This window comes from Sitophilus oryzae, unplaced genomic scaffold, assembly GCF_002938485.1.
Source record: "Sitophilus oryzae breed Bouriz unplaced genomic scaffold, Soryzae_2.0 scaffold_111_pilon_pilon, whole genome shotgun sequence".
NCBI classification, from domain to species: Eukaryota; Metazoa; Arthropoda; class Insecta; order Coleoptera; family Curculionidae; genus Sitophilus; species Sitophilus oryzae.
In genome coordinates, this window is record NW_022145749.1 from 5,771,355 (window position 1) to 5,983,337 (window position 211,983).

Below are 211,983 nucleotides of genomic sequence, written 5' to 3' on the forward strand. Positions count from 1 at the left end.
ATAAATTCCCCATTGAACACCGGAATAATATACTGGGTGTTCCATTTAAAATAAAGGAGTAACTTGCTTTTAAATGTGACTAATGTTCCATATTAATTTTTTCTCACCTTGTATATAACTTTTCGGGTCAAATTACAGTTTGGTTTAACATACAATGGTTACTGTAATTAAAAATCAGGCTATACAAGGTCAACCAAAATTTAGGTAGCTGTTATCGAAATTTAAAATTTACACTTCATTTTCACAAAATGTGAAATATGTCAAAATCCTTAGATTTTCGGTATATGCTTCTTTAATAAAACTCATCTTTATTTTTTTCCTTGAATCCGAAAATCAATTAATATATATAGGGTGTTCCATTAGAAAAAACACAACTTTGAGGTGTAACTTTTTTGAGGACACCCTGTATAATTCTAGGTATTTTTATAAAATTAATATAATAATAGCTCCCGTATATAGCGTTTTAACGCCTTGGGAGTAGCAAGGTACAGCTTGCTATACTAGAGCCCGTTCGGTATACAAGGTTATAAAATAAATTAAAAATTATTAAAATATAATTATAAAATTAATGCTTTCAGTTAACCTACATATGCTGCCAAAATTTCATTTCGATATAAACTACCGTTCTCCTTTGAGCTTCCGCGGCGTATGAGAGGCGCCACCCTGTATGTGTAATTAAAATTAATAGTAATCATCTATCAAAGAATGAAAACGAAATTATAATAATCAAAGGTTTAACTTAAAATAACCATACCATTAAAAAAATGTTATGGTTTATTCACACCTATCGCAAATGTAGCGTGTACCATTTTACTAAAGAGACAACTTTTTTCTCATTTATTTATATTACTGCAGTATTATTAATAAATAGTATATTATTAATAATAGTAAATAGTAATAAATAGTAAAAAAAATAGTAAAAAAAATTGGCGCCGGGAGGCACGTATAGCCGCCCATACTAAAATATGTCAATATCTCGAAAACTTCGACTTTGACTGAGTTTGATGTTATTACAAATTTTGTTGCAAATATTATTCCTAATCTTAATTTGAAAACCGCATTTCGCTAGCTACTGTAATTTTGGAGTTACGATTTTTTAAAATTTTTAACCCCCTCCTATACCCCTTACCAACCCCCCACTCCCACCAAAAACTAATGGCCAGATTCTCGGGTGCCACAGTATTTTTGTGCCAAATTTGGTTAAAATCGGTTCAGCGGTTTTTGAGTTATCGTGTTACAGATGGCAGACAGACAGATAGACAGGCAGACAGACAGACAGACACCACGAAAATATTTTCTATTTAGGTCATTTATGACCCAAATAACTCATTTTGAGTGAAATTAAAAAAACTTTTTTTTTGTCGATCCTAATAGCCTACCATACCTATTGGTATGGTCGGCTCAATGCCGTCTCTAATAGAACAGTCTTGGGGCGAGATTTATGACGTCACGCTAGTTAGATACTACGGATTAATAAATATGTTGTAGAATACATGGAAAACATAATTATTCCTCAGATTTTTGGTTTGTATTTTAAAAATTATAGAGTTTACATGAAATATGCATAATATACAGTTAATAACTACAACATATACACCTATTTATAGTAATAAATTCTTTGGCAAATAAACTATGAACCATACAAATGCAGCAAATGTTTTATAATATACAAATAATGTATTACATAAGATATTGGGTAAAATGTAAATATATTTTAAATTTTGGGGTTTAAAAATCGATCTAATTTAACAAAAAACATTCAATATCTACTAATAGTGATGTATTATTATTTGCATTTAATTAACAAAATTTATATGTATATTTTCCAAGTATCAATGTTCGAAAAATTATATTTACAAATAATACAATATCATCTAAAAAAAGGCGTCAGCGATGGCTATGAAATGAAGATCGCTGGCACTTTATATGTAAAATTATTCTAAAATTTTTGATTTCCTTGGGATTTTTAGGTTCGGGAAAACGCTGATTTAAGTTTTCATTTGGGTTTTCATTATTTTTATTTGGTTTAAAAAAAAAGTTTCGGCTAACTATAGCCTTCATCAGTGTTGTGTCATATGAAAAAAATAGTGTCGAATATAATCCAAAATTTACATATAAAATATTCACACCACGCACCACATAATGTTTACTGCGTACTCCATAGTCAATGTAGATAGTTTTAGTGTTAAGAATAATAATTCTAAAAAATATGTGGTCATCTTTTGATAAGTTTATATTAGTTTATTAAAAAACAAAAAATTACATATAAAATATTCACACCACATAAGGTTTACTGCAATTAATAAACTAATATAAACTTATCAAAAGATGACAACATATTTTTTAGAATTATTATTCTTAACACTAAAACTATCTACATTGACTATGGAGTACGCAGTAAACATTATGTGGTGCGTGGTGTGAATATTTTACATGTAATTTTTTGGATTATATTCGACACTATTTTTTTTCATATGACACAACACTGATGAAGGCTATAATGTTAGCCAAAACGTTTTTTTTTAAACCAAACAAATATAATGAAAAACCAAATGAAAACTTAATCAGCGTTTTTCCCGAACCTAAATCCCAAGAAAATCAAAAAATTTAGAATATTTAGAAACAAGGTTCAAGAATATTAAATTTTCCAATATTGTAAAATTCAAGTTAATTATTTTATGTGTACAATTATTTAGGGAATGTCATCGATGTTCATTTCCAAGCCAACTAGACGCCGATTTTTTTCGATGATACGGTATAATTCTTACATAAAATGTAAATAACATTCGACCAATTAAAACAAAGAAATATGAATTTCTTAGTATATTTAATAACACCTTTATTCTTAAAACTTAAGTTTGTGTTGCAAATATACCAATTTTATTGTTATTTTATTCATATTGTATTCAGTCATCACTTAAATATTTGATATTAATTTGGTATTATAAATAATCAACACTATTCAGTAAAAATTACTGAATAAATATATGTTATGATTTACATACATTATATTATCAAACAAAAACACATTCTTCTTTTAAACTTTATCATTCTTGTCTTTACAAAAATCTTTTTTAATTTTGAACTCAAAATAATAATCTTTTTCATGATTTTTAATACACATATTCTATTATTTTTCCCTAGATCATAACACCTACTTACGTGTTTATCTTACGTGTTTGAATCTATCGAAGCTGAACCAACAACACTTGGAGTGGGGATTCCACAATATGAATAAAATAAACATAATTGTCCAGTTTTCTTTAATACCATCCTGGGAGAATATTATTTTTAAATTTATTAAAGATATTTTCAATAGAATTGTCTTGATTTATAACTCGTACCCACTTTTCTTGCTCTTCGGGATACTTTAAGCTGCCTAGTGTAACTATCCTTTCCACCAGGAACATAATAAAGATGAGGCATAGCACCAAAAACACACTCCACTTAAGCTTTATTGATGAATTGTTAGAGTCTTAAAAAACACACACAAAAATCACGATAAATAAAAAATTTATGGGCACTTTTAGGTTAAAGCACTTAAAAAAACGTGTAATATTTCGTGTTTTTTATGAAAAACAGACTGACCATCATAGTTACCATATATCTGGTAGTACTTCATGTCACTTAAACACTAAAATAATTAGTTTTTTGCACTACAATAACAAATAATACCAAAAATCAACCGACAAAATATGAATACAGAATCTAACCCAATATCTAAGTATGTACAGCTGATGAAGTAAACAAAAGTCCGCCCCTAGGCTGATATTTTATAGAGGGCATTGGTCGGCTAATACCATACCTATTTGTATGGTCGGCTAATAACGTTTAGTGCATGGTTATTGGCCAATACCGTCACTTTCTGTCGCGCCTTGGGTCGCCTCGGCGAGTGTGTACTTCCAGCTTCCAGCATAAGCATTAAAGTATAAATATTATAGAAAAAGATAACGCGAGAAAAAAAGGCATCTATAAAAAGCTATTAACTAAATTATTCACTCACAATTTGTACGTTACTGGCGTTACGGTCGTAGATAGATTGGCATCATATGTCGGCGTTCCACTTCACGTTATCCTTTAAAAAGGCTTCTTCACTTGGTTGACCTCACCTGTGCATTACCGATCCGTCCGCCGCAGGAAGTATATAAAACAGACATTAACTATTCATAAAAGCAAAACGAATTGTCCATATGGTTGTATTCAGTTCGATTTAATTAAAAACATAGTATTGTAGCAACATCTGTTTTTCTATATTAAGGCCGCATAGGGGTTCTTTCAATTTTCTCTATTGTTGAAAGTCTGACTTAGATTCAACGAAAGATTCTCGCTGTGCTATGAAAAATAATAATGCACAATGACTAAACACTTGAAGGAAGGACAGACTATACCGTTGATTGAAAGACTATACTTTAAAGAAGAAATTAAAAAGTGTTAAGTAAGCTCTTCTGTCTCTGTGAGCAAGTACTAAGATTTGTACTGCGGACATACCTTAAGGTTCGTTTACACCGGCTGCGGCGCTCCGCGCGAAACATTTTTTTAACATGTACTTTTGAAGTGTATTTTTTTAGCGCGCACAAAAGTATATGTTAAAAAAATGATAGGCGCAGCTGGTGTGAACGCACCTTTACAAATGATATCAGAATTAGATTATCCTTTTTTAATAGAAGAAAAAATTCTGAGTATTTTATTACTTACTGCATGCACACTATCGTTTTAGCATACATCATAGATCGTTGGACAGACTTATATTCATAAAGCGCATGTAAAAAAAGAAAAAATAATTCACAATTCACATCCACATCAACAGTGCATCGAAAATGAAGAAAATTACTGCCCTATATGTAAATATAATTTTTTGGATATTAATTGTTATTGCTAATGAATTTAGTAATCGATTACTGCGTTTTTTTAATATTTATAGATATTTTGAACGAGAAATGTGGTAAAAAGGAGATAACTCTTGGCCAGCATATACAGGGTGTCCCAATATTCCGTGGACATAGAACTACTACGTTTTAAGTGTTTTAACTTTGGCTTTCACAAAAACCAAGAAAAAGTACGGGAAGGGTAAATTTTAGTATAAATATTTTCCAAATCCACCGACGACTGATTTTCTTTTTGTAAAATGATCCCTCTAGTATTTACTACATTTTTTGTCTCTTGTAAAAAAACGCTTTATCGCATACTTTTTTTGTGGAAATTTTTTTTAATAATAATAAATAGAATAAAAAGATACATGCTTAAATCATATTTTAATTATTACAAAATTAAAACTAGATATAAACCTATAATTATGTGACAAAAATTAGCTAGATATTTTAATTTTTATGATTTTGCGTCAGTAGATCTTTATTATTTGAAAAAACTTTTGGTGGCTGTGATATACCTTTTGTTAATTTAACAAAAATTAAAGATTGTAGAGTAAAATACTCAACGACAATAAAAAGATACACGTTTAAAACATATTTTAATTATTACAGAATTAAAACTAGATATAAACCTATAATTATGTGACAAAAATTAGCTAGATGAAATCAAATGCTCAAAATGCTTCCTTTCCTGTTAATTGCATAAAATGATTGTCTTTTCAAAAGGATCTTTTTATTTTAAAAGGCATTTGTGGAGTTCTACCTCGAAAAGCAGCTACAATAATTTCCGTCATGTTGTCGACAATAGTTGGTCGAGTTTTGTAAACACTGTCTTTAACATATCCCCATAAAAAAACCCAGACTAGATAAAACCAGGAGCATTTAAGTATTCTATTAATTGGTGAATGCACATTGCATTCACCAACTAATAGAATCATATCAATTCTCTCTGATGTAGGATAAGCTGTTTTTTTTTCATCAAATTTTAGTCATTTTAGTCAGCCACCTAGATTTTATCTAATAATAAAGATATACTCAAATCAAATGATGTAAATGAAAATATTGAGGAAAATCTTTGATTGAGGGGTAGGCCTTAATAGTATTTTGAAGAGACATGAACTCTCCATTGAATGTCGGAATAATATACTGGATGTTCCATTTAAATAAAAGAGTAACATGCTTTTAAAGGTGACCAACGTTCAATATTAATTTCGTCTCACCCTGTATAACTTTTTGGACTTGGAAGTTTTAATTTGATTTAAAGCACAATAGTTAATTTAACTACATATTAGGCTATATCGGGTAAATTCCATTTTAGGTAGTTTTTATTGTAATTTAAAAATTTTTCTTTATTTCTAGATAATGTTATATATGTCAAAAACATTACATTTTAGTCAAATACTTCTCATATAAAACTCACCTTTATTTTTCTCCCAGAATTCGAAAATCAATTAATATATAGAGTGTTCCATAACAAAAAACACAACTTTGATATGTAACTTTTTTTGGGGACACCCTGTAGAACTCTCTATATTTTTAAAAAGTGCTCTGAATTAACCTACATATGCTCACAAAATTTAATTTCAATACAAACTGTCGTTCTCCTTGGAGCCTCCGCGGCGTATGAGAGGCGCCACCCTGTATAATTTGTGATATTTGACATTATATTTTTGCAAGTCAGCTTTGGAAAAATAATTTTTTCCTCAAAAAGTATGCACGTTGGCGTTTTTTTTATAAGAGACAAAAAATGTAGTACTAGAGAGACCATTTTACGAAAAAAATATCGGCCGTCGCGTCGGTGGAGATGGGAAATATTTATACTAAAAATTATGTAGGGGTGTGGGTAGTTTTCACTCTTCTCGTACTTTTTCTTGATTTTTCAGTTAGTTAAAGCACAGTTCAGACAGTTAAATGTTAGAGCACTTAGCAAAACATAGACACCCAAAATCTCATTCAAATCGGAATTACGGTTCTTAAAATACCTATCTGAAAAAAGGTGTTTATTTTTTTAAAGCTTGATATCCTTTAGCGGACAAAGGAGTACTTTTGTATAGAGGTAAATTGTGTCAAAATAAACTTATTTTGATTCCAATAATACGTGGTAGTTCTATGTCCACGAGATATTGATACACCCTGTATAATTGATTAAATCAAATGCAGTATGCTAAAAACATATCCGATGCACCGAATATTAATTAATAAATCTCGTAGATTATGACTTCAGTTAAATTAGAATTAAAAAAAAAACAAAATGTTTTAAACTTCTTTAGTCTTTCCAAGTAACGTTCTTTTCCGATTCAAGCGTTCGTTCCCCGAACGGCTATTTTGATACAAATTTCGTTATGAGTGGAGGCCAACTGCAAGATAAAGTTTTATTTATGTCGTAAGTAACATAGTAGTACCGTAGTACTGTCAAAGGTTCTGTTATTCGAGCTTTGAATGGCGATAAATAGTTTCGGTTAATATTTTTTTACACATAATTTTATTCAAAGATAAACCGTCAAAACGGATGTATCGTATTACTTGATATAGTGCTAATGCTCTTATATGCATATGCTATTTAGTATTGTTCGTGTTGCATTGGAGTGATGTTATTGAACTAATTGAGTGTTTAGTGTATTATATGAATGTGTGACTGGATTTAGGATAATGTCGAAAGTACCGTTATATTTTGATGTCTTCAGGTAAATTATAAGTACCTATTTCTTAAGTAACAATTTTATTTTAAGAACTATTGTTCGACAGTTACTACTAAAGTCTGTCTAACGAATCAAGGAAGATTTCGGAAGATGACATTCAAAAAATGACAAAAAATAAGATTTGTCTGTGAATTAATATGACAGACACAAGGGTAATTGTCAGGGACCCTCTTAATGGACAAGCTATATCTACTAGTTAAATATACTTTTTTAACTAAAGAACTCTTCATTTAAAGATACATGACAGTACTGTTGTCTGTCATTTTATTTCACAGATATTGCACTCCCTTCCATTCTGGGGTATTTGCTGGGCAACAAAATTTGATCGTATTTTGAAACTTCAAAAGAGTTCGATATTTATTGGGACTGAAAACAGCAGAACTCACTGCCAGAATTTCTTTAAAAATTTGAAAATACTTTTCCTTCTTTATTCATTTTTGAATTCGTTTGCTTAATCCGCTAGCACATATCTGCTTTTCCCGAAAGGCCATCTCATAACTATATCCACTCAGGAATGCGGAGCACGATCTTATCTGCCAACCCCGAGCTCAGAACTAGTTAAAGGCTCAATACTGTACAATGCCAAAAAAATGTACAATCATCTGCCTTTAAATATCAAGTCATTTTCATTCTTTCCCACATTTCGCAAAGCTCTGAAATCATACTTACTGGAGAGAGCTCTATATGCGGTAAATGACATTTTTGTTGATGTTTAATCATGAACAATTTTGAATTTTAAAATTTCGATCATCTCACACACTGGTCAAAAGTCGAGTATTTAATATTTTATAACACTTAAAATTATACCCATTTACAATTTTCCTATTGTAAAATTTTATTGATACGCCATTTTTGTGTTCTGCAATGTCCATGTATGTTCTATTTGTAATTTTAATGACTTAAATTTTTTGAATTGTATGATTTGTATTCTATATTTTTTATTATTTGTATATTTTATTGCTTTTGTTTGTTGTGTTCTTTGTCGATGAAGCTATTTTGGCTTTTTGCACAATTAAGCGTTATTTATTTATTATTTTATTACTCTTTCTCATTTTTTGGATATTTACTGTACAAATCTTCCACGTTGGAAAAAAATAATAAAGAAATAAAACAAGACAGAGTACTATTTGAAAAGCTGGATAGCCATTTAATAAAGTTATACGCCTTTAAAAATCACCGAAGATACATGGAAACTAGAACAGACATAATAGTAGATAATCCCTTAATGAATGTTAAATGATGCTTTCTTGATACATAATCATGCTCGTCAATTTAAATTATTGAGAGCTCTAGCTATTTTCCTTCAGGATATCCTTCAGGCAGAAATCTACGATATCGAATGCGTACAATTTATCTTAGATAGGAATTATCAAAAACAGGAAATAGCCATCTTATCCGATTAGTCAAGCAGCACTAAAAGCGATCAACTTAGTAACCATCAATTCGAAGTTGATCAAAGAATGCCTAGAGAAGCTGAACAAATTAGGCAATAAAAATAAAGTCCGCCTACTCTGGGTGTGCGCTCACCAAGGGATAGAAGGCAATGAAGGCAATGAAAAAGCCAATGATCTAGCTAGAAAAGGAGCAAACACTTCACTAACTGGACCAGAACCGTTCTGTTTCCCAATTGGAAACCAACTTAAAGCGGAACTCAAGAACCTGGAAGACTCCATCCCTAACTTGGAATGGGAATCCTCCAACGGTCTAAAGTACTCGTAGAAGGTTTTCAGTGAGAAAAATATTTTTCTTGATTTAAGTAAGAACGAACTTTGGATTGTCTCCTCAACAGAAAATTGAAGTTAAGAAACAACGACAACTGCAGATTCTGTGGAGAAAATGGAGACGCACCAGAACACCTCAACACTGGGTGCGCTGAGAAAACAACCACTCGTGCCATAAACTTTATGAAGCCGTCTCAGATACTTCGTTACAACCCACGAAAGGGGGACACACAATAGATCTGTAAGGTCGCGGTTATTAACCCCCTCCCAAAGATTCTACATTTTATATTCCTTCTTTTAATAGCTCGAAACTGTGTTATAATATTTACTCTTAGGTCTTCCCACGCTTTGATATACAGTGTGTCAATTTTAAAACTTCCCACCCTTAATATCTTTCTTGCAGTTAAAAATATGAAAAATTGGAAAGACACCTCAATTTTATTTGTAAGGGGGAGGCTCTAAATGAATATTTTTAGCCTTTTTCTTTCAACCCCTTAGGAGGGGTAGATGTCACCTTTACAATCTTAAATGGGAATGGGGGTCAAGTGGCACATCGTTTAATTCTCTTTTCAGTGGTATCCTACTTTATTGCTTTTTATCCAGAGGTTTCAGAATAATCGCGTTTCAAAGTTGCAGAAACAATTAAACGTGCCTGCATTGAGATTTTGGTTTTCAGGTTAGTGTTTACACAAAAGTTATTGGAATAGATATCCTTGTAGTACAAATGATTAGAAGATTAGGTTACACCACTTACGCCCTATCTTATAAGTTGTTCAAAATGTTGTCCATTTTCCTGTAAACAGTAATAAAGTCTGTTTTCAAACATCTCCCTAACATTTCGGAAAACTTAACCGGGAACTGACTGGCATTCTGCTGTAATTTAAGATTATCAATATCAGTAGATTGTGTTTTATAAACAATGGATTTAAGATGTCCCCCCAAAAATACAAAAGTCTAAGTGATCTTGAAAGCCACTCAATCGGTCTCCTTCTGCCAATCCATGTACCCGGAAATCTCTCGTTTAACCACTGTCGGACCGCAAAAAAGTAATGAGCTATAGCACCGTCCTGCTGGAATGTTAACAAATCGTCCTGTGAAACTGATTACAGGTTGCCACTCATTCGAATTTGAGAAAGGAAACGTTAATGTTTATGATGTTTTCTGTTTATTAGTATTTCGAATTTCGACCCCCTAGAAAAATGTAATGGCTACGTCCTTCATGGCTACACCTATTCTTCTAGTCATTTGTACTGCAAGGAGATCTACTGCAACACTTTTTGTGTAAACATTAGCCTGAAAACCAAAATCTCAAGGCAGGCATGTTTAATTGTTTCTGCAACTTTGAAACGCGATTATTCGGAAATATCTGGGCAAACAGCAACTAAGTAGGATACCACTGAAAAGAGAATTAAATCCCCTTTAAAACGATGTGCCACTTGACCCCCATTCCCATTTAAGATTGCAAGGGTGACATTTACCCCTCCTAAGGGGTTGAAAGAAAAAGGCCAAAAATATTCATTTAAAGTGTCCCCCTTACTAATAAAATTGACGTGTTTTTCCGATTTTTCATATTTTTAACTGCAAGAAAGATATTAAAGGTGGGAAGTTTTAAAATTGACACACTGTATCTGCCAATACACCCTATTTTTCAAGTGCTCCACAAAAATGTGTCCAAAACGGTAAAGTCAAAACATTTAAGTACTAAGTTAAGCAAAAATATTTTAGCATAAATTAGGGGAATATCTATATATATAATAGAAATATATATATATATATATATATATATATATATATATATATATATATATATATATATATATATATATATATATATATATATATATATATATATATATATATATATATATATATATATATATATATATATATATAGAAAGAAATGTATTGGGCAAGTCCACAGAAAGATTAGTCATGATACATGACTAAAACATGACTACCCGTAGACACTCAGTGTTTCTGCCTTCCGGCTTCATCAATACGGGAGGAATCAGCAACGATGAACTAGCGATCCTGAAAAAGAGAAAGAAAAGGAGAAGCAAACGAGGCACAAAGGCGCCATTTGCAGCTGGTCCGGCAGTAGCTTACAATTTGAAGCGTTACTACCGAAACCGCCGCGGAGGCGTTCCAACACACCTCGCCGCTATCACCCTGGCCCAGAGAAAACAATAAACAAAGGAAGTTATCGTGGAAACTATATTCTTCGTTTTTTTATATATATATTATAATCTATATATAATAAATTAAGGAAATAGACGTAATTCCTATTTTTCATGTAGCTTGGATGGTTTTTAAAAAGTGCAAATCTTTATTAAATGTTTATCCAGCCTGTTGTTATCTTTGTGGATACGTTTGTATAATATATTTCTTATGCTATTTCTATCAAATTTGTAAAAAAGATCTAACGTCGCGTTTTTTTTTATTGAATTGAAACGTAATACATGTAAGTCTACAAAAATTTTGCAGTGCAGAACAGTGCAGTATCGACTCAGAGAGACTCGTTTGCTAGAGCGAGGATCTGCAGTACGATGAGTCAGATACAAATAGTGAGACAGAATAGTAAATATATGAAATCTGTTATTGAAATAATAAAAAAATATATTTGTAATATAATCGTATACATGATTTATCTATACTTAAATTGATGAGGCGGCGAGCGTTCCCTGAGAGCGCTAGAGTAATATATCGCACTTTTGATAACTGTATGCAGCTGATCTAGCCACGATCTTTTTGTCTGCCCTTTTGCGTACGGCTTTTACAATAAATAAATATGACATTCCATCAATCGGCATGCATGTATGCCATAATTTTTTTCATTCTTCAAATTTCATTTTTTAATAATTTTTTGCCTCTTTGCCTTAAAATTTAGCTTTTCGATTGGCCGCCCACACTTTAAGCCTCGGGATCGCACTGGCAGACATGACTATTTCATAATGGCTACATAAAAGTATACTTCACACAAAAAATTAGCCATGTAACGATGATAAGGTTTTTTATGTAGCCAGCTCTCTTAGACTATTAGGATTGATTGATGTATTCAATTATTGTTTTTGTTTTTTTTGTTCTTTTACCAGAAATGGAGTACTACTTTTGATTTTTAAATTGTACCATTGTTATATATTTTTATTTATTCCATAGAAAATGACACTCTGATTTTAAATTACACCCTGTATATCCAGGAGAGAGAAAAACAATTATTACAATTTTATTGTTGCTTGGTACAGAGATATAAAAACATACATTAAGATGTACTTCGGTTTATTATGTACTTAGAGAGAAATATATTTTTAGTTAGTCCCAGCAGAGTATTTAATTGGTTTAAATTATAAAGAAATATCAACATTACAGTAATTAGTGAAAACGTTGCAATCAAATCGTATTAATGGAACAAAAATGACTTATAAATACGATAAAGAAATCCGAAGAATATTGTAACCCGGACGGGCTAAATACAGAAGTAAAAGTCCGCTCCACATCTGCTTCGACATGTGTTCTGAAAATTCCTTTCGGCCAGGTGTGGCGCTGTTGACCACCGCCCCTATACGTCTTTATGGTTTCTTACGTAGGGTAGATTTTGTATACAGGGTCGTTATATAAAAATAATTTTTGATGGATATACAGGGTGTCATGGATAGGCATCTGTAGCACCTATAAAAAAACTTAGGAATTTGGTTTAAATGCAAAGCAGTCTATAAGCACAGGGTGTGTGCTATAAGAATAGCTCTAGGCTGTATCTCGGAAAGCATTAGCCTCAAGTTATTAGCAAAATTATAATAAGTACGAAAAAATAAGCCCTAAATTGCCTTTTCTAACACGGTATCACTATATATTCTACCTAGATTTTCAAGTACCATTTATTGTTATAACCTATAATGAAATCCTTGTTATTTTTAATCAAATAACGATATAATATTGTATGCTTTGCTCCGGTAATAGATATGTATCATAAACGGTCCGGCGTAGTCTGTGGGACTACGCCTTCTAAAAAGTTAAAAAAACACAAAAACTAAAAAATGTCAAATTTTTATTTCATTATATGTTATATTATGTATTATTAAACTAGTCTAGATAAAAATGGGTTCAATTAATATAAACCTTAAAACCCAGAAAATATAGTACAAAATAAAATAGCATACATATAAATTTGGAAAAAAAAACAATATAGGTTTTTACTAAGCTCTAAAAATAAAAACAAATTACAATTACATTAACAGTCATTGCAATATAGAAATAAGTTTTTAATACTATTATGTAAAAAAATAAGTTATAAAACTGGAGTTAAAGGAAAAGTCTTTAGTTACAGCATGAGGCAAATTTCATTGTTGTAATGAACATGTTTTACACAATGGATTCGTACATTCTAGGCATTAAAAATAATTAACTAGGACATAACATTGTCTTTGACTAGGATAAGAACTCTAGGATAAAAATACCTCCGTGGGCATCTTCTGGTTGTACAGGAATTGCAAGTATTCTACCAATTGTAAAGCATATTTCTCGTGGAATATTTGACATTGTCAAACGCATTTGTCTGGCAGATTGTCATATTGTCACTGTCACAGTCCTTATCATATCATTTTAATAGAGTTTCTTCATAACTAGAGTCTCCTAAACGCACATTTTTCGAAGGCCCGGCTATATTTTACAAAAGTTTGTCACACACAAAATCTTACACAAACGGTCCGGCGTCGTCTGAGAGACTACGGCTTAAGTAACTTCTGCCAGAACTTCTAAAAAACTAATCCAGTTTGGGCATGAATATGACTATCAGTTGTTGACCGTGAGGGGGAGGATTAGCTGGAACGCCAATCCTGTAGGCGGTCCCAGTAACTAATGAGAATGAGTTAATTATTTGGCGTAGTCTGTCAGACGACGCCGGACCAGTTACGGGTTAAGAACATACGGTATCTATAAAACAATTTTAAGGTTGAGTTGATTGACTTCCTGCAACAATTGTTTGTATTTGTAAGATCGCATACCGTGAACCTTTACGACGACACGTGCTGAAGTTGGTAGGTACAGCACGTGCCCTTTTTATATTTCATGGAACAACAAGGTTTACTACTATAACATAAATATTATTATAGTACATTAAAGTATATAGATTAAAATTAGAAATTATGTCCACGATAGATACTAATTTTCATTCCAACTAATCGATTTGGTGTCAGTATCATTCTCTTTAAATTTGAAAATCTACTAGTTTTAAGCACTAGGTGTCCCACTAAGAATAGCTCTCGGCTGTATCTCGGAAAGTATTAGCCGTAGGGTCTGCAGAAAAAAATGTCTCTTTCAAACCTTTTTTTATTTTTTTTCAAAAAATTCCAAATTTTCGAAAATGATCTTTTTTGCGAAAAAAAAAACTCATAGAGGTGTTTCTGGAAAACGTGTCGTCCGCAATTTTTTAAATAAAAAGTTGTTTATTTCCTGGTCCTAAACCCGGCACGAAAAACGAACACCTTAAAATTTTGATGAATTTTAAAGTTTAATATATTTTGTTCTAGTTGGCCGAATTTGACGATTTTATATAATAATTATTAGATATTAATACACCTAGTATTATAATATCCTGGTACATTGTCAATTTTTTGAAGAAAACAACCTTTTTTATCATATTTTTTATTAGAATGGTCATAATTAAAAGGGCTATAACGCCACTGTGACTGACAACCTATATAATAAAAAAGTATTATACTGTAAAATAAAACACTAAATCACCACAACAGTTTTACTTTTACACTGGATGTGCGTTTCGCTAACCATTTTATCATCATCAGTAGATAATTAAAACTGACACAGAAAGTTCTTTGGTGTATTGTAGTGAATTAGTGTTTTATTTTGTCAAATAAATAGTATTTTTAGTAATTTATAATTTATCTTCTTAGTCATTTATCTGTTCGATGTAAGGTTTCCGGAACCGGATGTGTTTTTCGGAACCGGGAATTTCGGTACCACTCCTCTTAGGAACAGGGATTTCCCGTTTTTTTTCGGTACTGACTAATTTTTGTTCAATGGTGGTGCAGTTCATCAATCAGAGAGCAAGGGATGGTTTTTCAAAGTTAAATAGATAAAAAATTGAGACTTCTAATGAAAATAACATCATATTATTAAGTAATCAGTCATGAAAAAATTAACATGAACTCAAAAACGAACACAAGTAAAGAAAAACGTATAGGTAACTTGAATTTCACATCAAACAAGATAAACCAACTTAACTGAATTTGAGACAAAAGTCCTAAAATATTGAATTAAAAATGCAAATATCTATTAAAACATAACATAATAAATATTATAGGAACTTCAAAAGAGAAAAGAAGCAAGAACAATAAGAAATAGCATCATTGCTTATTTAGAAGTGTTTGATTTCGACCGCTAGAAAGTTTTAAAGGACTTTCTCACGTAACAAAAGACCGGTCAATATCTAAACCCTAATTGGTAGTATTAATTATAGTTTTCATGAACCGTACTAAAATATTTTCATCCAACGATCGTAGAGTTCGTCAATTAGCAAGCAAGAGATGGTTCTCAAAAGTAAAATTGATAAAAAATTGAGTTTCAAATGAAAATAATATCAAATTATTAAGTCATGAGAAAGTAAACATGAACAAAAATAATGAAGGCAAGCGAAAAAAAAAGAAAACACATAAGGGTAGCTTAAAAATTACATCAAACAACATCAATCAACCTCGAAACTAAATTAGAAAAAAACTTAACATTTTCAATTAAAGATGCCTATAAAACATAACACAAAAAAATATAACTAATACCTTTGCTAATACATTCAGCAGTATTATACTAAATAATAAAATAACATATTTAAACTTCAATAATTGCTAATAAATATTATATAAACTTCAAAATAACTTGAGAAGTAAGAACAGTAAGAGATAGCATCATTACTTATTTAGAAGAGTTTGATTTCGACCGCTCGAAAGTATCAAAAGTCTTTCGCACGTAACAAAAAATGTGTTTTCAATTTTTATTACCGGGTCCCGAAAGTACCGAAAGAACCGGGAATTAATAATTTTGGGTCCCGGTTCTTTGATGTCTCAAAAGAACCGGGAATTCCCGGTATTTTTGGTACCGGGATTTCCCGGTTCTGAACCCTAGTTCGATGAGATCTTTATCGAAGCCGTCACTAGACGTTGAGATTAGGACTGAATCGATAGACTGCACAATGCACAATTCAAATCTCTTTTAAGACGTCAAAAGGTAGGGAATGCGCAATCAGTCTTAATAAAATAAAACGGAATCAATAAATTTCAATTTCTAAAGGTTTTTGAATTCATAGTATTCATATTTTAATATACTAAATTAATATTGACAAAAAAGGTTAGAAGAACAACGATAAGAGTTTTTGCATTAGAGGATGGTTCTTATAACTCATAATTCAGTCCGCGCATTGCACATTGTTTAAAAATCTCAAGGCATATATTAAAATTTTTTGTAGCGTTCTTACTGTACCGTTTTTTTGTTCTTTCCTTGCATTTCGCATCGGCACAGGCGTTTGTCGTACGACACGAAACAATTTACCGGCAATGAAACGGACTTACGGTAATTAATTTTATTCCGAAGCAGAGCAAACTGTGGGAAGGAATGTGAAAAATGCGCGGTCCCCTCTATTCTCCGACGCCGCCGCCGGTCGACCGCGACGGCCGGAAGACGACGCCAGACTTTTCAGGAAGTTGACGACTTTATTTCTTTTACTAAAGATTCTTTGACAACTGTAGTCAGCTGTAGTTTATTAGGAAATTAACATCCTAGTAAAACGGCTATAACTTTCAAAGCATCAATGAAATGGTGTAAAATAAAAAAAATTGACAGACAACTTTTCATTGTCCACTTGAAAACGTCAGGATTTCAGAAACCGTAAAGTTACACATTCGTATCCATTACCGCAAAATTTATATAAAATATTTATTTAGCGTATTAGACCAGTCAAATAAGATCTATTATAGGGGTTACTTGGAAAAAAGTGTTGGAAAGCTAATAATGGTTTTGATTTGTTCAGTTGACATGAAAGATCAGTATCCTAGTTTTGCACGGTTGCTCGACCTCCTCAGGAGGACCAAAATATGGTAAAATTCTTGGACTATTTTTAGATTTTCACGTATAGTTCCGAAAAGTTGCGTTCTAGCCAATATTTCACTATTACAAAAAGTATTAAGACCATTAAATTCTGCGTGTAATGAGTATCAATTCACTCAATTCGGTCCAGTAGTATGGCAAAAATCGAAAGATGAAGAATGGTGATATTTACTAATTTTCCTGATAAACGCATTAAAGTGACATTCAAACGTTCTTCTTCTTCTTCTAGTGCAGATCCATTAATGGATGTTTGCGATAACATTTTCCATTGCTTCTCTATTCCGGGCGGTGTGTATTAACGACTGAACATCGAGTAGCCCTGTCCACTGTCTAATATTCCTCAGCCAAGACATTTTCTTCCTTCCGATACCCCTCCGGCCTTCGATCTTGCCTTCTATCAACAAATGCAAGAATTGATATTTGGGGTTTCGCATTATGTGCCCCAGGTATGCGGTCTTTCTCTTTTTAATCAATTCAAATAATTCACGCTCTTTGTCAACGCGTCTGAGAACTTCCTCATTTGTCAATCTAGCCGTCCAAGGTATCTTCAGGATTCTGCCATATAGCCACATCTCAAAAGCCTCCAATTTGTTGATGGTAGCTGCTTTCAATGTCCAACCTTCCATACCATAAAGGAGCACCGACCATACATAACACTTTACGAATCTTAATCTAAGGCTAAGGTCAAAATCAGAACAGACAAGTACTTTTCGAAACCTCAAGAATGCCTGCCGAGCTTGTTCGATGCGACATTTAATTTCCTTGTCTGATGTCCAATCTTCGGAGAGCCAGATGCCCAAGTACTTAAATTTATCTGCTTTTTCTATGGGCCTTGAGTTAAATGTTGAGGATGGAGTTTATAAACACATCTGGGTTTCTGGATATAATCATAAATTTGGTTTTCTTGATGTTGATGTTTAAACACATTGCTTTGCTCTGTTCTCCTACCTTGTTGACCAGTTGTTGTAGGTCATGTATATTTTCTTCAATTAAGACCGTATCGTCGGCATAGCGGATATTATTAATCCACACTCCATTAACTTTGACCCCCATTTCCACGTCCTCCAGAGCCTCTTGGAAAATAGCTTCTGAGTATAAATTAAATAGGAGTGGAGACAGCACGCAACTATGAGGTACCCCCCTTCTAACTTGTATGGGATTGGACATGGTATTGGACAATTTTATTTGTGCTGTTGGACATGGAATTGGACAATTTTATTTGTTCAAACGTTGGTTACACGGAAATGATTATTAAATGAATATTATTTATTAAGTTGCAGAGCATCAAATTAGCATTTTAACTGAAGTAATACATGCTGAAGAAATAAAAATTTTCGCGTTCCGTCTAAATCTCCATGAAATTACTTAAGGAGTGGTACTCTGAATTAAACTAATACATATGTACATTTAATTAACATTAAAGTTATTATATAGTAACTTTTGCTAATATTACATAATATATACGAAATAGGCCACAATATCGGTAATGTCTATATCTTCATGGCGGGTCCATCCTTGAGAAAAATTCGCCATAGAAATAGAATCTAAGAATTTCTTTTTTTGTAAAATACCATGCACTGCGTCAAATCCAGACGGAAACTAGCTTGTCAGGAACTTTTTTACTTCTAAAACAAATTTGTCTAACAAAATTTTGTACCCGGCAAATTTGTTTTACGGGTAAGGAGCAATCAACGAAAGCATTATTATTTTTAAGATGAGCGCAACATCTTGATCTTGTTGACACAATGATGACTTGGTATCACATCCATTGAAAGCATGCAGGAACACAATGTTTGATTTTAAACTCTCCGAGTATTTGAAGTATCTAGGTGGTACAAATTATTTTCCTTCGCACTCTTTCCAGGCCTCATTGGTGAAATTTTTGAGGTGATAGTTGCTAATGCTGTGAGTATGAGTATGACCAACAGATCTGTGTCCTCTCCAACAATAATTTTTGATGGATAACTCAGTGATAAGTCAATTGCAGTCGTAGCGTAATGCTAATTAGACGCTTCTTATTACGGTCGTTGAGAAAGAAATGCTCTTTTGAAGTGTCAAAACTGGTAAAAATAACTATTTTAAAGCATCAATTTTAGCTATACTACTGAACCGAATTGAACGAATTGATACTCATTCTACGAATTGTTGGACGACGGAACATGTAGGTATTACTTGATATAAAATGCTAATTTGATGCTCTGTAACTTTTATTGTATGGTTTCTTATTTAGAATGATCGTGTCCGTGTCACGAACGTTTGAATCTCACTTTATTGAGTTTATCAGAAAAATTGGTAAATATCACCATTTTTCATCTTTCGATTTCTGCCATACTACGGGACCGAATTGAACGAATTGATAGTCATTATACGCAGAATTTAATGGTGTTTAATTCGTGTAATAATGAAATATTGGCTAGAACGCAACATTTCGGACTATAGGTGAAAATCTGAAAAAAGTCCAAGATTTTTACCATCTTTTGGTCCTCCTGAGTCGAGCGGCGGTCGAGCAACCGTGCAAAGGATACTTATATTTCATGTCAACTAAACAAATCAAGACCATAATTAGCTTTGCAACACTTTTTTCCAAGTGAACCATCTAATTTGATTGGCTTATATGGCCATATTAAGACACCAAGTACGTATATGACAAAAATAAAGAAAAAAATTACAAACGAACATTTAACAAATTTATATAATCTATTGGTTCTAGGGTTGCCAATAGAAAATCTTCTGGTCTACCGTTTCAGGGCATTCCTCCACGATATGTTTGACGGTTTGATTTTTGCCGCATTCGTAGGAGGGGCTTGGGCTCTTGCCCCGTTTGTATGGCTCATCTGCTGTGCTGCGTTCTAATTCTTTTTAGCGTGCACAAGGTTTTCCTTGGTAAGTCGAAGCCTGGTGGTGAGTTTGGTTGTTTCGACGTCCATTCCTGATACCACGCGTCGGTGATGCTACATTCGTCTTCAATTGCATTTAGTGCGGTCTTGGTGAGTGGTTTTATCGATCGGAGGCGATTGTGGTTAGCGTCCTCGATGTTTGTATGGATCGGTAGTTCTCTGTCGTCCAATATCTTGTTAAACTCTCTGTACAGAGCATCATTCCAGCAAAGTCAGATACTCAACACAGAGAAGTCATTCCAGCAAAACAATACCAGACCACATGTTGTTCCAATCGTTTTGTCGAATTTAGAACACCCTCCGTAGGCTTTAGCAACCCTTATATATCAAACAAATACTGATTTTTTAACATTGAAAATGTTTCTGTTATCCTATATAAGGGAGCCCAAATCGAATTAAAATGCTACATTTGCCACACCATGACGTCATATATACAAGGGTATAGGAAATCTCGGCGCAGCGGCGGCAGTCGGCCAGCGCGCGCAAAAACCATTACATCGCTAATTGTTTATTGATATATCTTTATTAGTTTAAAAAGCAAAAAATATGGGGTTTGCTTTGATACCTTGTCAAGACATAAGCGAAACTTTTAAATTGTTTCTTTTTTTTTCATTTAGGCCTTCGTTTTTCGTTAAATGAAAGTTATATTAAAAAAATCTATTTTTAAACCAAATTTTCGCATGATTGAAATGATTATGCATGTTTAAAGTTTTTTTGGTCATAAGCGCTAATGGAAATGTTTTTCTGTAAATAATTATCAAAAATTACTCCCTACGAAGACTTTATTGTGTACTGGATCAAAAAATAAGTATTTGTTTTCTCTATATGGTGGTATTAATATATCGATTTTTGATGATAGTGCCCTTTACCCGGTCTAATTTAGTACTACTTTCGGAATAAGGGTCCCCATATCATGTACTGTACTTCCATCCCTGAAAATTTAGCTTGTGACACCGAAGTGAGAGGTAACGTCAAAATAAGCTTTAATCTACCTACATCATAGGTAGGTGTAGGTACTCTAGGTATATTCTACCTAGACAGTAGCTGAACTAGCTGACAGTAGTAATTAATTTGCTATCCGATAAGTAGTTGTCATTATATAAGTTTAATCATCTTATACCTCCTATAACGGTTGGTTTTGGATTTTTCATGATTGGTTTGTTAAACAAAATATACTGGGCATATAAATGCCTGTTACAGGTTAATTATTATTTTAATAATATTAGTATAATAGTAATGGCTATATTATGTTATAAGACATACATATGTATTGAATGTACTTATTTTAACCAATGCATTGTTTTGTTTTTTTAATCTCACAAATAAGAAATGTTTTATAGTTTTTATTATAAAAAACAGTGATTATACAATTTATTTACACCTCTTACACTGTTTTCTGTAAGGGGTGTAACCAGGAGTATATTTCGTAACCTGTTACGATATAAGAGGGCCCACAAAGTGTTTTATTACTTAATGCTTAAAATTTAATAATATATTTGTACATAAAATAAAATAGACTAGAAAGTCAATTAATTAATATTGACGTAATTACTAAATAAGTACAAGATTTTTTTCTAATTATTTTAGTGTATTTTTAGTCACCCAATTATAAAGGAGAGATATCCAACCATTGCATTATTTTACTCACAAATAAATCTTCCTCAATTATCTTTCAAAGAATAAAAAATAACCTATAAAGAGAGTATTAGTGCTCTTAATAAATAAAAAAAAGATGAAAAATAAAAACATCTATGCTCACTAGCTCTCTATAAAGAAGTAAAAAATAATTTAAATCAATGCATGAACGATTCGAGGTGTAACGCGAACGTAGTCCCGAGAAAAAGCTATTAATTTATTAAATTATTTTATTTGACTCATTAATTTTCATTGAAAAGGATTTTTTGTAATTCGCCACTATATTAGTTAAAAACTAAGAAACTCATATCAAAGTTTGCGATGCCATTTAAGTTTTGCGATTTTGACTTATACTTTTACAAAATCTGAATACATTTTAAAAGAAAAAAGTTTTTGATAATATTTGTGTAGATTGACTACAAGTTGTATAACATAAATTTCTACGACCGGTCTACCTGGTGGTCTGCAGCATCGCCTTGTGGTGCAAACGTGGGCCTGTTAATCTGTGACGTGACGCACAACAGCCAAGAAAAACAGAAGCGTGGCTAAGAATTTAGTAATTTAAAAAAAAGTCTTTTAGATACAGTAGTAGGTATTAAAAAATTTTGTGTTTAAATGGGGTTTGCCTTTAACAGTTAAAAAATTATATCGTAAAGTGTAACTTTCCGTAAGAGTTCTTTATCTGTCATTGAGCATGATCTGTCATCATGTTAACCTGATGTTTTGTATGTTATTTTGTTTTTTTCGAGGTTTTTTTGCTTGCTTGTTTTACGGATAGGTGCGATCGCATAATTATTATTGATAATGTTTTATTTAATTTTAACATTACTACTTTTTCAGTGAATCTTTAAATCTGTTGTTTTTTTTTAAGTTCGTTATTTAAACATATGTATGTAATACACTCATATTAACACTAATCATATTTTTACCTTTTTATTCATCATTTTCAATGCCCCCCCGGTTGCATCTTTGTAAAGGACTGTGAATTTTTTATATTTAGAGACCAATTGGTCATTTTCGCGCATTGAAGACAACCTGTATATATTTATAAACTCCACTAAAAAAATATTCCCCAAATATATTTAAATAAATTAATATTTAAATTAATATTATTTATATATGTATAATATATAAAGTTATGTTAAATATCTATTATTTGCGTTGGCAGCATCCCGTCTCTTTGGTCATTTTTTATATATTTCCATATGTGTAAAATCTTTATTTTATTTTTGTACTACCAGACATCAATAATATGAAAAAAAAAACAATTCTCGAGCCGACTGCGCGTGGGCATTTGCCTTATATGCAATACATCTTAGACAATCTGAATGTAGCAATTTTTTTAATTAATACAAGACAGTGGAGTGTTAGTGTGGCTATGTTAGATCGTCTTATTTAAGTTTAATAAAGAACTAATAATACGCTTGTGGCGGATTGACTGCAACATTTTGGAAATATTGCTACAAAAAACTTTATAATCAAGTTATTTCATTTTTAAAAAACTGAGATACTGAAAGAATCCACGGACACAATTCTTAGTGGATTTGATACATATATTTAGCTAAACATTCAGCGATGAATAGGAAATGAAGATCGCTATCATTTTATATGTAAAGTTATATGGGGAATGTTATCATCGTCATTTCCAAGCCAACTGGACGCCGTTTTTTTCGATCTACGTTATTATTAATTATTATGAAAATACCATCGTTGACTTTCTCATAGATGTACCTAATTCTTAAGTAATATATTGTTAATCACAGCTGGGAGAAATAAAGTTAATAAACAAATGCTTACACATTACGATATGGAAACCCTTATAAAACGCACCAATTGGTTGACTGATGTGCCCAACTTCTTCACGGGTCAATACTTGGCAGTATTTTAATTCGCGGCAGTATTAAATCTCAGTAAGCGCATTTAGAAATTAGTTTTGTTTACAATAACGGTGAACGATGCTTCTAACCGAGACATTGTGTTAATAAAAATAAATAAAGACAATGGAAGTCCGAAAGTATTTTACTTTCAATACCGAATCATTTTCTACCGCATTCAAAAAAAATACATTATAAAAGCATGCGTAGGAGCAAAAACTGTGCAAATCACCAATCTAAACTAGTTGCTTTTGATTTTAAAGATAAATCTTAAGTAAGTTCAGTGAAAATACTAATACCAATCTTCTCTCAAGTCCTTAAAAGCAACGTCCTCCAAACCAAACCAAAGCAACGGTCCATTGTGTCAAATGTCAAAAAGCCTTCGATATAACTAGAAAAACATACACTGCAGGTTTCTTTTCTTCTACTGACCATTATATCTGTATTTTTTAGGTAGTGTATTGCATCCTAATTGAATTGGAATTACATTAAAAATGGGTAAATTAGTAAATATCCAATATACCAAATTATTCAAGGTAAATATGACAAAAGTCTAGAAAAACATTTCTAGAGGATATATTACTTTAGTCATAACAAGAATGCATTCAAATACTTTTAATTTACTAAATAGTTTGTAAAATAATGAACATTACGGCTATCTTAATAATAATTTAAAATTGGCACGCCTATGTCGACAGGTAGGAAAATATTTCTTGATTTTTCTTTCCAGGTTTGAAGTTTACTCATTTGGTCCGGTGGGCGGAGATCTCGTTTTTATAATAAACAAAATTTGCATTTAAGATAAGACTTGCACAATTAAATATTTCACCTTGTCAGGTAAATAATTAATACTCATTGCATTTTTATTAAAACTTTAGATATACTAATAGTGATACAAACGGTAATTTTATTTTGGAGAAAATTTACTTCAATAAATATACTTACTAATCAGTTTTAGTACACTTTGGGTTATATCCTTCAACATGGGTCATTTCTTCAACACATTTCTAAAATAATTTAATAAATTATTGCAATGAACTTATTAAAAATTAATAGGCCAAAAAATAGTATGGCGGAAGAAATTAGCGTAAAAATATAATCTAGTTGATGTAGTTATAGAAAGTTAAGTTACATAATGTTTGCATAATGTTAATTACTCAATTAATTGAAAGTCACACAAACACAAGTGTCCGAAAAGTATATTTTTTCTATGGCAACTGTTAAAATTGCCTTATATCTATCAAAAATAGTAGATAAAATAGTACTTTAACCGCAAGGTTAAAAACTTTATTTCTTCTCGCACGTTTTTTAATTGCTTCCATTTTTGAAAATTTTTGTAATCCTTTTCATAAGTTATTCGGGATTTAAATGGATAGAGTTTGGATATGGCGTTTGTCGTCTCAGCCTGAATATCTGTAGGTAATTTACTTGTTTCATTTTGACCTATTTCCGGCTCTAATTCAATCAACAATCGAAACGAAAGAGAATTAAAAAATATTGACTCAAAACTGACAACTATAGAGACAGCTTTATTTATTTGTCAAATTACATAGAAACCAACGCCAACCAGCACAATATTTTTTCTACTCGTAATAAATTCCTTGAAATAATAATTTCTGAATATTTTTTAAAACGTAACTCGCTATGGAAAAAAATATTATTTTATACACGAAGATAAAATTGCATTATCGTCTCCCGAAATTAATTCACTCCATGCCTGTCTGTCTCTCCATGCACCGTCTCCGAGAGATCTTTCCTCCATAAACGTGTCAATCCCTTCCTGCCAACTTCTTCTCGGTCTACCCGGTTTTCTTCTTCCTGCAGGATTCCAGTTTATAATTTGCTTTGGGATTCTTATTGCTGCCATTCTTTGGACATGCCCGTACCATATGAGTTGACTGTTCTTTATGTCGTCCACTATCGTATGTTTAACTTCCATAATCTCTCTTATGCGTTCATTAGTTATTCGCTCGAGTCTTGATTTGCCTGCTGATCTTCTCCAAAAATCCATCTCTGTAGCTTCCAGCATTCGTTTCGTTGTTTCCTTAATTGGCCAGACTTCACAGCTGTACGTGGTTATACTCTTTATGATGGTATTGTATATTAGAGTTTTGTTCTTGTTGTTTATGCTTCTGTCCCACAGTATCCCATTCAATACCGTGATAGCATTCCTTCCAAGTTGGTTTCGTTCTTTAATTGCTGTATCCAACAGTCCATCATTTGTGATTTGCATACCCAAATATTTCTATTTTGTGCAGCACTTAATTTTCTTCCCTTCTAGTATTAGATCTTGTTGTTCTCCTCCGATACACATATATTCTGTTTTGTTAGTATTGATCTCGAGTCCCCATTTCTGATATTCTTCTATAAGCTTACGTGTCGTATAATTTATGTCATCGTAATCTTGTGCTATGATCACCTGATCGTCCGCGAAGCAAAGTGTGTAGAGCATGTTATCCCCTATGGGTACTGCCATTGCTTTTACTTCACTGCTTTTATTAGTTCTACATTTATATTGGTTTTTCCATAGCTTCCCAAAGTCTCACAAGGGGAACGCTGTCGTATGCCTTCTGCAGGTCCACGAACACAAGATGTAACTCTTGGTTTATATTGCTCTTTTTACTTATTATTTGAGTGACTGTAAATAAGTGGTCCACCGTCGATCTTCCGGCTCTAAATCCTGCTTGTTCTTCGGCTTCTATTTCTTGGTATTCGTTTTCGATCCTATTTCTCAAAATTTTTCCATATATTCTACTCACGGTGGCTGTTACTGATATTCCCCTGTAGTTTTCGCACTTATCCAAACAAGTAAATTACCAACAGATATTCAGGCTGAGACGACAAACGCCATATCCAAACTACATCCATTTAAATCCCGAATAACTTATGAAAAGGAATACAAAAAATTTCAAAAATGGAAGCAATTAAAAAACGTGCGAGAAGAAATAAAGTTTTTAACCTATCCTCGCTGTTAAAGTATCATTTAATCTACCCACTGTGGTTACAGTACTATTTTATCTACTATTTTTGATAGATATAGGGCAATTTTACTAGTTGCTATGGAAAAATACATATTAAATATACGCATCTTTTATTGATATGTACATATTTTAAATACATGTAAATTTAACACAACTTTTACTACCCAGCTTGACCTAATCAGAATATGTAACCGCGATACAAAGCCATAATAACTGTAGTTTTATTATAGCGACTTCCAATATTTCAAATAACTGATTTCCAATCATGACATTGTTTACAATAGAGTTGTAAATCGTCAAACAACTATGTTATTATTCAAAGTAGGCTTTCAGGAAATTGGAGGTTAGCAAAAGCTCATGCCGTGCGTCTACCAGTGTTGGTACGACTACCGGAAAGGTACTTCCTAAAGCGGAAAATATGTGACAATATCGTGCATACTGATTGCTACATTTTCGTACTTTGTGTCACTGTTGTAATAAAAATCATGTCTGTATTAGATAATTAGATTCCAACAGCTGAAGTGTTTTATCGATATAGAATATATTATTGACATGCATATGCATATTTTTATAAAGATGGGACAGAACAATTTTTTGTGTATTTTTGTTTGTTTTGGTCACATTTTTCTTAATCATTTATTATTCTAATTCATTTTGATGAACTCATCGTATTATGAAAACAAGATGTCTGTTCAACTTACAATGTCTTGCTAGTGGACCCAATACAGTTTAGACTGTCTTTCTGTCTTTGCTTATCAGGTGAATTGTTGGCAAATGTTCTACTTTGAACTTTTTCTTCTCTCTCTGCTCAAAAGTCTGGTGAATTTCTCCATCATTCTATAATTTTTTATAAAGTTATTGGCCACCCCAAGGATATTACAGGGTGGCGCATGGCGCCATGGTGGCACCTCTCATACGCCGCGGAAGCTCCAATAAGGAGAACGGTAGTTTATATCAAAATAAAATTTTTGGTAACATATGTAGGTTAACTGAAAGCTTTTTATAAAAATATATAGAATTATACAGGGTGCCCCCAAAAAAAGTTACACATCAAAGTTTTGTTTTTTCTAATGGAACACCCTATATATTAATTGATTTTCGGAATCTAGGAAAATAATAAAGATGAGTTTTATTAAAGAAGCATATACCTAAAATCTAAGGATTTTGTCTTATTTCACATTTTGTGAAAATAAAGAGTAAATTTTAAATTTCGATAATAGCTAACTAAATTTTAGTTGATCTTGTAGAGTCTGATATTTAATTACAGTAACCACTGTATGTTAATCCAAATTGAAATTTGACCCGAAAATTTAAACAGGGTGAGACAAAATTAATGTGGAACATTAGTCACTTTTAAAAGCAAGTTACTCCTTTATTTTAAATGGAACACCCAGTATATTTTTTCGGTGTCCAATGGGGAATTTATATATCTTGAAATTATTATTAAGGTTGCTTTCCCCTCAGACAAAGACTTTCCAAGATAATTTTAATTTTTATGATTTTGCGTCAGTAGATTTTTATTATTTGAAAAAATCTAGGTGGCTGTGTGATATACCTTTTGTTAATTTAACAAAAATTAAAGATTGTAGAATAAAATACTCAATGTGTAATAAAAAGATACATGTTTAAAACATATTTTAATTATTACAGAATTAAAACTAGATATAAACTCAATAATGAAATGAAGGTGTTCTGGTGTTTCCCCATTTTCCCCACAGAATCTGTATTCGCCGTCGTTTCTCAGCTTCAGCCTACTGAGGTGTTCGTTGAGGAGACAGTGTCCTGTTAGAAACCCCGTGACAGTCCGAAGATTGTTTTTACTCAAACCAAGGAAAACCTTTGATTTTTTTCGTTCGTAAGTTCTGAGGAACATATTCGAGTGTCTTAGACCGTGAGAGGACACCCATTCCAGGTTACGAATGGAGTCTTCCAGATTCTTCAGTTCCGCTTTCAGTTGGTTCCCGCTTGGAAACCAGAACGGTTCTGGTCCAATTAGTAGAGTGTTCGCTCCTTTTCTAGCTCGATCATTTGCTTTCTCATTACCTTCCATCTATGTGTATTACTTAACCTTCTCTATAACTTTCCGTATAACTTAACCTTCCTTATAACTTTTATATTTAACACTTCTTTGTAAACCTCGAAACAAATGAGAAAATGGACTTTACCGTTGGCTCACCCTGTACATGGCTTTGTTCGTCATTCAAATCACCTTTGCCTGTTCAGCTTAGTAAACCCAATACAGTTTTGACTATCTTAAATCTTGTCTTTGCCTATCAGGTGAATTATTTTAGCAAATGTTCTACTTTGAGCTTTTTCTCCTCTCTCTGCCCTGGTGAATTTCTCCATAATTCTGGAAATTTCTTGGCCACTCAGCATTTTGTGGCCATCCTTCTCACTGCTTTTGCTGCACCGCAGAAGGGTTCTGAGTCTATTAATCTATGTAAATTATTAATTACTGATGAGTAATTTGGAGATATACGACCCTTGTATACCTGGTGTTTACCAAAAGTGGCCCACCTTTTTGTTCAATTTTTTTATTTTTTCAGATTGGTTTCAAAAAAAAAAAGAGATTTGATTTGATTGACGGATTCAATTATTATTTTTCGTCACTTCCAGTTTCACCGTAAAAGTTAAAATGACACCCTCAATTTTTTAACTTTATTTTATAGAAAATTACACTCTGAATCGAATGACATATCATATGTGAACTTGATATTTTCGGATATGGTTTGTTTGAAATTGGTTCATAACAACAATTTAACTCAAAATACCGAATATGTCCCATACAGCACATCAAATCACATTTACGATGTGTTTACATTATTAGATGTAGACACAGGGTGACACAATTCCCCCGATGTAAATATGCTACGTTTACACATTGTAGTTCAACACGTATGCACAAGGGTTAAACGTCCGCCTCACAATGTAGCCACAGTATAGCATTTACGTATATACAGAGTAAGGGATACACAGTGTGCCGTAGGATACACAGTGCTTGTGTATTACGTTTAAACTCTGTTTACACATTGCAGTTGTTACTACCGCGTGTATACCAATGTAGTTTACTTCGTATATACATCTTGTGCTAGATAAAACTACTTCTTATGAACGAATTTAGGAAATAATACAAGTTTTGATGCCTAAGTTTTCGTTCTTCTTAAGAAATATTTATTCAATGATACCAATTATATCTTTTTAGAACGAAAATTAGGAAGGCAAAACTTTGTATTTTCCAAAAGTATCTCGATCGTAAGTTCAAGAGAAGTAGCCTTAAAATTCGTTCCATTTTTGTTTTGTATTAAATGTACCATTTCTCTTCCATAAAATGGATTAAGTGGTTAAAAAATAAAATTCTTATATTTCTTTATATCATGGAACGCAATAGCGCAAATAACACAATAATAATTATTTACACTGCAGAAACCAGAAGTAAGAAAACACCGTAAAAGAACAAAATTTGTATCAAAATGTATTAAAAATATAAGTACCTAGTATAACAACATACTAAAATGGTAAACACTGGTATATCGCCACGATTTGGTGGATTTTTTTCTCCTCTTTTCCCTCCAAACAGTTGGTTTGTTAGCATACTCATTCATCGAGCACTCTGTTGGACTTTGTTGTATTTTATTTCCAGATTAACAATCTCACCCTTAAATTTTATATGAAACTGATTATTGAATGTTAAACATATCTGTATATTGATCCATCAATAACTTACCGAATATCAGTGTATTCTTTGAAGTGTTTAAATCTTTCTTTCTCTGGTCCATTTAGATTTTTATTATTTGCAAATTAAAAAAAAATATATTGCAGAGCTAACCTCTTTATCACCTATACGAGAATATTTGGAGTTTTCATTCATTGGAGTCAAAATTTGGTAAATTGGGTATCGAGTAAGGGAAGAGTCGCTATAATATTAATAATACTCTTAGGGAGGTGTAACAAGGTAATTAAAAACTTGTGTTTACCTTAAAATCTCTTGTAAACTACACACAAATAGAACATTTATATAGAGCTTCCGAATGATAAAACAATAATGGCTGCTAACACATACCACTCCTAGAAAGGAGAAAGGAGAGAGGACACATAAGATACACTTGGTCGGTGTATCTACGCTGAGGCTATCCGCGCGTGCGCACACCTTTATTTCATATTAGAATGTAGACACAACAGTACACTATTACAAAGTGTCTATATAGATATTTATATTATGTGTATACGTCACATTTTTACAAGGTGTGTACTATAGGCACAACTATGATACGAAGTATCACACATACATATGACATATACATTGTATGTCTCATATACCGACGTCAGATTTCATCATTTTAATAATTATTTGTTACGTTACAAAAAACTCTTTAGAATCTTGAGTGCATACGGTATACAACTAGTAAACACTGTATCACACAATTCTATCAATATAAACCTGCGTGTATCTCATATGTATATGTTAGAATTAGATAAGCACTTAAGTTCACTTTAACCTGTTTTGTTTCTCATGTGTCTCCCTTGTAGAAACGTAATTTCATTTGGACGTGCTGTATGGGGTGGTACCAAATTATTCGTAAAAATATGCGTTTTCCATATATGCTAATGAGCCACCCTTGTTCCATTTGAAAAAATTTTTGAACTGGTCGAACTGGTCAGGACAAAACACAAAAAACATTAGACGATAAAATCTATTTTCCAAGGCTTCCTGATTAAAAAGTCGTGTTTCTACACATCCATGGCATTCTAGATTGAAATTTAAAATACGATAATTTTAAGCGAAAATGTCAAAAGTTCACATATAATACGTCATTCTACTCAGAGTGTCATTTTCTATAAAATAAAGTAAAAAAATACGGAGAGTGTCATTTAAAAATCAAAAGTTGTAGTAATTTCCGCTATTCTTCTTATCCTTAACAGGATGTGAGCGAAAGCAATAATTGAATACGTCAATCAATCCTAATTTATGTCATTATTATACTAACATACAAAATCTTATTTTTTCTGTCAAAAAATATAGAAGTTTAAGGGGTGAACCAGTTTTGAGAAAAACCTTGTATAACCACCTATATTAAGAGTTGGTTCTTGAGGTTAAAATTTAAAAAAAAACTCTGAAGCTGAGCCACAATACTCCATGTGTGGTAAATACTCATACAAATACAAAATTCTCAATTGACAGGCATTTTACCATCGAATAAAGACAAAACCACTATAAGATTGTAACATTTACTTGGTATATAATTATTTCCAAATATACAATAAGAAAATCGTCCACACGCTTCTTTCTTAGAACACATCTAAAAGCAAACTTCCCTTTTGAACCGAAGCCACCTAAATCCCTTATATCCTTCCTGTAGGCAGACCTTAGCAAGGCCTCCTGAGATATTACAATATTTCTATAACCCTTGTTTTGCCGTCGCACAATACACACATGCACACTTCCCCGCCACATCCGGCCTGCAGCCGTCCAAAGACACCGTCGATTCAAATACCCACCTGACTTTAATATTCACCTGTTTACTATCGCGGCAAGCCACGACGAATCGCGTGTGTTTTGTTTCAACGCCGCGTGGAAAACAATTGCCTACGGGGTGCAACGTTCTTTTTTTCGTTCCATTCCTTTCTCGAACGAGGAACTATTGCAGTTTTTAAGTGGCGCGAACGGTTGCGGTTTTCGAATTGATGTCAATTGACGTTTTGAATTAAAAATTGGACGATTGAGAGAAGATTGTGATTATATAGTGTCGTGAGGGGTTAAGAAGACAATTGGAGCGGTGACCAAAGGGTTGTACGATGCCCGTGGGAGTTGTTTATAATATTTCCAGGTAACTGTTAGTTAAATATTTAGTTTCAATGTTTTGATATTATAAATAAAAAACTAATTTTAAGTAAAAAATGGAGGAGTTTAGTCAAGATCTCAGTTGGTATTTAGATGTTGAAGTTTGAACAGTGGAATTTCAAAAGTTTTGTGGTCTAGGTCTGATAAATAATTAAAAATATCTACATATACAGGGTGCGACAAATTTGAGGTACGAGCACTGGTATCTCGGAAACCGTAGTAGACACGAAGATGGTTAAATTGGGGCAAAGTTGCGCCTTGGGATGTCCACCAAGATCTATCAAAAAAGTTTTAAAAGTTTCAAGGGTTTGCCGAGTTTTTTGAAAAAAAACTATTTTTTTTCGAAAATAAGTTTTATTTTTTTCTGTCGTTACTTTTTAGAAAATCAAAAAAACTTATTGCACATTCTCACAGGCACTTTATTAGGGCTATCTGACAGTATTTTTAGATGTTCAAATTAGCTGATAATTTGTCAGATACAGAGGCCAACTTATTTTTTTTAAATACGGACCTGCATTTTTTATTTCAGGTTTTGAAAGAACTCGGTCTTTCGAATACAATGATAGGTCACACTTTATACTTTTTTTTGTTTTGGGTACCTTAACAATAACAAAACTATTGAAATTGACTTGAAATTATTATTTAAAATAATTTCAAGTCCGACTCTGGTTTTTTTAAATTATTTAATCTGATTATATTCAACGCAACAATATAATGAATCGAATAAGGAAAATCGGGCCAATTGAAAGATACAAATAAATAATATCCACCTTAGCAATTTAAAGATATTATTTTTAATTTTTTTTATTGTGAATTTGAAATCTTAGTGTACGATCTAATAAAATGCATCATATTAATCGTACAGTACGTCTGTCCGTTCTATAGCTACGGGGTATCCGTGAGAGGGGAAACGATATTCTCTCGATGTTTTTCGTAAAGTTGTCAAATCAATAAAAATTCGACAAATTTGCAAGTAGCCAATAAAATGAGTGGGCGGAGCGATTTGCGGTGACGTGCTCGTCAAGTCGATGTATAAAATATATTGCTGTTTATTTAAATGTTTTTTTGTCCGCATTCCTTTCATTCCGTCTGCTGGATCTGTGTCTATGAAAGGAATGCGGACAAAAAACATTTAAATAAACAGCAATATATTTTATACGTCGACTTGACGAGTACGTCACTGCAAATCGCTCCGCCCACTCATTTTATTGGCTACTTGCAAATTTGTCGAATTTTTATTGATGGGACGCGTCGTCTAATTTTTTCCGAAAAACATCAAGAAAATATCGTTTCCCCTCCCACGGATACCCCGTAGCTACAGAACGGACAGACGTACTGTACAAACTAGTTTCTAATGCTCTACATGTTCGAAAGGGAATCCCTTCTTATTGTACAAATTTATTTTTCGTTCAATTTTATTTATAGCTCTTTGGACAGATCTTCTTCCTGTACTTCATAATGCCTTTTGTACTCTTTATTGTAAATGTTAAGATGGATTGATTCCACTTTCACAAATGTGGTCTAGTAATGCCCCGAACCCCTTGGCGACAGGTCCAGGCATCTCGCTGGCCATTATACTGCTCTACCATTTCCAATTCCTCTCCGGGGGAAATGATTTGATTGTTTATATTATACTAGTTGAAGCCTGGTGCATCCGCCACGACATGCGACATCAGAAAAAAAAAAATATTTTTATTTTTTTCTCAATTAAATGAAAAACAAAAAATCCGGCGACGACAGTTTTTAGAAGAGCCAATTAGCTATCTTTTAGTAAAAAAAGCAACTTTCTAGAGCAAGTCGTTACTTCAGTAGAGACGACACAGATAAACATTTTATATAATATGTAGATTATAGGTTTCTATATTATTTATTTTATATTATTTTATTGCATTTGATTTTCCGTATTCAATGTTTTACCCCACGTCATTGTTAAGTTTGAAATCAGTTTGATCAGATAGCCCCTTTGAATAAGAAGACTAAGGAAGGAGCATAATGCTATCCATGTATTCATGCATGGTGGGCGGAAAAGCCACCATAAAAGCTCTCTAGGGTGGGGATCCTTGACAGTTCTGTTTGACGATTCATTTGACACATTTGAATTTGATTTGAAATTTTGTGGATTTGTCAGTCTTTACGGAGCTTATTTTATGTTATTTATTATTTATTCTACTACTGATAGTTGTATAAAGGTAGTAAATCTAGATGGAAATTGTGGCAGAACTTAAATTAACAGTGACACTATCGCGATTTATCGAAAAAGTCTCTAAAATAGTTGGTTGTGTAGCGTGCGGTAGATCTCGGCAAAAATTAAGTGAAATAATGAAACAACTTTTCGCTAGTAAGTGACTATATAATATACATACGTGTAGTAAACCGATCATTTATGAAATTCACTTAAATTAACTAAATTATATACTTTTCTTGCATTTTAGCTTTTATTTATTACTTGTCAAAGATTAGATGTCAAAGAATTTAGATACGTTAATTTGACTTACCAGCTTCAGTAGCGTATCGGATGTTTGTGTTAATAAATACTTATTATAACTTATCTATTTTTATTAGAATTATATATTTTTATAACAATTTTAATAACTACCAACATTTATTCACAACGTAAAATAAAACAACAAATTATTGAGTCTACCCCACGTCTTCTATTAAAGTCTTCTTTTATTAAGTCTTCTTATTCAAAGGATAGCCCTAATAAAGTAGATATGAGAATGTGCAATTAGATTTTTGATTTTCTAAAAAGTAACGATAGGAAAAAATTAAATTGATTTTCAAAAAAATCCGTTTTTTTTTCAAAAACTAACTATGTTTGTATCTATTATGGTTACCGAAATACCATCAATGCTAGTACGCTATGTCAGTGATGGCTATAAAATGAATGATCGCTGTCATTTTGTATGTCAAATTATATGGGGAATGTCATCGATGTTCATTTCCTGACTTCGCTGTAAAATTAAGAAGGGAGCCAATATCTGTGGACAGTTCATAATTTGCATGCGACTTCTTATGTTTCCAACGACGCTGCACCACCCGATATACTTATTTTATATTATGTGTCCCTGGAATGTATAATTATTACAATATTTGATATTTCGTGAGCGTTAGATGTTTATAAAATGAACAATGGTTAAAAAGGGTTGCAGTAAGTGCGTGTCTGTCTAGTAATTACTATAGAATGGCGAAGTGTCCAGGGATTACTAAAGGGGATAACTAACCCTTATAGATGGTAGGAATTGTCTACCGACTAATTACTAATGGTAGAGGGTTATTTCCAATTTGTTTCATTATTTCATTCTGAATATATACTTAATATTGTCATTGTGTTTGTAAAAGCAATTAAAGATTTAAAATCGCGTGGCAACTATGCATGTTATAAGCGAGTACAGAATTGAACAGTTGTAATTTAAATGTAATACATTTTTGGCATACTGGAGAAAAAAAAAGTTTTTCTTAATTAACAATTTTGGTAATTAATATACATATATAGTTCATAAATAAAACTTCTAGTCAGCCTCGAGAATGCATTCTTGGGTATATTGTATAGGCTTCGGAGTATTGGGATTTGGGTTTGTTCACACTTGATTACAGTGATATATCTGACCGAAACGTTCAGTAAAATTTCAAAATTTAAGCTGTCAGTGCAAGAAGATATACCGGGTGCGTCTCAAAGGTGGCTCACCCCTATAACTTTTTTATTTTTTAACAATTAAAAAAACGAGACTTGTTATGTTTAGTACACAGAAATTATGACATATATTAGGATTGATTGTATTCAATTGTTTTTAGTTACTTCCTGTTTTACCGGAAATGACTACAACTGTCGGATTTTTCTTTACTTTATTCAATTGAAAATGACACTCTGAACAGAATGACATATAATATGTCAACTTTTTGACATTCTCACATATGGTTTATTTGAAATTGTAACATGTGGTTCAGTACGACAATTTGACTTGAAATACCAAGTGTGTGGTATCAAATTATTCGCAAAAAATGCTTTTTCCAAATATGCTAATGAGCCACCCTCGTTCCATTTGAAAAAATTGAGATATAATTAAAAATACGATTTAGGCATCTTTTAGCCGACCAGAACAAGACACGAAACACATTAGACGATCAAATCTATTTTTCCAAGGCTCCTTGATTTAAAATTAGTGTTTTTAACACAGTCATGGCACTCTCCCTTGATACTTAAAATGCAATTTTTTTTCATAGCGAAAATGTTAGAAGTTGACATATGATATGTCATTCTATTCAGAGTGTCATTTTCTATCGAATAAAGTAAAAATATACCAAAGGTGCCATTTAAAAATCAAAAGTTGTAGTCATTTCCGGTGAAACAGGAAGTGACCAAAAACAATTGAATACATCAATCAATCCTAATTTATGTCGTATACTAACATACCAAATCTCGTTTTTTTTATCTAAAAAAATAAAAAAGTTATAAGGGTTATAAGGGAATCAATTTTGAGACGCAACCGGTATAATGTTAAATAAAAATTGTTGTATTCGGTGATCGTTCATAAATAGATAATGTTCAAGAAAATAAGTAAATTTAGAGGAGTTTTAAAATGTTTTTGAAACAATCGTTATGTTGTGTGCATAACACTGTTGCCACATTTTACATAAATATCAGTTAAATACACATGTATAGGAAAAATATTTGTTTAGTTAAAGTACCGGGTGGCCAACTAAGAATAGACGCCGGCTGTATCTCAGAAACTAGTTATCGTATAACTTTGGGAAAAAAAATTCTAATGAGTAAATCGACCAAGAGAAAGGGGGCGTTTCTCTGATAGCCAATCAGAAAACAGGGTTTTAACATTGAAAATGTTTCTGTTATCCTATATAAGGGAGCCCAAATCGAATTAAAATGCTACATTTGCCACACCATGACGTCATATATACAAGGGTATAGGAAATCTCGGCGCAGCGGCGGCAGTCGGCCAGCGCGCGCAAAAACCATTACATCGCTGATTGTTTATTGCTATATCTTTATTAGTTTAAAAGCAAAAATATGGGGTTTGCTTTGATACCTTGTCAAGACATAAGCGAAACTTTTAAATTGTTTTTTTTTTCATTTAGGCCTTCGTTTTTCCTTAAATGAAAGTTATATTAAAAAAGTATATTTTTAAACCAAATTTTCGCATGATTGAAATGAGTTATTCATGTTTAAAGTTTTTTGGTCATAAGCGCTAATGGAAATGTTTTTTGTAAATAATTATAAAAATTACTCCCTACGAAGACTTTATTGTGTACTGGATCAAAAATAAGTATTTGTTTTCTTTATACGGCGTTATTAATATATCGATTTTTGATGATAGTGCCCTTTTACCCGGTCTAATTTTGTACTACTTTCGGAATAAGGGTCCCCATATCATGTACTGTACTTCCATCCCTGAAAAATTCAGCTTGTGACACCGAAGTGACACGTAAAGTCAAAATAAGCTTTAATCTACCTACATCATAGGTAGGTAATGTACTCTAGGTGTTGTACTCTAGGTATATTCTACCTAGACAGTAGCTGACAGTAGTAATTAATTTGTTATCCGATAAGTAGTTGTCATTATATAAGTTTAATCATCTTATACCTCCTATAACGGTAGGTTTTGGATTTTTTCCTGATTGGTTTGTTAAACAAAAATATACTGGGCATATAAATGTCTAACACAATACATGTATTGAATGTACTTATTTTAACCAATGCATTGTTTTGTTTTTTTAATCTCACAAATAAGAAATGGTCACGACGCCGCGCGCCGCCGAAGAGGAATCGGCCTACGTTTGGCTAAACAGGCTGGACACGGTGGACTACGATATTGGCGAGTCTGAATATTTATAAAAATTTGCAAAGTAAAATATGTTGGAAAAATAATTAATCCATACATATATAAAAGCTCAAAGGGTTTTTTTGTTGCATCCATCCCGCCGAAACCGCTTCACCAATCTTGATGATTCTTTTTTTAAATGAAAGGTACCGTATGATCGAATAAAAACGGCGTCAGCGATGGCTATGAAATGAAGATCGCTGTCATTTTATATGTAAATTTATATGGGAAATGTCATCGATCGTTATTTCCCAGCCAACTGGACGCCGTTTTTTTTCGATCATACGGTATTCATGTGTAGATTTGTTATGCACTATTTTCATAGTGCTTAATGGCTATTTCTTTGTGGAAAACGGCTAAATACTAGAACATACCTGAAAAACACCTACACACAATACCTCCAGAAATAAATTATTTGTCATTGTCAGTGGTGTGTCAGTTAGATTATATATTAAGTTTTTAGATATTTTAGGAGTGAGTTCATACCGCCAGCTTTAGATACATAAATATTAGCACAAAGGTTCGTTTAAACGACATTAGTGAATTAGCTACACAAAGCGATTTTAGGAAATTCATCCTCTTAGAGAGTAAAATTATGTCGGAACAGTTTGTTGTATGAAAATTCCTTACTATTTGGTCTAGAAGAATGAAATCCTACAAAAAGAATTAGAAGAAATTTTTGAAATTCATCAACCAAATGGGTAAAGTTAGTAAAAATTTATATAAAACTTGGTGACCTCTGGATTATACACATAAAAATTGGCACAAAGATAAAGCGAATTTATGAAATTTATACACTTAGGGAGTAGAATAGGGAATGAAAGTTTGCTGTACGAAAATGCAGTTACTATAACATTATAAACCAGACAGTATAAAATTTTATACTGGGTTTATTTAGTGACATCATAACGAAATATATTTTCCTCAATTATCCTTCAAAGAATAAAAAATAACCTATAAAGAGAGTATTAGTGCTCTTGATAAATAAAAAAAAAGATGAAAAATAAAAAACATCTATGCTCACTAGCTCTCTATAAAGAAGTAAAAAATCATTGAAATCAATGCATAAACGATTCGAGGTGTAACGCGAACGTAGTCGCGGCAAAAGCTAGTAATTTATTAAATTATTTTATTTAACTGATTAATTTTCATTGAAAAGGAATTTTTGTAATTCGCCACTATATTAGTTAAAAACTAAGAAACTCATATCAAATTTAAGTTTTGCGATTTTGACTTATACTTTTTACAAAATCTGAACACATTTTAAAAGAAAAAAAAGCTTTTGATAATATTTGTGTAGATTGACTACAAGTTCTATAACATAAATTTCTACGACCGGTCTACCTAGTGGTCTGCAGCATCGCCTTGTGGTGCAAACGTGGGCCTGTTAATCTGTGACGTGACGCACAACAGCCAAGAAAAACAGAAGCGTGGCTAAGAATTTAGTAATTAAAAAAAAAAAATGTTTTAGATACAGTAGTAGGTATTAAAAATTTTTGTGTTTAAATGGGGTTTGCCTTTAACAGTTAAAAAATTATATCGTAAAGTGTAACTTTCCGTAAGAATTCTTTATCTGTCATCATGTTAACCTGATGTTTTGTATGTTATTTTATTTTTTTGCTTGTTTGTTTTACGGACAGGTGCGATCGCATAATTATTATTGATAATGTTTTATTTAATGTTAACATTACTACTTATTCAGTGAATCTTTAAGTCTATTGTTTTTTGTTAAGTTCGTTATTTAAAAATATGTATGTAATACACTCATATTAACACTAATCATATTTTTACGTTTTTACTCATCATTTTCAATGCCCCCCCGGTTGCATCTTTGTAAAGGACTGTAAATTTTTCTCAAAAATATGCAGGTAACAGATATTTTAAATATTACTATTGTAATCATCGAGAAATTTGTATTTTTTTGATATAGAGTGTTTTACTCTATCTCATAAAATAAAGTGGTGGGGGAAGGTTAAACTTCCTTTTATTAAAATAAGGATAACTCTGGTTTAGGTTAAACGATTTAAACAAACTAGGGCTCGTTTAAAAGATTTTTTCTTCCTTAATGATATCCAGTATAAATTTTGTTTCCATAATTTTTTTCGTGGTAGCTAGAGGGCGCTGTTTGACATCATAACAGATATTGCGCTTTTCCATAAAAAAATTAAATAGGAGGTTATATTTCTCTTTGCACAGTTAAATAGAGCACAAAATTTCCAAAATATCAGCGCTAAACCGTAACTTTCTATCTTCTCTCTAACCGGAGATATTAAGAGAAAAAATCATGTTAGGCTGCTGAGGAGTAGGCTATGAAACAAAAAGAGGTAAATTGGTTACGTCAAAATATCAAAACATATATTTTAATTTCATTTTAATACCATTTAATTGTTATTTATCCATGTTCGTTCTTGATTCGGCCCCATAAATTAAAACCCAGGCATATTGAATCCGATGACTTAGCTGGCCATGGAAATATGCCGCTCCGGCGTCTCTATCTACTAAAGTAAGTGGTATCCAAGAAGCCCAATATATTTATAGTAGAAAAAGCGACCAAGCTGCACCAACTGCATTTATGCTGATAAAATTGCAATAAATGCAATTTCATCATGATGGATCCCCTAACTAAATTGGTAATTCATCTCTTTGAAATTATGGATAGTTTATTTCATTGAGATAATTAAAAATGTCCAATCATTCGCCGCCCCTAGAATTCCTGCCTAAACATGTACCGACCAACGATCTTGGTGCTGAACTACTTGCATTCAGGGTAGATTTGGACCAGTGGTGCATATTGTTAAGATTTGCACCTTCAGGTCTATATGAAAACGACATGAACTTTATAATATAATAATAAATAAGAAAAACAACAGGTAAAACACGAAAACAAGTGTAATCAAGGACGAACTTGGATTAATAGCTAAATGACGTTACATGAAATAAACCCCTAGTTTTCGGCCATACGAAATTTGGCAATTTCTGTTAAAAGCAATATGGCGGCACAAAATTCCTAGAAATTTTAATAAAATTATTGATTGTCCGACTTTTGGACATTTTAATCTGAGAATTACCTACGTATAATTAACCAAGAAATTCGTCAAAATTATGTGGATGGATGATAATGTTACATAAACACGTCTAAAAATTTATGACGTCATTTTTTTAAGAAAACGCCTCAAATTCGAATGCATGAAAACTGAACTTAAACGTTTTGATATTTTGACCTAACCAATTTATCTATTTTTGTTTCCTAGCCTACTACTATAATTTTTAGACCATATAATCCTAAGCGGTAGCCTAAGATGATTTGTTCTCTTAATATCTCCGGTTAGAGAAAAGATAGAAAGTTGCGGTTTGCGCTGATATTTTGGAAATTTTGTGCTCTATTTAACTATGCAAAGAGAAATATAGAGGGAAATTAAAATAATTTTGGTTGCACATCATAATACGACCACCAGCAAACTCCTTAAGACGACACATGGTGTCATTGATGACGTGCTACGAAAGTTGTTTTAATTTCCCTTTAGCCTCCTGTTTAAATTTTCTATGCAAAAGCGCAATATCTGTTATGATCTCAAACAGCGCCCTCTAGCTACCATGAAAAAAGTTATGGAAACAAAATTTATACTGGAGATCATTAAGGAAGAAAGCTCTTTTAAACGAGCCCTAGTTTGTTTAAATCGGTTAACCTAAACCAGAGTTATCCTTATTTTAATAAAAGAAAGTTTAACCTTCCCCCACCACTTTATTTTATGAGATAGAGCAAAACACTCTATATCAAAAATATTACAAATTTCTCGATGATTACAATAGTAATATTTAAAATACCTTTTCACCTGCATATTTTTGAGAAAAAAAATCTGTTTTCTGATTGGCTATCAGAGAAACGCCACCTAGCGGACATTTTCAAACTTGAAAATAATTTCCAGCGATTTTTCTTGGTCGATTTACTTATTAAAATTTGTATCCCAAAGTTATACGATCAGTAGTTTCTGACATACAGCCAGCGTCCATTCTTAATTGGCCACCCGGTACCTACAGGAATAAAATTCCAATATTATTTTTAACAGACCATAAACTAATATTTCATGTCATTTATTAGAGTGACAATCAACAATTATTTGTACGTAACTTAATTAAGTACGATTAAAATGCGGAAAAGCGAAAAATATTTCCAACACAAATCGAACAAAACGCCTTGGTCATCTCAACATTCCTCGTTAGTTGTGGCAAGGACGTAATCCGATCAACCAAACCAAACCAAACGAAGCTTCTATTACACGCGTACCATCTCTTATACTGTAAACTCAATAAGCAAGAAATAATTTCGATCTAAACGCGATTGACATTTGGCCGAACGCCAACCGATGATATTTGAAGGTGTTCATTACGTCACGATTAGCTGTTATTGTATTACAAAGACAATAAGCCTCACACTCCTTTTCCTTTTTTTGTTTTGTGCTGTTTGGTTTTATAATTCGAACGTGACTCGAATAGCTCCCTTATCTCTGGGGTATATTAAGTAGGGTAATGCCTCTTCTTTACGATGTAATTTTATTGTTTTGTTGAACCAACGTGTACAATAGTACTTGGTAATACGTTTATACATACCGGTGCCATTGTATTTAACGAAGTCTATTTTTTTAAGTTAATTCTGCATATTATACAGAAAGGACTGGACCAACGATTAAAATTATATGGGGAATATGTCAACCATCTAAGATTCGTTGATATATTATACAGGGTGGCCCATCGAAAACGTTCCGCAAGGCATAACGGCCAGGGTAATTTTTTTTCCAGAAAATCCAAAAACACGTCAATTTTGTTTGTGAGGGGGACAACTTTTGCCCCAAAAATGATTGCAAAATCTTCAACCCTCTAAGCGGGGGTGTTATCCCCCAACTTTTTTTATATGGGAGGGGGGGTCAAGTGGCACCGCAATGAAAAGAGCTTTCTATTCTCTATATTTCCCCGCTTCGTTTTAGAAAATCGGTCGTGTCATTGAGAAAATATGAAGGATTGAAATTTGAAAAGTTTATTTAAACATTTATCAGACTAAATGATAAGGATAAATTCATTCGACCAAATTTGCTGTTTTTTCTTATTATTTCTAGATGTTTACGCATTTTTTCACTTACCACAAGGTTAAACGATCAGGTGCGGTAGTTGCTAGATAGCTGTTCTGTGACTTGTGCGTTGAAGTTCTTCTCAATATCGATAACTTTTTAACAATTATGGTGTACTCACTTGCAGAAAAAGTGGATATAATCGAACTTTATTTTAAAAATAATGAATGTGGCAATCGGTTTGCGCAGATGTTCAATGAACACCATCCTGACCAACTTTATGGCAAAATTGTTCGCGATTTAGTAGCAAAATTTCACGAAACTGGTTCCGTTATGAATAAAAAGAGGCAGAGGGAAAATCCTGTAGTAAATGAAGCTATGGAGGTATTCGTATTGGGCCAAGTTGCCATGGATAGTACGCTGAGTACATGAAAATCAGCCAATGAGACCGCGACCGGCGTGAATCGTACAAGTGTCCAAACGATATTAAAAAAACACAAGTTCCACCCGTACAAAATTCAGTTGGTACAAGAACTCAACGAAGACGATTTTGGTCGTCGCGGGCTGGTATTTTTGGAAATTCTATGGTGGGCAGTTTAACGATGTTGAGACCGCACCTGATCGTTCAACCTTGTGGCAAGTGAAAAAATGCGTAAACATCTAGAAATAATAAGAAAAAACAGCAAATTGGTCGAAGGAATTTATCCTTATCATTTACTCTGATAAATGTTTAAATAAACTTTTCAAATTTCAATCCTTCATGTTTTCTCAATGACTCGACCGATTTTCAAAAACGAAGCGGGGAAATATAGAGAATAGAAAGCTCTTTTCATTGCGGCGCCACTTGACCCCCCTTCCTATTTGAAAAAAGTTGGGGGATGGCACTCCCGCTTAGAGGGTTGAAGATTTTGCAATCATTTTTGGGGCAAAAGTTGTCCCCCTCACAAACAAAATTGACGTGTTTTTGGATTTTTTGTAAAAGAAAATATCCTGGCCGTTATGTTTTGCGAAACGTTTTCGATGGGCCACCCTGTATAATTACCAATAGCCTTGAAGAACTACAAGCACAAATTAACGAACTAAATACAGCTGGCAATAAAGTAGGTCTCAAAATGAATTTAGAAAAAAATAAAGGAATGTAGATAATGTACCCATAATGTAACGAACTAATAGACAGAAAATACATTCTAATAAATAACACAACACTGGAAATAGAAGAATATACAGGGTGGTCCGAATTGTTATTCCGGAAACTTCCACAGCATATTCTGCAGATAAAAATAAGTAAAGAAGTTCGTTATAAATGTATGTCCTAAAACGACGAAATTTCGAAATTTCAGTTCCAAGAGGGTGAAACTACCCCTCAAATATTAGAATACTTTTTATTTAAAAACCGGTGAGTTTTTCGGAAAAACTCTTAAACACGTATATTTTACTTTGTTGTTTTCCATTATTTAAGATTTTTTAAAAATTTATACAGGGTGTTTCATAAAATATGACCATTGAGTAATCACGATTCTGCTTAAACTGCTTGACGTTTAAAGCTGATTTTTGGCAAACGGATTGATTGTGGGGTGTAGAGGTTCGATAAGGAGAGGTTTCTCGAATCTCAAATTCCAAGAGAGTGAAAACGCCCCTCAAATACTACAATATTTGTAATTTAAAAAACGGTTAGTTTTTCGGAAAAACGCTTGGACACGCATAATTTATTTTGTTTTTTTACATATTTTAAATTTTTTTAAAAAATCATACAGGGTGTTTCAAGAAGTTGGGTAATTCATTAACCACGATTCTGCTTAAACTGCTTGATGTAAAAAGCTTATTTTTGGCAAACGGATTTACGAAACGGGATGAAACTACCCCTCAAATATTACCAAGTTATATAATAATATCGCCATTGTTTTTTCTCATGCTGACATAAATGTGAGAAAATTTTATCCAGTTTGTATGTTAATGGACATTCTTGCTTTGCTTTATCATCACCATTACAAATGATTAATTCGAAGCGAACGAAGTCGTGGGTACATGCTAGTAATTATTATAAATAAATATAAATTTTTGGTTTTGCATAACGCTCTAAATATGCTATCATCATTTAGCTTATTCCGTCCACTGCTGAACAAAAGCCTCCCTCAACTCTAGCCATTTCTTTCTCTTTTGTGCCACTTGAATCCAGTTTCCAGCCACTCTCTTAATATAATCTGTCCATCAACTAGGAGGTCGTCTTCTGCTTCTATAGGCTTCGTGTCTTGGTCTCCATTCCAAGCAGAGAAATAGAAGGGATAGAGAATGAGCGTCAACATGCGCAGCAGGTCTAATCAAGTTGGACGCCATATTCCAGGTCTTCGTGTCGTTTTGTATATAGGTGGTAATCTATAAGTAATCAAATATCAATTTGCTGTTTTCAACCATAAGGGGGGCAATTTAAATCATTTATTATGGTTAGTTAACATTAATATGATTTATTTAATTATCAGTTTCAAAACTGCGTACAATATTGGTATATAATACACTAAATATACGAATATTCTGACAAAAGACGCTACGGACAGATGACCTTTTCGTCGTTAAACACTCGAAATGATATTAAATAAGTATTTACAATATTTCATGTTTACTTGTACTGAATTACGCGTTTCAATTTAAATTTTTTTGGTTTGTCGTAATACTAGAAAAAATCATTTATTTTTTGCACAAAAGAAGCTTGTCGATCCTTATTTGTCCATAACAAAATTCTGTATGTACAACATACATATACCTAATTTATTATTAAGAAAATTAGATTATATGATCTCAGAATTTTAAGAATTTTTTTTTAAGATAAAATAGTTTCTTCTCAACTGTAATATTGTCAACTTTGGCCTGTATTTTATCTATTTAAAAACATGGGATTGACAATCCCCTTACTAATAAAATACATACTGGAAGGTACCGATTAAGTTTCATTGCATCAAATACCTTTGCTATAAATCTTGGCTCACAATTTAAGGCCATTGCAAAATGCTTTTGAACTTCATCATAGATTTTACAAGAATAAAAGTGTAATATTGAAACAAAGTAACATTGTAAGCTTCATGACTAATAGTCTCATTTTTAACACTCTTTAAATATCATCTCGTTAACAATTATGAATATTATATGATTTTTCTCAGTGATTTGTGGTACAGATACAAATTAATATATGCCCCATAACAGTTTTTAAATAAGATACTTCTGCCTACAGATTTAATTTTCTTATTGGCATAATACCCTTTCTTCCTATATAAATCTTGCAATTTTTTCAGTCCAATGTTCCTTGTTTTTACAGTTGTGGGAATACTAAAAATGTTGACTATATATATATATATATATATATATATATATATATATATATATATATATATATATATATATATATATATATATATATATATATATATATATATATATATATATATATATATATATATATATATATATATATATATATATACTATATAACTTGATACTATGTTTGAAAAAGCCTTCATACCTGTAACTGTGCATAAATCTAATTAACTGAATTCTCCTCCTCTTGACACTCTGAACACTGCTGCTGCTAATGTTAGAAATATTTAGCACAAAACTACAACTACCTACAACAAACTTTACAATAAAAATGTTAAATTTTCGCTGTTCGATTAAAATACCCTATCTTATGTTTTCTTTTCCTCCAAATAATCTTCTTGTCAAGTAAGGACCAATCTTATTTGACATATTTCTGGTACACTTGAACTTGTGCTTTCATGGACGCTATAAGAGTGCACTGTTTTACAGAAGCACGAACATTGATTCCAAGTATCTTCTTCCTCCACACGTAATAAAAACGTCCTCTTTAAATGGCCACATCATACACTTATTTTTGACCATTCCCAATTACAATCACGATTTTTACAAATCGCCTTTAGGAAAACTAAAAATAAACAGTTTTGGATCATCTGTAAACACGATTATGTTGTATAAACTTACACATGAAAACTAATCACTTTTCCCGGCGTATTAGCTTTCTTAGAATGACTATGACAATATACAACAAGCCTTTTTGAATTAGTGTTTAGAATAATTGAGATAATAATAAATTTTAACTAGATAACACCACAAACAAAAAAAAACAAACAGATGTCAATTAAAGAGGGGAAGTGACAGCGAGACCTGGAAGATGTCTGCCATCTTGCCGTCGACAAAAATTTGGTTGTGCACTCGTCGAAGCTCATTCTCCCACTTCCATATCTCTGATTCCAAGTCTCTTTGTCCACCGTCTCTCTGTCATCCTAGCCACATGTCCTGCCGAATTCCGTTTAAGATGTAAGACAGATATTACCGCATCCGTTACTCCTGTTCGATTTTTTATGATATGATTGGGCATTTTATCCTTCATATGCGCGTCTCAAAAGTGGCTCACCCCTATAACTTTCTTATTTTTTCAGATAAAAAAACGGCATTTGGTATGTTAGTATATCACATAAATTAGGATTGATTGACTTATTCAATTGTTTTGGGTCACTTCCTGTTTCACCAGAAATGACTACAACTTTCGATTTTTAAATGACATCCTCGGTATATTTTTACTTTGTTCGATAAAAAACGACACTCTAGATAGAATGATATATCATATGTCAGTTTTGAAAAAAAATCGTATTTTAAATTTCAATCTAGAGTGCCATGGCCGTGTTAAAAACACTAATTATTTATAACCAAAGAGCCATGAAAAATAGATTTGACCGTTTAATGTTTTTCGTCTCTTGTCCTGGACGGTGAAAAGATGCCCAAATCGTATTTTTAATTATATCCCAATTTTTTCAAATGGAACACGGGTAACTCAATAGCAGATTTGGAAAAAGCATTTATTTACGAATAACTTGCTACCACACACTTGGTATTTCGAGTCAAATTACCGTTATGACCCGCATGTTACAATTTCTAAAATGTCAGAAGTTGATATATGATGTGTCATTGTATTCAAAGTGCGATTTTCTATCGAATAAAATAAAAATATGGAGGGTGTCATTTAAAAATCAAAGGTTGTAGTTATTTTCGGTGAAACAGGAAGGGACCAAAAACAATTGAATACGTCAATTAATCCAAATTTATGTCATATACTAACATGTCATACAGTATTTAATTCGTATTTTTATAAGAAAAATAATTATTCGACTATAATCTAAAAATCATAAGTGAACCTGTGGTGTAAAATTTATCAAAAGTTCTGTAAAAGAAGTCGATGGTCGGAAAGTGCAGTTAAACGCAATTATATAACGACCCACAGCTTTAACAATACCACAATACACTGGTTACAAAAAAGGCGTTATTATCCTCTTAAATAGGATTTATCATCTGTTATCTAAGCCAGGGACAACGTACGGCAGTTGTTCGAATCCATTAGGCGTAACAGTAAAGAAGCGAAATAATTACTACCGATCATTTTACCGATTCAGATAAATATTCCAAGTTATGCAGCGCAGCCTTCTGGTCATTGTACAATAGCACCGTCTTTAAATAGTATGCAAGCCTCGGTTGCTCAGAGTAATAAAGCTATAAAAATCCTAGATCATATATACTCCGTTGTGGATGTACCGTTAAGTCATAAGATTTATATAATAACGATGTATTTTTATCTCCGACCTAACTATATATTTTTCCAAACGTCACAAAAGCATTATTTTTTTCCACGTGATGAATAATCAAGTGTCAAATTCAAGGAGTGTACCCATTGTTGCTCCATATATGTATAATTACTTACAAGGTATTACTTTTTATATTATTTGCGACGCCGCGCCGCGAAGTTTGAAATTGATTAAAAATTATTTCTGACGTTTGAAAAAAAAAATTCAAGTTCTATTCGGAGTGAAAATGCACAAAAATTTGTATTTCAAATTTCAATCTAGAGTGGCTATAAGATGGCTATCTTAAAAACCCTAATTCTCAATATATATTTATTTATATTATGCAAAAATGTCAAAACTTGACATATGATATATCATTCTATTCAGAGTTATTTTCTATCAAATACTCGTAAAGTAAAAAAATACCGAGAGTGCCATTTAAAAATTAAAAGTTGTAGTCATTTCCGGTAAGATATGAAGTGACCGAAAACAATTGAATACGTCAATCAATCCTAATTTATGTCATATAATAACATACCAAATCTCGTTTTTTATCTGAAAAAATAAAAAAAGTTATAGGGGTGAGCCACTTTTTGAGACGCAAAGTATAGGTATAGCAAAGACCGGCATCAAAATACGGCTACCCGCAAGTATGTATTTTTGCTTTCCGTTATCATTACTATGAGGGAAACAACAAGATGAATCAGTTCCAACAAGAATCAGAACCCAGGAAAAAAGTATGAGAAGCAAGTGATGCGCGCGGCTCTTTTTGAAACCTCTAAAATAGTATTAGCTAATATTTCGTGAGCTTGGTTGACAGGTAAATAAATTGCAGCCCGAGAAATTAATTAAAGCCATTGAACAAGAGGAGTGTAATAAAAACAGTAGTACCGCCGCTAATTTCTCTAAAATATTGAGTAATATATGCAACAAAGTAATGCCAAAAAAGCGGGCCCCTAAGGGACATCCGCCAGTATACTGGTGGAACGATAATATTGCAAAATTGCGGAAAGAATGCTTTAAAATAGGAGGGCATATACTGGCACGTAGGTAAAGGGTATACTTCAGTGGACGCTCTATTAAATGTTTATAAAGAAAGTAAAAAAAGACTGCGTGATGAAATAAAGACTGCCAAAAGAAAATGCTGGAAAAAGCTTTGTGATGAAGTTGACTGTGATATATTTGGGAATGGATGTAAAATTGTTATGAAAGGGATGATCGGTTTTCCCCTCAACCAAATCTCTCCATGATAGCAATGGAGAAAGTGGTAAAATATCTGTTCCCTAACCACAAATCTGTGATATTTAAGTGCTGTGATATAGATAAGTTTGAATGTTTTACAAAGGATGAACTACTAATGGCTTGTGATAGGTTAAAGAATAATTAAGCACTAGGGCCTGCTGGTATTCCTCCAGAAGTTATTAAACAGATGGCCAAGGTGAAGCCAGACTATGTGTTGTCAGTGTATAATCAACTTGCCCGGTCAAACTGCTTTCCGACTCCCGACCGTAAAAAGTTGCAAAGTTATTATTAATCCTAAAACAAAATAAAAATATAGGCGAACCAACTGCATACAGGCCCCTCAGCCTCCTGGACGTTGAAGGGAAGATATTTGAACACCTAATACTGGGAAGATTAAACAGCGAAGTAGAGACAACTGGTGGACTGTGCGCCAGACAATTCGGATTTAGAAAAGGATGCCAAACGGTAGATGCAGTGATCCAGGCTATTAATATTACTAAAAAAGCAGCAGCATTTAGTCATCGAAACCGCAGGTTGTGTGCACTGATAACACTGGATGTTAGGAATGCTTTTAATAGCGCGTCATGGCAGCTAATCTTGGAAGCATTGATGGAGAGTGGCATTAAAAATAGCCTAATAAATATAATAAGTTCTTATCTGTCCGAGAGAAAAATCTTGGTGGAAACTGAAGAGAGAACGAAATTGGTAAGAATAAATTCCGGAGTTCCGCAGGGATCTATTCTTGGTCCCACATTGTGGAACATTTTGTACAATCCCCTATTAAAGTTGGATATGCCAGAGGGTATTACTCTTATTGGATTCGCGGATGATGTAGCAATGGTAGTGATTGCTGATAATGAAGAAATACTTATGAATAAAGCTAACACCGGCCTCTTGAGAATTTCTAAATGGATGGCACAAAAGGATTTACAGCTAGCACCACAAAAGACTGAGGCGGTAATTCTATCCACCAAACGAAAACTGGCAACAATTCTATTCGATGTTGAGGGAACTTTGATCGTACCTACGAATACTGTAAAATACCTCGGAGTCTGGTTAGATAGTAAAACAACATTCTGTGAACATGTTACCAAAACAATTACTAAAGCGGAAAAAACTCTTGCTGCATTATCAAAACTAATGCCGAACATACGGGGCCCTAGGTCATCAAAGCGTAGAATTCTTGTAAGCGTAATACATTCACAATTGTTATATGCAGCTCCGGTATGGTGTAAGGCAATGGACAAAATAAAAACAAAGCGAAAGATAACAGCTCTGCAGCGCAAATTATGTATTAGAGTTTGTAGCGCTTACAGAACTGTATCTACTGAGGCAGTTGGTGTCATTGCGGGCATTCCTCCTATCCACTTATTAGCTCATGAACGAGCGGATAGATACAAGGGAGAACTCAAACAAATAGCCAGGAAAACTATGATGGAGAAGTGGCAGGATCAGTGGGATAAAGGAAAGTACGGAAGATGGACCTGGAGACTTATACCCAACATCGAAAAATGGATTGACAGACCATATGGTGAAGTGCGATACCACCTGACACAAATGCTGTCTTGAATAGGGTGCTTCCGAAAATACCGCTATAAGATGCGGCGGGCAAGCTCTGAATCATGTTTATTTTGTGGTCAAATAGACGACGTTGAACATGTGTTCTCCTGTCCAAGATGGAAGGTTGAGAGAGATCATTTTAAGAAGGAGAGTGGACTGGATTTCACTGAAACGAACTTAATGAGAAGCCTTGAGGGAGGTGAATTATTATGGGAAACAGTAAATAAATGTATAAATAATATACTAAGTAAAAAAGAAGAGGAACAACGCCACATGGCGTAGGCAGCCCCCACGTCGAAGTAATGCGTAAGCGGTTCCGGCGTGGTGTGCTTACTTGAACGAGGAGGCGCTTACGATGTGCTTACTTGAACGAGGTGTCTTATGGAAGATTTTTTCCCTCCTCATCGCAAAAAAAAAATATTTCGTGAGCTATATAACCAGATCCGCTTCGAATGCATCATATAATAGTTTGCTAAGAACAACATAACCTGGAGATTACAATGAATTAAGAGAAATGGTATGATGGGAACCATATCAATAAACTAAGTAATATTATGTGACAAAATTCACAGTAATAACCGTGATCAAAATAACCTGTAAAACCTGTAAATACGTGTTTCTGAATTTTGGTGAATCAACATCATGAATCAAATCAATCCAAAGAAACATAAAGCAACTCAAAGCTCACCTAAAGCAAGCCAACAAAGGGAAATAACAGACGTTCTGACACTTTTTTGACAAATGTAATCTGATGTTGTAATTACGTCAAGAATATCAGTTTTAATCATAATTCAGTTTTAATCTTGTCAGGAAAACGAGAATTTTAAGAAAGCTGGTTCTTTATTATATATTTTGCTATGCTCTCGTGTCCCCTCTTGACCAAAGTGCGGGCCCTCTGGCTGCCGGTAGACTACTGCGGTACACTACAGCGCGTTACATCTGTACAGGGTATCCCATTTTTGTGTGTTTTATGGGGTTTCTCGTTTATGAGTAGAGATGCAATGATGCTATTTTTACTATTTTTACTTTGCTACTTTTTTATGAAACTAAATATGCTACGATAGGTTTGACCTAGCCTCCTTAGTTCCTGAAATAAAGGGCGAATTTGTGATGCGTGTAGTAAACATATGTTGAATACAGATATGATGTGCAGTGATGGACGCAACGTCTACCGGTAGCCAGACGCACTCTGTTCAGGAGAGCATAGCAAAATATATATTATAGAACCAGCTTTCCTAAAATTCTCTCTCAGAAACGTCGCGCGTCGCTAGCTCTTAGACTAGAAGTACTATAAGTAAAATAGCGAAATCGTTATGGAAATGGGAATATAAAATGACGCCAATCACAAGCAAATTGTATATCCGATGGCCGGAGGCATGAAAATGCAATAAATTTTAAAACTGCGTAATTTTCTAACCAATCGAAGTCTTTAATATCTTCCCATTCAAAATTCGGAATGGGATGATCAGTGGCAATCAATGGTAATCAATGGCAACCTGATGCGGCAGGGCCGTTTTAGTATACTCTTAGATGATATTCTAAGGAGAACAATTTCCAAGAATCATCGTAGAATATGGTGCACTTTCTTTAGTATGCTAGATAATCTGAGTTATGACATCTGTCTCCTTTCTCATAAACAGGCGGATATGGCGTCAAAACTACTTAACTTATAAAATGAAGCAGCATTGTAGATCTTAGTAATATTTGGAATGGTAAGACCAGCGTAATATTTGGAACGCTCAACAATATTTGGAAATTTAGACAGTACTCTCAACTTACCAAACTTTTTTTTTTCAATTCACATGTTAAGTCAGTATTGCTATATGGTGCAGAGACCTGGAAAATTACACCAGTAACAAACTCCAAGTATTCATAAATCGCTGTCTGCGAAAGATTGTAGGAATATTCGGGCAAAACACTATCAGAAATTGGGATTTATGGACCTTGACCAACCAGAGGCAGGTATATAATGAGGTCAAACTGATTAAATTGAGGTGGATAGGTTACACATTAATGCGAAGCGGTAACAACATTACTGGCAGAACTATTGAATGGAATCCATAAGGCTGTAGAAGAACTGGTCGTCCAAGACACAAGTAGCAAAGAACAATAATTAAAAAGGAGATCGAAACAGTAAACCGATCATGGCGAGATATTAAATCAATTTCAAACAACCGAACCCACTGGAGATCATTTATTGAAGCTCTCTATGCTCCACGTAGGAGTAAAGGACGAAATAAAATAATACTTTTAGTCGCTGTAATAATAAAAGTTTATTTCTTCTTCAATGCTTACTTTTGACAAAGCAACAAAATGCAATAGTGCAAAGTACTGTTTACTATTAAGCATTGCAAGTGGATATCGTAGTAGCACCGCCGACTTAATTAGAATTGCTATTGAAATTCATAACCGATAGCTGAACCGTGGGTAATTATCTATTAACACGAAGGAGACGGGACTTTTTCCTATTACTCGACCAATTTGCATTTTTAATGGCGGGTCGACGGGAGAAAACTGGATTTTTATATAATATCTAGTTTCTGCACAATAAAAATAACTCGCAAACAAAGAAAGAACAACTCGACGCAATCGGGTAGGATGGAATTCCTAATGAGCTGACTCACCTGTTTTGAAGCTTAAATTAATTGCCGATAGGTCTGATCGGGTCGGGTTGGGTTGGAAGGAATCGCCATTAACTTGTCGTCTTTGTGTTCACAGTATATTACGTATGTATATAGAGTGTGTTTCTTCAGCAAGCGCAGAATATAATTTTTAAATTGGTGATTACGACTGGCGTGTTAATTTATAAGATAAAAGCGAAAATAAGATACAAATCCATTACTGATGTAAAATAGTATATTGTTTTATACGGAGTAAAAATAATACTTTTTGTTGCCAGGCTGTACGACATTACAGGCGAAGCATATTGAATATTGTTTTATTAGGAGTAAAAAAGTCTTTTTTACTTCGAATAGAATATGCTATGTTTTTCAAACGTTAGAAATAATTTTTTTAAACAACTTAATCTACGACAATGTCATTATGACACATTTAACATTGTCATTTGGATGTCATTATGGCTTTCATAATAACATGCAAATTGTAAAATAAGAAACAAGCAAAAAAAGGTACCTAAATACTTTATTTATTGTAAACATAAATTATAATATTAGTACAATTGGTTAAATTAATTCCAAACGATGACAGGTGAGTTGAATTTTTAGAAAGTAAATTTATTTCCTGAGTGCTTGAACTTGTTGAAGACCCATCATTGCCAGAAATGTTACCCAAAATATTACATGACACTTTTTTCTTATTTTCTTTGGAATTTTCTATATAGCTCTCTGCCACTGTGTTAGAGCGCCAACCACCATATCTTTTAACAGTTAATAAATCCACCCCTGAATCTGCAAGCAACGACGCAGACGATATACGGAAACAATGTCCAGTGTATTGTTGTGGATTTGAAAGACTTAGGAACAATGCTATTTTATACGGTGTTTTCCCTAAAGTATTAATGCCAACGGGTTGCTTAATCCATTTTCCATTTCTGTACTACACAAAAAATCGAATATACTCTGTGTTGCTTGGCCGCATAGCTATAGTCTGTCCAACGAGAAGATCATTGACAGTGATAGATGTGTGTGTCATTTTAATTTCAAAATAGTTTATTTTATTTTACAAAGAAATAAGTTGGTAAAACTGGAACGCATAGCAGGACTGACAAGTAACTTCAAAATATTGTCAGATATTGTGAAAAAAACTGTATAAAACTGAAAAAATGTAATCGAGTTATTTTATTTAATAAAAAACGGTATGTGTTAATACAAAACAAACAAAAACAAGACACCACATACCAAAAAATATAAAAAAGAACTATTTCTTACTTTCAAGTTTTATGAAACTTCCCGCATTTATGATTATATTTGTCAATATAACTTATGTACAAATACAAATTTGTAATATTTCGCAGGAATAAATAAAACAACAAAAATAAAACAAACTATTTTATTAATAATAACACTTACCAAATTTTATACCTCACAGGTTGATTAATTAACTTTAATCTTATTTTTTTTAAACCAGTACCTTTTGACATTATTTTTCTGCAGTACTAAAATCCATTATTTACCTATCGGGTGATGTCGATATTTTACAGCTACTCCAGTTTTTAGTATGTGTTTAGTATGGTTCTTCTACCATATTCGAGATGCACTTATCTACGACGAGATGGTATACGAACTTTATTGATAGTAGCTTTATTGGTGTATCTGTATAAAACTTTCTCCCTGGGCAGCGAGTATTAACCATAAACTGTGCTCTGGGTTCTACAGTTAATTTTCACTCGATTTTTCCTCCACTTGACTTCAAAAGACACAAAACACTCGTAATAACACGAATCAAAATGCATCATCTTCCAAAACGCAGGGTATTTGACAAAAGTTGTCACAAAATTATAACCTATAATTTGGCAAGACTTTGACAAACGTCAAAATTCTAAAGGCGAGTTCATACGCATCGGCGTCCGTTTGTCGTTCATCGTTCCGTCAAACCAATAAAATTGAAATACGATCTGTCATTTTTGAAATAAACCAATAAAACTGGTTAAAAACAACAAGTGACGACGCATGACGAATTTATATTTAAACCCATCCATAGTTAACTTAAAGATTATTAGAAACTATTTTTAGTAAAATAAATAGATTGGTATGGGACGTCATCTGCTTTTCTTCAGTCATCGTCTGTCGAAATCTTACCTGAGAAAAAAAACAGAGTATATATATCTTCGAACCATTTCCACCATATTTATTCCTTCAACATTCCCTTTCGTTATAAAAAAATCTCGTGATATCTTTGTTTTCGTAAACGGAATAATAACATGAATGCATTGTTCTTCATCTTTAACATTTTGGAGCTGCAGATTTGTCAACTCGATACGCTGGCAAGCTCCCGAAAGTCCCACTATCAATGAAACTTTTGTCAGGAAATGAGTTTTATCATCGGCTTCCAACAAAAAACTTGTTATGTCTTCTTTTCATAAAATTCTCGATTTTTTTGACCGAAATCCTTCCGATTTTCTTTTTAGAAATGCAATTAAATGGACGTACTTACTAATATCTGTATTTTTCTTCACTGATATAACTGAACATAGCATGGAATAATATACCCAAAGTGATGCCTCTCTATGTTTTGGAAGATGTTCAAAATATGCCAGGAGAACCTTTTCGTTACTACTATTCTTGATTCCTTTCCCTTTACACCAATCTCCAAGTTTTACATAGGCTTGCTCGTACGTTTGTCTTGATTTTTCGGGAAGTAGGGAATCGACAACGTTTTGCGCAATACCTTCAATATCCGAAGGGACACTTTCAGAATCAAAATCACCCATATTAATATTATTTTTTGCTTTTTGCTAAAACTGAACGTTTAACACAAAATCGAACATCAATAATTCAGTTGTCAAAGTCAAAATGGAAACAAAAAACAAGCACGGCGTCGACTAATATGGGCACCTGATAATTTTGAATTTAAAATTTTATGAGGATATCTCTGATATTTTAAATTAAATCAAATCTCTTTGGATCGTCCCTCGTGTCGCGTCGTAGATTAAATTATGAATGATACACGTTCTATACGAACTTTTAAATGAAACTTGTGTAACAAAGCCACTCGGCTAACGCCTCGTGGCTTAACGTTACACACGTTTCATTATGATGTTCGTATCGAACTTGTATCATTAATAACTATTAAACGTTCCAAATAATTTAAAAGTAATATACCTGGTAAGTAATTATACAGGGTGGTCCGAACTGTATTCCGGAAACTTCGGCATCCTATTCTGCAGATAAAAATAAGTAAAAAAGTTTGTATATAAAAGTTTGTATGTCCTAAAGATTCAGGGTGTAGAAGTTTCATTTTTATTTCGATTTTTTCTAAATAATTTCTGAACGTCAATATTTGGATGAAAATTGGTGTTTGGGTGTTTTTCGACATGAAATTTTTTTTATGAATTTTGATGTCAATATTACTCCTATTTGTAGGGGGCGCCACCTACATGTGTTTTAACTGTTTTGAAGAGTAGTAACTTTTCGTCCGTATCTGTATAAAAGTACTGAGTGAAGAAATATACATTTCCGTAATTTTTTTAAGTAAAAAATGTCTCTTGGTAAAAATCGCTATGAGCAACCGTTCTCGAGATATCAAGAATAGAAATAGTCAATGAGTAGGTACATGTTACTTGACTGAAATAATAAATTTGGGAACTTTTTATTTTCGAGAACCGTAGCGATTTTATTACCGTAGCGATTTTTACGTAAAAAAACGTCGTAAATGTATATTTTTTACTTAGTAATTTTATACAGGTACGGACGAAAAGTTATTACTCTTTAAACCAGTAAAAAATATTCAGGTGGCGCCCTCTACAAGTAAGAGTCATACTGACATCAAAATCAAATTTCTCATGTAAAAAAACTCCCAGCACCAATTTTCATCCAAATATTGACGTTACTTGAGAAATTATTTGGAAGAATCGAAATAAAAATGAAACTTCTATACCCTATATCTCCGAAACTAAGCATTTTAGGACATGCATTAGTACGAACTTTTTTAATTATTATCTGCAGAATATGCTGCCGAAGTTTCCGGAATAACAGTTCGGACAACGTTGTATATCGAGAAACTATGGTTACGCTTGTTGAATTTCACGCTTTATATCAGTTTAATAGTATATTTGCATACTTTTATGCCTATAGGTTTTAAAATGACTTTTTTATATTATTAATCGCGTCGCAAAAACTATAATACTTTTGTGACGTTAGAAAAAAATATATTTTTTATATGAATGGGACAAAAAATCGAATGTATAATAGCACTAAATGCTGCGTCTGAAAATATGTACCTACTAATTTATTCTGTCGGAAGAATCTTAATAACCGAATTTTAATAATACAATAAAAAGTCCAAAAGGAAATTGCAGCAATATCACAATCCTTTGTTAATATTAATCAATGAAGCTGAAGTACCTATATATCTTTAGTTAAGTCCCACACCACAATTACTTCATTCAAATTTTAATGAAAGAAGACTCTACAATTGAATAACCGTGGTTTCGCTTTAACGTTAATGGAAAATATTGTGTCATAATTCATAAATAGTTGAGAAGTATCATCATCATATACCCACTTAAAGCAGGTGGTATAATAAATTTACATTTCATAACAGGCTTTAATGCCTTTTTGTTTGTTTTTTTAAATAAATACAATAGCACTTCTCTAATTCGCGCCCGTATACAAAGAATACAAAATGTCCCAAAATGAGTTATTTGGGTCATAAATGACCTAAATACAAAATATTTTCATGGTGTCTGTCTGTCTGTCCGTCTGTAACACGATAACTCAAAAACGGCTAAACCGATTTTAACCAAATTTAGCACAAAAATACTGTGGCACTCGAGAATCTGGCCATTACATTTTGGTGGGGGTGGGGGGATGGTGAGGGGGTATGGGAGGGGGTTAAAAATTTTAAAAAATCGTAACTTCAAAATTACAGTAGCTAGCGAAACGCGGTTTTCAATTTAAGATAAGGAATAATATTTGCAACAAAATTTGTAATAACATCAAAATCAGTCAAAGTCGCAGTTTTTGAGATAAAAAAAATTGGAAAAATTCCTTTACTTTGAAACTAAAAGAACTGCCTACCAATTTTTATTAACATATTTTAGTATGGGCGGCTACACGTGCCTCCCGGCGCCAATTTTTTTCAATCGTATGTGACTTATAATATGTTCGTGAAATAATATCTAGTAATATTAAGTAATATTATACGGTTCTAAAACAGACCATTAACATTAAAACAGAATATCTATATAGCACTACTTCAAAGAAGTCAACGCACTCTTTCAGTATCATTGCGTATATTTTATGTAATTCAATGAACTCGCACTCGAAAAGCTTTCTCATTACAACGATACACTAAAAAACGTGTCGTAGAAAATTTTAACAGTTTGTTTTTATTTTACTAACGCTCATATGATATACCACTAACACGGCAGTCGTTAACTCTTAATTGCTGTAGCTGTGCGTAACTGAAGTTACCTAGAACGTTATTCTTGCACTGAATAATCAATTTTTACGATTTTTATTATTTGCGAGTAGATCTAGTCTTGGCGCCTTCCTGATGATGGAACAACCCATAATTTTTCAATATTAATGCACCTATGCATATAATATTGTATATACTTTGTATGTATGTTCGCCGATAGTAATATTGTAATAAATTGTAATACTAGTACGGATAATATCCACTATACCGGGTGTTTTATTACAGACCGACGTTTTATTGCTTTTCATTAAATACATTTGAATTTTAAAACGGATTTCCACCAAACGAACTCAATTATTGGAACTAGTTTTGTTTACAAAAACAGAAACATGTTTTTAGTTTCGAAAACAAATTTGAAATTCGAATTCCACCAAACGCTCTAAAACCGCGTATTTTTTCTTTGAAAAGTTTTCTGCAGTTTCAACTAGACAAAGCATTTTCATCATCAATGACGATTATATTATAACTGGTAAAATGGACACTGTCTCCTCAACGAACACCTCAGTAGGCTGAAACTGAGAAACAACGGCGAATGAATCAATTTTAATGGACAACCATGATGGGTCTGTTAAAGTCCAAGTTCATGACCCATCTAAGGAAGAAATGGCGAAAGAAATGGCTGACCTTAGGCAGAGCGTTAAACAAATGTCGCTCACATTGGAAAAGCTTGTTACAAGGGATAAGACCTGTACAGATCATAATATGCAGCGGAAAAAATCCATTTCAACGCAGACGGGCCCTATAGATCACCAAAATAGTACTTTAGATAGTACTTTAGCTTTTATAGATTCGCCAAAAAAAATAGTTTCACCCAAAATAGTGTCATCGCAACCTCCTAAGGCCGCCATAAGAGAAGACTGGAATTATGTGGTGGTGTCCAGAATTCCACCTCCTTACACAGCGAATCAACTTGCGCACTATGTTAAAGAAAAACTAGGAACCACCGACTTCATCAGATGCTTTCCAATGCTGAAAAATAAGGACAGTTCCCATTCCGATTTCAAAATTGGAGTGCAAAAGAGGTGTCACTTGGTGCAGCTTAAGGACATAAATATGTGGCCGCCGGGAACCATAATAGATTCAACCTCAACATCCTTAAGCCAAGCTTCGTTTACTTCTTCGGTTGAACCTGCTCAAAATCTCAAAATAAACATCATTGAGAACCGCAAGCTACCTCACCTACTTGACCCACCACTGGCAACTATGCCAAGGGAGGTAAGAACTATTAAGATTGGGTCTGACAGGGAGGCTATAGCTGCTTGCAAGTCCCTGGCGATGGAAAATCCAGAAATTATTGTGCAGGGAAGTGCGAAGAGAGATGGTTTGGCAGTTATGGACCCGATGACCCCACCTATAGTACGGCTGTCTCAGGACTCAGATGCGGTAAATGGACGTTACGTGTTGGCCAGGTTGAGGGACCCCTCCATTTTGAAATCTCTTAGGCTATTCCTTGCCTATCTTCACGACCAACCATCCAGTGTGTGTTTTGAAGGACACACTAGTACCAGCATCAAATTGATGCTTGCATCAGAAGGGCTACCTAGTGACCTGGAGTCCTTGCGTAAGTTGTACTACCGCTTCCACAACGCCTATGGTATTGGTTCAACTGAAGTTGATGCAGATCTTTCAGCTTTCAGGTCATTCTTTTCTGCGGAGAGCCTTCTACGACTTCAAAAAATTAGGGAAAGTCATGGCAAATATTATTCCAGTGGTTCCCCAAATAAGAGTAAAAATTTTTAGTTGAATTGACGCGAACAGAGGATCAAGCACCCTCTGAAGAATTAAGCGATAGCAAGCTTGGTCTATTCCTTATTAATATTCAGTCCTTAAGACATAAAACAGATGAATTATATCTTTTACTAGAAGAACTTGAATTTCCAGATATCATTGCCATAACTGAGCACTGGTTGAATTTTGATGAGCCTGTGTTTATTAAAAATTATACCACAGTAGCCAGATTTGATAGAACAAATTTTTCTCATGGAGGTACTATGATAATGTCTTTAAACAACGACTTTTCCGAGGTAACTAGGTACAATGATTTGTTATCTGAAAAAGTATTCGAATTTTCCATTGTCCACCATAATGCTTATGACCTTTACATTATTTGTATTTATAGAACACCTGACTCTGACGTGCAATTATTCTGTCATAATCTACTAAGCTTGCTTGATCCCTGCCCTTGAAAAGCAAATTAATTTTGTGTGGTGATCTTAATATTGACTTTCTTAGTGTATGTGCTGCTCAGGAGTTTCTTCAGTCCATTTTTGATTCTTTTGGAATGGCCATGCATGTAGGCTCACCTACCAGAATATCCAATACCAGTTCCAGTACTATAGACTATGTTGTGTCATCTTTTGATCCTAACTCCATCGCCTGCAACGTCTTTAGCTCGGGTCTCTCTGATCATGAAGCAGTTTTAACTGAATTTTCGATAAAGTCCAAAATCAAAAATGCCCCTCGTAAATTATGCCGTATTTTTTCAGAAAAGAATGCTCAAAAGTTCAGCCACTTATGTAAAACAACCAACTGGGATACTAGCTCTTATGATGTTGACACCGAATTTTCTATTTTCGTAAAAACATTAACCAGTCTAGCGTTCAAATCCTTTCCTCTTAGGCCTATAAAAAATAAGCATAATAAACCTTGGACCACTAAAGGTCTACGCATATCTTCTAAAAACATGCGTTCATTATCTCACTTAAAAAATTCTCAGACAGTCTCTTCTTCCATAATTACGTAAAACTATACAGAAAAATTTATCATAAGACTATAAGAGCCGCTAAGGACCTTTATTATAATAGGAGAATAGTCAATTCTGGTAATGTTGCTAAGGAAACATGGTCTATTGTGAATGAGTTAAGAAACAAAGCTTCTTCGTCTAGCAATATCTCTACCTCGCCTGAGAACCTTAACGATTACTTTGTAAATGTAGCGAAAAACTTAACTAATACCATATGTCCTCCTCATGATCCACTTTCTTATCTCTCTAATGATAATGTAAACTTACACAGTTTCTTTTTTTCGCCCGTAGTTCTTGAAGAGCTTCGCAGTACAATTAATACCATCAAAAATAAATCCTCTTCTGGGACCGACGGGCTAACTTTAAAAATGTTTTCGAATCTGCCAGAAAGCACTCTGAATCACCTAACAACTTTAATAAACATGTCGTTCCAAAATGGTATTTTTCCAAAATGTCTTAAGACGGCAATAATCATTCCACTGCACAAAGGAGGAGACAAAGATGAAGCTTCTAACTATCGCCCAATTGCTCTCCTTCCAACGCTATCTAAGATCATAGAAAGGTTGGTTAAAAGCAGGCTGGTATCTTTTCTGTTTAAGTACAAAATACTTACTGAATATCAATTTGGATTTCTAAGCAACAAGTCCACAAATGACGCTATGTTTTCCCTCCTTAATAAAGTTTACTCCAGCCTAAACAACCATCATTCTACAGCAACAATTTTCTGTGATTTTTCTAAGGCGTTCGATTGTGTAAATCATAAGATCCTAATTAATAAACTGCAGCACTATGGGTTCAGGGGATCATCTCTCGAATGGTTTAAGTCGTATCTGAGCAACAGAAGTCAACTTGTGAGGGTGGATACCACGTTGTCTTCTAGCAAGCCAATAGAATGTGGAGTACCACAAGGCTCAGTACTAGGCCCTATTTTGTTTCTTCTTTTATTAACGACATTGCTAACATAAACATCAGTGGCAAAATATGTCTTTTTGCGGACGACACTAGCTTCACTTGGAGCAACAAGGACATCGCGGCACTTCATAGGATTATATCAAATGACTTAATCACCATTAAATCTTGGTGCGATTCGAACCTCCTGAGTCTCAACATTTCTAAAACTAAGGCTTTGTCGTATAAAAACTCGTTGCAGCCTTTTGTACTTGACAACACCACCATTGACGTCGTAAAATCCGTAAAATTCTTAGGGGCTTGTTGTGGACAATTCTCTGAAATGGGACATACATATCGAAGCTTTGTCGAAAAAATTGAGCTCTGCCTGTTTTGCATTAAGGTCTGTTTCTAAGGAGCTTAACTTGTCAGTGGCTAGAACTGTTTATTATGCACTTTTTGAGTCGCATCTCAGGTATGCCCTTCCATTCTGGGGTACGTGTTGTGCGGCTCAATTTGACCGCATTTTCAAGCTCCAGAAGAGAGCTGTTCGATATTCACTGGGACTAAACAGCAGAATTCATTGCCGGAGCTTTTTTAGAGAATTAAAAATATTGACTCTTCCTTCCTTATTTATATTTGAATCCGTTTGCCTAATAAGTAAACATGTATCAGCTTCTCAAGAAAGGCCAGCTCACACTTATCCACTCAGGAACGCGGAGCAAGATCTTTATCTACCTACCCCACGCTGAGAGTTAGTTAAAAGTTCAATATTATACAACTCGAAAAAAATGCACAATCACCTGCCATTTGAAATCAAATCCATAACATCATTTTTTTCATTTCGCAAAGCATTGAACTCTTATTTACTATACAAGGCTTTCTACGCCGTAAATGAATTATATTTGAATTGAAAATCGAATTTGATCTTGAAACCACTGGTCTAATGTTTGCTATTGCTATATTTACTAATGACATCGAAATTAATTTATTTAGAGGTCATTGATATTTTGCTATAAACTGGCTAAATTTTTGAATATTATTTTAATTTTTTGTTCTTTGACATTGTAAACATTTATATATGTTTATTTTAACAATAAGACTGACAATATTATTTGTATAATGTTTTGTATTATCTTTTGTTTGTTTGTTTGTGTACCTTGTTTTTTTTACTTTGTTTGTTAGTTTACCTTTGTCCACAAATTGAAAAATTTTTTGACAATAAAGGCATTTATTTATTTATTTATTTATTTATTTATTTATTTATTTATTTATTTAATGCAGATTTTGTGGGGAAAATGGGGAAACACCAGAACACCTTATCACTGAGTGCGCCGAGACGACGACCATTCGTGCCATGAACCTTGGTACGTGTGATGTCGAGGATGGAGAGCTGACCTCTGTGGAGCCGTCTCAGATACTGGCTTTTCTTAAAGCCCTGAGACTGCATGATGAGTAATAACTCGTTATGACTCAAGAAAGGGGAACACACAATAGATCTATAAGGTCGCGGTGATTAACTCCCCTCCTAAACATTCTACATTCTAACTGGTAAAATCATAATTCAAAACTGAACGTCATAATCTACATATATAAAATGCTAATGTTTATCTGTGTCGTCTCTACTGAAGTAACGACTGGCTCTAGAAAGTTGCTTTTTTTACTAAAAGATAGTTAATTGGCTCTTCTAAAAACTGTTGTCGCCGGATTTTTTGTTGTTCATTTAATTTAAAAAATTATATAAATAAGTATTTTTTTCCTGATGTCGTGGCGGATGCGCCAGGCTTCAACTAGTTCAAAATAAATGGAGAATCAAGATCTTTTTTTCATAATTTTATAAAAATGTCTAAAAAAGGAAACTATAGGAAATACATGGGAAATACCATCAATGCTAAGCAGCAAGAGAGGTGGTAACACCGTGAGGACTGCGCTACAGCTCGAAGATTTTGGCCAGCGGTAGATAGTCAAAAGACAAAACATTAAGGTGCGTTCACCCAGCTGGGCCGCTCCGCGCCGCGTCACGCCAAAGATTTCTTTAACATGTACTTTTGAAGTAAAATTTTTTAGCGCGCACAAAAGTATATGATAAAAAAATGATTGGCGCGGCGCGGCGCGGAGCAGCGCAGCCTATGTAAACGCACCTTTAGTAGACAAACAACTACTAGAGCACAAAAAGAACCTAGTACGCATAATTGTAGCTGTCATCACTGGAAACTGCTCCACGGGGATAAACATCGTGAAATGGAAGATCTCCAACGATGACTATACTAGCGTCTACGTCCCGCTAGTCTACTCGGGCACCCAACAATGTTCTTAAGTTGTAGAAGGTGATGTTTATTCTGTTATAATCTAATGTTTACATGATACTTATTTAAAATTTGATTAATTAAATTCAAATATCTTTATTTATGAAAATATGAGATACTAATAAAAAACTTTTGATAAGCTACTAGATCTTAATTTTCCCAACATTTTATTCAAACTGAACATTAATCACTTCATCTAGAAATATTTTTACTATTTTCGAATTCAAATATTATATTTTGTTATTAAAAATATAAGATATAATAGTAAAAATGACTTTTGATAGAGATTTAAATTTTCACTCAAAACCAAACCAAAACAAACCATCTGAAAATGAAAATCTCAAAGATGGCAAAAATGCAGATGAATTATTATGTGTAAAAATACTTTAACACTAAATGATCTAACAAATAACAAAAGTCAATGTATAAGCAATATTCTTTAATTTTAATTTATTTTATAATACTATGTTAAGAGCTATTTTGTCTGTTCAGATGGTTAAATAAGCTTTCTGGGGTTTAATTAAAGGGTTTGACTGAGTTTTATTGTGATAAAAAGTCTTTTTGAATAATATTTTTGTTGCCAGGCTGTTCTGATTCTTTCTTAGATTGTATCAAAGGTGGTATATCTATTTATATACACTAGAGAACGTTTAATATTGGTCCAATAGAAGCAGCAATAATTTCAATTGCTTTAAACTTACTATAGATCATCACTATATTGACCACCCATTGCCATGTGGCCACTCTTGTAACCGCTTTTGCAGTGTCCCCGAATGGTTCCAAACTTTAGGAATTCAACCTTTTGGTTGCCCCTGTAACCCTAGTGCTTCATGTTTCGGCATGCTCTCGTATCTATTAAATCCTGACAAAAAAAACGGCTGAGGAATGACATCCATGATAATTTTGGTGAGGTCAATCTCTATATGTCATTTACCAAAAATTGGCATAAAACTTGTCAAAAATTAACAATAATTATAGAAAAATTAAAAAAGGATAGAACCTTTCCAGAAACACAAATCTATTTCCAAAAAAATATATTTTCTCGATTTTAAAATACACCACTAAAAAATCATTTTTACTCAAAATAAGAATAAATTACATCCTTCTTAAGGCTAACTGGCGGTAAGCGCCATAAAATAAAGAAGAGTATACGGCCCAAGTAAATAACGTCGCCAAATTTTTATCGATTGTCATTCCCCCAGCCGTCTTTGCGTTTTTTTTTCGATCGTATTGTATATGACTCAATAATACAATCACAAATTTTGTCGCAGTATTGTATTCTGCTCCTATTCCTTATATTTTTGGCACTTGTATATTTTGGACATTTTCATGAAATATGTGGATTGTTAGGATCTAATTGCAACTAATAATTATTATTTAGCAAAATGTACTACTAGTTTATACATAGGGTGTCCCAGAATAAAGTGCAAATATTTTAACTGGTAGTATAGTTCAACCCCAGAAACACGCCTATGAGGGTTTTTTTGCGAAAAAAAAATTTTGAAAATTCGAAATTTTTTGAAAATTTTTTTTTGGAAATTTTGTTAGTTTTTAGTTAAAAAAACATAATTTCTTGATAATATGAAAACATAGGTATTAGATTAAATTTACAAGAAAGAAAATCCAGAAAATATCCAGTGGTTCTCAAAATTCTAGAAAAAAATCAGTTTTTTTGGAAATTTTCAAAGTAAAATAACTCCGTTATTTTGGACTTATTTGAAAAACGATAACGAGAAAATATGTTTCTTTTATCGAGATCTGCCACCCCTTAAAATATTTGCACTTATTTTTGGGACACCCTGTATATTCCGTGGACATAATAAACTAGTTGGTGAGAATATGGAATTTTATGTTAGTATCGCAAATTATATATGACGATAAGCGTCGTAAAAAGCATAAAAAAAATCGATTGATGCCCTTTAACGGATAAACGAAGTACATTTGTATAAAGATAAATTATGTGCAATTAACTCATTTTGATCAAAAAATAAGTAGTTGTTCTATGTCCACGAAATATTGGAACTCTTGTGTGAAGTGATAAAGGAAATTCACTGTCTGAATATCTTGAGAGCGAAGATTTTGTACGGGGGCTAACGAATTTGGCATATTACGAAAATCTGTTAGTATTTCTACTAAAATTTATGTAGGAGTTGGGGTAGTTTACATCCTTCCCGTATTTTTTCTTGATTTTTGTGAACGCCAAATGTTAAAGCACTTGGCAAAACATCGACCCAAAATCTCATTCAAATCGGAATAACGGTTCTTAAAATATTTGAAAAATGTGTTTATTTTTTAAAGTTTGATGCCCTCTAGCGGACAAACGAAGCACCTTTGTACCGAGGTAAATTGTGTCCAATGAACTTATTTTCATTCCAAAAATACGTAGTAGTTCTATGTCCACAGAATATTGGGACACCCTGTATATTTAATTATTTTATCATTTAAGTAGTCCTGTATAAACCCTAAACACAAATAAGTGCTTATAAATATTAATCAAGAAACATTAAAAACAGGAAAGCGACTCAAACGAAACGCATAAAAATATTCGTACAGTTGTTGCTTGTTGCTACATCCGCATCATTAATTATTATTATTATGAACTAATTTAATATTGCAATAAGCGCGTTGCGACCGCTCACTTTTCTAGAAGAAAAAATGTTTTATTTTTAATTAAAACGCTGGACGAGGTGCTGTATGCCGACGAAATCAGTCGAGCAAAAACAGAATAAGAGGATGTCTACCATTGAATACGTTCAGTGAGCAGAAAATTATGCATAGGATTAAGAATCGGCAGTGGTCGGGCACGCGTTGCGTATCTAACTCCTGTAATTTTCGATGTAAGTTATAAGAGCACTAGACCAAAAACAGAATTTCTTTGTAGTGTGTATACAGTGCCTAACAAAAACTTTGAAACTCAATGAGATATTTTTAATATTATACTTATACATCTAAAAGTTTTTCAGGTTTAATCCAGCGCGTCCAATAACAATTACCAAATTGCAATTTACATATTATACAAAGCGGCAATATATCAAAAATTATCTATACAGAACTTCCTCTAAGAAGTGAAGTTACATTCTAATGATTTTGAGAATGTTTTGCTAATTCTTATATGATAATTAAATTTATGAACAAGTAAATATTCGTGGTTCGTCGAAAAAAAATTAGGAGAGACTAAAATTCTCGAACTGAAAAAAGGCATAAAGAACCCATGGAAAATACTCACACAAATTCAAAACATCAATACTATTGTCTAGACATCAAATAATCAACATCATAAATAAATGAACTCTCTGAGTTACCAAGAACATTTGTATATTTATTAAAAAGTACCCATCAAATTTAAAGAAAATATCAAAATTATACTTTTAATAAACACTTTTAACATTTTTTTAGTTTTCGAAATTGTTAGAGAGATATTAGAACATTTTTTGTAGGTTGTTGTTACATTACAGCGTGTTAAATTTTTAGCAGTATTAGTTATAACATGACTTGCTATGACTGAGCTTGTCATTATTGTGATAGCTTGATCTACAGGAAATATATCCTACAGAGTTACATGCCTGTGACCATAATCTATAGCGAATTAAGTTTTTGGCTAGATTCCTAGATCTACAATATACCGGGTGCGTCTCAAAAGTGGCTCACCCCCGTTAACTTTTTTATTTTTTCAGATAAAACAACGGGATTTGCTATGTTAGTATAGGACATAAATTGGGATTGATTGACGTATTCCATTATTTTTGCCTTGGAAAGATATATTTGATCGTCTAATGTTTTTAGTGTTTTGTCCTGGCCGGTTAAAAGATACCCAAATTGTAATCGTTAAAAATAATCATATCTCAATTTTTTCAAATGGAACGAGGGTGGCTCATTGGCATATTTTGAAAAGGCATTTTATTACGAATTTACCACACACTTGGTATTTTGCATAGACTTAAAATAAAATAGTATTTTGAGTCAAATTGTCGTTATGAACCGCATGTTACAATTTCAAATAAACCATATGCAAAAATGTCAAAAGTTGACAAACAATATGTCATTCGATTCAGAGTGTCAATTTCTATCGAATAAAGTAAAAACATACCGAGAGTGCCATTTAAAAATCAAAAGTTGTAGTCATTTTTGTTGAAACCGGTAGTGATCGAAAACAATTGAATGCGCCAATCAATCCCAATTTATGTCATATGCTAACATACCAAATAGCGTTGTTTTATCTGAAAAAATAAAAAAGTTATGCTCTAAAAGAATAAAAAATAGCAAAGAACTATGGCTTATTGCTGCTTTTGGTACTATAATCTTCAATTCCTTTGTATCTATGAAATAAAAGTTTAACTAGAATTCTTCATAAAAAGTTCGTATAATACCGTATGATTGAAAAAAAAAAACAGCGTCCAGTTGGCTTAGAAATTAACATCGATGACATTCTCTATACGCCGTTTATTTTGGATTATAAATAATGTATTATATTACTAGTAAAATGTGATATTTATAGATATTTTTTTAAGTTATGGATTATAAGATTAATGTCGTGATAAATTAGTGTTTAATTGACTACTAAAATAGGTTAAGGCATATATTACAGGTTAATACACAAAATCTGTTGAATGTTGACAAATTTATACAAACGTATGGAAATAATTCATGCAAATATCCAATTAAATATTTCAATTAAAATGTTAATTAATAATTATTTTTCTTTCAGTGAGGGCTTGTTCACTGGACCAGAGAGCAGTGTACCAATAGATTACGCAAAGGTAAGAAATATTAAACAATGGTAGTATATAAGTGGGATCTAATTATATTTGTGTTTTTTAGTATTCGATAAAGAACTTGTCAGTACAAAATTTCATTAACTTTTGTTTTTATTAATTGTATTTTAGTTTGCTAAGTAGATTAAACTCGAAAAGAAATTTTCTTCATAACTGATGTTTCTAAAAGTATACAGTTACGAATTTTATACATCCTTAGAGAATGTACATAACTTTTTTTTATATTTGATTTTATTTAATTTATATTTTTTATCCTTAACCACAGACACAGCACAGACCTACAAAACCAAACCAAAAACACTAAAAACAGTAAACGTACGACTTTAAATTTTCCTTCACCATTTTGTCGCTAAAACTTTTTTGAAATGTTTTAGTAGTAAAACAAACTAACTTAAGTAAAAGAAGTAGTAAGTCTGTTATAATACTATTTTCAGCATATATCTTTATTACAGTTGAGGGTTGGAACCTTTGGTGTTACACAGCAAAATAAAAACACTAAATCACCACAATACACCAAAACACTTTTACTTTTACACTGGACGCGCGTTTCGCTAACCATGTTAGCATCATCAGCAGATGATTATAAACTGAAAAAAACCTAAATTTAAAAAGTTTATAATCATCTGCTGATGATGCTAACATGGTTAGCGAAACGCGCGTCCAGTGTAAAAGTAAAAGTGTTTTGGTGTATTGTGGTGATTTAGTGTTTTTATTTTGCGATATATCTTAGTCAGATTGTAAAACATCATCAATTTACAAAACTACTTCTTGTATTACCTTATACATACAGGGTGTTTCAAAAAACATGTACCATCTCTCGTGGGAAGATTCCTCACGTAAAAATAAGATCTATTTTTCATATCAATATAGATCCGATTCTGCTTTGTTTCGTAGCTACAGGGTGTTGAAGTCTTAATATTTTTTCGATTTATTATAATTTTCTTCCAAGGACTTTTAGCGTTTCGAATGAAATTTTGAGAGTAAAAGTTATAAATGCAACATATTTTAAAGCTAAAAAAGTGTCCACATATTCACCAGGGACGTGCATATGGGTTATCACTGGAATATTTTTCTAAAAAAAAACATGTACGCCACTGACTTTTTTCTCATGGTAGCGAAATAGTGTAAGCAAACTAACGAAAGTTTTAAATAAGTACTCATTGATTCCTCATCAAAAAATATGAAAAAAAGTTACTATAAACATTGGTATGGAAATGCATAGTTTTAGAGTTACAGGATGTTAAAGCTTTTTATTAAAATTTAGGTTTTTTATAAGTATCTTAAATGTCATTATTTTTTTATTTGAAATTGCTGTAGGTTGGACTAATGGTAATAATAACTAATAATAATAATATTTAATAATAAATTAGGTAAAATATATAATTAATTAATTTTATTTTTATTTTAATTTTATTAATTGTGATTAATAAAATTGCGTTTATCTCATCATCGACAAAATATCAAGAGATAACTTTTAATTGGCATTAAATGGCCTACACAATTTTGATATCAAAAGAAAAAAAATCAACGGCGCACATGTTATTTTTTTTGAAAATTATTTCAATGATAACCCATATGCACGTCCCTGGTGAATTTATCGACACTTTTTTAGCATTAAAATATGTAATACATATAGTAACTTTTACCCTCAAAATTTCATTCGAATCACTAAAAGTACTTGGAAGAAAATTATAATAAATCTAAAAATTATTAAGACTTTAACACCCTGTAGCTACGAAACAAAGCAGAATCGGACCTATGTTGATATGAAAAATAAATCTTATTTTTAGGTGAGGAATCTCTTCTGAAGAGATGGCTCATGTTTTTTGTAATACCCTGTATAAGACACAAACACTTCAAAATATATTTTCATTTAAACTTCTACCTTTTACCTTAATGCCGGAGTCTATCTTTTAAAGAGAAAAAAAATGTGTTAGTTATTAAATCGTTGGAAAGTGATAAAAAGAAGTTTGTTTGATGAAGCCGTCAAATATTTACGGTCCTAAACACTCTCTTAAATAAATAATTAGGCCGTTTTTCTTTCTAGAAGGTCTTTCATGGATATACGATTCCCCGTTTAAACCATACGGATATAATACTTTAGAACGGAAATTAGCACACGTGTTTGAAAGATGCTCCACGGTTCGATCTCTCTTGTTGTTTTTCCTCTTCCGTCCGGGGTGTGTGCCACCCGACAATAAAAAATACAGGGCCGTGTTAGAATAAATTCCTGTTAATCAATAATTATTATATGCTGTATCTTGGGCTTCCGATATTAATGAGAATGAATGATTGTAACTAGTGATGTAAAATTGCATGCGATCGGCATTAGAAGGGATAACCAGTGTGTCTTGCCCGTCCTCGCGTATGGCGCTGAAACACTTACTTTGACAAAAAAGAACATACATAGAAAACAAGTTATGCAATGGAAAATGGAAAGGTCCATGTTGAGAGTTACACTTAGAGATAAAATACCCAATCATACAATACGACATCGAACAGGAGAAAGAGATGCGGTGATATATGTCTTACATCTTAAATGGAATTGGGCAGGACATGTGGCTAGGATGAGAGATGGACGGTGGACAAAGAGACTTGTGGAATGGAGACCAAGACACGAGGCCTATGGAAGCAGAGTACGACCTCCTAGTCGATGGACATATGATATTAAGAGGATGGCTGGAAACTGGATTCAAGTGGCACAAAATAGAAAAAAATGGCTTAATGGAGTTATGGGAGGCTTTTGTTTTTTGTTCAGCAGTGGCCGGTATAAGCTAAATAATGATGATGTAAAATTACCGGTAACTTATAAATCGGTAATATTACCGATAAATATTACGTAATATTACGGTAACATTGGTAATTTATACAGCTTTTTAAATATTATTTTTTAGTTCAAAACTGTAACCGACTTAGCAACGGATGAATTGTTGGCCTGTTAGCTTCAAAAATTGTTATCCATTTAGACATTGGCTTAAACAAGTCATAAGTTGCTGGTATTTGTAGCCAAAATTCGTTTCGAAGCAGAAGGCTTACTGTGTTTGGTGAAAGAACATCAGAATTATCTGGGCTATCATCAACTGCTGAGCTTTTTAATTAGTGTTTAGTGTTCAAAAAACTTTTTAGACAAGAAACAAAACAGCATCATCTTGTTTCCACAAAAAAGGCAACAGAGTAGAGGGGGAAAATATCAATATTTCCAATGTTATATATATTACGTATGAGATTACGTAATATTACCAAAATTACCGGTAATATTACCGTGGTAATATTACCCTTTACATCACTAATGTAACTATTCAGTGTCACAGATAAAGTCTGCATCATACGAAATTTTTTGAAGTAAAACTTCTTTACGCGCACTGGGAATAAAAATTCAAGGTTGTGACACGACACGCGAGAGGAAAGGTGGTAAAGGAGCTGTCCTTACTATTTTTCCTCCTTTTGTCCGTAGGCTGCTACGACTTAGAAAAAGTCGTCCGATTTAAATGAAATTTGGTATGTCGGTAGATTAGACCAAGGCCAACTTGGCCGTGTATAAGACGTGTGTCACTCTGATAGTTTTGGCGTAAGAAACGTCAAAAGTTGATGTCGTCCGATTGCGACCAATTTTGTTGGACATAGGCTACGTGAGCGACGGCGACGGTGCACACGATCCCACCCTACAAAGTTGGATACAACGGCAACGCTTCCTTTATATCTTCATCAGTGTGGGACTAAGTAATTCATATTGAAGAAAAATGTGTGTCGATTTCGGCATAACTGAGAACGGGCTACAGGATGACGCCATCGGCGCGGCGTTTCGAACCGATGCCTCTAAATGGACGAAATCATCAGGATTTTCTTAATTATGGGTCGATTGGAACCAAATTTGGCACGTGGATAGAGGTACCCGAATGGAGGCTTCAGACGGACAAAAGAAGAGACAGACAGACGGGCAGACTGACAGACGGTCATTTTAATACAAATTTTGTGAAAGTGAATCCAAACTATTTATTAATTTTTAATTTATTACTTTTTCAATATTTTAAACTGCACTTTTTCAAACATGTTCTTCAAATCCTTTAATTTAACATCTGTTAGTAAGATGTTTCACTTCAAATATGTGCACATAGTTTTTTTATTTATTGACTTAGGTGAAATTTGACTTGGCCGATAGTTTCTTCTTTAATCTGGATTAAAAATGACATAAGTAAATTTACCATGTTGCCGTCGGGTATCTGTCAAATTTGACATTAAATGTAATAAATGGCTAAAAATTTTAATTTTTAACCCATAGCAGTGGATTATGACAAGATAGATACAGACCTATATGTATATGATTAATCTCCTGTTAAATTTAAATATTATATTTTAATATTTAATAAAATAAAACCCCGCATTATTACATAGCAGAAACGAATATAACAATATTTATTAGTCCGTTTCTGTAACTTTTCAACCGACAGAGATATGGTGTTTCTTAGACCCAAGTGCACCATAATAGAACCTTTTCACCCTTGCTATCCATGTATTGTTTTCTGAGGTATAGCATATCCGACACAAATGGTTGGCCGAAACATGAGTACCAGATGTGTCAAGTTGTGAATAAGGTTCCGTATTTTTCAGATTTCTGTGGAAACGTAAATTATTGTTATTATAAAAAAAAACGTACTCGGTCCATTCCTCGAGGTTTGTAGTATTTTGTAACGGCGACATGAAAATTTTCAGAAACAAGGAACGATTACTAAAAGATAACGGTAGCTCGCGTGATGAAAAAGATTTTTGGGTTGAAGGGAATTACTGTATTATCTTCAAAGTAAAAAAAAGAACAATTAATTGTGTGTCAAATTAATTTATATATGTACTTCCTTTCTACAGATTTATAAAAAAAATAGTGCTGTAAGGACCACCTAAACATAGAAAATCAGATGTAAATTTTAAAAATTACATTTTATTAGAAGAAATTTTAAAGTCTCGGTAAAATGAAGCAAATCATTTAATTTTAAATAGTTTTTACGAATTTCTTTTTTAGTTGTGAAAAATAAAAGCTTGTGTGATGTTTTTTAATAAATCTTCATTTTTTAATAATTAGCCCACCTTTCGTCATCCTGACATGAAGCTTAAATATAACTTAAAATCGAATTGAAAATAATTAGGTTGGTATTATTTCAAACAGTGGTCGATAACACAAATCTAGAAGGTAACTATTTAACTTTTATCGAATGATTTGTCAATTAGTCAAATGTCAATATTCCATGGGTATATTGATCAATGAGGTCTAAATTATAAGAAAATGCATTTTCTACGAACACTTAAAAATAAACTCTGTATAAGGTAGTATAATTTTTATTATTGTAACTCAAAATTTAGTAAATAGAATTACTTCAGTACAATATTTGATTTCGAAAACATAAATACGCCTAGAGAAATAAAGCATTAAAACTGTTACTGTATTTTGACAAAAACGTAAATTTTTCAAAAACGGTAAGATTAAAATGAGATAAACCTTAATCAAATTTACTTTTATTTTAATCGTAGAAACTAAAAATGAAATAATATACAGGGTGTTTCATTTAAGAAAATACAACTTTGTTATTTTTTATATATTTGGGACACTCTGTATCTTGTAAAAATATTTTTAAATTGTAGCTTTAATAGTCCTTCAACGAACCCAAAACTTACAATTTGCAAAAATCTAACCGTTTAGCTACAATATTTCGTGTCGTATGTGGTGAACAACCCTGTATAAGAAGAGTTAAAGTAAAAGAAGTTATTACCTAAAAAATAATAAGCTAATAATAAACTAATAATAATAAGTAATCGTTGACTGTATAAGATTTTGCAGTAAACCAACAATACGTATAACCCACACATCGAGATCTAAAATTTTTGCTTCAAAAGGAGGGTCACAATATCACGTTTCTTCCGGCCCAGCTGTCAATTATATAAAATTTTACGAAATGCCAAGACCTCCCGACCGACCCGTTATGCTGGCCACCCCCCATCACAGAACGTCCCAGATGTTCCTTTCTTCTTTTATCGAGACACCCAAATTCTGTTCAGATGAGGGTACGACTGAAAGCTCTAGCGAAATTTTATGATTTATATTCATATCAGTTATAAAACCCAAGATGTATCACTTTCGATATTATCCCAAACCGAAAAAAAATGTTAAAAACATCGTTTAGTGTTAATGCCTCTATCAGTATTGTTTATAAAAATGTGTATACTACTGCAAACTTGACTGTGTTTCGAAAAGATCCATAGTGAAAGGTTTCTTATTTGATTTTCACTCTTATTTTTAGGGGTTAATTTTTTCTATTATTTTTTTAACTGTATAATCTTTTCTAACTGTATATAGGTATTTTCATAGATATTGAAGGCGATTCAAATATATTTTAAAAACAGAAGAAACATAACTCAAAGTCTCGTTTTTAGAACAAAAATAACTCAAAGTTTTCTTCTGTTTTACTTATTAACCAGATCTCTTTGAGAATAATGGACGCCTTTTTTAAAAATACCGGGTGCGTCCCAAAAGTGGCTCACCCCCATAACTTTTTTTAATTTTTCAGATAAAAAAACGATATTTAGAACTTTTGATTTTTAAATGACACCCTCGATATTTTTTTACTTTATTCGATAGAAAATGTTACTGTTTATTTGAAATTGTAACATGCGTTTCATAACGACAATTTGACTCGAAATACTAAGTGTGTGCACTGAGAGAAAAAACGTTGTAAAATCAAAAATAATGCTAATGAATCAAATAAAATCAAACATGTTTTGGCCTCATTAATGGTCATAATTGAATTAATAAGATATTTATTGATTTTATGCATATACTCGTACACATAAAACATACATGATCATTGTCATTGTTAGTGGTATATCAGATTTAGAATAAAAATGCTGCCTATTTGATTAAAAGGAATATATATTGGTTTATTAGTGTTTTCCTTTTGTTTTTCAAATACATTCCTTTTATTTCAAGCCTTTCTCTTTATATTTTCAAATACAATGCTTAATGATTTATTAATGTCACTTTGTTTAAAGCTTGAGTTGATTTTAATCGAATAGGATCAGTACTAACAATTTAAATGAAATAAATATCAAATTTATTAGGAAAATAACTTTATTTCGGAATTAATCTTTTGGTGATAAGTAGGTAAATACAATTGTATTGAATGTCTTCCAAAATAAAAAAAAAATAATAGATATAAGGGTATCCTGGTGAATTTTGTCTAGTGACGAATGGTTTTTGTAATGTCCTGGAATTGATCTGTCTTTATTAGATTCCTTTAAAGGTCACAGAGATTCTAAAAAAGAAAGCAACGTTTAGTTAAATATATGATGTCCTTTTCTCCATCTTAAAACTGGAGTTAACCTGAAACAGAAATTTTTCTATACAGGGTATACAGGATTTGCAGGTTTTCTGAATCGTATAATTGCAAAAAAACAATATTTTTTAGGTTCCTAACGCCACTATAGATGAGAAAACCGCGCTATGTTGAATTTAAAAGAGTGGGTTTTTTAAATTTCTTGAAAAACTCGAAAGTCAATCACTTATTCTTTCGCGGAAAAATATTGTAGTTGGGTGATACATTAAATTTTCCACCCTGTACAAATTTCAGTTTTGTACAGGATGAGTCAACGATAGAGTCGTAGAATTTTACGTAGAATTTAAAAAATAAAATAAAAAATAGGGTGTTAGCATTTAAAAAAACATATTATATCCGCAACACTTTTTTGAAGCACTCTGTATATTCTACAATAATTTCAAAATGTGTATCTTAACCCTCCCTATAACTTTTATATTTAACATTTTTTGTAAATCTCAAAACAAAGGAGATAATGACCTTACTCTATCGTTGACTCACCCTGTACATTCTGTAATGTTTATCAATATATTATTTTTACCTTTTATAAGCTGTAGTAAGTTCCACCTTTTTAACAATTTTGCTAGTTTGACTTCGTATCCTCCACATCTGAATTCTCATCGTCTAGCGAAATATTACTTTGCAAATTTGAATTGTTGAATTCGTCCAGCGTTAAATTCAAAATCACAATGCATCATATCGGTCGGGGTCGTTTCCATCACTCTTCAAGAAAACCTTTGGCCGCCATAATGCTACTGAAATAATATTAACGTTTGATCATTCTAAACAACTACTTAAACAACACATTACCTGTAAACGATACAATTCTCCTTTTTGTCACTAACAACTGTCATATACTATAAATATCATTGTACTATTCAAAATAATGGAACGCGACAAAAATCATACAACAACGTGTGGCTGATCGGGCTTATCCCGTCAATACCGCCAAACACCATCTTTTGATGTCCACCTCAAATGCATGACTTTCTATTGGAAAATATTAATCACGTGGCAAAAGCCTAACAGAAATGTTAGCAATTCTTATAGAAATAAAATACTCTCCTGCTTAAAATAAATTTATTATAAGGACGTCTTATTGGAATAAATAGACAAGCAACACTTTTCAAAAATAATAAGGCAATGCCAGTTTATTTTAAACGTGGTTCTTTTGAAACATATAGAGTAATAATTACTTTAAAAGGACTAAATATTAGATATCCGATAAAACAGTATTTACTTTATTTCGAATGCTTTAATTTTTATTATGTATATAAAACAATATTATATTATCAGCAATCATTTATGAAACAAATAACTAGGCAAATCGAATTCAATAGAACGAGTTAATTATTTTAACGTGATTTATTGTGCATTTTACAATGCATATTTTTCTGACTGTGGTACCAAATTATTCGTAAATTTCTCTTGTTCCGTTTGAAAAAATTGAGATGTGATTAAAAATACAATTTGAGCATCTTTTAACCGGCCAGGACAAGACACGAAGAACATTAAATCAAAACTATTTTCCAAGGCTTCTTGATTAAAAATTAGTATTTTTAACACAACCTCTAGATTGAAATTTAAACTACAATTTTTCTTATATGAAAAATTTCAAAAGTTGACTTAATATGCTATGTCATTCTATTCAGAGTGTCATTTTTTATCGAATAAAGTAGAAATATACGGAGGGTGCCATTTAAAAATCAAAAGTTGTAGTCATTTCCGGTGAAACAGGACGTGACCAAAAACAATTGGACACGTCAATCATAATTCAATCGTAATTTATGTCATATACTAACATACCAAACCTCGTTTTTTTATCTGAAAAAATAAAGTTATAGAGGTGAGCCACTTTCAAGATGCACCCGGTATTTTACATTAAAGGAGAAGTTTTTTTTTACTGAATAAATATTGAGGGAAAAAAAGGGGGGCTCCGCAGGAAGAGGATGTCATTGCTTTGAACGTGACTGATTACAATGAAAGAAAATGTATACAGGGTGAGTTTCCTACGATGTTCTCTATGGGTATCTCGGAAACTACTGGAGATAGAGAGTCGGTTAAATGGGGAAACAATTGCAGTTTTGTGGGGTCATAAATATGCGCCTTTCAGATTTCCGAAAAAGTTCAAGGCTTACTAGATATTTCGAAAAAAACAAATTTCGGCTATTTTAAAAATTGTCCCTAACTCCATTATAAGCTATTTTAGACAAAAAAATTTCAGATAAAAGTTGTAGATAATCACATCCTTTATGAGACTATGCCCCCCATCTTTTAAAGCCTGTCATTTTTGACATATGACACAAACATATGTTTTTTTAAATGGAAACCATAGTTGGCCATGACTTCATAAAAAGCGCAATTTTTTAAGCTTTTCAGCGATATAAGCTATATATAATATGTTTTCTTCGAAAAATTACAGAGTTATAGCCAATTCTTATAATTTTTAAACAATTTCACTTAGTTAGCCATGGAAACAAGTTTAATCGTCTTTGCTCTCAGAAATGTGAAGCTGTCACATCCAAGCTTTGTAAATTAAAATAAACAAAAATTGTAAATATGAATTTTTCAAATGAAGAAAAGCGTGTAGATACTCCTGCATCATTAGAGTGGTTCCAACATGACTTTTATTACGACCCCCCCCCCCTCATAATGAAAGAAATGTTAAAAATTATTTATATCATAATTATGCAAACTCAGGAATAGAAAGAGGTGGACCAATTGTATAGGCCTCCTCAATCACCTGACCTATCCATTTTAGATTTTTTTTATGTGGTATGGTTAACAATAAGGTTTACAAAAGAACTTGTGAATTAAGAGAGGCACTCGAAGTGGTGGTACGAGAGAAGTTTAATTAAGTCGACTTCTATGAGAATAGGTAGTAATTCAGTTTTAAAAAGATGCAACTCTCAAAACAATGGCGGATTTTTTGAATATTTTCTAAAATAACTTAAAATGTATGCAATGATATTATTTTTTAAGTTTTAGTTTTTGTAATGTAAATTGTAAGGAACCGTTTAGTAATATATTTTATTATATAAATTATTATTATATTACTTTTATTATATTACTTTTTTAAAATTTTATAAATCATAATAGAATAAGGATACCATGCAATCCAATTGATATTAATCAAGAAAGTAAATGTAACTTTACTAACATGTCTTGAAAACCGTTCTCTAAAAAACGTAACATTCACCGGTTAACGTATCCTCGAAAATGTATGGTCAAGAAAAGATGAACCAATAATCCTACACGCTTTTCTTCATTTGAAAAATTCATATTTACAATTTTGGCTTATTTTAATTTACGAAGTTTGGATGTGACAGCTTCACATTTCCGAGAGCAAAGACGATTAAACTTGTTTCCATGGCTAACTAAGTGAAATTGTTTAAAAATTATAAGAATTGGCTGTAACTCAGTAATTTTTCGAAGGAAACATATTTTAGCTTATATCGCTGAAAAGCTTAAAAAATGGCGCTTTTTATGAAGACATGGCCAACTATGGTTTCCATTTAAAAAAACATATGTTTGTGTAATATGTCAAAAATGACAGGCTTTAGAAGAAAACGGAGGACACAGTCTTATTAAGGATGTAATTATCTATAACTTTTATCTGAAAACTTTTTGACTAAATCAGCTTATAATGGAGTTAGGGACAATTTTTAAAATAGCCGAAATTTTTTTTCCGAAATATCTAGTAAGCCATGAACTTTTTCAAAAATCTGAAAGGCGCATATTTATGACCCCACAAAACTGCAATTCTTTCTCCATTTAACCGACTCTCTATCTACAGTAGTTTCCGAGATACCCATGGAGTAAGGAAGACTGGACAATAATATATAGTAGGAGATCTTATTATTTAAAACAGTTATTTTTTTTTAATGGAACTAAAATAACATAGCGATACAAAAGTGAACAATAAAAAAAATCCTCTTGTAAACACAAATCGGGGACATACTGTATATTTTTTATGATTTAATTTCAAATGTATAGTTTTCAGATTTTGTCCTAGGCTTGCAGTACCGTATGGTCGAAAAAAAAACGGCATCCAGTTGGTTTGGAAACGACGATCGATAACATTTCCCATATAATTTTACATATAAAATGACAGCGATTTCATTTTTTTGATCATATTGGATAAGACGACATTACTAGTAAAATTCATAGTTCTAGGTCAATGGAAAATACCTTATAAATTTTAATTCTCTTGAGAGTGTCGAAATATATTATGTCGCCATATTTTTTTTTAATGTTAACTTAGAAGATTGATTTTTTCAAAGGAGTGTAGATCTGATCTTTAGGTTTTCATTTCAACTCGATATTTCCACCCGTTCCCGAGATGACCCTGGATGACCCGTTCCCTGGTCTTGACCACAGTTTAGGAAATTATACTTCCTTATCCCTTAAACTGTGACTTGACAGACAGACAGACGGGCAGACAACAAAGTGATCCTATAAGAGTTCCGTTTTTTCCTTTTGATGTACGGAACCCTAAAAATCAATTGTATTATATTATTTTCTTTTATATTCATATAACAACTGGTAGTAGGTATCAAAAACAAATTATAAAGGTTTGAAAAAGTTACCAAACTAAAACTCTAATTACGAAATACAACTCCCCAAAAAGAAACCCCGTCCCTTATACAACCCTTATAAGTATCTAACAAGCAGCTGCGTTTTGGAAATATATCTTAACACTCGCACATGCGACCCATTAACATGAAAAATCTTAAGCCAAAGGTAAACCTCAGATTATATCAACTGCTGTTAGGTCAAATTTTAAGTTTTTGAAAATAAATCCATTTCGTTTTATCTTTATGCGCTTTTTAAATCCATTCAATCATAGGCATATTCAATATCTAGTTCAAACTGAGATTTATTTAAATATTTAGAGATAAGGGTATTGGTCGGTATTAGCTGTCATCCTAAACAAACAGTTGCATTTGATTATTTAGGTATTTTTTTACGATTTCGGCCAGGAATAAGTCTGTTTCATTTAGAAAAAATAACCAACATATAATAACGACATCATTATTAAAATCATAAAATGGGCGTAAAGGCTTCATCAACATAAAAAGCCGTGTTGAATAGTTTTATTTTCAAAATTTTTGTAGGTATAGAGGAATTTTGATGTTACTTCTATAGTAATTATAACGCTAAACCTTCCACTGAAGTACAAGTAAAAAAGGAAGGTCTTAATTATTATTTTTATATGAATTGTCATATTAGATAAATTATCATTAAAATAAAAATTCTTGTATCGGGTGTCTTGCAAAAGTAGCTCACCCGTATAACTTTTTTATTTTTTTTTGGCAAAAAAAATAGATTTGGTATGTTAGTGTATGACATAAAGCAGGGTTTTGAATTATTTTCGCTCGCTTTCTGTTTCTCCGGATATGACAACAACTTCTTATTTTTAAGGTATCGGTATTTTTTTACTTTATTTGATAGAAAATAACATTCTGGATAGAATGACATATCATGTGTCAAGATTCTCGGGTGCCACAGCATTTTTGTGCCAAATTTGGTTAAAATCGGTTTAGCGGTTTTTGAGTTATCGTGTTAAAGATCGCGCACACTATACCTACACGGACCAGTACGGACCAGCACAGCACAAACCTGCATCCTGCATGACGTCGCACACTTTACCGCCACAGACCAGCAACATAAGCGAAAGTTTCGAAAAAAGTACAGTTGTCAAGGCTCAACTACTAGAGCGTGCAACATAGAAGTATTGAAAATGAGTAGTTCAGAGGAAGAGATTATTATTTTAGCCGTGTTGTGTGAAGAAGAGGAGGAAGAGAAGGAAGCTAAGAAAAAAAGAAGATTTTGGGTTCACCCTATAAATCAAAAGAGAAACCAATATGGCGAATTTCATCATTTGTTTCCTGAATTAAAAAGATTCGAAGAAAAGTTTTTCCAATATTTTCGAATGTCACAAATCAAATTTGATTATTTTTTTTTGCTATCGACTCCCATATTGCATCTTTTCTTTCTTGGTCTCTATATATAAAATGCTTGGCTCGTATCGCACAGCTCTGGATACTTTTGTACCAGTAAAATAAACTTTTCTTCATTCATATTTAAAACGATTTAAAGGTTCGAATAAAAATAAACGAAATCTAACCTACATCATGCGACTTGAGCCAGCTAGCGTACTCGAAATACTGACAAACCCTTCAATATTTGCATGTTTGTGGAGGTGTGCTGGTTCGCCGGTGCGCACATTAGGTCGGACCAGCACGACCAGGCATAAATATTGCCGGTCATATTTGTCCCTGACCGACACGACCTGTTTTGACGGTCGTGGCTTGTGGCGGTACGTGCTGGTACTGGTCTAGTGTGCTCTACTCTATTAAATAACACGGTCACCTTCACCGGTAGATTTTACTGGTCTGGTCCGTGCTGGTCCGTGTAGGTATAGTGTGCCCGATCTTTTACAGACGGACAAACAGACAGACAGACACGATGAAAATATTTTATATTTAGGTCATTTATGACCCAAATAACTCATTTTGAGTGAAATTAAAAAAACTTTTTTTTGCCGAACTTAATAGCCTACCATACCTATTGGTATGGTCGGCTAAAAATCAATTATCATATAAGAACTCAAAAAACGACAAATTGTATAGAGACTTATATAGAAACCAATAAGTATTAAAAATTATTATTATTGTAGTTTATAGGTATAAAAGTGGTCAGGTGCGTTTATTATATTATAAATTAGACACTAAAAATCCATATATACAAGATTAATAAATACTAAACTCATTTAGCTGCAATAAAATTGCATAATGTATCAACCAAGTAAGGATGGTGGAGATATATCGATTCTTTTGAAATTTCGATATATCTGAATGAAAGTATTAATATTTTCCATCGATTATACATATATTTTTATTTACTCATACATACAGTTCGTCTGCTCGATCTGTGTCTATGAAAGGAATGCGGACAAAAAACATTTAAATAAACAGCAATATATTTTATACGTCGACTTGACGAGTACGTCACCGCAAATCGCTCCGCCCACTCATTTTATTGGCTACTTGCAAATTTGTCGAATTTTTATTGATGGGTCTAATTTTTTACGAAAAACATCGAGAGAATATCGTTTCCCCTCTCACGGATACCCCGTAGCCACAGAACGGACAGACGTACTGTACATTCATGTTAAAATATAATTAAAAATATTTGTAAGTGGAGATGATGTATAAGGTGTCCCAAATTTGAGCGCATCGTTGGGATCTCAGAAACCAGAAGGGATAGGAGATCGGTTAAGCGGAGGCAAAGTTCTCCAATTTGAAGTTGATCAAAATGTAGAAAGTTCCAAATACATTCGAAGATTTTTGAAAAAAAAAACATATATTTACGATTTTAATTTAATTTTTTATGACTCTATTATTTGAAAAGATAACAAATTAAAATTAATTTTCTCATTCTTACTTTTTTTCCAAAAGATATTTTATCAGACTTTCCAACCGACGCGACGCGACGCGACGGCGACGTTTCATTTTTGAGCTGCCAATATTTATTTATTTTTTTATATATGGTATTGTTCTTTTTATTACAGATTTTAGGAGTTTCTAAGGTCCCAAAACTAATGATGTAGGTACTTATTTGAAAAATTCATTTTAATGATTTTCTGATAAGATTTTGTCAAAAGTTTATTCTCTATTTCTTTCTAACACATGCGTTCTTATGAAAAATGCCATAAACAGTTTTTTTAGCCACACCTGCATATTCTTTAAGTTACAAGTGTTTCATGAACAGTTTGCATATTTTCCTTTCTGTTGCATTTGGTTTATCTGATATGTTCTTTGCTTCAAGTCAAGGCAAGTAAAGTAACCCGAAAATCAAATCAAGTAGTGAATTTCTGCCTATACAGGGTATTTTATAAAATGTATCATCTCTTGTGGGGAGATTCCTTATACATAAAAATAACTATTATTTCTTATATCAACATAGATCCGATTCTGCTTCGTTTCGTAGGTACAGGGGATAAAGTTTTTTTTTTATTATTTATTATATAGGTCTCGTCTCCATAAATAAGTACAATGTAGTTCCCTTTTCTCCGTGCGGCGACCACACATTTTAAAGCCTAAACAAACAAATTTCAACATGCCCCTCGCTTCCCTGCTCCCTTACCTCATTACATGCCCTTGCATCATTTCTTATTTAGTCTTTTTTTGTGTGCGGTACGACCCACATCGAATATCGCGTAAAAGATATCGATCGGCTCTCGCTCCGTAGAGCCAAAGTTTACAGAATAAATAAAAGTTCGGTCTCTTAGCATCGGCACTTTGAAAATCGTGTATCAAAAGCCAGAAGCCGCCTCGTTCGAGACGCCGAATTTCGATGAAAATGGGAGTGGAAGCCCGGGTAAATAGAAGCCGCTGTTTTGCCGATCGCAGTGTGCGACAAAGCGTAGGGGAACGTGGGGCATTTCAAAAATATCTAATGAGCGGAGTGTTTTAGATTATCTTAAACGGATGGATAAGCGATTAAAGTTATTAGAAAATAAAAACATGCGTAAATGAAAAAGATTAGTGACAAGTTTGGAAGAGGAAAGTGTAACAAGTTTTGAGAGGCAGGCGAATAGTAGTGATTATTCGCAAGATTCTGAGGACGAGATTAGAAGCAGTGTTTGAGATGTTAGAAATAAAGGTAAATAAACATATAACATATACATATACAATACCTGAATAGTAGGGGAAATTTCTTCTAAGCTTGGGTATATAGGTATTGTGGGTGAATACCTTAGTGAATGCTTATATTATCTAGATTTTTCCACTTATGCTTATATTACACTAATATGGCAGAGTACGTTGGTGGTTACTCTAGCTTGGTTTATAGGACATTAAATTTATTCACGTTAATTGTAGCGGAGTACAGTGGTGGTTACTCTAGCTTGATGTGTAGGTATTGTTGGTGAATACCTCAGTGAATGCTTATATTACCTAGTTTTTTCCCACTTATTACATTAATGCAGCAGAGTACGTTGGTGGTTACTCTAGCTTGGCATATATGAATTATTGATGAATACTTATCGCATGGCTGTCTTATTATACTAATATGGCAGATTACGTTGGTGGTTACTCTAGCTTGGTTTATAGGACATTAAATTTATTCACGTTAATTGTAGCGGAGTACAGTGGTGGTTACTCTAGCTTGGTGGGTAGGTATTGTTGGTGAATACCTCAGTGAATGCTTATATTATCTAGTTTTTCCCACTTTTTACAGTAATACAGCAGAGTACGTTGGCGGTTACTCTAGCTTGGTTTATAGGACATTAAATTTATTCACGTTAATTGTAGCGGAGTACAGTGGTGGTTACTCTAGCTTGGTGGGTATGTATTGTTGGTGAATACCTCAGTGAATGCTTATATTATCTAGTTTTTCCCACTTTTTTACAGTAATACAGCAGAGTACGTTGGTGGTTACTCTAGCTTGGTATATATGTATTATTGGTGAATATTTATCGCATGGCTGTCTTACTACAATAATATGGCAGAGTACGTTGGTGGTTACTCTAGCTTGGTTTATAGGACATTAAATTTATTCAAGTTAATTGTAGCGGAGTACAGTGGTGGTTACTCTAGCTTGGTGTGTAGGTATTGTTGGCGAATACCTCAGTGAATGCTTATATTACCTAGTTTTTCCCACTTATTACATTAATACAGCAGAGAGATTAATGCAGTAATATATGTATTATTGGTGAATACTTATCGCATGGCTGTCTTGCTTTTATTTTCAAAGTTGGTAGTCCCATAAGGGCACGTTGGTGGTTGTCCTTATGGAGTGACGTTTTGCTAAGCTAGCTGTATAAGATTTATAAACTCCTTAAGCATGAGTTAGCCCCAATATGTGTTTACATATCATGATATTTTCTTATAGGTGAAAGCGCTAGTACACTTATTATAAAGGTATTGGAAAGAGCCTACCTAAACCTTTGTAGGAAGGTTTATTAGCGGTTTTAGGAGATAAGGTAGACGGGAAAAATACCACGACACCACCGATTCAACCGGAAATTGCAGAAAGATGGATACACATTGCAAAAACCGGCCTTGAAGAACCCGTTCTTAACCTATTAATGGAGAAGTACCCCTCTCCAGAGAACGCAACCACCATAGTTAAATTTAATGCGGAAACAGGCCATACATGATAATGTGGAGTACAGAGATGAAATTGGCTAAAATTCAATCAAGATTAGCAGCCAGTTTGTCGGCTATAGGCCAAGTAATGGCAAAAATTTTAGAGGAAAAAGGAGGGGGGGGGGGAGAAAGGAATATAAAGCATTATATAGAGACCCTAAACGACACAGAACGTCTTATAACTGGTGTTATCCATTCCGAGTCAATATCGAGGAGGGAACTAGTGTCGTTCGATTTAAATAAAAATTGGAAAACCACTCTAACGGAATCCCCTTTGGATACCTGGTTGTTTGGTGAGGATTTGGAAGGAAGATTAAAGGCGGCCAAAGAGTTGTCCGCCTTTAACTGTCATCCAGTCAGTTAAAGACTGTCAGAAGTACTCCAGGAAGAATCGTATCAAATGCAGCCAGATCTCGGTCCACGCCGCATTTAAACTTCAAAAGTCTGCCTCAACATCAGCAGGGAGGGAAACGGGACAGACTCAATGTTCGAGAAACTTCCTACAACCGCCCACGTCAAAGGCGGACCTGGAACCGAATACAACACTTCGGCGTAAGGTCGCGTTCTCAGGGAAGATGTATAGGGATAATAGATGTATTATGGCATGGTTGCAAGGTTTTAAAATTCCGTTTGTGACGAGACCATCACATAACATAATCTCAGGTAGACATAAATGGTCGGTGCAACAACATAAGACAATTGAGGGCAACGTTCGGAGATTGCTTAGTATAGGGGCTATTTCTAAGGCACAGCCATGTAAAAATCAGTTTATTACAGAGATATTCACGTTTCAGTTGTTTATTTAGATGATTTTTAATTACTAGGAGATTCTTATGATGCATGTTTAGCAAATGTATTAGAAACAATTGGACTACTCGAATATGGGGTTTATTGTAAACTATAAAAAGAGTATTATCTCCACAAAAAATTGTGACGTTTTTGGGGTTTAAATTAAACTCTATGGATATGACTATTTCTGTTCAAGAGGAAAAAATCACAAAAATAATTTTGCATTTAAAAAAGTTTTTAAGATGGAAGAAATGCACTACAAGGGAGTTTGTAAGGCTAACAGGGAAGTTGATATCCATATGTCCAGCCATAAGTACGGTTATTTATATACCAAATTGTTTCGAGAGAGAAAAAAATTTAGCGTTAAAGAGTAATAAAGGAAATTATAACGGAACTATGAAAATTTCTAAGAAGTTATGTGTTGATACCGATTGGTGGATTCGAAACATACCTATTAGCAAAAACTTATTATCATATAGTAAATACTCTATGGAAATATTCTCTGACGCATCAGATATTGGATGGGGTGTTTGTTGCAATAACATAAGTTCTCAAGGTCTCTGGCCTACCTACGAATGAGAAGAACACATAAATTTTAGGGAGTTACAAGCTGTTTATTTTGGCTTGAAAGGCTTTGCTAATGACTTATCTAACGTTTCTAGCTTGTGCAAGGTAGACAGTGTTGTCTACCCTATATGCCAGTGCAGTAGTGTTACTGCACTGGCATATACCTATATTACATAGAACATAATGTGTTCAATTTCCAAGTTAAACAATATCCCTCGAATAATTTGGCAATGGTGTGAGGAAAGGAGATTATTTATCGTAGCCTCTTATATTAGATCTCAAGAGAATAAGGAAGCTGACAGGGCTTCCAGGGAATTTAAGGTCGAGACAGAATGGAGTTTAGCGAGCTGGGCATTTGGGAAATTGGTCACTATAAGTGGGGTTTACCGGAAATAGATTTGTTTGCTACGCATATAAATGCTAAATGCAAGAAATACATATCGTGGCACAGGGACCCAGATATGTACGCCATTGATGCCTTTACAACAAACTGGGAAACATTTTATTTTTTGCTTTCCCTCCATTTTCAATGGTCCCAAAGGCTCTGCAAAAAGAAAAAAAATTATTTCTGATCAGGCAGAAGGTATAATGGTTGTACCCAACTGGGTTTCGCAACCTTGGTATTCGGTTTTAAGGGCGATGTTAATAGATGAGCCGATTATTTTTTTAAATTAATAAATATTTACTTCTTTTAGCGGATCTCCCCACCCGTTAGCCAACATCTTTCTCTGACGGGAGGTCCGGCTATCAGGCAAGCCTTGCTCTTAGGGAATGTTCCAGAAGAAGCGCTGGAAATTTGCATGTCTTCAATAACAAGTAACACCTTAAAACAGTCTAACTCAGGGCTTAAATAATGGTGGGAATTTTGTAGCGTTAAGAACTTAGATCCCTTCTCGGTTTCGGGTTCCAACGTTCTAATATTTTGACTCAACTCTTTAACGAAGGCGCATCTTTTAGCTCATTAAGTTCTTATAGAGCAGCCATAGCACAGATAGCGGGCCCAGACCTCTTACAAGATTTTCGTATGCAAAGGTTTTTTAAGGGAATATATATGTTGAGACCTAATAAGCCCAAGTCCGAAAATACCTGGGATCCTACGTACGTAGTACTTAATTATTTAAAAATAAAAAATAATTATGAGTTAACCTTGGAGGGGCTTACGCATAAATTAGTGACATTACTGGCCTTAGCATCGGGTCAACGTTTACAAACACTATCGCTTATTGATATAAGGGAAATTTTTCGGAAGTTAGGGGAAATACATATAAAAATTAGCGCAAGATTAAAAACATTCGGTAGAAATAAGCCGCAACCCTTTTTACGCTTACCTTATTTCAAGAAAGACGCTAATTTATGCGTAGCTAGCACGTTAGTAGAGTATCTAAAACGAACAGAGAGCATTAGAGGAAGTATAACTTCTGTTTTCGTAACAATCAAGAAACCGCATAAGAAAACATCCACTCAAACCTTGGGGAGCTGGATTAAAATTGTCCTAAATAAGAGTAGGATTGATACGGATCATTTTACCGCTCATAGTACACGGCATGCTGTAACTTCAGCAGCTGCCAGGAAAGGGTTAAATTTTGATACCATCAGACTCGCTGCTGTTGGTCTAAAAATTCTAGAATGCTCGCTACTGTTTACAATAGATCCTTGATGGATAATGAGAATAGTTTTGCTGAGAAATTAATCTTTATATATTTTCAATATAGAAATGGGAGAAAAGATTATGTTGTTGTTATTACTTTAAAAATCTACATTGTACTTATTTATGGAGACGAGACCTATATAATCACAAGATTAAACGAACTTACCTGAAGTGAAGTTCAATCTTGATTATATGAAGGTCTCGTCGAAATAAATAAGTTCCCTCCCACCCTCAACCTCAATTTACAACAACATAATAAGTATCTTTAAAATTGACTAAATAAGAAATGATGCAAGGGCATGTAATGAGGTAAGGGAGCAGGGAAGCGAGGGGCATGTTGAAATTTGTTTGTTTAGGCTTTAAAATGTGTGGTCGCCGCACGGAGAAAAGGGAACTACATTGTACTTATTTATTTCGACGAGACCTTCATATAATCAAGATTGAACTTCACTTCAGGTAAGTTCGTTTAATCTTGTGATTATAATTCTCTTCCAAGTGCTTTTAGAGATTTGAATGAAATTAAATTAAAGTTACTACAAGTGCGGCATATTCACCAGTGACGAGGATATGGGTTATCACTGGAACATTTCTCTAAAAAAATATTTGCGCCACTGACTTGCGTAATAAATTATATGAAATAAATAATTTATTGATTTTATTTTAATATTATTGATTGTTGTTGATAAAATTGCGTTTATTTCATCAAGGAGATCGAAATCGACAGAATATCAAGATCCAACTTTTAATGGGCCTTAAATGGCCCAAAATTTGCTAATAAGCGAAAAGAAAGTCAGCAGCGCACATTTTTTTTAGAAAAATATTCCAGTGATAACGCATTTGCTCGTCCCTGGTGAATATAAATTATAATAAATCGAAAAAAAAAAGAATTTAACCCCCTGTTGCAACGAAACAAAGCAGAATCGGACTTATGATGATATAAAACCAGAGATGGCACATTTTTTTGAAACAACCTAAATCAGTATTAAATCTTCAAATATCAATATTAGAAAATTCGATATTTATCGGCATATGTATATCGATGTTTCTATAAAAATGACCTTTTTAAAATGAAAGTCTTGCAAAAATAAATCCGTAGTAGTAATCCAACATTTAATTAGACGACATAGAACCTTGAGTTCAAGCACGATCACAATCTAAATACACATGCGTCAATTTATTAGAAAATTATTAAGCTCAATTATGTCCTTAAGCAACTGTTTCACCATACAACTATAATTGATTTCATAAAATACTTCTATCAGGTCAGTGTTCCGGTGTTTATATAGCTATTATTCCGACAGTTATAACAGAAAATTATAACTATTTGGTTTATATTAATTGGTCATATACCTTTACGAGCGTTTATATAAGTAGAATTTTTATGTGTTGATATATACAGCATGTCAAAAGAAAATTGGCTGAACATAATAATAATAACAATAAATAACAAAAGGCCTTTATTGTTAGCTCGGGGAAGAGCAGCAATACTGTTTGCTTAACTGACATAACAAATATTGTTTTTTAATTTTAGCCATATACAAGTAGTAATTGTAAAAGAGTATAGAGAGATAATTTTTTAAAATATACATTTATAAATTCTATCTAGAACTTCTAGAACCCATTTTAACAATTTGTGTTAACAATTTTTTACCCCTAATCGATCACCCTTTTAGGGAATGCATTTCCAAAAATCGTTTCTTAGTATTCAATTAGGCCACTTAAGGGACGACTAAGGGACCTCTATGTAAAATTTCATACTTCTAATAACATATTTAAAAAAAAATAAATATAACTTTATACCCCTCATTTCACCCCCTTAGGAGACGAATTTCTAGGAATCACTCTTTATTGGTCAATTACGACACTTTTTTACTTTTACTCTTTGCAAAATTTCATACTCCTAGATTTTAACAAATTGTTATGAGACCTTTCATCCCTTATTTCTCTCCTTTAAGGGATGAATTTCCAAGAATCGGTTCTTATTACTCACCAAATTTATAGGTACCAAATTTGGTGCTTCTAGGTCAAGCGGTGTTGATACTTTAGTCGATCAGTATTGAGTTTTATATACAGGTTGGGACTTGAATAAGTGCAAATATTTTCAGGGATGGTAGATTTCAATAAAAGGAATATATTTTCTTTTTACCGTTTTTTTAATAAAACCACAATATCTAAGATATTTTATTTTGAAAATTAAAAAAAATGCATAAATTTTGGGAACCATTTTTTAGGGTTTCTTCTGGGGATTTTTTCTAGGGTTTCTTTCTTGTAAATCAAAGACATTTTACAACAAAAATTTCACATAAACACATGTATAGTAGACTCATTTTTTAAGGCACTATGTGAAAATTATTGTTACATTGTACTATATTTTTGTAATATAGTATTTTTCATAAAATAAATTATTTTTAATTTAGATATATCGGCCGTTCTAAATGATGTTTACTATTTACATATATAGGTATACAACTTTTTTTTCTAGATATAGATTGTGCAAATAATGTTCAATGCTAAAATGAACGCAACTGTTTTTAAATTATCCTTCAGTAGCCTTTAATGTCCATGAAACCTCCCCTATTTCCTTCATAAAGTTGCTGCTAATTAGGTACACTTCGGGGAGCTAGCAGATGGTTTCTGTTGTACGCCCAGAGGCGTAGTCAATACTACATTTTCTTAATTAGTAAAATTCTATTTCCGATAATAAAATTGCGTGATTTTTTACAGTTTATGAACTTTTCTTTCCTGAATGGTATTGAATTATGAATTATGAAGATATGTCTTTCCTGAATGGTATTTTACTTGGCAGAGAGAAACGAGACATTGGTAATTAAGAGTTATTCAATTATTGCAGGCATATTAACAAACAATTAACAACGCTTTATTGTACAAAAAGCCAAAATAGCTTCATTGACAAAGCATTTACAAAACAAACAAAAGCATAAAAAATATACAAATAATAAAACATATCATACAACACAAATCAATTTAAGAAAATTTACGTCATTAAAATTACAAATAAAACATACATGGACATTGCAGAACACAGGCGTATCAATAAAATTTTACAATAGGAAAATTGTAAATGGATATAATCATGTAAGAGTTATAAAATATTACATATTAAATACTAGACCTTTAACCAGTGTGTGAGATGATCAAAATTTAAAAATTCAAAATTGTTCATGATTAAGCATCAACAAAAAAGTCGTTTACCGCATATAGGGCTCTCCAGTAAGTATGATTTCAGAGCTTGCGAAATGCGGGAAAAAATGAGAGTGACTTGATATTCAAAGGCAGATGATTGTACATTTTTTTTGGTATTGTACAGTATTGCGCATTTAACTAGTTCTGAGCTCAGGGTTGGCAGATAAGATTGTGCTCCGCATTTCTAAGTAGATAGTTGTGAGATTGCCTTTCGGGAATAGCAGATATGTGCTTGCGGATTAAGCAAACGAAAAATGAATAAGGAAGGAAGAGTGAGTATTTTGAAATTTCTATTTCTAAAAGGTTTAAAGTTTTATTACTAAAAGCCTTAGAGAAAAAACACATATATATGCATACAGTGATTGTTTTAAATATCACTGGTTTTAGAATCCAACTTAAACATGTGATTCTTTATTTGTAAGCAAATTTGTCTAACCAATAAAAAACACTTAATGTTTAAAGTTTAAAGTCAAGGGAGTATCTCCCCATGTTAGACAGGAATAAACTAAGTATTTGAAATGTCTCTAGCAATATTGAGAACACTTTAGACCATTCTACAACTACATTTCCTTGCTTTCTGGATATTTTTTTTTCTTCAATGATATGTTTTGTTATCCCTAATTCAACCAATAATTTCCTTAGTTTCTCACACAGTCAGCACAACCTCAAGAAGTATTATTTTCAAAGCAAAACATGAAAATGGTTATACCTATATTTAAAATGTTGCAAATAGGTTTTCAAGTATATGAGGAGCAGATTTTCTAAATGCATTTTATCCATTTCAACCGCCCATTATTACCTCAGGATTGTGAATCCCAAGTACTCATTTAAGGCTGAGTCGACCTAGGTACCCAAACTATTTTTATTTTAATAAAAATAGTCGGCTGATGAAACGCCGGGTGTGGGAATCGAACCCACTATCTTCAGATTGGTAGACGAGAGCCTGTACCTCTACGCCACCGAGCACCTAATGTATATTTATAGGTTAAAAAACACTAAACATATTTTGAATATTTGTAAGAATTGGTCATTTATTTCATAAATCCTAATTTACAAGATTTAAACTATACAGTGTATAGTTTAAGTATACACGATGTCCTATATAAGAATAGAGATCTCGTAAAGCAGATTCGTAAATCGGATTTTTTTAGGTTTTGAAACCTCACATTGTTAGTGTTCAGTAATGTACAACTTTTCTCTAATATATTCATATTTGTATCGGTTCTAGTTTACGAGATCCCTGTAGTATGCTTTCTTAACACCGGCCACTGTGTATGTATTTACTTGAATTATTTTTTTCTTAGTATTGTTTTTAAACTAAATGATACGACACTGGCAACCCTCCAAAGTTCGATCTCCGAAGACTCAAAAATCGACAAAGGGATATACGTATTTACATCATGGAGTTTTCTTTGATTCGAACAAACTAACGAAACACACAACATCTGCTGGTACCTAAAGCCCCAGAACCCCTTGCCACCCGACAAATACATTTAAGCTACAATAAGTTTGACTTTTATTGTTTTGAAACGTATTCGTTTACTTACAGCAGGGATTGAAATTGAACGAGAAAAAAAACTGAGGCAATATTACTAACAGCTGTGCTAATTTAGACTTTGTGTTAGTAGTTAGTAATTTGTTTTTTAATGTAGGTATACGGGAGGTATTTTTTTCGGTTTACTTAAAGAGGTATTTAGCAAAATATAACAAATGTATTTTATTTTTAAAATTTAGACTAAAATCAACGAATAATATTAATCTATACTGGGTGCGTCTTAAATAAGTGCAAATATCTTTAGGGGTAGTATATTTCGACCCCAGAAACACGATTATGAGGTTTTTTTCGCAAAAAAAATGAAAGTTTGGAATTTTTTTTAAAAAATTGTGGAATTTTTTTAGTTTTTAGAAAAAACATAATATCTTGATAATATGGCAACATTGATAATAGATTAAATTTACAAGAAAGAAAACCCAGAAGAGATCCAGTAGTTCTCACAATTTAAGCAAAAAATATATATTTTTTTTGGATTTTTTTTTGAATTGAAAGTAAAATAACTCGGTTATTTTGGAGTTATTTCATAAACGGTAAAGAGAAAATATGTTTCGTTTATCGAGATCTACCGGCCCTGAAAATATTTGTACTTATTTAAGACTCACCCTGTATAAAATATTATTATTTGCTTAAATAATTTCTGTGTGCATTTAGTAAAACCCTTGTCTTATTATCCACTAACGTGTACCCGCGACTTCGTTCGAGTCGAATTAATCATTTGTAATGGTGATGATAAAGCAAAGCAAGAATTTCCATTAACATACATACAAACTGGATAAAATTTTCTCACATTTATGTCAGCATGAGAAAAAACAATATGGCGATATTATTATATAACTTGGTAATATTTGAGGGTTGATTTTTTTATAATTTCATCTCGCTGGAATTTGACTTTCGAAAAATCCGTTTGCCAAAAATATGCTTTTTACGTCAAGCAGTTTAAGCAGAATCGGAGTTAATCAATTACCCACCCTGTATGATTTTTAAACAATTTCAAAATATGTAAAAAAACAAAATAAATTATGCGTGTCCAAGCGTTTTCCCGAAAGACTAACCGTTTTTTAAATAACAAATATTGTAAAATTTGAGGGGCGTTTTCACCCTCTTGGAATTTGAGATTCGAGAAACCCCTCCTTATCGAACCTCTACGCCCCGCAGTCAATCCGTTTGCCAAAAATCAGCCTTAAACGTCAAGCAGTTTAAGCAGAATCTTGATTACTCAATGGTCATATTTTATGAAACACCCTGTATAAATTTTTAAAAAATCTTAAAATATGTAAAACAACAAAATAAAATATACGTGTTTAAGAGTTTTTCCGAAAAGCTCACCGGTTTTTAAATAAAAGATATTGTAATATTTGAGGGTTGGTTTCACCCCCTTAGAATTCGAGTTTCGAAAAATCCCTTCTTATCGAACCTCTGCACCCTAAAGTCAATCTGTTTTCCAAAAATCAGCTTTTTACGTCAAGCGCTTTAAGCAGGATCGTGATTAATCAATGACCAGATTTTTCGAAACACCCTGTATACATTTTTAAAAAATCTTATAATATGTAAAAAAACAAAATAAAATATACGTGTTTAAGCGTTTTCTCGGAAACTTGGCAGTTTTTTAAATAAAAAATATTGTAATATTTGAGGGGTGGTTTCACCCTCTATCGAACCTCTACACCCTAGAATCAACCTGTATGCCAAAATTGAGCTTCTTACGTTGAGTGGTTTGAGCAGGATCGTGATTAATCAGTGAGTCAGTCACTTAAGGATGTAGATAGTCAACGGTAAAACGAAATTCACGATACACCAAAGCAAATCCTTACTTTTCGGGATGTGTGTATTAAACAGATAGATGACGGGAAGTTGAATAATATATCAAGTCTATTTTCAACCTGGTTTCTGGTATTACGGTAATTTTAAAAATAAAACTAGCTAAAGTTATTAATCAAATATGTATATCTTTAAATTCCATCTTTGATACAGAATATTTATAAAGAGAAAATTAAATTGATTAGCCTGCAGATTACCAACCGTTCTCCTTATCTAGAACACTGTATAATTATATAGTTTTCAAGCTTTTTTCGAACAATAACGCCAGTCTAACCTCTGAATCACATAACGTTAAGTAATTTATGCGTGTGTATGGTATTTCAGAAGATTTCACATTGACCATCGTAAAATTACCTTTTGTGTTACATGTTACATACCATATTGATCACTCATAATTTACCTTTATTTTAACAATATACAGTATTCTTTTACTGAGTTCATAATATTTAACAATCTATTATTTAGTACCTAGAGTGCCACAGATGAAGTATCGCATCATATATTTTTTTATCAATTGATTTTGACATTTGATTTTGATATGTTGTTTTTGAATTTGATTAAAAATAAATTATAAAATAACGTGTCCGTTTTGGGTATCTGTCAAATGATATTTACAAAAAACAAATAGTCAAAAACGCGAGATGGACTGATTGGATTTACTGGTGAGCATACGAAAATTATTCTCAAGTGAACAAAACCAACCAAACATAACAATACATTACAGAATCCAGTGTGTTTCTCGTAGTAAATTGTGTTTTCTGTCATTTCTTGGATGTAATCTCTCGAAATCTTTCCTTATTCGCTGGACAACTATTTTCTGTCCAACAAGAGAATACATAACATTGTTATTGTCCATATTTTTTGGATATCGTCTGTTAGAGTAGATTTACCGACTTGAAATAGAATGCCATATCATTTAGTCCAAAGAATATACCTAGCTAAAAAAAGAATTGACTCTGCCATACTGAAAAATGGTCCTACAGAAGTGGCGCCATCTATTGAGTAGGGCTTGTTTTAAAAGGATCGAAGCGCGGGCTTTTTAAATGAGCGTATTTATTGAATTTTACTCTAAAATAATTAAATTTGATTATTATATCTTATTTTTTTCACAAATTCAACAATACTAATAACAAGTATCGTTGTGATGTGTAAAAAATAAGATGTAACAGTATAATTTATACAACTATTAAATAAAATTAAAGCCAAACATGTGTAAATATTATTTATTATTTAAAGTTTTTATTTATAAGTCAAATATTTAAACATCGTTTATTATAATAAAACAAGACCAACGTAATACGCCCAAAGTTTTGTAAATGGAGTAAATATAAATAGGTACTTAAATGATGGCAAAAATAAAAGACTTACATTATATTTTTAGGGCCACAAACAAAAGGAATTGTCTAGTAAAAACACATATAACAAATTATAGTTTGAAAAACGTTTTGATAATCATTTTTGATAATATTATGATTGGCGCTATGACAACGACAATATTTTTTGAGAATTTGACAATAGTATGACAATGGCCGTTGGAAACTATGGACACTACAAAAAAAATCCAAAGAAAAAATCTGATTGAACGCCATCTGGCAATAACTAGTAGCAACTTCTTAACCTAAAAATACCTAAAAATTAATTGCACTACCACCTAGCGCCCGAGGCTGGAACTATTTTATTTGAAATTTCCGTGGAAACGGTGGAACCGCTTTTGCTATTTCACTTTCCGGCCCCTGATTTAGTCTGCCCTACGGGAGGATTCCCGACAGTGACAGTTGTGTCTGTCATTTTAATTCATAGGCAAATTGTATTTTCTGTCATTTATTGGTCTGTCGAAATCTTTCCTTCCCTGACTCGTTGGACTGACTTATCTATATTTAGTATCTCTTTTACTTCTCATACATTTCTATAAAAAAAGCTAGGGTATTTCACCACTTAAAAGATATTTTTTTGTAAACTTCACTGCGTATAATCCACACCGAAACTAGCTTGTCAGTGGCTTTTTATTCATAAAACCAATTTGTCAAATAATATGTAATACTTTTTATCCAAATTGAACTAAAACAGTTACTCCAAGAGACTGACTTTAGATATATTAAAATTTGAAAATATTTGGAAAATATTTTGTTTTTCAAAGATCACATATGACAAAGCTATGTCTCTTTTAATTCAATGAGGGGTTCAGAGATATAAATCTCTCTCTATTAGAAAACCCATGAAGAATCACAAGTTTTTAAAAGAAAACAAAAATGTATTGCAACAAACAAAAATGCATTGCCAAAACCCGTCTCAATAAGCGCTAGGGTTGCCAGATGAAAACTTGTCCACCCCGGGCAAACCTTCCCAAAAATCCAGACAAAATACGGACGTCATAATTGTTGAAACATATAAGAGCAAAAATAGTATATTGTTATTAGGAGTAAAAATGATACTTTTTGGGGCGAGGCTGTGGAGTGGACGTTTGACATACAGGCGAGGTTCAAAAAATCATTTTTACTCCGAATAGAACAAGCTATTGTTTTTCAAAGGCCACAAATATTTTTTTAAACAATTTCAAACGTTCCAAATAATATAAAAAGATTTAAAAGTAATACCTTGTAAGTAATTATACGTATATCGAGAAACTATGATTACGCTCGTTTATGTCAGTTTTAATATATTTCGTACTTTTGTGCTTAGGCGTAAAAGTGCTTTACTTTTATGTCTAGGCGTTATAATTACTTTTTTATGTTGTCAATCACGTCGCAAAAATTAATACTTTTGTGACGTTTGAAAAAAAATACGTTTACAACTTTCAAAACTTTTGAAGTAAAACAATGTATTTACACTGCTGAATTTATCGACGATTTTTTAAGTAAACTAAATTTATTAAAACTAATATATTAGTTTGCATTATTATGACATATTTTAATGGAACATTAAAATCCGGACTCTTATGAAATATCCGCCCGGACTCATCCGGACCTAGTGAAAATCCGGACGTCTGGTAACCCTTAATAAGCGCGTAACAGCAAGTTTACAGAATATTCATTCTGTAAATATTGGTAATATAACATAGAAACTACAAAGTTACTGACAGTAAAAATACCGTATACGCGAAAAGAACGGCGTTCAGTCGTCTTGGAAATGACGATCGATGACAATGTTCATATCATTTTACAAAATGCCAGTGATATTTATTAGATATACAGGTTGTTAACAGGACAGTTACTTATAGGGGACAGAATGGCAACACTGCCTATTGAGAACGCATGAACTTATAGGGTTTTCTGCCGAGTCGTCCCGTCGCACAGTGGGGTATTTGACACAGATAGTCGATCGAAATTTTTTTATGTAGACCTTATATAAATTATTGCTATTTTCAATTAAAGAGGAAATAATATGAACAAAATAAAGGATAATTCGTCGATTCTAAAAAAAGAAAGAAAAATCACTGTTCCAGTGTTTCCACGGTCAATGCCAGTAGTAATATCGCAACTAATACTACTAATGCTACGACTGATCCGCGAGCAATGCCCATACCACTAAAGTCGCTACTAATGCCAAATTGTGCTATACTGTTAATGGCACTAATGCGATCGCTTTGTACACAACAATGCCACTGCGGTTTACACTGATTGGCAAATTAGAGGAAACCAAGAATGTTTTTCTAATTTTATCAGCAAAGTCGCAAAAAGTCGCAGTATTTTATTTTACTGTATGAAAGCCCAATGTTTACTAAGTAAAACTTATATAGACAATATGCTGGATTCTTCGAAATGCGCAACTAAATCTCTAAGTATAATAAAAATGTCACAAATTTAATCAAATTTTCTGAACGCCTAACTTTTAGTTGCAAAAAAGTAGAATAAATACCTGCAGCTTGCCGAGCCATTTTCAATCAAAACAATAATATAAACGTAAAAAGAGCACAAGAACAACAACAATTTATAATTTTAAACATAAAATTTTGCCATTTACCTCTTATCTGTGAGAAGTAACAACTTTGACGTTTTGTTGAAACAAATGAATGCAACTAAACACACCCATAGCAACGCCATTCATGGCAGACATGATTTAACTTATCATTTATCTTCTTTTGGAAAATCTTAAACACATTTGCTTTTTCGAATTTCGATCACCTTTTTCATGCTAATACCCCACCGTGCGTCGCGTCGTCTATCGACGAGCGGGCCGAGGTTGCCATATTTCAACCATAAAGCTCTTGTCGCAAGTAATAAAAAAATTAACAACCTGTACAATTTTAACACTAGCACCAAAATTACAATCAAATTTTTTCAAGAGTATTAAAACTCAAATTAATGTTAAAATGTAAAGTTGTCAAAAAATTCATTCAGAGAAGCATTTTAAGATACTTTTAATCTTCCTTCTCATAGATTTCCAATCTTTCGCATAATATCCTCAAAAACATAAAACAATACATAAGTAGAGACTTTTTTGCAAAAAGCTGAAACTACATCTTTTATTAAATAGGTATCCATAAAAGTTCGAAAATCGAAAGAATTATACTTCAATTATGTTATTTATTTCTACGATACTTCAACACAAATTTAAGTTCGATTCACATATCTTGTACCTATTATAAAGAAAATATCAGACAAAAAATTCTTTACAAAATCATCCATGCTAAAGATTTTATAATGTCTAGCGTAATCTTCACTAACTATCAATTTGAATATCTCAACGAATTTCTTTAGAAAATATTTCCAGTCGATTTCCACCATTGTTGTTCGGAATTCTTCATGACGCAGAGAAGAAACGTTTACTTATGGGCTTTAGGTTACGTCTCGGTCATATCATGTGTCATCTTTTCCTAGGGTACTTCTTTTGTGCGGCTCTAAAGACACGGCCGGCACCCCATAAAAGCTGTAAGGAGGTATTCAGATCAAATGAACTCCTTTAATATTATAATTAGGTCTAGTTGTATTGCTTCATCATAAAAAAGGAGGGTGATGACATTTGAAACTCAAATTTATATGTCCAGACATGTAGGTAAGTTTATGACATTTTTTACTAGACTTATCTTAATATCTTCAATAGATTCATTAAGAATAGCGTAGGTACTCAATTTGAATAATGATAATGACCGACATTACAGGCGTAGACATAACCACATAATATTAGTAAAATAGGCCTTTAAATACGAAGTTTTGGCAAAAACTTGAATTTTTGAGATAAGTTACTTTGAAAGATCTAAAAACGAATTGTAAAAGATTTTTTTTTGCTCAGATCATAATTAACCGAAATAGGGTGGCTAGAAGCTAGGGGATGATAGTTGAAATTTAAAAAAAAATAATTCGCTGAAAAATTCATATATTTAACATTTTTATTCAATTTGTTTGCAAAATTATAAATTTCAATTATTATTTTTTTTAATTAATTGAAATTTGTAGTGTAAATAAAGTTTTTTTACACTACTTTGAAAAAAAAAATGTTTCAATAAAAGTTGTCTCCTAGCTTCTCGCTACTCTATCTCGGTTAATTTTGATTAAAGCAAAAAAAAAATTGGCGCCGGGATGCACGTATAGCCGCCCATACTAAAATATGTTAATAAAAGTTGGTAGGTCTTTTAGTTTCAAAGTAAAGGAATTTTTCCAATTTTTTTTTATCTCAAAAACTGCGACTTTGACTGATTTTGATGTTATTACAAATTTTGTTGCAAATATTATTCCTAATCTTAAATTGAAAACCGCGTTTCGCTAGCTACTGTAATTTTGGAGTTACGATTTATTTAAATTTTTGACGCCCTTCCATACTCCCTTACCAACCCTCCACCCCCACCAAAAACTAACGGCCAGATTCTCGGGTGCCACAGTATTTTTGTGCCAAATTTGGTTAAAATTGGTTTAGCGGTTTTTGAGTTATCGTATTACAGACAGACGGACAGAGGGATAGACAGACAGACAGACGGCCAGACACCATGAAAATATTTTGTATTTAAGTCATTTATGAGTGAAATTAAAAAGTGAAATTAAAAAAAAAAATTGCCGATATTAAAAGCTCACCATACCTGTTGGTATGTTCGGCTAAAAAGGATAGAAATCGATTCTATGTAAAATGGGCGAATTTAAACAAAAATCTTTCACAATTCGTTTTTAGATCTTTCAAAGTAACTTATTAAAAATTCAAGTCTTTACCAAAACTTCGTATTTGAAGGACTATTTTCTTGGACTATCGGTGACAACATTTCGGACTTCAGTTTTTAATTTCTTATAATAAATGTAATTTCTTTCAGCATTATTATCATAATGCTGACAGAAATGCTGAATAATTTTAGCATTTATGCATCATATTATTCATTAAGTTTCAGCAAAAATATTATGGGAAGTCTATTCACCATTTCTAATAACACGTTTTTAACAAATATCGCATAAGAACTGTCAAAGCGGCGAACTATAAAAAATGACCTTTAAACAGGTAAAAATATGTTATGTAATAATGAAAACGTTTAATGATAAAACAGTTTCACGGAGTAAAGCGAAGAGTAAAGTTATTGAAAATTCAATGTTACGTCTCTACGTAACGAGGGAAAACTAACACATACCCAGCTATCTGGCTATTCTATGTGATTTCCTATAGAAGATGCGAGACCTTGTTGGTGTGGAAGCTCCTAGTTAGGTGCTAGGGGGAATCCCCTCTAGAACTTTGATTGGGTCTAAAGAGCATCTGACTGTCTTGTCCCTCACTTGTGACCAGTGAATTGCACCAAGATGTATAACAATGCTGGATATGACTACCCTGTTCATCATACCAGGCACCCGTCTGTGGTTATGTATCACGGGCAGACGGTGTGGGGGGTCTTGTCTTAACCGCCATGACAAAGAGGAGACAACCTTACCAAAAACCTAAATCCTACGATGGCGGGACCAGGTCAAAGGGATACGTGGCTGGATAGAAGATTAGCCTCAACTGGTCTCTACATTGGGGCATCAGGGGGCATTGTATTCTCGTCTCCCTCAGTTCTACATGCGGGGGTCTGTAGAAGTGGACCGACTAACTTTTGTGAGGACATCAAGTTGGCGAGTAATCAGCTCGAGGGAGGAGGACCATAGTTAGGTCTTCACAATAGGAATTGATTTCAAATCCAAAGAGGCAATAGAGAAAGAGAAATATATCCTCTATTATACATCCGGGACAACACCCGTATCAGGTCTAAGGAGAGTCCAAGTTAAACAGGTGGAGAAAATCGAGACATATCCTTCATCCTTCACTTCAAGGGTACTTCAGCCGGAAACAAGCTCCTCGGCTGTGAAGGGCTAAACCCCAACCGTGGACGGGTGTAGGATGTAGATGTCCAATCCTCGGAAGATGAACAGTTGTTGTCAGAGGAGGGTGGGAAATACGTCTCAGTGAAGCTTCTCTAAATTTCCTAGAGTAGGTGAGATTTGGTCATTTCACCCAGAACGGATTGTGATCGTCGACAGGGCCAGGCATTCGTATATTCCTTGTTTACAACCATCTCTTCTTCAGGTTTACCTTCCCTGCAGGGCAAAATGAAGCTAAATAATGCATCACTGAGCTTTATTTTGTGAAGGTGTTTAAAGAAGTTGCTATTAATCAATGGCAATGTCCAACAAAACGTTATAATTGTTTCCTGTTAGTGTCTGGAAAATGTTTTCCATACATCGAACTGCTTGCAGCTACCTGTTTCATTCTGTCTGTTACATCTGGCACCATCATTATCATGGGCTAGACAATAAGCTGGAAAGTACTAAAAATACTTAAACTATATGCTTTCTTATTTAATCTGTTATATATATTTTCCACTATATTGTGGTGGTCTTTTGATCCAGCACAATATGATTTTGTTACCACGAGGAGCCTCCACAATACTTGATGATATTTTCATTCAGTTCGTCTACTATCTGTCAAGATTCTGGCTCTTTATCCATTAGTTTCATATGAGATATTTCTTTGGCTACAGTGGTAATGCTTGCTATTTAATTTTCCGTCTTTTTTAAAATATTCCACATCCTGTTTCAACTTTATTTCTAGACCAGTCTGCAAAGATATTAATTAAAATATTCTGCACCGTTGAAAAAATTGCATCCGTAGTAGGTGTCAATTTGATAATCTAATTCCAGAGGTGGCATGTGGCTTCTCTGAAATTCGCGAGAGGTTTTGCACTCACAAATCTGAAGTGCGCCATAGCTGCTGTTGTTACCTTGGATAGATAGAGTTCTAAGAGTGGCTGAATCTGGCAGCATTGTCTCCATAGCCCTTGTTGATATACACGATTCCAATAACACATAAACAGGCTCTGAACCTGATTTTGATCTCTGTTGTTGTATCTTGTACCATCAAAAAATTGATCCCATAACTTAAGCATTCATCCACATTGTTGCACTCGACTTAACGCTTTAAAATCTTCAGAAGATTTTCCTTTGGTCATGCGGCATCTTTCTTAAGAGGCATATGTCTTTTAAAGTCAAGCTTTTAATTGAAACGGAAGGCTTAATTTTGTAGCGTCGGCGTATTCAGGATTCAGCGAAAAGAAACATTCTTTAGGTTGATAGAGAAGGGATATTGTCACCAGTTCTCATTTCTTCTAAGGGTTCTTTCTTCTAACTCCATTAGTAACATACTTAAACCATGAAATATATTAGAATATATAAGAATAAATATTACAACTTAACAAGTATAGCTAGAGACGTGAGAAATATAAAATAAGAGACGCCCCTCGATGCGCAGTGGACATCCCACAAATTTGCTTCAATCAGATTTTTCGTAGCGTAACTGCATCTCTCTTCCGCCGAATGCGTTCTCTCTATCGTGTGCGCGACCGGTGCTATCTCCCAAGTCTCTTCCTATATTTGTCAAACTGTACTTATAACCATAAAACACTTCAACAAATGTTATATCCCATAAAAAAAGAGAAATTCCAGTAACCAAAGTAAAAAATCGTTTTTAATGTTCCTAATAGGGAATAACAATTTGCGAGTCGCTCGACAACATTGGCCTAACGAATTATCATCATTACTTTGTCACTAATACATTGTACGTGTATGTGTTTTCGGTTAGTGCCTCTGTAAAGGTCATTTAGCTGGTCGCAAACCCGTTTTACCGCAAGGACGTTGCTACAAGTATGGAATCGAACCGACAACAGAGTGCAGTGGCGTTTCAAACCAGGTCAAATGAAATAATAAGCTATTGATTGTAGGATCAGCTAAAGCAAATCTAATTATTTACTTCGTAACAAAAATACGTAATAAAGTTGTCATAGAAGTATCACATCGAAAGTTACCATTACTAGAAATTCTACAACTTGTTATTTGATACTTCAATGTCTTATCTGACAGTAAACCATGTTACGTTATCAGATCTACATTTTTTATGCCGGGACTTATATGAAACTTACATTGATCTCCTGAAGAACCTGGAAGACTCCATCCATAACCTGGAATGGGAGTCCTCCAACGGTCTAAGACACTCGAAACAGTTCCTCAGATTTTCTTTAATTTAAGTAAAAACAATCTTCGGATTGTCACGGGGTTTCTTACAGGACACTGTCTCCTCAACGAACACCTCAGTAGGCTGAAGCTGAGAAACAACGGCGAATGCAGATTCTGTGGGGAGAATGGGGAAACACAAGAACACCTTATCACTGAGTGTGCCGAGACGATGACCGTTCGTACCATGAACTTTGGTACGGCTGATGTCGACGATGGAGAGCTGGTATCTGTGGAGCCGTTTCAGATACTGGCTTTTGATAAAGCCCTGAGGCTGTATGTTGTAGAAAAAAAAGGGGAACACACAATAGATCTGTAAGATCGCGGTGATTAACTCCCTTCCTAAACATGCTACATTCTACTCATTGACCTCATTGATCTCACATCATCTCCTCCATTTTTGGGATTAATAATTTTTAGATGTTTAAAAGTATATTTGAAACATTAAATGCCTGTTAAAGTTTAAACAATCGTATGTGCTACACGGTGGGCAAGACGACTGTAGCTTATTAATAACATTTCACATTTTAGACAATAAATTTAATAATTCCAAATGCTACCAGAAAAGAAGAATATCGTTGAAAATTGTTATTATTATTTTTTGTGATTAGTAAGAGAAAAATTCACAGATTTTGCAACATGCGCAACCATCATAGGCGTATTGAAAATACCAGACACAAGTCGGCGGTTGTCGGCAATCACCTGTTTTTTTTTACATTTTATATTAATTTGTGACGTCATTTGAAAGAGCTCAATAGAAATATAAAAAAATAAACCTTGTTTGAAAAGCAATTTGACATTCGTGACGTCAACACTCCGGCAGTCTATGGTGCGTCCAGACCTGACGAGCCGAGCGCGAGACGAGAGCAAGACAAGAGCGAGACAAGAGCGAGACGAGAGCGAGACATTTTCTATCCATTTTTACGCAAACCTGCCACGAGACAAGCCGAGTGGAATCATATTGAAAGGAAGCCAAGCGATGGCCAAATAATAACGCATACAGTAATACATTTTTGTATCTTTAATATGGTATTCGGTCTTTAACATGGTATTCGTCGTCGGTTTTCCCCCTTTTGGCTGTTTTCCCCTTTATCCCTTACACGACGTTTTTTATATAATACGTTTTTAATGTTTTTAGAACAAAATGTTAAATAGAAAAGTTATTGGTAAGGTTAAGAAGCACATTTTAACATTACTATAGAGTATACAGGGTACTTCAAAAAAGTGTTGCGGATATAACATATTTTCTAATGGGAATACCCTAAAGAATTAATTGCATTAATTTGCAATAGCACCTCGAACCCACAGTTTTGTTATGGAGCCAGATTAAACCAATCAGAATGAGTATTATGTTACCGTAAAAGCCCGAATATTGGTTAAACGTAGAGTTGCCCACGTAGGAGCCCGAAATATACCAAAAAGTGGGTCAGTTTCGATTAAGTTTAGATTAGGTCTATATTTTTATTAATTCAAAACCAACTAAAACTTAATTCTACTCTAACCTAAACTCACCCCTTCTTTTGCATATTTCCGGCTATTACCTGGGTATTCCTAGGTTTAACTAATATTCAAACTTACCCATAAATTTAAATTCGCCGTACAACAAAATTTCACCAATTTTCTCAATAAAAATTAAAAGTTATAAATCATACTATTTTTATAGAAATGATGGAATAAGGGTGAACGGGGTGCCGGTAGACCAAGAAGATACTTGGAATATGAGTGTTAATTTATACTCGAATTGAGTTGCCTCACAGTATATGCATATTTTGAACCCTCCGTGCATATTTACTGTAGATAAAAATAAATTAAAATATAGTTGGCTCCAACGATAATTTAGTTTGCAGCTTCTTTTCATCATACCTAATAAAAAAAACCGTGACGACCACTACTTATAGTATGTACCCATGGTACAAAGAAAACAAGGTATGATCGATAGCGGCTCCAATTTCGTTCAGTTTACGCATACCACCTGTGACGTCATACGCCATACAAAAAAATATCCATATTGTTCAATTGCCACTAATAAAAAAAGACCAAAAATAGGGAAGAATTAGGACATAACCCCAAAAGTTATGTCAAATCATCGAGTTTGACATTTGAAAAATTATTTTCACATTTATTGTGTCATCTGTTTGACAATTTGAAATTTGCGCGCGGGGCTTGCCGACCAATAGTGCCGTTTATCACCTGTGACGTAGTGACCAACCTGCGCAATATCATACCTTGTATTCTTTGTATCATGGTATGTACCTACATATGTATTTTTAAGAATTATTATGAGATTTAAGTATAAAAAGGTGCCCATAATGTGAGTAGTATTGACGGTTTTTTGTTATGAGTAAAATAAGCAGCAAAATATATTATCGATTATAGTAACTATGTATACCTAGTTTACATTCAGTATGTCCATTAACATTTTCCATTATATTTTGATAGTTGAGTTTTTGAAATTATTTATTAGCTTCTTAAACAAAACAGACCCATAATAATTAAAATCTTTATCATCCAAGACTTTCAAGAATTATGAAGTAATCTCACGTCAATTTTTTTTAAAATTATTAAGTATTTGCAAAGTTAACAAAAATATTTCTTTGCATACCTTGCAATTAATATATTTGGTCTAATTTATCAGTTCTGGCATCATATCCGAAATTCAGATTGTGTGTGACACAATGAAGAGTCAACGTGCAACGTGAAAGACAAGAAAAATGGCAAGTAAAAAAAATGTAAAGTTTTAATTACTAATTACACAGTCCTTCCCTTGAGTTCTTCTACTTAAAATCTATATTGCCTCCCTAAGATTTTAAATATAAATGATTGAAACTCATAACAAGTTTACCACAATTTAACCTTAAGATAATTATTTAATTATTAAATCCATAATTATACCGTATGATCGAAAAAAAAACGGCGTCCAGTTGGCTTGGAAATGACGATCGATGACATTTCCCATATAATTTCACATATAAAATGACAGCGATCTTCATCTCATAGCCATCGCTGACGCCGTTTTTATTCGATCATGCGGTATTAAAATGTAACACTTACGAAGTTAATAAATATTAACTATTTCTATTTAATCATTTAATAATTATTCTGATAAAAACACGCTTGATTTTTTATTTTAGTAATCATACAGGCTATAATCATTAATGTGACTATATTAACAATACTTAAATTAAAATTTATTTGAAGGAATGCTACTAGAAGTATTAACTCGGAATAATTATTAAAAACTGCTCATCGCGTTATCGATGTCGGCGTCTTGTCACTGTTGTCTGGCTGATTGGCCGTTTAGGTACCTATAATTTGATTTCAGATAATGCAGATTTTAATGTGCCATTTGTGGATTTTTTTTACATATTTGGTATACTCTATGAAGTGCTCATGTTCATTTCTCAATTAATAAAGTGCTTATTTAGATACATTTAAAGTTAATTAATTAGTGTATAGTAATTGAATTATGGGTTTGTTTATTTTTTATGAAATTTATTTTTTTTTCTATTAAAATAAACATAGCTTTACTTACAAAATCACTAGCTAACCATTTTTAAATACAGGGTGTTAATTAAGTAGTATCTGGCCAACTTCAGGAGGTGATTCTTTGAGTGTTTTTAAGGTAAAAAGTTAATTTAAACATGTGTCCGGAAATGCCTAATTTTAAAGATACAGGGTGTGAAGATGTTTCCTAATAGACATTTTTTTATTAATATCTCAAAGATCCATTGGCCGATTTTGTTAAAATTTCGCCGTGTTGTGAACTTTGATAAGTTAGCACTAATTAAATGATAATACAATATTCAAACGGTAAAAACTTATCAACTTATCCCAATAAATATTTGACAACGCCTTGGATTCATTTGTTTTAACGCCTGTTGGTGGTGGAAACCATGCAAGCTTTTTCTTTGTCCGAAGTTGTTAATTAAAAAAATAATAATCATATAAAAAATATGGTAATTAGTCTAAATTTATTATTTATGTGATTCTGCTCTTTCTCGTATAATTTGCCCCTTACGGAAATAGTTAGATTAAAATAGCCAAACTGTACCTAACAACCCATGCCTTGACATATTTTCTTTTAAAATAATATCGCTTTCTTTATCCGCCGGTCCAGATTTGAACGGCCTTGTCCTATTCGCTCATCAATGCAGGCTCTATCGACATAAGTACGTGTTGACAGGCAGGTTATTGAACCCATGTTGCTTCTAGCATGTCGTTTTTTCAAAGATGGGTCCCATATAAACGCGGCCAGAAGTATTTTCAATACTAAAAAATTCTGGAACTACTTTAAAAAGAGATTGAAGATTATCTAATTCTTCCTTTACATCTTGTAGCTACCAATGTAACAAGCCCGACGAGCCCTATCTGTATTTATATTATTTTTATCGATTTCTCTTAATCAAATATCTTCTTTTCTTCCGATCTTCTTTTATTTTCTTTTATTCTTTCTCTTTAAATACAACAAAATCCTTATATTTCGAGCATTAAATCTCAACATTTATCTTTAAAAATCAATCAAGTAATAGCATAAAATGTCTTTAACCATGATGCAGTTTGCTCCGTCATTTTTTATTACGTTCTAACCAAAGTCCAACTCAACTAGGATTACAGATATGGAGACGTACAATTCAAGTTGCAATACTGGAAAATCAAATTCCATCACTAGGACATACATTAGAGATATTCCAAAACCGTCTAAAAGCTTTGAAGTTCGATTATTATACAATGCTGAATTGGCAAGTAAAATATTAATAAGGGCAGTTGATTATCTAATTAGATAAATAACTCCTGCCTATGCAATTTTCATAATACATTGAAATAATTCGATAGCATTTCTTTAATTGTTAACTTTAATTTCAGTCCTTATTTTTAGTCCTTCTTCTCTGAAGATCGACATTGTAGTCTCAAAAAAGTATTTGTGGCACGTGAATTTCATGAAATTTAGGAAGAGTACTTGTTACCGTTGTTGAAAATATTAAATTAATTTATAGTTTATTTGTAATCAAATTTTAAAATATTGAGATATTTACCTGTACTGAATATTCAATTTTAAAGACCCATCCTTTTATTTGAAAATTCGAAATGGCAATGGTGATGATGATGCTCTTTTCCATGATAAACAAAACATGAGCCATGTGGTTTAAATAGTGTTTTGGTGTATTGCAGTTGATCATCATCATCATCACCTTATTCAACCATTTCCAATTATGGTGTAGCCTCCCTTACATACTCTCTTTGTAGTTGCGCCCATTGTTGTCTATTGTTGACTATGCGGGTCCAAGGGCGTAGATAAGGGGGGGGGTAATGGGGGACAGTACCCCCCCCCTGACGCTTGACGAGATACGAGAATTGAAATAGTCATTGACTATGAAAGGATTTTTTTTAATTAATATCCGACATATAAGAACACTTTGTATGCTTTTAATTATGTTGATTTATCGTTTATAATATGTTCGACCTCATTAAAAGCATACAAAGTGTTCTTATTGGCCAGGACAGATTAGTGGGGTTAACTCTAATCAATATCCATAAAGATATTGAAATAAATGTTGATGCTGTTATTGATAGGTTTTCCAAACAGCGTACTAGAAAACTTGATTTTGTTTTGTAGTTTTATTTATAGTTTTTATAGTTTTTTTTGATAGTTTATAGAAAATTAACTAATAAACGTCGTTGTTTCATTTTTGTTTATGTTATTTACAAATCTATATTTTAATTTTTGTGTTATGTTTTTATATATTTTTGAAGACAAAAAAATCGCCGTCATTTTAATTCGACAAAAAAATTCCGACGGTGATTTTTTTGCGACTTAATCATAGTACCACCCCCATAGCATACACCTATCTACGCCCCTGTGCGGGTCCAACTTATCCCTGCCAATTTCCTAATATCATGGACCCATATCAGGTTCGGTCTTCGTCTAGGTCTCTGAATTCCTCGTGGGTACCATGCTGTAATTTTTGTGGTCCATCTGTTATCCGTTCTTCTTGCCAGGTGTCCTGTCCATTGCTATTTGAGCGATTTGACTCTGTGGATGATATCTATTACTTGGGTTTTTTGTCGTATCCACTCTATATATTCCTTTTCGGGTCTCTCTTGGTTATTTCCAGCATATTTCGTTCCACCGAACGTTGTGCGATCTGCAGTTTACTTATGATGTCTGCTTTAAGTGTCCAGGTTTCGCATGGTTCGATGGTCATGACTGGTAGTACACATTCGTCGAATGTTTTCTTCTTTAGATAGAGTTTTATTCTAGATTTGAATATGATTGAGTTTCTTCCATAAGTACTCCTTGCTAACTTAATTCTTCTGTCGATTTCTGGTAGTAGTTATCCCAAATATATTCATTCTTGCAGTTGACATTTAGAATTTTCTAATATAACACCAAAAGTTTCAACCTAATTTGCGTTTTAGCAGAAAGTTTTGCAAATTATTTTTTAAATCTGAGAGATGATAAATATATTATTTGATTATTATGAAGCAGTAGAAGGTGTAAGCAGAAGTAACTTCTAGAATACAGTTAGGGTTGAAAACTTTGGTTTTATAAAAGCAATATAAAACACTAATTCACCATAATACACCAGAACACTTTACTTCTTAACACTGGACGTGCGTTTTGCAGACGTAATCATTATCTTAGTCTTCGTCGTCTGCTGATAATGCTAACATGGTTAGCGAAACGCGCGTTCGGTGGTGTAAGTAAAGTGTTTTGGTGTTTTACGGTGAATTAGGGTTTTATTTTGCTAGAAGTAACTTCAGTTAACTCTAATAGATAGATGTAATTTTATAACCGCTTTATTTTGAGACAAAATTTTGGATTTGTAAATTGAGACATTCAACTATATAATATCATCAAAAATTTTCCTTTATTTAAGTAAAATCAATATTCGGATTGTCACGGGGTTTTTAACAGTCCACTGTTTCCTTAATGAACACTTCAGTAGATTGAAGCTGGGAAACAAGGGCGAAAGCGGATTCTATGAGAGAAAATGGGGAAACACCAGAACACCTCATTCATGACATAAACTTTGGTATGACTGATATGGAGATGAAGAACTAACCTCTGTAAGACCGTCTCAGATACTGGCTTTTGTCAAAACCCTGTGACTGAAAGATGAGTTATAACTCCAGAAAGGGGGACACAGTAGATCTATAAGTTTGCGGTGATTAACTTCCCTTTTCCCATTCACAATAACAATATCATTTAAAAGTATTATATTTTTTTCTCTGAAATATTTTGAATATTAAAAATATTATTTATTATTAAAAATATTACCAAATATGCAGATATTAAGATACGCCGCTGTTACTTTATTCTTTGCAATTATTAAAAGAGATCTCTATTCTGCCAGTGATATTTTATATTTTGCATTCACTTGCTTAAGCTGCTTTTTACGTGAAGGTACGAGCCTAGTCGAGCCTATCGTTGGAAAATCATGCATGCGTTTGTAGTGTTTAACGTAATATCATTAATGTGCAGTTGCACAATAAGGAAAAAGACTGTCTCCTATTATTAATCATTAAACAATATTAGCATTGAGAACTATTATTACAGACCTGTTATTAAATAATTATAGTATAATAATAGAATTAGTTTTATTGGTATACATTGGGGGCATGAATAAGCATTTTCCTTAGTATCCTGTTATATTATGAATTTATTCCTTTTCTTCATTCGATGGTTTTATTGCCCATTGTATATTTTTTATTTGATTTTTAATTATAACTTCGGTTGCATTTTTTCGCCATAGAAATTTTAGTTGAAGTACTCCTCAACTAAAATTTCTATGAGTATAAAATAAGCAAAGATTGTACCTTTGTAGAGGGTTCATTATATTATATTCAAAATACTGGAAATCTACACACAAAAAAGAATATTCATATTTTGAACATTTAATACTCAAATAGAATAAATCTTAACTTTGTATATACGCAAAGAAATATATATTTATACTAATTATTTAGAATGATAAATTTAATGCTGCAATATTCTCCTAATGAATGATTTATTTTATAAAACAAGAATAAAAATTTTAGATTTAAATATTTAGTATTACTATATCTAAGACACAAACGATTGTTGTTTTAAGATATCAAATCATTTAACGCGAAAATAAACTAATTCTACAATAAAAATTGCATTTACTCTGTTTGAAATGCCTCGAATTTAAAGTTATATAATGGTTTTCTTGATTAAAGTATATTCAATCTGCATTTGAGTAACTTATTTCTCAAAATGAATATTAGTAAAAGCCTTGTATATGATATAAACAAGGGTAAAAGTTTGTTTTAAAATACGAACGAATTGAAGCGACAAAAGTTTTTACTTAGTCTGAATAAATATATTTTTAAATTTGAGACTTTTCAATTTTCCGAACAATTTTCTTTTTGTTTCATTTGAGTAAAATAAAATTCTTAAAGTAAGGCAAAAATATCTCTGTTAAAAGTTTATTTTTAGTATGTACAGCATAAACATTGGTTTGGTTTGGTCATTTTTCAAGGTATTGCGACACTGAGGATGACATGTCACATGATGTGGATCGAACTTCCCAGGTTCGAGTCCAATATTCCATTACTTTATTCCATGGCTCGGTATTATGTTGCAGCTATGCAATTTCTTCTTTAAATGTATCTAAAAATGATTGCTTTCTGCTAATTTCAACTAAATTTTACTATTGTAATGCTATACCTTCTAAATTATCTTTTTTTTGTTTCGGGACAATACCAAAAGTCTTCGTCATCTGGCCTTTTTCTTTGTTTTTGGGTATCACCAGATCTAAATAAAATATTTCTGCAGTGATTCACTAGTTTGCCCTTAGCCATAACTGTCTTGTGAAATGGACAACATGCTCTTTTCACAGGGGGACAGTAATACACTCCCTTTGGCTTTGTGGGAAAAGGAGCACTATTTTAGCAGCCAAAGAATTGTACTCATCTTGTTGAAGTCGACTAAAAAATAATTATTTTTAGTTTTTGCTTATGTAAATTCAAAAGCGAGTTCAGCTGAGTAAAAAGAGACTGACCTCACTGATTAATCACGATCCTGCTCAAACCACTCAACGTAAGAAGCTCAATTTTGGCATACAGGTTGATTCTAGGGTGTAGAGGTTCGATAAGAAGGGATTTTTCCAAATTCCAGTTCCAAGGGGGTGAAACCACCCCTCAAATATTACAATATTTGTTATTTAAAAAACCGTCAAGTTTCCGAAAGAAAGCTTAAACACGTATATTTTATTTTGTTTTTTTACATATTTTAAGATTTTTTAAAAATGTATACAGGGTGTTTTAAAAAATCTGTTTTAAAATCTGTTTAAAAATTACGATCCTGCTAAAGCGCTTGACGTAAAAAGCTGATTTTTGGAAAACGGATTGACTTTAAGGTAGAGGTTCGATAAGAAGGGATTTTTCGAAACTCGAATTCTAAGAGGGTGAAACCACTCCTCAAATATTAGAATATTTTTTTATTTAAAAACCGGTGAGTTTTTCGGAAAAACTCTCAAACACTTATATTTTATTTTGTTGTTTTACATATTTTAAGATTTTTTAAAAATTTATACAGGGTGTTTCATAAAATATGACCATTGAGTAATCACGATTCTGCTTAAACTTTTTGACGTTTAAAGCTGATTTTTGGCAAACGGATTGACTGTGGGGTGTAGAGGTTCGAAAAGGAGGGGTTTCTCGAATCTCAAATTCCAAGAGGGTTAAAATGCCCCTCAAATACATATTACAATATTTGTTATTTAAAAAACGGTTAGTCTTTCGGTGAAACGCTTGGACACGCATAATTTATTTTGTTTTTTTTTACATATTTTGAAATTTTTTAAAAAATCATACAAAAAAGTTGGTTAATTAATTAACCACGATTCTGCTTAAACTGCTTGACGTAAAAAGCTTATTTTTGGCAAACGGATTTTTCGAAAGTCAACTTCCAACGAGATGAAACTACCCCTCAAATATTACCAAGTTATGTAATAATATCGCCATATTGTTTTTTCTCATGCTGACATTAATGTGAGAAAATTTTATATATTTTTATTTATTTATTTATTTTTTTATTTGTATGTTAATCGAAATTCTTGCTTTGCTTTATCATCACCATTACAAATGGTTAATTCGACTCGACCGAAGTCGCGGGTACACGCTAGTATCATTATAACGCAAGAATAATTAACTTAGATAAATTTTCAATAAAATTAAATGTCTCCTAAATCCTTTCGGTTGCTCTCAATATCTTCTTCTCTTCTTTCTCATCCTGGTTCCATTCAGTGTTGGATATAGGCCTCTTCTAGGTTTTTCCATGCTCCGTGATCTCTAGCCAGTCTCATCCATTGTCTTCCTACCACTGTTCTGACGTCATCGGCCAATTTCTTTTTTGGTTGGGCCGACCAAAAAAGAAATTGGCCGATGTAGTTCTACACTTCTTGTAGTTCCCCTAGGTTTCCATAGCATGACTTTTTGGGGTCATCGGTCTGGATCCTGTCTCGCCACAATACATGTCCGATCCATTGTCACTCTTTTAACAACATCTATTACTTTTGTTTTTTTCACCGTATATGGGTATTCCGTATTTTTTCTCACATTGTGACTCCTAAAATGCTTCTCCCCATGGGTCTTGTGCAACTCGTAGTTACTCTGCTGTTTTTTGGGTAATTGCCATATTCTCTAAGCCATACGGAAGCACAGGTAGGATGCAGCTGTCGTAAGCCTTTTTCTTTAGGTTGGGGGCACCTTTTTATCTTTGAAAATATCGTTCATATTTCCAAATGCTACCTATGCCAAATGGATCCTGCGTTTGATCTCCGTATTTTCGTTCTCTTTATCCAGCTTGAATTTATGACCTAAATATATATAACGGTCCACGTTTTCAATAACAACGTTATCTACAGTAATGTTATGGCTATTGTTGTTCATTATCTTAGTTTTCTTCAAGTTCATTTTAAGGACAATTTTCTGGGATTGGTCATTTAGCTCCTTTAGCATGGTGTTGAGTTCTTGAATGTCGATGCTCAGCAAAATAATATCGTCTGCGAACCTAAGATGGCTAAGGTGTACCCCATCGATGTTTAGACCTCTATTTCCCCATTCTAATTTCCTAAACACATTTTTCAGTGCCAGTGTAAATAACTTGGGAGAGATGGTATGTCCTTTCCAAAAAATCCTATATGGGTATTTCGCCGCTGCAAGAAAATCTACAAAATAAAATAGTTATTTTTTGAGGCTTTTTTAATACAATCTAATAAAAATAAATGTATTGCTCATGCATCTGTAGATGTTAGTAATGTATGGCAATCGCTTCTTTGATTTTAAAGAACATAACATAAAAAAACATAACATACGTAAAAATTAAAAAAAATTGGTTTTACCTTATTAAGTAATAATTGTTATCACGTAGTAATTGTTAATTTTGAAGTTTAACTTGATATAATGTCATTTTAACAGAACGTCAACGTTTTTTGTAGACGTATCTGTTTTAAAAAACTAAAATGTTCTCAAAGAGTTGAACTTAAAAATTTTAAATAGTGTTTTTCTTTATTCTTTGTTTTTTTTGCTTCCGACGACGGAAAGAGATAAACTTTCCGATACGTTAAACATGTTTTTGTTCGTTAGGCAAATTTGTATACTAAGGGTTGGCGAAGATTAGTCTTGGGTCGAGATTTCCGTATGTAAGAAGAGTACAATGCGTTTATAATGTACTGAACAAAGAGAGGACAGTAAACACGTTGCCAAACGTATGAAATAAACCGAGAAACTGTGCACATCGCTAAGAGACGTAGAAGGGGCTATAGCAGGAAGGGGATATAGCAGATTTATCGCAGTTGACCGGTCGACCCAATCAATACCTCTGTCAGTACTTAAAGTTCTAGGGAAAGGTGTACGTCATGCGTTCAGCTTCACGATTTAATTACGTCTCGTGACACTTAATTTGTTTGTTTATTAACGAGTCGTTGTAATTTTCCCTATAGCTTGATTTTTTTTAGGTGCAAGCTAGAAACACTTGCATTTTTGGTAAAAATAAGTGGAATTGAGTGGGTGTTTGATAGTGGTCGCGCTATTAGAACTCTGAATTCAAAAATCGATATCTCGAAATCTATTAGAAATAATAGACTGTAGTTTTTTCAAGAACTTTGTTAATATTTCTGCTGCATTTTCTTTGTAGACGGTATGTGAAAATCTTTATCAATAAAAAACTTACCCGATTGCTGAAAATTGCTATGCTCTAAAAGTAAATGGATGGATTGTTTACAATTTTTGAATGGAAAAATATATTGTAAAATATCCGATCTTGAAAATAAAAAAAAGTTTCAATATCTAAAGTTGTTTTTGAGTTATGGCCTGTTATGTGTTAAAAAGTTGAGTTTTTAAATTTTCGCGATTACTGACGTTTTCTCGTTATAAAAAAATGACACCCTAACGATATCCTTATAATTCCATTTCAGATGCTCAGAAACATGTCTAATGATTTTATCTAGTTATCTCTTGAAAAAAAAGTCTTTTAAAAATAAGCGGTTTGCGATCGTGATTTTACTTTAAGTGGAATTTGAAGGCGTATCGGCAACGCCGCAACAGCACACCGTCGCGCGTCGCATCGGTCGGTCACATTTCTCTCACTCCGACTTAATAAGATCCCTATGCGATTTACTTCCACACTAATCCACACATGTAAATGCCGACCCAAAAGTAACAGTTGCCAGCACGGTATCTGTAAACCTAACTTCTGACAGTAGTTTCCGTTTGGGATTAACGCAGAAATGTTTACAAAAAATAACTATTTTATTTTGTAGAGTTTCTTGCAGTGGATTTTTTGGAGAGATTAATCCGCCACATAGATATAGACATTTTTTATAGTATCTCCTTGCCGAGTGGTATTTTTTCTGTTTTGGGCGCATCATCTAATTTAACTTGAAAGGTTGGCACTATCATAGATATTTTTAATAATGGAATATCTGTAATCGATTCTCTTCATTGCAGCTAGAAATGACCCAGGTTTCGATGCTGTCAAATATTTTTTGGTAGTCTACAAACGCCAAATGTAGCGGTATATTGCATTCAATTGTTTTTTCAATGACTGTTTTAATTGTTTGTAGATGATCGATGGTACTAAAGCCTTTTCGAAAACCTGCCTGTTCTATTGGCTGATAGGAATCTACTATCGTAGTTAGTCGGTTGTTGATAATAATATTTTGTTAATAAATTTAAGTTGCTCTCAATATATTACACTTAATTTAGATTTACTTTTTGCAATTATCAGTTTGTCATCACAATTTTGTCATTACGTTTACTAATTTTAATTTAGTTTGCAAATCCAAAGAATTTGTTGAACATCATAAATAAAAAATAGATAAGTAAAATTGTGCTGTATATGTATGTATAAATTTGCCTTAATGCTGGTTAAATCTGTTGTATGCCGGCATTGGCGGTTATCTTCCAACTCTATTGCGATGTCACTAACCTACACTTTTAATTTCCTTTTGCTTTCTTCTTCCAGTTCAGAGTTTCAGAGCTTTCTCACGGGTCTGCGATATCGACATTTATGTTGCCGATGCCCCTTTGATGCAATCCCTCTGTTAATATTATGGTACATGGAATAATGACCTGCCTTAAATTTAATTAACCATAAATTCAGTAAATTGTTTGGAGGTATTTTAACAAATAATTGTCAGTTAGAGGCTTGATTTATCAGAAATGTTTATTGCAAGCCTATTAAACTAATATTTCTATTAATTAATTATTTGAATTGTTCACTATTTATTTTTATTATATAATGTATACTGGCTATTCCTTAAAAGTGGCTCACCATTACACCGGGTGTATCTCAAAAGCGGCTCATCCGTATAACTTTTTTATTTTTTCAGATAAAAAAACGATATTGGGTATGTTAGTATATGATATAAATTAGGATTCAACTTTTGATTTTTAAATGGCACCCTTGGCACCTATCTTTACTTTATTTGATAGAAAATGACACTCTGAATAGAATGATATATCACATGGTACAAAGAATACAAGGTATGATATTGCGCAGGTTGGTCGCTACGTCACAGGTGATAACAGGCGCTATTGGTCAGCACGCTCCGCGCGCCAGTTCAAATCGTCAAGGTATTGTTATAAACCTGTTTTTTTGTTTATATACCGTCATTGAATTGTCGCTAAGCAAGTTACTGTGGAGCAGTGCGTAAGGAGTTGGGCTAGGAAGCGAGAGACCGGAGTTCGCATCTCGGCGAGACATAACTTTTTTTTTAATACTGTTGTATTCTATAGTTTATTTTTGTAGTATAAAAGAAAGAACTATTTATTCTGTTATTTTGTAATCTGCGGTATTAATATAAATTGATTGTTGGTACAATACCTCATTTAATATAAAATAATATTCTACTTTTTGAAATGTATCTGGCCCTAATTGTACCTAAAAGTAATATATTTTTACAGTGATATACCATATTGTAAACTATTTAATATTTCAGTCACTTAAAAAGTTAATTTGCATTGAATAATTGCCTATGATCAAACGAAATTTGAGCTATATAATCCTTGATGGGCGTATTCTGGGTATGCAAATACTTCCTCTAAATTTTGGGTTTCGTTCAACCGATTTATTCTCAAAACCTGAAACATCTACATATAAAAAGAAGCACAGGTCACTAATTATAATAAACTTCACCCTTGGAATTACTTCTATCACAATTACAATACATTCATCTGCATTGGCATTTTCTATTTTTCGATGGGAAACAATATAATTCCCAACATTTTTTAAATGATGTAACAATTCCTCTTGTGGTTACTTTTCCATAGATATCCTCATCTCTGTCCTCATGTGAATTCAGAGGCAATGAACATAAAAATTATTTACCATAAACATCGCAAACTAAAAACCTAATAAACAATTTTATACCGAATATAGAAATAAATTTAGTATTCTTACCTATTATGGTCCAAATCCATGTTAATAGATAATTATTATTTTTAAATATATTTTTGAACTGCTGGTTTTAGTAATTATTAAATTAAACGAACTAAAAAGTCTTAAAAATAAACAATTCTTAACCATAACCCCAAAAAATGCAGATCTCCTGTCAACTTTCTTTATTTTTTATTTATTCATTATTTTCCTAGTGACGTCACAGGTGGTATGCGCGAACTGAACGAAATTGGAGCCGCTATCGATCATACCTTGTATTCTTTGTACCATGCTGTTGTATTCTATAGTTTATTTTTGTAGTATAAAAAAAAGAACTATTTATTCTGTTATTTTTTAATCTCTGGTATTAATATAAATTGATTGTTGGTACAATACCTCATTTAATATAAAATAATATTCTAGTTTTTGAAATGTATCGGGCCCTAATTGTATCTAAAAGTAATATATTTTTAATTGATATACCATATTGTAAACTATTTAATATTTCAGTCACTTAAAAAGTTAATTTGCATTGAATAATTGCCTACCATTAAAGGAAATTTGAGCTATATAATCATTGATGGGCATATTCTGGGTATGCAAATACTTCCTCTAAATTTTGGGTTTCGTTCAATCGATTTATTCTCAAAACCTGAAACATCTACATATAAAAAGAAAAGCACCAGGTAACTAATTATAATAAACTTCACCCTTGGAATTACTTCTATCACAATTACAATACATTCATCTGCATTGGCATTTTCTACTTTTCGATGGGAAACAATAAAATTCCCAACATTTTTTAAATGATGTAATAATTCCTCTTGTGGTTACTTTTCCATATATATCCTCATCTCTGTCCTGATGTGAAATCAGAGGCAATGAACATGAAAATTATTTACCATAAACATCGCAAACTAAAAACCTAATAAACAATTTTATAGGTACCGAATATAGAAATAAATTTAGTATTCTTACCTATTATGGTCCAAAGTCCAAATCCATGTTAATAGATAATTATTATTTTTAAATATATTTTTTTGGAACTTCTGGTTTTAGTAATTATTAAATTAAACGAACTAAAAAGTCTTAAAAATAAACAATTCTTAACCATAACCCCAAAAAATGCAGATCTCTTGTCAACTTTCTTTATTTTTTATTTATATTTTCCTAGTGACGTCACAGGTGGTATGCGCGAACTGAACGAAATTGGAGCCGCTATCGATCATACCTTGTATTCTTTGTACCATGGTTCTGAACCGCATGTTTCAATTTCAAATAAACCATATGCGAAAATGTCAGAAGTTGACATATAATGTCATTCTATTCAGAGTGTCATATTCTATCGAATAAAGTAAAAAAAAATATCGAGGGTTATTTAAAAATCAAAAATTGCAGTCATTTCCGGTAAAACAGGAAGTGACCGAAAACAATTGAATACGTGAATCAATCCTAATTTATGTCATATACTAACCGGTATCTTTTTTTTTCAGATAAAAAAACGAGATTTGGTATGTTAGTATATGATATAAATAAGGATTGATTGATTTATTGAACTGTTTTCGGTCACTTCCGGTTTCACTGGAAATGACTAAAACTTGTGATTTTTAAATTACACTCGTTATCCTTCTACTTTATTTAATTGAAAATGACATTCTGAATGAAAGTTGACATGTCATATGTCAACTTTTTGACATTTTCAATTAAAAAAATTGAATTTTCAATTTCAATTTGGAGTGCCATGACTATAAATATAACGACAATTTGACTCGAAATACCAAGTGGGCCAAAGTTTTCCAAATGTGCTAATGAGCCATCCTCGTTCCATTTGAAAAAATTGAGATATTACTAAAAATACGATTTGGACATCTTTTAACCGGCCATGACAAGACACAAAAAAAAAAGACGATCAATTCTTTTTTTTCCAAGGCTCTTTGATTAAGAATTAGTGTTTTTAACCTAGCCATGACACTATACATGTAAAATAATACATATTAAGTAATAATTTTTTTAAAAGAAAATGTGAAAAGTTGACATATTATGATATGACAAGTCTTGAAGGATAACATAAGCACCCCTTAATATTACCATTATTAATATGAAAGGTTAAATTTGAATTTTAATTGGATTTTAGATTTTAGATGCGAAAATACAATAGCAGAAATAGTGTTAATTTTGTCAACCCTGTAATTCTCAAAAGGTTAGACCTGTAAAAAAATGCATTCAACCAAATTTGTAGAGAATGTTTTCAGCTTTATTTTTGCATATAGAGTGTTTTTCCGTAGATGAAATATAAACAAAAATGTGAAAAAATTGACATTTAAGTCCTCCCCACTCATCGAGCTTATCTTCTATCTTCGGGGACTTTTGACACATATCAGCCCAAGTCTAAGATTGACCCCAGATTTGTCTAATTTAACTCGGCTGATAATAATTATTTCAAACTCTAAATATTAATAACATAAAATATATATATTATCATTTTTATTGGTAATGGCATTATTTCAACCTGTTATTTCAGATATTCTAGATATATCTATCTGTTTTTATTTTTGCTTAAATATGTCAGAAATTAAATTTAAATTTATAAGAAAAGGCGCGAGGTGTCAGACACTAAATTGATTTACGTGGTAGGGTTTAGAGTTATAACTTAATAATTGGAAATGGTTGAATAAGCTGAAAATGATGATGATGATGTTATCAATTTTTTTATAAAAAATATCATTTTAAAATTAAATTTTCTGCAATATGAATTCTACATTAGGTATACGATCTTACATGCCTATTGTTCCGCTTGAATCACACGAGACAAGGCAAGATATCCTTTCGTTCTTTTTTGTCGTGGAGTCTACCTGTACGTTACGAGGTCAAACAAACGTTTATTTTAAGATCCCAAGAGTCGCGGTTTCTTCTATTCTCGTTATCTTCTTCCAACCTGAGGAGACTACGTTCTCTTTGCTTTTTCTAGATTTATTTCTTCTTTACAGAGGCGGTTGAAGTGGTATATAATTTACGCCGCTTCCTCTTGACGAGTCACAACAAGAATTAACCTGTTAAGTAAAAGGTGAGGTCGTTTTTTTAATGTCTTTTACCCATGGGATTTAGAGTTATAAAAGCACATATAATGTGTACCTTTTTCAAGTCTAAATGAATTTATTTATTATAATTTAGAACAATATACAGGGTGGTCCGAACTATATTCCGGAAACTTCATATCATGGAGTTTAAAACTTGTTTAAAAAATTTGGTTCTAAAATGCGTAGTTTTGGAGATACAGGATGAAGAAGTTTCATTTTTATTTCGATTTTTTTCAAATAATTTCTGAAGTAACGTCAATATTTGGATGAAAATTGGTGTCTGGGAGTTTTTTGACATGAGAAATTTGATTTTGATATCAATATGACTCCTATTTGTAGGGGGCGCCACCTACATGCGTTTTAACTGTTTAGAAGAGTAGGTAATAACTTTTTGTCTGTACCTGTATAAAACTACCGAGTGAAAATATATACATTTCCGTGACTTTTTACGCAAAAAATGTCCCTTGATAAAAATCGCTACGAGCAACCGTTCTCAAGATATTTAGAATGGAAATAGTCAATACGTGCCATTATTGACAAAAAATTCATCAGATTATAATATATATAGAAGATATATAAATATTATTATAATTTAGAACAATATACAGGGTGGTCCGAACTATATTCCGGAAACTTCATATCATGGTGTTTAAAACTTGTTTAAAAAATTTGGTTCTAAAATGCGTAGTTTTGGAGATACAGGATGAAGAAGTTTCATTTTTTATTTCGATTTTGTCCAAATAATTTCTGAAGTAACGTCAATATTTGGATGGAAATTGGTGTCTGGGAGTTTTTTGACATGAGAAATTTGATTTTGATATCAATATGACTCCTATTTGTAGGGGGCGCCACCTACATGTGTTTTAACTGTTTAGAAGAGTAGGTAATAACTTTTTGTCTGTACCTGTATAAAACTACCGAGTGAAAATATATACATTTCCGTGACTTTCTACGCAAAAAATGTCTCTTGATAAAAATCGCTACGAGCAACCGTTCTCAAGATATTTAGAATGGAAATAGTCAATACATGTCATTATTGACAAAAAATAAACATATATGTTATATTTTTTCTATTATATATTATATTACTTTTTTCTGCGAAAAAATTGTGATAAAACAGTTTCTGTTGAGCTTTTGGTACAAAAACATTTCAAATTTATTATTTCAGGCTAATAACTATTTAGCCAACATGTTTAATTAAGTTATGTCAATAATGGCAGGTAATGATAATTTCGATTCTAAATATCTCGAGAACCATTACTCGTAGCTATTTTTACCAAGAGACCTTTTTACGTAGAAGACGTCGCGTCGTAAATGTATATTTTTTCACTCAGTAGTTTTATACAGGTATAGACGAAAATGTATTACCCTTTAAAACAGTTTAAACACATGTAGGTGGCGCCCCCTACAAATAGGAGTCATATTGACATCAAAATCAAATTTGTCATGTCAAAAAACTCCCAGACACCAATTTTCATCCAAATATTGACGTTGCTTCATAAATTATTTGGAAAAAATCGAAAATAAAAATGAAATTTCTACACCCTGTATCTCCAGAACTAAGCATTTTAGGACTTACATTTATACGAACTTTTTTTACTTATTTTTATCTGCAGAATATGCTGGCGAAGTTTCCGGAATACAATTCGGACCACTCTGTATATTAAATTTTTGACTTAGGTACCTATGCGAATTTCATTTTATAGTAATTTTGAAGTGTAAGAATTAATAGTTTTATTTATTTTACTTTAGCCGTAGATACTATTTTTTCGAAAGTTTCATTTAATGAAAAGAAGAATTAAATGATTCATAAAATCGAATACATTTAATATAGTAATGAGCGAGACTGGTTTTGATCTTGGTTTTGCATTTTGTGCAAGACCAAGCCTAGCGTTAGAGCTGCAAGATCAAGACCAGTGCAAGACGTACGGAAGATCCAGCATGCAAGACTCTTGCGGTCTTGCATTTTTTGTTAAATAAAAAATAATTTAAAAAGGGTTCTCCAAAACAATTGACAGAGAATAATATGTGATTTAAAATGAAATATTGCAATTGACTGTCTACAATCTTCTATACTAAGTTAACTTATGATTAGAGTAAGATCTCAGGATGTAAATTCTGAAACAGATGTATACTTAATATTGTTTCTTATAAGAATACAGGCTCTGGGAAATCCCTGCCTGTTATCGTATATTACCTTTGAATTTTTTCCAGACAAATCTTTAATTTATCACCTATGGTTCCTAGATTTTTGTGATTGTGACGGAAAACCCTTTTGCGCACGATTTTTTTCTTTTTTGCGCCGATTTTGCACCAAACCAAACCATCCCAAGTAAGTTATGTAGCTTGAGATCCACTTGTGAATGATGGTCTCATCTAGTGTCAGCTGCCTCTCCTGTGGTTTTCTTTGGGGTTCTTCTTTCTTGAAACTTGTGTTAATTTTCTCAGTATTGTTAGGGTGTTTTCCTCTAACATAAACCAGTGGTGTTGTTAGTCGTTAGTCGTGGTCCACTTCTTAAGATCATTAATGGCTAGTCTACTATGGATGCGTTGCTAGATAGTAATCTAGGCACTCATCACTTTAACCTTGCAAATTAAGAATGAATGACTGTGATTTTGATTCGCCTTGTATAAGCAAATAACTTTGTATGGAGACATTAATGCCAAAAAGTTTATACACTTGGACCCTGAATTTCTTCACACTTATTTGTTTTCACATTCTATTAAAGGATATGTTACTTAATACCTTCTAATGAAAATTTCTCTATTAGTGGTTATTGGACATTGGTCTATTGGATACGCATTGAATAGTTTAGGTTATTAAATCCGAACAACACAATAAAAGATATAAACGTCAACGAATAGCTAGGGGCAATTTAAATAAATTAAGAATGTGCTAGATAATCTTAACCGTGCCTTCTCTAACGGCCACAAATACCTTTTGATAGTCGTAATAACGATAGCATTTTGAAATAAACGACGATTTTTGATGTTTTTATTGATATTTATGTTGGAAAATTGGAGTAGTAAGCTGCGGCGTCGTTTTTATTTCTTTTTGGTGAAATTATGTTTTACAGAAATATGCAAATTATACAGGGTGAGTCTGAAATAAGTGCAAATATTTTCAGGGCTGGTAGATCTCGATAAAAGAAACATATTTTCTCTTTACCGTTTTTCAAATAAGTCCAAAATAACGTTTTTTGTTTTAAAATAAAGTTTTGAGTTATTTTAATTAAAAAATTTCCAAAAAAAATGATTTTGAGAACCATTGGATCTTTTCTGGATTTTCTTTGTTGCAAATTTAATCTACTACCTATGTTGCCATATTATCAAGAAATTATGTTTTTTAACTAAAAACTAAAAAAAATCCAAATTTTCCAAGAAATTTTTTCGCGAAAAAAACCTCCTAATCTTGTTTCTGGGGTCGAAATATACTACCCCTAAAAATATTAGCACTTATTTAAGACTCATCCTGTATGTAAGGGTAATAGTGCGTCGGGCATCTGTAGTTCCTAGAATAAAAACTTGAGCAATTTGTTTAAGTGAAAAACTAAAAAAGTATGCAGGTACGAGGATGTATTTCAGGAAAATATTTTGACTTCTATAGGGTGGCTCAATAAAGTGCGAGTGGATTGGGATGATTGTTTTTTAAATGGAACATCCTGGTATATTATTGCATTTTTGACTTTCTTTCAGATTACTTTACATAGTTCTAAAGTATGAGTAAATCTATTTCAATAATTTCAGAGATATTAATAAATAAATAAAAAATATATATTTTTCAACCTTCCTTAAACAAATTATTACAAATACAAGAACTGTCATGAAATCAAAATTATATTAGGTATAACTGTTAAAAATTTTGAAATACTTTAAATACAAAAAATGTTAATTTTTTAATAATTCTAAATTTGACAAAGGAATAACATACAAAGTGTTTAAAAAAAACATGAAAACTTATTTTATATTTAGAAAGTTTGGCGTAGAATTTTGAACATCCTGCATGGTTTACTATTACTATAATTATTAGCGATGGGAACTATCGAATGAATTAGACTATCGAATGGTTACTAAATGAATGATTTCAACTATCGAATGGTTTTATTCGAATAAAATCATTCATTCATTTGTATACTAAAGCATACGTGACAACCGCGCCGTGCCACTAAATGGTCGTTGAGCCACGACTATCGAATGCTTTTGATAAATGAAATTTAGTATCCGTTTGATTTCTGTGTGCGTCAGTGCATTATTAGTACTTCCAAATTTTTATAACTTCGCCGTATAAATACTGTGCTATTTTTGCGTTTATTAAAATATTTAAAATACTAAAATAGTAGTTTTTTTTAATTGACGATTGTGTGCGTGTGCAGGTGGTCAACATTTTTCCGAAAATTTTTGTGATTTTCCGTAGCCCGATCTTTCAATTATTTAATTTTATATGATATATGGTCTATTTTTTAATGGAAAATTTTGAGAAGTAGCAATTTTTAAGAGAGATGAGATGAACTTACAATTAATTTTAAAAATAGATATTTGTATTTTAAATGTTTTAATAATATGAATTAGTAAAACTTAATAATAATATTTAAGTAATGTGGTTAAATAAATGGTTATCGAACTCAAACTATGGGGTGAGAAAATTAAATTGAAAGTTTTACACGTGCCAATTTTAAAAAATAAGTTAACGATGTTTGTATTTTGTTTATTCTAATTCTCTCACATGTAGTTTTTTGCGAAGAAATATTTCATTTATTTTTTAAAGTAAATACCAGTAAAAGTAAATAATATTATTTTTAAATAGTAATATAAAGCACCTAATATAAATAATTTTGATTTCTAATTTTTTATTTATATTTTCCATCCATTACACTGCATGCTTAGAAAATTAATAAATGTTGATATTTCATGATTTTAAAATTTGTTGTTAATATAACAAATTAGTTCTGTAATTATTATTATTTAAAAAACAACCCTTGCCAAAAAATTTAGAGTCTATATTATTTTTAAATAGGATCTAATATAAATAATTTTGACATCTAATTTGTTGTTTATATTTTGCCACTACTTAAAAAAAATGTTTATATTAAATGATTTTAAATTTTGTCGTTAATAGGTATAACAAATTATTACTGTTATTATTATTTATTAAACCAGTCTTTGCTTAAAAGCATTAAAACTCATTTTCCTATATCCAAAATAACAAGTATTATTGCAGTGTAACAACAGAATATTAATAAAAAAATGCAAAATATATAGACGTACTATCCCTAACTAACTAAAGCCAGAGAATAATATTCTTTGCTAATATCCTTTAATATCAACTAATACCAATATATGGCAACAGCGCCCTTCATAATGTAGTTTTTATGTAAATACTAGTACCTCAATAAAAAAAAATAATGTGTCCTTATCTTTATCTACTCCGCAAAAAATCAAAGATGCCGCCTTCTTTCATAGCATTGCCACCGACCGCTGTCGGGTTTCTCGGAAAGAAACCTACGTCGCCGGGCGACAACTAAAATCCAGTTAATATTTTATTATAATCGATCCTGACGAATAAATGAATTTCATAAATGAATGAATTTTATAAATGAATGGTTTTTGCTGCCGAATTACTAGAATACAATATTTCAAGGCAGATGACGCGTCTATTCGATAATTTTTATTCGAATAGTTTTCAACGAATGTTTTCTTACTAGCTATCGAATTATTCGAATGAATTGCAACTATCGAATGTTTCGATAGTATTCATTCGATAGTTCCCACTACTAATAATTATAGCAAAGTAAGTACAGATATAAATTATAGTAAAGTAAATATCTAATATAGTTTTGTCCTTGTATTTTTAATATATTTTTTTAAAGGCTGAAAAATATGTATTTTCTATTTATTTATTAGTATCTCAGAAACTATGGAAATATAGTTACTCATATCTTGAAGCCAAAAATGCAATAATATACAGGGTATTCTATTTAAAAAAAATCATCCCGATCCACTAACTTTTTTGAGTCACCCTATAGAAATTAAAATATTTTCCCGAAATACAGCCTAGTTCATACTTTAGATTTGAATTTAAACAAAATTCCTCAGTTTTTATTCTAGGAGCTACAAATGTTCGACGCATTATTGCCGGACTCTGTATAAATCAAAATGTTAATAATAAAAAGTGTTTTCTTTTGTAAAGATGATACGGGGACGTACTGTATATAAGTTTGTGTGTCTATTATTTACCCTGGTAAATAAAATAAATAATTTCTATAAAAATATCTATGAGTAGCTTCGTTTTATGATTGTTTTTAAACAGTGAGTTAAAGAAATAATCTTGAACTCTTATTCTCATTAGCATTCCAGAAAATATAAAAGCCAGTACAATGCAAACGGCAAATAGAAAAACAATGAAACATTAGTTCCGTAAATACTACAGTTATGTCTGGTATACATTTTTGTATAATGTGGATCTTTTATTATCTCTCATTGTGCATTGTTTATAATCATCGAAATAATCACTAAATACGTGACAAGAAAGCTAGTAAAAATAGTTTATATAAAGAGTAATCACCGTGAAGAAAATGGAATACCTAAGTATATAATGACTACAAAAAAAGACACCCGAAAATAAAAACCAAAATCCCAATAGACAAAATTAATAATATTTATTTTTATAAATAAATATTGTTATTAAATATTTGTTTAAGAAGCAATAGGACTGCAATTAGTAAAAATGACCTTCATGATTGACATGTCACAAACCTAAATATGCATTTTACGTCTTTTGGTGATTGCACGAAACCGTTATACAAACTCAGATAAGGTGGTATTTGGAAATGTCTTGTCAATAATGACTAATATTAAAATCTACCATTCCTTATCTTAATGCGGAGTAAAATGTGTAGGTTTTCTTTTGATATGCCTATGCTATTATTATTTATATTGTGACAAATTTTCAAATCCGCGAAAATAAGAGCAATACATATTTTAATTTTTGAAATTTTCAATGTACTGCCATTTGACTCATTTGCCAAAAGTATTTATGACTGAGAGAATAAGTGGATTTTTTTTAATTTTTTTATTTAGTGAATGTTTATGTTAGTGAACCTATCCGAAATAGTCTATAATCTTAAAATCCTAAAATATATTTACTCACTGGGAAAATAAGTACAAAAAAATTTCACTGCCTCCTGGAGTTTTTATTGAAATGAAATTCTGGGAGCATATGTAAGCTAAGTGAAAGTATTTTGTAAAAATATATAGAGTTCTACAAGGTTTCCCTAAAAAAGTTACACATCAAGTGTGATTTTTGTAATGGACACACTATACAGGGTGCTCCTCAAAAGTGGCCCACCCCTATAACTTTTTCATTTTTCCAAATAAAAAATAGAGATTTTGTATGTTAGTATATTTAGTATATGACATAAGTTAGGATTAATTGACGTATCAATTCTTTTCGACCACTTCTTGTTTCACCGGAAATGACTACAACTTTTGATTTTTAAATGGCACCCTCGGCATTTTGTTACTTTATTCGATAAAAAATTACACTCTGAATAGAATGACATATCATATGTCACCTTTTACCATTTTCGAATATGGTTTATTTGAAATTGCAACGTGCGATTCATAACGACAATTTGACTCGAAATACCATGTGTGTGGTACCTACCAAATTAATTCGTAAAAAATGCTTTTTTCAAGTATGCTAATGAGCCACCCTTATTCAATTTGAAAAAATTGATATATGATTAAAAATACGATTTGGGCATCTTTTAACTGGCCAGGACAAGACACTAAAAACATTAGATGATCAAATCTATTTTTCCAAGGATCCTTGAATAAAAATTAATGTTTTTAACACAGCCATGGCACTCTAGATTGAAGTTTAAAATACAATTTCTTTTAAGCGAAAGTGTCGAAAATTTACATATGATATGTCATTATATTCAGAGTGTCATTTTCTATAATAAAGTAATGAAATAAAAAATACCGAGGGTGCCCTTTAAAAATCAAGTTGTAGTAATTTCCGGTGAAACAGGGAGTGGCCAAAAAGAATTGATACGTCAGTCAATCCTAATTTATGTCGTATACTATCATACCAAATCTCGTTTTTTTATCTGAAAAAATAAGAGTTATAGGGGTGAGACACTTTTTGGACCCAACTGGTATATTAATTGATTTTCGTATTCTAGGAAAAAAATAGAGGTAAGTTTCATTAAGAAGCATATGACTGTAATGTAGGTTTTTTTACATATTTCACATTTATTTTATGATAATGAAGAATAAACTTTAAAATTAAACTACCTAAATTGTAATTTACCCTGTATAGCTTGATATTTAATTAAAATATTCATTGTACCTATATTAAATCAAATTTTAAATTTGACCCCCGAAAAGTTATACAGGCTGAGACAAAATTAATATTGATTATTTCCCTCATCGTGAAATGGGTCAATCAGCTAATCTAATTTTTCGAATAAATTTTGTTTAGATAAGTGATTAAATCCCAAGACCAGTTTAACCGCGATTATTTTTTCGGCTTCTTTTTGGGATTCCTTTTTATCGTTGATCACTAATTCTGAGAGATTTTGGCAACAGTTCATTTAAAAACATTGATTTACAACTCATATGTATGACTTAATGACGATTTTAATCGGTAAAAACCCCTTATTCGATATTATTTTGAACAAATAAGTGGAGGAAAATACGTCAGAATTTGATATGTTGACATGCATGGTCCTCGATGCATTGTTGGGATTTGGGATGCGTAACCAAGGTAGCAGAAGCACAAACATTACTTACGAGACGTCATTCGTCATTTTGAAACGTCTTTAAATCCTAGATCATATATACCGTATGATCGATTAAAAACGGCGTCAACGATGGCTATGAAATGAAGATCGCTGTCATTTTATATGTAAAATTATATGGGAAATGTCATCGATTGTCATTTCCAAGCCAACTGGACGCCGTTTTTTTTCGATCATACGGTACTTACGTGGATAAATCAACGCCATAAGTTTAGCATTAAAAAATATATCTCCAACTTCACGACATGCCATTTTCAAACCTTCTTTATTGCACTTATAAACTTTCCATAGGTTTGTCTTTCTCGAGGACCTGACTTTACGCATGCGCATTAAAAGTGGCACGTATTTCCAAAATAATTACAATTTTATCCGGTTTAGAAAGTACAAATTATACATTGTTATGGAAACCAACTTTTTCATTGTCATCGTATTGTCATAATCTTGTCATAATCATATGTCATAATGTTATTTCCATTATGTAACGACATGGTAACGACGCTTGTTTTTTGCGTTTTTTATTTTAAACATTGTATTAATTACTCTTTTATCGACCGCTTTTATATAGCCAAGGATGCAAGTGTGTTCAGTGAGAAGTTAATTTTAAGTTTGTGCAATTATATTTCTATTTTTTGCTCGTTGGGTTTTAATTTTTGGGTAAATACTCGTAAAAATGACAAGAAAGTGTTTGGTGTGTTGAAATTATAATATAAATGTCCCCGAATTATCTTTTCACAGGCAAGTAAAGTATTCAGTTGTTCTTTTATGTATATTAAACCACATGCATACTTTCTGGTTAGATTTCCTAAGAATATTGATATTCGGAGTGGCTAATTTATTTTTTATTTAAATTAACTTTTGTGACAGTATCATTCAATTATTGTTCAAATATATGCATTTTACAAATTAAATTTTTAAAGTTAATGTTCAAATTTGACGCGTGGACGATAGGTCCTCGACAAGGATAGATAGAGTAGAAGCACCGTGTCTGCAACACAAAAAGAAGATAAATGGAAGTCGTTGATATGTTTGGGACCATAGACTTAAAATAAAATATAGACTGAGCATCTCATTCATAAATAGCTGGAACATGCGGTCAGACACTGTCTTGTTATTGTTGTGTTATTGTTTTAGGTTATAACGAGTGCGACACGAGCGATAGATAGGTTGTCTCTGTCGTAACGGTCGTTCCCTGACGACTCTGCCGAGAAACACAACACTGTCTTTCGTTTCTCAAGTACACCTGAACTCTCCGTATCATAGCTGGGTAATTTTTTTTATTTTAATGAAGCTATAATTAAATTAAAAATATATCGTATTTAAACTTTTTTATATTTTATTAAGATTTAGGAAAGGTTTTTTAAATAAAAGTTTAGAAAAAACAATTAGAGTCCAAAAAGGATAAAAATAATAAAATACACGTTATAGAAGAAATTTTATAATCGAAATTAGGTAATTTTTTAAATTAATAATAAATTATTAATTTTAGTCAAACATTTACAACCCCTAATATTAATCAAAACAGGATCTATTCCACAGATATAATAGAATCGGCGACAGGGAGAGAAAAAAATAATATATGATTGTTGTAATTTTTTTTCTGGTTAAGTGACGTCTTATTATGTAAATTAGAGAAAACATAAATCTGTTCCATTAAAGCAAGGAAGGTGATAGGAAGTGGATAAAATAAAAACTACATTTATTTAACTCGGTACTGTCTTTATTATACCGGGTGCGTCTCAAAAGTGGCTCATCCCCATAATTTTTTATATTTTCAAATAAAAAACAAGATTTAGTATGTTAGTATATGAAATAAATTAGGATTGATTGACGCATTCAATTGTTTTTGGTCACTTCCTGTTTCACCGGAAATGACTATAACTTTTAATTTTTAAACGGCACCCTCGGTATATTTCTACTTTATTCGATAGAAAATGACACTCTGAATAGAATGACATATCATATGTCAACTTTTGACATTTTCGCATATGGTTTAAGTGTAATTGTAACACGCGGTTCATAACGACAATTTGACTCGAAATACCAAGTGTGTGGTATCAATATATTCATAAAAAAATGCTTTTTCCAAATATGCTAATGAGTCACCCCTGTTCCATTTGAAAAAATTGATATATGTATGACTAAAAATACGATTTGTACATCTTTTAACCGGCCTAGACAAGACACGAAACCTATTAGACGATCAAAACTATTTTTCCAAGGCTCCTTGATTAAAACTTAGTGGATTGAAAAAAAAATGGATTGAAATTTAAAATAGGATATGTTTTTAAGCGACAATGTCAAAAGTTGACATATGATATGTCATTCTATTCAGAGTGTCATTTTTTATCGAATAAAGTAGCAATATACCGAGGGTGCCTTTAAAAATCAAAAGATGTAATCATTTCGGTGAAACAGGAAGAGACCAAAAACAATTGAATACGTCAATAAATCCTAATTTATGTCATATACCTACTAACATACAAATCTGTTTTTTTATCTGAAAAATAAAAAAGTTATAGGGTTGAGCCACTTTTGAGACGACCCGGTATATTAAAAAATATTGTTTCATAATGTAATATCATTTTAAAATTCTTGTACGTTACTTTAGATTCTGAAGATAATTTTAGAATAAACCGGAATATATTTTTAATAAAAACAGTATTAATTATTAACAGGGTTATAATTATGATTTTGTTACAATGTAAGTAAGTAAATAATGTAATGTAAAAGAAAAAATTCAGATTTTACATTTTACTAAAATATTATCTAAATAAGTGCCTTTCTACAACAACGCCACTGACTGCCAATGGGTAAATTGAGAGTTGCCTACCGGTCAAAAAGTCGTTTCAAGACTTAAATGGATTATTTAAGTCAAATTTCTTGCAAATTTGGCACTGGCGAACCATATTTTATAGTTTTTGAACAGAAAAAGTCAATAAAATAAACACTTAAGGACTACAAGCTAAGAAAATGCGTTAATACAGCCGGGGAGATAGCGGCAACAAAGCTTTACCGCACACGTGCGACACGTACTACAAGGTAATAAATGAATGAATAGGCTCCCTCGCCTCTAATCGGTGTTGTCATATTGTAAAGAACTTATCCTTATTAAACAGTATCCGACTTATAATTTAGTAGTATAAGGACTATTTAATACATCTATGGAATATTAAAACCTACTTTATTAAACTGTAGTATTAATATCTCAATATATGTGTATAACAAGAAAAAAAATATTGATAATATTAAAGACGTGACAACATAGGCTGGATGAGGAAGGCTCGGTCGACTGTACCCAGAAGTAAACATGTGTACAAAAAAGGTTGTTTGTCCGCGTTGAGATGTAAATAGTGTAGTCTATATTTTATTTTAAGTCTATGTTTGGGACAGTTTCCATAGTGATTTACTTATCCACGTGAGTATATATGATCTAGGCTTTAAATTTTATTTACCGCTGTAGTGAAAATGAATTCACGGTTTAGTTGTTGTCCGAAAATGTTAAATTTTATAGTTAATAAAATTCTTATAGTTATTTGGTTCATCCTAAGTCATTCGTTTCATTCTAAGTCATTCAGGAAATAATCCAGCCGTATATCACTCAACCTATAAATTTAATTGATTAAACTACCCAAATAATTTTTTGCATGATTTTGCTTTTTAGAAAATAGTTTCATGCACAATAATTTTAGAATAAAAACCAATTTTATATAAAAATAAAAACAAAATTTTATTAAATTATTGTGCATTCAACTATTTTCCAAGCAAAATTACGCGCAAAATATATTTGAATAGTTTAATCGATTAAATTTATAGGTCTCGTGATATAATATATGAATAATGGTTACTTTTAAAACAAGTTACTCTTTTATTTTAAATGGAACACCCAGTATATTATTCCGATATTTAATGAAGATTTTCCTAGATATTTTCATGGTGTGTGATATGCTTTAGAAAAGAGTAAGAAAATGCAATATTTTCTCCGAGAGATTTCTAAACATTTTTTATTTATTATTTCATTGTAGTTCTCCTTATCCAATTCCAATTATCTCAAATTGTGTTTGATATTCTCTCTTTACATAAGGGATTATAGATAGAGTATCATAAACTTTACAATGGCCATAAACTATCTGATTTTTACAAACAACTCAATGCTGTGCCGCTACTATAACAACTCGACCTAAAAAGATGAAAAAAGGGGATGACCACCTCGAAGCCTCTTCTGTTCGGCCGAAACTACAGGGGGCAACACTTAATAAGAACACTTGCAAAAATTGCCTAAACGTGCCGACTTATGACTCAGAATTTTCTGATTCTAAGAAATTGTCATAGTTTACGGATTCCTGGAAATAATCTTCTAAAATAATTATATTAAAAATTAATATAGTAATAAGTTGGTTTGGTTTATATTCAAAATTAAAATAGTAATAAGTTGGTTAGAAACTTATGTGAATTACATAAAAGCCATACTATACTAATTAAGCCAGATACACTCATTGACGCGAAAAACGGTTACCTTATAATTTAAATGTATTTTAAAGATTTATATATTGTGTTCTAGGGGCCGATTTTCATGATCTTTTAGCAATTTGTAGCAAAATTATTTTACTTTTTAGTATCGTGTTTGAAATGAAAAATAAAAGTACTCATCTGTCAATTATACAAGGGAACACAAAATGTTGATATTTTGGGGAACGTTTGGAACACCCTGTGGAATATGTTAAGAAAGCAAGGAATTTCAAAATTATTTTATCACCTAAAAATAGGTGCATCTTCTCGATTTTTTGGTTCATCTCAATAGCTTTATTTTTATTGGAGATATGCGAGGAGACATGTATTCGCTTTTGAATAAGACTATTCATTTATATACAGGGTGGTCCGAATTGTATTCCGGAAATTTCGGCAGCATATTCTGCAGATAAAAATAGGTAAAAAAGTTCGCATAAATGTATGTCCTAAAATGCTTAGTTTCGGAGATACAGGGTGTAGAAATTTCATTTTTATTTCGATTTTTTCCAAATAATTTCTGAAGTAACGTCAATATTTAGATGAAAATTGATGTCTGGGAGTTTTTTGACATGAGAAATTTGATTTTGATGTCAATATGACTCCTACTGGTAGAGGGCGCCACCTACGTGTGTTTTAACTGTTTTGAAGCGTAATAACTTTTTGTCCGTACCTGTATAAAACTACCAAGGAAAAAAATATACATATCTGTGATTTTTTACGTAAAAAATATCTCTTTGTAAAAATCGCTACGAGCAACCGTTCTCAAGATATTTAGAATGGAAATAGTCAATACTTGCCATTATTAACGAAAAATAAACACGTTGAGTAGATAGTTATTTCACTGAAATAATAAAAATTTGGGAAATTTTTATTTTTTTATATTAATCATATTTTTTCTGCAAAAAAATGATGATAAAATAGTTTTTGTTGAACTTTTGGTACAAAAACATTTCAGATTTATGATCTCAGTCTAAGAACTATTTAGTCAATATGTTTAATTTATGTCAGTGATGGCAGGTATTCATAATTTTCCCAGTATTCCAAAATAAGTTACTTAAAGCTTAGAACATTCAATTATTATTTTTGTTTGTGTCATAAACCTTTACAATTATTTTTAGTTTGTCCTTTCAAACTAAATATTAGTTCAAAAAGTAGGTATAAAATGTTTTATAACCGATTTTATTACCACATTTTCTCAGTTGATGACATCTTATAAGCCGATAAAAATATCACTTATCCCAAGTTTATAGTTTTATTGTGAATAGATATGGAGGATTCCGTCTTGACACAATAACTTTAATTTAAATGGTGTTATTTACAAGGGACATACTGCATCAATAGGATTAAACATATTTCCACAAACTCGTTACCTACTATATAAAGCGTTTTAAAGAAAATTCTTCGAACCAGGTAAAAAATTGAATTTATAATCCTGAATACACAATCCCTTTCTTAATGTTATCGCAGCTGATCAATTTATTTTAGTTGATATACTATGTAAATGAATTAAAATCAACATAAATATCATTGTCTCTTGATGTACACATTGGACATTGGGTACATTTTTAATATAATTCTTTAAAAAATATTGAAATTTGATTTGCTACTATATGAGGTTCATTCTTTATTGTAGAACGTAGAACTTTATAGGGAAATATAATTCTCTGTGGTAGAACTTTGTGATTGACTTTGAATAGCTGATTTAACTGGCTAGAATCTATTGCAATTGTCTGATAATATGATGTTAAAATTTTGGTCCATTTATTTTTATATACACTACTATAAAAGTTTCATTATACTGTGAGTTTTGATTTTCACAGTTAAAAGAATTATAACAAATTGTCATTATATATTACAAAATGTCTTTAGAGTCTGTTCAAAGACTCACGGGAAATTACGGCAGAAGACATCCCGACAATGATAGATTTTTTTTAAATCGCCCTTGGGCGATTTAGTATAGCAATCTAGTAAGATTTCACAAATAAACTATTTGTTTTTGACTTAATTTGCTACGGTTAGTTTAGGTTAGGTTGTAGTAGGTTAGGTTTGTAAATACAAAATACTAATCCTATGATAGTACTTTTGGTTCTGTCAGTTCTGTTGGAGCACTATGTTAGAGTGTACTGGGCGACTTGAGTGTACTCCTTCGACGTTGTGCGATGCCTAGTCGCCCTTGATTTCGTTCATTCCAGGCTCCGTCACGCAGATCCCTTGAGCTCATCGCCTTCTTGACACCCTCCATCCAGTTTGTCCTTGGTCTTCCCCGTTTCCTTCTCTTTTGTGGAAGCCAGTTTAGTACCTTCTCAGGCAGTCGAGTGTTGTCCATCCTTCTCACATGTCCATACCACTTCAGTTGGGCACTCTCTATTTTCTCTGCTATATTTTTTTGTCTACCCATTTTGTCCCTGATTGTCTCGTTTCGTACTCTATCCAGCTTTGATGTTCGTGCTGATCTCCTTATCGCGTCTATTTCGACCGCCAATAATTTTCTTTTGTTATTTTAAATAACAGACTGCTCTTGATTATCGCATCATAGATTGTAAGTTTTCTGTCTTTATCTCTTTCGTTACTCCAGAGTATATTATTCAGATATTTTATTGCATTTATTGCCTTGACTATTCTCGAGCTTATTTCGTTGTCGTCTTTCCCGGATTTATCGAAAGTAACGCCTAGATATTTGTATTCGTTACATGTTTGTATGTATTTATTAACCAGTTTTATTGCTGTTTGATCCGATCCAATCCAGAGATATTTAGTTTTTGTGATATTCATCTCCAGTCCCGAAACTTGGTATAACACTTTTCACTACACTAATTCAAATGGTTTTGTTCTTTTCAGTCTTCTAATTAAGCGATCACTATCCAGGAGCTTGTAGGCCTCGATGTTGATGTGCTGATGGAGCCTCTCTTCATGTCTTAAGGCATATTTCCTGATAACGTTATCAACATCATCCATTTCTAAGTCCTTATGTAGATTGCCATTGCGGATATACCACGGTGCGTCAACAAAACTTCTTAGTACCTTGTTTTGGAATCATTGGAAAATATTTCGGTTACTTTGTTTGGTCTTTGTATATGAATTTTTAAAGTAGCTCAACCTAAGACGTTTATGGATGTAAAGCACCAGATGGCGGGGCGTATTTCACGGTCTTTTACTACAGAAAAATATTTTTTGTTACTCTGAATTTTGAAGCGACCAATAAAAACAGAGAAAATAAAAATCGATAATTTTCGGACTATGCCAATTGGTTACTAATCGCCCAGATACTTTTTGTCTATTAAATATGCTATAAAACCTGGTAATTATACAATTCGACCATTATAAATACCCGACAAATTCCGCAAGGCCGACGAGGCCGATGCTTTTCACTGATAAGAAAAAAAAATGTTTGTTTAGATAATTTTCGAGATATTTTTTCTTTCTGAATGCACATTTTTAAAGTATTCTTTGTCCGCTTGATCTATTATACTGGTCACACGTATCGAAGTTCTGTTTCTTCTAGTTTTAAAAAATGTTCTTATTTCTTTGTAGTTGTAGTGGTTGTAGTGTAAAATTAGATTAATTTTATTAAGTATAATTATAATGTTTAGTGTAGAATACCAGAAATAGTTTAGTAGTGTTTTTATAGTTTATTTATTTTGTAGTTATAAGTAGTAGGTGAAGGGATAATTTGGTTATTTTTTCTTTTTGTTTGATTAATTAGTAAGTTTGATAATTTTTTCAGTGTAGAATACAAGAAGTAATTGTGTAGTGTTTTTATAAGAGATTATATTAGTTTATTTTGTAGATGAGTAATAGGTGAAGGTATTTGGGTATTTTTTCTTTTTGTTTTTCTTCTAATTGTAGTAATTCTACTAAGTATTGTGATAGATACGCTATACCGACCTGGTCATTTGATTACTGTGTATAGGATTTTAACGTGTAAGACAGAGAATAATATAAATGACCGGTTGACAGACAGAGAGACAGCATCAAAAGGGGCCGGCGAGAAGCCGGTGCGACCGATACAGTGTTGCCGGTTTTTACGGGTGTGGGCAAGGTAAAGCATAAGCATGGTGGGAGAACGCATTGAGAGGGGCGGTGCTTTATGTTAAGGTTCGTATTCACTATCCGAAAGAACAAAGGAATGAAATTCGGTATATTTGGACAGCAAACCGAATGCATGCGGCCGTTCGCCATTCGGTTCGCTCCATCATCCGTTTTCAGTCGGTATATCAGAGACGTTCGCAAACGAATGAAAATTATAGAACCGCGCGGACAAGACTGGACGTTCGCTCGTTGGATAGTAGCATTCGTTCACACTTTTTTGTTAGTAGCACACAAGGCACAATTAATTGGCCACCACGTTCTCCTGATTTGTCGCCCAATGACTTCTTTCTGTGGGGATATGTAAAAAACTCCATTTATGGCCATAACCATGAACGACCCATGAATATTGACGAGCTGCGATTAAAAATCGTTCAGTCGTTAGAAAATATCCCCGCTGTTATGTTAGCTAAAGTTAGGTCAGAGTTTTATAACCGTCTTGACTATTGCGAAGCACAACAGGGAGGTATTTTTGAACCTTTGATTTAATTTTTTATAATTATTTTGCTAATTGTCCTTTTTTAAAGTTGATTTTTAGTCATTTTTTTAATGCTTGTTTTAACTTATGCTGAAACAGCAACAAAAACATGAGCAGTATAGATACCACCCGACGTTTAATTATTTTTATTGTTAAAAGATTAAACGTCTCGAGATGTATGGATAACCTTCAAAATCGTAAATATATTGTAGAACGATGTACACCCAACCCCTTTCAAAATCCGACTGATTTGATTTCTGTCTACCGTTCTAGGACTTCGATACTGTCAGTGTTGCCAGATGAAGTTTTGAAAATTTCCTGAAGCCTGGTTGGCACGGTCAATCAACCAACAAAAATATTCTTTTAAAATATTTATCTGATGATACTTTTAGAAATGCCAAGTTTGAGAAAACAAATTAAATACACACACTAAATTGTGTCCAAAAATATGCTTTCTAAAAAGGTATTTCCTGGATAGAAACCTTAATGTTAGGGAATATTTCCTAGACCTGGCATCTATGGCCATATTCTCTCCCACCACTTGATTTGTCTCACCCCGCCTCTCGAAATGTGGAAGCCATGCATATCTCTTCGCACGTGTCGCCTCCAAACCAAACCAAACTCTTGAGTCATAGGCGTACTAATATTTTATTTTCATTTAGATTTAGTATTACAGCCAATTTTAGTTTAAAAGTTTTGCTTATGAATTCTGTAAAATTTAATTTATTAGAATTTTAATAATAATCTTTTATGACAGCTGACAATGTTTAAGATGCAAACAGTGGAACAACGCCTTCACCACGCTGCTTCTTAAGCCCCATACATACTCAATATAAAAAAATCATCGACATGATCAAAAAGTTTTATGATCAAGCGGGTTTTGTATCATAAATAAAAACAGATAAACAATTTTATGTAAAACGACCTTTAAAATTAACATTATAAACATTATGTAACTGTTAAGTGGCATCGTTTTATGATTCTAATTGTGCTACACTTTAAGGGGTGTGAAATAAATTACTTATTTATAATAATACTGAATTTATGCGGGGTGGTATAACTAGTGTTATAACGGTTGTAGCTATAGTATTACGGGCAACCAACGGTCCAGCTACGTCGAAACACCGGTTCCCATTAGAACACCGAAGTTAAGCGACGTAAGGCGATACTAGTGGATAGACGGGTGACCAGTTCGAAACTCTAATAAAGGCAAAAGTGTAAAATATTTTGACAAACACTGCTCATTCACGCCGGTTCAAGGCCGGATGAGATCGGATATCTCGTGAGTAATGCTGGATTCAGAGTTCCGTAGCCGTAAGACGTAAGCCGTATCGTTAAGACGTAAGGGATATCGACCTTCACAATCATATGATTGCGTTCATAGATCTCCGTATGCCGTAAGCCGTATGCCGTAAGACGTAAGAAATGAACCAATTTTAATTCTTACGTTACGTCTTATCGAATCGGGTGTTGTCGGCTAGGTTCGGTGGTACTCGGTAGCCATTTCTACAACTTTTATAATATATTTCACAGATATTTCACTTCGGCAACGAAAATATAATTGTCCGTGTCCATTTTAGTTCAATTAAATTATTAATAACAAAATAAATAAGGAGTATTATAGTTTTATTCACAACATTCACAACCCAAACAACAACATAACCTATTAAAAACGGTAATGCGCACGCTTACGATGAAGTTATCGTTACGTCTTACGGCAACTATGAATGGCTTTCCTTGCGTCTTAAGTCTTACGGCTAACGATACGGCTTACGTCTTACGGCTACGGAACTCTGAATCCAGCATAAGAGTCGATTTAGACACTTGCTCGGTCATTGACCGAGGACCGCTGTTCGGATTCCGCGTAAACAAAGTAGGCCCCGTCCAAATTAGCCCTGGCAGCAAAAAGGAGATGTCAACTTCAAATCTTTTACTTTACTTTATAGTATTACATTATAACATTATCATGTCATAATATTATGAAATAATATTTCCTACTACCAATTTTTTTAATATTGGTACAGCAAACTTATCAGTATAAAGTTTTACTTATCTTTATCCTTTTTATTGCTATTTATAATTCTGAATACGAGGATAAGAAATTTTAGTTTTCAGTACGCCTATGACCGAAAGCGAACGTCTACCTCCCGCTTCATCAGCGGCCATAATTGGATGGAATCAGGGATGAGTAAATATAAAGGACCATAAAATTAATAAATTTTGCTGGTCTGCTGCAACACGTAAGAAATATTTATTGATGGATCAGTATGACAGAGAAGTAATAAAAAGGCCGTTTTTATGAATAACAAAATGGTATTATATCAATAGATTAATTTATCAGCTATCCGCAGAAAATTGACAATAATAATAAAAACATGACACATGGCAATTAATATAATTCCAAATTAAAAATGGATAAGAGTTTTCATTCATAATAGTAATACAGATATATTTCAAAGAACTTTACTTAAAATTAAGTTTTTTAATTTTGTACTAGTTTATAGCACTTGGTGGTATAACTTGACAAAATAATATCAATCATTAAATAAAGCATAAACGAACCAATAAATAAACAAAAAGGTTAATTTATTTAATAAAACGTACAACGTACGGCTTTATATGCCGATTGTGTGTATGAAGAATAAAGTCAACGTTTGTTCAGTACAATACGATATACTGAAAGAGAAAAGACTATAAAATACGGGAGAAAAATGAGAAGTTTATTACCTATCCACTTAATCCGGATCGGTCGACAATAGAATTTGTGATGTTTACAACATTATGTAATTAATTGATTATCGGTCCTATTATGTAACTGAGGATGTACGTAACTAAGTAATAGAGCATATTTTTTGGTTAGTTTATTTAATGAAGCGTACACACGGCTTTGGTTGCTGATTCTCGTGTATCAACGTGTTCAGTACAATACGATATATTGAGAGAGATGCTGATGCACTATTACGTAGACACGTACATCCTTAGTTGCATAATAAGACAGATAATCTATTAATTCCAAAACGTACTAAAAGCGCAAATTCTGTTGTTGAACAATGTAATCAGTATGATTACAAATTAAATAATTATGGAGGTGCATATGAAACATTAAACGATTCATCATTGTGTTAAGTTATACCACGTAATTTAACAAAAAGATCAATCATTTAATGTCTCACTTCACACTGGCTCACTCCATTATTATTTAATACTGATTAGAATGGTCGACAATAGAATTTGCACCATTTACTACGTAATACAGCATATTTTTGGTTAGTTTATTTAATGATATAACCGATAATGTACACACGGCTTTGGGTGCCGATTGTCGTGCACAGAGTCTATAGACTCTGTGATTGTATAAATGAACAAAGAGAAAAGAGCAAGAATTTTCCCAAGCGTATGAAGTTGAGCTCCGGATTAAGTGGATAGGTAATAATTTTCTCTCCCCGACTTACAAGATTGCCATAGCGATTCACTTGTAGACATGTAGGTAAATGATGACTAAAATAAACGACCCAAGATTTTCTCTTGCCGACCAGTATATTATCGTAGTCTTAAAGAAATTAGAATAAAATAAACTATGTTAAAAATGTATACTACTGAAATGAAGATAATATATTTAAGCTAAATGTAATCTATTACAGTTGTAGTAAAATGAGTAACTAATTGTTGAAAATCCAGATCCAACCCTAGATGCCACATTTTTTTGAAACGTCTACTTATGCGGTTTGAAATTTTGATGCAAAATCTGGCAATACCGCTCAGAAGAAATGTTCCCACCCATACCCACCCAACTTTTTTCTCTTTTTAATACATTTGATTTGCCATTAAGCTGCCTACATCACTGTCTTACACGTTAAAATCCTATACACAGAGTTGACCTGTCCCGATGTGTATATTCCTTCAACTTCGCTGAAAAGTGCGTTAGCATATAATTTTGGTTTTCTGGTAGTAGAATATACGAAAAAAAAATCTGATCAAATTTATTTTAAATTAAAATAATCAAGTCTTATTAATCAAATTAATCTAGTCAAATAATAATAGTTAGTTTCTAAATACTATACAGTGTGAGTTTCCTACGATGTTCTCTGTGGGTATCTCGGAAACTACTGGAGATAGAGAGTCGGTTAAATGGGTAAAGAATTGCAGTTTTGTGGAGTCATAAATATGCGCCTTTCGGATTTTTCGGAGAAGTTCAAGGCTTACTAGATATTTCGAAAAAAACAAATTTTGGGTATTTTAAAACTTGTCTCTAATTCCATTATAATCTACCGTATGATCGAATAAAAAGGGCGTCAACGATGGCTATGAAATGAAGATCGCTGTCATTTTATATGTAAAATTATATGGGAAATATCATCGATCGTCATTTCATAGCCATCGCTGACGCCGTTTTTATTCGATCATACGGTATTTTAGACAAAAAGTTTTCAGATAAAAGTTGTAGATAATCACATACCTAATGAGTTTGTGTTTCCTGTTTTTTTTTTCTAAAGCCTGTCATTTTTGACATATGACACAAACATTATGTTTTTTTTAAATGGTTGTTTATTATATATAGTTGGCCATGACTTCATAAAAAGTGCCATTTTTTTAAGCTTTTCAGCGATATAGGTATAATATGTTTTTTTCGAAAAATTACAAGTTATAGCCAATTCTTTTCTTTCTTGGCTAATTTCCATACCAATAATGCCATGCCAATTAGTTGGCATCAAAAATGTAAAAAGTTTTATGTTTTCAAAAAAAATATCGTAAAATTCGTAAAACACTCAATTTAGAATAAAATAATCTAAGAATGAAATGATTCTTTCATAAACCTGCATTAAATCAAATTAAAATAGGTATGCAACTTTTTTTTAAATATTAATCAACAGCAATTAGCATTATCATAAATTAATATAAATAATGTACCAACATATCGAAATAATAATTTCTTTGTTAATACGGTTTAGAATTCTAAACCGTATTAAATAACAGGCAAAAATAATCCACAATTTACAATAAAATAAAAGTTTCTTTTAAATTTCTTAATCAGCTGATCACTATTAAAGTTCGCAGAAACGCGGGCTATATTATTACATTACTCTGAGGAAAATAACGAAAATAATCGATATTTTTGACTCCGCCCCGAAAGGTTCACGATTTGTCCTCCAGTTGGCAGCACATTTTGTCTAGTCGGTTGACCAACTTTAAGAATATATAAACAAGGGTTTGGTACATCACCAAAGTTGAATACCATAAGTCCATATTGGCTTCAGGACTTGTTGATAAGGCAAAAATTTATTATATATTGACAGGGTTGAATATCGCCCTAATGAAAGCAAATAAAACTACAACAACAGACAAAACTGGCATGTATCCTTTCTTTGAACAGACTGTACCTATGTGGCAGGTTTATTTCTTGAAAAAAAGCCTGGCCACTAAAAGAGACTTCTAAAAAATAATAACTTCTTTTTTTTTAAATATCACTGCGTAGAATTCAAACGTAAACTAGCTTATCAGTGTTTTTTTACTCGTAAAACAAATTTAGCTAACTGACAAAAAAATGCTTTACGTTTCAGGAAAACCGGTGGGCAGAGAACGTAAAAGGTTTTTAATAGAAGTCGCTGCTAAAAAACTAAATTGCGATGGGTAATTGAATTTTGAAATTTTAATCATATTTTTTATATTTTTGCTTTTACTGATGGGTGGACCTATACATAATATGTTGGTTTCTATGGTGTAGAGATCAAAATTATATCGTTAACAGATTTAGGTGTGCACGAAGTACAGTGCAGTCACTTCCTCGAGACAAATTCGTATGCTGGATGTCCAGAAACCTTTGTATGAGAACTTCGAATCCAGACGATCAATTTATTGTAAGTTTATCGCTAAGAAACCGCGGCGCCGTTTGCAAGCTTTTCAAATTTATGATGAATTACACCTAAGGAACGTACATATGTAAGTCTGCAAGAAGAAGATCAAACGAAGCAAATTTTATGCCCAGAAGGCCTGCTTCGGGACCACAACTTACTACATCTGTTAATTAGGGCCAAAAAAATACGAAAACATGTTAGTGTTTTCTTCAAAAGCGAATATTTCCAACAAAAATAAAGCTATTGAAATGAACCAAAACATCCACTAGCGAGGAAGAATGTACCTAGATGATAAAATTATTTTTAAATTTCTTACTGTCTTAACATATTCCACAGAGTGTTTTAAACATTTACCAAAATATCTGCATTTTGTTTTCCCTCGTATAATTGACAGATTGGAACTTTTATTTTTAATTTAGAAAGAAATACTAAAAGTCAAATAACTTCGCTACATATTGCTTGAAAAATCATCAAAATCGGTCCACTAGAACAAAATAAATTAAACTTTAAAATATATCAAAATTTTAAGGTGTCCGATTTTCGTACCAGTAGTGAGTGATGCTAGAGTAAAAAATGCTAGAAATGATTGCATTTTTTTCTTTTTTCCATAGCAACTGTTAAAATTGCCTTATATCTATCAAAAATAGTAGATAAAATAGTACTTTAACCGCAAGGGTAGATTAAATGATTCTTTAACAGCGAGGATAGGTAGTAACTTTATTTCTTCTGGCATGTTTTTTAATTGCTTCCATTTTTGAAAATTTTTCTATTCCTTTTCATTAGTTATTCGGGATTTAAATGGAAGTAGTTTGGATATGGCGTTTGTTGCCTCAACCTGAATATCTGTTGGTAATTTACTTATTTCGTTCTGAGCCATTTCTGGTTCTAATTCAATCAGCAATCGACACGAAAGATAATTAAAAAATATTGACTCAAAACTGACAACTAAAGACAACTTTATTTATTTGTCAAATTACATAGAAACCAGCGCCAACCCAGCACAATATGTTTTCTACTCGTAATAAATTCCTTGAAATAATAATTTCTGAATATTTTTTAAAACGTAACTCGCTATGGAAAAAAATATTGTTTTATACACGACAACACGACGATAAAATTGCATTATCGTCTCCCGAAATTAATTCATTCGCGATTTCATAGCTGAATTGTATAAAAAATAACTAATATTTTTAAATCTATTTATTCTCTGCCTTGCAAGTTTCAACATTCTATTTCCTCTGAATACATTACGCCACTATTTATATTATTTAACCAAACCATCAAACAATGCTTCTTTGTGTAAGCGAGACTTCCTTTCCTTAACTAAAATTCGTTCTTTTAATATCCTCTTCGACTTTCTACTGGCGCATTGCAAATTGCTTCGATAATCTGTACGTCCATATTGTATATAGGATTGGTAAAAAATCGACGATAGAAGAACAGTAAGAGGAAGAAACAAAAAAGACGAATAAGGTCGTTAGAAAATAATTGTTCGGATGATTTCTGTTTCAGTCGCGTTACCACTCCCTTGAGCAAGAACTACTCTTCGCTACGAGTACCAGTACATCCTTTGTTCTACGATGTTGCCACATTTTTTAGTGAAACAGTGTCACAGATAAAGTTCGCATAAAGCCTTGTTCACGTAGACGCGATTTTGCGAAACTGCTCTCATTGGTCCAATTTGACTGATCATGGCGGCGCTGTCAGAAATTTTAAGATTTAGGCGATTCGCAAGATTTAAAATTTGGGGGGCGGGAAAGTTAAAGTGTTTTCAACTTTTTGCGAATATTCGCGCGATTTTAAGGTTCGCGTTTGCGCTGAATGGTGTTGTGATCCGGTTATCGATTATTTTGACATGATTTTGACGACGACGACGCTGCCGCAAAGTAACTGAAAGCATTTCTCCAGGTGAAATGGGTTCTCGTGCATAATATGTTTTTGAAATTATATGGTGACAATTTTTTTACCAAATCAAACTCCTGTGCAGACAATCTGTGAAAATTCCTAAATTTTTTCTCATCTTTTGTCCTCATTTCTTGAATTAAATTGCGATAAGCACCCTTGTTGTTTACGAAATTTAAATATTTCACCTGTCCCCAAATGACCTATAAACCGTCTCTCTTCTACGTTTTAACAATAAGTAAATGGCAATTTTGCGCCTTCTGTTCCAATCCCACAATCGTAATCGATATTCATAATCAATAAACAAATTTAAACTCATATTGTATGCTATAAAATATAAAATAAAGATGGTAAACACGAATAAATATGTATAAAACAAATTAAGTTATCTCAGGTTATGATTTTTTTGGTAACTTTCAGTGGAGCAAAAATGAAATGTCCCTAAAAATTCGCGACTGTATGAAATAGGTCCAAATTTTGCGAATATTTTTTGGCGGATCGCTTTTCTCAATTCGCGATTCGCGTCTATATGAAACAAGTTTAATGGGGTATTTTTTTATATATTGCTGAGGTGAAATCTGACTTCGATAGTTTTGGTTTAACTATAAAGGCAGAAAAATTGACCTGTTGCTCTCGGGTATTTGTAAAATTTGACATTTAACGAAATAAATGACTAAAATGGCCGAATTTCATTTCAATTTTTTTTATTTTATAATTTTACAAGCATGCCAATTTTAAGCTAAGTAAAAATTATTTTCGTCATTTTTAGCCGTATCTCGTAATAGATGTAAAATTTACTGATGGAAGTCACTCCAATATTCACATGGTGTTTCAAAAAACATATATGAATGTGCCATCTCTCGTAGGGAGATTCCTCGAGTAAAAATAAGGTTCATATTTTATATCAGCATAGATCCGATTCAGCTTATAACTTATACTGAATCTAAAAATTAATGATGGTATAGTTAATGATAATTTTTTTTTTCTTAGACTTAGTTTTAGAGGTTTACTATGTCTAACTTTTTAGGGGCAACAAATATTAGTTTAATTCCTCGGGCTCATTTTATATTTTTAAACCAAATATAGTCTTCTTAGGCATTAAATAGGAAAACTTAAAATACTTAAAAAACATTTCAACAAGATTTCATTGAGGTACACCCAAGTCAAAATTTTGTACTTTTATTTTAATCATACAAACTTAAAATGCAATAATATACAAGGTGTCATATTTAGACATTTTTTTTAAAAATGATTTTTTGCTCAATTTTTGAGAACCACTCGATTTTTTCTGGGTTTATTTCTTGTCAATTTGATCTACTGTCTATGTTGCCATATTATCACGAAATTTAGTTTTTTAACTAATAAAATCCAAAAAATGTTTCAGAGAATTCCAAATTTTCATATTTTTTTTTCGCGAAAAAAAATTTCATGTACCAGGTGGCCAAGTAAGAATGGACGCCGGCTGTATATCAGAAACTACTTATCGTATAACTTTGGAAAAAATATTCTAATAAGTAAATCGACCAAGAGAAATCGCTGGAAATTATTTTCAAGTTTAAAAATGTCTGCTAGGGGGCGTTTCTCTGATAGCCAATTAGAAAACAGAGTTTTTCTCAAAAATATACAGGTGAACAGGTATTTTAAATGTTACTGTTGTAATCGTCGAGAAATTTGTATTTTTTTTTGATACAGAGGATTTTGCTCTATCTCATAAAATAAAGTGGTGGGGAAGGTTAAACTTGATTTTATTAAAGGATAACTCTGGTTTAGGTTAGCCCATTTAAACAAACTAGGGCTTAATGATCTCCAGTATAAATTTTGTTTCCATAATTTTTTTCGTGATAGCTAGAGGGCGCTGTTTGACACCATAACAGGTATTGCGCTTTTGCAGAAAAAAATTAAATAAGAGGCTATATTTCTCTTTGCACAGTTAAATAGAGCACAAAATTTCCAAAAAATTAGCGCAAACCGTAACTTTCTACCTTCTCTCTAACCGGAGATATTAAGAGAACAAATCATGTTAGGCTGCCGTTGAGGATTATATGGTCTAAAAATTATAGTAGTAGGCTAGGAAACAAAAACAGGTAAATTGGTTACATCAAAATATCTAAACGATTAAGTTCAGTTTTCATGCATTTTCAGGCGTTTTCTTAAAAAAATGATGTCATAAGTTTTTAAACGTGTTTTTGCATCATTATCGTCCATCCATATAATTTTTACGAATTTCTTGGTTAATTATACGTAGGTAGTTCTAAGATTAAAATGTCCAAAAGTCGGACAATCAATTATTTTATTTAAATTTCTAGGAATTGAGTGCCGCCATATTGCTTTTAACAAAAAACGGCCGAATTTCGTATCGCCGAAAACTAGGGATTTATTTCATGTAACATAATTTTGAGAACAATATTAAGTAACTAACAGAGAAACGCTCCCTAGTGAACATTTTTCGAACTTGAAAATAATTTCCAGCGATTTCTCTTGGTCGATTTACTTTTTAGATTTTTTTTCTCAAAGTTATACGATAAGTAGTTTCTGAGATACAGCCGGCGTCCATTCTTAGTTGGCCACCCGGTACGTATTTCTGGGGTCAAAATATACTACCCCTAAAAATAATTGCACTTATTTAAGACTCATCCTGTATATTGAAAATGAGCCGATTGAACGTAAACAGAAAATTCGAGAAAAATAAGATGAAGTGACAACACCGCTTGGTCGTACCGAGCAACAGCTGTTTCTGAATGGAAATCCGGGCCGGTGGTGGGAGAAAGGCCATCGAAAGGCCGACTGGTACCGAGGAATTCAAAACAGTGCAACTCGACATTCCGTGCATATCGGTACTTAACTGTAAAAAAGCGTCTAATCGTTTCACCATTCCTTATTCGGCGAACACCATTAGTGCCATTAGTATTTATCGATAGTGTTTTCTGAAAAGATGGTGCGAAGTTTAGCCCAGTGGACAAAGACTCTAAGTTTCCCTGCCAGGATTTCCCCAAATAAAAGTTCGAAGGAGAGCAATATTCATCAAATAAGCCCGACCGTAACACCAACCCCCAGTCATAATTCGTTAACAGCGCCGGTTGTTAAGAATAACGAAATCAACATGATGATGAACAATAAAAATAACTGTTCTTCTATGACGGAGGTCAACCAAGTAAGTTTTAATATATTACACCAAACGGTATCTGATTACTATATTAAGTAAAGTTTCATATGAACTGTCCTTATTACACAAAAATAAAGAAAAAATGAAAGTAACTACTAAAAACAAGAAATAAAAACATTATAAATTAAGAGAAAAAAAATCAGTCAAAATATGAATAACCAAATTTTTGAAAATTAACACAAAGCTATTTACTGAAAACAAATAAAGAACTAACAAAAATGTATAAAAAAGTAATAAAAACTGTATTACCAATCCCCAGTCATAATTCCTTAACAGCACCGGTTGTTCAGAATAAGTAAATAAGTAAATATTCATAAACTGTCCTTATAACATAAAAACAAATACAGAAAAAATTGAAGTAAATAAAGAAATTACTGGAAATAAGAAATAAAATCCGTGAAAAAAAAATCAATTAAAATAAACTTATTTCTTGAAAACAAATAAAAAACTAATAAAAATTTATAAGAAATAATGAAAACTGGGGCCGGCAAAACAGAATATAATTCACAATAGGTAGTTTTTAAATTTGCTTTACAACATAAAGAATATTAAAGAATTACAATTTTTCTCGAAATGTTTGATTCAGAGGAGATCAAAACAATTGGTTTTGATCTTAGGCATCTAAAATTAGTCAAAATCTATTAAAAAACCTTTGGTACAAGATATTTCGTAAGTCCACAAGCAAAATATTCTAAGCCCAAAAAATAATAATAATTCTTAATAATAATAATTCAACAATTAAATAATGTGTTTCCTTGTAGAGTGACAGAAAAATGAGACTAAATAAATAAATTACTGAAAATGAGAAATAAAAAAAAGTAATATACAATAATAATAAGAAGAAATAAAAAGACAGTGTAAAATTAAAAAGGAGTGAAAATATCGCTATTGTTCACTTGTTTCCTAATAACCAATAAAGAAATAATAAAAATAATGAAAACTAAAACCTGTAAAACATTAAAATTGTCTTTATTCACATTGTAGGAACTAACCACATTGTTTTTATGTTTGTTTCACCACATATTGCCACTTTTGTGAGATATTTTTCAATTAGTTTTGATCTGAGGCATGTAAAATTGACCAAAATCCATAAAAAAACTTGGGTACAACATAATTCTATTTTATAAAAGATCATTATTATGCAAATCAACACAAATAATGCAAATCTTAAAACTTGAACTTTACAAACCATATTTTTCGTCTAAAACTTCGTTTACTTTTTGTTTTCATTATAAATTATTTACATTATTTTCTTAAGTCTTTATTTCCTTGTTTTATTTTTCTTTTTCTTTCAATATTAATTTAATTATTTTGGGAGTTTAGCCATTTTGTTATAGCTAAAATATGGATAAAAAAATTGTTCTAAACAATTAAAATAAGCTTATTAAACTAGAGTTGATATTTTATAATCGAAATTCTAAATACCAATTCAAGATCACCAAATAGATATATTATTTAGGTACAAATTCCAATGTTACTGCATTTTTTATGAGTAATGGTCCTAATTTCATGCTTATTAATATTTAATTTATTTTTAATTTTCACGCTTTGTAATTAGAGAATAAAAAGTACAAAAACAATTAATATCCAGGGCACATTAACACTAATATTTAGGTTAATATTTTTTTTAATATCGTGATTATTGGATTGTGAATGACGAGTTTCTCACTGGCTGTTTTTTTTTCTTGGCGATGTTGTTTTTAATTAAACTACTTCTTGTTCTTTCTCGGTACTATCGAATCATAATTGATTAAGTGCGATGGTGTATGGGTTAATTGAATTAAATTGGTTAATAAATGGGATAGTCGGAAACTGACAATTGATTCATGCGTTGCCAATATTTTTTCGTGCAATATTGGGTCTGACCTTTCAAAAAACAATAACATTTAAAAAAGCAATTAAAGCATAATAATAGCAATGAAGTAAAATTTAAGTACCTACAGTTACTATACTAAAAAATGCAGGTACCACTTTTAACTTGTTCATTTTTTATTTTTAAATCGATTACATTATTGGAAAAACATGTAGAATATTATTTCTATTCCTTGAAATAGCTAAAATTATGTTTCACCATTTTAGGATACTTTTATGATCTATTACGACCCTGCAAAACATAAAAAAAATCCTTGTAAAATAAACACTTATTAGTTATTATTGTCATGGACACACATGTCCATGTATATCTGGCCATTATATTCGCATAATAATGAAACATTTTATTATTTGATTATCGAATTGTGTATTTTGAATCACGAGCTTCACGATGGCGTTGCTTGTTTTTTATTCCGTAGAGGAATCAGGTTTTGATTTAACTACTTTTTCCTCATCCCTTATACAAATTGAGGCGCAATTGAAAAATTGCGACAGCGGCGGCGAATGGGGTTAATTGAATAAAATTGGTTGATAAATCGAATTGTACGAAATTGTAATTCATCTAGCCAATGCATCTCGTATAAAATATGCCTTTAACATCGTAGAAGAAATAAAAATTCAACAACATAACAGTATTAAAAAAATAGAATGTGTCAGATTGAGTGTATAATTATTGATGATTGAAAATAATAATTGATTGTTTTATCATTATACTACCCAAAATTTTAAGAGAATAAAATATACAGGGTTTCGTCATCTAATATTAGACTCACCTATACAGGGTCCGGCAATAGTGCGTCGGGCATCTGTAGCTCCTAGAATAAAAAACTTAAGAATTTTGTTTAAGTGCAGACCCAAAGTATGTACCAGGATGTATTTCAGGAAAATATTTTAGCTTCTATAGAGTGGCTCAAAAAAGTGTGAGTGGACCTGGATGATTTTTTTTAAATTGAACACCCTGTATATTATTGCAATCAAACCCTAAGATATGGATAAATATATTTCGATAGTTTCAGAGATATTAATAAATAAATAAAAATATATATTTTTCAGTCCTTTTTAAAAAAATTATAAAAAATACAAGAACTGTTCTGAAATCAAAATTATGTTAGGTATTTACTTTAGATAGTCTATTCTTACTTTGCTATAAATATGGTAATCGTAAATCATACAGGATGTTCAATATTCTACGCCAAACTTTCTAAAATATAAAATAATTTTTCTTTGTTTTTTTAAAACACCCTGTATATTATTATTTTATTAGATGGAGAATTAAAAAATGAACATTTTTTGTATTTAAAGTATTATTTCATATGGCGCTTTCAGTGGTACAATACGAGAGAAAAATGATTGGGTGGCTTTGATAAAAATTTACTGTGGAAAACTCCATATGAAATATAAAACCGCAAATATCTGCGAAACCGTTAAAAATTTTGAAATACTCTAAATACAAAAAATGTTCATTTTTTAATTCTCCGTCTACTGAAAAAATAATATACAGGGCGTTCCATTTAAAAAAACGAAGAAAAATTATTTTATATTTTAGAAAATTTGGCGTAGAATTTAGGACATTCTGTATGATTTACGATTTTCATATTTATAGCAAAGTAAGTACAGACCATCTAAAGTAAATACCTAATATAGTTTTGATTTCAGAACAGTTCCTGTATTTTTAATAATTTTTTTAAGAAGGGCCGAAAAATATATATTTTTGATTTATTTTTGAATATCTCTGAAACTATCGAAATATATTTATTCATATCTTAGGGTTATGTAAAGTGATCTGAAAAGTAGCCAAAAATGCAATAATATAAGGGTGTTCCATTTAAAAAAAATTATCCAGGTCCACTCACACTTTTTGAGCCACCCTATAGAAATTAAAATATTTTCCTGAAATAGATCCTGGTACACACTTTAGGTCTGCACTTAAACAAAATTCTCAAGTTTTTATTCTATGAGCTACAGATGCCCGACGCACTATTGCCGGACCCTGTATACATTTTGTTATTAGGTAAACACGAAGGTAAACATTTACAAATAAGAATTTTTACTCAGTGTGATATACACAAATCTATAAAATGAAAATTTAAAATTGAATGACATGGACATGGTATTTTGGTCATATATATTCATGTTACACGTGAGGCTACATGATTAACCTTTTCAATATAGTCTGTGCAAAGAGGCAGGGAAGGTTTTGACAAACGACATTCAATAAATGACAGAAAACAAAATTTGCCCCTGAATTGACATGACAGACATAACTGTCACTGTCAGCGATCCTCCTTGAGAAGTTGAACAGATAAGGTTAAGGAAATAATACCGCATCATATACAGGGTGGCCCATCGAAAACGTTCGGAAGGCACAACGGCCAGGGTAATTTGTTTTCAGAAAATTCAAAAACACGTCAATTTTGTTTGTGAGGGGGACAATTTTTGCCCCAAAAAATGATTGCAAAATCTTTAGCCCTCTAAAGGGGTGTCATCCCCCAATTTTTTGCAAATGGGAAGGGGGTCAAGTGGTACCGCAATGAAAAGGGCTTTCTATTCTCTATACTTTCCCGCTTCGATTTTGAAAATCGGTCGAGCCATTGAGAAAATATGAAGGATTGAAATTTGAAAAGTTTATTTAAACATTTATCAGAGTAAATGATAAGGATAAATTCCTTCGACCAATTTGCTGTTTTTCTTATTATTTCTAGATGTTTACGGATTTTTCACTTGCCACAAGGTTGAACGATCAGGTTAGGTAGAGTGTATTTTCTTTCTGAACGGTGTAGTCAATCGGCACAACTGTCGGTACTGGGCTGAGGACAACCCCAGGGTTTTTCACGAGGTGCACACACAAAACCATCAGAAATTGAACGTGTAGGCTGATATTTTAGAAATTCTGTTGTGAGTCCTTTTTTCTTCCTGGCAATCTAGAACAATCCTGGAGACGTTGAAGCAGAACTAATATTTCAACAAGACGGTGCACCTCCACATTACTCTCAAAATGTGCGTAATTATTTAAACAATAACTTTCCCGTTCGGTGGATAGGACGAAGGGTGCAATTGAGTGGCCTCCCAGGACACATAAAAAGTAAAGTGTATAGCACTCCACCCGCCTCATTAGAAGACCTGCGAAGACGAATAATTATTATTGATGTTTGTCGCGGGGTCACTTCGCGCAAGTTCTTCAGAATGTTCTAGAACGGGTTGAAAATAATTTGTATTACTGTATGGAGGTTGACGGGCAACATTTTCAGCATTTGCTTGATTAATAAGATAAGTTTTTTTACTTAATTCAATTTATGCGTTTTTTTTGCAAAAGTACTTTTCAAATTTCAGTCTTTCATATTTTCAAAATGACTCGACTGATTTTTAAAACGAAGCGGGGAAATATAGATAATAGAAAGCCCTTTTCATTGCGACACCCTCCTTCCTATTTGAAAAAGTTGGGGATGACTCCCCGCTTAGAGGGTTGAAGATTTTGCAATCATTTTTGGAACAAAAGTTGTTCCCCTCACAAACAACATTGAAGTGTTTTTGGATTTTTTGAAAAATAATACCCTGGCTGTTATGCCTTGCGGAACGTTTTCGATGGGCCACCCTGTATAACATGCAAATGGCAGGTTTATCTAATTCTAATCGTGAAGTCTTATTTTTTCTTACTCATCTACAATTTTATTATTGGTATCATACTACCTTTTCATACTTTTTAAATATTTTTCTCCATTTCAGACTCAGAAAGAATACTCTAACAATATATTTCCTCATCAGTATCAGTATTTTAACATAAAACTACATCTTGATAAATGACATTCTCAAGTGATTATTGAGAATAGTAACAGATAAAGCAGCTACTAGCTAAAATACCATGAAGATTTAAATTACATAGATAATGGAAATGTTAGAATTGTCTGTTTCAAATTTAAATATTGTGTATTTGTGTATCAATTTTGCATAAGTGATATAGCAAACACAAGTATAATATCAGAAATAATGACAACTAACATTTATACCTACAAGCCAGGTTATTTTAATTTTATACTTGATTAACATTTAAAACCACGCGACAACTAAGTAGTAGGCATAGATAAAAGAAAATAATCTACTATTAAGATAGATATGAAACTTAATAGTAAAATTTTGGGTCAAAGCGCCCCTCCGTGTTTTTAGTGGAGACTACGTTTAACCCAGCGCCTTCGCCTTTTCTGCTGTAAATGTTTTTTATGTTTATATTTGAATTCAAAGGATTTATTTTTAAAGTTACACTAATATATTAGTATATCAGAGTAACTTTAATAAAACAAGAATATATATATTTTACAATTTATTTTTTTATTTATTTTACAGAGTTTCATGTAAATGATCGTAAGTCGACTTGCTGTCTAATGAATAGACCATGAATAGACCGAGATTTATAGATTTTAAAGCGAACGAAAAAAAAATCAAACAACGAATACATACCATATATTTTTCTTTTATCTAAGATACATACCTTATCGTCTTTTGGAAACACGTACATTTTTGCACTTTTGTTAGTTTCTTTGCAAGATGCAACACAACAAGAAAACACCATTTTTACAGTTAATAAATAATAAAATTATTTCTGACTATGATATTTAAAATTTAGATTGATAGAAAATTAAAAAACAAACGAGTATTTGCAAACGCAGGCCCAAATTCAATAAAAATCAAAATTTTTCCTGCGAAAATCAGACTTTTTTCACTGAAAAGGTATTTTTTGATTTATCAGCAGTCATTCTCAAGTTGACAATATACAGGGTGTTTTCGAATTAGTCTAAAAAAATTATGGGGTGATTCCTCATGTGTTCTTAAAACAATTTTAATATAACCATTGGGTCTAAAGTACTTCCTTTCTGATCTACAGGGTGTTAAAAATTAAAAAAAATCGATTTTTTGCTTAACATAAATGGTACATCACTGCTTTTTTAAAGAAAGTATATTTTTTTCTTGACTGGCCATCCTTTTTCAAGAAAATTGATCTTTTGAGTTTTTCTTGTTCATCAAACGGTTGTCGAGAAAAAAATAAATATACTTATTAAGAGCCCGCCTTAATTCGTTTTTACGATTTTATATTTTTTAGATTAATTAGGAAACACCCTGTATATGCATATCACAGGCAACCAAATAAACTAGTAACCTCTAAAAATGATTTTTCCTACCACTAGCGACATACCGTGTTTTTAGTGTGTACTAAATTATTTTATCAAAAAATTTCACCATATAAGTTTCCAGGCAATGGTAGTAGGTGCCTGAAAAACTTTCAACAATTAATTTTTACTTTTGTTACTGATGTCTCACTGTCAGTGAATTGTAACTTTACTTACAATAACTAAGACTGAAGAAATGATCTGCATTTGAAGGTAATATATTAATTAGATATATTTACCTATTCAAAGTCTTCTTATTTTAAAACTGCATTTTGATTATTTACTTTTTTTCCCTGCAAATGGGAATATACCGTCTGAAAGGTTAAATATGTTTTGTTTCCTAAACATATTTAAATTTATGAAAAAAAATGAATCATCGAGTTTTAAACTTACTGCTTTTTATATGAAATGAGCAAATATTTTGATTTTTTAGTATAAATTTAGAAGTGAAGTCCCTCTATCAGAGATATTTAACATTTAAGAAAGTGTCTCTGTAAAATAACGCTACAAAATATATTTATACCTACGTATAGTATTACAGCGTTACTATCGTTTATATCAGTAAAGAGTAAAAAATCACTTAAGTTAATGTACGCGTGTGTCGAAAACAGGTGAGGATACGAGCGTGCTTTCGAGATTTCTACTATTGAAAGGTCAGCAATTCAGGTGCAAAAGGTATTCTGTTACATCTGCCTCATCTACCTACACAAAAACAGCTGGCCAGCCTGCATGCTGTATGTTCAGAATATAGTGGTGGTCATTTAGGAGGGATTCGAACATTAATTTAATAGGGGTACCGTGTTTTGTTAAGAACACAAGAATTAAAAATAAAATAATTAAAGAATATAATATAATCGGTACCAGTAATTTTTTTAATTTTAGTTTGCCAGAAAATAAATGTATTGAATGATCTGATATCTGCCATCTGTTTACTTGAGAAATGTCAAAGAACTGTCAAGGCATCCAAAACTAATTGTTTGAAAAGAATTGTCAAAGCAATTAACTTGAGAATTGTCAAAGTAAACAAAAGGTCTCCTGGTTTCGATTTTCTTTAAATGTTCAACATAAGAAAGTCCTAGACAAAGAATCAATTTGATGGTTTTAGTAAAAATTAATTAATTACACTTAAGAAAGTGCATACATCAAACATATGTCGACTAATTAATTACTTACTGGAAAAATTACTTTAATTATATTCTTTACGAGCTTAATGCACATTAATGACTATTGAGATTTCTTTTACATTAAGAAATTTGTAAATATATGAATTGATTTATATTCTCGTTAAAGCTTTCCAAATATGCGTAACGGTAGTTTAAAAGTTTCAAAAATAATATGTATATTATGAAAGTAATGAATACTACGGTTTAAACAAAATTTTTAAATAATATATACTATATCATTTTAATTTCAACGATGATACTATCCTATATAATTCCATAATAAAACGTTTAATTTCATTATGGAAGACGGTACCTTGTATATTTTTTAGGATGTTTAGTTTTATTCCTTTTTCTTCATTAAATATTTTAAAAGCTACGGTACTACGGTATACCTACCTATCGTTTATTGACAAGTATGATATATCAAAACCGGTTTTCTAATATCGGAAATAGTACAAAATAATGAAAAATTGATACAATGTTTTTATTATTAAACTGCAAAAATATAAAATGATTGAGATATGAGAGTCTTGCAGTTAATGTATCCAATAATATAGTGTGAACAATTGATCTCGCAATAAAAACATTATAAAAACGTGCATTTTTTGTCTTTACATGTCATTTACTAAACATTGATAAAACAAATTAAAATATTTAACAACATAAGTTCCTGACCATTTTGGATAAATATAAATTGGCTTAAACACTTAGAGAAACTATATACATATATCCACTTCAAAAAAGTATTTTTTGATCTTACTGAAACACTTATTTTTTGTAAACACTGCTGTGGGTCAGCAGTGGTTTACTAATAAACTAATTTGCCTAACGGACAAAAAAATACTTAACGTTTCAACGTTTCAAAAAACACAAAGAACAAAGGAAAAACTATTTAAAATATCTAAATGCAACTATTCGAGAACACTTAAGTTTTTTTTTAAACAGATCTGTCTATAAAATCGTTGACGTTCTGTTAAAATGACATATATTAAGTTAAACTTCAAAATTAACAATTCCTACCAGATAACAATTACTTAATAAAGGAACATCAAAAAGCTTCAAAGTTTCTGTATGATTATTTTTTGAATTTGTTTTTAATTTTTACGTATGTTATGTTTAATTATGTTATGTTCTTTAAAATCAAAGAAGCGATTGCCATACATTACTAACATCTACAAATGCATGAGCAATACATTTATTTTTATTACATTGTATTAAAAAGCCTCTTTTATTTTTCTTTTAAAGGCTATCGCTTCTTTCATTATATTTTTTTATATTTATTATTTTTATTATTTTTTTATATATACCTAACCATCTCCCCATCATTATTAAACTAAATAGAAATGTACCAAAAATACAAATGCCAAAGTTTAAAATAATGAAGAGTGTATTCATATCTAATCTAGGGTTGCCAACTTTCAAAATAAATAATAGAGGGTAAAAAAGAGGCATAGATGAAACATTTTTTGAAACCTCGTCCAAATGTGTAGAATTTACCAAAAAGTTATGTAAACGGTATGGGATTGATGGTCTTACTTTTTTAAAAATGTTTATACTCAAAACCATTTTCAACAAAAGTTATTTTTCAAAACAAAAGCTAACAGTAAGTAAACATAAAATAGACATGTTTATCGCTTCCACCGAAATATTTTTTATACATAAATATTTCTTCATTTTCTTTTTTGTACAAACGAGTGGGAGTAGCGAAAGAAACAGATTAACAATTTTTAAAGCATTGTAGCGACATGTAAAAAAGAGGACTTTGTATATGTATAAAAAAGAATTTTTGCAATACGTGAGAGAAAAGAGGATTATCATCTGGAATAGAGGACGGTTGGCAACCCTAATCTAATGATTGATAGAAAAATTAAAATTTTCAGAAGCTACCGAAAAATTTGAATGCAGAAGTTTTTATGAAATTTATTCACTAGAATTGTGTGTTATTCTTCCTGTTATTCTTACGTTTGTGCTTACGTTATCATCGACATAATAAAATATAATTTTGTCATTTCTAACTGATCTTTGTGAGCTACAACACGTAACGTTTCGGTTTATAAAAGCCCCCCGTTTCTTCCATTGGTTACGCTTCAAAATAAATATATTAAAAGAGAATCGAAAGAATGCGGGAACGTTAACTGTCTAGATAGATCTATACCGTATTATGTACAAAGCGGCACTGGCGGTCGATCTCTGCAGGATTGGACAAGTTGCGGACTAAGAATTCAGGTATTCCAAGGTAGAATGGTCGGTCGGTTAAGGCGAATTATACAATTTACACGGACTTGTTTTAACCCGCAAAATAATTTACACAATTTGAATATAAATTACTGTTTATGTATTTTTTTAAAATATGTATCTGTAATAATCGTATCCGGTAGAGAGAAGTATAATTGTCGCTATCATATGGCAAAAGGTAAGGGATCAATTTCCGGTAGCTGTATATCATTTGACTTTTTGCAGATTGAATAACTAGTTGACATATAGCTATTATTAGTACTTGGGAGTCAATGGTAACTTAAAGCCCACCCTTATGTTATGTAACATTTGCCTGAAGCATAGCAAATTAGCATACTGGTTTAATCATAATGAATTTTTCAGTTTAATTTGTTGCTTATAGTGTCAAATCAGATGATAGTAACATAATTGTTTAATATTTAATAAAATTATATAAGTATTCTTGCCACTTAACTGCTGATATAGAAATTTAATTCTACACTGTGTTTGTCATAATGTGGATTCCTGCTTTAATATTTAAATTTTATCCAATTATTGCATTAAAAACAAATTGATAAAGAAAGATCACCACAGTTCTTTGGGAATAGGTACTATTAATGTTTAGAATGAGAAAAATTTGAATCTAATTTATTGCTTGAATTTACGTCATGTTTATAAAAAAAATGCAATTTAAACAGACAGCGAAATATATTCAATCAAATATTGTCTTAATTTATAATAAACTATTTCTTTTAAAATAAACTCAAATCAAAATTAGTTTCGCATAGTACCGTATGATCGAAAAAAAACGGCGTCCAATTGGCTGGGAAATGACGATCGATGACATTTCCCATATAAATTTACATATAAAATGACAGCGATCTTCATTTCATAGCCATCGCTGACGCCGTTTTTATTCGATCATACGGTATAATCTACAACCATTTAACTATCCAACAAGTTTTTGTAAATTCCGGAAAAGCGAGCTCTAAAATCTGGACAAAATCCGGACTTTCTCGAAAAATAACTTATAAATTTATTTCTTTATGCTGACTTGTTGGACAGATCGACATACTTTACTTTAAAGGGGGAATTAATTAAAGGTAGTTGAAAAGTGTTAAGAATACTGTTTTCCTTTGTGAGCAGTACTAAAATTTGTAGGTACTGTATACGTTACAAATGACATCTGAATTGGATTATCATTTTTTAATGCTTCTTCTTCTAGTGCGAATCCATTAATGGATGTTTGCGATAACATTTTCCATCGCTTCTCTATTCCTGGCCGTGTTTATTAACGACTGTACATCGTGTAGGCCTGTCCACTGTAATATTCCTCAGCCAAGACATTTTCTTCCTTCCGATCTTGCCTTTGATCCGGCCTTCGATCTTGCCTTTGATTAACAGATGCAAGAATTGATATTTGGGGTTTTGCATTATGTGCCCCAGGTATGCAGTTTTTTCTTCTTAATCAATTCAAACAATTCGCGCTGTTTGTTAACACGTTTTAGAATTTCTTCATTTGTTAACCTAGCCGTCCAAGGTATCTTCAGAATTCTGCGATATAGCCACATTTCGAAAGCCTCTAGTTTATTAATGGCAGCTGCTTTCAATGTTCAACTTTCCATACCATAAACAAGCCCCGACCTTTTTTAATAGAGAACTTTAAACCTTTAATTTTTTTCATTTCAACACATTTTCACATTTTGGCATTATGTCGGTAAAATTTAATGTTGCAAGTTAGAATGTAGAATGTTTGGGAGGGAGGTTAATCACTGCGACCTTACAGATCTATTCTGTGTCGCCCTTTCTTGAGTTATAACGAGTTGTAACTTATCATACAGTCTCAGGGCTTTGACAAAAGCCCGTATCTGAGACGGCTTCACAGAGGCTAGTTCTCCATCTCCAATATCAGTCGTATCAAAGTTGATGGCACGAATGGTTGTCGTTTCGGCGCACTCATTGGTGAGGTGTTCTGGTGTTTCCCCATTTTCCCCACAGAATCTGCATTCGCCGTTGTTTCTTAGCTTCAGTCTACTGAGGTGTTCGTTGAAGAGACAGTGTCCTGTTAAAAACCCCGTAACAAACCGAAAATTGTTCTTACTTAAATCAAGGAAAACCTTTGATTTATTGCACGTTATCAGACACTTCCAAACCAATTTACTGGTTGCATATACAATTAGCATGAGTATGTCCAAAGGGTCAATATTTCTACTACTACTACTACAATACTTCTTTGTGATTCGGAAGGTGATCGATCGAAATATTTTTGAAACAACTCTTTATTGTAAATCTATTTTTACTGATCAGTATTTCTAGAGATAACAATTTAAACATTAATATTTCAAATATATAAGGACTTATGCGCACATTGATCAGACAGATAATCTTATAGCCTAAATATGACAAATCATCGCCATACTAGTGTTATTATTGCCAGCTAAAATACTTTCAAATTGTCATCCTAAATCATAATAACAAATATCTGAACTACTTAAAATTAATGCTTCGTATATACGCATGATAATATATAACCTCTGTTATAAATGAGAATAATAATTATTTATAAAACGAGATAAGACACAAAAATGCGAATAATTATTAAAATAAGGTTCTCCCACGATCTATAAAGAGATCAAACAGGTGTTTTAGTGATAATTTCTGATTTTAATAAATATTCAACTCGACCTACACATGCAAAATTATTTGAAAAATTCTGCCCACACGGGTATTCCCGCACATAAATAAATTTCCCAATCATATTTATTTTTTACTATATAGCAATAAAAAATAATATACAGGGTGAGTTTCCTACGATGTTCTCTATGGGTATCTCGGAAACTACTGGAGATAGAGAGGCGGTTAAATGGTGAAGAATTGCAGTTTTGTGGGGTCATAAATATGGGCCTTTCAGATTTTTGAAAAAGTTCATGGCTTACTAGATTTTACGAAAAAAACAAATTTCGGCTAGTTTAAAAATTGTCCCTAACTCCATTATAAGCTGTTTTAGACAAAAAGTTTTCAGATGAAAGTTGTGGATAATCACATTCTTAATGAGACTGTGCCCTCCGTTTTCTTCTAAAGCCTGTCATTTTTGACATATGACACAAACATATGTTTTTTTAAATGGAAACCATAGTTGGCCATGACTTCATCAAAAGCGCCACTTTTTAAGCTTTTCAGCGATATAAGCTAAAATATGTTTTCTTCGAAAAATTACTGAGTTATAGCCAATTCTTATAAATTTTAAACAATTTCACTTACTTAGCCATGGAAACAAGTTTAATCGTTTTTGCTCTTGGAAATGTGAAGCTGTCACATCCAAACTTTGTAAATTAAAATAAGCAAAAATTGTGAAAATGAATTTTTCAAATACAGAAAAGCGTGTAGGATTATTGGTTCAACTTTTCTTGACCATATATTTTCGAGGATACGTTAACTGGTGAATGTTACGTTTTTTAGAGAATGGGTTTCAAGACATGTTAGAAGAGTTACATTTAGTTATAGCCAATTCTGATCTTTCTTGATTAATTTCAATTGGATTGCATGGTATGCTTATTCTATTATGATTTATAAAACTTATAAGAAGTTAGAATATATTACTAAACGGTTCTTTACAATTTATATTACACAAACTAAAACTTAAAAAATAATATCACTGCATACACTTTAAGTTATTTTAGAAAATCCGCCATTGTTTTGAGTTGCATCTTTTTAAAACTGATTTACTACCTATTCTCATAGAAGGACCGGTGGACTGAATTAAACTTCTCTCGTACCGCCACTTCGAGTGCCTCTCTTAATTCACAAATTCTTTTGTAAACTTTATTTACTGTTAACCATACCGCATAAAAAAAAACTAAAATGGATAGGTCAGGTAATCGAGGAGGCCCATGCAATTGGTCCACCTCTTTCTATTCCTGAGTTTGCATAATTATGATGTAAATAATTTTTAACATTTCTGTCATTATGAGGTGGGGAGATCGTAATAAAAGTCATGTTGGAACCACTCTATTGATGCGGGAGTATCTACACGCTTTTCTTCATTTGAAAAATTCATATTTACAATTTTTTTTTATTTTAATTTACAAAATTTGTATGTGACAGCTTCACATTTCTGAGAGCAAAGACGATTAAACTTGTTTCCATGGCTAACTAAGTGAAATTGTTTAAAAATGATAAGAATTGGCTATAACTCTGTAATTTTTCGAAGATAGCATATTATAGCTTATATCGCTGAAAAGCTTAAAAAATGGCGCTTTTTATGAAGTCATGGCCAACTATAGTTTCCATTTAAAAAAACATATGTTTGTGTCATATGTCAAAAACGACAGGTTTTTGAAGGAAACGGAGGGCACAGGCTCATAAAGGATGTGATTATCTACAACTTTTATCTGAAAACCTTTTGTCTAAAATAGCTTATAATGGAGTTAGGGACAATTTTTAAAATAGCCAAAAATTGTTTTTTTCGAAATATCTAGTAAGCCATGAACTTTTTCAAAAATCTGAAAGGTTCATATTTATGACCCCACAAAACTGCAATGTTTTCGCCATTCAACCGACTCTCTATCTCCAGTAGTTTCCGAGATACCCATAGAGAACATCGTAGGAAACTCACCCTGTATATGGTACTCCATAATTTTTAACAAATATGAACCTGCAAGGTTCTGGTACTTTTATTTGATCTAATACTTGCAAGCAATTGAAATTTTAGAATTTTTGCTTGAAATATGATTAACAAACAAGAAAGTGAAATTAATGAATCGATAATTAAATTAAATCAAAATTCGAAAATGTGTAGTTTAATAATAAATAACAATATTATGTATAAACAAACTAAATAAATAATTCTTTATATAGATCACAATATTTATAATGCAAATGTAATGCTAACTCATGGCAGTCATCTTTTTGTTAGTATATTCACTCATCCATACAAATGTGTCTGCTTTTGCGAACCGAATGAACATCGGGTTAGTGACAGAGCTAAATGGTGTTGACCTCAATGACATCATCCAAAATGGGATAAAAAATTGCAAGAATTTTGAATTTAATGGTCACTTGATTTATGAATAAAAACCCAAATTATTTTTGCTATATAGTTTTTATCTACTGCAAAGTTATTTATAAACAAAAATAATAACGTACTGAAATAAAATACCAACTTGGTAAAAAGCAATGTACCTAAAATTGGTTTAAAAGTATGCAGCGACTTTAAGTCATTCTTAAAATAGTAAAGCTCGTGGTTTTTTAATTCAATGAAACTTATAGGTAAAGTGAAAAATACAAAAAGTTGAAAATTGGTTCCGCTTCGGTACCCAACAATAATTTTTGTCAGTACCTAACTAACTGCGCAAATTTTGATCAAGTATCTATCAAGCTTCAGCGAAATGCTATGATGTTGACGTTTTTAAAGTACTAAAATATACATTTTCATACTCTATGATCGTTAGATGTAATTAATGCATAATTATATTTTTTATATCATGTATTCTGACGTATATGTGGCTCAATACATTTTTGGATTCAGTTAGTGTTGCTCTAATTTATATTTTGTAATTTGATACAGTTTAGTTGGTTATAGACCAATGACTTTGGAGTCCCTAGATTTGCAATCTTAAACTCCAATGTCTTTTTCTGACCTATAACCAACTAAACAACTGTATCAAATTGCAAAGCTGAGGTCACAAAAACTTAAAATACTAGGTTATATTTTGTTTTGCATGATTTCCTAGATCATTTAATACTTTTTTTGTGATTGCTATAATTTTATTTATTTGAGTATTGTACTATTGAGCTCATCTCACAAAAATATATTACATATATTGTAGCATTTTGCTATATATAAAGGCGGGGTCCTACAGCTTCTGCCGCATTCCGCATTTCGACCTCCATATCGTTCAATTTTGCCATTGTTCCTACTTAATAGCTCCATATCCCATGTACTGGTGTACTCTATCCAATGACTAAAGAATTCAAGGACATGTAACGCTCATATACGGGCTGCAGCAGAATTTGTGACATTAGTTGCCATTTTGTTGATGGCAACGAATGAGTATCAGCCGGTCATCAGCGACAATCTTAGCGATTTTTAATAGTTTTTGTGTAGTCAACTTTGTATAAATTTTATTACAATGGTGATTAGTTGTTCAGCTTTCAAGTGTAAAGGCGCAGCGATAAGAAAGAGCCAGGAGTTACGTTTCGTAGGTAAATCTACAGTCCACTCCACCTTTGTAGCGTTTTTTTAGTTTTCTTATTTAATTCCATAATTATTTTTCTGATATTATATGTACTTGATGTGTGCTATACGTCGATACTAGTTTTGTACCTTTTGTTAACATTTAATACGTTTTTTTGTAATTAATTAGTATGATACCACCGTATACAACATAGGCGTAGTCAAAACATTTATCAAAAAATATATCTCTCCAAACAGCTAAGTTAAAAAAATATGTGCCACGACACTGTTTGGTGACATGGTAACAACTTGCTTTCGGGTGTTATTTGTCCTTGGATCATTGACTCTATCTAACCACGTAGTTGTAGGTCTCCCTCTTTTCCTTCTACTTTGGGGACGATACTCCATTGCCCTTTTTGGCCATCTGTCCTCTCCCATTCTTTTTGCGTGCCCGTATCATAATAGCTGTCTCTGTTGTCGGTGCTGTTATAAATCCACGTTGTACTTCGCCTTATCTTCTCATTTCTAATGTGCTCCATTCTTGACATTCGGCATGCTCTTCTAAGAAAGTCCATCTCCACTGACTCGACCATCCTTCTTTCTTTTTATAAATTGCCAGCATTCGGCACCGTATGTTAGAATTGGCTCTACGATTGCTTTGTAAATCCTTAGCTTTGTTTGGATGGATGTTTTACTTGACTGCAGTAGAGTAGAGGGTTTAAAAGACTGATTACTTTCTTGCATTTTATTACAAAATATATTTTAAATAACGTTTCTTTGAATGAATTTAATTTCATATTTCAGCTCTAAGATTTCGACGATGTTGCAACTCTCTCTTTAAAAAAATACTGTTTAGCTTTTATTTGGTTCTTGTTAATTAACTTCAATAGTTCTTAACTTATAACCTTTGTAAAATCGGGAGGCGCCCAAATATAATTTAAGATATATTAACATTTTATGCATTACTCATTAGAAAGTGTAAATTGTTTAATGTTGTCATTGTTTTTAATGATGACATAATCTCAAATAAAAACTCTGATCGTTCTAAGATATTTTTGGGAAAGAACTAAAGCCACAATATTGTAAAATTTTACTCAAACCTGGAATACTCGTAGTAGCTGATCAAGAATCTTATAGAGTATAAATAAATGATACATTTGATTACGGATTCTATATATTAATATATAAAAATAAAAAAAAACGATTCAAAAAAAGTCGCCTTGACTAGGATTCAAACCTGCCTTACTACGGCTCCAACGTCATAGCAGCGTAAAGTCCTAACGCTTTAACCACGCGGCAACCAAGGACTTGAAAGATTTTATGTAAAATTCTTACTTAAAAGATAATGTTTAGTGAAAGTACTTTTTTATTTATAAACATTTATTTAATTCTGTTTTTAGTATTTGTTCTTATAGCGGCAAGATAGATACATTATCTGTAAAAATTTCAACTGTCTAGCTATAACGGTTCATAAGATAGACCTTTGTGACGGACGGACAGCGAAGTTCCCGTTTTTACCCTTTGGGTACGGAACCCTAAAAATACAAGAAACAAAGAAAAAAAACTATTTAAAATATTTCAATGCAACTATTCCAGAACACTTTAGTTTTTTTTTAAACAGATACGTCTACAAAAACCGTTGACGTTCTGTTAAATAACATTATATCAAGTTAAAAAATTAACATTTTTTAATTTGTTTTTAATTTTTACGTATGTTATGTGTATTTAAGTTATGTTATTTAAAATCAAAGAAGCGATTGCCATACATTACTAACATCTACAGATTCATGTGCAATACATTTATTTTTATTAGATTGTATTAAAAAATCCTCTTTTATTTTTCTTTTAGAGGCTATCGCTTCTTTCATTAAAATTTTGGCGTTGTTAAAATCTATTCTGTGCCCTGTGTCCCATGAATGCTAACAAATCTTAGATTTGTGAAAATCGCCCTTTCTTAAATAATCTTTATGTTCTCTAATTCGCACATTTAAGGGTCTAGATGTTTCACCAATATAAAATTTATCGTATTTTGTATATTACAAAATTATTCTACTTTACCTTCGAATTATTGTGTTGTAATAAGTAACCTAGTAATTTAATCTGACCTCTTCCTTATAAATTTATAAATCATTTATATCACTATCATCATGTTAGTAAGTAATAATTATACTAGTGTATCAAATGATCATTTTCCATTCTACTTAAGCCGGTTTTAATGTAGGATTAAAGAATCGGAACATTTTTAATTAACTGGATATTTGCATTCTCTTAAGTAGATCATCGAATTCTTTTTCTATTTTCATTGGCGCTTTAACGGTTTTCTGGCATGTCTGTATTAATGCCATTTTGCGAGACTAGAATCCTGCCTTTTCGCCATTTAATAACGAAACTACATGCTGGTAGACTGATAAATTGTGTAGTTGTTGTATGTTGAAACCGTTTCCCGTCTGCCTTTGGTATGTGTAAATATCTAGGTACAGACTAGACGGGGAACTTTTTAACGGATTTTCTGAGGCAACGATTATTAGGGAATTTAACCTGTTTGTGACAACGACCTGCATTGGTGCGTTTTATTGAAATATTTTTATGTATTTTTTAATGAATTATACACTCAGATGCAAAAAAAATGCAACGGAAATAAGTTTTCGTTAAAAAGTGTTTTATTTTAACCCAATTTTCATGATTTTTTTTTAGCAAACTGTTTAGAAAAATATATCAAATTTAATTCGTTAACTCAGTTTTTAAAAAACTTTAATATTTGGTTTATTATCTCAAGAGTCTATTTCACTAGAACGAAAAAGTAGCAAAATAAGCATTCGGCATTTAACGTTTAATGTAAAACTGGCTAATTTTTACACAAATGAAGAAGGAAATTAAAGATAAAGGATTATACTATATCCCTATTGTAGCACATTTTTAAATAAGTTCTTCATTTTTAAGATTTTGATGGTCAAAAATCAACAAAATATACCTTATGTTTGGACTAAATTTTCTAGAAAATAAAGACATAATCTAAAATTTCGTTACAGTATACAGGGTTGTTCACCACATACGACACGGAGTATTGTAGCTTGTAGCTAAACAATTAGATTTTTACAAATTGTAAGTTTGGGGTTCGTTGAAGGACTATTACAGCTACAATTTAAAAATATTTTTGCAAGGTACAGAGTGTCCCAAATAAATAAAAAATATCAAAGTTGATTTTTTTAAATGGAACATTCTATATATTATTACATTTTTAGTTTCTACGATTAAAATAAAGGTACATTTGATTAAGGTTTATTACACTTAAACCTTACCGTTTTTGAATTATTTTCAATTTTGTGAAATTGCAGTAAAAATTTTAAGGCTTCATTTCTCCAAGGGTATCAAAGTTTTTAATATTAAATATTTACTGAAGTTTATTTATTGATCAGTTATTGTGTTGCAATTATAAAAATAATACTACCTCATACAAAGTGTCTAAAAAATTATTTTAAATAATTTCTAGCTTTAAACGGCAATAACTTGTTTAATTTAAATGGAACGCCCTGTATATTTTAAAAGAATCAGATGCACAACTTAATTGTCTATCAAATTGTATTACACCATTTTTTACCTATCCCTTCAAGTTTTCGTAGAAAATGCATTTTCTTATAATTTAGACCTCATTTATCAATATACCCATGGGATATTGACATTTTAGATTGTTTTTAAAACAACAATTGTACAAAATGTACAGCCCATTTGTATGCAAAAAGAAAACTCTTTAAATCTTTATAAAAGGGTATACCATTAATTAAATATACCACCATTATTTCCACCCAAATACTAATTAATTACATACTTAATTGTGTTCGTTAATAAATTATTCTAAATAAATGTGGATTTGAATCAGAAATCAATACAATAATAAGTTGAAAATGAACGTCTCTGTTATAAATAAGCATTTGTCAAAAAATGAAATATCATTTTTTAGGTGTTACTTTTTACCACACTGTCTAATACACATACAAAATTCAGTTTTTTAGTATTTGGAGCAATTATTATTAATGAACGCAAATAGTCAATTAATGTAGTTTGAATACTGGAATCATATTAATAGGTCCTCTTTAACAAATATATAAACAGTTTTTTTATTTTTTAATGAAATAATCTAACTATATCGACAATATTAGTATCTGTAATCTTTAAAAATTTGGTACAGCTTTAAAAATAATCTAAAATGTCAGTATTCCATGGGTATATCGATAAATGAGTTCTAAATTATAAGAGAATGCATTTTCTACGGAAACTTGAAGAGATAGGTAGAAAATGGTATATATACTTTTTCATAGACAATTAAATTGTGCATCTGATTCTCGTAAAATATACAGGGTGTTTCATTTAAATTAAACAATTTATTGCCGTTTAGAGCTAGTAATTACTTAAAATAAATTTTTAGACACTCTGTATAAGGTAGTATAATTTTTATTATTGCAACACGAAACTCAGTTAATAAAAATACTTCGGTGCAATATTTGGATTTAAAAACTTAAATCGCTTAGAGAAATGAAGCATTAAAATTATTACTGTATTTGGAGAAAAACTTAAATAATTTAACTGTGATAAACCTTAATCAAATTTACCTTTGTTTTAATCGTAGAAACTAAAAATATAATAATATACAGGGTGTTCCGTTTAAAAAATACAACTTTGATATTTTTTATTTATTTGGGACATATCTATCTTGTAAAAATATTTTTAAATTGTAGCTCTAATAGTGCTTCAACGAACCCAAAACTTACAATTTGTAAAAATCTAATCGTTTAGCTACAATACTCCGTGTCGTATGTAGTGAACAACCCTGTATAGGGAAATAGATTGACGTTTAATGATTACAGTGATATAAATTTATATGGTTTTGTAACAAATTGCTCACTATTTTATGGCAAATGCTGAAGCTTTGCAAGCCATAATCAAGCCTTAATCAAAGCACGTGTGTTTGGAATTTTGGGTGTGGCTTAACACGACAAGATGTACAAATATCCTCTGGTTGCGTGCTAGGAAGTAAATTTTCATGAATATTTTCATCGATGGATTAGTAGCTTCTGAGTAACGGTCTAGGTCAGTAGTTCCCAAACTTATTTTTCTCGTGGACCACTTTCAAAATTTTACTGGTTTCGGTGGACCCCCTGCTGCTACATTTCTACCACATTCTTAAAGTCGCCAAAAAATAAAAATTGTGTCACTTCTGAGTTCTGTCCCTATATTCCGATATGTAAAATAAAAACGAAAAATGGTACATTTTATATCACTTTATTTATTAAAAGAATAGAATTACAAGAAAAATATTAAGGTAATATAGGTTCAGGTCATAATTTTAATTAATGGGAAGGATGTATCTGATGGAGTGTCAGCAAACGATCAATGTTTGGCTTTATTTTTGTGAGCAATAACCGCAAATCCCCCGCTCTGTGATGTTTAATTTGCTCCTTTTTTTTTGTTAAGAGGTTTGTAACGGCACTAAAACTCCTTTCGACAAGGTATGACGAGGGAAAAGCTATTAAAAATTTCCTTGCGATTTCCCACAGTCCAGGATATTTTTCGGGTATTTCTGCTTGCAGCCAAAATGTTGGGTAGCCTTTTCTAAATTTCACCTTCAGCTCCTCATTAGTGCTTAGCTCGAGCAGCTCCTCTTGTAATACAACATTGGCCACTTCCGTTTCATCAAATGGATTTATGATCCATGGTGGTATATCCATCGTCAGTATATCTTCAAACCTGGTTTTGAAGTCATCATGCAGAGCACTTAAATGTTGACTGTAGGTATGGATATCCTCATCAATACATTCTACCTGCGACAAGTTTGGAAATTGAGAGAATTCGCGCCGACTAATGTTTTGCTTCATAAATTTCAATTTCCCAAGAAAAGCCGAAATTATCCCCTTTGTTTTTATTAAATTCAGGCTGTCCCCTTGTAACTGCAAGTTAATATCATTAAATTTTTTAAACAAATCTGTCAAATACGCAATGTCTGCTTTGAATTTGATCAAGTTTTCTTTTAAATCTGGATCTCTACTTTCTAAGAACTCTAATATGGAATCGAAAACAGAGTAAAATCTCGTTAAGCATGCACCTTTCGACAACCAGCGTACTTCAGTATGTAAGAGCAGTCGTTGGAAGTCTTCATCATTTTCGTCGCACAATTGAGCAAATAAACGCGTATTCAATGCATTGCTTCTGATTTTGTTGACAGCTTTTATTACAAAATGAAGAGATTGGTTCAACCTGTCACTTAAATGTTTTGCCACAAGATGTTGTCGGTGGATTACGCAATGAATAGCTGTAAGTCCTGGTATAATTCTTTTGAGATGACTTATAAACCCACGATATCGCCCGACCATTGCAGGAGCTCCGTCTGTTGCCACTGAAATAATGTTTGTAAATGGGATCGATTTTTCCGTAAAAAAATTACTCAGGACATTAAATATTGATTCGCCTTTAGTGTCAGTCTCCAAAGTTCTGGCAAATAGCAATTCTTCGTGAATTTCTTCCTCAACAATAAATCGGACATATGCCAATAGTAATGCTTCATTACTGGGTAACGTTGACTCGTCCAGTTGTATAGAAAAATGAGTTTTTTGCAGATGATTGCACAAAAAGCTTTCGATATCAGAGCTCATTTCATCAATGCGTCTTTGTACAGTATTGTTACTTAATGGAATTCTTTTTAGTACGTCAAATGGAGATTTGTGCAAAACAGTTTTTAAAACCTCTTCAACAGCGGGTAAAATTAATTGTTCTCCGATAGTGTGCGGTTTTCCAGATTTTGCTATAAGTAATGAGATATTGTAAGATGCCCGCAAGCCATCATCGTTACTTTGAGATGTTGAAGCGAACATACTGTGCATGGTGGGTCTCTTTCCATATTTTTCTTTCAATGTTTGAAAATATTTTAAATCTTTACCTATTTTATCAGTATGACACCTTTTTAGATGATCTTCGAGCTTTGATGGTTTCATAGAGTCATTGCTCAAAACTTTGTTGCATAATAGGCACATGGGCAATTGTTTGTCTGCCTCTGATGGAACAAAACCATATTTCAAATAATCGATACTATATTGTCGACATTTTTTCTTTGCTGTAGCCATGTTTCGTGTCAGTTACCTTACCTGTAAAAAAAAAAAATGTTTTAGTAACCAAGTTTTTTTTCTGAATATAGGTATCACACCGCAGCCTTTGTCAGCACGCGGAAATAGAATTACGGCTTGTAAAGGGACCAACTAATAAACCGCTGAGACAAATACAAACGTTTTCACAAAACGGTATCAATTTTAAAGTACATAATTTACCACTAATTTTTAATAGTATAAATAAAAATTGGTGTACTCAGTATCGAATACTGATCATATTTGTGTAGGAAAAAATAAAAGTCGAAATCCCAAAATTGTCCATAAAAAACGATAACTAACATTTTATTAAATCAATGAGTTCACGCGCTCCGTGTATTTGCGTATTTTTTGTCTGCGGCTTCATTGTTAAAACGTGACAAACTGGCATCGAAGTCCAACCCCGCCCTTTTCCCGTCGCCCGCGCACCGCTCGCTCTTTCCGAAAAGGAATAGTTTTGATAAAATAGTTACTTCAAAACCAATTTAAAATGATTATGAAATTACTGTTTTATAAAATTAGTAGTTATTTGCAAGAAAAATTACAAAATTAATTGCTCTGCAATATTGCTTATTCGGCCTTTTTTAGAGAGGCAGTGTTTTCTCGTGAAAAACAATTGAATAAAACGTGCTGTGTTTGTCTTCAAATCGAAAGAGGACAATTAAAATATCTGTAAGTTACTAAGTTACCTATCTATACAGGCCGTTGTGATCAACCGACTAGTACACGTAAACAAAATACTTAAGTACTATAACAAAAAAGGTAGGTTACTTACTTTTCTCCGGCACTAGCAAACACAGATATAAATTTTCTCACAACTTTTTTTCCAAATTCCGCCTTTTTTTCGAAATTCCGGAAACAAATGAATGCGTTTGCCTTTGGCATCAAGTATTTATAGTGGTGATTAAGTTCATGTCTGAACAAGCATTAAGCATTGTCGGGCGGATAGCGCTTTGCAAGTCTGTACACGAAATTGTACGTAATATCGAATACGCAAGTTTGGACAAGTAACAGTCGCTTGCCTTATTAAAATATTATCTGCTTAGATAGGTACTTAAAACAATGTAGGTAGGCCCTTATAAAAACTATGCTTACATTTTTGCTCTTTACTATCAAAAGCAGATAAATTTTCGTGGACCCCCATTAACATCTTATGGACCCCCATTTTTTGTTCACGCCTACGTAGACCCCCAGCAAGTCTCCCGTGGACCCCTGGGGGTCCACCTGGACCACTTTGGGAATCACTGGTCTAGGTAAACCATCTAGCTCATTTGCTAGCTCAGAATTAGAATTATTAGTGTTAAGCAACTCGCATTTTCAGTGGAGAACATTGTCATATTTATTTCAAACCAATAATCAACGAGAATATTCGTATAATTTAACAAAATTACTCTAAATCTCTATAAATAATTACCAAAACATGTAAACAAAAACAGACGACACAAATTGTTGGTTAGGTTCAAAATTTCTTCTCTTGTCTTGTCTCGGATTTGGCTTTGCTACTGGGCAACAGCGTTGTTACAAGGGCAAAAATTTTTGTACTATAAATGGTGTCGAAATTGTACTTTTTTAAGTGGGATTGTACATTTTTGGTGCAAAAATGTGGGGTCATGTGATCTCTCTATTTACCCCATTTTTACCAAGTTTTGGTACGTAAGGTGCATCCACACTATCCTAAAAACAGCGGAATGGCGTATTGGCTTAACGACCTTGAATCGATTTCCTGCAATTCTATTGGCTGAAATTTTTGCCAGGTGAATTTGACAGATAAGATTTCTGACAGATGAATTTTTCAGCCAATAGAATTGCTGGAAATCGATTCAAGGTCGTTACGCCGTTACACCGCCGCCGATCCACTTTTTTTAGGATAATGTGGATGCACCCTCACAGAATTATACACCATATGCTGTCCTCCTTTCACGCAGTTGAGCAGCTCTGAACTGTTCAAGAACGCGATACTCTCCCTCCATTCAATTGAGTCATAAAGTTCAGAACTGGTTCCGCGCCATATGGAGGCACCAGGCTATCTCGCACAGCTCCTTTCAGAACCGTTCTGAGCAACCCAGGGCGTAAAGCTCTGGAACTTGAAATTCGCAAATGGAGGACAGCAATACAGAAACTACAAAGAGCTTTGAGTAGCATTGGTTAAATGGGAACTCACAATAGATCTCTAAGGTCGCAGTGATTAGTCCCCCTCCTACTCACCGCATGGATATCAAACTTACGTTTGACATCCGTGCGGCTTGAACCATGCTTGAACAGCATTTCAAGTGATGTATAATTCTGGGCCTCTGCTCCTAGCGACCTGCATTTCAAATCCACGCATCGCGTATCACCGTTCGTCTAAAAATTTGTACGTGGGTTTAAGTTTGGGTTAGTTTGTGTTTGAGAAGTAAGAATTGTACATTTTTTCTTGCAATTGTACCTATGTACTCCTTGACTATCAAATGTACCCAAAATAGTACAATTGTACCTATTGTAACAACACTGCTGGGCAATTGCCAGAATTTCTTCTCTTCTTAAATAAAATTTAAGGGGCGTTAACATATTAGGCATTTACATAAAAGTGTGTATTTAGGGTGGTATTCCATAAAATTTGCAGGCTACTGTGGTAACAGAGAATATACCATATACCTACAGAAATAAATTGAAAATAATATATTAAAAAAACATTATATGTCACTTTTTCAAACATGTCCTTCAAATCCTTCAATTTAATACCTGTTAGTAAGAAGTTTTACTTCAAATATGCGCACATAGTGCACACACTGTTTTTTTCTTTGCCGTTTTTTAAATAAATCCAAAATTGCCGAGTTGGTTTACCTTCAACATTTGAAAACAAATGCTAATATTGATTTTTCTGTTTTTTAACTGTTTTCCTCTAATTTTAGTCTACTACGTATTATGATCCCATATTAAGAAGATATTATACGTTGTTTAACTGAAAGTTTAACATTTTGAAAAAATACAAAATTTTCTTCATAAACGTGTTCCTGGGATCGAAAGATATCACCTATAAAAATAATTGCAATTCTTTAAGAGATTCACCATGTATATAAATTATTAACTTAATACAATTTCTTTTCCAGATTATTGGTACATATTTAAAGTGTTGGTATTAGTTGGAAATCAATATTATTTAATGTAAAGATGTAGTAAGCAAATAGAGAAACAAAATGAAAATAAATATTAGCCAAAAACCCTTTTAGTTTCGTGCACTCAAAAGGAGACATCAAAAACTGTTAAGGAAGGTATAATGCAACAAGCGTCCTCATTTTGTTGTTCCAAAAATCTTATCTGAAGTTTATATCGTAATGTCAATAATTTAAGGTATTAAAGGATTTAACGACTCGGTATGAATACTTGAGCCTGCCTGATTTTAACAGGCATGGCATTGTAAACGGTCTCGGGAAATTTAGAGTTGTAAACGATACATACTGGGTCCTGTCATACTTTTTATTTATTATAAATACAGATAAATAGAAGAGAATTTATATTTAAATAAAAAGAGTTATTCCAGAGCTAAATACGATTATTGCAAGCAAAGAACAAAATTAATTTCAAAATGAACTTCTGTTTATCAAACTATGAACCCTTTTTAATTATTAGTAATAAAACTAAATAATGCTTGTGCGCCTTCATATGTTTTGTTATGTCTACCTTGTAGTAACTATATCTTTCTTCAAGTAAATATTTAGACTAAAGGTGTCTTCATTATGATCCTTCATCTGCCAACACCTTTTAACGTGGTTCCATTTTTAATTATGTATACACTTATCATTCACACTACATTCAGACATTCAGAATGATTTTATATACATGAAAATACACTCACCCGACAATAAATTGCAGAGAAAAATAATCTTCAGTTATATTGACAGCCTTATAACGTGTCTCCGAATACTATGCTGAACAATTGATCATTGTACAAGTACAATCCCGAGAATCTAAATAATAACCGTTGTCAGGAAATATATTGTATTTTTTTTTTGAAATGGTTGTATTTTTCCAAATCCTTACCGACATTTTGATCTGCAGTAAGTATTTTACACTTTGACTAATACTAATTTCAGTCTCGACTTACGAGTATTTCCGAACAATAATGTATTGTTTTATTAGGAGTAAAAATTATACTTTTTTTGATGATGCTGTACCTTTGAGGACCATCGTAAAGCTATTCCGACGTTACAAGGAAGCACAAAAAGTACAAATTTATTCCTAATAGAACATACATACTATTTTTTTTTAAACATTACAAATCATTTTTAATCAATTTCAAACATTGCAAATAATATAAACAGTAATCGAGCAACAATTTGTACACTCGTTGAATTTGACACTTAATATCAGTTTAATAATATATTTTTGTACTTTTGTGCTTAGGCGTAACAGTGCTTTACTTTTATACCTAAGCGTTAAAATGACAAAAATTAATACTTTTGAGACGTTTGAAAAAAAAATCCTTTTGATCTGAAGCGAGCGATTCTTTTGCGAAATATATTGGTGACCGATGTGGAAAAATGCCAAACGCACTCTAGAATTATTAATGTTATCGATAACGGGCAGAGTAATAAAGATTTAGCCATTTAGGATAGGACTTTAATTGGAAATAAGTCCTAGTCATTTAGAAATCCGATTTAAATATTGTTTTGAATTAAAATAAAAAAAAATCTGATTTAAATCAAATAAATCTGATTTTTTTTATTTTTAAAAAAAATCATGATTTTTTTCAACCCTGGTTAAGAATAACCATGAGATAGGAATAAATGGAGAATTAAGATTCTCCTTTCATAATTTTATAAGAATGTTTAGTAACCAATTTGAAAACTTGGTACTGAAACCAACGATTGGCTGTAACCTTAAGGACTGTAACCTCATTATATTGTTTCGAAAAATAATAAAATAAATATATTTTTATCGAAATATACTTCTGCAGTGGAACTTCTCTAAGTCGAATCTTCAAAGGACCGAAAATAGTCTTTGAGTTATATACAGGTATGTCCTCCGATGGTCTTTATAAGAGTATATACAGGGTTGTTCACCACATACGACGCGGAGTAAGTAGTAAGAGTAGCTAAACTATTTAATTTTTACAAATTATAAGTTTTGGGTTCGTTGAAGGACTATCAGAGCTACAATTTAAAAATATTTTTACAAGATACAGAGTGTACCAAATAAATAAAAAATATCAAAGTTGTATTTTTTTAAATGAAACACTCTGTATATTATTACATTTTTAGTTTCTACGATTAAAATAAAGGTAAACTTGATTAAGGCTTACCGCATTTTAATCTTACCGTTTCTGAAATATTTAGGTTTTTGTCAAAATACAGTAATAATTATAATGCTTTATTTCTCTAGGCGTATTTAAGTTTTTAAAACCAAATATTGTATTGAAGTATTTCTATCCACTAAATTTTGTGTTGCAATCATAAAAATTGTACTATCTTATACGGGGTGTCTAAAAATTTATTTTAAATAATAACTAGTTTTAAACGGCAATAACTTCTATAATTTAAATGGAACACCCTGTATATTTTATGAGAATCAGATGCACAATTTAATTGTCTATCAAATTATATTATATCATTTTTTACCTATATCTTCAGGTTTTCGTAGAAAATGCATTTTCTTATAATTTAGGTCTGAATTATAAATATACCCATGGAATATTGACATTTTAGATTATTTTTAAAGATGTAACAAAGTTTTAAAGGGTACAGATACCAATATTGTCGATATAGTTCGTTTATGTCATTAAAAAATTAAAAAAAATATTTAAATATTTGTAGAAAGGACCAATTAATATGATTCCAGTATTCAAACTACATTAATGGACTGCTTGCATTGATTAATAATAATTGCTCCAAATACTAAAAACTGAATTTTGTATGTGTATTAGAGAGTGTGGTAAAAAGTAACACCTTAAAAAATTTTATTTCATTTTTTGACGAATTATTTATAACAACGAATATGTTCATTTTCATAACTTATTATTATATTGATTTCGGATTCCAAATCCCCATTTATTTAGAATGATTTATTAACTAACACAATTAAATATGTAATTAATTAATATTTGGGCGGAAATACTGGTGGTATATTTAATTAAAGGTACAGTCTTTTATAAAGATTTAAATAGTTTTATTTTTGTATACAAATAGGCTGGTAATATTATCATTTTTAGCTCCTGTACATTTTGTACATTTGTTGTTTTAAAAACAATCTAAAATGTCAATATTCCATGGGTATATTGATAAATGAGGTCTTAATTATTAGAAAACGCATTTTCTACGGAAACTTGAAGAGATAGGTAAAAAATGGTATAATACAATTTGATGGACAATTAAATTGTCCATTTGATTCTCCTAAAATATACAGGATGTTCCATTCAAATTAAACAAGTTATTGCCGTTTAAAGCTAGAAATTATTTAAAATAAATTTTTAGACACTCTGTATGAAGTAGTATTACTTTTATTATTGCAACGCAATAACTAATTAATAATTAAACTTCAGTAAATATTTAGTATTAAAAACTTTGATACCCTTGGAGAAATGAAGCCTTGAAATTTTTACTGCAATTGAAAATATTTCAAAAACGGTAGGGTTTAAGGGTGATAAACCTTAATCAAATTTACTTTTATTTTAATCGTAGAAACTAAAAATGTAATAATATACTGGGTGTTTCATTTAAAAAAATACAACTTTGATATTTTTTATTGATTTGGGACACTCTGTATGTTGTAAAAATATTTTTAAATTGTAGCTCTAATAGTCTTTCAACCAACCCAAAACTTACAATTTGTAAAAATCTAATCGTTTAGCTACAATACTCCGTGTCGTATGTGGTGAACAACCCTATATATATTTTTTTTTATTATTGATATTATGAGAAAAATGCATTCTTCTTAAAAACATTTTGCTTGGTTAAGGCTTGGTTAAGGGTGGCTGCAACGACGTCCCGTAATCCTGCTGTTAAAACAAAACAATTAGTTTTATATATAAAAACCAGCTGGTATGTTTTAACCGCAGGATTACGGGACGTCGTTGCAGCCAGCTTAAAATGGTTAATTCCGTTTATGAAAATACGGTTGAATTTTTTCCTTAAAATCAAAAGGCGTTTTTATGGTTATATCATTTCAATTTCATTCTCTGATAGATAGTTATTAATAAATTTGATTAACGTCATATTCTTTGCTGTTGTTAATGTATTATATATTAATTTTATACTTCTTTAACATTTTAAAACAGCAAAAAGATTTAATTAAAATTAGATGAATATCTATATGAAACTATATTGTTAGCAAATGTGAGCTTTTACTAATAATTGTTAACATTCATGGATTTCTGGCTTTTACTGTAAGATATCCATACAGTAAAATATTTTACCAAAATCGAAATACCATTTAAAAAGTCATAGAGCTATCAACCTGATTAAAATTTTATCAGTTTTTTTTTAGATTTAAATTTAGGAGAAGAATGATGAATTTGATTGACATTAAAATAAACATGTAACAACTAATTCTAATATGTTATAATATTCTACATTCTACATAATCGATTATTGTCTGAATTCTAATAGATATCTAAATGTTCTCCTTTCTCATTATTCTAATGTATTATTAATATTTCTTATATGGAATTTGACAAACATTGTGTCCTAGATTATTAAACTCTTTCTATGTTCTAGTTAAGTGTAGAGTAGGTATAATTATTATTTATCTATAGAAAAATAAAAATAAGTTCAATTCCAAGTGTTCAATGTAAATCGGTTCAGAAGTAATTTATTTTAAAACAGCACAGGATAAAGGTAATTAATTGAAAAACAGATAAATGAAAATGTCAACATATTCATTCTTAAACTAATAAGAATGGAATCTTAACAATCCAGTTATCTATTATTTTGATTTTAAACGGATTTCAAAATAACCGTAGTAACCTTTGTATTAATTACTAGCGTGTACCCGCGACTTCGTTGGCGTCGAATTAATCATTTGTAATGGTGATGATAAAGCAAAGCAAGAATTTCTATTAACATACAAACTGGATAAAATGTTCTCACATTTGTGTCAGCATGAGAAAAAACAATATGGCGATATTATTATATAACCTGGTAATATTTGAGGGGTTGTTTTATCTCGTTGGAATTTGACTTTCGAAAAATCCGTTTGCCAAAAATAAGCTTTTTACGTCAAGCAGTTTAAGCAGAATCGTGGTTAATCTATTACCCAACTTTTTGGAACACCCTGTATGATTTTTTTAAAAAATTTCAAAATATGTAAAAAAATAAATTATGCGTGTCCAAGCGTTTTCCCCAAAGACTAACCGTTTTTTAAATAACAAATATTGTAATATTTGAGGGGCGTTTTTACCCTCTTGGAATTTGAGATTCGAAAAACCCCTCCTTATCGAAACCTCTACACCCCACAAGTCAATCAATCCATTTGCCAAAAATCAGCTTTAAACGTCAAGCAGTTTAAGCAAAATCATAATATCAAAAATAAAAAAATGATATGTATATAAATATATACTGTATAAATTTTTAAAAAATCTTAAAATATGTAAAACTACAAAATAAAATATACGTGTTTAAGAGTTTTTCCGAAAAACTCACCGGTTTTTAAATAAAAAATATTCTAATATTTGAGGGGTGGTTTCACCCCCTTAGAATTCGAGTTTCGAAAAATCCCTTCTTATCGAACCTCTACACACTAAAGTCAATCCGTTTTCCAAAAATCAGCTTTCCACGTCAAGCGCTTAAAGCAGGATCGTGATTAATCAATGACAAGATTTTTCGAAACACCCTGTATACATTTTTAAACAATCTCAAAATATGTAAAAAACAAAATAAAACATAAGTGTTTAAGCGTTTTTTTCGGAAACTTGACCGTTTTTTAAATAAAAAATATTGTAATATTTGAGGGGTGGTTTCACCCCCTTGGAACTGGAATTTCGAAAAATCCCTTCTTATCGAACCTCTACACCCTAGAATCAACCTTATGCCAAAATTGAGCTTCTTATGTTGAGTGGTTTGAGTAGGATCGTAATTAATCAGTGAGTCAGTCACTTCAAGATTTTATATATTAGTATAAAATTTAATATTGCTTTGGTTTTTATCTGGCATACTTATCGTTAATTATATAACCTGCTGTTTTGGGGTTAACAGAAAGCATATACCAATAAGTTCGGCAAATAACCTAGAAAATTAGATACACGCGACAAACTTGAATAGCGTTTCGCATTTATCACGGAATATTTACAACCTCAATCCCAATTTCTTTTAAAAGGAGTCGTTTCGTCTGTCAGCCGATTGGTCACGAGGCAGCTTTGTTTGTAGACCTTTTTAAATTGTCCAAAATGCAGTTTATCCGTTAAGATTTCACGGTTTTTTCGCCTATATTTTTTGGGTATACCTACCTGAATTAAAACTGCTGTCAATTTAAAGAAAGACATAATTGGATGGTCAAGCTTTTGGCCATTTTGTAGGTAGTTGTGTTAAAAACATCTATTGTGATTTTAACAAAAGCACCAAAAATATCACAGAAGCATTATTCACTATTTTTATCTCAGTATAACCAAACTCCAAAAGCTTAATCTACATAAATATTAGTTTATATTTAATTTAATTTACTAATCTAATGTATGGTTTTAGAGTTGTACTACTAATTTATTGGTAGCAAGAAATAAAGAGAGGTTAGAATCTATTTTTTTAATATCTGTGACGTGAAAATATTTAAGTGTACCTCCTTTTACAGTTTTAAGTAAAACACGTTATTGTTCTAATTCATTTTTACTACCACATTAAAACTTGGCGGTTGCATTAACTTGAACTACACCAACAGCAATTTTGTGGTCGCTCTAGTATTACGTTCATTCCGCAGTTCAGCCGTACGTACGTATTGGAACATGATAATCATTGGATGGCTATGAAACACTACTTCCTAGAAGTGCTTTTCCCCCGCTGAGTTTAACAACCTCGCTAATGGTAACAATCAGACAAGTCAAGAATGAATATTACACACTGTTGCAGCTTCTAGAGCAGAAATAAGACGAAAATTATATAATGGGAGTTATTGATAATGAGAACAAGTAACGTTCAGACATTATTTTCTTTTTGTTATTAATGGATATTAAAATAATTGTGTCTTTAAAATTCTATATACATTTTTAGTACTAGTCTATTTACTAATTTAGTGTAAGATTCTCGTATTGAAGTTTCAAATACACAGGGTGTGAAAAAATCCGGGAAAGTGATTGATTATTTATTGAGAAATAGAGGGAGTTTATTAGGAAAAGGCAGGAACAGTAAAAATTGCTAAAATAAACATACAGGGTGAAACTTAAATAGATGCAAATATTTTCAGGGTTGATAGATCTCGATAAATGGAATATATTTTTTTCCATAGCAACTGTTAAAAGTGCCTTATATCTATCAAAAATAGTAGATAAAATAGCACTTTAACAGCAAGGGTAGATTAAATGGAAAGGTTAAACACTTTATTTTTTCTCGCACGTTTTTAATTGCTTCCATTTTTGAAAATTTTTGTATTCCTTTTCATAAGTTATTCGGGATTTAAATGGAAGTAGTTTAGATATGGCGTTTGTCGCCTCAGCCTGAATATCTGTTGGAAATTTACTTATTTCGTTTTGAGCCATTTCTGGCTCCAATTCAATAAGCAATTAAAAAAAAGAGAATTAAAAAATATTGACTCAAAACTGACAACTAAAGAGACAGCTTTATTTATTTGTCAAATTACATAGAAACCAACGCCAACCCAGCACAATATTTTTTCAACTCGTAATAAAGTCCTTGAAATAATAATTTCTGAATATTTTTTAAACGATAAAATTGCATTATCGTCTGCCGAAATTAATTCACTCGCGATTTCATCGCTCGTGAATTAATCTTTTCGGTCAACGATAAAATACCATTTTAACGTCTTGTATAAAAAATAACTATCTTTACCGTTTTTGAAATAAGTTTATAATAGCCGAGTTATTTTTATTTACTTTACTACGCTGAAGTTAAAAACTATGTATGTATATAATATGAGTCAAACTAGAGTAGATAAAGTAATAATGGTGCGTTCCATTAACCAAGTATTCTTCTAAAAGTATTTTAATGCCTTTAGCGGTTGTCCGCATGACAGAACTCTTTTTCTCGGTATTTTACATAATTCCACATTCATAAAACGTTCAATCCGTCTACGCCTTGTTCTCTCTCATGATTCAATCGAACAAGTTTTAAAAATAAATGACTCTACCGTTTAATATATCTGAATAATCTGACCGTTAATAATTGATGTTAACGTGAAAATGCAAATGAAATAACTTGTTTTATTCGTACAAATATAGGGCGCACTTAGAAACGCATAAAGGATGCATTATTTTACAAAATTATGAATATATATGCAAATGTGGTGCAACAGGATTTCTCAAAAGAGGGTTCCAAGTCGCTGGAGGTGTGGTAGTTTATAATATAGGGTTTGTGTGTGTGAAGAGATTTATGTAAACTTATTTGATGTTAATTATTTTGAGGGGAATTTTAAGATCCTTCCCGAAATCAAAAAAAATCCGATAAGGTAAACTGGTGATTATTATTAACTTTTCTAACAATATAATAGAAGTTATGATATAAACACATTATGACACTTAAAACGGACATCATGAGGAAACTGCAGGTCGCACAACGCTCAATGGAACGAAATATGCTGGGAATAACCAAAAGAGACATAACCAAAAAAAACCAAAGTAGATAAAATCAGGACCATTTAAGAATTATATTAATTATATGTTGTGTGTAATACATTCTGTAATTATACACTGCATTCCCCAACTAATAGAATCAAATCAATTCTCTCTGATGTAGGATAAGTTTGCATTTTCGGCAAATTTCTGAGAATTTTTTTTGTTTTATCTGACACAAAATGATAACTAGTTGTTAAAGATGGACTAATTAGACAGCTATGTTGAAGTAACGTCAGACATATATCACAACCCCCTAAATTTTATCAAATAATAAAGATCTCTCTACTTAGTCTAGAGAATCTTTATTTGAGGGGTAGGCAATCTTAATAGTATTTTGAAGAGACATGAATTCTCCATTGAATATCGGAATAATATACTGGGTGTTCCATTTAAAATAAAAGAGTAACATGCTTTTAAAGCTGACCAATTTTGTTTCACCCTATATAACTTTTTGGATCAAGTTTTAATTTGATTTAAAGTACAATAGTTAATTGAACTACATATTAGGCTATACCTATAAATTCCAATTTAGGTAGCTTTTATTGTAATTTAAAATTGTGTTCTTTATTTTCAGAAAATGTTAAATATGTCAAAAACCTTACATTTTAGTCATATACTTCTCTTATAAAACTCACCTTTATTTTTTTCCCAGAAACCGAAAATCAATTAATATATAGGGTGTTCGATTACAAAAAAAAACAACTTTGATATGTAACTTTTTTGGGGGACTGTTGAGAACTCTCTATATTTTTAAAAAGTGCTCTGAATTAACTTACATATGCTCACAAAATTTCATTTCAATATAAACTGTCGTTCTCCTTTGAGCCTCCGCGGCGTATGAGAGGAGCCACCCTGTATAATTGGTTTTGGCGATTTTCTGCTTGGACTCATGTGCCAATTTGTATAGGTGCAAATTTATACTGCTTTTTTTATTATATTTAATTTTGAGTTATATTTTCTCTAAGCTTAAAAAATCACGAAGAAAACAATTTTCGCTGCGTATTTCATTTTATGTTTCCTACAATGTATACAAGATAAAAGCAATACACGGTAGGAAATAAAAACTTAAGATAGAACATTCTTTGTCTTTGTCACTGAATTGTCAAAACAGATGCATATAAAAACGCAATCTTAATAGCTGCCTTATCGAATTAAGTACAGTAATTGACTTCACTAACCGGACTGAATAATGAGTACTGGGAAGCGAATGAAAAATCACATCCGGTACTAATAGACCGGTTCATTATCTGACGCATTTTATCTACGGCCGGGGCCCAACATATAAAACGGTTTAAAGTCGGCAAAGTTGATAATTTTAACAATCGAAGAAAGCTGTTTTCGGTTTGATTGCAATGAGTTAACAAGTATGCGTTTCTTTAGAATTGTTACAAAACTGATGCACTCCATAAAATTGTATAGTTTGTCTAGCTAAAGATATTAATGACGTTAGTAACAGTTGCCTGTTATTCTAAATTCTATTTCTGATTCAATTCGTTGGTGTAATCGTCAAAATAATTTTTCAGTTTTTAGCCTACACGTACGGTGGGCCCATTTTATTTAAATTATGAAAAGAACCGTGTATATACATATACATGTATAGTCTGTCCAACAACAAAATTCTTGATAGTGATAGATGTGCCTGTCATTTTAATTTCAAAGCAGTTTATTTTATTTTACAAAGGAATAAGTTGGTACAATTGTAACACTTAGCAGGAAATTAATATATTTAAAATTTGAGTGACAAATGATTAATTTCAAAATATGAAAAAAAACTGTATGAAACTGAAAAAATCTAATCGAGTTATTTTATTTTAAATAACAGTATGTGTTAATACAAAACAAACAAGGGTGTATTTTAAACAAAACACCACATACAAAAATATATAAATAAGAACTATTTCTTACTTTAAAGCTCAAGCCAAACCAAACTTTTTGCATTTATTATTACATTTGTCAATATAACTTATGTACAAATAAAAAAAATAATATTGCAAAGGAATAAATAAAACACAACATAAATAAAACAAAATATTTTATTAATAACAACACTTACAGACATTTATACCTTAAAAGTTAGTTAGTTAACTTTAATTTGTACCAACCTTGATTTCATGCATATTTTCATCGATAGGTTTGTAGCTTCTGAATAACGGTCTAGGTAAAGCATCTAGCTCATTTACCAGCTCAGAATTAGAATTTAGAGTTAGTAACTCGCATTTTCACTGAAGGACACTGTCAAATTTATTTCAAACCAATAATGAACGAGAATATTTGTATAATTTAATAAAATTACTGCAAATCACTATAAATTAGGAATTGCTTGTAAGTGAGCTGTAATTTATGTATTATTAATCCGGTAAATGATGGAGATAAACAATTGTGATTGATTAACATTTTATTTTAAGATGAAACTTTTGTTAACAACATTCTGAGAATTCGAATAATGAATTGAATAATGACAAGACAAGTGACATCTGTCTAAAAAACAGCGATTTAGAGTGACAGTTGGGTTATGTAAAATTTAGAGTGAAAATTTTGATTCTGCAAAAGAAATGCATATTCTATGAATTTACTGGTTGCCTAACGAATTAACAGTAATTTAAAAATAATTCCCCAATATGAACAATGAACAAAACATTTAAATATAAACAGACCACACAAAACAAATTGTTGATTAGTAGGATTTAGTTGTAGTCAGAGATATAGATGTAGTAGTATTTTGGTTTAATGGTCACAGCTATTCGGCCGGGTAATAGAATTTCGTTTTTAATAAAAATTAAAAAAATATTATAAAATTATAAAGCTAGAATAGTATACGGTTTTATACCTATTACTCTAATTTTTTTTATCTATATCAGTTTATAAAAAGCATCCATAAAAAATATATATCATTCGAATCCTTCAATTTAATAGCTGCTAGTAAGAAGTTTCACTTCAAATCTGCGCACATAGTGCACACACAATTTTTTTTAACAAGTTTCGGCTGTAGTCTGTCTAAATACCCTCTTCTCTTACTGGGCACACTTACTTATCAACATCTACACTAATAATTATCTTAAATATTTGTTAGGGGGTGAAAAATTAAGATATTGTTATTTAGATATAATTACGATAATTACACCATAAATATTTCATTTATGTTCTTCTACTCCCATTTGCTATTCTTTATTCCTGCACTAAAAATATATATTTTTGGATGCCTAATTTGATTAGCTATGTACCGTATGATCGAAAAAAAAAAACAGCGTTAGCGATGGCTATGAAATGAAGATCGCTGTAAATTTATATGGGAAATGTCATCGATCTTCATTTTCCAGCCAACTGAACGCCCTTTTTTTAGATCATACGGTATTAAAAACAGTTATTTCGATAATAAAATACATATTTATTTTGAGCTTAGTTTTTTATTATAATATGTAAGAAAATGGCTATACCTTTTTTCAAGACACATATGCTAGACGTTTCCTAAATTTATTGTTTTCATTTTTGTTGCAGATTTATTCTGATCCTGAGTCGGAGAAGGCTATTATGAGTTCAGTAGTGTACTGCATTCATCACAAAGAAGGATGCAAATGGTCAGACGAATTAAGGAAATTAAAGGTAGGCATTCACATTCATATATTGACTTATATAAAATCAACGTGAAAAAAAGTTCGAGGACAATGTTGACATATAAATATTTTTTATGAGATTGCATAAAGTGGTTAGAAGATCGGGTTGTGTACAAAGAATGTCATTGCGGAAAAAGAAAAACTATATATTAGACAGTTAAAGCACGGCCAAAGACGTAGCCGTAAACGTATCGTTTGACAATACGCTTGCGCAATGAGAAATTCACTTGCGTTTACGGATACTACGTATCTTTACGTGCCTTTACGTACGTACAAAACGCAAACGTATCGAAGGAGTTTCGATTTTCATCCGAATGATGCCGAACGTACAAATTCACAAACAACTCGTTTCAACAACTGGCTAGTAATGTAATTATTTCATAAATTTTGTGTACAAATTATAAAATATGTTATTACAATAAATTAGTATGAAAATATTAAGCATCATAATAAACTAATTTTGGAATCTATTTAATTAAATGCTAGTTCTTAGCCAAAATCCATATGGATGAATAATGATGGAATCTAATAACTAATCATAAAACTGTGTCTGTTTTCCAATATTTTTTATTACTAAGAGCATTTTAAGTTGTAAGGACTACTTTCTGTAATAAAATAATTTCCATTTATAATTTTCTTCATTTCTCGATATTACTTTTATAAATTTAATGTGGAATCAGTGGAATAATAGATATCCATTTTCAGTTTTAAAATTAAATAAATTGTTTCACATAATAATTTAGACTTACAAATGTACCATTTGCTTTACGTACGTCAAAATACTTGCTTTAACTCTTGATTACACGACAACGCAACGGCATACGTAACGTAGGTATCTGCGTTACGTGTCGAGAGATACGTATACGTATTGTGCCTTACTTTAACTGTGTATTATTTGAAATCGGAAGAAAATGATCTGAGGATGAAAACGCCTTAACTGCAATTGAGATGCAAGTGTGTCACTAAAAAAATTAAGGCTTTTTCCAACAAAATAAGAAGCAAAACACTTTATTTTGCTTTATTATTGGAATTATAATGAAATATAGTTTTACGTTAAGTGTCAATCTAACCGTTATATTAATATAAAAATGCAAATTTACAAATTTTACCAAAAGTAATATTAACTTAATCAACGCATCAAATAAGCGGCTTTCCTTTGTATATGACAAAATTATTAGTAAAAATTAATAGTTTAAATTAAAAAAAGTACCAAGACTTTTATATTTTTAATTATATATTTCTTTATTTTAGGGCCACCTGAACACTTGTAAACATGACGCAATTCCATGTACCAGCAAGTGTGGAGCTCAGATTCCGAGAGTTCTAATGGAGGATCATCTAAAATACACGTGTCCTCAACGAAGAACCAGGTGTGAATTTTGCAATAAGGAATTTACTGGCCATACATTAGAGGTAAGTTCAAATAAAAATATTTAATATAACAAAATAAATATTTATTTTTAAAACTTTACTGATAGAAGCTTGTTTGTTAGCCTGATATTTATCCAGTACCTACTCATATATTGAGTTAAATGTATTGCGTCAATTAATAGTTCTCTATGAAAAGTTAAATTTTGCAGAAAAAAAATTGGGGTTCGTGATGCAAACTTTTAATAATTTCACTCAAAATGAGTTATTTGGGTCATAAATGACCTAAATACAAAATATTTTTATAGTGTCTGTCTGTCTGTCTGTCCGTCTGTCCGTCTGTCTGTCCGTCTTACACGATAACTCAAAAACCGCTAAGCCGATTTTAACCAAATTTGGCACAAAAATACTGTGACACCCGAGAATCTGGCCATTAGTTTTGGTGGGGGTGGGGGGTTGGTAAGGGGATATGGGAGGGGGTTAAAAATTTTAAAAAATCGTAACTCCAAAATTACAGTAGCTAGCGAAACGCGGTTTTCAATTTAAGATTAGGAATAATATTTGCACAAAATTTGTAATAACATCAAAATCAGTCAAAGTCGCAGTTTTTGAGATAAAAAAAAATATCAAGTATGGGCGACTGTACGTGCCTCCCGGCGCCAATTTTTTTAATTCGTATGTCTTTCATGTATCGAGATGGTATCATTCAAGTTTTTTGTCTTTAATTATTACTCAGTATAGGTTTATACTTTCTTTGAAAATCAAGCCCGTGATAGTAGTATATTATTTAAACAATGATTTATAATACCTTTTCATTTTAATTTAGTCAGGGATCATGTAACATATAACAAATAATTTTATGAGTAGGCTAAAAACCATACATTTTGTCATCTAGTTATAGTGTTTTTGAATAAGTTCCCAACATGTATAAACATGAATTTCATAATGCCATCTCGATAGGTGGGGTAGTTATTCATACTTTGCATCACTGGAGTCTAATGTTTGTAAAACTATTAATTGATTCAATAAATTTAACTGGATATACAGGGTGAGTCTTAAATAAGTGCAAATGTTTTTAGGGGTCGTATATTTCGACCCCCCCCCCCCACAAACACGATTATGAGTTTTTTTTCGCGAAAAAATAAATTTCAAAATTTTGAATTTTTGGAAAATTTTTAGATTTTTTTTAGTTTTTAGTAAAAAAATATAATTTCTTGATAATATGGCAACATAGGTAGTAGATTAAATTTATAAGAAAGAAAATCCACAAAAGATCCAGTGGTTCTCAAAATTAAAGCAAAAAATTATTTTTTTTGGAAATTTTCAAAGTAAAATAACTCGGTTATTTTGGATTTATTTGAAAAGCGTAAAACGTGGACTTATTTAAGACTCTCCCTGTATATTTGGCTTACAAACGAACTGCCATCAGATATTTTTAGTTCCACCACGAGAATCAGCTTCTGTTAAAAATGACAATTTTTTTATCTAGATGGCTGAAAATTATGTACAGTGTGGGTCAAATTCGACGCTTTTAAATGGAAACACCCTTTTCTATAGGAGATAGACGAAAACTAATATTGGTGTCTGGAGCTCAATTTTCATCAAAAACATGATGGTGAAAACCGCACATCAATATCTGTTACCGTTTCGGAGTTACGGGTGTTTTTCAAAAATGTGCATTTTTAACAAATGCTGTAACTTTTTTGCTATGGAAAATTTTGTATTTCTATGAAAACATTTCCAAAGCACCTTTTTACGTAGAACTTAATGGTTAAAGTATATTTTTTTTAAAATTAATAATTTAAGAGTTATCAAGAGAAAAAATGATTTTTTATTTGGGACACCCTCTATATATTTAATTAACCGAAAATAATTTAAAATTACTTTTCCAAAAATATAGCACACTTGATATTTTATTATAATCGCCTTCGAAATATAGAATTTTTAAAAGTTCGCCACTTTTAACTAGTAGGCTTTGGACCCCTTATTGATGATATTCCCTTAATGGAACTTGAAAACATATTTTTCCAGCAAAACAACGCACCGCCTCTGAACGTTGAAGTTATCAGCAAATTTTTGCAGCCAATTTCAAGAATAATTGGATAGCTAACCAAGATCTCAGCCGTTGGCCGTCGACGCCACCTGACTTAGTGCCCATAGATCTAATTCTATGGATATATTTGCGAAAGAATAAAGGTTCCTTATTCTTCCGTATAATCTAGACAAAAATTAAAAATACTTAGCAGTTATAAGAGGGTATCTTTCACCCCCACTAAGTTTATGAATTCTGCGAGAAATTTTCAAAAACTGCCCCGTCTGTCCATAACAGAAGACTGTCGATATGTCGAACACCTGTAGCAAAATCTCATGTCTTGGTTTGCTATTTATTTTTATTGTTATTAGATATAGTTTAAATGTGTTGATGTGGGTTAAATATATTTTAAATTGTTATAAAATTCTGCATCTCTCATAGCAAATATTATTTTCGTTTTAATTGATGCTCACAGCTAGATTTTTTTTGCATTACAGCCTGTGCCGTTCAAAGCCTACTTATTTAAAGCGGGCGAATTTTTATATACTCTATATCTCGAAGAGGAATCGAGCAAAATATCAAGTATGTTATATTTTTGAAAAGGTAATTTTAAATTCTTTTCAATAAATTAAAAATATACAGGGTGTCCCATATAAAAAATCAAATTTTCTGTTGATAATTCTTAAATTATTAATTTAAAAAAAAATATACTTAAACCATTAAATTCTACGTAAAAAGGTGCTTTGGAAATGTTTTCATAAAAATACAAAATTTTCCATAGCAAAAAAGTTACAGCGATTTGTTAAAAATGCATATTTTTGAAAAACACCCCGTAACTTCGAAACGGTAACAGATATCGATATGCCATCATGTTTTTGACAAAAATTGAGCTCCAGACACCGATATTAGTTTTTGTCTATCTCCTATAGAAAAGGGTGTTTCTTTTGAAACACCCTTTTCTATAGGAACACCCTTTTCTATAAGAAATAACTTTTTCAAATAAAATTTTTCAAAATTATACCAGAAACCTCATTTTTACACATTCATTACTTTAAATATCCTGAAAGCAACATGCTAATTTTTCTTGACGTATACAGGGTCCGGCAATAGTGCGTCGGGCATCTGTAGATCATAGAAAAAAATTGGGAATTTTATTTAAATGTAAACCTAAAGTATGTATGAGGATGTATTTCAGGAAAATATTTTAACTTCTATAGGGTGGCTCAAAAAAGTGTGAGTGGATCGTGATGATTTTTTTAAATGGAACACCCTGTATGTTATTGCATTTTCAGATCATCTTCCTTTCAGATCATTTTATATAATCTTAAAATATAATCCTACTTACTTTGCTATAAATATAGTAATCTTCAATCATACAGGATGTTCAAAATTCTACGCCAAACTTTCTAAAATGTGAAATAATTTTTATTTGTTTTTTCAAATGGAACACCCTGTATATTAGTTTTTATTGGATGTAGAATTAAAAAATGAACATTTTTTGTATTTAAAGTATTTCATAATTTTTGATAGTTTTGCAGATACGCACACTATTATTTTTCAACGGTAAAATACCAGAGAAAAATCATTGGGTGGCTTTGATAAAAATTTACTCTGGAAGATGTCATATGACAGTTCTTGTATTTTTAATATTTTTTTAAGAAAGGCTCAAAAATATATATTTTTTATATTTACTAATATCTCTAAAACTATTGAAATATATTTACTCATAGGATTATGTAAAGTGGCCAGAAAGGAAACCACAAATGCAATAATATACAGGGTGTTCCATTAAAAAAAATTATCCCGATCCACTCACACTTTTTTGAACCACCCTCTAGAAGTTAAAATATTTTCCTGAAATACATCCTAGCACATACTTTAGGTTTGCACACAAAACAAAATTCCCAAGTTCTTTATTCTAGGAGCTACAGATGCCCGACGCACTATTGCCGAACCCTGTATAGGTATTACCACGTATTACTTGCCCATCTTGCTGCAAAAATTTCGGAAATTAGTCTCGATAGTAAAAACTACAAGCGGACAAGATACTTAACAGAGATATCGCTTACTTCATTTAATGACGTACACTTAAATGGATGATAAAGTGTTTTGTTATAACTTCAAAGAGTTTAGATACCGATACTTTTGAATTCAAGAGAATAGTTTATTTCTATGTGTTCTTAAAAAACACTGATTCTAAACCTAATGTCTTTTGACATAATTATATCAAGAACCTTTTAACTACTGATGCCACATTTCAGTTTGAACTTTCTTTTAGACATATATTTTTATCGCAATATTTTCTTTTCAGAATCACGTAGGTAACTGTGGCTACGAACCCCTCTACTGCGAGAACAAATGCGGTGTGAAAATTCACAGGAGACACTTGAGCCAGCACAAAGCGTCCGATTGCTCCAAAAGACTTCTACCCTGCAGATATTGTACCAAAGAATTCGTAGCTGATACTTTAACCGCGCACCATTTAAAATGCGGCAGAGTACCAATTCAGTGCCCTAATCGATGCGACGTTAACGTTTTGGCCAGAGAAGAATTAGAGAGTCACCTGAAGGAAGAATGTACCATCTCTGTTCACAGTTGTTCGTTTAAAGAAGCGGGTTGTAGATTTAAAGGTCCACGGTTTGCCATGGAGAAACATCTGGAAGAGAACTGCCAACAACATTTGCAGTTGATGTGCAGCGTGGTATCCAAACAACAGCACCAAATAACTTCGTTGAAGAGCGCCTTGTCCAGATTATCGCTGAACTATTCGGGAACCTTGATATGGAAAATCAGTGAATTCTCGAATAAAGTAGCAGAAGCAAAAACCAAAGAAGGGATGGAATTGGTTTCACCTCCATTTTACACTAGTCAATACGGATATAAATTACAGGTATATAAATATTTTAATAAATTTTTAACCTTTGATATAAGGGTTGCCAACTGTTCTCTATTCTAGTTGGGCAGTCATCGGCATTGGAAATATAGGAAATCTCATGCATATTTTGAACTGTCCAAATATTGGCTTCTCTATTGATTTTTCAAGTTACTTGCAATTATTAGAAAGTTTCTGGCAGTATTATACAGGGTGGTCCGAACTGTATTCCGGAAACTTAGGCAGCATATTCTGCAAATAAAAATAAGTAAATAAGGTGTAGAAGTTTCATTTTTGTTTCGATTATTTCCAAATAATTTCTGTCCAAATAACTTTTCTCTCAAAGTAACGTCAATATTTGGATGAAAATTAGTGCTTGGGAGTTTTTTGACGTGAAAAATTTGATTTTTATGTCAATATGACTCCTATTTGTAGGAGACGCCACCTACATGTGTTTTAATTGTTTTGAAGAGTAATAACCAATGACTAAAGAATTCAAGGACAAATAACACCCGAGAGTAAATTGTTACCATGGCACCAAACAGTGCCGTGGCCATATTTTTTTCTTAACTTAGCTAGTTGAAGGGATATTTATATTTTAGATAAATGTTTTGACTACGCTTATGATGTAGGCGGTGGCATCATACTAATTAATTACGAAAAAAATGTATTAAAATGTTAACAAAAGGTACAAAACTAGTATCGACATATAGCACACATGAAGTACATATAATATCAGAAAAATAATTATCGAATTCAATAAGAAAACTTAAGAAAACGCTAAAAAGGTGGAGCGGACTGTTTATTTACCTATGAAACGTAACTCCTGGCTCTTCCTTGTCGCTGCTGTTTTTAGATTTGAAAGCTGAACAACTAATCAGCATTGTAATAAAGTTTATACAAAGTTCACTACACACAAACTATTAAAAATTGCTAAAATTGTCGCTGGTGACCAGCTGATGACTCATTGTTTGCCACCAAAAAAAGGCGTCTAAGGTCACACATTCTGCTGCAGCCCGTAATTGGCGTTACATGTCCTTATATTCTTTAGTCATTAATAACTTTTCGTCCGTACCTGTATAAAACTACTGAGTGAGAAGATATATATTTCTGTAATTTTTTACGTATAAAATGTCTCTTGGTAAAAATCGCTACGACCAACCGTTCTCAAGATATTTAGAATAGAAATAATCAATGCATGTCATTATTGACAAAAAATAAACATGTTGAGTAGTAGTGGAGTGCCCAGAGACTTTTACCTCGGAATTCAATTACTGTGAATGTATTAATATGAAACCTTCTGTATTGTGTTTTATAGATAAAATACTAAAATGTTTACCCATTTTTTTTCGTTGCTTTTAATTTTTTATTTTAGTAATTTTAGTAAATTCTTAATTATTTCCTTCTTAATATTTTGATTTTTCTAATTCTTTTTCTAAGTAAATTTATTGAAATAAATAAATCTAATGCATATTATACACATATTCAGCTTATATTCTAATCATTGAAATTTTGATTGAAATCGAATTATACAGGGTGGCGCGTCATATGCGACGCGGCTTTTGCAAGGAGAACAAAAGTTTGTATTGAAGTGAAATTTTCTGAGCTTATGTAAATCAATTTAAAGTATTTTTTAGAACTATGTAGAGTTCTACAGGGTGTCCCCAAAAAAAGTTACACATCAAAGTTATGTTTTTTGTAATGGAACACCCTATATATAAATTGATTTTTGGATTCTAGTAAAAAAATAAAGGTTTGTTTCATTAGAAAATTATATGACTAAAATGTATAGTTTTTGAAATACATTCAACGGCACGAAAAATGGGCACCTTAAAACTTTGATGTATTTTAAAGGTTAATATATTTTATTTTAATGGTCCGATTTTGATGATTTTTTAAGCGTGTTGCCAAATTATTTGACTTCTTAGTATCCTTTTCTAAATTAGAAATGAAACTCCCCATCTGTTAATTATACGAGGGAAAACAAAATGTTGTTATTTTTGATGAAAGTTTGAAACACCCTGTGAAATATGTTAAAACAGCAAGAAATTTAAAAATTATTTTATCATCTAGATACATCCTTTCTCGATGGTTTGCTTTTGGTTCATCTCATTAGCTTTATTTTTGTTGGAAATATTCGGTTTTAAAGAAGGCACTAACATTTTTCGTAATTTTTACATTAAGACCATGCCTTTGCTTTTGGGCCTAGTCAACACATCTAGTAAGTTCTGGTCCCGAAGCAGTCCTTCTTGACATAAGATTTGCTTCATTTAATCTTCTTCTTGTAGTCCGTTAGTTAATATGTACGGTTCTTAAGTGCAATTCATTATCAATTTGAAAAGCTGGCAAACAGCGATTTCTTAGCGATAAACTTACAATAAGTCGATCGTCTCGATTAGAAGTTCTCATACGAAGGTTCCTGGACGTCTATATTGACGTCCATGAGGACGGTCATGACCATGACCACGTCCATGAGGACGGTCATAATTCAAAGACCATTTAATATACTCTATGGTATTAAGGTATTTTTGGAACCAGAATTTTGTAGCAAATTCACTAAACTCGAATAAATAAATAATATATATTTGACTCACCCTGTATATCTATAAAAATAGTTTTGAAATGTGAACTACCATTAAGCCATCTTGTATGTATGCATTTGTATATGTGTGTGTTTATTTAAATACTAAAGTGAAAGCAACGAATTTAAATAGGTAAATTTTGTAATATATCTTCTTAACAATACAATGCAAAAAGTTTTATAAAAATTCGTTCACAGTAAATTAATTCCGAGGTTTGTATCTCGTAAAGGCTTAAAGCTATCCACTATAGATAGTTATTTGATTAAAATTATAAATTTGAGAACTTTTTATATTTTTAAATTAAAATGATGATAAAACAGTTTCTGTTGAACCTTTGACACAGAAACATATCAAATTTATGATTTAAGTCTAATAACTATTTATTTTTTGTTTTTACTCTTGGCTTTAGGTCGTTGGGGTTGCAAAGATGTTTCTAGATTTTGTTCATTATTTTTTTATTTTATGACGACGTTTCGACAGTATATGTCTTTTTCAAGCCTCTTGAAAAGTCTTGAATATGTCTTTTTCAAGCCTCTCAGTAGACATCGGGTATTGAAATGATAAATGTGTTTTATACAGAGCGATCTGCTAGGAAATACGTACGTGCTCTATAGTAAAGTGTGATGTCCAAAAACAATTAAAACAATAGTTAATATGTGTTATTGTGTTGTCCAGTTTTAACAAATTTTAACTCTGTAAGAATCTACGTTCAAGAGGCTTGAAAAAGACATATACTGTCGAAACGTCGTCATAAAATAAAAAAATAATGAACAAAATCTAGAAACATCTTTGCAACCCCAACGACCTAAAGCCAAGAGTAAAAACAAAAAATATATAGTATACAGGTCAAAGAAACGAAACAAAAAAATAACTATTTATTCGACATGTTTAATTATTTATGTAAATGATGACAGGTATTGATAATTTCGATTCCAATTATCTCGAGATTACAGATATTACTCGTAGTGATCTTTACCAAGAGACCTTTTTTACGTAAAAACACCGTAAATTTATATTTTTTTACTCAGTAGTTTAGGAGTCATATTATCATCAAAATAAAATTTCTCATTTCAAAAAACTCCCAGACACTGATTGTCATCCAAATTGTGACGTTACTTCAGAAATTATTTGGAAAAAATCGAAATCAAAATGAAACTTCTACACCCTGTATCTCCGAAACTAAGCATTTTAGGACAAACATTTATACAAACTTTTTTACTTATTTTTATCTGCAGAATAGGGGGCCGAAGTTTCCGGAATACACTTCGGACCACCCTGTATACACTAATCTTGTCAGTACTATGAATTATTAGTGATGGGATAACACTAGCGAATTTTCTACATTGGGTAGCAAATTTATACGACGCCGTATATGTATATATTTATCCATTGCGTATCTGAGGGACAACATTTTACGGCCTACATCGACAATGCTTCGAAATAAACTAAATCAAGCGAACCGCTCGCCGCTTGCTACTTGCCATTCATCACCGAAAGAATATGTGCCCTGCGCACGCAACTTACTGCTTGGCGCTTAGCGTTAACGAGTACTTACAACAAGCGACGGCGACGGGTGAAAACCGTATTTTTAAATACGAGTGATATTTCGCTCGAGCGATCACTCGGTTATTGACATCGCTTGAAACTCGAGTACTCGATTATTGAAATTAATCGGTTTTTCTCATCACTACTCTGAATATTTGAATATAATACTGTAAAAAATTATCAAAATCGGTCCACTAGAACACAATATACAGGGTTGTTCACCACATACGCCACGGAGTATTGTAGCTAAACGATTAGATTTTTACAAATTGTAAGTTTTGAGTTCGTTGAAGGTCTATTAGAGCTACAATTTAAAAATATTTTTACAAGATACAGAGTGTCCCAAATAAGTAAAAAATATTATAGTTGTATTTTTTTAAATGGAACACCCTGTATATTATTCTATTTTTGGATTCTACGATTGAAATAAAGGTAAATTTGATTAAGGGTTATCACACTTAAACCTTACAGTTTTTGAAATATTTTCAATTTTATGAAATTGCAGTAAAAAAGTTAAGGCTTTATTTCTCCCAGGGTATCAAAGTTTTTAGTACTGAGTGTCCAAAAATTTATATTAAATAATTACTAGCTTTAAACGGCAATAACTTGTTTAATTTAAATGGAACACAAATATTTTACGTGAATCAGATGCACAATATAATTGTCTATCAAATTGTATTATACCATTTTTTGCCCATCTCTTCAAGTTTTCGTAGAAAATGCATTTTCTTATAATTTAGACCTCATTTATCACTATACCCATGGAATATTGACATTTCAGATTTTTTTATAGCACCATAATATGTACAAATTGTACAGGTGGTAAATATTGCAAGCCCATTGGCATACAAAAAAACTATTTAAATCTTTGTAAAAGTGTGTGCCAATTAAATATACCACCATTATTTCCTACCAAAAATACCAAAAATTAGTTAATTACATTCTTTTAAATTGTTTTAATTGATAAAATATTCTAAATAAATGTGGATTTGGCTCAGAAATCAATATAATAATAAGATATAAAATTGAATGTCTTTGGTTTTATAAATAAGCATTCGTCAATAAATGAAATAAAATTTATAAGGTGTTACTTTTTACCACACAGTCTAATACACACACAAAATTCAGTTTTTTAGTATTTGGAGCAATTATTACTACAACGTAAACAGTCAATTAATGTAGTTTGAATACTGGGATCATATTAATTGGTCCTCTTTAACAGAAAATATTTAAACAGTTTTTTTTTATTTTTTAATTAAATAAGCGAACTATATCAACAATATTAGTATCTGTACCCTTTGAAAATTTGTTACATTTTTAAAAATAAGCTAAAATGTCAATGTTCCATGGGTATAGTGATAAATGAGGTCTAAATTATAAGAAAATGCATTTTCTATGAAAACTTTTTCTCTTGGAAGAGATGGGTAAAAAATGGAACAATACAATTTGATAGACAATTACATTGTGCATCTGATTCACGTAAAATATATAGGGTGTTCCGTTTAAATTAAATAAATTATTGCCGTTTAAAGCTAGTAATTACTTAATATAAATTTTTGGACACTCTGTATAAGGTAGTAAAATTTTTATTATTGCAACACAATATCTGATCAATAAATAATCTTCAGTAAATATTTAGTATTAAAAACTTCGATATCCTTGGAGAAATAAAGCCTTAAATTTTTTACTGCAATTTTATAAAATTGAAAATATTTCAAAAACCGTAACGTTTAAGTGTGATAAACCTTAATCAAATTTACCTTTATTTCAATCGTAGGATCCAAAAATAGAATAATATACAGGGTGTTCCATTTAAATAAATACAACTATAATATTTTTTACTTATTTGGGACACTCTGTATCTTGTATAAATATTTTTAAATTGTAGCTATAATAGACCTTCAACGAACCCAAAACTTACAATTTGTAAAAATCTAATCGTTTAGCTACAATACTCCGTGTCGTATGTGGTGAACAACCCTGTATAAAACTTTAAAATACATGAAAATGACCGTTTTCGTGCCCGTGAGTGTAGTTATTTATTCAGATTTATTTACCGCAAATTTCCTATTTTAAATTGCTCATGTGATCATTCAACTACTAACAAAGCCATAGCTTAGTTAATGATCGATTTAATGTTGTCATAAAAGTACTTACATTAGAACTTTTCTTTTTTCAGGCATCGCTGTTTCCCAATGGAAATGGAGCAGGCGAAGATAGCCACATATCGGTTTATATCAAAATCCTGCCCGGCGAATACGATGGTTTGCTAAGATGGCCCTTCGCCCATTCCGTCTCGTTCACCTTATTCGACCAGTCCACCTGTCCGGAAAAAGCCTGCAACATTGTCGAAAGCTTCATTCCAGACCCGACGTGGAAAAACTTCCAGCGGCCCAGTAAGGAACCCGATTCCCTAGGGTTCGGCTTTCCCAAATTCGTCTCCCACGAAATGCTCAAGAAAAGACATTTTATGAAAGACGACACTGTATTTATTAGAGTTAAAATAGACCCCAGTAAAATTGTAGCAGTGTGAATTCAATCCTTTATTTTTTTTGATTCATTCTTTAGCTGATCTCTCAAGTTTGTAAATATTGTAAATACTCGACGCACTTATTGTATATTTTTGTACAAACAGGTAAAACATATAAATTTGTTATTACAGTAGCCATTATATGGCTGTTATTTTTTTAATGTTTGTATGTCTGTCTCTTGTCTTGTTTCGTTAGTATTAGGTATATACACTTTTAAGATGTGAGAATACAGCTTTTCTTAATACTTATGTTTCTTTTTGTGATAGCTGGAGAACGCCAAAGGAATTGTGTTGTATTCTAAAGTAACGTAATTTAAAACAGTTTTAATTTTAACGATACACATAGTCACTTTTTTAAGATATAGTTTTATATTTTTGAACTAAAATATCTTGTGTGAATTACTATCATTTATTTGGTAAAATAAATAATGACTTTAAGTGAATGGTTTTATTTTATCCTTATTTTCTGTTAACACTTGCTAGTGCCAGTACATAACTAATATCAGAAAAACTCTAGGTACCAACTTCTTCCGTAGTGAGAAAGAAAAACGAAAAAAAAGTAAAAATTACCAAAACGACAATATTTTCTTAATAACTCTTGAATGACTCTGAAATTCGTTCAAAAGGGATTTTAAGTGAACCCTAAAGAAGCTCATATTCAAAAAATTCATGATTTGGACCAAAACTCATTGCATATTTTTCATAAATACATTGTTTTCGGCACCACAATTTATTGATAATTATATACAGCTACTTCGGTTTATTTAGAAACTTTGTTGGTATAGTTTTGACTGTTAAGAAGAACAGTTAAAAATAGGTAAGAGAGGAGAAAAACAAGATAGATATACAGGGTCGCTGTTATGTATGGAAACAGTCGATTATTAGGTAAAATATGGGAGGTACCGCAAAAAGTTTAAATACAAAAGTTATAGGATTTTTAAATATCTATCAGCAAGTAATAAATTCATGAATACAGGGTCGGTCATAAAGTCGTGGCACATCAAAGCTTTATATTTTTAAATAGAACTCCCTGTATATTATTACATATTTCAATTTTTCAGTCAATTCAAGCAAAGATCGATATACACACAATGTACCTCAAACCAACCGTTTCCGAGTTATTGAGTTTTGAAAATATCACTTCAACAATTTCATTTAATTAATTTCGATATGTTCAGTTTCATTTATTAATGCCATTCTGCTGAAACTGTGATACTTGATAATATTTGACATTAGTTCTCAAGTTTTTATAGATGTATAAAATGAGATTATATCAAGTCTGGACCCATATAACACACAATATCCGCAGGATATTCATAGAATGTCGGAAAGTCCCATTATAAGATCATCTTATAAAGACATCTATAGGATATCCTCCAGACATCCCGAAATCCTGTAGATGTCTCAGAATAGAATATCCTATGGATATCTCTGTCGTATATCTAATGTACATCCAGCTGAGATATTCAAACATGCTCATGATAATAAAATATCCTAACGATATCCTCTAGATATTTAGGAAAAATAAATAATGTACTACTTTTTATATTACACAAAATGCAATAAACCATACAGATAGATATATAGTACGTCAAGGCAACAAAATATCCTGTTGATATCTGTCTGGTATCTGTTGGTATCTTCTGGAATCTAACCTGGATATTTATGAGCTTGGCCACTCCCAGTAATACAGAGAATTTAAAACGCCCGCGCAAAAAATTTTCCACAATCCATCTCTATAGTTGTTTGTTTTTGCATCGTGTATTATTAAGTTCTTTGATTTAGTGAAGTTCTAGGTGAATTCGGTCGTTTGTCGATATTGGATGGGCTTAAAAATGACTGAAACTAACAAAACTGGTTGAGTTTGACTTAGTTTTTTCTTATACTCATAGTTCTAGCCTTGTTCTAGCAGAAATTCTATCCTAACCTCAACTAATGTCGAAAAACGACGAACGACTCAGGGTCTCACAATGAAAAATTTGTGACAAAATTATAGGTGAAAATTTGTTGAAAAGCGCTTGTTCTTTATCCCTAAACCCATTTTCGTGTTTGATCTACTCAAACAGAAATCCTATTTTTGTGTTTAAATTGTGAGTTTCTGGAATGTGTGGTGTTAGAAATTATACCTGTATCCTGTGTGCTAACTTTGATGTAAACTGTTGCTGCTAGACATAAACTGCTAGACTCCATAAAGGGTAGTATAATCTGGTATAATATACCATACCATCGAAAAAAACGGCATCAGAGGTGGCTTGGAAATGAAGATTGCTGTTATTTTGTATGTAAAATTATATGGGGAATGTCATCGATCGTAATTTTTCAAGCCAATTGTACGCCAATTGATTTTCAAGCCAATTGTTGCCAATTGAACGTCGTTTTTTTTTCGATAGTACAGTATAAATTGAAAGGTCTTAACTCATACAAATAGACTTCTAAATTTTGACGCAAAATTCATTGACATAATATGTAGGTATATTTTAGAGCTGTTAATAAAAATATCCAATGAATGACGTCAAAATGTGGCTAAATAAAACTAAATCGCGAACGTTTTTACTATATACTAAGGATGAAGTAAGTATTGCCAAATAAAAGTCATATAATGTCCTAAAAATATTCTATAATGCTCCCAACATCATCCTTGGATTATCCTATAAATATCCCAAATAATCGTAAAAGGCTTGCCTAGGGATGTCTTGAAGATGACTTTTTTGTCCCATCTGGATATCCCATAAATATCCTCCTCTGGTTTTTGGATATGCCTAAGATATTTTACTATATCCTTGGTGGATATCCTCAAGATATCTATAGGATTGTGTTGTGTTATATGGGGAAATTTCAAAATTGAAGTTTAACATTTCAATTCTTCAATTTATGTACATTATGTATTACGATTATTGCTTAAAACTGAAGGAAGAATTGAAATATGCATTAATATACAGGGGGTTCTATTAAAAAAATGAAACATTGATGTGCCACGACTTTATGCGCGACCGACCCTGTATACTTAAATTTACTAGTGGCTAACAGGTATTTGAAACCCCATTACAACAGTATCACAGTTTCGGCAGAATGACATTATTAAATGAAACTCAACATATCGATATTAATTAAATCAAATTGTTTAAGTGATATGTTCAAAAGTCAATAACTCGGAAACGTTTAGTTTGTAGTACATTATGTGGATTTCGATTTTTGCTTAGAATTGAAGGAAGAATTGAAATATGCAATAATATACACGGAGTTCTATTTAAAAAAATTAAAATTTGTTGTGCCACGACTTTAGAACCGACCCTGTATAAATAAATTTATTACTCGCCAATAGACATTTAAAAACGCTATAATTTTTGTATTTAACTTTTTGCGGTACTTTGTATATTTTACCTAATAATCGACCATTTCCATACATAAAAGCGACTCTGTATAGATTGTGAGGATTCTGTGCCTTTTATTCCATTTATATGAACTCACACTGAATAATGGACGTTTGTTAAGGCAATAGTGTTTACTCTTGATCATTTATCTTGCTTCCGTGCCAAAATCAATACAAATAGGTAAAAGCAGATGTCAAAGGTGTTGATGATATTATCTACAAATTGCACACAATAAAATAAGCATGTTTCTAGTAAAAACATGTTCATTATGAAAAATGTTTTATGTGTATTTCATAATATGGGCATTTATGATTCGCAAATTGATACATAAGCACACCTATACCAATACAATATACATATAATTAACTGTGACCTATGATGGTACTACAAGATAATAGAAGAATGAATAGGCGACCTCGCCTCTAATCGGTGTTGCCATATTGTAAAGGATTTATCCTTTTTACATAGTATTCGACTTATAATAAAGTAGTATAAGGACTATTTAATATATCTATGGAATATTAAAACCTACTTTATTAAAATGCAGTATTAATATCTCAAAATATTGATAATAGTAAAGACGTGACAACATAGGCTGGACGAGGAAAGTTTGCTTTGTTTGGTTTGACTGCCCGTGCCCTAAAGGCGTTTCCCATCTATAAAAAAAATTGTTTGGTTTGGCTGCGGTCGAGTGTACCCAGAAGTAAACGTGTACAAAAATGATTGTTTGACCGCGTGTAGATGTAAATAGTGTAGTCCATATTTTATTTTAAGTCTATGGTTGGAATCATTTGGGGCTCTTAATTCTCTAATATAATAAGTCTAACTGAAAAATATCAATAATTCTCACATTTGCATTACTTGTCGTTCTGTATAAATTAGTATGTGGTATAATATTGTAAGTTTCTTCCGACGTTTATAAGATCTAAGGTTTCTTCACTTGTCAGCTGCCTAAGTTTCTTAACTTTGAGAATAATGCTTTATTAGATGGAGAGTTAAAAAATGAACTTTTTTGGATTTAAAGTATTTCAAATTTTTAATGGTTTCGCAGATACACGCAGTATTGTTTTATATGGCTTTTTCAATGGTAAAATGCAAGAGAAAAATCATTGGGTGGCTTTGTTAAAAATTTAGTGTGGAAAATGCAATATGAAATATAAAACCGCGAATATCTGCGAAACCGTTAACAATTTTGAAACACTCTACAACACAAAAAATGTTCATTTTTTATTTCTCCGTCTATTGAGAAAATAATATACAGGCTATTCCATTAAAAAAACGAAGATAAATTATTTTATATTATAGAACGTTTGGCGTAGAATTTTGAACATTTTGTATGATTTACGATTACCATATTTATAGTAAAGTAACTTCAGACCATCTAAAGTAAATACCTAATATAGTTTTCATTTCAGGACAGTTCTGGTATTTTTAATATTTTTTTAAGAAAGGCTGAAAAAATATATTTTTTATTTATTTATTAACATTTCTGAAACTATCGAAATACATTTACTCATATCTTAGGATTATGTAAAGTGATCTGAATGGAAGCCAAAAATGCAATAATATACAGGGTGTTCCATTTAAAAAAAATCATCTCGATTCACTAACACTTTTTGAGCCACCCTGTAGAAGCTAAAATATTTTCCTGAAATACATCCTAGTACATACTTTAGGTTTGCACTTCAACAAAATCTTTTAGTCTAGGAGCTACATACAGATGCCTGAGACACTATTGCCGGACTCTCTATAGTATAGAGATACTACTGTATCCTAAAAGCAGTAGTCATACCCTTCCCCGTTCATTTTTTGAATTTTAGGTGTTCCAAAACTCTCCGTTGTGGTCATCAATGCGTTGGTTTCTGCGGCGATCTATGTCCAAAATTGTGCAAAATTTGTAATGAGGAGGAATTGACAGAAATATTTCTTGGAAATGAAGATGAACCTGAGGCAATATACGTCATGCTAAGAGATTGTGGTCATGTTTTTGAACATACCGATTTAGAAAATTGGTTAAAAACAGATGAAGATCAAATTAAGTATAAAGTTTGCCCTAAGTAAGTATACCGGGTGCGTCTCAAAAGTGGCTCACCCCCTATATCTTTTTTATTTTTTCAGATAAAACAACGAGTTCTGGTATGGTAGTATATGACATAAATTAGGATTGATTGACATATTTAACTGTTATTGGTCACTTCCGGTTTCACCGGAAATGACTACAACTTTTGATTTTTAAATAGCACCCTAGGTATTTTTTTACTTTATTCGATAGAAAATGACGCTCCGAATAGAATGACGTATCATATGTCAACTTTTACATTTTCGCATATGGTTTATTTGAAATTGTAACATGCCGGTCATAATGACAATTTGACTCGAAAGACCAAGTGTGTGGTATCAAATTATTCGTAATTTTTTTTTCCAAATATGCTAATGAGCCACCCTCGTTCCATTTGAAAAAATTGAGATATGATTAAAAATACGATTTTTGCATGTTTTAACCGGCCAGGACAAGATACTAAAAACACTAGACAAAACTA

The 211,983-nt window shown here is 31.9% G+C and overlaps 1 protein-coding gene and 1 long non-coding RNA gene across 4 annotated transcripts; one reads left to right on the forward strand and one right to left on the reverse strand.

The window, feature by feature from the left end:
- Positions 1 to 7,502: 7,502 nt before the first annotated feature.
- LOC115884779 (TNF receptor-associated factor 4) lies at positions 7,503 to 206,510 on the forward strand. 3 transcript variants are annotated; one of them, XM_030903466.1, is made up of 6 exons: positions 7,503 to 7,552; positions 70,686 to 70,737; positions 193,028 to 193,132; positions 194,395 to 194,556; positions 198,855 to 199,433; positions 205,722 to 206,510. In XM_030903466.1, the coding sequence occupies exons 1-6, from the start codon at positions 7,518 to 7,520 to the stop codon at positions 206,073 to 206,075; spliced, it is 1,287 nt and encodes a 428-aa protein (XP_030759326.1). In that variant the 5' UTR covers positions 7,503 to 7,517; the 3' UTR covers positions 206,076 to 206,510. The 3 variants fall into 3 exon arrangements, with proteins under 3 accessions (XP_030759326.1, XP_030759333.1, XP_030759318.1); XM_030903473.1 differs by lacking the exon at positions 7,503 to 7,552 and adding an exon at positions 32,291 to 32,606; XM_030903458.1 differs by lacking the exons at positions 7,503 to 7,552; positions 70,686 to 70,737 and adding an exon at positions 153,696 to 154,058.
- LOC115884799 lies at positions 115,722 to 116,328 on the reverse strand. Its single transcript, XR_004050617.1, has 2 exons — positions 115,990 to 116,328; positions 115,722 to 115,932 (listed from the first exon to the last, which is right to left on the reverse strand). It is a non-coding gene; the product is annotated as an uncharacterized LOC115884799 (long non-coding RNA).
- Positions 206,511 to 211,983: the final 5,473 nt, after the last annotated feature.

Coding starts and splice junctions, on each gene's coding strand:
- LOC115884779 (XM_030903458.1), top strand. CDS start 153,840: ATGGTGCGAAGTTTAGCCCAGTGGACAAAGACTCTAAGTTTCCCTGCC. Junction 193,133..194,394: donor ACGAATTAAGGAAATTAAAG/GTAGGCATTCAC, acceptor TCTTTATTTTAG/GGCCACCTGAACACTTGTAA. Junction 194,557..198,854: donor TTACTGGCCATACATTAGAG/GTAAGTTCAAAT, acceptor TTTTCTTTTCAG/AATCACGTAGGTAACTGTGG.